General features: G+C 44.4%; 2 long non-coding RNA genes across 2 annotated transcripts; both read left to right on the top strand.

The window, feature by feature from the left end:
* Positions 6,278–14,971, top strand: LOC110255522. Its single transcript, XR_002335959.1, has 4 exons — positions 6,278–7,473; positions 8,014–8,099; positions 11,262–11,486; positions 14,790–14,971. It is a non-coding gene; the product is annotated as an uncharacterized LOC110255522 (long non-coding RNA).
* Positions 15,614–216,517, top strand: ZNF648. The gene is made up of 12 exons (XR_002347093.1): positions 15,614–15,875; positions 70,689–70,878; positions 88,357–88,569; positions 94,111–95,054; positions 101,379–101,450; positions 102,249–102,342; positions 102,689–102,746; positions 130,855–130,936; positions 132,489–132,736; positions 146,860–146,987; positions 212,866–214,590; positions 215,653–216,517. It is a non-coding gene; the product is annotated as a zinc finger protein 648 (long non-coding RNA).

The raw sequence follows: 231,161 nt of genomic DNA, 5'->3' as shown, positions 1-231,161 counted from the left end.
GAGGGGTGGGCACTGATCCTACAGGGTCTCGCAAGCCATTGTAAGACCTTGTCTTTAAGTGGCATGGGAAGTCATTTCAGGATTTTTGAGAAGGGGCATGCTCTGACATGATTTAAAAGGATCATTCTGGAAAGATGACAGCAGCAGTAGTGACATACTCTTTGGACGTTTCTGAATCTCCATATAACAACAGATGGAGAAACTAGAATAAAAACTAAAAATATTTGGACAACAAGTTCCCGTTGTGGCTCAGCAGTAACGAACCTGACTAGTACCCATGAGGAAGCAGGTTCGATCCCTGGCCTCGCTCAGTGGGTTAAGGATCCTGTGTTGCTGTGGCTATGGCATAGGCTGGCAGTTGCACCTCCAATTCGACCCCTAGCCTGGGATCTTCCATATGCCGCATATGTAATTCTAAAAAGCAAAGCAAAACGAAACAAAACTTGGGCAATATTTACTCAAAACTAGGTGACAAAGTGTTTTCACAACCACCCCCTTACCCCCAACAAAGAAGTGGACAAAAACAAATCACCAAAAGCCACAAGACCTGCATCAACATTTTTGCAGAGGAAAGGAACAGGGATTTGATGGACCTGAGGACAAGAGAACCACAAAATAGCCCACAGTTACTCACTGGGAGATACAGGAGGCCATTTGGAAAAGAGCATTCTGCTGGCAGGTGAATGCAGGGCCTGTGGGTTTGGAGGACACCGGTCCCTTTTGAAACTGCCCATTTCAGGTTCCCTTCTTAGACACAGTCCTATCTGAGGAGAAACTGCTGGGAGTAGATTCAAAATAAGACAAAATAGGACAAAGTAGATGCAGATATGGGCCAAAAATTGTCAAGACCAGCCTGTCACACTCTGTACCAGAGTGAAAAAGTTGTCAAAAACTGTGTGTTAGTTTCCTAGGGCTGCCATAATAAAGTGCCAGAAACTGGGAAGCTTAAAACAACAGAAATTTATTGACAGTTCTGGGGGCTAGAAGGTTAAAATCAAGGTGTCAGCAAGATTGCTTTTTTTTTTTTTTTTTCTTCGTTGTTGTTTTAGCCACACCAATTGCATATGAAAATTCCTGGGCCAGTATGAAACCTGCGCCACAGCAGCAATCCAAGCCACTGCAGTGACAACACCAGATACTTAACCTGCTGAGCCACAGAGAATTTTCAAGATTGGTTTTTTATGAAAGCTTTGAAGGAGACTCTGTTTCATGCCTTTTTCCTACCTACGGGCAGTCCTTGCTTAAATATACATCACTCCAATCTCTGCCTCTATCATCACAAGACATTCTCGCTGTGTCAATGTATCCAGCTGTCCCTCTTATCAGGACACCGGTCATATTGGATTGAGGGCCCATTCTGGTCCAATATGACCTATCTTAATGCGATTACATTTACAAAGACCCTATTTCCAAGTAAGGTCACATTCATAAGTTTTGGAGGCACACAAATTTTGCAGGGACACTGTTCAACCCAGTACTACTAGGGCCACGTCAAAATAACTAATCTTGAAGAAGTTCTCATTGCCAAAATTTGGATGAAGTAAAGCATTTTCTTCAGAGGCGATTCTTCAAATTGGATAATTATTGGTATGAAAATAAATGGGAAAAAAGTCACAAATCTGATATGAAAACTGAGGTGTCATGAAAACCCTTTTATTCCAATGATTCTGCTTATTTTTTTTGTGTGTGTGACAAATATGAGCTCTTGGAGTGTCAGTAAAGATAAATGCAAAGTTCAAAATTATACATATAAGTACACATATGACAAAAGATGGTTACCTCTTGAGAATGAGAGGAAACCAATTCATTATCTGAAAACTGAGGAAATACATGGGAAGTATCAGGGACTATTCTGCCTTTCTCATATAAACTGTAATACTAATAGAAGAAGAATTTCATAAAATTATTCCAGTTCATAAATTAAAACAAAATCGTAAAATTAGAATATGCCCATTTTGTACACACTAGTGAATTAATGGATCTAGGAACTCGGTGCCACTGGCTGCTAACATCAAAAAAATCTAAAAAATAAAGTTTATTAAAAGTAAAAGGAGTTCCCGTCATGGTGCAGCAGAAACAAATCTGACTGGGAACCATGAGGTTGTGGGTTCGATCCCTGGCCTCCCTCAGTGGGTTAAGGATCTGGCATTGCTGTGAGCTGTGGTGTAGGTCGCAGACATGTCTCGGATCCCACATTGCAGTGGCTGTGGTGTAGGTCGGCAGCTACAGCTCTGATTGGATCCCTAGCCTGGGAACCTCCATATCCTGCAGGGTGCAGCTGTAAAAAAGAGAAAAAAAAATTAAAAAAAAATTAAAAAATAAAATAAAAAGCCCAAACATAATGAAAGCCAGACTTTCTGTGCCTCCTTTTGAAAGAACATAACAGAGTTTGTTTGCCAAAGGTATTAAACCAGAATCTGAGCTGATTCTGTATCCAGGTTTCCGTACGTGTAACACAGAGGACGGAGGAACATGATGTAATGCACTGTTAGGGTTCAGTCGGTAAAGCTCGGATTGCAGGGGACTAGGCAGGGCACGCGGCCCAGATTCCTCAGAAAAACTGTAAGGAAAAGAAATGGATGGAGGAGAACCTGTAGATTAAAAAAGACTTAAAAAGGAGTCCTCGTCATGGATCAGCAGTTAATGAATACAACTAGTATCCATGAGGACACGGGTTCCATCCCTGGCCTCACTCAGTGGGTTAAGGATCTGGGGTTGCCATGAGCTCTGGTGCAGACACGGTTCAGATCTGGTGTGGCTGTGACTGGGGTGTAGGCCAGTAGCTACAGTTTCGATTCGACCCCTACCCTGGGAACCTCCATATGCTGTTGCTGCGGCCCTAAACACACACACACACACACACACACACACACACACACACACACACACGAGATAGAAGGGACTTAAAAGAATATCAAGTTTTAAAAAGTAGGCATTTCTAAACTGTTGTATCTGGAGATGCCCATGTGGATGATAAAACCATAAAGGAACCCAAGGATGTGAGTGTTAGAAAAATCAGAATAATGGTTACTGTTGGAGGCTGTGACTGGGATGAGGCACACGGAGGGGAGCCTAGGGTGGCTGGTAACAGTGTGTGTCTTGACCGGGGTGGTAGATAACAAGGATATGCATCTTATAATAATTCGTTGAGCTGGATATTTGTTTGGGGTGTTTGTATCTATATCTATATATATTTACAATAAAATGGTAAAAAAAAAAAAGAGAGAGAGAGAGAGAGAGATGGGAATGACTCTGGCTATAGGGATAAGAAAAAATTATAGGCTCACAAGAGGAAAAGTAGGGAGAACAGGTAGGCTAGCAGGGTAATTTCAGTAAGGGAAAAGATGCTGGGTCATACTAGAGAAGGTGGTAGAAAGTGGCCCGATTCTAATACACTTTGAAGACAAGCCCACAGGACTTCTGGAGGATTCGGAGGTGTGGTTTGAGAAAAAGAGAGGAGTCAAGAATGAGTCTGGAGATTGCGACCTGAACAACTAGAAGGAGGACGTTGCCATTAGCTGAGACAGCAACCACTAAGTACGATAGAGATTTTTCGTTTACCTTGAGGGAACAGGACAAGAGGTCAGTTTGAACATGCTGAATTTGAGATAGCTATTGGCTGTGCAAAGGAGTGGGGCGTCCTGGAGGGCTTTTTCGTTTACATGTGTTAGAACTCAGGAGCCTGACCATCAGGAGAGATGCCTGGGCCAGTGGTGATGTCTTCAGGACGGGAGTCATCAGCGTAGACATGGTACTCTCAGAGGTATAAACGGCAGATGGACTCAGACGACACTCAAGGCTATATTTCCTTTCTCCTAGCTTGTGCCATTTGGTTATCTAATGCTACCAAACGTCTCTCTTAATTACGCAGTTTCTTCATTTGAACAGAAATGCTACCTACGTCCTAAGGTTGTGGTGCTGTGAGTTTGAAATGGGATACAGTATGTCAATAGCCTGGCAGGGTTCTTGCACAGCCAAGCATTCAGTGCTGTCGGGTATGATGATGGTGTGTTGTGTTCTCACTTGACAGCCTGTTTCTCAGGCGTCCAGTGACTGTTGCTCAAACCCCCAGGCCTCTTGAGAGCCCCACTTGGATCATCCCTTCTGGATAGCACTCTATGCCCAGTTTGTTCCCAGGTTTCGACCCATCCTGAATTCCATTTTCTTTTTTTTTTTTTTTTTTTTTTTTTGTCTTTTTTTTGCTATTTCTTGGGCCGCTCCCGCGGCATATGGAGGTTCCCAGGCTAGAGGTCCAATCGGAGCCGTGGCCACAGGCCTACACCAGAGCCACAGCAATGCAGGATCCGAGCCGCGTCTGCAACCTACACCACAGCTCACGGCAACGCCGGATCGTCAACCCACTGAGCAAGGGCAGGGACCGAACCCGCAACCTCATGGTTCCTAGTCGGATTCGTTAACCACTGCGCCACGACGGGAACTCCCTGAATTCCATTTTCTTTCACCCCGATGTCTTGCTATTTTATCTGAAAGATGAAATAAAATCAGTTAATGTCGGTAAAGGTTGAAGGAGTTGTTTAGACATGACCAGCAGTGACATTTTCACAAATCTTTTTGAAGCCATGACGTCAAGAAGTAAATCACAAAGGAAACATTTCGGCACTTAGCAGAAGCAGTGGGACCCCACTGCCAATCCAGGAAGTTCAGTTCTCTCCAAACCAAAGGCCTCGCTCAGCTCCTGCTCTAGTAATAAGATCCTGATGAATGCCCTGCAGGCAGTGAAAGTATTTACTTTGATTTGACCTTCACCCAGAGCCTCTCTCTTTCTCTCAGCCTTCATGGATTGAGCTCAGTTATTTTCTTGTTGAGCCATTGAGCCTGGAGCAAGTAGCACTGAGTGATGGAGAAAGAGGCAGAGTTTGACTTCTGAGGGATTTTTCAGGGTAGAGTCTTATGTTCTGGAATCTCAAGAGCCGGGTTACTGTCTTCCAGGGCCACTCTGGGCTCGGCGTGCAAAGACATGGTTGTGGGAGGTGAATTCAATGGAATCTCTGCTTGCCCCGCGGAGAAGACATAGCAGAAGCATTTGTTGATGGAAACACTGCCGGTCTCTTCCTTGTTCCTTGTCGAGCACGCTGTCTTTGTTCTCTTGGCCATGCATTGCACAAAGATCTGCCTCTCAGGGCCCCGCCTTCCTGACAGACCTTCCAAGGCAATGGCGAGAAGATGTGTCCAGCAAGCAAAGGACATTCCCATGCCAGCTCCAGCCTTATGCTAAGTAAACAGTCAGTGTTCAGTTCCTAAAAGTCTTCTTTGGGCTCTGAGACAGGAGAAGAGGATGTTAAGTATTTGTCCCTTAGAAGAGATGGTATTTGTGTGGTTTAAGGTTTTTGGTGACAGTGTCTTCTTGCCCCCCTATACAGTCCCAAGAGGCAGGCATGACACCGGGACCCCTGTGTTTCCTTTTACATTATAGGACTTTTATTTTGAGATTGATATTGGCTGTCAGAGTATGCATAAACCTGAAATTGTATGAAAATTTAGTGACTCTGGTTTTTTTCTTGGAGAATTTGGTGATCATTTTAATTAGATTCTTTGTGTGTGTGTGCGTGTGACACCAAAAATGTTGTTAATAAAAACAACAACAAGGAGTTCCCCAGTGGCCTAGCAGTTAAGGATCTGGCATGGTCACTGCTGGGGCATAGGTTCCATCCCTGGCTCAGGACATTCTGAAGCTGTAGCCAAAAACACCAGAAAACACAAAAACCAATAACAACATTGTCCTTTCCCTGTCCTTTTTATTATCCCTACATGGTAAAATATGTTCTTCTTTTTACATTCTGCTACTTGCCCTTATAATTTTTTAACCATTATAAAAATATTAGTAAAAACCACTGACAAATATTTGTCCAGGGATTTAGAGTATCCAAAACTCTCAATATCCTTTGAAAGACTTCATGAGACCCTGTCGGTCAAATGCTATGACATTTACAGAGGAGGAAACAGAGGTTAGGGGACAGGTAGGTGACTCGGGGAGGGCGGGGGGATCTAGACTTCAATCCAGGCCTCTCTCCTGGAAAATAATTCATTCCTCCCTCTACGTCGAGCTGAGACACTCCTGATAGATGCCACTTCATCCACAGCCAGATGTCAAGACATTGTGTGTCTGTAGCAAAAACCCCACTGAGCAATTAGCTACTCAGTCTTTAGTGGGAAAAGATGATTGGCTTCATTGTAGACAGCTTTCCCTCCATGCATCTTTCTAGGGTATGTGGGGGGCGGGTGGGGTGGGGGAGGCTGCTTTTTCAGAATCGTTTGAAGGGCTGGGATGAAAAAATATCCTTACAAAGGAAAATCTGTCCTTTCTACCAGTTCTCAGGAATGTCTCTTACCCTAGCCTGTCTTCTATTTTCATCTGTAAAGAGTCTTGACTGAAAGGAGCTTTGCAGTGAAGTTCAAACAGCCGCCCACTCACATTTTTCTAGCCCACAGGCTGTTTCCCAGCCCAACAAACATTGTCCTATGTCACTGCGGTGCTATCTGTGGCTGTAACAATATCCTAAAGACATGGTTTAGAAGGTTCAGGAGTTCACATTTTTATGAAGTTCCTCATTTGCCACCTGTGTTCTTTTTGGATTGGCTTAACATTCCCCAGCCGTGGAGAACCGGCTGCAAGGGAGTCGTGCTGTACGGATTTAAAGCTAAAGGTCCTTGTTCTTGTTGTTCTCCCTAATCTGTCTCTTTAATCCCCGGGAACCGTGCAGTGGCGGGTGCCCTCTCACGGTTCCCTGGGTGCCCAGCGACTTCCTGGCACCGATAGACTCAGGGTCCCCAGAACTACCCCCTCCTACGCCTCTTTCTCCCCCACCCCTGGAGCTTGAGCCCCACGTACAAACACAGAGACTCAGTCTTGTTATGTAAGTTTCCTGGTCCCCGAGCTGAGTGACTCAGCACGAGGTGGTGCCTGCTCTTTCCCAGCCTGGGGCAGCAAGCAGGCTAGCCAGTGCCGGGTGAGCAGCAAACTGAAATGGAAAACAAGCCTGCGGATGGGGTCCAGCCGAGCAGCCTTCCCTCGGATGTGTCTGCTGAGCCCAGGAAGCCCACAGGAACAACTTGAGGGCTGGAGGGCACTAAGCTCTGGATGGAGAGCTTCTGCTCCCTGCCCACTTCCTGTTTCCTCCTCTCTCACTTTGGTGGAGGGTCACAGAAGCTTCACATGCGCTTCCCCATTGCTCCAAGCCTGCCGCTTTCTGGGTCCCTGTTAGGAACTGCACGTTGGTGTCCTTCCATAATTGGTCTGGTGAAGCCCTCACCTCCCAGTGTGATGGGATTAGGAGGTGGGGCCTTTGGGAGGAGGTGAGGTTTAGATGCGGTCAAAAGGTTGAGACTCCTCCTCTCTCTCTCTGCCGTGTCAGGGCACAGGAAGAAGATGCGCCTCTGAAAGCCAGGAAGAGGGTCCTTGCCAGACCCCCACCCTGCTGGTGCCCTGATCTCGGACTTACAGCCTCCAGAACTGTGAGAAAATTAATTTCTATTGTGTAAGCCAGAGTCTGTGGTACTTTGTGGCAGCAGCTGGTCTAAGACAGTCCCACCGACCTGAGCCCTCACCGCTCGGTTCTACCGAGGCTCAGGAGGGAAGCGATGTTGGTGCAGGAGGATGCACTCCTGGGTGCCATTCTCCTGGGCCCGGACTCTCTCCCTCCTCTGCCCCAGGTCCCAAGCACAAAGGAGGAGATGCTCTGGGAACACTGGTCATAGGACAGACTTTGGCTGATTTTGGTCTTGGGTCTTCCTCGCCGTCATTTCCTTATTTCCCTTTTCTGCAGGCATATCATCACATTTTCTTTCCAGGACAGGGACAGGTGCTGGCATTCTGCTAACTCTTGGACTAGGAGCCAGAGACCTTAGATTCTAGCCCAGGTTTTGTCACTAAACCAGGTGTTCAGGGTTAGGCAGCTCACTTTTTCTCCCTGCGCCCCAGGGATTTATCTGAGCGACACCTGCCTTAGAACTGTTATTCCTTCATTAATAAAAACTGCGTGCCTGTTCTTCCAGTGTTGTGATATGACGCCGAGCAAGACAGCTGTGATCCCTCCCCTCCTGGATCCTGCATTCCAGCGTGAGGAGGCAACAGGAAATAGGTAAATAAGATAATGACTGATTGTGACCAGTGCTCTGAGCAGAACAAACAGAATGATGAAATAGAGAGCCAGAGGGAGGAGGTGACTTTTATTTCAAAGCCTCCACCTGAAAATTGAGAAGGAGCCACCCCGGCTCCTGGGGAAGAGCACTCCAGGCTGAGCTCTGAACTAACAAAAGTGAAAATGCTCTGCAAACTGGATAGTGCAAGACAGCTATCAAGTTTACTAGGAGTTCAATTGCCTTCATTCTCCGTGGCTTTGCCATGCGTTCCTTGATCGGACCCTGGAGTTGGCACAGCTCGCCAGTGTCCGGAAAGCAGTGGGAAGCCAATTTAAGTCACAGGGTGTGGTGGAAGAAGGGTGGACTGAGTTCTCTTCTCTTTGAGGATACGATGATCCCACCTATAGAGGTACACCCTTCTCTCCCTAGTAGTCTCATGTCCCCAGAGAATTCAGTTCTTTGTCATTCCACTTGCAACATTCAGCTGGCATTGATGGAACACCTGCTGAGAGATAGGATCCTCCCCCAACTCCAAGCAGGAACTCAGGCCTCTTGGAGGCCACTTCTCCCATCCTACCCATGTTTGGGTCCATGTTGGCTGCCGTCCATTTTGCTTGTTATTTTGCTGTCTGGCTAGATCCCTTTGGGAATCCAGTGGGGCTCCAAGCATGCTGTGATTGTAAATTGATGCCAGAGGGGCCATTTAGGGGCCAGAATGTTTCCACATGTGTCTTCTCTCTTTGAACAAATATCCAGAGGCATGAGGAGCTGTCATGTGGTGCATATGGAATCCCAGCAGAAATGTCCCTCAGCTAATTGACTGAGCCAGCCTCAACACGGTGGGCACAGTAGGGTAGCTGCTTCATGTCTTCTCTGGGCATGTCCCCTCGGAGCCAGGGATGCTAGACAGAGAGCCACAACACTAGGCATGGGGCCTGCCCTGTGATTTTATGCCCTTTTGGTGCTACTGTTCTCTAGCTGTATGATTTTAGAGGAACAGTGGTTTTCAAACTTCAGCAGGTGTCAGAATTCCCTAAGAGCTGTGGAAGCACAGTTCCTTGGACCTGCTGAGTCAGTAGATCACTGAATAGGGGTGCAGGAATTTGCAACTTTTTTAAAGGGCCACACCTGCCCTAAAAAATGTTCCCAGGGTAGGGGTCAAATTGAAGCTGTAGCTGCCAGCTTATGCCACAGCCACATCTGTGACCTACCAAATCTTTAGCCCCCTGAGTGAGGCTAGGGATCGAACTTGCATCCTCTCAGACACAAGTTGGATTCTTAATTCGTGGAGCCATGATGGGAACCCCAGAATTTGCAGTTTTAAGAGGCACTGAAGAGTGATTCTGAAGGCAGTTGGGGGAAACGTGGCTGTTTAAAGTGGTGATTCAGTTTATTCCTCCCTTAAAAGACTAACGGTTCTTCAGGGAGCCTTGAAGCCAGGCTGCCAGAGTTTCTGGAAGCAGCACAGGTAATGGTTCCTCCTCTGAGGTGGCTCAATGGTTCACACTGTGCAGGGCCCAGGGTGCATGCTCAGTAATGTTGGTCAAATGGATAAAATGCTCAGAGATCTGGAGAGATGAGAAGGCAGTTGGGAGTGGGCTGTTAATTACATTTGTGCTGCCAGAATGCAAGTTCCAGAAAAGTAGGGGCTTATTCTTAATTATTCCCAGGGCTGGATACATATCAAAAATGCTAAGTGAATTAATGACATAACCCACTTCCCTCTCCCTTGGGAATGAGAGTATGTGTGAAATCCCAGTGAAATAGACTTACCAAGTCTGATGGAATTCCCTAACTCCCCAAATATCTGATTTAAATGAATTTCCATAGGATCAGCATTTTGATTAAAAACCAAATTCAGGTTAGGACATCAAGGTATTTTTGAGACCCAACAGGCAAACACATCAACTGGGTATAACAAAGTGAGTCATGCAATTTCTGTTGAAAAAGGATGGAGTAATTTATTTGCCTTTCTTCCCCTTAAACATCAGGGCCAGAAGAGCTGGGCCATTAGGAAAGTCTACTAAATAACAAACCTCCTTAAAAGCAAAGAAAGAACAAATTAGACTGATAATGGAAAACCATTTTAGACTCACCAGGTGGGCAAAATTTAAAAGTCTGACTATAGCAAGTGTTGGCAAGGATATGGTATGATAAAACTCTAGTTAACTGTGGGCAGTCAACTACCTCGGAAAAATAGTGGACATCTTCAAGCAAAGCTGCAGATGTGTTTGTATCTTTCATGACTCTGCATTCCCACTTCTAGGGAGTTATTCCATTCTTGCACATGTACAACAAGAGACATATACAAGAATGCTCATAGCAGTATTGTTTTATATGGCAAAAAAATAAGCAACCCAAATGGACATCAACAGTAAAAGGATAAAGAAATCATTGAGCAGACACAATAGCAAACTATGTAGCAGTGAAAAATGAATTATTGTTGTGCATCAGTATAAATGAAATTTAATAGTATAGTATCGATTGAAAAAAGCCAAGTCATAGAAGAATCTATATCATGATTCCCCCCCGACTTTTTGGGTGTGTGTGTGTAAGTTTATTTCTTTCCTTTTCCTTTTTTATGGCCACACCTGCAACATATGGAAGTTCCCAGGCTACTCCATAGCTTGTGGCAATGCTGGATCCTTAACCCAAAGAGTGAGGACAGGGATCAAACCTGCATCCTCATGGATACTATGTTGGGTTCTTAACCTGATGAGCCAAAACAGGAACTCCATGATTCCCCTTATTTAAAGGTCAATTATAGAACAAACAGAACAGATATCAAATTTGGGCAAAACTTTATTTTCTTAAAAAAAAAAAAAAAGAGTTCCCGTCATCTCAGACGTCACAGAGAAGCCCTTGCTGACCTAAGTCATCCTCCTTCATTTATTTTGCCTACTAACCTGTTTATTTCCTTCATCACCCATCAGTCTTTATCTTGTTTATTTACTTGTTTATTGCTGTCTCTCCCATTAATGTAGGTTCCTTCTAAGGACCTTGTTTGTCCTAAGCATTACTCTAGCCTCAGCCTTCAGCAAATATTTGTAAAGTGAGTGAATGGAAGTGTAAGAGAGAACCCTCAAGACAGGAGTTCTCAAACTTCAGCATGTAAGGGAATCGGCTGAAAGGCTATGTGACGCAAGATTGTTCCTTTCCAGAATTTCTGATTCTGAACGTCTGAATGAGCTGAGGTGTTTCCAACAAGTTTCCAAGTGCTGTTGATGCTGCTGGTCCAGGGACCACAGTTTGAGAGACACTGCAAAGACCAAACCCTCTCTGTACTCCATTCAAATGCATCTATTGGTGGAGCCTGGGAGAGGAGAGCTCAAGTTGAGAGAGAGAAGAGGTCAAGGGGAGGTGACCTCAAAGGTACTATGGAAAAGGTAAGGGGCTCCAGGATAGTGGCAGCATCTCTTTCTAGTCAGGGGTACTGGGCTTCAGAGATAAAAGGCTGCTTTTCCACTGAGGAAGCCACAGTGGAAAAACAGATCTTTCCTTTCTCACCTGCCAGAATAAGCAGAGCTAAATCATGGTTCATAGGCCCCCAAACTGAACATCCATCATATTCTTGACTTGTAGTGATGACTTGTGCTCTAAATCACTTTTGGCTTCAACAATCCCAAAAGATCTAAACCAGAGGTTAAAAAGTGGGAAAAAGAGGAATTCTCATCTTTGTCCAAAGTCAACTTTTCCCAAAGGGTATTCCGAAAAATATTTGTCCCATAGAGTCATACAAAAGTGTGACAAAAGTGTGTCAAAGTCAAAATGAAATCAGAGGATGCTAAAAGCCATAATCCCTTCTGAGAGTCACAGGATATGTCTGAGAAATCTCATGGCCAAGACATTTGTTGAAGGAGCTCCCATCGTGGCTCAGCGGAAATGAATCTGACTAGCATCCATGAGGATGTAGGTTCAATCCCTGGCCTTGCTCAGTGGGTTAAGGATCTGGTGTTGCCTTGAGCTGCAGTGTAGGTTGCAGACGAGGGTCAGATCTGGTGTTGCTGTGGCTGTGCTGTGGTGTAGGCTGGCAGCTGTAGTTCCGATGCGACCCCTGGCCTGGGAACCTCCATATGCCATGAGTGGGGCCCTAAAAAGCAAAAAGAAAGAAAGAAATCTGTTGAAGCTTGTTAAGTTCAGTCTTTGGACTTAGAAGCATTTTTGCTTGTAGCACATATTCTGTGGCACATATTTAGAGAAGCACGGTTTTCGAATAGCTTCTTTTTTAAACAGGAGGAATTTTGTTTGTGGTGGAAACTTCATGTAGGCATGCAAGAACGATCTGAAACATACACACATACACACAGACAGTTATCAGGCTGCCTCCAGCCTCAATCCCCAGATGGACAGGAGCGGAAGTATCCAGAATGACCCTTTCAGTTCTCTTCCCTTCCAGATGTGCAGCTGCCCCCAGGTGTGACATTAGTTACTGCCTGGGTGGAGAACAGGGGCTGCTCTTTAACGGGGCAGTTAGAGTGGGTGGAGGAGGAGGAGGAGGAAGCTCTGGGAATAGGTGATAGGCAGCCAGGAAAGTGCTGGCCTAGGGAACATCAAGTGGAATTTTCCTCTGGAAATCCTTTTGAACTAAGTGGATTTGAATGTTGCACCTCTGGTTGCCTAGATCCCGTGGCTAAGTGATTTTTGTCTTCATTTTCCAGTAATGATTAACATGGCTGTAGCCACGGCAGTTTGGGGACAGTTTATTTAACTGTGGTGATGGAAACAAGGAGAAAGTCCTTCTCAAACCCCTCAGAAAAATCTGCTTTGTGCTTCTGACTGTTGGTGGGAAGAGGAAGGACATTAAAATGTTCCTGTGCTTGGAAGGATTGTTCTGCCTTTTCTTAAATCAAATACATCTCAGTGTCTTATTTTTCTTTATTTATTTAGCTTTTTAGGGCTGCACGCATGGCATATGGAGGTTCCCAGGCTAGGGGTTGAATCGGAACTGCAGCTGCCGGTCTACACCACAGCCACAGCAATGCCAGATCTGAGCCGCATCTGCGACCTACATCATAGCTCATGGCAATACCAGATCCTTGGGATCCTTAAACCACTGAGTGAGGTCAGGGATAGAACCTGCAACGTCATGGTTCCTAGATGGATTCATTTCCACTGTGCCACATGGGAACTCCTTGCACAGGACTCTTAATCACAATGCTGCCCCTTTCTACATTTCCAGGCTGGAAGTGGGAGCAGAGTTTGTAGGCACTGTCTTTCAGGCACTATCAGGAGTTCTGCTGCAGCTCTCTCAGAAGCATGGCATGACATGATACTTGTTGAGAGACATGTTTTTCCAATCTTCTTGCTTGATCATTCACCCATAGCCCCTTCTCATGTGAGCTCATCAAAAGAGTAATATAAAAGCGGTGTGGTTTCTTGAGGCGGGGCTCTTGGTTCCAGAGACCTTGAGTCCCCCGGTTCCCATCTTTACTGTTTCTGTGTCTTGTTTTATTTTACATTAACTTTTTTCCTTAAGTTCCACATCACCCATTCTTCAGCCCCATCCTGCTGAGCTGGCCTCGGCAGATACTTTTTGGAAACTTTAAATTGGAGCATCCTCTGGATCATGCTGAGGACTTGATCCCTTGGTCATAGTTGCGGGGAGACTGCATGGGTTGAGGTAGGGTTGAGATGAAAAGCCTGCCAAGAAAGGCTTCTTATCCTAAAACTAAAGGCATTGAAAACATGCTTGATGCTTTTCTGAGCCCTCAAACAAAATGAATTTGCTAAAATTACAATGCTTCAGGCTTCTACCATGGAGAAAGAGGGGCAGTGAGTAAGATGTGGAAGATCCCAGGCCCAGAAAAGCCCACCAGGACGCTGCACCATTTGAAGCCCCTGTGTAATTCCATCTCTTATGAGGTAATAGCTGAGTTTAAATTCTGGGCCTCTCAACTATGCTGTGAAAATTCTCCTACAAAGAATGGCCACCATATAATTCAAGGTTTGTAGCTGAAACAAAACCTACTCATCTCAGTTGTCCTCCAAGGGGAATCTTTCTGTTCATAGTTTCATGTCCTTTGAGGCTGTGGACACTGAGGTTGACCATGGTAAGCTTTGTTCTAGCTGCTTTCTTCCTTATTCTCGGGACAGAGGGATTTTCTATTATCTCATCATCTAATCATGCATGTTGTTTTCTCTGGAGCTAAAGTAATAACTTGAGAAGTATTCCATTAACGATAGAACAGAGTGTTCTTTGCAGGGGAGGGGGGGGGGGGGGAGGGTGATGCGGCTTGGAGCGGTTAGTCATCAAGCCGGATATGCGGAACGCAGAGATAGCAACAACAAAAAAAAAAAAGACAAAAAAAAAAAAAAAAAAAAAAAAGCAGAGGAACGTGCATTTCGCAGAGCAGGGGTGTGAATATGTAATTTACACCCTCAAAGTAAATCCCAGCGACGGCACTGACTCACATTGGATAGAATACAATTGAACACGTTCCTCAGTTATAGCCACAAAGATGGGTGGCTGTTGGAACCTAAGATGGCTAAGGACAAACAGGCCATGAGATGCTAGGGTTGCAAGAACTTTGGAGGTCATCCAGTCCTCTCTCCTGTCTTCTAGCGCTCAAGATAATCAATTGGTGGGAAGTGGTGGGGGCGGGAGGGAAGCTCCTACTTCTGCTTTTGTTCTGAATATTTCGGAAATTAGGAGGCTGTCCTGGTACCAACATGCTATCTGTCTATTCTAGGGTTTCAAGGAATGCGGTGATTCAAGATAACTCTGCCAGCTGCTTCATTGTCTTGGCTGACAAATTATTATATCATGGAACTTTAGGCCTAGGCCACACCTTTAAATTCATATGCAAAAACCAAGAGCCAGAGAGGTATGTTACTTGCTTAGGATACTATAGCTAGTAAGGGGCAAGACATAGGTTTATTTTTATTTTTTTAAATTTATTTTTATTTTTTTTTGTCTTTTGTCTTTTTTTGTTGTTGTTGTTGTTGTTGCTATTTCTTGGGCCGCTCCCGCGGCATATGGAGGTTCCCAGGCTAGGGGTCGAATCAGAGCTACATCTGCCGGCCTGCACCACGGCCACAGCAACACAGATCTGAGCCACGAGCCACGTCTGCGACCTACACCACAGCTCATGGCAGCACTGGATCCTTAACCCACTGAGTGAGGCCAGGGATCAAACCCACAACCTCATGGTTCCTAGTCGGATTCATTTCCTCTGAGCCATGACTGGAACTACTATTTTTTCTTTTTTTGGGGCCCTCATCCCATCCCGTACTCAGACCTCACTCGGCCCCTCCCTCAGCCAGAGTTCCCTCATTTATGTTCTTACCCAGAGTTCCCTATCCTCCTTACCCAGATTCCTCACTTACGTCCTTACCCAGAGTTCCCTATCCTTCCTTACCCAGACTTCCTTCATTACGTCCTTACCCAGAGTTCCCTATCCTTCCTTACCCAGACTTCCTTCACTTACGTCCTTACCCAGAGTTCCCTATCCTTCCTTACCCAGATTCCTCATACGTCCTTACCAGATCCTATCTTCCTTACCCAGACTTCCTTCACTCACGTCCTTACCCAGAGTTCCCTATCCTTCCTTACCCAGAGTTCCCTATCCTTCCTTACCCAGAGTTCCCTCACTTACGTCCTTACCCAGAGTTCCCTCACCCTCCCTCACCCAGACCTTCCCCCACCCTCCCTCAATCATACTTTCCTCACCCCTTTCTTCACTCAGAGTTCCCTCACCTTCTGCTTTTTTTTAATCAATCGAGAGAAGAGTTACAACTTTCATCCAATTTTTGAAAAGCAATCCAGAACCCAAAAGGTAAGTCATGTATTACTCATTCAGCAAATATTTTTCAGCTGCTTACTATATGTGTGTTACTCTGCTAGGCTCAGAGGATAGAATAGAAATAAAGTAGAGATGATTTCCTACCTTGGGGCACTTACATTTTAGTACTGAGGCAAAAGCTAAATAATTAGCAAATAATGCAATGAAATCACACCTGTACTGGTTCAGAACTACTGACCTACCTAGATGTTGCCTTTCTCTCTGTACTGTCTATTTGGGCTTTCCTCTCCTGACAAGTCCAAACCTCGCTGGAAACAGACTCAGTTTAACTTCTCAGTTGTAACTGGAAGGTCTACCGTTCCTAAGTCTCCTGACTTTCCTCCAGTTAAAAGGTTTGTTTTAATAGGTTGCTTCTGAGGCAGCCAGGATAATTCTAGATCTCTAGAAATGAAAGGCAAGTCTGTTTGGCCAGAATCAGCCAAGTACTTTCCCCCTGCAGAATCTCCCAGCTGATTACAACTGTGGCTTGCGCAAGACTAAATGGTTTGAAAGCCCCAGAAAGACAAACCAAGGAGAAGTGTTGGTGAATTTTTAAAATTTGTGGACTTTCATAAAGATATTGTTCAAACTTTTGTTTCAGATCAGGTTTTTGTGCACTGCTGAGTGGATTTTTCATGTGTGTACCTCTTGTTTAAAAATGCAAGTGATGGGAGTTCCCGTGGCTCAGCAGAAATGAACCTAACTAGCATTCATGAGGATGCAGGTTAGATGCCTGGCCTCGCTCAGTGGGTTAAGGATCTGGCATTGCCCTGAGCTGTGGTGTAGGTCACAGATGCGGCTTGGATCCCACGTTGCTGTGGCTCTGGTGGCCTGGAAACCTCCATATGCTGGATGTGCGGCCCTTAAAAAAAAAAGACAGAAAAAAAAATGCCAGTGATTTAAATCCCCTGCCCCCATTTCTAATCCTGAACAGATTTACAGAATTGGTGTTTTCCTAAATTGACCTGTGAGGGCGAACCGTAGAAAGGAGGAGAAATCTGTTGAAAGACTTAGCACGCGGTGGCAAATCTGCAATCTGACTCTAGGACACCTGATTTCTGGGCCTCTGCTCTCCAGGCACTAGATTACATCCAAGGGCTTTGCTCTGATTACACACACATGTGCACACAATCTTATCAGAAAGCGGTGGGGTCAGCTGATTAGAATGTTCAGTCCATACCATTCTATGGAAAGTGTCACACCATCAATGGAAAGGCCAGTTCTGAAATAAAGAAAAACAGCCTGTCAAGGAAACTGCCTGCACGGTCATAACACTTTGAAAACACAAGTAAATTAACAACAGCAACACCAAAAAGATGTCGGGAAGGTCATGGGGATCACCTGAAGGGTGAACAGTGAAAGGTTAGTGATGATGTCCATTTAAAGTTACTAGGTTAGGAGTTCTCGTCGAGGCGCAGTGGCTAACGAATCCGACTAGGAACCATGAGGTTGCGGGTTCAATCCCTGGCCCTGCTCAGTGGGTTAAGGATCCGGCATTGCCATGAGCTGTGATGTAGGTCACAGACATGGCTCGGATCCTGTGTGGCTGTGTCTGTGGTGTAGGCCGACGGCTACAGCTCTGATTAGACCCCTGGCCTGGGAACCTCCAAATGCCGCGGGAAGTGGCCCTAGAAAAGGCAAAAAGACAAAAAAATTAAAGTTACCAGGATGTATCTGAGGTCCTGCCCAAAGGGGGTCCGAACTGGTTTGAACTCTGTCGATGGTTCTCTTTTCTTTTTTCTTTTCTTTCTTTTTTTTTTTTTTTTTTTTTTTTTTTTGACCTTTAAAATGTCTTTATTAAAAGACAGGTTGTTTATTCCTTTTTGCCTTCTTCCTTGCCGGTTTTCGGGACCCAGTTACCTGACCCTACAAGCTTTGTCAGTCTAACAGGTTGTGGCTTTTCTTCCTGATCAGCTCCTGCTGTGTGATGTCTTGAAAACAGTTATCTTATCAACGGCAGCAGCAGCTTTTCTCTGTCGCCTTCTTCCCACCTCCCTCTTCGTCTCCAGGTCCTGCTCCCATCCATTCATATCTTGGATCTGGTGGGAAGGGAATTCCCTTTTCCTGATGGTCTCTCTGGGGCTGGGCTTTAGGTCACAGCCTTCTAGCCTTAGAAAAGAGTTCGCTTTGGGGCGTCTCTTTTAGACCACATTGCCCTCCTCAATCCCCAGCAAAAGCAGGAGGAAGTGTCAGAAAAGGAAATAGGCCTGAACGGAAGAGAAAATCAGGCGTCTTCCCAGGGAGCTATTGGCTTTTTCTGGAGAACCAGGCCCAGGCTTTGTGTCCATTGCTGAGAAGGTGTCAGGGTGCAGGGTGAAATCATTAGGCCCTGCATTCTTCTTTCTCTGCTACCCCCAGGGCATGAGGAGGTTCAGGCCAGGGATCCCATCTCTGCAGCTGCAGACCTACACCACAGCTGTGGGAATACCAGCCAGGGCGGGAACTCCAAAACTCTCTTTTTGGCCGCACCCATGCTATGCAGAAGTTCCAGGGCCAGGAACTAACCTGCGCCACAGCAGGGACAACAGCAGGTCTTTAACCTGCTGAGCCACAGAGGAATTCCCTTCCTCCCATCTCTTAAGTCCATGCCTGTTGATTCCTGGACTAGGTGTGTATACGTTGGGAGGGTGGGGAGAGTCTTGCAGGAAGAGAGACTGAAAGATAAACTCAACAAAGACTCTTCCTTTATAGTTACTGTGACTCAGCCAATTCCAGGATTTAAGCTCAGGCCATTATGCTTCCAATTCAGTTCTCCTAGGAAATGCCATCTGTTGGGGGTCCTTATTTCCGGGCAGCAAAAGTGCCCTTAGTTCTATTTTGGTGTAGCGGCTATGTGGCATGCCTCCTTCCACCCTCAGCCTAAGCGACAGGGAACAAGGGAAGGGGATCAGGCACTTGCTGTCATCTGGTTCACTCTCTTTTTGTATGTTCTGTCTATTATCCCAGTTTGCTGTCACACCCTTCATTCCCTGGAGCCCACACTATGCAGCCAAACCCTTCCTTAGTTTTCAAGCCATGACACAATTTAAATGCTTCTGTGAATTTTGTATCAAGTGTACCAAGGCTCAACATTTGCCTAGAGTAAATAAGGAAGTGCTGTTAGGGAAGTCATTCCATAGGCTCTTTTTATGCCTTAAACTACGCCAGCACCTTTTGTTATTACAGCTGTTCTTTAGTGCAGTACCTACAGCCTTGGCTTTCTGACCCCTTGTTTTGAATGTATTGTTGGTTGACACCCCTTGAAGAAGTGTCTACCCCTTCTCCAATCCGTAGGACAAATTCACATGACAGCTGAGGCTCATTCACCTGTTCAATACTGTGAGAGATTTGAACGTGGCCGCCTTCTCAGCACTTCATTGGTGGGAATACATAGACACATTCCACTCAGCTGTGCAGTCCTGACATGGAAGCTCAGGAATCCCTTGATAATTTCAGAAGTGCCTAAGCACAAGCTGACAGTGAGGAGGGATGCATATCACTGACAAATTACTGTTTAATGCCCGGGAAAGCTGATTTTCTGGCGAAAGTTTCAGGGTGATGGGAAATTCTGGGCCTGTGGCTTATGGAAGCCAGGACTAGGGATGAAGAATGGGATGGAAGCCATGTGCTCAAGACAAAGTCATAGGTGACATTCTTGATTTTCTCCCCTTCTCACTTCATAGGATCATCCAGTCTGTCAGTCCTACCTTTAAGGCTTGTCCTGAGGTCACTTCTATCTGTTTACTCTCACTGCCATCACCCTGGCCCAGCCTCTGCCGTCTCTCACCTAGTCAACCAGATTACCTCCTCCAACTAGTTTTTGTGCATCTCTCTTGCTAGTTTCTAATCAATTCTCCATGCAGAAGATGGAGAAATATTTAATAAGTGCACATAAGATCATACCATGTGGACTTCCCATCATGGCTCAGTGGAAATGAATCTGACTAGGAACCATGAGGATGCAGGTTTAATCCCTAGCCTTGCTTAATGGGGTGTTGCCATGAGCTGTGGTGTAGGTCACAGACAGGGCTCAGAACCCGCTTTGCTGTGGTTGTGGTGTAGGCTGGCAGCTACAGCTCCGATTTGACCCCTAGCCTGGGAACCTCCATATGCCGTGGGGGTGGCCCTTAAAAAAAAAAAAAAAAGATCAAATCACATCTCTGCTTAAATTCCTTCTTAGCTAGGATGATATCCAGCTCTCTTCTAAGGCCTATGAACCCCATGTGCTCTGGGGTTTGCTCACTTCTTCAAAGTCCTCTCACTCCACTCTCCTCTGTAATCATTGTTCTCTAGCCACACAGGAGAACATTGCCAGCCAAGTATTTGATGCCTCAGGGCCTTCGCTCTCACAGTACTGTCTGCCTGGAATGTTCTTGCCCACTTCTTCACCTTGGTTCCCATGAAGAGCCCAGGATGACTTCCCATCCAAAGTGTCAATACTCGCCATCCTTGCCTCTCAGGGGCTATCTCATCATTATTTTTTATTTTTTTGGTCTTTTTTTGTCTTTTGAGGGCTACACCCGCAACATATGGAGGTTCCCAGGCTAGGGGTCTAATCAGAGCTATAGGCGCCAGTCTACACCAGAGTCACAGTAACGCCAGATCCGAGCCACATCTGCAACCTGTACCACAGCTCACAGCAACGCCGGATCCTTAACCCACTGAGCAAGGGCAGGGATCAAACCCCTAACCTCATTGTTCCTAGTCGGATTCGTTTCTGCTGCGCCACGACAGGAACTCCCTATCTCATCATTATCTTGTCTCTTCTAGCATTTCTCATAACTGAAAATCATCTTCTTTATTAATCTCTTCTTTATTTCCTAATTCCCACTCATGGCAAGAGAGATTTCTATCAGCATCTGTGCTGTCTGGTATGGTAACTGCTAGACCCATGTGTGGCTCCTGGGAGCCTGAGATGGAGTAAGTCTGAGTTGAAATGTGCTTAGAGTATAAAATACGTGCCAGATTTTGAACATTTAGTCTGAAATATCATACTAAATTGGTCAATTGATACTAATACTGACCAACTTTAGTAAAGGTGATAAATTTATACTAATTGCATAGTGAAATGATATATTTTAGATATATTAGGTTAACTAAAACATAAAAATTAACATTAGTTTTAAAAAACCTTTTTAATGTGGCCGCTAAAAGTTTTTAATAGCATTCATGGCTCACCTTATATTCTATTGACTAGGACAAAGCCACATCACCATAACTCTCCACAATGTGCATTCAATGCTTATTTACTGAATTGTTTTGTTTTGTTTTGTTTTCTGGCAGTGCCTGGGAAGTTTCCAAGGCCAGGGGCTGAACCCATGTCACAGCAGCAGCCCAAGCTGTGCCACAAGAGAATTCCTCCCGAATGATTGTTTATTTGCTTCAACTCTCTCTTTGAAATTTACCACAGATAAGCCAAACCTTTTTCATTTCCTCATTCCATCTGTTCAAAATCAGGAGAAAGACAAAATAAAGCTCAGTACCAACACCACCAACAGAAGAGATCCCCTGCCTTTTAGCCCCCAGCAGGGGGGCAAACTGGGATTAGGGAGCAAGAGGGTAACCAGGGAAGGTGGCTGGATGGGGTGAGCAGGTGCAGCAGCCAGAGATCTTTCTATAGGCTTAGGAGGTACATAAGCAATTTTCCCAGGATCATCTTGACACAGGCAATAAATCAAATAAACTAGGCAGAAGGTCACTGGAATCTGGTCTCAGCCCGTGCTGGTGCAACTCTCCCTTACCATGTAAGCCAAGGGCCTGGCAGATAAGTTTCCCCATTCATCGGCCCACCTGAAAAATATACCTTGTATAGGGGGAGGAATTGCAGAATTTGGAGAGTCAAAGTGGTGTGGGAAAGGGAAATAACTGTGGGGATGGAAAAGCCCTACTGATTTTTTTCCCCCTGTTCTCCATTTAAGAGTTTTTAAGGGAGACAAAAGGAAATTAATACTCCAAGTTAGGGAGGAGAAAAAAATTCTTGGTTAACCGATTAGCTGGTTTTACCTGATTAATCCTGGGGAGCCTGGGTCACAGTTTAATCCAAAAAAAATTTAGGGAATTCCCGTTGTGGTGCAGCAGAAATGAATCCCACTAGTATCCATGAGGATGCAGGTTCAATCCTGGCCCTGCTCAGTGGGTCGGGGAGTCGGAATTGCCCTGAACTGTGGTGCAGGTCACAGATGTGGCTCGGAACCCATGTTGCTGTGGCTGTGGCGCAGCCTGGTAGCCATAGCTCTGACTCAGCCCCTAGCCTGGGAACTTCCATATGCTGCGGGTGCGGCCCTAAAAAAGAAAAAAAAGTTTACTGAACTATGGGAGGTTTAAAAAGTTTTACAGCCAATTCCTTGGACAGGGGAATGGTGTAAAAGGCTGGGAAAGAATGAGATAGAGCTAGGAACTGCCTTTTTCTGGGACAAAAATGCTAAAAGAGTCTCTGGGCCAGGTGGAATTGGTCTAAAACCTTGCTCTCTTCACAGAGTCTTTTTTTTTTTTTTTTTTCTGTCTTTTGTTTTTTTAGGGCCATACCCATGGCATATGGAGGTTCTCAGGCTAGGGGTCTAATCGGAGCTGTTGCAGCTGGCCTTTACCACAGCCACAGCAACGCCAGATCCGAGCTGCCTCTGCAACCTATACCACAGCTCACGGCAATGCCAGATCCTTAACCCACTGAGCAAGGCCAGGGATGGAACCCGCAACCTCATGGTTCCTAGTTGGATTCATTTCCACTGCGCCAAGTTGGGAACTCCAGATCTAAGTCTTTTATTCTAGCCTTACTTTCTTTCAGTTCCACTCATTAATCACCCATTCCACAAATGTTGCAGTTGGACTTCTAAAGTTGTTAACTGTCTTTTGAGAAACTACAAATATTGCCTAAAGATCTTTAAGCAGTTAGGAAAGTGCTTCATCTGAAAGACCTGGTAGGTGGATCTTCCCTAAAAATCTGCAACCCCAACCATTCCATCCATCCCTTTGATATTTGCTGAAATCGTCACCTCTAAATTTCCCAGTGACTTCCATTTTGCCAAATCCATATCCATTTGTATCTATGGAGTACTGAAATCTCTTGAAATTCTGTCTTTGTTTTTTTCGGACACCACCTTTCCTCGGTTCTTCTACATTTCCAGCTGCTCATCTTTTAATTTCTTTCACCTTCTTTGGCTGACTTTTGAACTGAAACTTCAGGAATTCTTGGCTTTCTCCTTGTCTCACTCTATTCACAATTCTTGGGCATCAGTAACCAAAATCATAGCTTTAGCTTCCTCATAGACATAGATGGGACTCTCAAAACTGTATCAGGTCCTTATCACTCATCTGACCTGTGGTCACATGTCATAAACTGCCTGCCTTTCAATGGATAAACTTAATCCCTAAGCCAGTTATGCTCCCATTATCCTTATCTTGGAGACTGGCATTACCAAAAATCTATGGGCTATCTAGACTTAGGTTTCCTGTCATACCATTCACTCAATGGATTACTGGACCCCAGGCACTGGGACTTGTGCTGAAGGGTATAGAGATAAATAAGACACAGTCCTTGCCCATGAGGGACTGGGCACTTGGAGACTGGTAAACAATCAAGGAAGTATCCTGTAGGACACCATTGGAGTGATAAGCACAAGAATAGAAGCACATTCAAGATCTGAGACATAGAGAAAGTCCAGTAGAGGGACCAACTAGGAGATGGAATATGAGGAAAGGCTTCCTTCAGATGACACTTGAGATGGGTTTTGAAAGACACATGGAAATGGAATTCCCATGATGACTAAGAGAGGTATGATATTTTTTAGGTACTGAGAATTCTGTGTAAAGGCATGAGTATGGGAAAACAAACAGCATATCGAGAAAACATGAGCAGTGTGATATTGATGGGAGTGTGAAGTACAAGGCAAGGGGATGTTTGGTAGAGAGTGAACCTGGAGTAGCAGATAGGGGCCAAATCATAAAGGATCCATATAATAAGAACATTAATAATCACAACCAACAAAGCATACTTGGAGTTCCTGTCATGGCACAGTGGAAACGAATCCGACTAGGAACCATGAGGTTGCAGGTTCCATCCCTGGCCTTGCTCAGTGGGTTAAGGATCCGGTGTTGCTGTGAGCTGTGGTGTAGGTCACCGATGCGGCTTGGATCTGGTGTTGCTGTGGCTGTGGTGTAGGCCGGCAGCTGTAGCTCTCATTCAACCCCTAGCCTGGGACCCTCCATGTCTGCAGGTGTGGCCCTAAAAAGCAAAGCAAAACAAAACAAAGCATACTTTACCTATAAGACCAAAGTGCTTAATCTGTCTTACGTTATTAATCAAGGAACCCAAGAAGCTATGTGTCTGCTATGGTTTAGCTGGAATTCACAACCAGGAGTTTTTGATGCCAAAGCCTAGGCCTTTTTGTCATACATCCTGTTGCATGTGCACCATGTTAAGTGTCCTTACCTCCTGGAGCTTATAATGCAGTGCAGGGTGAAGGAGCCTCGATATAGTGGCCTCTGTGCCCTCTGTGCCTGTTTGCTGTTAGGAACTAGGGCACAGTTGCTTTAGCTACAGCTGGTGATGGGCTGGGTCTTCCTCTGGGAAGTCCACACTTCTGGGTGGTATACAGCTCTGAAATAAATCAACAGGTTCTTCTCTACTAGTTCTTTTTCTTGACTTCCCATGCCCTCCTAACCTGCTTCTTTACCACAGCTCCCACTCTCAGCAAATCATCTTCAACCCCATCCAAATTTGACCTCATCGGCCACCTACTTGAAATCCTCCTATGGATAAGCATTGCTTTTGCTGACACACAAACCCTTTCTGGTGAGGGCTCTACTCACCTCTTTCAGCTCTGTCTTCCACCTGGGTCTCGGGCACACTGCATGGTCTGCTGTCCCACACCTCTGTGTCTTCCCAGGTGCTGTAATTGTGCCAGGGATGCTCCCCCCTCCCACCTCTCTTCCTAATCCCACACCTACCCTCAAGATGACACATGCATTACCTCCTCTAGGAGGGCTTGCCTGACTTCCTCTGACTGGTCTAAGCCCTCTTTTGTGCTTCCAGCATACTTCATATACACCTTACCATCTATGCATTATGACTGTCTTCTAATTATGTTAGATTCAATGCCTAGCCTGGCTTCTTCCTAACTACTTGACCTTACACAAATTACTTAACCTCTCAATACCTCAATTTATTCATCTGTAAAAGGGGATGAACATATCATTTCTCCTCAATGTGCTATGAAGATTCAAGATACTGAAAACATTAAAATATATTACAACATATGTTAACTATATTATATATTAAAATATACTGGAGTTCCCGTCGTGGCGCAGTGGTTAACGAATCCGACTAGGAACCATGAGGTTGCGGGTTCGGTCCCTGCCCTTGCTCAGTGGGTTAACGATCCGGCGTTGCCGTGAGCTGTGGTGTAGGTTGCAGACGCGGCTCGGATCCCGCGTTGCTGTGGCTCTGGCGTAGGCCGGTGGCTACAGCTCCGATTCAACCCCTGGCCTGGGAATCTCCATATGCCGTGGGAGCGGCCCAAGAAATAGCAACAACAACAACAACAAAAAAGACAAAAAGACAAAAAAAAAATTGATGTTTAAAATATATTCTATTGTGTTAACGATATATGTTATATATAAAAACATATATGACAATGCTCTGTGTAGTGTAAACACTAAATAAATGTCACTGCTACTCTAGCTGTTATTTTTTACTTTTTTTTTTTTTTTTTGGCTGTGCCCACAGCATATGGCAGTTCCTGGGCCAGGGATTGAATCTAGGCCACAGCTGTGGCAATGCTGGATCCTTAACCCACTGCACCACAGTGGGAACCTATTCTATCTGTTATTATTGTCCATCCATACTAGACTCTAAGTGCCTTGAGATCAGGGATTTATTTAATATCTAGTGTACTGCCTGGCATCTTTCAGGTGTTTGGTAGATACTTGTGTCTGTATCTTTCTCCTTTTTTTCAGCATTGGCTTTGCCACTTCAGGTTCTCAATTCTTTTTTTTTTTTTTTTCTTTTAAAAAATTGAGTAACATGAGAAGAAAAGAGGGGGAAAAGATATTTGCATTTACTTATAGAGATTCTTAACACTGGGCTCTGGTCCAGGCCCTAAGGGACAGTAGGACGATGCTATTTCTATAGATAAGAGAGCTTTGGCGCCTACGCTAGTCTTTCTCACTGGTCCATCTCTCTTCATGCAGAGATCCCTTCCTGTTTTTACTGCCTTCTCTGTCCTTTCCTCGGCCCTTTGAAGATTTTCAAAGAATGTAGTGGTAGTGCTGGTAGTATGGGGAGAGGGGAGTTTGTATGTAGCTTGGGGGGGAATTAACTTTCCAAGACAGCCCCAGGAGAGATGAAGAAAGATGAGGTTGCACACTTTCCCTAAGAGCTTGAAGGCTTGGAGAGCTTTATCTGAACCTGAGCTTTATCTGAACCTGATCCTGTAAGGCAGAGGGGGAGTCACTCTTTTCCTTATTTTTGTTGAGCGTTTGGAAGTTCTGAGAATAGGGAACTCATTTATCAACTAAGGACTTGGGGTGCATGGGAGCTGGACTAAATGAAGTAATCACTGAGATCAAATTTTCAAAATCAGTATAGAACAACCTGTGGCACAAAAGAATTCTTTAAATTCTGATGTGTGAGTTTATTTATGTAAAAGACATGAGAAGATATAAAATGATGAAATTGCCTTGAATGAACTGTCTCTACTAAAAGGTTATAACCACACACAAAAGACAAAGTATAGTTAAAATATTTTAATGTTTCTATTATTTTGCAATAAAGAAGGTTTAAATCAAGTCTTTTGTTCATTTTTGTATTGAGTTGTCTGTTTTTTTTTTTTTTTTTTTTTTTTTACTGATTTCCAAGAGTTCTTTAAGAATTCTGGTTGTGATTGCAAATATATTTTCTCATTTAGTGGCTTGATTTTTTTCATTCTTTTAATAGTGTCCTTTGAGGAACAGAATATTTAAGTTTTAAGGCAGGCTACATTATCACTCTTTCATTTTATAGATAGTCTTTTGTGTGTTCTGTTTGAGAAGTCTTTGTTCCAAGGTCATGACAATGTCATAGTCTTCTTCTAGAAGCCACATTATAAAAGAGAATGCCCAGATGGATGACAAGAATGTGAAAAGATGCTTGATATCATTATTCACGCGGGAAATATAAATGAAAACTTTAAGGAGATATCTCTACATCAGAAAGGCTATATATATCCTTTTTCCTCTCTCTGTGTGTGTGTGTGTGTGTATATACAGTCGTGAAAAGTCAGACCAGTTCTCTGCCCTGATGGGTGTCTAATGTTCTAGGGGAGAGACTGACCTTAAGCAGCGATAGGTATGGAGGTGCTAGGAAATCAACATATTGTCTGATCTAGGAGGTCTAACATAGCCCAGGGGATTGCAGTTCCCTGAAGCACCTGACACATAAGCTGAGTTCAATTTGCTAGAAAAAGTGGGAAAATGGAGGTCGTTTTGATGGTGGAGGGGTAGGGGGTAGCACATTCCAAAGTTGTAAGAGCAACTTGTTGCTTTGGAAGGAAAAGAGAATCTCATTGGTTGGACAGCAGAATTTGAGGAGCCATTAGATATGGCGAGCCCTATTAGCCCTATCAATATATGGGACTTAATCATAGGAAGGAGAAGCTGCTCAAGGTCTTAAGCAAATACATTAACTATATTTTAAGAAAATCACACTAGAAAAGGGACAACTGTCTTCTCTGGGTAGGATCTGTGGAGGAGAAGTAGAGCTGGAATTAGATAGCTTTCTGGGGGCCTGGCCCCTTACCATCCTAGGTTCTCTGCCCTTTGTTAGTTGCAGACTTAAGTGAAAAAGGGAACGTGGGTTAGAAGTGAAGCTTAAGAGCACAGCTGGCCCTCCTTTCCCTCTTTGCTGGTACCACGTTATAAGCTGGAGAGGAAGGAGAACTGACTGCTTGGGTGGACTCAGGGCAGAGCCCTTTACAGAGGAACCTGTCTTTATAGGGCTTAACCTCACAGCAAGACTTCTTAATCCTTTTCATTGATTTTTACCTTGAAATACTTTTTAGGCAGAGCAAAAATCTCTCACATAATAGATTTCCATAAGACCCACCTGGAATTCTGGGAAAGGGTAAATGTCCTAAGAATCACTTGGTCTATTTCCAGACCACAGTGCCCAGGGTTAGGAAATTGCAAAGCAGAACTGTTTTCCAGGACAGAAAACTGTTTTTTTGGTTTGTTGGGTTTTTTGTTTGTTTGTTTTTTGAGAGAGAAAAAAGAAGAAGAAGAGGAGCTTTAGAAGAACTGTCACTTCTTGAAAGTTCATTCTATGCTCCTGGTTCTACTTCTTCAGACCCACTGACCCCTGAACCCATGGGAATTTGCTTTCTGTCTCTACTATTCTGTGGAAACTGCTCCTGTTCAGCCCATCACTGACTCCCTTTTTGCAAATCTGGCAGCTTCTTTTTGGTGCTCATCAAAAACCAACCGTCTGTCCTGAAAAATGCCCCTGCATTTCAAAAATCATCAATCCTGGGCACCAAGTTTGGGAAACAGATGGATAGATTTTTTACAACTCTCTGTGGTAACACGTAGGATTTCACAGAATTCTGAGTGGAGCTTGTGGAAACCCATTAGTTGAGGGGGTTTGCACCTTGCGTTTTCATTCTGTGGATCTTCCTTTCCTGTGGAGGAGAAGCTTTTGAAGTTCTCTTCTCCGTGGTTTTGATGACTGTTCCTCAGTCTGGGTTTGCCTTGTATTTTCTCGTCTCTAGTTGTTTTCTTTTTCTTTGCACCCCATTAAGTGGTGGTACTCCCCAGAATTTTGTTTTTTGTTTTTTTTAGTTTTACCCCACCCATGGCATGTAGAAGTTCCCGAGCCAGGAACTGAACCAGCTCTGCAGTTCCAGCCTCCTTCACAGCTGTTGGCAATGCCAGATCCTTAACCTGCTGCACCACAGGAAATCTCCCCCAGGTTTTAACTGTAGTTTTTTCCTTTCCTATTTCCTGAATAATGTCTTCTATTCCAGTGTATGGTTGATGATTCTTAAATGTTTGTTTCTAGCCCCTGAATCTTCTGGGCTCTCAACTTAGTGTCAATAATCTTCTACTGGATTTTGTACCTGATATTCTAAAATCCTGCCATCTTCCACAAGTTAGTTATGCCCAAGGATCACCCTCATCCCAAGCAGAACTGCTACTCCTCCAGCATTTTCTGTTTCAAGTAAGGGCACTCATATCTGCCCAGGTACTACCCCAGAATCCTGGGATTCATCTCCCTCACCTAAGAGCTCGATCAATATATCATGAAGTCCTACATCTATATCCAAGATCTGTCTTCCGGCCACACTTCTCCATCACTCATGACTTCTTTTTCATTCTTTTTTATCTGCTCTGTGGCATATGGATTTCCCAGGCCAGGGATCGGAACCCAGCCACAGTTGTGATCTAAACTGCAGCTGCTGCAACACCAGATCCTTAACCCACTGTGTTGGGCTGGGGATTGAACCTGCATCCCAGCGCTTCCCAAGATGCTGCTGATCCCTTTGCAGCAACCACAGCGGGAACTCTACCCATGACTTGTTTTTAACCCAGGATTTTTCTATGTTGGGGTATCCGTCCCTGTTTCTCCCAATACTCATGTTTGTTTAAAGCATCTGATGATCTCTCTCCTCTCTTTTAAGTCTATGAAATCTCAGAAGGCTACCTGTCCAGAATAACTTGTTCCTCGTGACCATGGCACATGGGGATCATCTACACTCTAGTCCCAGCTCATATCCCGAGAGTTTGCTCAGCACACTACTGTGGTTGGACATGCCCTTGATGTCTGGCCTCCACTTTTGCCCTTGTTATTCTCCTGTCCCTCCAGCACGTCCCTCTTTCTTCACACCTAACAAACTCTTCAAAGCCATCACCTCCCTGTGACTCTTCCTGATGATCTTCTTCGGTACCCTAAGAATAAATCATTTTCGTTGCTCCTTTTAGTAGTATATTCATGCCTCTTATAGCAGCTATCACATTATTTTATGACTATGTACCTTATGGTTTCTCTCGGCGATCTTTCCTTATTCATCACCATAAGCCCCGAAGTGGCTGGCATATATGAAACGCTCAGTAATGTATATGTTTTAATGCTTTCTCCCTTTTTGCTTCTGACCTCTTTCCAGTAAACTGATTAAAGACGTCGACAAAGCCCAATTCATATTTTCCCAGCTGAGCCAGTGCTAATGGACACAGCAGGCCTGAGAAATAGTAATAAGAGTGAAAGATCAAGGGCTGGGAGAACAAAGAACACGTTGACGCTTTTCAGGAGGTGTGACTGGGATTGCACCACCCCCAAGTGCTTGCTCAGAAAATAGCAGTAATGCTTTATAGCCAAGTCCTGTCTTATACTTTTCCAAGTGCAGGCCAGCTGGTGTTACCAACAATATGCTGAATGAGCCAAATGGTGTGTGTGTGTGTGTGCATGCACAGTGGTGGGCATTTTTGTGGTGACTGAGGGGAAAATATTATTTCTGTTCAGGAGGAAGGAAGTATGGCTGAAATGGGGCTACTAATCCTCTAATGCAGAGGTGACCAATTTTCTTTTTGCAAAGGGCCAGATAGTAAGTATCACAGGCTTTGTGGGTCCCATGCAAAAGGATTTATAGACGATACGTAGCAAATAAGCATGATGGTTTTACTCCTGGACCCTGAAATATGAATTTCATATATTTTTACATGTAAAATATTATTCTTCTTTTGAGTTTTCTTTTTCCCAACTATTTAAAAATGGAAAAACCATTCTTGGCTCTTGGGCCATATGAAAGTAGGCATCAGGCAGGATTTGGCCCACAGGCCACAGTTTACTACCCCTGCCCTAGTGCTTAGTCCATTACTACACGACTCAGAGGAGCCTCATTAAAGCCCCATAGAAGCTACTGACCTTATGATACGCTCATGGCTGCCTCAGTTATCAAGTGTCCAGGTCTGCACTTCATTGCAGGACATATGCTCTGTCATTTAGTTCTTACAAAAACTCTATGAGGAAGGAACTAGGGATCATCTGTAGTTGGCAGGTGCTCAAACTGCTCACCCAGCTGGCAATTATCAAAGTCAGGCTTCTGAAAGTCTGTCTGGTTCTGAGGAGTGTGTTCTGACCACTGCATCACACTGCCTCCTGTGCCAAAGTACCATTGCTGTGGAAATGGTACGTGATGGGTAATGTTTTTCAAGAATATAGATATTTTTATCAAAAAGAGGTCATGTTTCAGAGTTTCTGTTGTGGCTCAGCAGGTTACAAACCCAGCTAGTATCCATGAGGATGTGTGTTCAATCCCTGGCCTTGCTCAGTGGCTTAAGGATCTGGTGTCGCCATGAGCTATGGTGTAGGTTACAGATGTGGCTCAGATGTGGCATTGCTGTGGCTGTGGCATAGGCTGGTAGCTGCAGCTCTGATTTGACCCCTAGCCTGGGAACATCCATATACTGCAACTGCATCCCTAAAAAGCTTAAAAAAAAAAAAAAAAAATTTCGTGTTTCAAAAATAAAAAATTGGGGCCAAAGAGGACTGAAAGACAAATGCAGTCATATCTGGCTGTGGGAAGACTGACTTGGAATCCCCCAAGACTTAATGACTTTTCAGAACTTGTCATCTAGTTCTTTCTGCCAGAAGTTTGGAGGATTGCAGAATCATCTTCTCACTCTCCAGAAGAACCGTCCCCTCATTGCCTCTAGTAGACACACATGCACACACACACACATACACACACACAGTTCTTAGGTGTTGACCTACTGTGAGTCAATCTATTTGGCATTTGTATCTAAGGAACAGATGTCAACCTATTGCTGCTGCTTCTAGTTGGTCCTGCCAGATGAGTGCAGAGGCAGGCCTGGCAGTGAGTTCATTCTCTTTCTTGCCCTCTGCTTCCACAGTTTCTCTTCTTTGGTCACTCGTGCACTCAGAACCCAATATTGAGGGTGGATCAAGGACAGACCACAGTAATGGTGGAGTGGGGGTGGGTGGCACGGGGCTGGGTGCCCTCAGCTGCCCTCTCCACACTCTGAAAAGTCTGCTCCAAGCTTTTTCCCTCCTCCCCACCCCGCCCCATCCTCCACTTCCTCCCTGATCTCACAAGCGACTTCCCTCTGTAAGAACGGGGGTATGACTGTCAGCCTCAGAGCAGGAGCTGCAGGCCCTGGAGAAACAAGCTCAAATTGTCAGGGGGTGATGGAATTAAGTGGCGGGGGTGGGCGGTGGGAGCTAGAATTTGGGTGAAGAAGATAAGAGAAACACAGAAGGGAATTTAAGTGACCTGACACAGAGTAGAAGAAGTTGGAGCCAGAGGAGGGGAGTGGGAGGAGCTGATGTGAACCTTGCCTCCTTACCCCAGTTTTCTCCCAGCCCCCCTCTTCCCACCCGTGGAGGTCCTTGGAAATCTGCCAACTCCCAAATGAGCAGTTTCAATTCTAGAAATCCCCTTCGTGGTTCCTTTGCCTCATTCCCCTCCTACTCCTGACCTCCTCCCTTTCCCATTTTGCGAAGGAATCTTTCTGGAGCAAGCTCTGGGGCTGTGTTGGAGGTTGGGGCACTGGCGGCCTCTCAGCCTATCTCTGAACTTGGTTCCTACAGACCTTTGGGCCTGAACTACCCCTTTTGTGGGGCTTTCAACTCACCCTCTGCCCTCAGATAAGGGTAATGGCCTTTGCCGGATGCTGAGCTGGACAACAGGAAGGAGGGCTGGGCCACGAGGTAGGAAGATTTGAAGCCTTTGTACTCAGCTCACTCAGCTTTCAGCCAGGCTTCTTGATGAGACTGGGGCAAGGCAAAGGCAATCTACATTTGAAAAATAAATTTAAAAATTTATTCATTCCATCTACCATCATGAGTCACATTCATTCACATTAAAAAAAAAATAAAAAGATTTGGACAGCAGAGAAAAATATAGGAAAAAACAAAACAAAACGCAAAATCACCCATAATTCCACAACCTCAGGAGAACTCCTGGAATTTTGATGTATTTTTTTCTACTCTTTGTTCAGTGCTCTGCACCATCAGCTGCCTTTATCATCAAAGACTCTTGGGAGACCAGGCTGCTATCTTGCAAGGCCCGAATTACAGAGATGAAGAGGACACATTCTCTGCCCTTGGGTTACAGTTTAGGAGAGGAAGCAGGAAGGTAAACAACTGATTGTAACTTAAAGCAGAATAAAGTGAGTTCTAAATTGTGGAAGAGACAGTGGGTTTTGGGGACACAGAAGTAAGGGCATTTCATTTTATTATCATGTAGGTTTGCGAAAACTTTGTGGAGACAGTATTAATTTCAGGTGGCCCTTCATGGATAAGTAAGATTTCACAGATAGAAAAGATGGAAGGATCTTTTCTAGGCTAAGGAGACTGCAAGGGAGTTTCATGGACGTACGAAAGCATGCCATGGGTTCCAAGAAAAGCAACGCTTGGGGGCAACTTGAAGGAAGCGGGAATGCAGGGGGTGATGAAGCGAAAGTCATAGGTAGGGCATCTGTGAGATCCACAGGAAGAAACTCAGCACCTTTCCCACGGATCTTCAGGCAGTGCAGGACCATTGGAAGAGCATGCTTCTCCCAGTCAGGCCCACCAGGGTTTGCCTCTCACCTCTATCCCATTGCTGACTGGCATTGAACAAGTGAGCTTAAACTTTGAACCTCATTTTCATAATGTATAAGTTGAAGATAATATCCTTATCTCTCAAACGGATGTGAAATTTAAATAATGCGGTGTTCAGAAAGTACCAAATAACTGCAGATGATAGATCCTCTTTGGACGTAGCCCCTTCAGGTGGAATAAATTAGGAAACGTAGTTGTGTATCAAAAGGTTGTCTGTACTCTCATTCATTTTACAAATATTCACAACCACCTGCTATGTGTTAGGTCCTGTGTTAGAGGAGGAAGGATTTCCAAGATGCAGGCTCTCAAAGACAAAATAATACAGTTGAGGGGATGATATACAAAGCGTCAAAGGTTAGGTCATAGTTTGAGATCAATTGCTCAGCGCCACCATAAACTATCTGTGATTGGTGAATGAATGAGCGTCCAGACAGTCAGTGCTGCCAGAGAAGTACAGGTGGACCAAGAACAGGGTGAGATCTCTGAGGGCTAGAGGTGTTGGGTGGTTGAAATGGTTTCCAGAAACAGGAGAAATGTGAACCAGTCCTCAAACACAGTTAGCATTTGGAGAAGCAGAGGAAAGGGAGAATAGTGCCAAGTGATTAAAACACAAACACCCATGGAGCAAGGTGAGCTTCGGGTACAGTCTGGCTGGATTGTAGAAGAGGGGTTTGGGGAAATTAGGTTGAAGGGCAGGTTGAGGCCAGATTATGGAAAGCACTGGAAGGCAGGCTAGAGACTTCAATATCCACTATAGACAATGTCTTTTTCATTGTGTGCTCTAGGCCACACTGTCTGATCTGCCCCCTAGATGCACAATGATCTGTCCCCAACCACACCCTGCATTTTTTTAATGCTACTAATTCTCTAGTATTTATATATTATCTGGTCTTATTTTCGCTGTTGGATATATGTGTCACACCAGGCCCTAACAGGACTGTAAATTTCAGAGAACAGGTCACATAAAGGTTTCCTAATCTGATATGATTTAGCGTGGTAGCACATCTTAGAAGCTGAGAGGTAAAGAAGGCTTGGAGATGCTGAAAGCAGGAACTGGAGAAAGTGAGATCATACTGTTAGAATGGCTTGTCCTATGTCCCAGCCACTGCGTGGTACATTAACGGGCTCTTTGGTAGTCTTTCAATGTTGATCCTACTGCTCTTGGTGGTGCCTTGATGGTTTGGCCTTCTAGTTTGAGCCATACCTCTATGGACCATATTTGATGTGCCTCAAACCCATTAATAGAGAAGCCTTCAATACAAATGGAAGGAACGCTTTTCTTTTTTTCTTCTTTTTTTTTTTTAGGGTCGCACCTGTGGCACATGGAAGGTCTCAGGCTAAGGGCTGAATCGGAGCTGCAGCTGCTGGCCTACGTCACAGCCACAGCAACACTGGATCCGAGCCATGTCTATGACTTACACCGCAGCTTGTGGCAATGCAGGATCTTCAACCTACTGAGTGAGGCCAGGGATCGAACCTGCATGCTCAAGGACACTATCTCATGTTCTTGATGTGCTGAGCCACAGTGGGAACTCTGGCAGGAACACTTTTCTGAGAAAGGACCTTAGACTTTCCAGATTTTTTTGGGTTTTGCCTGGTTGAGCTCCTTGACTTTCCTGGTAAAATCAATCAGTAATTTAACAAGAGAACTGCTATGTGCCCCTAACTGACTTACCCTCTAGAAACCCTTGTCCTTTGATATTTTCAGCTGCTCTTTCCCAGCTTATTCTGGAGGAGGAGATCAACCAGGAACCTTAGGAATCACATGACCAAGGGCAGACAGCAGAACTGCAGAGCAAACATGGCTAGCCTGTGTGTTTGCTTTGGTTTAAAGAGTTACTGGGGATAGTATACTAACCTTTTGTTTTGCAGGCGCTTAACTTCCCTGGTAAATAGCTGTTTTTGAATAGCAATAGCTCCATGTGACCAGTCGAACTGATTCTTAAAATAGACCTGACTCACTTCTCTGTGGATCAGCCAGGATGGCAACAGAGACACCTGGGCCATTGGTCCTCACTCACATGCCAGAACAATGGCCAATCAGGAGCATGTGGGCTCTTATCTTAGCAGGGCACAGCTGTTGGTTCATATCACTGCCTCTTAAAACCTTAGCCTTTGGTGGCCCTGACCACCACCAAGTGGTAGAGTCCTCCAGTGGGTGTCTGCTGCCCCAGATACTGCTAAAGACCCTTATGGTGGGTGATCTCACCGACCTGGAATAGATTCCTTTGGTCCTACAGAAACTTTTTAACCTGGTTTTCCATGAAGCAAGTGAGGGCAGCTAAACTGGGTGAGAGTGAATAAGGGAGTGGGAAGAGGCCAACTTAGTTGTTCCTATAAGGAACAAGGGCAAAATCTCCCTTCCCCAACTGGAGCCTACTCATGGCATTGGGAGGAAGAGGGAGTCTGTAGCTGGCTGGTTGATTGCATCACAGCCTAGCTCTCAAGGTCCAGCACATGGTGACATTCCTCAACTCATTTTTTCTTTGCTCCTCCCCTTACACATATTTTCACTTGAGTCAGCTCTTTACAGACACCCCAAAATGTATACATACATGCAACTTGTGTCCTTTCTCTCCTCTAGTCTATGTTCCTTATGTTCAAGCTGCTTTTTTTTTCCTCCTCCTGAGAAATCCTTCCCTCTCCTCTGTATCTATTCAAATCCTTCCCATCCTTCTGAGTCCAACACAAACCTACTCAACATCTTCCATGAGTTTTATTTTGGATCATTGAAAATGAACATGTCTAAACACACAATGGCCTTTGTGTGCATTTCTCTTTCATCTAACCAAGGGAGACTGACTCTTGCCTCTCTTAGGTTTGGTTAGAACAGATCAGATTAGTAAACATCAAAGGAGTATCTTCTAAGTACAATTCCCTGTGCTGAATCCTGGGAATGGGACCCGAGGCCCTGCTCCTGGAGATGAGAGTCAAGCTTGAAGCCTTTGTTAGTTGCTTTCTCAACCCTAATGGGAAGTGACCATGATATCTTAGAGCAGCAGCCACAGGCTGTTCAGGACAAGAAAAACAAAACAAAACAAAACAGGGTCTGACTTCTAAGGGATCAGGAATGGGAATGAAGAACTTTAGCTTCCAAGAGCACAAACTGGTTAATTCTCAAAGTACATACCATGGCCTGAGGTGACTCAAATGACCAATTACGCAAGTGATGCAACAGTCACCCGAACCAGATGAGAACTCCAGGAGAGGAGAGCCAGCCCCAACTCTCTCTGGGGAGCAGCCAAACCTTCAACAGTCATGGAGCCAAGTCAGCAAAAGTCTCTGAGAAGAGCTAAATTTAATCCAGGTTGCCTGAGGTGCTGGAGGGCATGAACTTTGGGGAAAGACGTGCAAATGAGGAACTACTTCTCTTCTGGAGAGAGACCTATGGCAGGTGAATCACAGCAGCAAAAGAGGGAAATCTCATCAATGCTGACCAGTAGCAGTTGCTTAGTTGTATCGCAGTGTGGGATGGGGGTGGGGTGGTAGCGGGAGGGGTTTTCTTTAACTAAGGTGCTTAAGCCATCCTGGGGATTTAGAGAGGATGGAAGACCAGGAACCTCCTCAAGCTTCCACTACCTCTAATGACAGATACAAATGCAATGTTTTCTCAAAGAATAGGGTGAATAGCTGAGAGAGGGAAAAGCATGTCAGTTCATTCCAAGGATTGGTGTATACAATGCTCAGGGTGCGATAGCTTGGTGACATTATGGTGGAATCCCACCTACTAATGGTCCACAGAGAAAATGCTGAGATCATTGTCAATCTGGACAACGTGTCTAATTTGCAAGGAGTTGGAGTGAAGTCGAGATTAAGTGTTTTTTTTTTGGGGGGGGGTGGGGAGCATCTGTGGCATATGGAGTTTCCCAGGCTAGGGGTCAAATCAGAGCTACAGCTGCCAGCCTAAGCCACAGCCACAGCAACATGGGATCTGAGCTGTGACCTACACTGCACTGGTGGCAACGCTGGGGATTCCGTAACCTGAAGAGTGAGTCCAGGGTTTGAACCTGCATCGTGTTATCTTGCTCACTCGAGGATAACTTTCAAGGGGAAGATGAGCAGAAGGAAGTAGGAGGTGAGGGAGCACTTGTTGAGTACTCATTAGTACCATTTTATTTTATTTTTTGTCTTTCTGCCTTTTCTAGGGCCGCTCCCATGGCATATGGAGGTTCCCAGGCTAGGGTTTGAATCGGAGCTGTAGCCACTGGCCTAAACCGCAGCCACAGCAATGTGGGATTCAAGCCTCGTCTGCGACCTATACCACAGCTCACGGCAACGCCAGATCGTTAACCCACTGAGCAAGGCCAGGGATCGAACCCGCAACCTCATGGTTCCTAGTTGGATTCCTTAACCACTGTGCCATGACGGGAACTCCCTCATTAGTACCTTTTTATAAATGGTTTCTCATTCAATCCTTTGAGGTAAGTGTCATCCCCCATTTTACAGATGACAAAAGCAAGACTCACGGAATTTACATAACTCTCACAAGGTCACATTGATTAATTATTAAAGTCAGGGTTCAAACTTAGGCTGCCTAGCACCAAAGCCTGGGCTCTTTCTTTCTTTTTTTTTTTTTTGGTCTTTTTAGCACTGCACCCACAGCATATGGAGGTTCCCAGGCTAGGGGTGCAATCAGAGCTGCAGCCACCAGCCTATACCATAGCCACAGCAACGTGGGATCCAAGCTGCTTCTGAGGCCTACAGCACAGCTTATGGCAACACTGGATCCTTAACCCACTGAACAAGGGCAAGGATCAAACCTGTGTCCTCGTGGATACTAGTTAGCTTCATTACTGCTGAGCCACGATGGGAACTCTAGCTGGGCTCTTTTTTCTCCTCTACAGTGTTTTCCAGCTCTCTCTCCTCCCTTTGGGTATGGAATCCCCACCAGGGAGAGCCTCCAGGGAGGGCCTAGTGTAATTAAGACATGGGGAGGAGATCTGGAGCTCTCTGCTCATAAAACCTCCTGGAACTTGGGCCAATCAAAAACAAGTAAACAACACCCTTCGAGGCCTAATTAATGCTCTCATACTTAGAATTTCTATTTTTTTCTAAAATGGCATTTCTCTGAGAAGTATACTTAACTAGGTGAAAGGTGAATGTTACTGCCTTTTTCCTTTGCTTTTAGCATATGATAATCTTTCTGGTCACACCCAGTCTCCTTGGTTGTTGTCCTCAGCACAGAGAGAGTGCATGTTTACCCAACCTTTATACCACATGGCTCTGAGCAGCACACGCTCTGATCTAGTCCAGGTCCATTCGGCAGAGGGGTGGATAGCCTTCCACCGACCCTTCCAGGAAACACCTGTCCTCCCCACATTCCCCTGGGGCCTGCGCTAGGGGCAACAGTGCTAGGATGAGGGCAGAGTGGGCAGCAGCTTACTTCTCCACAGGAAGTCTGAAAACGGTTCCCCACCTTCTCCGGGATGAACCTCAAATGCCTGTATTCACCCTTAATCCTCCCCTTCCTTCCTTCTGTCACTTCAAGCATTGGCTGCACATACTTATAACACATGTTTAACACTCAAGAGAAAAACCAGCAATGAGGATCTTATACCTTAGTCCAAGACATAGCAATTGGTTGCTCAGAGACAAGTGTAGGTTCCAGGCACTCCCTCTATTCTCCTGTCCTCTTCCTGTCCTGAGGCTGGTGTTCCTCATGATTTTGTTTTGAGCATCTTCTCTTTTCAGTGTATTCCTTCTCCTTGTGCAATCTCCTTTTTTTTTTTTTTTGGCTTTTTAGGGCCACACCTAAGGCACGTGGAGGTTCCAAGGCTAGGGATCGAATCAGAGCTGTAGCTGCTGGCCTATGCCACAGCTACAACAACTCAGATCTGCGACCTACACCAAGGCTCACGGCAACGCCAGATCCTTAACTCACTGAGCAAGGCCAGGGATCGAACCCACCTCCTCATGGATCCTAGTTGGGTTTGTTAACCACTGACCAGGAACTCCATGGTCTCCTTCTTTAATGTGGCAGTGATCACTTACATGCTGATGACCTTGACACCAGCACCCACCTGTCCACTAGGTACCTCTATCTGGAAATCCCTTGGGACACAGTGGGCACTCGATAAGTCATTGTTGAATGCATGGACCATCTAAACCCTAAAGATTTAGCCTCCGATTTGTTGGCTTTTATGGCTCCCCTTTCATAGTTGTTGCTTCATGAGGCAGTGTGGAGAGGCAGAAGGATCACAAGTCTCAGAATTATGGCTGTGTTCAGATCCTGATTTTGCTCTATAATCTATGTTTATTTATCTGTCTGAAGGCTACAAGTCAAGCTATGAGGTAGGCAGTATAGAGTCCCAGCCAGGGTTCTAGATCTGTTTCTGATGCAAGTAAGCTGGATAGATTTGGGCAAGTCTCTTTGCTTCTCTGGGCCTCCAGGGATAGTTGAACTGGATGATTTCCAAGGTCTTTTCCAACGCTTTCCTTTCAGTGTAAAGCATTGTATCACCTCTAAGATTTTTTTCCCCTAACTAATTAGCTGATAGTTTTTGCTGGGAGGGGTTATTATAAATCTCAGAAACTTGGCAAATGCATTCCGTTTTTTAATAGCTTTGCTTAGACCTCTCTGAATGAGCTTGAGAGCTAGTTGTTGGTTTCAACACTTCAACATTCAGGTTTCTGTCATTGTAGATGTGCACAGAGCAGGCTTAAAGATGAGGGTAAAAATATCCCATCCCACAAGACACCTATTTTTGTCTGACTCATCATTTTCCTTCTTCTTGAAAAAGGACTGGCAAAAGAAGCTGTTGCCTAAGCACACAGGGCAAGTGTTTGTCTGCATAGGCAACTGTGCTTAAGGGAGCTGTAACTCCAGTTTGGTAACTGCTTGATGAGGTGCCAGATGCACAAAAGTTGCATCTAAATGAGTTGATATCTTTCTAAACATTCACCTTGATAGGTTCATAGTTATTCTAAAACTGTTTGGGGGTGACTATTTATTTACTTACTTGGCCGTGGCATGTGGAACTTCCTGGGCCAGAGATTGAGCCTGTGCCATAGCAGCAACCTGAGCCACTGCTGTGACAGTGCAGATCCTGACCTGCTGTGCCACAGAGAACTCTTACTATTTATTTTTGATAGTAATTTAATTTACTTTTTAATCAAAGTGACATAGATCTTGAGTTGAAACAAGTCAATTGTGCTAAAAATACTTATCAGCACAGCAGTTCAATGGCCTCCTGACCACCTCTCCCACGTCCTACTCCTTAGAGGCAATTGTATTCAAATCTTTCAGCTCTTTATTGTGATATGTACTTCCATAGTTTTAAATCATATGCTCATCCTGCTGTCACTTGATTAATGATTTGACACTAATTTTTAAATTATACTGTAAATGAGGTATTAGATCTCTCACATCATTTCTTTCTCTAATGCTTCCAGTTCCTCCAACAGAGAATTAAAAACAATATTCAATGTTTAGATTGTGATGATCACTGAAAGACTGTTCATGTAAAACCTAAGGACTGTGATTTCAATCTTTTGCTTTTTCAGGTAATTCATAATAGCCTACTTCCTCCTCTTTCTCTTCCTCCTTTTCTTTCTCCCCTTTCCCTCCTTCTCTTTCTCCCCTTTCCCTCCTCCTCTTTCCTCCTCTTCCTCTACTTCCTCTTCCTCTCCTTCTCCTCCTCCAATTGTATTTGTATTTATGGCTAAATTCCCCTATAGCATTAAACATACTCCCTCTATGTACATTTTCACATGGTTAGATCAGGTGTCAATGGAGGATGGAAATAATTTCACATTCGTCTTGAAGCCTACTATGTGTCTAGCATCATTTTTTTTTTTTCCTGCAGCTCTTCCTCCAGGAGCTTCTGTCTTCCAGCTCATGTTTGGGCTTGCTCTCTGGGTTAACTGTGAATCTGACCACATGGGAATTCCCTTAATTGTCATCCTGATAATTTCCATCATCTTTCTCTTATGTTGCATCTCCTACTTCCTGGATCTCATGCCTTCCCCTTTCGTGGTTTACACTCTCATTTTGGTGGGGCACATTCTCTAAGAATTCATGAGGAAATGTACATAGGGAGTAAGTATTTTGAAATTTTGCTTACATGAAAATGTCCATTCTATGCTCATGTTTAATTAGGACTTTTAGTTTGGAATAGTTGAAAATAATTTTCCTTCAAAATTTTTTCTTGTCTCCTAGCTTAGTCTAGTGTTGATGTTGAGAACTCTGTTGCTATTCTTATTTTCCATTTCTTTGTCTGTAACCTATTTTCTCCCTGCAAGCTTTTGTTTATCTCTAGTATGTTAAAATTTCATGATTTTATACCTTAGTGTGAATCTTTTAAAATTCATTATATTGTGCACTTGATGGGCTCTTTCACTCTGGGACCTTTGATTCTTCAATTTCTTGTATTGGTTCTTTGATAATTTCTTCTCTATTATTTTCCTTTTCTTTTTCTTTCTGGAACTGTCATTGATTAGAAAAATTACTCTCTGGATTGATAATCTAACTTTTTAGTATCTCCTTATCCATCACTGTATACATTTTTCTCTTACATTTTGGGAGATTCCTTCAATTTTATTTTATTTTTTTACATCTTCCACTGAGTTCATTGTCTCTTTAGTTCTCAGGCACTTTTTTTTTTTATTTTCATGGTTGCTTTTGTTGTTTTTGCATCTTATTCTTGTTTCATGGACATAATCTTTCTTTTATCTCTCTGAAGATACTAATGATGCTAATATAGTTATGGTAGTTTTCTGCTTTCTGAATTGCCCCTGCTTCTTCCATCCATCTTGTTTGTTCTTATCTCCATCTTGCATGCTGAAGGGTTTCCTTAAGTATCTGAAGTTTCCGGGTTGTCTTCTCTTATTTAAGAGTGAGGTTTTTTAACTGGTAGGCCGTATTTTATAGTCATCAGGTGGCAAGTGGGCTTTTTCACACATAGCTGGTCATATTCAGAAGACAGAAAATGCAAAAACCATGTCTTTGAAACAGGAGTGAATGAATTAGTACAGTAAAAGTTCAATGATTTTCCATTTCATTTAGGGTGATTTTTCTTTGTTTCATTCTTGAACTTTAGGAATCATCAAAGGAATAATTATCTATTTAAAATTTGGATCTGGATGCAAGGTTGGAACTGTAGCTCCTGGAGCCTGAACAGCACCCTCTTTGGGGGTGGGAACAAACAACCAGCTGGAAAAGATGAAAGATTACTTGGATATTATGACGACCTAGGGGATTGGAATTACTGCAATTGTGTCAAGCAAGAGTGGGATATATGTGTGTGTGTATCTCCTAATGTTGTATTATCCTTCTGTTTGACTGTCAAGGGAGCAACTTCTTGCAATATCACGATAGGATCACTACTGTTGACTAGGAAACTATCTACAACAAGAGAGTCATGTGGAAATGGAGAAATAACAGATACCCCTGTCTTCAAATAAGTTGAAATTTCTTTTCCCTGCTCTGAAAACATGTTTTCAGATTTTAAAGGAAAAGGGCCAAGCTTGTGATCCCTCAATTCCAGTCTGACATGCCATGCAAATGCATCAAGTCCACCCAAAACCCAAGGGAAATGCCTTCTTTTTCATCTGTCCATTTCTTTACCCATCCAACCACCTATCCTTATCCTACTTACTTGCCAAGACCAAGTCTCAGAAGCTTTGCTTAACTATTTAATTCTATTGATTTCTCCTTTCCCTGAGTATCTACAGCATAGCCATTGACACCATGCATTCTAGCATCTAGTAATTCATAACTTAGATGGGCCTTCTTGATGAGTCAGCTGATAGAGAGTTCTGGGGGCTGAAGTGATCTAGGGAATGGACACTCTCAGTAATGGGTAGTCACATCTTCATTCCAGCCAAATGTTGTCTGGCAGTAATGCAGGTTAAAAGTCATATATCTTCTAGTTTTTCAAAAGAAGCCAGATATCCAGCTTTATATGTAGTCTTTTAAAATGATGTTTCAATTTTACAAACACACTGTGTAGAACAAACATAATGGGTATTTCATGCTGTAGGTTTATAGCCCTCTGACATAAATTTTATTCCTCTGGGAGGTGACGAGCTCCTTGAACTTATTGTTTCTGAATCCACCACAGCAGCTCCTGCATTAACCGATATGCATAATAGGTGTCTGATAGATGATTGGCCAACTCTGCTGAACACCACATCCAAGCCAAGAAAAATTATCGCTTCAGATGACTCTCCCCAGCCTATAGGTGGTACAAAGAGAAATCTTCCCCTAAAATTCACTTATGTATTAAAGCTCCCCACTATGCCCTCGAATCTAGTGGGTCTTGATGTATTTGTCTGGTAGGCGTAAATAAGATGTGTTAATGTGTTCTCTGCCATCTTTATATAAAACCCCCTCTCAACATCCACCTTCCATTTCTCTATAGCTACCACTAATAGTGTAAGCTCACTAAGTCTTTTTTTTTTATCCATCTCCTTTGCTTCTCATGCATCTTCCCACATACATACTCCTCAAGAATCTTTCTGAATACTAAAGCCAACCGTGACCTCTTTGATGTTTTGAGAGATGATGTAAATCATCCCTTCTCATCCTCTTATCTGACTTGAACTGGGATATAGCATTTGAAGCTGTTGATTATATTTCTCAAAATGCCTCTGTTTCTTAGTCTTTGGGTACTCTACTGCCTCCTGAATTATCTTCCTGGCTACATCTTATCAGGCTCCTTTTCCTGATTGATTCCTGAAATGCTAGTTTTCTGCATGTTTTATTCCAGACCCTCTCTCCTCTCCCTCCATGCATTCACCCTGAATGACCTTATCCTCTCCCATGACTTCCCCCCAACCTCCACCCCATGAAAGCTGATGATGCCCAGTTCTACCATCTCCGCTCCAGACTCATCAAATCAGCTGCCTTCTGGCAGTGTCTATCTCCATTGATACTTCAAACTCACATGTCCAAGGCTGAGCTCATCATCCGCACTCTGCCCTGGCTTCTCTTCCTGCATCTCTGTTCTCTCTAAGAGGCCTGCCATTCACCTAGTGGCCCACAAAGGGATTCTGCAACTCTCTCCCACTCCCAATGTTGGCTTATCCAGTAAGCATGAAAAAGCACATCCTGAAACACCAAGAAACAAAAGAAAACAAACAAACATGGTGCCAAAGAATTATTTGGAAAGAGTTTAGTACGTTAAAGAAGTATCAAAGTAGCCATTGTAGAATAAAATGGAACTTTAATGGAATCTTAGGGCTTTTGCTGTCTGCTACCTGGACTGCAGCCTCTTAACTAAGTCCTTTGTCCCATCTGCCCTTCACAGAGGACCTATCTTCTTCACAGAGGAAATGTCTGCTTCCTGTATGTCAGTCTCCAGCCTAAAATCTTTTCACTGTCACTTAGTACCTTCAAGAGAAGTTCCAATTACTTAGCCTAGCTGTCATGGCCCTGAACTCCCAGCTTCTCCTCACTAGCCCTCCTCAAATCCACGTGCTACTTCATTTCTAGTCTTTGCTCTGGATTGTCCATGCTTACTCCACCCCTACACGGCCCTCTTTGTCCCCATGTGCCCCAATCTGAGGAAGAGTTCTGCATGAGAAGTGAAAAAAAAAAAAGAGAGAGTCAAAATAATCAAAACCTCCCCAGGAAAGAAATGAACACCCTGCCCCTCCATCTCTTAAAAGTTTTTAACAGAGAAGTGCTCAAACATTGAGCCAGACCTCAGCCAAGAAGTCATTTCCTCTGTCCTTGGGATTGTCTTTTGGTCATGGCTCTTGCTCATCACATGCAGGTAGATGCATTGCTGGGGCCACATGCAGAAGAGGGCCTTTGTCTTCTTTCGCTCAATGCTCTGCTCAGTGCGAGCATCTTCACGTCATCAGCCACGAGCCAGCCTCTCAGCTGACAGAACCCGTGTCTGCTGTAAACAGGGCCCGGGAGAACGCTCTGTGCGCCTCTGGCCAGGGCTCAGTCTTGGCTGGAGAGGATGGCATTACTCACTGGAGCTGCCCCATCCTCTCCTCTCCCCAACATTGTTTGCCCATTTTCATGAGGGGGCTGAAATGGGGATGGAGGCAGAGGCGGGAGGACACAGAGGAGTGGGGCGGTTTGTTTTCTTCTTGGTGTGAACAATACAACATCTGTTCCCCAGCCTGGCAGCTGGACCAAAGTGAAATGATGTGAGCATTCATTGGCCTCTGGATCAGGGGGTGGAGTGGGAGAAGGAAGGAGGGAGGGGTGCGGGGAGGGCTGAAGCCTCTGTGGACAATAACAGCAGCAACACTAATGGGAATATCTTCAGTGCCACTTAGCAGGTGGAACCCACAGAGCTGGGTACCTTGATGTTCTGGCTGATCCACACACTGCAACCATGGTACCAAAGAGCCATCTGTGTGCCTTTTAAAAAGAATCGCCCAATTAAAAGCATAGTGTTTACCTGGTAAATATCTGTTTTGGCTCATGCACTTTGACAGAAAATGTCTTTGTTTACCTAAGAGTGAGGCTGAGAGAGGTGGAGAGGAAAGAGGTAGAAGGAGAGGTAGAGAGAGCACAGCAAGAGTAAGGAGGACCCACAGGCTCCAGGTTTGCCTCCTACCTTCCTCCCGTTCCTTCTTGTTCTCCGGTGCTGAGGGCTGTCATGCTTCAGAACTGGAGCAATGGGCCTCGTCTCTCTTACATCTATACTCACTCGTTTCATCTCATCTAGTGACTATACTTACCATTGAAATACTGACCATTTCCAATTTACACCTCCAGTGCTGACCCATCCCCAAACCTACTCCTCCACAGTCTTCCTTTGGTATGTTACTGGCAACTTCATCCTTGGTTCTGCTCTTCCTCTCGCATCCCACAAGAAAGCTGTTGGCAAATGGCAAATCCTGTGGACTTGACCTTCTAAATGGAACCCAGGGAGTTCCCATTGTGGCTCAGTGGTTAACGAACCTGCCTAGTAACCGTGAGGTTGTGGATTTGATCCCTGGCCTCTCTCAGTGGGTTAAGGATCTGGCGTTGCTGTGAGCTGTGGTGTAGGTCCCAGATGCCGCTCATATTCCATGTTGCTGTGGCTGTGGCTGTGGCTGGCAGCAACAGCTCTGATTGGACTTCTAGCTTAGGAACTTCCATATGCTGTGGGTGTGGCCCTTTAAAAAAAAAAATGGAACCAGAACCTAATCACTTCTCCCCACTTTGACCACTGTCACTGTACTCTAAACCATCAGCAGTACTTACCTTGATCATGTCAACAGCCTCCCGACTGCTCTGCCTCCACCCACGTGCTCCCTTCCCAGCCCATCCAGTCTATTCTCAACACAGCAATCAGAGCAATCCTATAAAACTGTAGTTTAGATCAGGTCACTCTTCTGCTCAAACCCCTTCCAACTCCCCTTCTCACTCAGAGTAGAAGCCAACATTTTTGCAGTGGCCTGCAAGGTTCTCTGATTTCTCACGCTGTTAACTCTGCTTGGAATATTCTAGGCACACTCCCAGACTCTTTCTGAATTGCTCTGTTCTCTGATTGTCACCTGTCTTACGCTCTCATCTTTAGGCCTTCATCTCAGCATCTTCTAAACTCTTTTTTTTTTCTTCTTCTTCTTCTTTTTTTTGTCTTTTGTCCTTTTAGGGCTATGCCAGCGGCATATGGAGTTTCCCAGGCTAGGGGTCTAATCAGAGCTGTAGCCACCAGCCTATGCCAGAGCCACAGGAATGCCATATCTGAGCCATGTCTGCAACCTACACCACAGCTCATGGCAATGCTGGATTCTTAACCCAGTAAGTGAGGCCAGGGATGGAACCTGCAACCTCATGGTTCCCAGTCGGATTCGTTTTGGCTGCGACACCATGGGAACTCCTAGACTCCTTTCTTAGTTTATTTTTCTCTATAACACTTACCTCATCTAACGAGTTATATCTTCTACTTATTTATTTTGCTTAACGCCTGTTCCCAATGATGATATAGATGACACAAGAGTCTAAGACAGTCACCATACAGAATCATAAGAACTCTCCATTCCAGGTGCAACGAGTATTTTTTGTGTGTGTTTTGCTTGTTTGTTTGTTTTTAGGGCCGCACTGGCGGCATATGAAAGTTCCCAGGCTAGGGGTCAAATCAGAGCTGTAGCTGCTGGCCTACACCACAGCCACAGCAACGCAGGATCCGAGCCATGTCTGCAACCTATAGCTACACCACATCTTGTAGCAACACTGGGTCCTTAACCCAGTGAGCAAGGCCAGGGATCAAGTACACAACCTCACAGATCTTAGTTGGGTTTTTTACTACTGAGCCACAGCGGGAACTCCAGTGTTTGGTTTTATTCGAAGGAAGAATGTGCTGTTTTGTTTCTGGTTCCTGATTAGGTTCAGCATTTTTGTTTGATGTTTTGGGCCAAAGCAGTACATTCATCTCATGCTCTCTGCTAGGTCAGAAATGGAAAAATTCATCACCAGACTGAAATGGCTCACAATAGTGAGAGTGCTCCATTATTGCTGCCATGATAATTAGGATATGAAAATCAGTGACTGTAAGATTCTTTCACTGGGTTTTATTATCATCCATTTATAGCCTTTTATCATAGAAAACTTCCAAATGATTTCTTTCTTGTTAAAGTTCTGTCTAAACTGCATTGCAGTATATAATATAAACTAATCTTAAAAGGTAGCAATATTAACCTTGCAGTATTAAATCCATCCATAGATCAGAAGAAATAGGAAGAGGGTTGTACCCTCAGCTTTGCTAGTCAAGGCAACTATTTAATATAAAACCTCTTGGTTCTGTGTGAAAGGCTGACTGACCTCTGACTCATAGCTCTTCTATCTTAATTGCTCTTAAGACAGTTGCGGGAAGAAATGGTTAAAGGCGGTGGTAATAAAGGGGAGACACCTTAAAATTAATGACAGGTTCCAACCAAATGAAATAACAGTTAAGATTCATTTGGGAGTACATTTGGTGTTGCAGGTTTATTCTGCTTCGGCTGTTTAAAAAGAATCAGACATTTTATCATAGCTAAAAGTGTTTCTCTAAGTATTCTTTAAACATAGTTCTGGCATTTTGTGAGGAGAATGTGTAAGTTTATTGCAGCTAAAGGGATGTCAAGAACTCATCTAAATTTGATTACCAAATGACAGTCTGTCCAGTATTTGAAGACAGCTGTTATGTCTCATGGAAGTCTGCAATTTTCTTGGGTAAAGATCTTAGCTTCCTTCAACTATTTCTTCTGTGACAGGGCTGCCCCTTTCTGGGTAGGTGGTCCAGTTGTCATTCAGTGTGCTTGTTAACCTCGGCACCCAGAATTGAATTCACCATGTCAGACGTGGAACAACATTAAGTGGCACTTGTACGTTTCCTTTGGAATTTTGACTTCTGTAAATCCTAGCCACATCAGCATGAGTTTGTCAACCATATCACAGTATTGATTCAGAATATCTTGTAGTCAAGGAAAACCTCTAAAATCTCTGCTATTATTTCTTTCTCTTGAACAAGAGTGATTTTTAAAAACTTTTATTTTGAAACAACAATAGATTCTCAGGAAGTTGCAGAGATAATACAAGGAGATCACAAGTACCAGTCCTCCAGTTTCTCACAATGGTTACATCTGAACTATAATATAATATCAAAACCAGGAAATTGGGAGTTCCCTTTGTGGCTCAGTGGTTAACGAACCTGACTAGGATCCATGAAGACACGGGTTTGATCCCTGGCCTTGCTCAGTGGGTTAAGGATCCAGCGTTGCCATGAGCTGTGGTGTAGGTCACAGATACAGCTTGTATCCAGCATTTGGTGTGGCTGTGGTGTAGGCCAGTGGCTACAGCTCTGATTTGACCCCTAGCCTGGGAACTTCCATATATTGCAGGTGCGGCCCTTAAAAAAAAAAAAAGCAAACCCGGGAAATTGACATTGGCACAATGTGAGAGCATAGTTCTATGCCATTCTAGCTAATTTTTTTTATTTTATACTTAAAAAATCCAGATTCATTAAATAACAAACTCCGTATATAAGCTTCTTCAGATACCATCCTCTTTCTCATATATTGGAAGAATTTATACTGCCAGAGTTGAATTTTTAGAACTTCTCATTTCACTTTCCTCTCTCAAAATTTTTAAAATTGTTCCCCTGACAAAAACCCAACCAACTCACCCAAACAGAACAAAACAGCCAAACAAAATGACCTCCTCCCATATCAGTAAAATGTTACCACTATTCACTCAATCACTCAAACTAAAATTCTTAGAGACATGGTTACACCTCCCATTCAATTATACCCTACATCCAACCCATTGGCAAGTTCTATCAATTTTACTTTAAAAATGTGTCTCTAAGCTGACTCTTTCTTATGACCCCCACTACGACAACCCTGGTCTAAGCTGCCATTAGTCTGGCCTCCGCTGTGTCCTCTTAATTGGCTTCTCAGTACCACTCTTGCCACCCTAGCATCTATTCTCTACAGAGAACACAGAGAGATCCCTTAAAAAACTAATTTAAGCCATTAGCTCTATCCTTCTCCAGAAACTAAATACTTAATAATACAGCACTTACTATGTGCTGAGACTTAGTGCTTTACATGCATTAGCTCATTTAATCTTCAAAACAACCCTCTGAGGAAGGTCCTCATAGGATCTACCTTGTATAGATGAGGAATTTCTGTCACAGAGAAGCAGAGTGACTTCTCCAAGGTGACACAGCTATTATGTGGAAGAGCAGGATGAGACATGGGCAGGCTGGCTGGAAAGAACACATCATGCTGCTCTGCCTCGTGTCTTGGGAGGAAGGCATGATGCAGAGCCCATGTGTACAGGGTGGGAGTTATGGTCCACCTCCTTGAGGAAGGATTATTTTTGTAAATAAATTGGAATTCTTCTCCATGGGAGATTCGCTTCTTCTCCATTTAATTATTCATTCAGTCAGTCATTTATTTATATAAGTATGGACCCAGACATTTATTTTATACCTATTTACATTTATAATTCAGTACGACTTTATTTTGTTGCTAAATTTATTCCAGTTTTGGCCATTGGGACCCTTTCAGTTTGCTCCTGTGTCCCTCTGACATACTGTGGGTTTTGGGGGTTGGTTTGTTTGTTTATGGCCATACCTGTGGCATATGGAAGTTCCCAGGCTAGGGGTCTAATCAGAGCTGCAGCTGAGGCCTATGCCACAGCCACAGCCACAGCAACACTGGATCAGAGCCACATCTGCAAACTATGCCATAGCTTGTGGCAATGCTGGATCCTTAACCCACGGAGTGAGGCCAGGGATCAAACCTGTATCCTCATGGATGCTATGTTGGGTTCTTAACCCACTGAGCCCACAATGGTAAGTCCAGTTTTTTGGGTTTTGTTTTTGAGATTTTCCTTACTTTCTGGCACTGCAAGATATCTCAAGCTTATCTTGTTTATTTCCTGTGCTAGTTCTAGGATCAGCCAATTCTCCAAAGAGTTTACTCTATTTTTTAATACCACTCAACAAGCCTCTTTTATTATAAACTTATTTGTGTATTTGCTTTTTGTGCCTCTCATCCCTGACTACACTGCAAGTTCCATGAGGATGGGAACTTTGCTTTATTCAATTCTGTGTTCTAGCCCTAGTGCTACGTCTAGCAATTCTCAGTAAATTTTATATCTATTCAGTCCATTTTGTTGAATACGTTTCTGATTGTGGGGCCAGTGGTCTTTTTTCTCTGAACTTCAATTTTCTCTCTAGAAGTTGGGAATATGCAACTCACCAATGACTTGTTTGCCTCTTCATAACTATTTTTTTCCTGAAGTTTTCTTCACCTCCACAATCCTGGTGACTTGTTACTTGCTGATCAAAATTAAGCCTAGAATAACAGCTCTGCTATTGCCTCCTCGATTTTGTGTGCAAGCACTTAGAGAATTTCTGTTTTTAGAAAAATAATGAGACTTCCAGTCAACTTCCAGGTAACTGAAAACAGTTCCTTATCACATCCATCCCTTCCATGCTGTGTTAGAGTAGCATCATTCTCAACCCAGCCATGTTGCTACTACTGGTTTTCCTTGTCTTTAGACTTCACCTAAATGGTCCCCTTAGGGTTTTCATCTTTGAGTTCATGGACATTCAAGACTTGCTGTATCTGCTAGATCTAACAAAATCTGCAGAAACCTACCCTCCAATGGTCCTGTTGCAGTTACCAGACACTGTCCACTAAGTCTCTAGAAACTCTTGAAGTTTATACTTACATTCTTATATGTGAATTTCTAGGTTATTTTGTTACTTAAGCTCTGGTATTACTACTGAACTCTACTACAGTAATCCTTCATGATCCATGGAGGGTTGGTTCCATGAGGCCCTCGAATGCCAAAAGCCAAGGATGCTGAAGTCCCTTACATAAAATGGGGTAGTATTTGCATATAACCTAAACATATCCTCCTGTACACTTTAAATCATCATCAGATAATTTATGATACCTAAAACAATGTAAACACATTGTAAATAGTTGCCAGTTTGTGGAAAATTTAAGCTTTGATTTTTATAACTTTCTGGATTTTTTTATCAGAACGTTTTCAATTTTCACTTGGTTGAATCCATAGATGCAGAACCTATGAAGGGCCAAGGGCTGACTACATACAGACTCTCTCCTCAGTTTTTTATCTCTATGATCTTTCTTTGCTGCTCCTAATAGTGTTAATAGAAACTGGTTTCATGCTTTCATCTAGGGATGTCTCCCCACTCTTCACATACTAGTAAAGTAAACCCCTTCATATAAATTAGTATCCCTTTTGTCACTGTCTTCCTGTTCTTATTAGGCTTCTTCTAACTTTAGCCAAAATTTCATCTTCTCTAATTAGCAATACATCAGGATGCTAAATTCTGGGATTCGAGGTTGTTGTATTTGGCTTTTTTCCAGGGCATTTTCTTAGGCATCTTTTCTCTCCCTATATTCTAAGGTGGACTTGGAAGCTTGACAGGGATAAGGGCTAGGGATAAAAATTAAGTAGGCAAGAAGTATGTGAAATGCCAGGGTAGGGGTTAACCTGTTAGATGGAATGGCCAGGGAAGACTCCACTGAGAAAGGAACTTTGACTAAAGTGCTGAAGGAGGTGAGGGAGTGAGCCATGTGGTTATCCGAGGAAGAACATTACTGACATAGACAACAGCAAGTACAAAGGTCCTGGGGCAGGAGAAAGTCTGGCATGATCTAGGGATAGCTAAGCAACCAGCGTGGCTAGAGCCAAGTGAGGGTAAAGGAAATTAGCAAGAGATGAGATCAAGGAGCTAATGGAAGGGAAAGCAGGTCATTAGATCACAGTGAGGACTTTTGGTTTTTATGTTGAATGAGTGATGGCACTCTAGTAGAAATTGTGGATGTGTGTTTATAAGTGTGTGTGTTGGGGGTGGTGCACCTATCTAGGAGCTTACATCTGGGAAAAAGCTGAAAAGGTAGACAGGAGCTAAACTTTGCCAGACTCTTCCTTTTCAGTGGAGAGCAAAGTCATTAAGCCGAGGAGAGAATGCAGGTGTATAATAATGGCCAGCCTGCCATATCCTATCCTGTGAGAATGTAATGGACCGTTCTTGACTGGTTTATTGACAATTCCTAAATTTTGCAGATGGGGAAACAGGGGCAGAAAAATCATGAGTAACCAGAAAAATTGGCCAGGTCTTTTTTTTTTTTTCTTTTTTCCCCCTTTTTTTGGTCACCCTGCAGCATATGGAGTTCCCAGGTCAGGGATCAGATCTGAATTGCAGTTGTGACCTATAAGACAGAGCTGTGGCCATGCCAGATCCTTAACCCACTGTGCTGGGCTGGGGATTGAACCTGCGTCCCAGCACTCCTAAGATGCTCCTGATCCCATTGCACCATAGTAGGAACTCTGAGCCAAGTCTTTTGACTGCTAGCTCTGCACTGTCTCTAGCTACCACTTCCTTCAGACATTTGGCTCTGGTGAAATGTACCAGATAGTTTAACCTGGACCTGGCATTAGAATTATCCAGAAGAGGGATTTCAAAATATGCATGCCTCAGCTTGTCCCTAGGAATTCCAGGCTATTTGTTTTGGAGAGAGAGCCAAGCATATGTATTTGAGAAAGCCCCCAGGTAATTCTGATGTGCATCCCGATCAAGGAACCTCTGTGGAAGAATTGGTCCACTTTAATTGCTATATGATACAAATTAGTGAAATTTATGAGAACCCTATGTTGGCTCTTATAAGAAATGGAAATTAATAAATTAAGGAAATTGAAAGACGAAGGGCACTTGGCTGCATTTAAATATAGTTTCTTCTCAGGGAGAATGTCACTATTATGAATTTTTCATCATTCAAAGAAACTGGAGCTAAAAATTGCTTTTATACCATCTGTCAACAGTGAACAAGTTGGTTCTGGGCTGCACTAGATCTCTCTCAATGCATTCCTCTAATAATCAGTGACACACCTTTGAGTAGTGGCCCTTCTCGAGTGCCTCTGTGGGGCTGAATACATTTTTATATTCTTAAATTTTAAACAAAAGAGGTGTAGGGATTTATAAATTTTAATCTTAAGAGGGCAAAAAAACTAAATCATATTTTTTAAAATTTGTTTGTACTTCCAGGCTGACAGATTGACTCTTTTAGTGGACAAATAACTTCTCTAGGTTTCATCTGTCTGATCTGAGTAGACACGTTAGGAAAATAAGGGAGTAAAGAAGACTATAGAAGGTATTTTAACATGGGAACTGGGAGCTCAGATGCTGGATCAGGTAGTTCTGACCTTAATCTGGCTCTATGCCATGTACTAGCTTTGTGAATTGGGATAACTAGCCTTGGCTTAATCATCTATAAAATGTAGTTGGTAAAGGCATCTATCCCCTTGTATTTTGCAGGGAATGAAAGATAATGTTAAGTAAAATGCTTAGCGCAGTACCCAAGTCATAGTTAATCTTTAATAAGTGATAGCCCCTACTAACTTTTTCATAGATTCTGAGACACATCCTGCAATTGAGATAATTGCCAGCTTTTTTCTTTCCTAAAGATACATGACTTTTTCCAGATCAGTTCTATCTTAGATTTGATGAAACAGGTATTATTGCTTACTAGAGTACACCATATCCAGTGGGTTTAGCAAACACAAATTTGCACATAATAGTTTATGGATTAATTCCTAAAGTTTTGTTTGAATAACTTGAATAGGTCCAGAAGACATCCGCTTATATTAGCAACTGTGCCAATGTGTCTATTGAATAATAAGAAATTTCTTTCAAATGCATTCCAAAAGGCCACCTTTTAATTAATTCACAAAGCCTTCGTCCAAGTAATTCAAATTGATTGTTATTTTTCACATCCATAAAAAATGATTTTTTGTAGGCAGACAGTGGCCACCAACTTTGATCTGAATCTACTGAGGACAACATAATGGTCTTTGGTTGCAGCATGTGAGATTGCCTTCAGAGAGAAAGGGGAACTGATGAAAGTGGGTTCCCCTCATGGTGGGTTCCCCTCATTCCCTGCTCACAGCTGACCTGACTCTGATTAAGAGTCCTTGGAGACACCTTGCCGAGACCGCTGTAAGGATGCAGCTAAGGATATCTCCATCTCATAAAAGGTTCAGTGTCCCGTTATGAAGAACCTTCAGAAAAAGCTTCTCCTAGTTTTAGTATCAGCTTTTGTTCAGTTATTCAACAAACATTCACCAGGGCTCCTCCTCAGTGCCATACTCAGTCCTAGGGGTTACAGACCAGGTCTTGGGCTCATAGACTTTCTGGAATGCAAGAGACACATGATAAACATATTGTCAAGTAAGTGAGTTAAAATTTTTCATGTGAGAAAAACTGAGCAAGGTGAAGCAGGCCCACCTTGGGCTTGGGGGAAGAGAGGCTGCTTTCAAAGTGGGCAGTAAGAAACCACTTCTCTGGGAATGGAACTTTGAGCCCGAATGGCAAGAACAGGTCGGACATGTGAAGATCTGAGGAAAAAGGAAAAACAGGTGCAAAGGTCTTGAGTCAGGGATGACCTTGGTGTGTTCATGGGTCAAAAGGGAGACCAGGGTGGCTGATATGAAGCAAGGAAGCAGAGGTGATTAGCTGCTGAGACTGAAGGCCTGAAAGGACCTGGGCATCAGGATTTCTAGGTGGAGGGGAAGCAGCTGGTGCTGAGAACACACCTGGGCTGCTCTGCCGTGTGTACCTCTGGGCCTCGTGAATGGATATCTTAACCCGCTTCCTTTTCTCATCTCCCCCTCCTCTCCCTCTTTGGGCCAGATTCATGACCTTTGGTTAATGTCTTGGAGTCTGTGTTGTGCATTAACTTCTTTCCTGGCACCATCTTGTGCCCAATTCTGTGTGTCCTTTTTCTTTCTCTCTAATACTTCTTGGTGTAGATAACTGGTTTATCTTTCGGGTAATTCACTTTCCACCTTGTTTTAGATGAAGAGGGGTGGACGATGCATCCATGCATAAACAATGGTGGAGGAACAGGGGCTGGTGACATCTTCTTCATGAAGTCATCAGAACAAGATGGACTTTTATCTCTCCAGCTGAACTTAGAAGCTGGATCCTCTGTCTTTGACTTTCTGCTCCTTGGGTCTTAGTGTGAGGCTATGGATTTGGAAAGGGCTACAGTGGATTCATGTTATTTGCAGTCATTATATTCTATATAGTCTCAAACACTCAATTGAGGAATATTGAACCACTTCTCCAGAGGAGATATAGGGTAAAAATTGAAGAAACTTCTGGTCCTACACAACTTTTGTATTAACCAATCAATAATACTTATGTCTTATGGATGTTTCTGTTTAAAGAGCCCTTTCTTTTTTTATTTTTTTTGGGTTACTTAATGAATTTATTACATTTATGGTTGTACAGTGATCACCACAATCCAATTTTATAGGATTTCCATCCCATTTTGGGTGTTTCTGTTTAAAGACCCCTTTCTTAGTATATATTGTTGATTCATTAACATTGAACCCGTAGCCAACAGCATGACAACTCATGCCTGAACAAAGCTTATATAACACACCTATGTTCCCTGGAGGGCTTATCACAGCCGCCTTGTGCTTAGGAACTTAGCACCTTAGCACCATGCTTGGGGACCACTTCAAAGAGTGAAATCATGGACAAAAACGTGTAAAACATGTCACTAAATAGACAATAAAAAGCATTGCTCTTCATGATATGAGAACTGAAACAAGAAGGCAGAGCACAACCTAGTTCAAGCCTAGCTGGGAACATGCATGTCCAATGACTCAGACTTTTCTCCATCCTACACACATCTGTGAAGTTGCGGGACGGTGCTGTTAGTGGTGATTTGGGGATTACAAATACATTTTAGTGAGTAGGCAATTTTCAGATACAGAATCCGTGAATAAGGACTGGCATATATTAAAACAATTTTTTTTTTTTTACTTTTGAAGTAGACCACGGTAATCCCAGTATTGTGACGTATGTCAGCAAGACTGAGAGCTATTTATTCATTTATTGGACATATAAGGACTTCAAGTAGGATGCATATTTGCCCTAATATGAAAAATTCAGTTTATAGTTCAAGTTTATATGTACCAAGAAGCTGAGTGGGTCAGTCCCTAAAGTCCTGGTGCATGGAGGTATTTTCACTGCTTAACAACAACCAGCCTATGCAATTGGGAACCTTTGGCAGATGGATGTGAAAAATTGTTCCTCAATGTTTTTTTCCTAAGGAAGTTAAGGAACCAGAAGTTCTGATCAAAGTGGTCTGTTGGGTAAAAAATTCCTTGAAACACCATGGTCAAGAGGAGAATAAAACGTTCCAGCCTCTTAAATAGACAGTACACTTACTCTCCTGAGAGTCTGGACCTCACAAACAACTGGTCTTGAGAGGGCTGCTCAGAAGGGGTGGGGCACAGAAACAGGAAGCAAGAACTGGGCTCTTTGAACTCTTTCTTCTTCTTTTATTTATATTTTAATTAAAAAAATTTTTTTAGGGCTGCAGGTGCGACATATAGAAGTTCCTAAGCTAGGGGTTGAATCGGAGCTATCGCTGCTGGCCTACACCATAGCCACAGCAATGCCCACTGAGCGAGGCCAGGGATGGAACCTGAGTCCTCATGGATACTAGTTGGATTCGTTTCCGCTGTGCCACTGTGGGAACTCCCCTATCATGGCTCTTCTAAACATGTTCATATATTCTAGGCAAACTGTCTTCCTTGCTATCTGCAAAACATAATTAAATTTTCTAACCCCATACCATTATGCATCTGCTACTTTCTCCTAGGTATGCCTTCTTTCCATCTCAATTATTTTTAACAACATGTTTCCAAATTCTCCACAAATAGATGTTGTTTTCTCATCCCCAAACTTCCTCAGCACTTTACCTTCGCCTCTAGAGGAATTTTACATGTTTTTCTTTACATTAATTTTTTTTGGTCTCTTTCTTACTATTACTCCCCATTCTATAGGAACATAAAACTTCCTATTTCCCATAATCCTTAAAGGAGGTCTTGCACTGCAAAAATTCTCAATAAATATTGATAGAACTTGGAGGATGTTCTTAACTATTCTGCAGTAGTTCATGAGCCACCTCTCTAGGGAGGAAAGGAGAAGAGAGGGAGGGTTGCCACCAAGAACTCATACCTGAGGCCACCTCAAGAGGTATAAGAGGGTCCAGATCAAAATGGAGAATGCACTCCAGGTCCCAGACACCTAAGAGGCCACAGTCCGGTCTTAGAGCTTGGAGGAGATGTATGTAAACTCTCTGGAGTGAAGTGTCAGAAATAAATGGAAATGTCAGGAATTTCCCTCATAAGTTATCTGGAGTTGCTGTGGACATCATGGAGCGTTGTGGTCTCCATAAACCCTTGGCTAAGGGGTGATTCCGGGTGTGGCAGAGTCACCCCAGACTGACCACAGTCCCTTGGCCATCTCTAGCTCTTGGCTGAATCAGACTTGAGGTTTGGAGACGATACACTGGTCAGAGACCTCATGTTGTTGTACCTATCCTGTTCTTCCATGACAAACTATCATCCTAACAAAAAAAAAAAAAAAAAAAGGGAAACATTTAGAGTAGGTGTGTGACTAGGGGAGGGGCAGGGGAGAGTCACTTATAGGACCTGTCTAGGAGAGTGGACAAAGACAAAGTCCAGAGGTCATTCTACAGGCAGTAAAGGAGCATATCTATTTTGCTTTAACATAACTATCTTTCTCTAGAGCTATTGCTAACCTGAGCCAAAATTGCCTCCATCCACTTATCCATAAAGACTTACTGAGTGCGGGTGGGGTGCCAGGTACTCTTCTGGGCCTTGGGATACACTGTTGACATGATAAGCATCTATCCCTCCAAGGCAACCTGGGCCTTCTGCCTGTGGTGACCACAATCTGGTCTCTGTTCCCTATTGCCCTTAACTTAGTGATTCCCTCTTGAATATCAGACAGTCATCCTCAGTGAACTGTACACGGACTTCATGAAGGAGGAGCTGGGCGAAAGCAGGGAAAGAGCTTGGGTACGTCTTGCGGTACTCTCTCACGTACATGTCTGCTGGAGAGAGCTGATGCCTGTGCGGCTGATTCTACATTGGCTTGGGCCACCTCCAACCCACTGTGTGTCCTCTTTGCAAACTTTATGTGAGCTTGCATGCAAATGTTTCAAGTCATCACCTCTTTCTCCTTCCCACTTAGCCCTGAAAAAGTGTAGAAGGCATATGTCTTCTTCCTTATTTTGCCTTTCAGCCTCCTCCTTACAGCTGGCCTCTGCCACAACTGGCAGCAGAAGTGCTGACCTATCGTGAGGAAGGCTTTCTGGGGGACATGGGGCAGCAGCAGCAGGAAGTACAGGAAATCTCATGAGACCGTGTGTTCTTGAACACTTGCCCGTCTGCTTCTGCCGATTCATGAGGTAAGGAGAGGCATCCAAGTTACTGGGGATGTAACTGAAACAGAGTCCTAATTCTCAACTGTTTGAGGTTCACCCATAACTGGCAAAACAACCGCAGGGTGCAACTGTTAGACTCCAGCCACAGCCTGTGGCTATGGTGCTATGTGTTGAGATACTTTGGATTCTAATGGGTCTAAGCACCCAGCAGTTAGAACCAGTAGTGAAAGGCCTAAGGCAAGGCTTTCTCTGCAAGCCTTATAATGTGCTGGCTCACAGTGAGACCCTGGAGTCCTGGGGTGGTCATGTGAGAGGGGAGTCTTTGTGGTCTATTTTCATGAGTCAACAAGGTGGCTGCTTTCAGGGCAAGGGCGAGCAGTCTGGGTGGTGGATCAGAGCTGAATTCTGTGAGTCAGGATGGGGCCCTCTGACTGCTCTTGCACTTTTCTGGACAATTTAGTTAACTGATCACATACAAATGTGAGCTCTGAGATGAAGATACTGTCCCCAAGCCTCAGATTCCCAAAGCTTTCATCACTTTTATTAAGAGAAAGGGAAAGACAGAGAAAAAGAAAGCGAGAGAGAGGAAACAAGATACACAGAGAAAGAGAAAGCAAAGAAAGAATGGGGCTTTCTCTGCCACATCTTTGGCAAGTGTTGTTTCCTGATACGGGAAGGTCCATTCTTAGAAATGGCAGGGCTTCATTGCCAGGGTTTGCTGAAAGTGCCGCTTTAAAGCTGGAACAGAAAGACTGGCCCCAGGCCAAATGCTCTGACCCATCTAAATCCACCCAGGCACATGCCCAGCTACCGCACCCTGTCTTCTGCTTATGGCCATATCTCAGCCTCTGGTGCACACCTTGAGAGCTAGAAATTCTAGGATGTTTGCCTCTGTCTTAGGTACATCAAACTCACTGAGCCAGACACAGCAGCTACTTTAGAGACAGTATCTAATGAACTCAGTGGATGACTTCTTCAAGCAAGTTGGCAGGTCCACCTAATTTGAAGACTGACAAGCAGGTCCAAATATGACCAGAGACCAGAGATGGGTCCTGGACCAACCATCACCAACCTAGGATTCTAAAACCCCCTCTGCTACTTCTCTTGTCTAAAGGGGAACTCCTCCCAAGACTGAAAGTGTAGAGAGCAGAGCTGGGTATTGTCAGCCACTGGGTGGATCACAGCCTGGAACAGGGCCTGCCAGTCAGGGGACCAGGACTGAGGTCCCAGCATTGTGCTCAGGTGAAAGTCATCACCTGGCTTGCCCACTGGCCCTGCTGATAAGGCCCCTGACCTGCTTGGAGCAGGGGTGATGTTGTTCCTAGACTGCTCCACATTTGGATGGAAAGTGTTAAATCTATGCAATTGATGATAGATCTGAATTGTTAAACTTCCAAAGAGGTTCACTTTTCTCCCCCCAAATAGGAAGGAAAAAAGATATCATTATCCTTGTCCCAGGGCTTCTTCCACATATTTTGGATTCCTCATTCTGGCAGTTGAAAACTTCTTTCTCTGACAGTTGGGGACCTTTTCCCTCCAGAGAGCCATTCCATCTGCCTGCTACTGGTTGATGTATCTTGGACCTAAATAAATAAATAAATAAATAAATTGTGTACAGGACAAGATCTCATTCTTCAGGATCAGGGCAGGGGGTCAGAGGTAAAACATGCATAAATCTGTCCTTCTCCCAAGCCATGAGCTCTCTCCTTGGATTAGCCCGGAGCGTTGAGTAGCCATGGGTCATCCCAGCCTTGTGGAACTTGATCAGTGACATAACTGTGCTCTGCTGCCAACAGTCCCTCTCTCTAGAAAGACGTGGGGTACTTGTGAGAACTCTCATAAGCTGCTGTCGGACCCTGGAGTAGATAATACCCACCTACCTTTATCACAACACTTGACCCTTAATCCTTCGATGATGCCTTTATCAGATTTTTCTTTTTTTCAATCTCTGGGAGACTTTTGCAACTCCAGTTTCATCTTCTGCTTTCTCTTACCCTGTGTGTTCGGGCATTATTGTCTGGCACGTCTTTTGGAGCAAACTTTCTCATCAGAGTTATGGGGTAAAAAGTAGACATTCTTCAGATTGACTCCTTTTCTAGGGAGATTAGGCAGGAGTCTAATGTAAATAGACAGGCCCAAGAGAATGTTTTGTGTATGAGTAGCTCCCAGACCGTCTTGGCTGCGATGGGCGGGGGATGGAGCTCGACCCAAAACCTGCTGAAGATTTATTCCTCCCCACCAAACCCCTGCCTCACTGCACAGTGAACTGATGGCTCCAAAGAGTCTGTCTCCCACACAGTCAATATGGCCTCCTGCAGCAGACTGCTGTGGCTTTGAAGATGTACTCTTTGTGTGTGGCCGCGACGGAGGTAATCACTAGAAATAAGTCAAAAAAAAACAAGCTCCCATTCTATCATGGACACTTCTTTGTGAAGGCAAACTGAAAATGGAGGTGAGGGGATATAGGCTACATCGATGAGGTCAGGGAGTGAGAGGGAAACAAGGGGAAATAAATTGTATCCAGGACATTTGGGCCCATTCACGAGGATGCTGTGAGATGCAGAGAGATGGGGGCATCTGCGTGACCCTTAAATGGGCTCAGATGGCCCTGTGTTCATTCCACATCTAAATTCACCTTGGACCTAGGAAAGAGTTGGACTTTTATTGTGTGTATATTTTTTTTAACATATTGTATTTTTTAAGTTAAAAATTTGTAGGCATTTTAAAAATTGAGTTTAAGATTTTGTGTAGAGGAACATGCACCTTTGCTAAGTCAGAATATATCTCTCGAGTGCTTCAGGGTGCACTAAATTTAGCAGGCTCTATTAATACTGTAGCAAAGGTGAATCACTGAGGATGAATGCTATGAGGTGTGGAAATCTGGTCTTCTCCTCAGCTTCTGGAACATTCCATAACAAGAGACTAACTTGGTCCCAGATTCTTAAGGGCCAATGGATAAAGGAGTTTGGCTGTTTCACCTCAGGTAGACTTGAGGGATGACCAGATTTCAAGCTTCAGAGTTGCTCAGGAAAAATCCAGAGTAAATGACATGAAACAGCAGAAGAGAGAATTTTGATTTAAAAAGGAAACTCACTGATACAAAAAAAAAGTGTGTCTAATTGCCCTAGTGGGTTGATTTACTGTTGAATAGAATAAGCATCTGTCCTCGAAGATGAATGTAGTTAAGTGAGCAGACTGAACACCATGAGATCCAATGAATGTTCTGTTTCAATGAGGCTACTCCTTTTCCTTTCTGACTTTACCGAGACACAGTCGAGGCAGTACCTTTTTGGGTAAGTGTTAGCAGAGCTCCACCTATCAGGGTCTTCCAAAACTTATCCTCCTTCATAGAATCCTTAGCCATAAATTCCATTTGACTTAGAGCACCCTGGATTTCCCTCAAAGTAATGGACACCAAAGACACACTTCCTTCCCACAGAGAGCAGAAGTCCTCGGTGCCCTGCACACATTTATGGAATGTCATGATTCCACCAAATGTGCTGGGCTAGGACTGGGGAGAACAAGGTCTGACCCTGGCTGTGCTGTTAACAGGCTGTGAAATAAGGCCAAGTAGCTTAACCTCTCTGGGCCTCATTTTCATCACCTGGGTCATGAGGACATTTTGTGTGTGTGTGTGTGTAAGTTAAATTTTAAATTTTGGGATAATTGTAGATTCACATGCAGTTGCAAGAAATGATACAGAGAAGTCCCATGTATTCTTCACCCCATTTCCCCCGATGGTCATGCCTTATAAAACTACAGTAAAATATTACAACCAGGAACTTGACATAGATACAGTGAAGGCACAGAACATTTCTGTCACCACGAGATTCCTCACTTTGCCCCCCTTCTTCCACTTTTTTTATTTTACTGATGTAATATTGGTTTTTAACATTACATGTTTCACGTGTACAACATTATATCTCTACTTCTATATACCCTACAGCATGTTCACCGCCAAAAATTTAGCTTCCATCCATCACCTCACAGTTGATCCCCCTTCTTCATTTTGCCCTCCCCTCCACCGCTTTCCTCTGGTAGCCACTACTCTGTTCTATGTATCTACTTGTTTGTTTTTGTTTTATTTATTAATTTACTTTCTGTGGTTTTTTTGTTTTTTATACTCTGTGTATTAGTAAACTCATACATACCTCAAGATCCTCCATGTATATATACAACAGAATACTACTCAGCCCTAAAAAGTTGAAATCTTGCCATTTATGATATCATGAGAAATTTTAGGCTAGATAATCTCTAAGATCCTTCCCAGTACTCACATTTATAATACAATTATAATCTGTACTTTTCCCATGCTACACCCAACAATGGGTCCAAAGAGGAGCAAAAACTTTTTTCCAAAGAAGATATACAGATGGCCAAAAGGTACATGAAAGGGTGCTCAACATTGCTAATCATCAGGGAAATACAAGTCAAGACAACAAAGAGATACAGCCTCACACCTATCAGAACGACTATTGTTGTTGAAAAGACAATCAAAAATGTTAAGGATGTAGAGAAAATGAGACCTTTGTATATTATTGGTGGGAATGTAAATTGGTGCAGCCACTATGAAAATAGTATGGAGGTTCCTCAAAAAACTAAAAATAGAGCTATCATATGATCCACCAATTTCACTCCTGGATATATATCTGAAGAAAATGAAAAGATACATACACCCAGTGTTTATAGCAGCATTATTTACAATAGCCAAGATATGGAAGCGACTTAAGTGTCCATCAACAGATGGATAAAGAAGAAGTGGTACATATATACAATGGAATATACTCAGCCATAAAAAAAGAAAGAAATTTTGCCCTTTGCAACAACATGGATAGAGCTGTCTCTAATAATCATATTATTATTAATATTATAATACCCTCTGGAGGGTATTATGCTTAGTGAAATAAGTCAGACAGAAATGGACAAATACTCTATGTCATCACTTATATGTAGAATCTAAAAAATAACCCAATGAATATAACAAAACAGAAATACACTCATAGATACAGAGAACAAACTAGTGGGGAGAGGGAAGGGGGGAATGACAAGATAAGGATAGAGGATTAGGAGGCACAAACCACTGTATATAAAATAAATTAGACACATGGATGTTTTGTACGGCACAGGGAATATAGCCACTATTTCATAATAACTTTAAGTGGAGTATAATCTACAAAAATGTTGAATCACTATGTTGTACACCTGAAGCTCATATAATACTGTAAATTATCTATACTTTAATAAAAAAAACAAAACCCAAACAAAACCAAATAGGGCCATATTCACAATAGTAATTGCTATTTCACTGGATCCTCCCTCCATCCCCTCTTCCCCCGGACTTATTTCCGGGAATGCCCAGGGATCTTCTGCATGTGCTCATGTGCTCTCACACCCATCTGACATACACTCCCGCTTTTCCCATGTACTGTTACAGACATTAAATGTCTAGGAGCTGCTTGAGGACCCCTCAGCACCACAGCTGCCAGTGCCCTCGATGAGAGTACTGATGTCTGTGCAGGTGCTGTACCCCCACCCCTAAGCCAACCCCAGTGTCCCCAAAGCTGTGCAGACCAAGGCGCTGTTGCAGTCTCAGAAGACCTGGGTATGCCTGAAACACCACAGTGTCAGCACAGAAGCAAACAGAATGTTCTTCCTTCCCACTTTCACGACCCTTTGTTACCCTGGCATCACCCTCCTGCTTTTTATATCTCCTCCAACTTTGAAAGCTGGCTGTTGTAGCTTCAGCTTGTAGCTTCTCTTTCCCTGGGGCCAAGGGAAGGGGGGTCAGCTGATGTCTGAGATACCCAGTCCCACTCCCGCCACTTGAATCCCTTCCTTCCAAGTGACTCTTGCCCACCTTTTTGGGACACAAGTCTGAATCCCTAAAATGAGCACTATGTAGGCGGAAGTGGGAGATCCTGTACGCTATTTAAAGAAACAAACAAAAAAAGAAACAAGCCCCAGGCATCTTGAAGCTATTCATCTTGAAGACTATTCATGGAAGCAGGGAAATTAAACATGGCACACGTGAATATATAACCTCCACAGTAAGGGGTGGCCTATTGTTTCCCTCATAATGACAATTCACCTCTGGGAGTTTGAGAAGGAGCCCCCTCTGCTGCGAAGCACAATCACCTTAGCCCTGAATCAGGTACCCGGGGGGAAAGGAGAACAAAGCTGTATTGTCAGGAAACCTGAAGGCTGAACCAAACACAGCAGGGCTCCAGAAAATTCTTATGGAAAACGTTTCCTCCATAGCTGCCTGTGGTTGTTCAACCCAATCTTCAGTCAGACCGCCCTGGGAGAGGAAAGCTACTCCTGTGCATTGCTATTCCATTACGGAGAAAAACATAAAGAGAAAAATAAGAGTAATGTGAGGTGCGCTCAGGAGAAGGCACTGTTCGGCCTTCCCTCTCTGCTCCCTCTTGGATGTTACTTTCTAAGACTCAAGTGTTCTCTTGGCTCTAAGGGCTGTTGTCATCAGGGGAAAATATTGATTTCCCTCACCTTCCTTTTCTGGAGCTCTTATCTGCTCACCTGCTCATTTGATGACCTGGGAGCCTGATGAGAGTAGAAAATCCCATAACAAAAGGGAGACCCAACCTAGACTTGTTAGTAGTGAATTGTGGGGCAGAAAAAAATTGTCAAAATTGAATCCAAACTGAGCTCTGTCATCAATAAGATCCTTTAGCCCCTCAGCATCTCTTGCTAATCGCATGGATATCCCAAAGTAGATTAGAATGCCAACTGTGGATGCATGAGCAGGATTGTTTCCCTAAAATCACGATCTATCGATCTATCGGGCCTTTTTGGTTGAATCTTTTGTGGCAGCAATAAATCAATTCCTTCTTTAAGAGTGTAAGAGAAGCTGTGAAGAAATCCTGCCAAGAGTGAAGATGAAACTAAATATGGAAGGAGAAAAGGGACAGAACTGCTACTAATGAGCCAGGCATGACAGCTGGCTTCAGGGATTCATTCACTCATTCATTTTTCATTCATTTAGCCACCCATTCACTCAACACATATTCATGGAATTTTACTATGTACCAGTAAGTCTACTGTGAGGGGCAGATCTCTGAATAAAATAGAAAAGATTGCTGCTTTCTGGGAGCTGCAGCCTGGTAAGGGAGATAGACTAATATGACACAATTATGTGACTATAATTGTGGTAAGTGTTAGGAAGGAGACACGCGGGGTGCTATGAAAGCAAATAGCAGGGCAGTGATGGTTCAGAAAAATTTCCATGAGGAAAGCTAAGCCCTGGAGCATTAGCCAGATGAAAGAGAGGGGAGTTTGGGGAAATGACTTAATCAGGAAATAATAGCATGAGTGAAGGAAGAGTCAGGTGAAAAAGTGAATCTCAAAAAAATGAAGTCATCTCTAAAGAGCAAGTGAGCAAAACTCAAAGAAGACAAAACAAATAAAGCCAAACCACAGCGGGAGAAAAGTGTGCTCCAAAAAGCTGCAATGGTGGCAGGGGAGTGGGGACCCCCTCCATCCATCTGGCTTCCATCCCTCCCACATCGATAGCAAAAGGCATTTTGTGGAAGCAAAAGGCCAAGTCCTTAAGGACTTAGGGACTCTGGGACTGAATCCCTAAGATGTTACCCTAAGGCAGGCAGATGCCGTGAATTCTTTGTAAAATTGATGTGGTTATTAACTGACAATGGCAAGGTTAGAGGTGGGGATAAATAAAATTACTTCCACAATGATGTGGCAGGCAGTGTCTAAGCACTCTGTATGTATTTTCTCATTTAACAAACATCCTGCATCGTGGGTAGCATGCATTTTATATTCTAAAGAGAACTGCAGTCTGGAGAAGCAACTGGCTCAGAGTCACAGATGGAGGTGAACCAGCTCCCGTTGGTCTGACTCTTCTGTCTGTCCACACTCCCACTCTGCTTTGCAACCTAAGAAGGACCCAGAGAGCATGTCTGGTCTCAGCCTGTCATTTTGTAGGGGAACTTGGAGCTCACAAAATTCAGAGACACATGGAAGGTCTTGGGATTAATGGCCAGTGTGGGATTAGACCTCTGGTCCTCATCACTAATCCCTCTGTCCTTGTTTCTTGCTGTTTTGTAAACATAGTAAAACACACATGAGAATTTTCAGGATGGGATGCCAAAACTCCACACAGATTCATCCTCATTTTCCTTGAGTTATGCCCCCCTTTCCCTGAAAACTTCAGTGTTGAAATGCGTGGGAGAAACTTCCTCTTAAAGAAGGAATTCCTGTCATGGCTCAGTGGTTAACAAAACTGACAAGCATCCATGAGGATGTAGGTTCGATCCCTGGCCTTTCTCAGTGAGTTAAGGATCTGGTGTTGCTGTGAGCTGTGGTGTAGGTCACAGATGCCGCTCCAATCCAGTGTTGCTGTAGCTGTAGTGTAGGCCAGAGGCTACAGCTCCGATTCAGCCCCTAGCCTGGGAACTTCCATATGCTGCAGGTGCAGCCCTAAAAAGACCAAAAAAAAAAAAAAAGAAAAGAAACTTCCTCTTTAAAAAAAGCCACAAACTAGGTATATTTTATAATGAAGCAATCACACCTTATTTTTTAATTTGGATGTTTGTATTTTGAACTATATTAAAGCAGGACATGTTTGCATCAAACAACTGATTTGTGACTATTGTGTAATTGTTTTCTAATTCTTCTACTAAATAGTCTTAAGGTATATAAATATATTGATTAGCTTCTCTAATAGTCTCATACCCAGAATAAAATTTTGGCCCATACATTGAATCAGTGAAAGAGTACTGTAGAACAGGAAGATAAAAAAATGATAATCATTTGCTCCGTGAGAGAAGAATTCTACATCTGTTGGTATAGAGTTGCTTCTAACTAGTTTTAACTCTAAACATATCACTCATTCTTCTGTATCTGAGAAATGAAGGGATTATACCTGCCGGTCTGTATGATCCTTTTTAGATTTGAACTTCAATGAGATGGTGAGTCTTGGAGATATATTTACAACTAGCCCACCCTCTCCTCCTGGACAACCCCCAGCCACCATTCTCACTGGTAACCCCTTAAATTCGATTTCCAGCCCTTCCCTTCTGGGCCTTAGAAATACTAAAGGGAACTTCCGACATTTTCAACTCCTGGGCCTGAGCGCCCCCTAGGCACACAGAGATGAACTGTAGCTCTAGAAGAAAGTGGGACTGTGGGAAGCTGGTGTCTCAATAGGGTCAGCACCAAATTCCTAAATTTCCCTGTTTGTATTTGGAGGCAAGAATGTGGGGCAGAAATGTGGGGCAGAAAGGGAGCTTGGAAGAACAAGATGGAGTGGATGGCAAGCTCTGTCATCAGTAGACACTGCAGGGGCTCGTTGGGCTGTCCACCTAACAACAGGTGCATTCAGAATGGAAAGAAAAAAAAAAAAGAAAAAAAAAAAAAAAAAAAAAGGAGTTCCCGTCGTGTCACAGTGGTTAACGAATCCGACTAGGAACCATGAGGTTTCGGGTTCGGTCCCTGCCCTTGCTCAGTGGGTTAACGATCCGGCGTTGCCGTGAGCTGTGGTGTAGGTTGCAGATGCGGCTCGGATCCCGAGTTGCTGTGGCTCTGGCGTAGGCCGGTGGCTACAGCTCCGATTCGACCCCTAGCATGGGAACCTCCATATGCCGCAGGAGTGGCCCAAGAAATAGCAACAACAAAGGAAAGAAATGCGCTAGGGGCCAAGCAGACCCTGCCCCATGGAAATAAGTCAGTGGCTACACAGCGACTGTGTTGGGCTAAAGAGCAGTCACTGGAAACATTTTACTGCTCAACTGAAACCTTTTGCAGAAAATGATCCAAAGGTTATTAAACGTCTATTATTCACGTTGCTTACTTTGTTTTCCTGTCCCTATAATTATCATACATACATTTTAACAGATTTCGTCTTTGTGTATATATCACTTTCTCTGCTTTTTTCATTTCTGATACTGTTTTGTAGACATACTTCCCACATTCCCAGTCCACAGCCGTTGTTCTAAACCTCTTATCATGTGGCTAAACCATAGTGAGACCCTTACCGAGAAGTGGAGTATATTCATGCATGTGTATATGTTTGCAGTATATGTGTGCTTTGTGCATGTTTGTGGTACATATATAATGTGTGAGACTGTGTGTGCCGTGTGTGTGTTGTGTCTATGTGTGTATATGTGGTATATGTTTATGTGTGTGGCATGGTGTGTATATTTGTGTGTATATATTTGTGATATGTATATTTGTGTCTGTGTGTGTGTGGTTATGTGGTGTGTGTATATGTGTGGTGAGTGTCTCTGTGCTTGTGCATGGTAAGGAGAATGGTGTGATGAGTGTGGTATGTATGCTTCCATGTGTTTGTGTGTGTGGCCTGCAGTTTGTAGCATAAACCTTGGAGGCCAGGAGCTTTTACCTCCCACTAGTGATAGCCCTTCAGCCAAGACTAGCTTAAGTCTTTGTAATGCAGACCTGCCTTCTCTGTCTTTAAAAGCCCTAGTAGAACACTATTTGGGCTGCTGTCCAAATCTGTGTGCCCAAATTGCAAATCTTTGATTCCCAAATAATGAGTCTTTTTGCTTAATTCCCACCTGCAAGGCTTATTTAAGTTGACCTCTTGTAGGCATTTTTGCTGACAACCAAGGTTGTGGAAATGTGAAGGTTTTTGGCCATGGTGCTCATGTTCCAACTTTTGGGGCACTGAGAGGGAAGGGCTGTAGCAGAGGGAGCCCAGGTTTGAGGGTTCCAAACCACCACCCGAGGTGCCCCAGAGGTGGTACCTCCCCTGCTAGGTCATTTCCATGTTCTGGAGGCTGTTTCTGGAGCCCCAGACTATATAGAATCTGCTCCTTCAGCCCTTCTGCTAACTTATTCCTTTATTAGCTTCGTTCCCAATCATTAAATTAACTCCTAGTTAATATAAATAAAGCAGATTTCTGTTTCCTGTCCTGAATCCTGATGGATACAACTTTTATTATTTGTATATGTTATTAATATTATTGTATAATAATAATATATTATTGTATGTAATAATATATGTTATTATGTTATAATGTCAATGTATTATTACATATGGTATATGAATATATTTTATTTGTATATAGTAGTACATAATATATGTAATATGTATATATTCAATAATATTAAAATAACAGCTACCACATATTGGTTGTAATTTTTATAGACTCAAATGTTTACAGTTGTTATCTAATTCCATCCTCCAGCAAAATCACACACAGTCATCAAGGGGCCCAATCAGGGTGTGAAGCTAGGTCTTTCTGCCACCAAAGTCCAGGTGCCTAACCTGTGCACCTACTCTTCCTTCTCTGGAGGAGCTCATTGTGCAGCAAGGATGGCTACCATGCAGTAAGAAATGCTGAAAAGCACTGTGGGCCCTGGGGCTGTGGGAGCCCAGAAGAGAAAATGCCTAATTCTGCCCGGGGCTTAGAAGTCCAAGATGGCGTCTGCTCTCCACCTTGGCAAAGGGTCACGACCTCTAGATTTCTTAATATGTGGCGGGACCCTGCCACAAAAATCCAGTGGCCTGTTCCTCATGTAATGTGCATGTTTGCATCTGTCCTTGCTTCCAGGTGAGTCATCGCAGGCCTGGGACATCCACATTCCTTTGTGGACTCATTCCAGCCGGTAGCTGGAGAAGCTCATGGGCAGAGGGTTTGGCCAGCCTGGGGCAGCTGTGTGCATTCATCATCAGGGTGGCTCTCTCCCTGGTTCTCACGAGACTTTTCTGCAGCAACACCTCCTTGCTGGGAATGCCTCCAGGTCAGAGATTTTGCCTCCTCCAGGTCTGTACCCCTGGCATCCAGTGCACTACAGATGCTCAGAGAATGAGTGAGCGAATGAATGAATGATGAGCTAGGCTGCTTGGAGAGCTGGGATCCTTTCCATCCTATTCTCAGTTCTTTTCCGCCCCACTTCTGGACGCCGTGGTTCACATGCTTGGCTTCGCATGGACTGCACCACTCTCAGCTTCTTCCATCTACCTTTACTTGGTGGTGCTTCTGTTAATGTCTATGAAATGATCTGTCTCTTCAAGGGTTGAAATAATTTTCCTTCACTCTAATTTAGAAGTTTATATGCAAAAGCAATAGCTTAGGGTTTCCAATATGTGTCTGAAAGTTCTCTTCATCTGAAAACATGATTTTTTTTTCAGCTGAAGGACAGGTGAGAGTTTCTATCTCTAAATGGATGGTTTATCCCAGTTATAGATGACCTTACTTTACTGGGGGGTCTAGGGGACCCTGGACAATACAAATCTTTGCATTCGTGTGCTTCAAAATTTACAACAGAATTTTTTTAATTTAAAAAAACCAAACCAAAAAGTTCCCATTGATCAAGATACGCAGAGCAGGTATTATCTCTGCTTCAAAAGAGTAGCTTGAGGCCAGAATCACATAGCTCGTAAGTGGCTGAGTCAATCTATGACTCTGAATTTGTGCATTTTTCAATGTTCCCTGGACTAAATCTTTCCCAGAGCTGCTCCCCTTTTTTTTTTTATTCTCACTCCCCTGCTTACCTCAAGCATGACTTAGGAGCTGGCTCTGTTCTTCTGGCTGGACAGCTGGACATTGGATGCTGGGGCAGGAGATGCAATCCCACCCTGTAGCATCAGCGCTGGAAGGAGTGGAAGCTGGGTTCTCTTGAGTGGGTGGGGCCAGAAATAGGGATTCTGAATTCCTGGCTCTTGGCTCCCTCGTTTCTAGGATCCACTATTCCCTTAATTTCCAGGTTATGGGTCTCGCAAAATTTTATACATTGGACAATCAGAAGCCCAACCCTGGAAGGCATTTTCTAATTCCTAGTCCTTGGGTAATTTGCTCCTCTCCCTCCACATTTAACCAACACCCATGACCAGCTCCTCAGCAGAGCCCTGAATTGCAGGAGACTCTGGTCTCAAGAAAATTTCTAAATGATGTCGAAGAGACAAAGCCAAAACCCACCATAGACGCGCACCTGCAACAGTCCCTAGTCACCCAGGACCCAAACACCATTGTATTTTTTAGCGGGCACAAAAAAGGGGCCAAGAAATTATCCAGCCTCTAGAAGATGAGATGATAGGAAGTTACAGTGAAGATAATGAAGCACTCTTAAAATAATGATACCAGAATTTGGGAGTTCCCATTGCAGCTCAGTGGTAAAGAACCCAACTAGTATCCATGAGAACGTGGGGTCGATTCCTGGCTTTGCTTAATGCGTTAAAGGATCTGGTGTCACCATGAGCTGTGGTGTATGTAGGTTGCAGATGCGGCTTGGATCCTTTGTTGCTGTGGCTGTGGCACAGGCCGGCAGCTGCAGCTCCAATTTGACCCCTAGCCTGGGAATTTCCATATGCTGTGGGTGTGGCCCTAAAAAGAAAAAAAGCAAAATAATGACAATGATGATACCAAAAATTGAATGCGGACTGTGCCTGATAATTTTGAAAGCTTTCATGTTTATATCATTTCACATAATTCTCAAAGTAACAGCCTTCTAGGTAGGCAGAGCAGACATTATTATGCCACTTTAGGGAATTAAATCTGGGTCTTTTGATCTCAAGTCCAGCTCCCTTGTGTAAAGCAGGACCAATATGATATAAGAATATACCAATTTAAAAAAAAGTCTGTAGTTCAAGTTACCTGATTCTGGTTCTCACCTGTGTGTGTGGGACTTCAGCCAAATCCCCCCCCGATTATCTCTGGGAGCCCCTAAGTTCTGGGAGTCCCTAAGTGGTTTCTCATGTGCATTCACGAACAATGTCACTCACAGAATCTCGCTGCTGGTGACTGCCCAGTTCTACTGGACTCTGTGAAAGTCACTGAGTAGGACCCAATCCATCACTTTCATGGTCTCTCTGGAACTGTGCTCTTTCCTGCAACTCCACCAGGCCTGGCAGTTTCCATTAGTACTTATTTCAAGTCCTCAGGCTGTGGTGGTCTGTGGCAGAGCAGGGGACAGTGGCTACCTTTTTGTGGAATTATGCTTTGTCAGAGGCTCCCCAAAAGGTGTTGCTATGCCTGCAGCATGATACAGAAGTTAACTTAGCAGCTATGTCAGTTTTTCTGCAAATGGAGTGAAGCCCATTTTTGATTAAATCTTTGTTGCTTGAACCTGAAGACTCAAGCAGATGTGGGAGATCGGCCAGTCTCTCTTCAATACTGAAGTGCTCTAATTTGGTTAGAGGGGAACACTTGTTACAAGCCCTTTGATATGTCAGGCTGTGTAGTTGCAGGAATGAGTGATCCAGTGACAACCAAGTGGATGCAATTCCTGCTCTCTTGGATCTTACATTCTGGAAGGTCAGAGCACCAGGTCCTTCCTTTTCCAGAACGAATTCTTTCCTGGGAGGCCTAGCTGGATTGTTCTCTCCTCTCCCCCACTTCTCCCCACCATCTCACATCCCAATTAGTAAATAAACATTTTATTTTTTTACTTTTTATTAAAAAAATTTTTTTTGGTCATGTCCCCCGGAATGTGGAAATTCCCAGGCCAGAAATCAAACCCAAGCCACAGCAGAGACAATGCCAAATCCTTAATGGCTAGGCCTCCAGGGAACTCCCATAAATAATTTTTCTTTTCTTTTTTAGGGCCACGCCTGCTACACATGGAGGTTCCCAGGCTAGGGGTCGAATTGGAGCTGCAGCTACCGGCAATGCCAGATCCGGGTGGTATCTGCAACCTACACCACAGCTCACGACCACACCAGATCCTTAAGCCACTGAGCAAGGCCGGGGATCGAACCCACATCCTCATGGATACTAGTCAGGTTCTTTACCTGCTGAACCAAGATGGAAACTGCATAAATACATTTTAAATTAAAGTTTTTATTCTGAGATGATGGTAGATTTATTTGCAGTTGTAATAAATAACATGGAGAGTTCCTGTGTCCCACCTACCCCGTTTCCCCATCTTTCAAAACCTTAGTGCAGTGTCGCAGTCAGGAATGACATTGACATGCCCAGACACGGGACATTTCCACGTCCACCCCCACCAGAATCCCTGTTATGGCTCTTTCATGCCATTCCTACCTCCTTCCACCACCTTTGATCCCTAGCAATCTCTAATCTGTTCTCCGTTTCTATAATTTTGTCATTTTGAGAGTATTATATAAATAGAATCATACAGTGTGTGTCTTTTGGGAACTGGCTTTTTCTTACTCAGCACCAGTCTTATCTGAAGATTCATTGTTTATTCATAGTTCATTCCTTTTCATCGCTGAGTAGTACTCCACGGTAGGGATGTGCCACAGTTCATTTGGCCAGTCCCCCACTGAAGGACGTCTGGGTTGTTTCTAATTTTTGATTATTATGAATAAAACTGCTGCTTTGTAGATTTTTATGTGAATATACAATTTCATTTCTCTGGGACAAATGCTCAGAGGGGCAATCGCCAGGCAGTGGTAGTGGCAGGTCTGGTGTTACAAGAAATTGCCAAATGGTTTTCTAGAGTGGATATACCTATGTCCACTGCCACTGGCAATATGGGAAGAATCAAGGTTCTCCACATCTTCACCAGTATGTAAACTTCGGACTGACTACCCCATCAAATCACCCACCAGACCTACCCAGGCGGGTTGAAAATCACCCAGGGGACAGGAGGCCTGAGGTTGTTTGTTTTTCCCAGCTGGTTCTTTGTGCAAGTTTGACTTCTACCTCTTGTGTCCCACTATTTGTCCAGACCTGTCCAGGTATGCCTGAAGCCTCAGCAGTGTCAGAAAAAAATCTTCAGGGCTCAAGCTACATGTCCCTCTGCATATAGTGAGATGTTTGGGAGGTTTTAGCTCTTCTTTTTTTGGCTGCATCCACAGCATACAGAAATTCCCAGGCCAGGGATCAAACATGCACCATAGGTGTAACCAGAGCCACGGCAATGACAACTCCATATCTTTAACTTGCTGAGTCACCAGGAAACTCCAGGTTTTATCTTGTCTAAAGACCTGCCCCTCCCTATATCCCCTGCTGAAAGGTAGGACCCAGAGACCAGTTTGTCCCCACACAGCTGGCCCAAGGGAGGACTTCTTTGACTTATATAGAGACAATCCCCTTCTCTCCCTTGGTGTCTATTATAAGTCATGCACTGTTCTAGATGCTGCAGATAAAATAGTGAACCATCAGGCAAGGCCCCTACTCTCGTCACCCTTACGTTATATGAAGGGGAAATAACCAATAAAGAAGCAAGATGATTGAAGATGGTGATAAAACCTATACCCAGGGCAATGTGATGGAGCGACTCTCCAAGGAACTCAGTCCTTTTCTTATCAGAATTCCTACTTTTTTTCAGAGCTAATGATTTCCATTTCTTTTGCTGCTTTTTATATAATGTTTCTGATTCCATCTTGACTTTCACAATCAACCATTCCTTTTATTTTTTAAAGATCCTTTTCTAATTTTGTTCTTTAAATTAAAAGGCATTTTTCCAAATGTGGAGTGGGCACTAGAGGTGCAGTGAAAATACTTTCTTCTTTAATTTCAACACCACATTTTTATGAATCTAGTCAAAAACTGCAGGCTTATGGAAGGCTGTCTTCTTGTCCATTCCTGGTTCTGTGAATTGATATTCCCAGGTTCTTTTCAAGGGGATACTGAAAGTCAAACCTCTCACATTCTATTCTACTTCCAAGCTATTTACATAAATATACATCCAACTTGCTAGCCTTAGCCTGTCAGATATTTCTGCCACTTGAGTCTGTTATTTAACCAATCAGGCATCAGATTGCTTGTGAATGGGATAACGTGCCTCCTCAGATCAAATTTCATCTTCAAGTGTTAAGAGGACAGAACACTGAGGCACACCTGGCTTTCAGACCAGCATAGTCCGCTTAGGCTCTTTGGGTTTCATGGCTCGGTAGGCTAGGAAGCCACCTTCAGTTTCCTCATCTTGCCCATGAGAGTAGTACAAGAGCTTTGGTAAGATGTTTTGCTCAGATCAAGCTTTGTTACATTACCTGTTTGGTAATCCCATCAAAAAAGCAAATGAGCGTTTGATGAGGCTTGTTCTTAATGATCCCATGTTGGTTTTCAACGTTTTGTTTTAGTCATTTATAACATCACACCCTCTGCCTCAAGCAGTTGGCTTAGCCTTTTTCTGGTTCTTCCTGCTTGGAACACAAACTGAAACAAAAATCTTTGTTATCTTCTTGCAAAATCTTGACTTTTTCTGCCACTGGTCTTTGGGGGCCTTATGATGCATCTTTTGTGCTCCCCTTTATCCCTTCTCAGTACTCTGGGCAGCCAAATTGTTAATTTCCATGTATTATTTTTGGCACATTTATATACACCTGTACAGCAGGTTGAATAACTTATGATTATTTTATTTATTTATTTATTTTGTATTTTTGCCTTTTCTAGGGCCTCTCCCGCGGCATATGGAGGTTCCCAGGCTAGGGGGTCTAATCAGAGCTGTAGCCACTGGCCTACGCCAGAGCCACAGCAACGCCAGATCCGATCCACGTCTTCGACCTACACCACAGCTCATGGCAATGCCGGGTCCTGAAGCCACTGAGCAAGGCCAGGGATTGAACCTGCAACCTCATGGTTCCTAGTTGGATTCGTTAACCACTGCGCCACGATGGGAACTCCACTTATGACTATTTTAAAAAGATGTTATTTTGAATAATTTTCCAAGTCTCTTGACATGTCCTACTTTCTGGAGTCATTAGCCACAAGATCATTCTCTCTTTTCTGTTAATTTTGTGATATCTACTTTCCTAAGGTTTAATGTGTGTGGCTGATTCTTCCTAGAGTCCTTTCTTAACTATGTAGTCTTTATTTTTTTTTTTTTTTTTTTTTTTTTTTTTTTTTTTGCTTTTTTTTTTGCTGTTGTTGTTGTTGCTATTTCTTGGGCCGCTCCGCGGCATATGGAGGTTCCAGGCTAGGGTCCAATCGGAGCTGTAGCCACCGGCCTACGCCAGAGCCACAGCAACGCGGGATCCGAGCCGCGTCTGCAACCTACACAACAGCTCACGGCAACGCCGGATCGTTAACCCACTGAGCAAGGGCAGGGACCGAACCCGCGACCTCATGGTTCCTAGTCGGATTCGTTAACCACTGCGCCACGACGGGAACTCCAACTATGTAGTCTTTAAAATGGCATGGTTGAGGTTGCGGGTTTGGTCCCTGCCCTTGCTCAGTGGGTTGATGATCCGGCGTTGCCCTGAGCTGTGGTGTAGGTTGCAGACGCGGCTCGGATCCCGAGTTGCTGTGGCTCTGGCGTAGGCCGGTGGCTACAGCTCCGATTCAACCCCTAGCCTGGGAATCTCCATATGCCGCGGGAGCGGCCCAAGAAATAGCAACAACAACAAAAAGACAAAAGACAAAAAAAAAAAAAAAAAAAAAAAAAAAAAAAAAGAGAAGAAATCACGCCTCCCTATTAAAAAATAAAATAAAATAAAATAAAATGGCATGGTTACCTTTTACCAATCTTATGAGGCCTGATTAACAGTATGGACTTCCGAGTCAAGTGGATCCAGGTTGTATTCTCAGGTTCTATATTGCTAGCTAAGTAAGCTTGCACTTTTTGACCTCTTTTTTTCTTCTTCTTCTTCTTCTTCCAGCCACACCTGCACTGTATGGAATTTTCCAGTAATCAGAGCTACAGCTACAGGCCTTTGCCACAGCCACAGCAACACTGGATCTGAGCTGCATTGGCAGCCTTAACCCACTGAGTGAGAACAGGGATCAAACCCACATCATCACTGACACTATGTAGGGCTCTTACCCCAGTGAGCCACAATGGGAACTCCTTGTTAACCTCTTGAATCCTCAGTTTCCTCATCTTTAAAATGGGGATATTTTCATAGGATTGCAAAAGGGTTAAAAGAAGTAACACTTAACACGTAGTGAGCAGTCAGTAAACATCAACTTTTATGGGGAAGTTCGCTCATGGTCTAGCAGTTAGGACTCTGCACTTTTACCGCTATAGCCCAGGTTCAATCCCTGGTTTGGAATCTCATGCTACAGCCAAAAAAAAAGTTAACTTTCGTAATTATTACTTAAGGCTTTTATTACTTTGACCAAACACATTCAGGGTTCAGTAAATGTCAGCTATTGTTATTTTCATCATCCTTGTATATTAGGATTGCATCTGAAGCATCATTTCCTCAGGTTACTTCTTTTGCTTTCTTCAGGAAAGAAAGAATTTAGCAGATTCTTTGCTTTTGGAGTATAAATCTTCCTGGTGTTCACATAGATTGCCTTTTCTAATTCTACTGAGTCTCATATTATGTTAGTTTTCTAATCTGTACTTGCAAAACATCCTACATATCCTTAAATGCTTCCACGGTTGGATCATCCATTTGTCTATTCTCTAAACCTCATCCAAAAATATCTCTTTGGCTTTAGAAATGTCCCTAAAGGGGTATATAGTTATATGATATGTTACAATTTTTCTACCTTCATTTGGTTTTCCTTCTTTGGGCCATGGATGACTTATCCCTGGTCATCCCTAACAATGCACCCTAAAAATTATAGAGAATAAAATTATAGCCTGAAGTCACATTAAAAAAATTCCCCTTTTTAAAAGCTTGATTTCCTTTTGATATGAATTATGACACTCACTTTTATTATCTGTGCTTAGCCCATATCTGAGATCGTATATTTTGCTGCCACATCTTTCTCTGTTTTTCTCCTGAGATCATCTGGGAATCTTCACCATTCTTTTCCTTTCTGCTTAACACCTGAGTTGTCATCTTTATCTGAATCTTTTTATCCTTCCTCATCAAATGTTAATGTAAAACTGTCTCGGTCAGTTTATGAACTACCTGTCAAACTCTCCCTTCCTGTTCTTCCCCTTGCCAAGAGTCCATCACTCTGTTGTTGTAAGCCATGGTCCAGGAAAATAAAACCTGTTTTTCAACTTGTTTATGACACCAGCAGTTCCCTTCCAATATCTCCTTTTCTTTTCCAAGGTCATTACTTTCAACAGGAATATGAGGCTAAATGATCTTCATTCCTGATGTTGTACCTTCTATGGGTTTGGACAAATGGATAACGACGTGTTTCCATCATGCAGTATCATGCAGGTAGTTTCACTGCCCTGTAAATACTGTGCTCCATATATTCATTCTCCCCTTCCCTCAACCTCTGGCAACCACTGATCTTTTTTACACCCTTTTTAAGATCAAATAGCAAGTAAAACAACAAGAATATATGTGTGTGTGTATAAAACAATAATAAATGCAAAAATCAAGACAGTTATTTCAGGGTTGAGAGGGAGGCAGAGAAATGAGCTAAGAAAGGTCTGCTTATTTAACAGTATTGGTAATGTCCTGATTTGGATAATTCTACCAAACTCTTAAGAAAGAAATAATAACAATTCTGCAGAAATATTTTCAAAAGCGCATATTATGAGGTTGAATTATCCTGATACCAAAACTTGACAAAACATCAAAACTATAGACCAGTATCTCTTCATGAAAAGAACTTCATCAACATTTTAAAAATTTCATTCTTTAAAAGACTCTAAGTCAGAAAATGTTTTCAAAATATGTCTGATGAAAGACTTGTGCACTATGTATATATATTTTATATATATAATATATATCTTGTACAACTCAAAAAAGGGAATACAAACCAGTTAATTTTTTAAAAATGAGCAAAACGTTTGAACAGATCCACTATCAAAGAAAGATAAGAATGGCAAATAAGCACATGAAAAGATGTTCATAATCATGAGACACCATGGAAATGCATTAAAACAAAATGAGATACTACTATGTACACATTAGAATGGCAAATTAAAAATCTTGACAATACTAAGTGTCAGCGAGAACATGGCACAACTGGAAAGCTCATCCTGAAATGCAAAATGCTATAATTACTTTAGAAAACGGTTGGTGTTTTCTCATAAACATATACCATTGAGAATTCTTACACCTTAATATTTACCCAGGAGAAACAAAAACAAATGTCCACACAAACACTTGTGCTCAAATATTCATAGCAAGTTTACTCATGATACTAAAACCATGAAACAAGTTTCTATCAAGTGGTGAAGGGACAAACAAATCTGATGTATCTATATGGTGGAATACGTCTCAACAGTAGACTACTCATACATGCAACAATATCAGTGAACCTCAAAGCATTAGGCTAAGTGAATGAAGCCAGAGATAAAAGACAATAAATAATTCATGATTTTGTTTATTTGAAATTTTTTAAAAAGGCAAAACTATAGTGACAGAAAGCAGATAAAAAGTTGTCAGGGACTAAAAATGAGAAAGAATTGACTGCACAAGTGCTTGAGAGAACATTTTGGAGTAAAGGGAACTTTCATGTTGTATTTACGGTGGCAATTATTCTACTGCACACAGTTGTCAAAACTCATCAAATTATACACTTCATTTTTTTCTTTCATAATTATTTTTTATTACTAAATGAATTTTATTACATTTATAGGTGTACAACAATCATCACAACCAAATTTTACAGAATGTCCATCCCAAACCCTCAGTACATCCCCCCCACCCCCCAACCTGTGTCATTTGGAAACCATAAGTTTTTCAAAGTCTGTGAGTCAGTATCTGTTCTGCAAAGAAGTTCATTCTGTCCTTTTTTGAGATTACACATGTAAGTGATAGCATTTGATGTTGGTGTCTCATTGTCTGACTGACTTCACCTAGCATGATAATTTCTAGGTCCATCTATGTTGCTAAAAATGCTGGTATTTTGTTCCTTTTAATGGCTGAGCAATATTTCATTGTGTATATGTACCACTTCTTCTTTATCCACTCCTCTGTCAATGGATATTTAGGTTGTTCTCATGTCTTGGCTATTGCAAATAGTGCTACAATGAACATTGGAGTACATGTGTCTTTTCAAGTCATGGTTTTCTCTGGATAGGTGCCCAGGAGTGGAATTGCTGGATCAAATGGTAGTTCTATTTTTAGTTTTCTGAGGAATCTCCATATTGTTTTCCACAGTGGTTGCACCAATTTATAATCCCACCAACAGTGTACTAGGGTTCCTTTTTCTCCACACCCTCTCCAGCACTTATTGTTTGTAGACTTTTTGATGATGGCCAATCTGGCTGGTGTAAGGTGGTAGCTCATAGTGGTTTTGATTTGCATTTCTCTAATGATGAGTGATGCTAAACATCTTTTCATGTGTTTTTTGGCCATCTGTATGTCTTCTTTGGAGAAGTGTCTGTTTAAATCTTCTGCCCATTTTTCGATGGGGTTGTTTGGGGTTTTTTTGGTATTGAGCTGCAGGAGGTATTTATAAATTTTGGAGATGAGTCCCTTGTCAGTCGCTTCATTGGAAAATACTTTCTCCCATTCTATGGGTTGTCTTTTCGTTTTGTTTAGGGTTTCCTTTGCTGTGCAGAAACTTTGAAGTTTAAGTAAGTCCCATTTGTTTATTTTTGTTTTTACTGTCATTACTCTAAGGGGTGGATCTGAGATGTTGTTGCTGTCATTTATGTCAGAGAGTGTTTGGCCTATGTTTTTCTCTAAGAGTGTTATAGTATCTGGTCTTATATCTAGGTCTTTAATCCATTTTGAGTTTATTTTTGTGTATGGTGTTAGGAGGTGTTCCAATTTCATTCTTTTCCATGTGACTGTCCAGTTTTCCCAGCACCACTTATTGAACAGGCTGTCTTTTCTCCATTGTGTATTCTTGCCTCCTTTGTCATAGATTAGTTGGCTGTAGGTATGTGGGTTTAATTCTGGGCTTTCTAGCCTGTTCCACTAATCTAGATTTCTGTCTTTGTGCCAGTACCACATGGTTTTGATGACTGTAGCTTTGTAGTATTAGTCTGAAGTCGGGAGCCTGATTCTTCTAGCTCCATTTTTCTTTTTCAGGATGTCTTTGGCTATTCTGGGTCTTTTGTGATTCCAAACAAGCTTTAAAATATTTTGTTCTAGTTCTGTGAAAAATGTCCTTGGTAATTTGTTAGGGATTGCATTGAATCTGTAGATTGCCTTGGGTAGTATAGTCATTTTGATAATATTGACTCTTCCAACCCAAGAGTATGGTATGTCTTTCCATCTATTTGTGTCATCTTTGATTTGTTTCATCAGTGTCTTATAGTTTTCAGAGTACAGGTCTTTTGTTTCTTTAGGTAGGTTTACTCTTAGGTATTTTATTCTTTTGGATGCAATGGTAAACAGAATTGCTTCCCTAATTTCTCTTTCTGATCTTTCATTGTTAGTATATAGAAATGCAGTCAATTTCTGAAATTATACACTTTAAATTGCTGACTTTTATGGTATAAAATTATAGCTCAATCGATAGAATCTAGAAAGTAATTATCTCAGGGGAGTGAGGTAGTCATGGCAATAGGATAAGAAGGACTTTAAAGTGACAGCTTTGATCAATTTCTCTCTCTTGATTTGAATAGGTATACCATGGGCATTGATACAAGATTTAGTTCTAACACACAAATAAAGCTTACCTCAAGAAAAAATCAACAACATTAGCTGAAAGAAAACAAATAGAATAAAATAGCAAAGATAGAAGTAAAAATTAATGAGTCAGAAACAGAAAATAAGTATAACTAAGAATTTAATAATGCTGGTTCTTAAAGAAATAAATGAGGAATTCCCATCCTGGCTCAGTGGAAATGAATCTGCCTAGCATCCATGAGGATGGAGGTTCGATCCCTGGCTTTGCTCAGTGGGTTAAAGATCCGGCATTGCTGTGAGCTGTGGTGTAGGCTGGCCTGGCGTCTACAGCTCCTATATGACCCCTAGCCTGGGAACTTCCATGTGCCGTGGGTGTGGCCCTAAAAAAAAAAAAGCCCAATAAATAAATAAATAAGTGAAATAGGTTAACCATTAGCTGACATAATAAAAAAGGAGAAAGCACAAAATAAAAAAATAAACAGGAATTTTAAAAAAATGGCACTAACTTTAAAAAGTCTATGCAAATAAATTTGGAAATTCAGACAATACAGATAATTTCTTAGGATAAAACTCTTTCCCAAATTGACCCCCATAGAGGGGGAAACCTTAAACATATATGTTTCCATAGAAGAAAGAAAGTTATCAAAAAACTACCCTACAAAGAAAGCATGAGATCCAGATTATTTCACAGGAGATCTTTTTTTTTTTTTTTTTCTTTTTAGGGCCATACCCACAACATATGGAAGTTTCCAGGCTAGGGTCTAATCAGAGCTACAGCTGCTGGCCTACACCACAGCCACAGCAACACCAGATCCTGTAGGTCTGCCGGCCTATAGCACAGCTCATGGCAATGCCAGATCCTTAACCCACTGAGCAGGGCCAGGAATTGAACCCATGTCCTCCTCATGGATACTACTCTGATTTGTTACCACTGAGCCACAACAGGAACTCCTGCAGTCAGATTCTTAACCCACTGAGCCACAACAGGAACTCCTGCAGTCAGATTCTTAACCCACTGAGCCACAACAGGAACTCCTGCAGTCAGATTCTTAACCCACTGCGCCACAGGAGGAACTCCCCACAGGAGAATTTTTATCAACACTTTATTTCTGGTTTAAGTCCAACATGTTAAGGGCTGTTACTTCTGTCTTTACAAGAAAAAAGCTGAACAAACAAACAAAAAAATCAATGAATTTTCTTAGATTCCTCAGAGAATCGAAGTCATAGGGCAAACCTCTACCCTGTAATTTGGAGAGACATGCAAATACAGATATCATAGTGGAGATTAGCTACCTGAAGCAAAAGTCATTCAAGCCATTAACTGGTAGAAACATTTAATTTTGACTAATTGCATGGGGAGGGGTGTAGACTAGTTGGAGAGCTAAGCATTTCTGGGGTTCCTGGCTTAGGGCGAATCCTGCACTTTTGTGGGATTTTACTGCCAGGTTCTTCCTTTGAAGATGGGTGAAAAATATCCTGGGGTTTCCAGCAGAGGGAAGGGAAAAGCAACCATTTAAAAAGATGCCCAGAGTAAAAGAAAACATTTTGAAATATGCCCAGAGAGCATTCTCCCATAACAAAGCCCTGCTTCCAGGGGAAATTACCAGCGCCTTATTTCACTGGGAGAGAGGTTTCAGCTCCAGCATTCCTTTCCTTTCTGTTTGAGGAAAAAGAGAAATGATGACACATTTCTGAAGGTCACAGCCCAGGTGCTCAGGCCTGTTAAAAACCAAAATTAATCATAAGATTATGTAACACTTAGCCTCCCCAAGACCGCACCACTACATCAGCAGGGCTCCAGTACACTAGTGGATTATGGCTGACAGAGCTGTAAGGCACAGACTTAATTTAAGAGGTGTTCTTAGTGAAACCCAAAGACAACAAGGGAGGAAAAAAAAAATCAAAGACTAGGAGTCCTCAGTGCTACTTAAATTCTAGAGTATAGGAAAAAAGTTCCAAATTCTATATACCTATACCTAAATTACTGCAAAAACCCTGAAGTAAAGATTAGGAGAATCTTTTAGCACATTAAGAAGATAAGATAATATTTATTTATCAAGTGGGATTTTCTTTCAGGAAAATAAAAATGATACGATGAATGAAAGGATGGTTCACAATTATGAAATCCATTAATATAATTTGTTACACTATTTGTTATAAGCTGGATATTATTTTAGCATCTCTGTAAACTATTGAAGAGTTTCAACACCCATTCCCAATGAAAACTCCAAATAACAGAGAACCTTAACATGGTAAGACATATAAAGCCCACACCTAAAGTTAAGCTATTCTGTGATCATGAACTGGACTTCTTAATATTGTTCATTTACACTGTGGAAAACAAATACGGAGTTTCCTTTGAAAACTAAAAATAGAACTACAGTATGATCCAGAAATTCTACTCCTGGGCATTTATCTCAAGAAAATGAAAACATTAATTAGAAAAGATAAATGTACCCTGATGTTCATAGCAACATTATTTATAATAGCCAAGATATGGAAGCACCCTACATATTCATCAACATATGAATGGATAAAAAAATGTGATGTATACATGTATATATATATATATATATATATGTATACACACACACAGTGGAATACTACTCAGCCACAAAAAAGATTGAAAATTTTGCCATTTGCAGCAACATGGAAGAACTTGGAGGGTATTGTGCTAAATGAAATAATCCAGAGAAAGACAAGTACTATATGACATTGCATGTGGAATCTAAAAATTACAATGAATTAGTGTATACAACAAAAAAGAAACAGACTCACAAATATAGAGAACTATTTAGTGATTACCAGTGGGCAGAGCAGAGGGGATAGGGAGGGGGAATACTGAGCTAGGGAATTAGCTATTATGTTTAAAGCAAGTTACAAGGATATATTGTACGGGAGTTCCCATTGTGACGCAGTGGTTAACAAATCTGACTAGGAACCATGAAGTTGCAGGTTCGATCCCTGGCTTTGCTCAGTGGGTTAAGGATCCAGCGTGGCTGTGGCTGTGACATAGGCCAGTGGCTACAGCTCCGATTAGACCCCTAGCTAGCCTGGGAACCTCCATATGCTGTGGGAAGCGGCCCTAGAAAAGACAAAAAAAAAAAAAAAAGATATATTGTACAACACAGGGAATATAGATAATGTTTTATAAAAACAATAAATAGGGTATAACTTTTAATAATTGTGAGTTACTATATTGTACATCCAAAACTTATATGATATTGTATATCAACTATACTTCAATTCAATTAAAAATAAAATTAGGTTCAGGAGTTCCCAGTGTGGCTCAGGGGGTTAGGGACCCAACATTATCTCTGTGAGAATACAGATTCTATCCCTGGCCTCACACAGTGGGTTAAAGATCTGGCATTGCTCTAAGCTGCAGTGTATATCTCAGATGCTGCTCAGATCCGATGGTGCTGTGAGTGTGGTATAGGCCAGCATCGGCAGCTCTGATTTGACTCCTAGCCCAGGGAGTTCTGTTTGCCACAGGTGCAACCATAAAAAGAAAAAAAAAACTTAGGTTCAGAGGAAATTTTTTAAAAGAATATGTATTTATACCTAGTGTTACACATTGAATTATGTCTTTCAAAAATATGTGTTCTCCAATACCTTCGAATGTGACCTTATTTGGAAATAGAGTCATTGTAGATGTAATCAAGTGTTAAGTTGAGGTCTGGCTGGAGAAGGATGGACCCTTAATCTAATATGACTCTGTCCTTATAAGAGGGGAAGCAGAGACACACATGGAAAATATAATTATGTGACATTGGAGGCAAAAATTGCAGTGATGCATCTACAAACGAAGAAACATGGAGGATTGTAGGCAAACTCCAGAAGCCAGGGAAGGGAAGGTTTCACAGCTGCAGCCCAGGTTCAATCCCCGGTCTGGGAACTCAGATCCCACAACTAAGCTTCTGTAAGCAGCAGCCAAGGGAGAGAGGAAAGAGAGAGAAAGAGAGAAAGAGAGAAAGAAAGAGAAAGAAAGAGAGAAAGAAAGAAAGAAAGAAAGAAAGAAAGAAAGAAAGAAAGAAAGAAAGAAAGAAGAAAGAAAGAAAGAAAGGAAGGAGGGAAGGAAGGGAGGGAAAGAAAAAGAAAAGGAAAGAAAGAAATAAAGAAAAAGAAAGGAAGGAAGGAAAAGGAAAGGAAAGAAGGAAGGAAGGAAGGAGAGAAAAGTAGAGGAAGAAAAAAGTAAACATTTGAGCTAAAATAAGCAAGCCGTTATTAACAATTTAATAGAGTAAAAGTGTTTCTGTATCATCTAACAGTCTGCTGAGTAGGAGGGAGAAGAGGGAAAACCCAGGGAGATATAGGATATATAAGATATATGCCTTTGCCCTGGGCATCAACATGCAGCAAGCAAGTGGGGAAAGAGCATGGGTACTGCAAGGTGACACAAACCTAGGCCCAGTATTTAAAAGTTTATCGTTCAGAACAAATCTCTCTGCTGTTTTTATTTGTTTGTTTGTAACATAATGCCATATGCTTTGCTCTTACTGATGGTATTTTCATACTTTCCATTCCATAGGCCACCCAATCTTCTGGGTGAATTGCAAGCACAATGCTACAGTCCTTTGTCAGATTCAATCAGCCTCACCCTAATGATTCCTAGAAAAATGCCTTCTAACTCCCCGGGGAGCATTTGGAAACGGCCTACACAGCATTTTCCAAACCTTCTTCTCCCCAGAGGACTGTTTAGAGTCAGTCATTCGTCTACTTGCAAAATTGCTTCTCCTCTGCCATTCCATTTGAGGTTTCCAAATTCTGCTCCGGGGTCCATTTCAAAACCTATAATTGGATCATTCAGGGGTCGAGCTGCTGTGGAGTGTCTGTGTCCTTCTCCATGTTCATCTTGGAACCAACCCCCACCAGAACTCACTTTTCATTGCAAAACTTGCCTGTGCTTCTTATTTCAAAACCACTGCATCTGAAAAATGGCCTCCCCTTTCAAAGCTACCTCCTACTTTGTATCGCCAATTCAAAATATAATTTGTGTCTGGAAACCAGGGTGCTTTCAAAATTGTTTTGAAAGGTATTCCAGAAGGTGGGGTTAAAAACCTCAGGATTATCTTCCCTGATTTTCTCCTTCACCCACCCACCCCCAACCTCTTCACTCTCCCTTACTTCAGAGTTCTAGGTCAGCCCAGAGATAAATCTTCCTGATTTTTGCTCTTAGCCTCACAGGAAGGAATTCTTGTCTGATTGATTAATGTGTCAAACTTTGCTGTAAAATGGGCATTTTCAGATTAGTAAGCTCAATGTCCCTATTTCAACTTTTAGGCAAAGCCCACTGTATTTTCAAGCTCCATGCAGCATTCAATTCCTTCGAGTGGGCTGTCCTCTTCTGCCAGGCCCTGGCATGTTCTAGTGATGTGTGGGGAACCAAGGAGCTAAGCCATCCCTGGGTGCCTGATGTATAATAGCCCTCGAAGTCCCCACCACAATCCTGGGAGACTGGCTCTACTTTCCCAACGCCAAAGATGAGGAAACGAGGCAAAGTCAGTTCTTGTCTAGGACCTCCCAGCTGGTGGGTGGGATTCAAATTCACATAGGTCTGACTCCAAAGGCAAAGCTTTTTCTACTGCTTCAACTAATTAACTTCCTTATTTGAAGGTTGGAACTAGTCAGGCATATAGCCTCGGACAAGCCAGTTATCCTTCTCTGAACCTCAGGTTCCTTCCCAAATGAAGACGTTGGACCAGATGGGCACGAGGGCCCTTTTATCTCCAACGTGCTCTCATGTTCCTATTGCATCCGGGCCAGCTGATTCTGGAGGAGAACTTACATCAAACTCAAGCAATGGTGACAGCAGTGATAGCTATACTGACCATTTACTGAGTGCCAACTCTAGATGAAGTGCATTATAACTTTACTTATTTTAATCCTTTTGATAGGTTTAACTGATCATCCCTATTTTACAGATGAGGAGACTGAGGATCAGAGATGTCAGAAACAGGCCCAAGATCACACAGCCAAATAGAAGCAAACCCAGGGGGATATGATTTCCAAGGCCATGCTCATGTGCCCACCGTGCTAAATTTGGAGGGAAGCTGGGGAAAGAAAGGAGGGCCAGGATTGTGAGAAATGGTCATTTAGGACTTGAGAAATGTATAAACCCGGAAGAATGATCAGAGGTAAGTCAGGTGGGATGAGGAAGGGTGCTTAGAAGTCCAGGTGAATGAAGGCTCTGTCTTAGTCTCCATCACCTGGCTCCCAGCTCTAGGATGATGTGTTCCTTGCTTCTATGCACAGAATGCTGCCCTGGCAGGAGCTTGGCATGGGAGAGCTTGGCTTCGTACCCTGTCTTACTCCTAGAAGACACCCACACCTGAAGTCACTAAACCTTTCGGCTCTCTCTCTCTTTCTTTTTAACGGCTGCGCCTGCAGCATATAGATGTTCCTGGGCTGGGGGCTGAATCAGAGCTGCAGCTGAGGCCTACCCCACAGCTGTAGAAACACCAGATTGGCAATGCCGGATCCTTAACCCGCTGAGTGAGGCCAGGGATTAAACCTGCATTCTCAGAGAAACAGCCTTGGATTCTTAGCCTGCAGAGTCCCAGGGGGAACCCTATTGTTTGCCTTTTTTTTAAAAAAAATCTCATCCTCTTCCTGGGTCTAAGTTTTGAGCTTAAATTGCCAGACCCCCAGCCCAAGTCCTACCACATCCAGTACTTTTCTGGGGCTGCCTGAGTCTTGCTGTGCAGGAGGTGGGGCTTGCAGGAGTGTGAAATCATCACCAGCCATAATGCAAAAGAAAGAAAAATGGGTCTCTGAGGAATAAGCACGGATCCATCAAGCGTTATTCTAAGCGGCTCAGGTGACTGAGACAGGTTGGCCAGTTACGAGGGAGGGCCTGGGTGCAGGCTGCCATCTATAGGGTCTAAAAGTCCTACAGCCTCTGGGGAAGGAAGTCAAGTCAGGTTTGCCAAGGCAGGTGCACAACGGCTTGGTGGAGCACAGGTGCGGGCTTTGGGACCAGGTGGATCTTGGTTTGGGTACTAACTGGAATATGGCGTCCCCTTTCTGGTTTCCACATAACAGCCCCAGGCAATAAAAGGAGGAAGACTGGGACCTCACAGGGTGGCTGGATTCATTGGAAATAATCTTCAGGGCAGTCAAAGGTCCTTGGAAAACAGAAAGGAGGCAGGGCCCAGTATCACTGTTCTGAGGGAAACAGGATGAGAAAGTCTTTTTCTTCCCTTGAGTCCTCGAGCAGTCGTCACCATTCTTCATGCTGTTTTGCTTGTCCAAAAATTAGGGCATGACCATGTGGTGAGCAAAACCTGACAATACTCACTGGACACAAAAATTCAGAATGAAGTAAGTCTCTGGAACAGAAAACTAGCTTCTGGAGTCTGCTGGAAAACACCACCCAGAGCTTCAGCGGAGAAGTCATACAGCTTTTTATATGGGGAATTTTTCTTTTCCCTTTTATGGCCACATCTGCAGCATATGGAAGTTCCTGGGTGAGGGGTAGAATCGGAAGCAGCTGAGGCCTATGCCACGGCCACGATCTGAGCCGCATTCTGTGACCTAAGCCACATCTTGAAGCAATGCCAGTTCCAATAGGGAACTCCTATATGGGGAAGGTATTTTTTTTTTTTTCAGGGTCACACCTGAAGCATATGGAGGTTCCCAGGCTAGGGGTTTAATTGGAGTTGCAGCTGCCGGCCTACACCACAGCCACAACAGCAACGCCTGATCAGAGCCCTGTCTGTGACCTACACCACAGCTCACGGCAATGCTGGATCCTTAACCCACTGAGCAAGGCCAGAGATTGAACCCAGGTGCCCATGGATGCTAGCTGGGTTCATTACTGCTGAGCCACAATGGGATCTCTGGGAATTTTTAAAACCTGCCTTTTCCCCACTTCAAAATACAGGTCCAGTTATTGCGTGACAATCACTATTATCCAAGAAAATAAAGGAAAAATAGGTCAAAATCAGGAAAAGGAAAGGACAAATCAGTCATAGCAAAAAATGTCACCTGTGAAGTGGCGTGGGGTGGTGGCATGTAGGAAGAGAAATGGATCTACCAGTCATGCTGGTGACTGTGTCCTGGGTAAGGGCTTTGTCCCAGAATTGTGTTCAGCAGCACCCCCTTTGATTCTCAGAGTTGTCCTTGTGTGGATGAGAAGCTCTTTGGTCGCCTAGTAGTCACAGGGAATCTAGAATATCACTTACACACTTACGTGATGGGAGGGGGGAAACTGCATGCTATTTGGGCCACAAAGCCCTGAATTATTACAGGCAGGTGGACACTTAGTGAAGGAACTTCTAGAACCTTGTTCTCTAAGCCAGGGTGCTCTTCCTCTTATTTTTACTAAGCCCTCTATTTTTTTTAAATTAAAAAAAATTCTTATATATAATGATTTTTATTTTTTTCCATTATAGCCGGTTTACAGTGTTCTGTCAATTTTCTACTGTACAGCAAGGTGACCCAGTTATACATACATGTATAGATTCTTTTTTCACACATTATCATGTGCCATCATAAGTGATCAGACACAATTCCCAGCGCTACACAGCAGGATCTCATTGCTTATCCATTCCAAAGGCAATAGTCTGCATCTATGAACCCCAAGCTCCCAGTCCATCCCACTCTCTCCCTTTCCCCCTTGGCAACCACAAGTCCGTTCTCCAAGTCCATGATTTTCTTTCAAGCCCTCTCATTTTTACTGAAGCCCATCTGCTGGCTGGTGAAATGCAAGTGGAGAAAATAGGAGGATACAGGGTGAGGCAGGGAGGGGAGAAAAAGCCCAAGAAGTCATGGGATCCTCAGTCCATTTTATACCATGAAATCACACGGGGAAATGGACTCAGTGACTGTGCTTGTCTGCCACAGCTCTGTTTGTCTTTCTGGAAGGCAGAAGTCCTGCTTTGGGAGTGGACAGCATTGGTCAGCAGCCTGACTCGGCCTGACTCGGCCTGACTCGGCCTGACTCAGTGGCCCCTCTGCACAGTTCCCTGTTCTGGGGTTCCCATGAAGTGTCTTCAAGATACATGCCAGTTTCTGACCGTTGTAGACAAGACCACCTCAGTGTTTGGTATTTGTGTTCCACTGGCAGTCAGGATGTGTATGTGTGTGTGTCTGGTGGGCGGTGTGGGTGAACCACCCTAATCCAGGAAAAGCACACAGGCAACCCCCCCAACTCGGGCGGCACCCAGCTGGCCCCCTGTGTTCTATTTTAAAAGCTCCAACGTAGTCTGATCTGAGGTCTGTCCATTTCATCCCTTCCTTGTTTACTGGAACATTGGGTCACTGCAGTGCAGCTGGAACACAATCTCTGGGCGATTCAGCAAGGCCAAGGCGGGCCGTACAAGGCGTCACATCATTGCACTGTTTTTCCTCCCCTCCCACTGAGTTTTCTTGGAAGTTCTGAGCCAGGCTCAGTGTGTATCTCCAGAAATGCATTCCACATTCCCAGCTGCTTACAACTCAGCAAGTCTCACTGTCCCTCCTTTTAAAATCCACGTGCCCTGAAGGGTTAGAGAGAAAGAAGCCCACACCAAGGGTTGTCCCAGGCTCCCGGTGTGTTTGCTACTGCTTGCTGCACAGAGTTCCGACAGGGTCCTCCCTTAACAAGCAAAGAGGAAAATCATCTCTGTTGCGATGCCAGTGTGACTCGGCAAAGTTGCATCTAGCGTGCGCGTCTGTCCTGGCTGAGGGGGGCTGAGAGAGGCTTTGCTGCCCTTTTCCCCCTTGAATACGAGTTTCTCGTGACTTTCCACCACCCTGAACTCACAATGATCCGTCAAGGACCTTCTCCTATTTCCCTCCCAGCACCATCCTAATTTCCTCCCTTCAGTGGCTTCTCTCCTCTTCATGATCACTTTATCCCTTCCTGGACCAGAGGAAATAATGAGAGACAGGTGAGAAACAGCCAAACACATCAAAAATCCTATTTGTCTCATTGAGGGTGAAAATGGTGCCTCTGTCTTTTACATTTGTACTTGCTGTTGAATTAGCCATTGATTCCTTAGGATGGAGCGCCAGCCTCACTTGGGATCTTGTTGAAGTGCATGGTCTCAAGCCCTAGCCCAGACCTTTTGACTCAAAGCCTCTTGGGCTGTACAGGCCAGCAGTCTGAGTTTTCACAAGCCCTCCGGGTAACTCTGATGTGTGCAAGTTTGGGAATCCTTAGGGTAGAGGGGTCTCCGTGGAGATGGGGGGAGGGGAGGCTTGCGGTTTCCCTCTGCGCTCAGATGTTAGAATCAGTGGCGGGGAACAGAGCCTGTGCCGTGCTCCTTAGGGCTGGCTCAGGCCCCTTGCCTTTCAAGCTGGGGCAGGTGTAAGAGTGAAGGTGAGGAGAAGGACTGAGAAGCCATGGTGACCCTATCGGATGCCCTCCGTGAGCTGGCTCTATGCACCACCCTTTGGATGGGAATCTAGAGCTTCCTGATCATCTCTCAGACCAAGTCATGTAATGGTTTAGAGTCCATCACTCTACTTCTCATCTGCTCTCAGGTCACTAAGCCAAACACTAGATACAGATGGAAATTGTAGAGTTTATTCCTTTTATTTTTTATTAGACTAAATTGAACAAACAACCAGAAATGTGCTCTTCATCTTGTCAATGCTTTCCTTTCTATACTCTGAAGAGCCCCCAAGATTATTAAGAGGTATTGAGATCTATGAGGCTAGACACGTGATATCCAATTTGCATTTCCCAGCCATATGTGGCTACCGAACAATTGACATGTGGGTAGTCTGAGCTGAGACATGCTCAGAGTATCCATACACAGCATATTGCAAAGGTATAGTCCAAAAAAAGGATAATTATTTCATTAATACTTTTAATATTGGTTTCATGTTGAAAGTATAACACTTAGACTGTATTGGGTGACATAAACTGTATTAACATTATTATTATTATTATTATTATTTTTCCATGCTCATGGCATGTGGAAGTTCTCAGACCAAGGATCAAAACTGTGTCACAGCAGTGACCCTAGCTGCTGCAGTGACAATGCCAGATCCTTAACCTTCCGCACCACAAAAGAACTCCAACATTAATTTCATCTATTTATTTTCACCTTTTAAATTGTGGCATTGGAAAAATTAAAAATTACCAATATAGCTCATATTTGTGACTCACATTTTACTTCCGTGGGAAAGCGCTGGTCTGGTTAGTCAGAGACTCTAGTCAAACGCAGGATTTTGAATAACACAAGTGGATAGGCCAGGAGCAAATACAAGGGAGCAGGTGTGAACTATAGCATGTAGAGCATGTTGAGGTAAAGCAGTGTAGCCTAAAGCATGATAGCGGATCCCCTGAACTTTGGAGCTAGACATACTAGGGTTGAATCTAGACTCTGCCACTTACTAGGACAAGGACAAGTAACTTAAGCTCTTTGAATTTCAGTTTTCGCCTCTGTAAAATGATGGTCTTGGTCCCTAAAGAGGTTTTGTGAGAATTAGTTAAGACAATGAACATAAAAGGCTGAATACTAGTCCCAGCCATTAATAAGTACTCAATAAATTTATTTATATTTTTACTCAATAAGCATGAATTCTTGTTAAATAAGAAGGAATTCTATTACTAGATTGTATTAGATACTGATTATGGAACCTTTGTTTTGGAGGATCCTTAGCATTTAGATGGAGCTCCTCTATCTGGAATGGTTTGTGTATCATCCTACCCAAAATATCAGGTGAATGTCTTAATTTTTCAGTGCCTCCTCCGCTGAAAATCCACAGCCAGGCATGGACCCCTCCCCACCACCTCCTACTATGGTACTTAAAGACCTCACCATGAAAAACTGGATTGCATAAAGGACTGCTCCTGGACAGAGACCCCTGGCTTGTTATATTTGCACAACTGGACAGTTTTCATGGCATAGATTGGATGGACTCTGTCAGTGACAGGAGGCAATGTCCCTCCTGAAGGAGGGAAGGGAGTCTCTTCACTAGCAAATACTCCAGGTGAGCAAAGTGAGGGTTGGGTGGATAATGGGAAGGCAACACTATGCTCCTGGCTTTAAGATTTATGGATGGGCCCTGAAAGAAGTGTTTTAGCCTTTCTGTCCGTAAGAGCACAGAACATCTAGTTTAGATTTCTCCAAAGAGAAGGCAGATCTCTCACAAGTTTACATGGAGGCAGGGATGAGATAAAAGGGTGACAATGAGGTAAAAAAGAGTGGAAAAACAAACAAACTGAAAAAGGTGCTGCCCGGCTCTACATTGAAAGACCCTAAGAGTGTCCAGGCCTAATAGCATATCTCTAAGTGTAAAGTCTCTGGGATCCCAGCAGACTGACACTGTGATAAAACTCTGTCACAGTTTCTCAGCCATTGGGGAAAAAAAAAAGATCCTGTGATTCCAACCATGGAACTGCTACTCAAAACAACTACAAGAAAGAGGAAGTAGAGACCACGCGAGGTATTTCCGTGTAAGACTGTTCCACCTTGAGAAAAGAAGCAAAATGTGGAAATGGGTCCTTCGCTGGAGAATGGATTAAAGAGTCTTTGGTCTCTTTCTGAATTGTGCTACTTAATTTATCATCACCACCATCATCATCATCTTTGTTGTCATCATCTCCATCACCCGTGCTTCCTACATGCCAGAAGTGTTGTGTTCCCTGGTTGATCTCATTTAATTCTTCTGACAGCAATATGAGGTAAGCACTCTTATTATGCCGTCTTTATGAATGAGGAAACCGAAGCTTAGGAACATTAAGTGAGTTGCTCAAGGTTCAACACACCCCTGTTGCAGACTGGCTGGAACTTCCATACTTAATACACAGAAAGGCAAACTGAAAGTGCCGTATTACAAATCACCAAGGGAATCCTTACATCAGAAGTGCTCAGCCTATATCCAACCTAAAATCTCTTTTATAAGAAATGTTTTATGTCAACATATTTACTATCCTGAAATGAAATTCACAGATTATATAACCAACCCAACTCAACACACTATATTTGAAAACCGATATTTAGTTAATTGAAAAGAAACGTGACATGAAGGTGTATTGTAACAACGTAGTATATATTATAATATCTAAACATTCAAGCACAGTGAGATGCTTATTTCTATATATAGAATCACCATGGAAACCACAGCCACAAATCCTGACAGCTCAAATATCACAAGTAGTGCTGATAATTGATGGCATGAATATCTGACAAGGTAATTAACGCCTACTAAATTTCTAAATATAATAAAGTACAATTTTACCTTGATTTAGATATTGATTACATTCTGGGAAAATTCCATGTGTATTAATTAAAAACATGCAAATAATACTTTGTGTTTATATGCAAGGTGGAGTTAAGTTCCAGATCATGTATGTATTTCTACTGTATCAAAATCTGGCAGGACACTTTTTATCGGTAGGGAATTTTTCTAGGCACTATAAGACGTTATGACATCAAATCCATATCTCTACCATGAAAAATGCCAGTAATATTTCTGCTTCAATTATTGGGCCACCAGAGACATGTAAATTGTCAAAACACCTTAGCACAATATTGCTCAACCCTGACTGCACATAAAATTGCCTGAAGAGCTTTAACTCAAAGATTCACACATGGGCAACATCTGCAGAGCCTCCGAGGTAATTGGTCAGGGGCTCTGCCTGGACATCAGGGCTTTTAAAAACTGCTTAGTGGATTCTAGGTAGTGGCCAAGGTTGAGAATCATGCATTAAGGGAGGTTCTGCCCCTTTGAGCATCATTGCCTTAGCTGAGTCAGATAACCAGGACATTGAGCTGGTAGACTTGCTTTCTTTCTGCCTCTTGGAGCTATTTCCTGTCAGATAGAGTCCAAGGGACTCCTAAATTAAGGAGCAACCTCTCTAGTTATAAATTGGGATGGGGGTGTGTGGTTCTCGGATCTGAAAAATCAAAGACCTACTTTCAAAAATCCCAAGAGTTGAGTAAATGATTATTCACTTCCAAATTGATAATGAACAGAAAAATGCAGTTTAACCACATAAAAAACAAATCAACCAGTGATTGCCTAAATACTGCCTACTTAGGAAATAAACTTGTACTATATTGTAGCCAAGCACCTTCTAGACCCCTAGTCATCCCTCTGTAGGCTTCACTTTGGAGGAAAAATAAATTTAGAATCACTCTTCCGTTGTCTGTGGAACCCTTAAATCAGGATGGTAGATACATTTGTCTCCAGCACTAACTCTACATGAATCAGATTTGTTTGCCTGGAAAGGACTTTGAAGCCCAGTCGAGGCTAACTGAAGAGTGCTGTGGTGGGTTGGTTAGTGATACTTGCCGTGGGCAAGGATGGGGAGAGGAAAGGAAGTGTCCTATTCTTCCCTAAGGTTGTCCTGAGGGAGGAGGCACATTTCTCAAAAGTAACAAGTGAGCGTCTCAATCCTGGTCAACCTTTGGAACCTGACTGGATTTTATTGCCATCATCATTCAGTGAGTTTCCATTTGTTGAGGTACAGTTGTGCATTTGGCATTCATTACCTCATTTATCCTTACACCAACTCTACAAGTTAGGCATTTTCATCACAGCCTGTGATCCCACAGCTGGTGGAAGGAACTCATCATCCAATCGGCAGCTGCTTAATGCTAATATCCACAGGGCAATAAATAATAAGGAGTGAAATATGGCTTCTGACCTTCCTCCAAAGCTCTAATATTCTTTATCCTGCATCCACATCCCCAAGATTCTTGCTCAAAGATTCAGCAAATACCAAATGATAATATACATACATATTTTTCAGTATTTTCCTCTTATTTCCTGGTACTGGATCCTGTTCATGTATTTAAACAAAAAAATTTAAATATGTAGCAGGTATCTTTGTGTTAATGAAACTTTCTTTGCTTCGCATTTTTTTCTCATCTTTTTAAAAATGTTTTTCTGCAACAGTATAGTATAATAGAGGGAATCCAACTCAGTGACATAATTAAGCACCTAGAAAGGTATTGGCATGTAATAGACGTTTAATAAATATTTGGAATGATTCAATCAATGCAATTGACACTTTTGTCCAAGAACAATGTTTTGGTGAAACTTTGGTGAAATCTAACTCATCAATTTTTCCTTTTCTGGTTTATTTTTGTGTGTGTTAAATCTAAGAAACTTTGGCCTTACCTAAGGTCACAAAAATTTTCACCTGTTTTCTTCTAGAAGTTTTATAGCTTTGACATTTAGGTCTATGATCCACTTAATTGACATTAAGATTTGGTAAAGCTTAAGATCATATTTCTAAACACATCTTCATCTGCTTGGCATGGAAGAGGCAGGTGAAACAGTTTAAGAGTATGGATATAATACTTCCTGTCTTAAAATATAGTCCAAAAGTTGTTTTTCCAGAAAAAAAAGTCTCACAGCAATGTCATATTTAGCATTTGACTCTTTCTCCTAAGAAAAAGAGTCCCTTCTTCCCCCAACTCTCCCCCCCCTTCTAAAGTGTCAAAAAAATAGAAAACTCTTTTTATTTCAGAATAACAATGTTAAAATGCAGTAAAGGAAGTCAACATTTTCTACCTTTAACCAGGTAACAGCCCTGAGCAACACTCTTTAAATCCTACATTGCCTGCAAAATAATCTTTGACTCGGGGCTCAAGGAACAGACCACCAACAGGGGGCTGAGGCCCGTGGTAGGAAAGGAGAGAGGTCAACGGTCCATTCATTCTTCTGGTCAACCTCTAGCTATTCCAACTTTGAGCTGCACAACTGCCTGAGCAAGACCTCTGCATTTAGGGACTTTTGGGGAAGTCAGGGGGAGGGGATAGCCTGAGAAGGAGCTTGTCCTCTGAATTCATACAGCTCCTGAGAAGACTTGATTTCATAGCTGGAATGGCAGCCAAGCTTTCTACCTACTCACAATTCCAATTGCACATTTATACCATTTTTTTTTTTTTTTGTAATCTCTCTGACAGTCTGGGATGGGCTAAGCAAAAGGAAACGGACTCTGTTAGATCTTCATTAGATATATGGAAAAACATTTGCTTCTCACTGTTGGGTTTGTGTCCTTTATGTTTGTTTCACATCCTCACACTCACTGTACTGGCAGGAAGGACATCCCCTGACCTTTCACATCCTACTTAACTACTGGCCAAAATCCAACCCAAGTCTTAGTCTATGAGTCTAACTACTAAGGCATTCTTAGTGATCTCTCTCTTATCTAGTCTTAAAAAAAAGACCACTGATACGGGTAATAGCCAGGAGCTAGGAGAGATGCTGGGGGTATATTAAAAAATGAGACACAATTCACACCTGTCAGGGAGCTTCCAGCCCAGTGAAGGGGTCAGATGCAGTAACAGCTTATGCTAACAACAGTGCTGTGATAAAAGATGTTCAGAGACAGTTCTGGAAGCACAAACGTAAGACAGCTAATACAGACCAGGCTAAGCCAGAGTGTAATATGGACTCAGGAAAGAATTTCTGGAGGAGGCAATAGCTTTTTTGACTTTGAGATTAACTTGATATCACATAGGAAAGGATGGTTGCTGGCAAATCTGTCAAAAGTACAGAGGCATGGGAAATCTGGAAAACTCCAGGTAGTTTAGTAGCCCTCTCAACTCACTTTTGACTGGGTTCCTTTAATTTTGTTCAGAGGAAAGCTAGGAGGGTGCTCTGATGATGACACATGATTCCTCACCTCACTTGTCCCAAGCACATCAATTCCTTGGCCCCTGACTCAGTTACACAAAACTGTGCAGCGAGGTGGACACATGTGCTCACATTTTAGAAAGCAATTTAGAAATCTTCTGCAGTTACCTTCTAATATACCTTGGGGGATATCCTTCCCCTCTCTCAGCAGCTTATCACAGAACCTCAGGTGAGGTCCACTCCTGGAGGAATTCTGGCAATTCTGTCCCTGTGCCTTGTTAGATTTCTAGCGATGTGTTAGAAAGCCTTAAAGACTGGCTCCCTGAGAGGACTGGTCAGCAGTGGCTAAAATATAGAATGTAAGGGAGAAGAGGCAAGAAATGCGGCTAGGTGGAATAGGAGGCTATGCAAATCTTTGAAAGCTTATGGAAGGAGCCAAAGAAAGATTACACTGTTGACATATAACCTGAGCCATACAGATGAAAACTTGCTTATTTCTAGTTGCTCTAGGATACAGGCTGGTCCCTCCGATGGAATTATACATATGTTTTCCTTTTTTATCTTTTTGGCCATGCCTGTGGCATGCAGACATTCCCAAGCCAGGAATCAAACCTGTGTCACGACAGCCACCCGAGCCACAGAAGTGACAACTCTGGATCCTTAACTCACTGTGCCACAAGGGAGCTCCCTGTACATACATTTTCTGAGGGCAACAGTCCTGCCCAGTATCTCCTTGTGTCCTCTATGATCACAGAACTGTGTCAGGCACACAAGAAGTAATGAAAAATACGTTGGTATTAAGTGGATCTGAATGGGCTGACCAAAGAGGGTACGTAGATTTTTAGATTTGCATAGAGCCAGATTCTTAGAAGGCAGGGAGGGGTAGAGTCTGTATTATCTGGAGTCTGAGATCCTTTCCAAATACTCTAGCCTATTCTAAGTGGCTGTTTCTCTCAATTTTCCATTCTCTGCCACTAGGAGGAAGCATCATTTCCCTTTGCCCTCTGAGACAGGGACCCTCTGTCCCATAATACAAACATGCATACATGACATACATGTAAAAACATATTCCACCAATATAAACCAGCGCCTGAAGCTTTGACCTTGATTGACCGGCAACATGTTGCCTGGTGTTTTGGCCAGTTGGCTCCAAAGCCCAAGACAGAGGGTTCTAGAACATGCAGTGCTCTCACCTCCAACTATCTCTGAAGGTACTGCCCCAAGAAAAACTACTTTCTGTGAAGCATCTGAAGAGTAGATGAATTCTGCTGGCAACAACTGGCAAGCTCAAAGATTACAGAATCCTATGTTGGGTAAAGGGGGTTAGGATGGGGTCAGTGGTCTTTTTCTGTTGAGTTTTCTACGACTCTGGGTCCCTAGGGAGTTTCCTCAGAAAATCAGTTCAGAGCGTGCTGGCCTTGTGTGTTGTAGCCTTCTGTTTATTTCATAGCGGTTGCAATATAGTGGCATGTGTGCTTCTGCCAGCAGCTTGAAGCCTTCTAACTAGAAATATAATGCCTCTCAAGAACTCAAAGTATGTTTTTCTCCAGGCCTGTGTTTGCAGGATTACCTCTGCCATCAGTGACAGTGAAACTAAAGGAAAGCTGTCTAATTTGATCATCACTGTCAATGTTCCAGTTAAACACTGTCTGAGTGTCTCAGGCTGTCCTGAAAAAGATTTGTCAATCAATTTAGCATAACTTCTCAAAGCTTGTGACATCAGAGGAGTTTAGGTTATTTCTGAGTCAAAAGACAGGGTGGCCAAGGCCAAGGACATAGTCAGCCTCACTCGCATGTACAGCTTCCATCCAAGTCAAGCCTTGGGCTGGCCTCCCGGGTAAACATCTTTAAGGAAGATTTGCTTTGAGAGGTGACTAGTGCCAAGACCAAGATTATAAGCTGCTATGTGTGTGAGAGGTGGAGACCATGCAAAGTTGTAGGAAGAAACTCAGCCTTTCTTCCTTTGAGGTTTGCTGAAATCTCTCCAGAGTTTTGAAAGGCAAAGTCAGCACTGTTGCTTTCATAAACATGTGCTGAGCCTGAACTCTTGCCCAGACCAAGGACACAGGAGGCAATGAGACTTGGAGTGCAGGCTTGGCCATCACACCTGTTGCAAATGGGCTTGCACTGGGCTAAGAGGCACAACCAAAGATAAGTCCTTTCTATGTGATATATTCATGGAAATAAATAATAAAACTATAAATGAAATATTTTTAAAACAGAAACATACCTTAAAACAAAATTCACTCACATTTTTGGAGCTGCTATTAGCATGGAGGTGTCACAATATGTATAATAAAAAAGAGATGATGTAGATAAATGCTACTGTATAACGTATGTACTTTCTAAATTATTATGAGCATGCAGAAGAAGGAGTTATTGGCAGGAGTTTTACTCTTTTTTTTTCCCCCCATAGAGATTTTGCAATACTAATGACAAAGAAAGCCTGGTGGAATCACCTACTGGGAAGGCAGTGGTCCAGCTTTGGGTAAATCTGATTCATTTACTCAGCAAATATTTATGGAGCACTTACCATGTGCTGTCAGGTTGTTGGGATACATCCGTTAACAAGAAGGAAGAAGATTCCTGTCCTTATTCTAGCAAAGAAAGCAGGATTCAAAGCACTTCCTCTTAAGTAATAGGTAGAAATCTATTTTTGTTGTTGTTGATAAAACTACTAAAAGCCGTAGGATTTCAAAACTCTTAATCCTGAAGTCTCACTAAACAACAGAACCAATAGGATTTAGAAGGATGGTTGGCCCACATAAGTCCTGAAAGCAGATTTGGAGCCAGTGTGGGCTTAGCAGTTGGCTCTCGGAAGTAAATAATAGAAAATAGTCTCATTTGCAGTATTTGACTTTTTTTTTTTTTTTTGGCAGTGGTGTTGTAAACACTCACTGTGGCCATTTCAAATTAACCATGAGATGTCCTTGAACCTGGTGTTGGGAAAATACGTACAATGGTTCTTAAGAGCTGGTGCAAACTGGCTCTGGGTCACCACAGACTCAGGGCCCATATGATAATGAAGCATCTGAAGCATCGCACATGGAAAGGGCATTGAAGTCCATGGACATTTGTTTCTTGTTCATGGTGTATGGCAATCAGTGCTGACAGAGGTGTCACAAGCGAATTGCTGCAAATACTCTTAATTCTTTAAGTCACCTCACTGATGCAGAAAAAACTTTTTTGGGAAAAAAGAAACATTAAACGTATACAGAATTTATTTGATTTATGAACTAGAGCAAAATATGTCTTTCTTCATATAAGTTCTTGTTATTTCCTTTAGGCCTTGGCAGCTATGCAGAGCATTGCAGTGAGAAGCTGCTGTCTTGGGGGAGCTTTACTGCTTTTGGAGATTTAATACTGATCTTGAACTTGAGGTATATAAAGGAATACCTGTGTCTGTTCTGCATTTCCTTATTGGATTAAGCAGATATTTTGTTTTCTTCTTAAGTTATATACTGAGGATAGTTAAACATTTCCTCTTGAAAAAAATCAGCCAGGCCGTTTTGTCAGATTCATGTTTATAGAGTCTGAGTCCTTCACGATGGACAAGTCAGTTACACCAAATTGTTCTGCCTGGATGTTTACTGCTTCTAATTTCACTGTATGTGTCTGGACCAACTTAGGTCTAAAGGACACTGTTGTTGTTGCTTTTCCAAAACCTGTGGAAAGGTGCTCATTCCTTTTTTTTTTTTTAAACAAACTTTGTTTCGCTTCTCCTAGGTGTGTCTGCATGAACTTCTATGCACCAGAAACTTTCATTTCAATGCTGAAATGTGGGGTAAGATTTTGGTGAAATTTTAAACAAATTTAGGGAACTACCTTAAGTAAATTCAACCAGGTATCACATGCAGTCTTACTTTGGAATTGTGAAAAAAAAATAATAATAAGAGTGGAAATATGGAAAGAGAATGCAATAGCTACAACAGCATAAACATTGACTATTAAGAATCAAAATAATATTCATAAAAAATATTCATTAAGTTAGGTGTCAACATTTGTAAGAAATGCACTGTTCCTGGCTTCGAGGTGGAAGAAGGCCGCCACAAGCTAAGGAATGTGGGCCGCATCTAGAAGCTGGAAAAGGCAAGAAAACAGTCTCCTCTAGAGCCTCTAGAAGGAATACAGTCCTGGTGACACCTTGGTCTTGGCCCAGTGAGACCCATATCAGATTTCTAACCTACAGAACTATAAGATAGTACATTTATGTTTTCTTAAGCCACTAGGTGTGTAATCATTTGTTACAACAGCCACAGGAAAGGAATGCATGTATGGTTCTCTACATTTTTGGTCTCTGCAGAGACAGGGTGGATGGGGCCAGGAGACTAGCTCTGGCACTTAGAATGGGGGATGGGTGTGATTTGCCCCCTACCTGGGCAATGTGCCATGACCTCTCTCTCTGGTGGTTGGACAGCTGAATGCAGAGGGTCAGTAGAGGGTCAAGGAGGCTCTAGTGGATGGCAGAGTCGCTGTTTGCAAGGAGCCTTGAATCTGAAGTCACCACTTGAAAGAGTGTTGCCTCTGGGAGCTGCCCCAACCAAATGCATGAGTCTTAATCCCCTGAGTTCCCAGAGTTCATTTTTCCCTGCAGCAGAGCTGCTTCTAGTCTAACTCCAGAATCTCCAAATCAGATTATTTTTTCTTTTTAAAAAATTTTTAAAGAGTTTTTTTTCTTTTTTTTTTTTTTAAGGGATCAAACTTCTACATGGGCAAAGTCAGAACTTTGTTGGGCTTCCTTAGCCTTAGTTTGTAATTCAGTCTTTTTAAAACTTCACGTAGCACATGGAGAGCATTGTAATCAAATTTCTATACTTAGGGCTTGTGACGGTCTTAAACCAGTGCTACTTTCTTGGCCACGGAGGCACCCACAGCCTCACAGTGCAGACAGACAGCTCATTGGTCTCTTACAGGCTCTTCTGGCCTTTTCCTAAATATGCTCTCCAGTGCCATAAATTTCTACTTTGTCCAGAGATTCCTTTTTCTTGGAATATGTACCCCACCCCTTCCTTTAAGCTCAGCTCAATTCCATCTCCTTCAAGATGCCTTTCTAGATTCTCCAAGGAATATGAATTTCCTTCCTCCATGATTCCCTGTGTTCTTTCGTAATACTTATTAATGGATCCCTGTCCTCTCTACCCAAGTACACACACAGGCACATCCTAAAATGTAGCTTCTAGAAGGCAAATATCATCCCAGGCTCACTGTGGTCCTTCACCATAAGATAGTGCTCTAGGGCAGTAAATGCTCTGTGCATTTGCAAATTTTAGTAAAACCTCTGTGGCTGGTGGAAGAGTTTTGTTTTGTTTGTTTAAGCAGACAGGATCACGTGGTGCCTTTTATATTATCATATAGGACTGGTCCATTTATATAGAGCAAGGGTCCCCCAAGATTCCTTGTTCATCAAAATCTGAATGACTAAACCAGGCACTGTGCTAAAGGGCCGGAGCACCACGTACCCTGTGGAACTATCAAATGTCACCCACTAGGACAGCTGCAAACCACATATAGAGTGTACCTACTACGTACCAGACTTTGGGCAGGTGATCGACATCAGCCTGAGCCTCTGGCCAGTCCTTCACTTTCTAGGACTTCTTCCCTTTCAGGGAAATTTGGCCTCCCAGCATCTGGGGAACAAGCTGCTTATTTGCTAATATCTGTTTGCACATCAGGGTTTTTTACTTTTAGGAACAGTTTGTCTCTCTGGCAGATCTCCGTGTTCCCATACCGTTGTTTATGATGTAACTAAGCATCTATCGTATAGAATTGAACTCAATTCTCTTTTGAAACTGCAAGAGATCTAACCCGCTCATTTTCTTTCCATTTAACATACGAGAGGGGTGTGTAGGAGCAGTTTATTAAGGGGGAGCTGTTTATTGAAGGATCCTGGGGCTAATCCCAGCCCATTATTTCTCCATTTCCTTACAGCTCACTGAGAAGGGTGGGAGAGAACAGGAACGGGGAGACTATTCTTTCCTGAGTGATTGTTTGGCCAATCCACAGGGATCCTGACTTTCCTACACCCATCAGGGAAGTAGCATCCAGAGGGTCATTCCAGGGACAGGGCTGGCTGTGTCAGGCTGTAATGAATGGTTCAGACTGAGAGGTGGAACTTGGCCAACAACAGGGAAAGACAATAATCATTGGAAAATTTAGGCATTGAGAATAAGATCCATGTCTGTCTTATGTCCCCTGGGTACCAACACAATGACTTGGCTTAGTAACTGTCCCATAATGTTTAAATTATGTTCAGTGAATGAGTGAATGAATGGATGCCGTATTCTTGCTTCCTTCTCCAAACACTCTTTATAAAATTACGGCATCTCATTCATGTCTCCTCTATAAATCGGGAATTTGGTGAGGCATGCTGTTTATTGCTTAGGAATCATTTTACTTAATCACAAAGGTCCCAGGGGTTCAGGCGGAAAAAAAAAAAAAAAAAAAAAAAAAACAGGTTTGGGAGAAAGAGTAGGATAGGATCTTCCTAGAGACTTTTCTTTCTTTTCTTTAATGGGCGCACCCATGGAAGATGGAAATTCCCAGACCAGGTATTGAAGCCCAGCCTCAGCTGTGGCCAGATCCTTTAACCCACTGCACCAGGCTGGGGAATGAACCTGTACCTCGACAGTGACCCAAGCTGCTGCAGTGGGATTCTTAATCCAAGGTGTCACAGCACAGTGAGGCTAGAGCCCCACTTCAACTCCTATAGAGTTGAAAGCTCTATAGGAGTTTCTGTCATGGCTCAGTGGTAACAAACTCTACTAGTATCCACGAGGACGCTGGGTTTGATAAGTGGGTTAAGGCTCTGGTGTTGCCGTGAGCTGTGGCGTAGGTCACAGACACGGTTCAGACCTGCTGTTGCTATGGCTGTGGTGTAGGCTGGCAGCTACAGCTCCAATTCGACCTCCATCCTGGGAACTTTCATATGCTGCAGGTTTGGCCCCCAAAAAGACCAAAAAAAAAAAAAAAAAAGAAAGAAAGAAAAAGAAAAGGAAAGAAAGCCCTATAGAACAAATATCAGCAGTATATGGCAATGGTTAATTAACTATTCTGCAGTCTGTGGCTCTGAATTCTAGTTCTGGTTCTCTACTGACCATGGGCAGGTTACTTAACCACCCTGCCTTCAATTTCTCACCCATAAAGTGGGGATGATAATAGTATCTATCTCATAAGATTGCTATGGATTAATTTGCGTGTTATTCATATAAAGTACTCAGCCCAGCCCAGGGACATAGTAAGCTCTGAAAAAATGAGAGCTATTATTATAATTAGCTCAAAGCAGAGCAGAACTTTGTAGACATATTTTGATGGCCTGACTGAAATGGGATTTAGCCTGGAGGAAGCAGAACCAATTAGGATCAGATAATTCATCAGAATTCCTTCTAAATGGATGTGTGTATATGTAGAAATGAATCATTTTGTTGTTTAGGAGAAATGATCAAAGCACTGTAAATCAACTATACATTAATAAAACATTTTTTAAATAAATTAAAAAATTTTTAAAAATTCCTTCTAGATTTGTAGTTCCAGATTTTCTCTTGCCTTGGTCCTTTCTCCAAATAAGAAAAATTTGGGGTTCTTTGAAATAAGGAGAATGGGTATATTTTCAAGGATAAGGTACAGTTTAGGGAAGCTCTCTGAAGGAAGAGTTTTCAGGGCTTGGCTCCTGCTTGGCTAAATGTTTTAAAGAACTTGAAAGCTGATGAAGAGCTGTCATTCATCTCCAGGGAGGGCTGGGTAAGAGGAAGTGGAACCCAATGGCAATTGAAGCACTTCCCGCTAGACAGGAAGAAATTCCCGGAAGCAATTTAGTTTCCACAGGAGGGCAGGTGATAGCCTTCCAGGAAAAAAAATTAATGAACTTTGTTGGGGTATAATTTTTTCTTTTTTCTTTTTTTGGCCACAACCATGGCATGCATAAGTTCCTGGGCCAAGGTTCAAATCCTCATCACAGCCAATACCATAGCCCCAGTGGTGACAACCTTAACCTACTGAGCCACCAGGGAGCTCTGAGATATAATTTACAAACAGCAACTTCATTCACTTATTGAATGGTGTTCGATGAGTTGTAACACATAACATGAATACTTCATGTAACTACTATCACAATCAAGATATAACACATTTCTGTTGGTCCAAAAGTTTTCCTCATTCCTTTTTAGAGCCAGCTTCCCTAACCTAACTCTTGGGTCCCGGGACATCACTGATCTGCTTTCTATCATCATTTTGCCTATCGTGGGATTTTGTATGAGTGGAGTCTCACAGTATGTACGCTTCTGTGTTTGGTGTCTTTTACTCATCCATGTTGTTATATACACCTGTCGTTTGTTCGTTTTTTAAACTGAGTTATGTTCTATTGTATAGATATACCACAACCTCTTTCATCTACCTACTCACATGTAGATGAACATTTGGGTTGTTTCCAGGTTGTGATCATGATAAAGTTACATGTATATACAAGTCTTCATGTGTATGTTTTCCAAAATGGATGTCCCATTTTACATTCCCAGCAAGCAGCGTGTGAGAGTTCTAGTTGCTCCAGCCTCACCAACAGCTGGTATTTGCATTAGGTATTATAACAGCCTCCTAAAAGTGTCCATGTTCTAATCCCCCAAGTCTGTGTATATGTCGCTGGGGCTGGCAAAAGAGACATCACAGCTATGACTAAGTCAAGGATCTTGAGATGGAAAGATTATTCTGGACTGTCTAAGCAGGCTGGTGTAAATCATAAGACTCTTTAAAAGATGAAATACAGGCAGAAGCATGAACTGGCAGCTATGGAAGGAGAGGTAACACATTTGGTTGTTTTATCTTAAACACATGGTTTATCCCACTCGTCACTGGTTGAACTGAGCCTTTAAACCTGGTTTGCCTAGTTTATATGTGCATTTACTCTGCTGCTCAGCCTCCTCAGTGCAAGACACTATTAGGACCCCTCGCAACAGAGAGATGCTTGCAGGATTTGCTGGATGACATTGGGAACCTGGGGAGAGGGTGATACAAGGAGCTGGGATGGGAGTTCCAAAGCCAAACTTTGCCTTCTTCTTCTTCTTTTTTTTTTTTTTTTTTTGTTTTTTTTTTGTTCTCTTGGGGCCACAACCACAACATATGGAAGTTCCTAGGCTAGGGGTCAGAGCTACTACTGCCGGCCTGCACCACAGCCACAACAAAGCCAGATCTCAGCCACATCTGCAACCTACATCACAGCTCAGGGCAACGCCAGATCCTTAACCCACTGAGCAGGGCCAGGGATGGAACCCACATCCTCATGTATACTAGTGGGGTTCATTACCACTGAGCCACAACAGGCACTCCCCAAACATTGCCCTTTAAACAAGTTTGGCAGCTTTCAGAGAGAAGATTTGTGATTCTATCCTCATGGACCACAGAAGTTCCTTAGCCCTTTGTCTATTATGGGACCATCCTATTTTTCTTATCTTGTAATCCCTAGTACCCAGTCCAGAGCCTGGTGAATGTGCAGTGCCTCATAACTGCTTGTTGAATTGCATTGAATACCAACCATCCTAGCCCAGAAAGACCTCAAGGGATCTGAGTTAGAGCAAAGCTCAGAAATAATGCAGCCCAGACTCCTGCTGGATGCAGGAATTCCCTTCCATTGTAAATCAGAGTGCTGTGATTGGGAGCAGAGGATCTGGAGACAGACTTCCTGGATTTGAGTCCTCGCTCCTGTTATTCAAATTCTATAAATATGGGCTGATTACTTAATTTCTGTGTGTCTCAATACTTTATAGGAATATTGTAAGATTTTTAACAAGATAACATATCGAAATTGTTTAAAGCAATGGACTGGTGCTAGGAAGTGTTCGGTGAGTGCTGACCGTCATTATTATCAGTTGTTATCATCAATGGCAGGAATACATTGAGGCGAACGTATCCTCTCGTAATTTGCATGCACTGATCCCAGACCTGTCTTCACATGAAACCTTTCAGAGAGCCAAAGACAGCTATGAGGTGCCTCCAGAGCTTTCTCTGAAGTTACGCACCCACACTTCTCTCCAGTCATGTTTTCTCATGCGACAGGATCTTCAGATCTTTTTTCCATTTTCTTACAGGTTTCTAGTTGCACCTGGAAGTGCCCCATTTGAACACAGTTGTTCAGGAGGAGGGCTGCGTGGGCTTAGTCCTCCAATCTAGGCACTATTCCAACTCAAAGCTAAGTGCCTGGGTCTCTGGGTGGAGATGGGGGTTGTGAACTGGTTGCTTACCCAGTTGTCATCTCGTTACACTCAGGCACCCGTCCATCCTGAATCTCAACTCTTTTAACTGAGGTTAGAGTGTGAGGTTCTGTGGGGTTTAACTCCTCCTTCCTTCACCCGTGGCCACTCCAGCACTCTGGGAGGGGAACAAAGTGGGCAGGCCGTCTTGAGTTTCTTCTAGTGCCACAAAAGCCAACTTCGATGTTTGAGGCAGAGTAACGGCCATGGACAAGCACTGGGAAATCCCTTAGACCCTATATCGCAGCTTCCCACACAGTGAACCCAGGGAGACCTGGCCTGACCTTCTAGCAAGAAGAATTTTAGGCAGAGAGAACTGCATTCCGAATTGCAGTTTTAAGAGTCTGGCCTTGATGTCTAGACACTCACTGTTCACGGTGTTAACCCCAAACTGCCCATTCCTTCCATCCTGCCTCCCTACTGCTGATTCCAGCTTATCTCTCCAACCTCAGCTCTCCCCAAGTCCTAAAAACCTACACTTATTCATTTGCTTCTCTCCATATATTTTAAACTCTACTACCAGACTCCCCTTTGGATAGGAGGCTCCATCAAAAATGCTAACATTCACCAAGCATTTACTATTTACTAGGCTAAGTGCTGTATATGAAATATATCATTTAAACCTCATAATGATCCCATGAGGTAGCTAAGGTTCCTGGCTCCATTTCACAAGTAAAGAAACTAGGGCTTAAGAGGTTAAATGTCTTGTCCAAGATCAACTAGCTGGTAGTGGTGGAATTTGGGTTGGTACCCAGTACCTCTGACTCTAGAGTGATAATGCCTCTTCCCATAGGAACCCTCTAGTAAATAATAATCCCCTCCCACTCGGTATCTCTGGATTCAAACAGGGAAAGAGAACCACTATGCACTATAGACAGTGGGTTTATTACAAATCTTAGACCTCACCTAATTACAGGAGGAACAGAGAACATGAAGGTATAGGTGGGGAGTTGAAGGATCAATGGCAGAGTCAGTGACACCGCTGAGCACATCCCACAGCAGGAGTGAAGCCATAAAGGAAAGCTCGTGGGAGGTCCGAGCCTCTGGTGAGGGGCCTAGACCCCAGGCTGCAGTTGGTCAGCAGGGTCAGGAGGTGGGAGAAGAGCAGACTGTGGAGCTGGTGCCATCATGGACCAACTGGAATCTGTAGCACTTCTTCATTTGTCACCACGTTTAATTACAGTGACCTTCAGAGGTCATAATGCTGCCTCACTTCAACTTTCTAAAGCTCATGCACTTTGGTGCAACTCTAACCCAAAACCAAAACGAGAAGGGAGTTCTGGGAAGCACACTTCTGGGTTAACCAAGCTGACCGTGCAAACCACCCCGTGTGGCAAATCATGCAAACCTCTTCCCGTGCATTACCCTCAAAAGCAGCTGGTGCACCCATCCGTGGGAGGGCCCAGACGTCACCCCGGAGTCTGCAAGTGCTAAAAACGCTCATCCGATTCAATCTTGCATTGCCTTCAGTTGTAATTCAGAGACTTAGTATATGACTAATGCTCATTTACTTTCTTTTTCTTATGTCAGAAGATTAGAGTTTATCATTTCAGTTTTGACCACTGGTCTAAAATGTAAAAGAGAACCAACAAGTTAACTTAAAAAAACAAACAAACAAAAAAACCCCAAACCTCTTGGAGTTCCTGTTGTGGCTCAGCAGAAATGAATCTGACTGGTATCCATTAGGACGCAGATTCAATTCCTGGCCTTGCTCAGTGGATTAAGGATACTGTGTTGCCATGAGCTGTGGTGTAGGTTACAGAAGCGGCTCGGATCTGCTGTTTCTGTGGCTGTGGCATGTAGGCCCACAGCTATAGCTCTGATTCAACCCCTAGCCTGGGAACCTCCATATGCTGCGGGTGTGGCCCCAAAGTGAAAAAAACAAAACTCTTTATAGACAGGCGAGGTGATGAATTTTTCAAGCATTAGAGTGTAGAAGACAATTAGCCCTGGGTCTGGATTCCATTTAAAACAAAAGGAAATTAAGTTTAAAAAAAAAAAAAAAAAAACCTTCAGTAGTTGTATGCCAAGGATTCCAGCAAAGACAAAACAGCCTGAAAGCACAGGATGAGTCATCATAATTGTTTGCCAAGGCTTCTCCAGCTCATAAGGACTGTACTTTCGTGCCAGGAGAATTCCTGTTTGCAGCTTACCGAGAGCAGTTGCCACAGCAGTAAGTTCATATTACCTGCTTACTATCAAAATTGGTATGGACAAATAAGAGCTATCATGGGGCAAAATTATTTTTCCAGAAGGACCTGGAACTCCTAAGTTATTGGCTCTCCTGCCTGCCTCACTGTATCCACAATCTTTGCACCAAATTCCTTCCCCCTTGCCTCAGCTCAACATCTATCTCTCATTGGTTTCATTGTCAGCAAGCTAAGAAATTCTCTCCAGCAACAATGCTAATTTTTCTCTAACATGTAAATTGCCATGGGTATTTAGAGGAGAAAAGCAGCCTTCTATGAGTATATGTGTGTTTTGTGTGTGTGCATGCATGTACACATAAGGCAGGTACCCTGAGATGAGCAGGACAGCCCTTCACCCTGAAGCACCATTGATTCATTACACAATTACTCAATTATTTATGGAGCATCTACCTCTATGCCAGGTACTGTGCCAAGTGATGTGGAAACCCTGGAGAATAAAATAGATGAATCATATCTTTTTTGGACAATGCCATTTTAAAATACTCTGCCGTATTCTCTATGAAAATTAATTTCTATCTATGAGAACTTTATCTGAGACGGTGAGTTTGGGAGACAGCATGACACATTCATTCCTCTCTATTTTTCGCATTTCACACACCCTCATCTCCACCCTATTACAGTGCTTATCTGGTTTCTGTAGACTAGTCTGTCAGTAGATCAGAGAGCAGGGGCCTGTGCGTCACTGTCTATTTCCTTACAGTGATTTGTCATTGACTTTCTGAAAGACAAAACGGAGGGCAACCATATCCTCAGAACATCAGTCACAAAGTCTTACCACCTGTTACCAGGTAGTAGCTCTCTCATGTCTTTTCCCCAGGCTCAGGCTGTAAGTTTTCTTGGGAGACACCATCCATTTATGTAAAAAACTCAAAAAAAGAAAAGGACAATAGCGATGCAGATTCACGTGGGACAGAGCTATTAAAGCATCTCAGACCAGCAATTTCCCTGAATTTCTCTGAATCAGAGTGATCACCACATTGTTGTATTTTCACTCAGACATTCCCAGACTCCAGGGACTTCGTGGCAATAGTTGCTACATTTGGGTAGTCCTGATGAATATTCAATTAAACATGTTTTCCAGCTTCAGCCAGACACCCTCAGGACACCCAGCCCAACAAAGCTTGCCTCTCTTTTTTCTGGAGATGGCTCTTTCAAACCTTCTCCATCCTCCTGTCAGTGCTGAGCTTTCAGCTTTCCCTTCACTTCCCACTTGACAGAAGACTTGGAGGAGGAGTCAGATGACAATTCCTTCAGCTTCCTGCCTGTCCCATGCCTACCCTTTCCTTGCCTTCCTCTTCTGATGAAAGAGGCACCTGCCCACTCCTCCCATCTGAGGCCAAAGCTGAGCCCCTGTTCTTCCCCCTCTGATCTGATCAGCATCCCCTCTGCTGGCTTCTTTCCAGAAGTTTTCACACATGATCTAATTTCTCCCATAAAAAAAAAAAAAAACCCTCTGTGTATGCCACAGAATCCTCCAGCTGCTGCCTTCTGCCCTCCTGCTCATGCATTTACACTCTCAGCGCCTTCTAGCTCAGTTTAGCCTATGATAGTTTGTCTTCTATAGTTTGCCATTACTCCACTGAAACTCTTTTGGGGATGATGTGTGTTAATTGCATAGGGATGGAACTAATCTTCCCTTCCCCTGACACCAGCTTCCCTTCTAACTTCTCTCCAGGGCTAGTTAACTTTTGGATGAATCTAGACTATGACCATGGCTTTTATGACCACTCTTAAATAATGAGAAACCCTCTGGTCACTCTAAGTCTCACAAACAACTTTATTTTCTTGTCTTGTCTTGTCTTGTCTTTTTTTAATGGTTGCACCCATGGCATATGGAAGCTCCCAGACCAGGAATCGAATCTGAGCTGCAGCTGTGAACTATGCCACAGCTGTGGCAACACTGGATCCTTAATCCACTGCATCAGACTTGGGTTGGAACTCGTGCTACTGCAAAGACAATGCCAGATCCTTAAGCTGCTGCCACCATGGGACCTTCCCAAACAACTTCGTTTTCTTTTATTTTTATGGCCACACCTGTGACCTATGGAAGTTCCCTGGCTAGGGTTTGAATCGGAGCTGCAGCTTCGAACCATGCCACAGCCTGTGGCAACGCTGGATTCTTAACTCACTGAGAAAGACCAGGGATGGAACCTGCATTTTCGCAGACACTATGTTGGTTTCTTAACCTGCTGAGCCACAGTGGGAACTCCTTCATTTTCAATATTAAATTGTCCAGTCCAACTTTCATTTAAGATTACATCTTGTCCTACCCCTGAGATCAGGGCAGCTCTAGGTGAGCCTGTTTGAGGAAGAGGACTGTGGATGGCTATGTAAGGCAGTTGTCTTGAGGCAAGGGATGCAGAGATTTTGCTGTAGAATTGTGCTTCCTCCTTTTTTTTTCTTTTTCTTTTTCTTTTTTTTTTTTGGGGGGGGGCATACCTGCAACATATGGAAGTTCCTGGCTAGGGGTGAAATTAGAGCTGCAGTCACCAGCCTATGCCACAGCCACAGCAATGTAGGATCCAAGCAGCAACTGTGACCTACCCTACCACTTGTGGCCAACACTGGATCCTTAACCCAGTGAGCAAGGTCAGGATCAAACCCACATCCTCATGGATGCTCGTCGGGCTCTTAACCTGCTGAGCCACAACAGGAAATCCCCTTACATGTTCTTTATTAGGCTTGGGTACTTTTTTATTTTTAACTTTTGCTGTAGGGACTGCAGTAATTCCAATGGACATTTTTCTGTCCCCAGTTGTCTTAGTTTGCTTGGGTTGCCATAACAGAATACTACAGGCTGGGTAACTTAACAGACACTTATTTTCTCATAGTTTTGGAGACTAGAAGTTTAAGATCAAGGTGCCTGTGTGGTTGGTTCCTGGTGAGGGTTCCCTTCCTGGCTTGTAGATGGCTACCTTCTCACTGTGTCCCCATGCGACCCTTGCTCATTGTGTGCATGCAGAGAGGGAGAGCGCGCTCAAGTGCTCTGGTCTCTCTTTCTCTTCTTCTCAGGATACTAATTCTACCAGCTCAAGGTTAACCTTGATTATTCTGTAAAGGCCTTATCTCCAAATATAGTCACATCAGGGGTTAGGGCTTCAGTATGTGAATTTAGAGGGGGAACATTCAGTCCTAAAAATACGCAATAGATTTGTTGAAAACAGTTGGGAATATCCAGCTCTTAAAATATTTCAGGGGCTTAAATGCAATGGGACCCCATGATATCAGTTAAGGTGAAGAAATTAATCAGCAGATAAATGCAAGTCTTGTTTTAATCTAGCTGTTGATCAACTTTGATTCTCTTCTGTAACCTGTCCAGGCTATTGGTTTATCCCAGTTAAATTTTACTTGAATCTCCCCCAAGAATTCCTATTTACTCTCCTAAATCTGACTCTGGGTGCTTATCAGGTCCAGAGGCCAAATTCTAGCCTCCCAAGTGATCCCCATGGATCCAGCTTCCTTGCCGTCAATGCACCTTGAGCATCCAGAGTTGCATCAGATGCCTCTGTGCTGGTGTCTGTCTGGCAGTCCCATTCCAAGGGGAAGCAGCAGTTACTCATGAGTCACAGTGCCCTCGCTGGAGCACATCACCTTGAAGGAGGACTGCCTTCATAGGATCCAAGAAATGAGTCCAAGTCAAAAACAACCAACCAGCGTTTCCAACAGAATGTCACTCTGAGGTGGCTCCATGTAAAATTTAAATAGGCAATGGTGAAAAATATTTTTTTTTTTTTGTCTTTTTGCCTTTTCTAGGGCTGCTCCTGTGGCAGATAGAGGTTCCCAGGCTAGGGGTCTAATCGGAGCTGTCACCACCGGCCTACACCACAGCCACAGCAATGCAGCATCTGAGCCACATCTACGACCTACACCACAGCTCAAGGCAACGCCGGATCCCTAACCCACTGAGCAAGGCCAGGGATCAAACCTGCAGCCTCATGGTTCTTAGTCGGATTCATTAACCACTGAGCCACGATGGGAACTCCCTGGTGAAAAATATAGTTGACAAATATTTTTACTTTATTTTTGTTAATATATCCTAATGGCTTTTCTTTCTTTCTTCCTTCTTCCCTTTCTCCTTCCTTCCTTCCTCCCTCCTTCCCTTCCCTTCTTTCTTCTGCTTTTCTTTCTTTCTTTATTGCTTTCCTTCCTTCCTAACTTCCTTCTTTATTTCATTTTCTTTTAAAAAAGCAATAGTCTTGGAGGATTTTTAAAAGTGAGGAGTGATCTTTGCAATTTAAATAGCAAAACACTGGCCATGAATTACTACATACACTTGATCCATAATACATTCAAAAAATTACTCCCCCATCAATATTTGTACAATTTATAGAAAACACTAAATAGCCAAAGTGAGACCATCTCAACTTTAAAACATCATTAAAAACTAGTCATATCCCATAATCAGTCTGTGTTATTCTCCATTATTTCTTTGCTCCACAACCAGACTTCAGTATGGTTCCTGATATTTTTCTCTGTATTCTCCCAACCATTGTGTGGGTTCAGCCATGCTTTAATAATACATGTAACTTTTTTTCAGGTTTTTTCCTGATTACAAAAGTATGCATTGTTAATGGCAAGAAATTTGAAAAATTCAGGTAAACATAAAGGATAAGCCAAACTCACTTATGAACAGAAATAACCATGGTGAACATTTTGCTGCCTTGTTTTTAGCTTGTACATATGACACTTATTTGTCATTCACACATCCATCCATTCATTCACTTATTTTTCCAACAATTATTTGTTGGCATCTCTCAATAGCTTGCCTTCTAGTGGGAAATGAAACAATAAATAAAATATCAGGTCGTGATAAAAGAGGGTGATACGGTGCAAGTAATATTTAAGTTGAAACCTGAATGGCAAGAAAAAGCCTTGGGAAGATTGAAGGAAAAACGCTTTAGGCAGAAAAGAATCAGCACTGTTGTTTATAGTAGCAAATATATTCAGTCTAATTGTCCTTCGATAGGAATTTGTTAAACATTCATGGTAGTTCCATAAAATAGAGCCTCTTATAGTTGCTAAAAAATAAGCTGGATCTCTCTGTATACATGGATATGGAAAGATCTTCTAGATGTATTTGTTAACCAAAATAGGATTGTATTATATACACATCTTAAAAAACTATTTTTTCAAGTGATATCTGAGAAGCCTTTTTCTGTGTTATTGAACACCGCTTTGTTTGTTTGTTTGTTTTAGAAGTTTAGGGGTTAAGTCAGAGCTGCAGCTGCTGGCCTGCCACAGCCACAGCAAATGCTGGATACAAGCTGTGTCTGTGACCTACACCACAGCTCATGGCAACACTGGATCCTTAACCCACTGAGTAAGGCCAGGTATCGAACCCTCATCCTCATGGGTACTAGTTGGGTTCATTACCTCTGAACCACAACGGGAACTCCCTTGAATGCTCTTCTGCAATGTCATGTGTAATGCTGCATGGTCTCCTTACTTTGGATGACCGTGTTTTAATTAGTCAGTCATCATTGGATTGTTTCCAGTGTTTTCTGCTTATCAAAACATTGTTACAGCCAAGTTTTGTACATCTCTGGTTATGGTTATATGTTTAGAAGATATTAGAAGCAATATTCCTGAGTCAAAGGATTGATTCAGAGGCTTTTGGTGGGAGTTCCTGTCGTGGTGCAGCGGAAATGAATCCGACTAGCATCCATGAGGACACGGGTTTGATCCCTGGCCTTGCTCAGTGGGTTAAGGATCTGGCATTGCCATGAGCTGTGGAGTAGGCCAGCAGCTCTAGCTCCGATTAGACCTCCAGTCTGGGGATCTCCATATGCTGTGGGCGCAGCCCTAAAAAAGCAAAAACAAAAAATAAATTCAAAAAAAAATAGAGGCTTTTGGTATACATTGTCAAATCGTCCTTAGGAAAACCACAGGTGGTTACATTCTACTGGCAATGTATAGAAGTTATTTTCTTTTGACCCTTAAAGGCAATCTTAAATATATTTGCTTGCTCTCCTTCCCCTATCCTATATTTCTTTCTAGAAAAAGTTTTATTGAAGTATGGTTGATTTATCATGTTGGGATAATTTCTGCTGTACAACAAAGTGACTCAGTTACACATATACAGACCTCCATTCTTTTTTTTTTTATTTTATTTTTTGTCTTTTTGCCATTTCTAGGGCCGCTTCTGTGGCATATGGAGGTTCCCAGGCTAGGGGTCTAATTGAAGCTGTAGCCGCCGGCCTACGCCAGAGCCACAACAACTCAGGATCCGAGCCACATCTGCAACCCACATCACAGCTCACAGCAACTCTGGATCCTTAACCCACTGAGCAAGGGCAGGGATCAAACCCACAACCTCATGGTTCCTAGTCGGATTGGTTAACCACTGCGCCATAATGGGAACTCCTGGACCTCCATTCTTTTTCAAATTCTTTTTCCACATAGGTTATCACAGAATATTGAGTCCCCTGTGCTTATTATCCCCATTATATTTTTGATCAATATTTATTTAGGAAAAACATTTTGAGTACATACTTCTTATCCTACTATGATAGAATCTGGGGAACAGGTGACACGAATACAGTCTTGCTACTCCAAAATGCATCCAGTATTGGAGGCGGGAGGCCTGCAAGGGGAGTTCAGGACACATAAGAAAATCATAGTGTCAGTGGGGGGTGGTACGTTCTTTAATAAAGGTGTAGAGTAGATATTTAGCAAGCACAGAGGGGCACTGAGTTCTGCCATGGGATGTCTGGCAGAGGGGTCAGGGACTACCCTGAGTACTGCCACTCAGTTGAGCGGATGTCCCTTGAGATGAACTGATTGTCGCCACTCCACAAATGCTGGAAGGGGAGCCATCCTTCTGCCCCGAAACACTGAACTAACCCTAAGCCTTCCCCACTTTTTTTTTTTGGCCACACTCACAGCATGTGGAAGTCCCCAGGCCAGCGATCCAGCCCACACCATAGCAGCCACCTGAGCCACTGCTGTGACATTGCTGGATCCTTAACCCACTTTGCCACAAGGGAACTCCCCTTTCCCATATCTTAAATGAAGCCAAAGCTTTGACACCTTGTATGTAGGCTGATCACAAGTCCCAGATTATCCAGGGTTGTTCCATTTGCACCTCTTGTCCCCATGTCATTAATAGTGCTCTCTTTCATTCTCACATGCGCCCCAGCTTGGATGATAAATGACAAGGCACCCCATCTATTCCTCTTCTTCCCAGCCTTAATCAGTCAAACTTCAGTCAAATGAACCTTCATGGAGGAACTGAAATTTAAAGGCAGATAATAATAATTATTAGCAAATTCCCACATCCCCTGCTTCGGTCCTTTGTACCCTGGGGTTTTGTGTGTGTGTGTGTGTTTGTTGCTGTTTTATTTGTTTGTTTTTTGGCCCCAAGCGCACTCTCTCCTAAGTCTTAGCTACTTGTTACATTCGCCATCATTTTTCTAAATAACAGGCTGCTTCTTGATTTTATCATTTTCCTATCCTCTACTGACTTCTGCTATAGAAGGAACTATTTCCCCTTAAACTTTGTATGTTGAAGTCCCACCTCCCCATGTGAGTGTGTTTGGGTCAGGACCTTTCTGCAATAGTGAGGGTTAAATGAGGTCACAAGGGTGGGGCCTGATCTGAAAGGACTAGTGCCCTTCTAAGATGAGGAAGAGACGCTCGAGTGCCCTCTGAGAGGACAGGCCACGTGAGATCACGATGACAAGGTAGCTTTCCTTAAGCCAACCAGGAACAAGATTGGGTCGCATCTCGATCTGGGACTTCCCAGTCTCCAGAGCTGTAGGAAATAGACGTCTGTGGTTTAAGCCACTCGGGCCGGGGTGTTTCGTTATGGCAGCTCGAGCTGACTAAGACAACTTCCTGTTGGGAGGAAGAGACCTTCTTCTTCCTGCAACTTCCCTACACACACATGCACACACGCACACAACACACAACACGCACATACCCTTCACATACTCACACACACGTCAATATGCTTCACAGGCTCACACATACATCTCATGCACACTCACAACACACACACACACACACACACCCCCTCTTCTTCCCAGCTTCCCTGTTTCTTACCTGGTGCGGCCTCCTGCCCCATTCTCTTTGTCAGTGATTCCTTAGGTGTAATGTGGTTTTGTAAATCTTTCCCCTGATCTATATTAGCAGCATTTCAGTATGGTCTTCTCCTCTTACACCCACGGTGCTTTTAACTAGAAGCTCTTTATTACTTAAAGTAATATTTGGATATGACCTTTATGCAGGGATGAGGGTTACATGAGGTCACAGAGTGGGGCCTAACCCTTGGTGTGTCCACACACCATGTGTTTTAATTTTCCAAGAAATGTCCCTGAAGAAGCATTTGTATCACCACCGTCCTCACATGAAAAGCTTTATGATCACCAGCTGGCTGCCTCAGCCTTAGTGATTTCCAGGCCTTGAACGCTGGCCAATTTGTGTGGCCTGTTTGAGTTTTCCTTCAGGACTCCTTAAGTTCAGCTTCTAGAGATAAAATAGCTTTGTGAAATGGATTCACTCCCACTCATAATTTCAGAGAGGCACGTGAAAGTCCTTTTGAAACCCGTACGGGGGCACTGTTCACATATGAACATTATTATCAGCAGTAACAAAGTGAAAAAAATGCACTTTTAGACTTAGGTCATCAAGATACTACTCTCAGCACTGCTTTCCAACTCTTCAGCATTCAGCTAAGGAAATGCTCTCAGCACTGCTTTCCAGGACGTAGCACAGAGAAGACTCACTCCAATGTTAAATGAATGAATCAGCAGGTCCGTCTAAGAATACCGATTCCTACTAGCTCACCCTTCTCATTCTTAACGACCATATAAATTCTGAAGGGCACCAGGTTTTACCTTTGTATGTATAATAAGGCATTCCATTCCATTCCAGTGGAAACACAGGGTTACTTCTCAGTTGAAGAAATTAAATGCTCCACAGAGTGTAATCCCAGTCTCAGATAGATATTTTCAGCAGGACTGGTATTACAGAATACCATGTTTCTGAACTGCTTCAGTATTACCTGGATACAAATGACGTTTTCACTGAATTCACTCATTCAGAAAACAGTTATTGAGTGCCTCCTCCATTCCAGTCACTAGAAGTAGCGGATAAAAGTTACAGCTAACACTTACATAGTGCCTACTCTACTCTGTATTGTTACATAAAGTAACTCATTTAATTCTCATAATGATCAGATGAGAGTGCTACCATCATGATTCCCATTTTACAGATGAGAAAACAGATGAGCTGATGAGTAACTTGATTGGTCTACACCAGAACTTTTCCACCAGGGGCAATTCCCCTCTCCTGCCATTCAGCAATGTCTGGAAACATCTTTAATTCACATGACCTGTGATGATAGGTAATTATAAAGCCAAAGGACGCTGCTAAGTATCCTACAATATATTGAATGGCCTGGAAACAAGGATCAATTCATCCAGAATATCACTAATGCTGCTATTAAGAAGCCTTGATTGACATCGTTCAGAATATAGCGTTCTTCTGGAAGCTGTTATTGAATCATTGGTGAACACATGACTTACTCTGACCCAATCAGACTAAAGGAGAAGGTTTTGGGGAGACGCTACGTTCACTCATTTCTCTCCTGCTGGGTGTGAACAAGGAGCAGCAGCCTGATATCCAGGGGCAGCCGTCTTTTATATTGAGAATAACCAACCTTTCCACAAAGGACAGCAGAATGGAAGGGCTGGAATAACCCCTGTGCTTAATGAGGTTACTGAGCAGCATTGAACCGTATCTCTCCTGGAACCCAAACCATTTCTAGACTTTTAGTTATCTGAAGCAATGCATTCATATTGTTTAAGCCCGAGTGAGTGAGTGTTATCTGTTTCAGGCAGCTAAGTGTCTACCCAACACACTTGGGGAATTATAGGCAACATCTGGAAAATTCAGCAAAGACTCTTTCACGTTGTCAGATCCCTCATCAGAAATTCATGCTTCTCCCTTCTGGCTGAACTTTGTCTTCAGAGGAGATGTGGAGACACCGTCTTTAGCTTGTTCTCCTTCCGAAGGAACATACACTAAGTAGGGACTTCGTGGGCTCCGTCGACAAGCAGTTCGAGTCCAATGCCATGTGCCAGGGAAGAAGGGGAAGGACAAAGAGGGAAACTGCCATCTAGGTGGAAACAAAGAATACTATATACATGGAGAAATCCGAGAGATGAGCTGTGGGACTCGGTGGTAAGGACCATGGGTTAAAAATAGAGAATTTAGAATTCGGGCAAGGAAAGGATGCGCCGGAGTGGTTTGGAGGAGGTGGGCTTAAGAGTGAAGGCCATGCCTATGGACCCCGGATGACCTGGGGCGATATGTTGCGGGAATTTAGAAAGTGATCATTAAACATTGTTCCAATGGAACAATCCATTATTGAAACTAAAGGAGATGGCGACCTGAATCTTTGGTACACACATCATATCCTACGGACTCTGGTGGTGGCAATTTTCATTATATATCCTGGAAGCCACAATTGTGTTATTGCCCCAGCACCTGCATGTAGTAGCATAACAGGCCCACCTCCTCTTACATCAGTAGGCACATCTGTGAGAAGGTGAGTAGAGAAGGGAGATAAAGTTGGTCTTAGAAGTCTGCGAATACCATCAATGAAGTTGTTGGATGCTGGATGTCTTTCTTAAACATCTATACTGCATTAGGGAGCAATCTAGAATCTGTACAGAGAGGCACTATTTTGTTTTGGAAAATAAATCCTTAGTTTAGTTTCTGGGACCTGTCAAATGAATCATTTCAACATAATTTTCCAAAATTACTGGGTGTTTTTATGGTGTCTAGTACTTTATTATCACAACATTCGTGCTTTCCCACATGATCTCAACGAAGGTCCATTCCTCTCCTCCTGGACTGGACTATAAGTGGCCGGTAAGCACACACTCCCACAGTGCAGCTACCTTCTTTGAGAACTCCCTGACATGCATAGAAAAAGCCCCCTCAAACAGGGGAAACAGGCACAAGTTTTCAATATCCCATTTCCCAGATCCCTGGACATCACAGCAAGAAAGATGGAGCCAGACTGAGGACGGCAATTAGGTCTGGGAGGCTATGAAAAATCCAGGTGGCACCACGTGTGCCCTCAAACATTACCTGACTTTTTGCTTTTTCTCTGAAGAACTGGCACATAGTCTATGGACTCCTTTTTTTTTTCTTTTTTTTTTGAGATACATCCATGACACATGGAAGTTCCTGGGCTAGGGATTGAATCCACAGAGATGACACCAGATCCTTAATCTGCTGCACCAAAACAGGCACTCCCATAGAACCCCTATTCTTACTGAGAGGTTTAGCAAGACTCAAGAGTTTCTTTTTTTGCCTTTTTGCTGATCACCCAAATTAGGTTTGATTTGACAATTCTTTGTGGTGGTGTTCGAGAAGGGGGGACCCTATCAATGCCCATAGTCACCGTTTCTGCTGAAGGGCAGACGCTTGAAACAAGCCTCTCCTGCTGAGCCTGGCGCATGGCTCGTACACAGTTGTTGTGCAGTTATTTCCTGTGTTGCCACATCAGGCTCTTTCCCTCTGAGTCGAGAGAAACCCCCACCCCAGGACTCCTCTTGTTAGCAGAGTCTCACCTGTGCTTAGCTCTCTGGAGCAACCTTTTCATGTTAACCCAATAGTAGAGGCAGATACACGGCAGTATTTTTCAAACTGCAGATTAAAATCCATTAGAGGGTCCAGAACACATTGAATGGAGTACAACTAGCATTTTAAAAATGCAATAGAATATAAAAGAACTGAGGAGAGAAGGTTAAACATTCCAGTGCCCTGCATGTAACAAGGGCAAGTATTATTTGGTGAAACTGTTGTTTCAGTTATATAAATTCAGCAGTATGAATGCCCACATTGTGTCCATGTAGAATGCATTTCTTACTGTGGGGTGGCAATCAAAATAATTTGAAAGCTACTGAGATGTAAAATCGAAGTCTGATTTCATTATCTCCAAAACTCGCTGTTGGGAAGTGACAAGTCTACCATTTATTTAGGAAATGCTTTTAGTTACTCACTGCATACACACAGGGACTCCAAGAACCTACATGTTTCTTAGGAAGTCTGCTGAAATAAGCAGTGCAGGAAAACGCCCATGCTCTAGCCATCTTCTCCTTTGGTTAGTTCCACCGTTTTAGCAGATCCCTCAAGAAAAGCAGGCATCAGAAATAGTGAGGCGAATCGAGAGGTCAGAGCAGATTCCGCATCCCTCCAATGATGGTGACATCTGCTGAAAAATATCTGCTGTAACATCTGCCTATAAGGTTGGAAACCAGCAACCATGGTATATGAGGGCTGGAACAGAGCTGATTTTGCAAAGAGGGGAGCAGAAATTTCAGCCACTGCTTGGACATCATTTCTCTTCATGCTTCACATGGTTTCTTTCTTTTCTTTTCCTTCCTCACTTCCCTCCTTCCTTCCCCCCTCCCTTCTTTTCTTTCTTTCATTCCTCTTTCTGTCTTTCTTTCTGTCTGTCTGTCTGTCTTCCTTTCTTTCTTTCTTTCTTTCTTTCTTCCTCTTTCTTTCATTTCAAGTAGGGTTCATTTACAATGTTGTGCCAGTTTCTGCTGTACAGCAAAGTGACCCAGTCACACACACACACACACACACTCCATTTCTTAACTTCCATCATGGTCTATCCCAAGAGACTGGATATGGTTCCCTATGCTATACTGTAGGACCTCATTGCTTATCCATTCTAAACGTAATAGTTTGCATCTATTAAGCCCAAACTCCCAGTCCATCCCACTCTCTACCCCTCCCCTTTGCCCTCTCCATGTCTGTGAGTTGGTTTCTATTTTGTAGATTGATCACTTGTGCCATATTTTAGATTCCACATATAAGTGCTATCACATGTATTTGTCTTTCTCTTTCTGACTTATTTCACCTAGTATGAGAATCTCTAGGTCCGTCCATGTTGCTGCAAGTGGCATTTTTTTTTGTTCCTTTTTATGGCTGAGTAGTATTCCATTGTATAAACACACCACATCTTCTTAATCCATTCATCTGTTGGATTATTTGTTCTAGTTCTATGAAAAATGTCATGGGTAATCAATAGGGATCACATTAAATCTGCAGATTGCTTTGGGTAGTATGGCTATTTTAACAATATTAATTCTTCTAATCTAGGACCATGGGATATCTTTCAATTTCTTTAAATCCTCTTTAATTTCCTTTATTAATGCCTTATAGTTCTCAGTGTATAAGTCTTCCACCTCACATGTTTATTATTGTAATAAATGTACATGACATCATATTTACTATTTTAACCATTTTGAATTGTACGCATCAGGGGAATTAAGTACGTTTTAATTGTTGTGCAATCATCACTACCGTCCATCTCCAGGGCTTTTTCATCATCTCAAATGGAAACTTTTTACTCATTAAACAATTTCTCAGTTGCCTCTCAGTAAGACTGTGAACAGGACATGAGGCCAAGAATCCTCATATTTAGGTATCTGATGTCATTATAGTCAATGCTTCAGTGGCAAATTCAGGTATAGAAAGCAGTTTGGGCAAGAGATATAGACAAGACATTTTCCCACCCAAGTGTGTCTGTGGGGTCTGAGCTGTGGCTGCAGTCCTGAGCCTTTGTTTTTGAGCCGATCCATTCCTGGTCGCTACTTGATGATACTAATAATAACTACCATTATTGAACTCTTACTGTGGATCAGACTGTTTCCTAAATTCTTTAAGTGCATTCTCTCATTTAACCCTCAACAATAACACTATGATAAATTCCATTACAATTCCCATTTTATAGATTAGGACTTGTTGAGTGGTTGTATGAAGCTATGCAACTAAAAAATGATAGTTCTGGGATTCCAGCTGAGGTCATGGGCGGCCAGAGTCTTTGCTCTTCAGCACTCTTCTGTATTACCCTCATTTCATCCTTCAGCTTGGAAGCCTAACTGTGATCAAGCAGTCTTACAGATGCCTCTTAAGAATCGGCTCAGATCCTGCATTGCTATGGCTGTGGCTGCAGCTGGAAGCGGCAGCTCCAGTTCGACCCCTAGCCTGGGAACTTCCACATGCCACATGAGCAACCCTAAAAAAGCAAAAAAATAAATAAATAAATAAATAAATAAATAAAAAATATATATATACACACACACATATATAATTACTCACCAATTAACATTTATTGCCTTTTTTTTTTGGCTGAGCCCACAGCACATTGAAGTTCCAGGCCAGGGATCGAACGGGCACCATAGCAGAAACCCAAGCTGCTGCAATGACAATGCGGGATTCTTAACCCACAAGAGAACTTCAACATGGACTTTTTTTATACCAACTAGATGGCCAGGATTATGCTGAATACTGTGATGGATACAAAGAAATGTGGCATGATTCTTTTGTTAAAACCAGCTCCTGTGAACCCATACAGGGTGATATAAAAGTAAGGGTTTAGTTTTCCAACACCTGGGCATTGAGCAGTGGATGGTCCATTCAGGAAAATCTCTATATGCTACCTTTTAATATATGATGCCAGCACATGTCCTCCACAAGTCACCACTCATTTTTGTTTCTAGAGCAGAGATCCAATCACTTCCCATCTCTTCCCTTACCGTGTACTTCTTGTTGATCAATTTCTTTAGGAACTGCAATATTCCTTTAAGGACTTCCTTAATTTCTTTGTCTTAGATGGCAGGGAAACCAAGGGCCAGATGAGGCTCAAAGCAAAATATATTCACTGCACACAAAAATAAAACTAATCGGCACCAGCAAGGGAAGCAAGGTCAACAAAAACATTTCCTGTGTTTCCAACATGAGAGGAATTCCTCCCAGCATTTTGGTCACGCTCATTTCTGTTCATTTTCTGGTTCACTTCATGGGGCTTCCCCTGGGTCTTATTTGGATTGTTAGAATCAGAAACGACAGCCACTGAACCCACTTAAATCTAAGTCAAGCATTGCATGAACTGTTCTTAGGGACCCCGGAGTCATTTTGGAAGGGGGAGTGGAGGAGGCATTTCACTAGGGGAAGACCTAGCACCTCTTTCCTTTGAAAAGTTTTAGCATCAGCTGAAAGATGCTGAAGGACCCTCGGCAGCTGCAAATGGCCTGAGGAGTACACACCCTATAGCCTGGATGCGGCTATGTGCTTGGAAGTTGGTTATCCTACGGCCTGGGCTATATTCCAATCTGGGTGATCCCCGAGGACAGTGTTTCTTCAGTGTGTGTTCGGCATCCATCACAACCGGCATAGACCCAGGTGTTCGTGAAAAGAGCAGATTCTGGAACTCCACTGAAGCCTTAATGACCCCCGCCCTTGGAGGTGGGGCCCAGGAGTGTGGCCTTTCTTTAACATTCTCAGGGTGCCTTTCCCTTTGCCTTAATCTGTCAGCCACTGAAAGGCAGAGGGACTTCAGCCAGCTCGGACTTGGGAACAGTGTCAGGCAGCAGAGCGTCCCTTCCAGCAGGCAAGAATGATGGCTAGGGAATGGCCAAGAGGAAGCAGTGACCAGTGGCCTTTGGCTATAAAACAGCCTCGGGCAAGTGCCAGAGCTGGAAGCAAAGTCGGGCTCAAAAAAAAAAAACACAGCCTGGTTATATCTTGGCCTAGAGGTCCACTGGGCTTTTAATACTTAAGTGGAAAACCAGATATGTTCTTCCCACACTCAACACCCTCTTCAATGTCCATCCCCCACCCAGCATCTCTCATCCAACTTGTACTTTCCCCAAAGTGATCAAGTGGAAAGTTTAATCCAGGAAGAGAAGGGATGGGGAGCTGCTGGGGTGGGGGGGAAAAACGAGTTGGTTGCCATGGGAACCTTGCCTGCTGCAGGGTCTGAATGGTTTTCTGTTTGCTGACGTCCAGTTCTTTAGGGCAGGCCCTGGCATCAGCAGGGGCCTGGGCACCGCATCCTCTGTGTCCCGTTTCCGGCATCCGGCCCAGCGGCATCCACCCTAACAGGTCTCCTGGTAGCAGGCAGGGTGTCCGGGACTGAATGCTTCCTCCTGACCTCTTGTCCTGCCGCTGCTGCCCTCCCAAGCTGGGAAGTGAAGGAAAGCTGAGGGTGTTTCCCAACTCTTTGAAGAGAGAGTCCTTGTTTTTTCTTGCATATTATTCTTTCTTTCCTCATCATCCAAACATGAGCCCTTGGCCATTTGCCTGTCTCCCTGCTGGCCAGCTGTCCTTGCCATTCTCAGTTCTGAATTTCTATTTATCTCACAAGGACTGCAGAGTTTGTTTTCATCCAGCTTGGTACACCGACTGAGCTGCTGTCACAAGTTTGCTCTCTGAACTATCGCCTCCAGCAGCTGGTGAGGAAAGGCTGGAAAGATGGCCATACACATGATCTAGGGAGAGGTCTGATGGTTTTAGCTTATTTGAATGGTTTATTAGACCCAGATGAGGAGCGACCGAAGCCTCTAGGTGCCTACTCATGCTGCATATGGAGTACATGCCGTCATGCTGTGGGGCTACCATGCTCACATACCAATGTCTCCCTCTGCCAGTTGTTTCCACTACTCTTGCTTAGAAAGTCCTTGCCACCCATTTTTACTTTGGCTTATCAAGCCCTGAATATACCAGCACCTGCTTTCCTCCCTAGTGGCTTACCGTGCATCTCTCCTTTTCATAGTCACCTTGCACCAGGCAAAAAGGCCTTTGTGCAGTTACTGTACAGACCTGGCAGTTTTCGGTTGCAGGGCCTTTGCACATCAACGCCCCACTCCCAGCCCCAATCCTCCCTTCCAGCACATTCTTACCTGGCTTCCTATAGTTAATTCCTTCTAATCTTTCAGGTCCTATCACACATCAGCTCCTCAGTCAGGCCTTTCTGGATCATTCTAATGTGCCCCCTCCTTGTTCTGTATATAAGCACCCTTCTCGTTCTTCACAGCATTTGTGATATTTGTTTACTTTATATTTTCCTACTCTTGACTAAACTATGAAGGCCAATGAGTCAGGGACTATTTATGCTTCGGAGGCGTAAAAGTTAAGCCAACTTTATCATACTGCCTGGTGCCATATTTATTGAATAAATGAAATAGTAGCTCGTTTCTACCCATCCTTCCAAATTCTACCTGGAAGGCAATTGCCTCCTTGTGTAGGTCTTTCCTGACTGCCCTCCACGAGCTCCCCTCCCAGGCTTTGGTGGGGCGTCTGCCCTGAGTGTTCCCCTGCACCCCAGGCCTACCTCTCTGTGTGCTTTATGGTGCCTCATTGCTTGCAGGAAGGTCCTTTTCTTTAAGCAGATGGTAGGCTTTGTAAGGGAAGGATTATAACTCATTTCTAGAAAAATGTCTGACACACAGAGATTGCCTAACCTGACCAATGTTGGTTAAATGCATAAGTGAATGAATAAAAGACAGGTACTATTTCAGAGATGTATGGAAAACTCAGAGTGGAGCTAGTACCTACTTCAAAAAGGAAAAAAATGTCTTTCGAAAAGTCTCAGAAGAAACATTTTGTACAATTAGGTTCTCACGTTTCCTGGTCTTTCTTTCTTTTTTTTTTTTTTGCCTTTTTAGGGCCACACGCAAGGCATATGGAGGTTCCCAGGCTAGGGGTCAAATCAGAGCTATAGCTGCCAGCCTATGCCACAACAACACAGATTCGAGTTGCATCTGCGACCTACACCACAGCTCATGGCAATGCCGGATTATTTACCCACTGAGCGAGGGCAGGGATTGAATGTGCGTCCTCATGGATACTATTCAGATTTGTTTCTGCTGAGCCACAACGGGAACTCCTCCTGGTCCCCCATTTTATCTGGAGATATTCCAGTAACCTAGGTAAGCAACAATCTGGTAAATTCTTAAAGATAAATTAAACCAAGATGTCCCAACTCTTCCAACTAAAATCTTCAATCATTACAGGATTTTGGATGCTTGTTCCAAAAGCTCTTTTTTTTTTTAGGGCCACACTTGCAGCATACGGAAGTTTCCAGGCTAGGGGATGAATCAGAGCTACTAGCCTACGCCACAGCCTACGCCATATCTGAGCCACATCTGCAACCTACACCACGGTTTTGGCAACACCATATCCTTAATCCACTGAGTGAGGCCAGGGATCAAACCAGCTTCCTCATAGACACTATGTCAGGTTCTTAAACTGCTGAGCCACAACAGGAAATCCTTTTTCCCAAATCTTGAAACAAGGGTGGGAAGGTGAATTATAGTCACCTCTTTGGGCCTCAGTTTCCTCATCCGTAATAAGAAAGATGGATGACATCATCTCTAAAGTATCTTCCAGTTCTAACATCTAAAAAAAAAAAAACAAGGTAATTAACATTGACTTTTGAATGCTTTGAAAAAAAAAAAAAATCCACCGTCTTGCAAGCTCACTGGAAGTCATGTAGGGCTGAAGAGAATACTAGCTGGAAACCTCAACTCTGGGTGTCTCGGGTTTGATGCTCTCTCCTGGTACAGATGAGAGTAACCTTCTTTCCCACATCAAGTGGGTTGTGGCTCAAAAGATTTTGAGAAAAGAGCATAATGTGGGATCAAGTGCAAGAAGGAGAAAAGAGGAGTTCCCGTCGTGGCGCAGTGGTTAACGAATCCGACTAGGAACCATGAGGTTGCGGGTTCGGTCCCTGCCCTTGCTCAGTGGGTTAACGATCCAGCGTTGCCGTGAGCTGTGGTGTAGGTTGCAGATGCGGCTCGGATCTGGCGTTGCTGTGGCTCTGGCATAGGCCGGTGGCTACAGCTCCAATTCAACCCCTAGCCTGGGAACCTCCATATGTCGAGGGAGCGGCCCAAGAAATAGAAACAACAACAACAACAACAAAAAGACAAAAAAAAAAAAAAAAAAACCAAGGAGAAAAGAGAGACTCTCCATGATGTGGCCCCACTGGTCCAGCAAAGAGCAATGCTGAGGGGTCCAGAGGTGGGCATGGCCGCTTCAGAGAACATAGGATGTGCATGTGGCTAGGAGGGAGGAAGAGGATTTGAGGGGGTGGAGAAAGTGTGGACTAAGATTAAAATGAGTTGAGAGAATGGATTATTGAGACAAAGAAAGAAGAGAGTAAGATGAATAGGCAGCCAATAAAATGCAGTAGAATTCTGATCATGAGCCCAGGAATCAAAAGATTTTACATTAGTTAGCTACCAACTAATTAGCTGTGTGAAGCCGAGTAAATCTCTTGACTTCTCTGGACCTTGTTTTCTGAATCTGCAAAAATGGAACAAATAACATCCTCCCACAACAGGGGACCATTTGTCAGACTAAAATAAATTTATGGAAATGGAAGTGCTTGAAAAGAATTTTTTTAAAAATGAGTCAAAGCAGAATTGATTGGGTCAAACAGGTTAAGAGCAGTCATGGAATAATCCAGCAAAAAATGCTACCACATTAAAGAAATACTACCAGGAATTTATAACTCACAAGGAAATGGATCAAAGAGGTCAGGGAAAGGTTTTTCCCTCCAAAGCCCTAGTCATATTTTTCCAATTGTTTAAAGCAGAAAAATTAATAAATGTTATCTTTATTTTACCCAAAGGTGACTTACAGGAATTGAAAGGGTTGGGCCAGGATGAAGGGTCGACAGATCAAAACATGGATTTGATGGAGCTAAATCCCAGGTAATTACAGTCCCGGAAAGGTTCCCTACACTCAAGGTCCTGGGCTAGATTCCCTCTCAATCGTCCACATATGCAGCTAGGCAAAAGAAAAGCCAACCAACCAACAAACCAATTGAATCCAAATCCAGAGCCTGAGATGACAGGGAGGATGCAGGTCAAGCAATGGACTTTGAACAAGGTTAATTAAGCTCACCACCAGATAAGAGCTGACCTTTAAAGATGAGAAAGCAGCAAATAAGAGCAGACAGTTGCTGTTTCATGTCCTTATTTGAGTGAAGGCCCAAATCCAGTTCCTTCCACAGGAAAATGGCTCAGTCTTCCAAAGCCGGCCAAACTTACCTTTAGGCCCCTTCTTCAGTAGGGTCCCACTTTCAATCCTGGCCCTTGTCTAGTATCCTACCCACTAGGATGTCCCACTTTGTCCCAAGCCCCTGTGCTAGGCCTGCCCATCACCTCCATCAGTACTTTGTTTTTGGGCCACCCTCTTGAACCTCTATCATCTAGTCCCCACCTCTTTGGATGAAAACTTGCTAAATCAACCAGTCAAGCCTTAGCTAAACTCTGCTTATATGCAAATGACGAAGGGCCAGAGGCAGCCAGCCCTCTAGGGCTAGCTCTTAGGTGTCCTTTGGGGTCTGCAAACTTTTCCTATAATGATCCAGATAGCAGACATTCAGGCTTTGCCGGGCCATATCGTCTCTGTCACAGCTACTCTGCTGTTGTACCAAAACGGCTGTAGGGGATATGTAAATGAATGGACATGGCTATGTTCCGATCAACCTTTATTGTAGATCTGAAATTTACATTTTATACAGTTCTCCTGTATCATGAAATATTTTTCTCTTAATTGTTTTTCAATAATTAAATGTGTAGGAGTTCTTTTGTGGCACAGCGGATTAAGGATCTGGCGTTTTCACTGTAGTGACTTGGGTTGTCACTGCGCCACTTAGCTAATGGGCCATACAAAAAAACAGGCAGAAAACCATATTTGATCCATGGGCCTAGTTTGCAGGCCTCTGCGCTACAGCTGCACATTCATGGCTGGCTATTGAATTCTCAGGATGTGACTGGTCTGTACTAAAATGTGTGAAAGTATAAAATATATCCAGATTTCCAAGACTTAGTACATACAAACAGAGAATATACAACAGCTCAATGATTTATATATACATACATATATATATTATATATTATATATATATATATATATATTTTTTTTTTTTTTTTGTCTTTTTAGGGCCACATCTGTGGCATATGGAGATTCCCAGGCTAGGGTCTAATCAGAGCCATAGCTGCCAGCCTACGCCACAGCCACAGCAATGCCAGAGCAGAGCCATGTCTGCAACCTACACCACAGCTCACAGCAACACCAGATCCTTAACCCACTGAGCAAGGCCAGGGATTAAACCCGCAACCTCATGGTTACTAGTCAGATTCGTTTCCACTGTGCCACCATGGGAACTCCTCAATGATTTTATATTAATTGCATATGGCATGTCAGATATAGGGGTTAAATAAAATTAATTATTAATTTTTCTTTTTGGAAATACAGCTACTAGATATTTACACATGTACATGTGGCTCATATTACGTCTTTGTTGGATGCCAATGCTCTTGAGGCCTTTGCTGAATGAACTCATGGGCTAATCGAGCACCACGGAGATATTCAAGTCCACCTCTCATTTCATGAATGATGATCTGAGAGCTAAAGTTCTCCCAAACCTCACACCTGGCTGGACAAGAACTCTGGTTGGCCTGTGCTCTCAGCCCGTGGCAGTTCCAGTACACATTTGGACCCAGGTAAGGAGGTCTGGTGTGGAGCAGAGTGTACGTGGGGCCCTGCGTTGACCCTACAACTCATAGAAAGTAAGCATTTTTCCATCCTGTCATCCATGGATGCGGGGATAACTCCCTCACAATCTTTCTCCTCTACCATTTCCAGTTGTTTTGGCAAAGACTGGTCCCAGAACCACTGATGAGAATCCTAAGACAGTAATAAAAAGCATACAGATTATGGGCCTCACCCCCAGGGATGCTGAATTAGAGGGTCTGAGGTGGGGCCAGCAAGGCTGTGTTCTGACACGAAGCGCCCTAGACATCTCCTAATGCTTATTAACCTTTAAGTTCTGCTCCTCCTGGAGTGGCTCTGGAATCCTGATCTATATGACACAGGGAAGATTTCTTTCATGTGGTAGCAAAATAGACTATGAATTAAAATGAGTTGAAAGCCCTTATGTCACAAGCGCTATCATCATCTCAACAGAAGGCATTTGCAAAGGTAACATAATATGATTGCAGCTGTAACTAGTAGATAATCAGGACTTCTTTTTCTTCTTGGCATACCCTCAGATCTCTCTAAAAGGGGCAATTTTTGATGTGAAAAGCGGCACTGAGTGCTCTAAGTTCAGATTATGCCTTTCAGTATTCTGAACATTAGCTGCACATGGGTGCACAATATATTTTGAATACAATTTGTCAAAATACTCATGTTTTGTGCACAGGGAGTGAAGATTGAGAGGGAGCTCAGCAGAGGTGTTGCCATCGTTGATAGTTCTGCATTCCAGCATTGGCCAGAAAGTCAGGCCAACTCATTACAGATTTTGAGTTTTGGAGGAGATGAATCAGGATGCCCAATTCCTTTGGCCACAAAAGTGTCTATCATTTTGAGATTTTGCTGGTAGTAATGGCATAATATGATAAGGCCATATCTGTGATAATATGATAATATCTGTGTAAGATACATAATTTGAACGTATGCCCAGTGCAGTATTCATTTATATGTAAGATATTTTCAGATTAAAGTTAAGCAAAGTAATGCACTTATGAGGGAAATAGCCACAATCCATTCTGAAAAAACAAGCACAGAGTTCCCCATCCTCATCCATGAAAGGTTGCAACCTTTCCAAGGACACTTTGATACAATGTGCTACTGCAATTTTATTTTATTGATTGAATTTTTAAAGTTGTTACCTAATTTTTAATCATTAAATTCCACTTACAATTGTTACCAAATATCGACAATATTCCCTGTGTTGTCCAGTACATCCCTGAGCCTGTCTTATACCCAATACTTCGTACTTCCTACAAACTCACCCCTCTATTGCCCCTCCTCCCCCCGCATTGGTAACCACTAGTGTGTTCTCTATATCTGTGAATCTCCTTCTTTTTTGTTATATTCAGTAGTTTATTTATGAAGAGTCCACATACAGGTGATATCATACGGTATTTGTCTTTCTCTGTCTGACTTATTTCACTTATCAATATGCTATTGCATTTTAAAGGACCAATACAATACTGGAGATTGTCAGACACAAACTATAATATACCATCTTAGTCTTGTATAAACCCCCACTAATCTATCACATGGAATGCTGCAAGCAGTTGGGCTATCTACTTCTGCTAAAGAAAGAGAAATGTTCCAGAAAAGAAATCAAACGACACCACGGATTTATATATACATATATTCCTTCATGCATTGAGCCAATATGTGTTTAATTTAATCCAAGTCCTTAGGAAATCGATACAGACTCTGCCCTCAAGCAGCTCTAATCTAAAAGGAGAAATATGAAAGGTTTAGTGTTACTAAAATCTAATAGCGGAAGTGAAAGGCACCACAGGAAAGATCTAAGGGCATGTTGTCCTGGGGTTATTTCACATGAGAGTGGAATCACTTCCACCTGGGGCATTTTCAAAGGCTTTAAGGTAGTTCCTGTCGTGGCGCAGTGGTTAAGGAATCCGACTAGGAACTGTGAGTTTGCAGGTTTGATCCCTGGCCTTGCGCAGTGGGTTAAGGATCCAGCGTTTCCATGAGCTGTGGTGTAGGTCACAGACGCAGCTCGGATCCCACATTGCTGTGGCCCTGGTGTAGGCCTTTGGCTATAGCTCCGATTAGACCCTAGCCTGGGAACCTCTATATGCCTCAGGAGCGGCCCTAGAAAAGGCAAAAAGACGAAAAAAAAAAAAAAAAAAAAGAAAGAAAGAAAGAAAAATAAATAAAATGCTTTAAGGAGGGGGTAATCTCCCAGCCAGTCATCAAGCATACATTTTGGCTACGAGGCAATGAGGAACAGGTGGGGAAAAGGCTGAGGCGTTCAGTTTGAGGGTCGTGGGAAACTGAAGGCATAGACATGGAACAGCCTAGAACTGCTGGTTTGCCTGGAGCACGGGGTCAGGAAGGGACACGGGAGAGCCGACTTACAAAAACACTGAAAACATGACTTTTTGCCTGGGAAAGATGAGGCCTTAAAGTAGCCTGCAATGAATCTAAAGAAAATCTATGAAGTTTCTTTGAGGGGAAATTGAAATGTACAAGTCTTGGCGAATTAGAATTAAGGGTTGTTCTTCAGAGCAGGGTGATAGGAGCGGTAGTTCCAATAAGAGGAAGCACATAGACAGCAATGTGATTAAAACCATTTTACTCAAGACATTTGTACAAGCAGGAGATAAAGATTCAAGAAGAATTTAATTTACTTAGAGATAATAAAATTGCCATAGTTGTTGAGAGAACAGTGTTTCGGGGAGCCCAACCCCAGTCTTATGTGGTTAGTTCCTTGCAAAAAAATACGATTCTTCCCTAAAAAGTCTCAGCCCCAGAGCATAATTGGTTAAAAGTTTGGCTTTGGGCTTCAGGTGGCTCAGGGTTCAAATCCTTTTCAGTAGCCTGTGAGATAGATGACTTTGGGGCGAGTTACTTTGTTTCCCCAAGTTCCAGATCCATTTGTAAAATAATGATAACGGATTGTTAGGAGAACAGCCATATTAAACAAGGAAACATCTGAGAAATGCTTAACACACAATGCCGGTACTTTAAGAGCAAGTGTTGGCTATTGGTTATGGCCTGAGTTGAAAGGACCATGGGTCTGATTGGGGGTGATATTTCCTATGGTCTGAATTTAGGGATTCTAAGGAGTAAGTAAAAATGTCAGAGCTTGCCTTCATACGGGTCTTAACAGCAGGTGTTTTGCATATAGCACGCTCAGCAATACACCTGAGGGCTGTCACTATGTGTTCTTGTAGTGTTGAATGCCCTGGATCACACCTGAACTTGAGTTCCTTGTCTCAAGTCTTCAACTGTTGAGCTCACAAATCCGCACAAGATAGGATTAGTCTTGGGCCCCTGGCTGGGCTGAGACTTTGAGGTTTTTGAGCTAAGAGTTGAATAAATGCGTTATGCGTGTGTCCGCGGGCTTAAAAAAAAGTGGCCTGAGTGATTGTGATACTGACCAGAGACCGACATAACAGAGAGCCCCAGCCAGCCTGGGTGCAAAGACAAAGTCGAAATTGCTTGTCAGAGAAAAGCATCAAAGCACACAGCTCTCGGTCGTCAAGGAAAACAAGGAGCGTCAGGGGCCAGGAGGAGAAATGGCCACACCTGGGTAATAGGGCGGAGCAAGAGGCCCTTAGCAGCGGCCCTTAAGGGTCCCGCTCCGCCAATGGCCAGCCGCACAGTGGGCCACGCCCCCTCCCTCTCTATAAAAGAAGCCTGACCGCTGTGTGACCGAGAAGAGTTTTTTAGGATGTTGGTCTGTCGTCTTCTCCGTCAGCTGGCTTTCTGAATCAGGCCACTCTTCTTGCCCCAACATCTCATCTCCTGATTTACTGGCCTGTCCCTACAGTGAACATGAGGAGTTGGGACTCAGTATATCAGCTGGAGGGAGGCCAGAGGATCCTGTTTGTAAAAACCGTATTCGAAGCTGTATTCCACAACCAAAGATTTTCTCAGAGGTGGGCTGTGAGGAACAGTCTCGAGACGAAAGAAATGTGTGAACAGACAGCAAAATGGGGAACTGCAGTGACTCATTGGGGCCCGAGCCAGCTCTTCCTTCCTCTTCTCAGAGCTCTGTTTCTGAAGTTTGATGGCATCTAAAGAAATCTGTTGCCATGCAGTAGTGAGACTCTCCATGGCAACTTGAAGTCGGGGCCCCTCAGGACTCTGGGGGGGCCACGGTGAGCCCTTCTTCGAACTGCATCCACCCTCCCTGGGATGAGCTGCCTCATGAGGATCTCTGTCACCAGCGCTTGGGGAGCACCTCCAAAGAGACCCCCTTCTCTGCCCATGTGCCCCCATCCAAGACAGCTCCCGTGCCCTTCTGTCTTTGTCTTAAACCCAACCCAGCCATCCTCAGAAGCTTCCTCCGAGCTGCCCCTTATGTTGCCTTTCTCAATCGTTTTGACAAGAAACACCAGCAGGAACAGTCAAGACTTGGAAGAAATCTGATTGGGTCAGAAAGAAGGGGGACCTTGGATAATGACAGTAATTGTCACAACTTCCAATCTTCCTCAAGCTTTAGAGTTCAGGACTCTGGATCCCCTCACCAAGGCCACGGCACCAGAGAGGATGAGAAGGGCTGATGTTGCATCTCAGCTGCCCTCTTAGCTGACTAGCCGCACGGAAAAAAAGTAAGCATTTTCTCCCTCTTGGATTTCTTTGCTGAATCTCTTATTTTTCTTCCATTCTTGTCTCTGCTCATCTTCCTACAACCAGTCCTCTGCCTTTAGAACTTTTCCCAATCACTGAAGAACTTCTGGAATGACGTAGAAATAGGAAGGGAGTGAGAACAGGATGACCTTCCCAGAGTCGAGAGGTCCTAGGCATTCAATAAAACATTGGGGGTTTGGGGAAATTTTTTTCTTTTAAATACTTTTGAACATTGGCACTAAAAAACAAAACCCAAACTCATTTCTTCTTCTTCAGCGTTCCTCCTGCTCCTTTGTGCCAAACATTCAATAACTGAGACTCTTTGAGCACCTACTATGTGCTAGGCACAATTCTCAGTTCTAGTGAGATAGAGATCAAAGTTCTTGCCCCTAGAGGAACTTCCGACTATATCATCCATGCACACATGTCTTAGAGACCTACTATGTGTTAATTGCATTTTTCCCAAACATAGCGTATAGATGTATGATATGATTAACAGAGGTGATTTTGTTAGTACACAGAAGGAAGTAGAAAAGGTTGTAGCTATAGCAGAAGGGTAGGTTTTAGTGGCAATAGAGGAGGGGATAGAAAGAAGGAAGGGACTGGGGTAGGGAGCAATTCCAGGCAAAGGAAAAGGCTCTGTGGTTTCTCCGCAGCCTTTGGGGCCATTGGTTACCCCTGCACTGCTATGCACACCCATGCCCAAGTGACCAAGCCTTCTTTGCTCACCATCTGGATTTCCAGGTAGGACTGGGCCAGCAGGAATCTACAGGGGGCAGAACATCCCACCCTGGTGCCCTGCTCTGAGGCCCAGGCTCATGGGAAACGTGAAGGCAGAGAGGTAGCCTTGGAGGACATGGTAGTGCCCATGGAGGCAGGGGAGTGTGGGATGCAGAGCAGGCCCTGGATGCTGGCAAACAGACCTGAATCCCGGTCTTGAGCCCAATCACTAATGGTTTGCTTCTAAATCACCTGACTTCTCTGAGCCTCGGTTCTCTCAACCATGACATGGAGACAGAATACATATATCATGGGGTTATTATGGGGGTTAAATAATTTGATCTGTGGAGCACATAGGTTTTTTTTTTTTTTTTTTTTTTTTTTTGCCTTTTCTAGGGCTGCTCCCACGGCACTTGGAGGTTCCCAGGCTAGGGGTCTAATTGGAGCTGTAGCCACCAGCCTATGCCAGAGCAACAGCAATGCAGGATCCGAGCCATGTCTGCGACCTACACCACAGCTCACGGCAACATCAGATCCCTAACCCGTTGAGCAAGGCCAGGGATCGAACGCACAACCTCATGGTTCCTAGTCGGATTCGTTAACCACTGCACCACAACAGGAACTCCAAGGAGCACATAGTTAATCCTCAGTAAGTGGTGGCTGCCATCAGCTCACCAAGGACTCAGGGATGAGTCTCCAAAGGTGGGCCAAGCATTCAACTCATTTTATATATTTATTTATTTATTTTTGTCTTTTAGGGCCACTCCTGCAGGATATGGAGTTTCCCAGGCTAGGGGTCTAATTGGAGTTACAGCTGCCAGCCTATACCACAGCCATAGCAACGCCAGATCTGAGCCGTGTCTGTGACCTACACCACAGCTCACGGCAACACAGGATCCTTAACCCACTGAGCAAGGCCAGGGATCGAACCTGCAACCTCATCGTTCCAAGTCAGATTCATTTCCGCTGCGCCACGACGGGAACTCCTCAACTCATTTTAAATATCAGAAAATGTTTTTGTCATTGAACCCTATGGTTATGAACTCATCTGAATAACACGCTAAAAATTGTTTTGAATGTTACATAGGAATCCTTGGAAAATGAAATAAAATATCTTTATAACTATTCTTCTCGACTGGGATACAGCAGGGAGCAGATGAGAAACCCAATTTCCGCCACTTTGCAAACACTGGAAGGTAACTCGATCCATTCTGAGACTAAGATTTTAGAGATTGCTTCAGACTCCTTATTAAAAGAATATTTGTTGGGCAAAAGTCACTTTCATCATTTCAGTTAGAAGTTGAGTTTTAGTAACCAGTCTCACCAGGGAACATTTTTTTTTTCAATCTTTCTGACTGTACTCTAGTGAGGAGGAATTTCAAGTCCATGAATCCTGCTAATACTATGCCTACTAATTATTATGATAGCTAACATTCACTGAGACAATGCTAGGCCAGGGCGTGTCCTAAGTGTTATGCATGTGCTAACACATGCAGTCGTCAGAAACATCTCTGAAATGGGTGCTATTATTAGTCCTTTTGGACAAACACAGAACTAAGGTTATGTATGGGTGTGGAGAATCTGACCTTCGGTGGTCTGCCAGCCCCTAAATGCAGAGCTGGGACTCAGACCCAGGCAGTCATGCTGCTTCGTCTACCAACTACCTCTAAAAGATGCAGCTCCTCATTATCCTTAAAAACCTAGGACATTGAACCAGATACCCCCTTTTAACAGGAAGATTAGAAACTTATTTTTCTCCAAGAGGAATTTATTTGCACATGTTGATGAGCTATCCTGCTCCTGGAAAGGTGTTCAAAATAACCTTGTTCAGTTTTCATGACTCCATGTGGTCATTTCTCTATTTTTATGCTTTCTTTTCATGTGTGGATGCGATCTGGATTTTGCCCTTAAAGTGAAACTATGCAGTTTTCTTCTGAAGCAAATTGCTTTAAGTAGAAAAGCTGCTTCCAGCAAAATGACGAAGCATTCCAAGTATCACCGGTGTGCATGGTGTGGTCCAAAGGGGGCCCTGAAGCTTGCCGAGCACTAACAAGCCATCTCTGGTTAGCGAGCCGACAGGTGCCTGCAAGTCCAAGCAGCAGATGACATCAGGCCGAGGCTGGGGTCCCACAGGCAAACTCACCCCAGCGGACCTCGTGATACTTTGGGAGGCCAGGCTCACTGTCTCCCATTCCTAGTCACCTTGTTACCAACTCCTGTGGAAAATTTAATGTGGCCAGAAGGAATTCTGACCTCTTTTAGACAAAAACATGCTCATGTTTTTATGATGAACTATTGCATATTTTTATTGAAAACATTTAATACTGCTCTAAAAGGGTGACTATTTTTTAGGTATTGCCCCACTGCTGATTTCTGATTGAATGCTGCCAAGAACAAGAAAGGAGGAAAAAAAAAAAAAAAAAAAAACTGGAGACGCTATCAGATTCATTAAACATTGTATTTAATTGTTCTTGTATTTAAACCCTGCCCTTATCAGTGACATTGCCACTTTTCTCATTTTTCAAAGTTGCATATTGGAAGAAAACAAGAAAAGGGAGCAATGGTGTGGCCTGGGAAACTAGGGTGTTTACTGCCTAGAGGAACCAGAAGTTCATATGGGCCTGGCTGGCTGAAGAAATGACAGCTCAGCATAGGGAAGGGGAGGGAAAAAAAAAAAAAAAAAAAAAAGGCGATAGCAGCAGCAAAGCAAGAACAAAACATTTAAAGAGATCTGGCCAGAACTGGTCTGCACAAATTCCTGTCCTGCCTTCCTCCTCCTCGCTCCCACAAGCCGCAGCAATCTTGCCTTCCCTAGGAAACTGCAACTCCTACCTCCTCCGAGGGGGCTGCGCACGCGCCCCGTGCCGGGGTGCGCGCATTTTCCCTCTCGGCACCCACGGAAGGCAGAGCACGTGTGCGGGAGGGTGGAGGGTGAGGAGTGGAGCAAGAGAAAGACAGCTCAGCTGGCTGGCCCTTGCCCCTGAAGAAAACAAGCGGAGGCAGGGAGGAAAACATACTGTTCCTGCAATCTGATCACCTCCGTGCAAGCCTCTGGGTTACACACCCCAGGACGCCGAGGCCCAGAGGCGAAACTGATTACACTGGGCAGGAAAACCTCGCGTGGTGACTGTTCCCGGGCAGATTAGAAACACATTGTTGGAGCAGGGGGGCCAGGGGGCCCGGAGCGTGCAGGGCAGTAGGGCTGGAGGCTGGGTGTGGGCTGGGGCCAGAGAGCTCGCGGGGAGGGGGTCCAAACGCCTGCGGAGAGCTCTGTGAGCTGATTCCTGCTCCCCGGGTGGCCCCTGGCAGCTGCCCAGGCCTCACAGTGAGAAATCTGGAACAACGAAGGCGCTAGGACAAAAGGGTCTCTGGCCAGAGAGGGGCTGCAGGGTTTATGGGGCCAGGAGCACCCCGGTGTGAGACTGGGGATCAGACTGTCCAACAGGGCTTGTGTAAGAGAACCAACGTTCATTGGGCGTTTACTGGGAGCAGGGCACTGTGCTAGGCTCCTTTTATATATTTCATCGAGTTTGGGATCACAGTATGGAATTCTCGCTGAATTGAAAAGTGGGAAGTAAAGAGCTGTTTTTTGCCAGGTGACCCAAACCCTACGGTTGCCCAGTGCAATTTGTTTGAAATAGCAACTAGAGGCCCACTGGGAATCTTGTCAGTAGGAAACCAGTAGAGCCCGCCCCCCTTTAGCTTCCAGCTCAGGCAAGGACATTCAGGAGTGTTGAGGACCGAAGGGTGTCTTCACATCTTCCTCTCTGGGCCCTCATCCATGGAACTGCTGGACCCGCCGCCTCTCAAAGCCCCGCTTCCCTTGGGGGGAATCCTGGTAATCGCTGAGCCACCGCTGAAGTTCTCTACTCTAGCGCCACCTGGTGGCTCTTGGCGGCTAGTCCATGGCCGACTTGGCTGGGAATTGCTGTTTTATAGCCGCTAAATGAATGTCACCACCTCGGTTTTGTGAGGTCCACCTGTTCTTTCACTGCGCCGTTTATCTCCATGTTATTGTCACTCCAGGTTTTCATAGTCTTTGCCAGTTCTCTGCTGCTTCATCTCACTAAGTCACTTCTAGTGTTATTTTCGTAGAGTTCCAAATCAGGGAGTTCTTGATCCTTATAATTTTGCTAGTGGACAAACTTTTTCATTTGAATATTTTTCATTTGTCTAGGACATGCTTTGCTCCCTCTTCCTCCAAGTCTTTGGGACATGGACATATTTCTGGGTGTTTGTTTTTACTCCGTGTGAGTGGTACAAGGTTGTATCTCATCCAAATTTGTCCCTCCCAACAATACTAAATTAACATCTAAGTCTGGGCACTGAGACTGGGGACAGCAGCTCTGTCCAGTCCCAGGGTGAGTTCCCTGCCAACCTAGAAGCCCTCTCTGAGAATACAGGTGAGAGACTTTGCTCAGATTTTGACCAAAAGGCTTGGTCTGATGTCTGATTCGATCCATGAAGCCTGACCAATCACAGTGGAAAAATCAGCCTTATAGTCAATGAACCTGGAGGCCAGGGGAGTTTGTTCAGACTGGCAGTCACAGATGCACTGTGCTGGGTGCATGTCCACTGCAAACCAGGACAGGCAAGGTCAGAACCAAAAAGGCAGGGTCAGGCCAAGGATAGAGAGTTCTGGAAGGAAAAGAGGTTGGGTCTGAGGAGGCCTGATGAGATCTGGGAGGAGATTGTGAAGAAGCCAAGGCAAGGATGCTGGCGCTCATGTCAGGAGTCTGCTGCATGGCAGGGGTTCATGGAGAAGGTAGTTTTCACCCACCTGGGCCAGGTCCACAGGGCTGAGCATACTCTCCAGATGTCTGGTTGCTATTCCTTCAAGGAGGCCTATCAAGATCTCATGTAAACAGAACCTCCCATCAGCCACCCTGATGACACAGTGCCACAGTCGACATAGAACACAGGTACCCTTGGGGCCTTTGTTACACTAATATAGTAGGTCCATCAATAGGGCCTTCACTTATATAGAGCTTCATTCAAATGTTAATTTGTTTTTTAATCATTTATTCATTTTCATTCACCTGTCTGTGAAGGTGCCAGGTACAGTGCTGGGAGATGGAGCAGAAGACGTATTAGATACCATCTTGTCTACAGTAACTTACAGTTTGGGGAGAGCAACATGCAGAGGGCAACCACTGCATCGTTAGCTCCGAGTAGTGTCACAGTAACCCAGAGCAGGCATCCCTATGATCATGTAGCAAAAGGGGCTGACTTTCTGACTCAGTTTTCTCTTCTATGAAATGGTACTTTGGGAACACTGAAGCCAGTGGCGTCCGTCAAGTGCTTAGCGTTGTACCTGGCATACAGTAACTGCCTCATAAATGTTAGCTTTCTGATGATTGTGGTAAATTTGGAGTTTAGAAGAATAATTGTCCCAGGGTTATCCACTAATGATGGAGAAAGTGTACCTGGGTCTTCTGATTCAAAATTTAGCTTACTTCCTCTTACTCTACCAAGTAATGTGCTATCTTAGAGACAGACACAGCAGCTGGGTAGTTAAAAGCTTTAAATCTCTTTTCTCCTGGAGAGTTGATACCAAAAAAAAAAAAAAAAAAACAAAAAAAACAAAAAACACCTGATTTGGGAGGCAGAAAGGCAAATGACTATTTGCTCACAAAGTATTAGTTGCAGCTCTGGTTCTTCCTAAGTACCAGAGTTGCACCTATATCAGAGGTCACAGAAAACATTTATAGGCATGAAAGGAAGCTGCGAATTCAACATACAGAAGGAAAATTCGTTTCTCTCCAGTCTGAGGTGGATGTCTGTTTGGATGAGAAATTTGCCGGATGACATATACTATTGAATATGGAATGGATGGTTAGCAGGAACCAGCTGTATAGCACAGGGAACTCTACTCCATATTCTGTGATGACCTTTGTGGGAAAAGCGTCTGAAAAAGAATGGATATATTTATATGTATAACGGAATCATTTTTTCACACAGCAGAAATTAGCACAACATTGTAAACCAACTATATATCAATAGAATTTTAAGATTCAAAAAAAAAAAAAACCCTCCAAATACAGAAAAGAACTAACACTAATGTAGTATCTCTTATTAACTTGAGGGATTATTTAACTGCTGCTAATAGAAGTTCGTTAGAATTGGTATTAAAAAAAAGAAAGAAATTCAGGCATTGCTATCGTGGTTCAGAGGTAAGGAACCCAACTAGTATCCCTGAGGACTCGGGTTCAATCCCTGGCCTCGCTCAGTGAGTTAAGGATCCGATGTTGCCATGAGCTGTGGTGTAGGTCGCAGAGGTGGCTTGGATTCCAAGTTGCAGTGGCTGTGGCCACAGCTACAGCTCTGATTCAGCCCCTAGCCTGGGAACTTCCATATGCTGCAAGTGCAACCCTAAAAAAGACAAAACAGAAATTTGCAAGATAAGTGGGGGGACACAGCCCCAGAGAATGTTCTCATTCTGTAAATCCCGCTCTAGATGAGGGCATCTGTGTCTTTAGGACCCTGACGATGAGCAGGTTTGAGAAGAACTGGACCAGATACCATTCAAGGGACTCTTGTTGTTCCATGGCCTGGCTGCTCCAGGAAAGGATGGATTGTTTAGCCTGAAACATGGCTGGTAGTGAAAGGTAACTGAACCATTAAGGACGAAGGCCATCAGGAAGCTATAAACTCAGAGAAATGACTGGAACTCTGGCCCCAGGAAGGGCACTGCCAGTCCCAGCCCTCCGGTGGTAGAGCTCTCCTTGGCCTGTTCACCGCTGCTGGCAAAAGACCAGTTCTCTTGATCAAACAAGCAAAGAGTAGGTTTATCTTTTTCCTCTAAGTTCTCAACTAGGTCAGAACAGAGCCGATCGAGGTAACTCTCATTAGCAATTCAGCAAAATCAACCATGACCCCCCAACACACTGAGAGCCCAGGTGTCTCTACCTTGGCTCGTTTCTGAAATTCTGCTTCAGGCTCCCGTATTCATCTGCTCTGCCCTTTCAGCAAATCTTTTGTTCGAGGGTGAGGAAGCCCAAGGATAAGAGCACACAGATTCCTTGAGCTTGGGCAGGTAAGCAGATGGGTCCAGGCCAGCCCATGTGTTGACCTCACCTGGCCCTGGGTTGCCAGCTCCTGATAAGTAGACAGTGGATATGCAGGTAATATCTCAACCTCAGAGAATTTCTCCAGGTGCTCCCTCCTGACCTCAGCTGTAAACCTCTTCTCTCTGAGCTGTTTTCCGCAGATCTCTTTGCCAAGTTCTCTTTGCCTAGATCCTCGGCTTGGTGATGACTCTCTGGAATGTTCTCCCTGGATTTAGCTCTATTTTCCCCCTTGAGCCCCTCCCCTTCCCTCCATGTCCTGCATCCCTCTGTGAGATTTCTAGTGCCCTAGCACCACTGGCTTCCAAGACACAGCAAGCACCCCACCTGTGTTCAGCTTCTAGGCCTCATCCTTGTCTAGAGCAGAGAACAAGGGTTGGGTTCCACAGCCTGAGCAGGAACTGGGTGTTCCTGTCCAAGACAGCAGAGGAACTGAGAGCCAAGAGGAATAAGAACAAATGAAAAGTTAGAAACAGGTAAGGAAGGAACTGAGCCCTGGTGTTCAATTTGCCTCCTTGGACCAGCAGGCCTGAGTGCACTAGACGGCCTTAAATGGCCAGGAACAAGGCAAGTCCATGGTTGTCAACCCTAGTTGCACCTTATTGTTTTGGTGTTTTGTTTTGGTCACGCCCATAGCGTGCAGAAGTTCCATGCCAGGGATCCAACCCACACCATAGCAGTGACAATGCTGGATTCTTAAACTTCCGAGCCATGAGGGAAATCCCTCAATTGTACCTTAGAATCACCGGGAGAACTTTTAAAGAGAAACACCCATGTCCAGACTCCATCACAAAGCAATTAAATCGGGATCTCTGGGCATGGTCCTGACGTGTGTTTGTGTGTGCGTGTGTGTGCACACGCACGCACGCACACACACACGTACACATGTTTTAAACTTTCCCAGAAGAGTTTGTTGAGTAGCCAGGGTTAAAAACCCCTGAGATGATTATGGAATCAGATTCCTTTGCCTGGTCTTCAGTGTCTCTCGCCTCTGTCTTTCCCAGTAGCATGTGACTCAGTGCTCCAAGAAGCAGACTGAGGGGTAGAGAGAGCCAAGGCATTGGAGTCATGCATGAATTCAGATCTTGGCTGGATCACCAACTAGCTGTGATTTTTGGCAGGTCATAACATTCTGAGGTATCCTGAGAATTAATCAAAGTGGGATATTTAACACCACTTTATGACAAGTCAATTCCCTTCCCTGTTTCTATACAATCAGTTCCCCTTATAGGCCTCTGTGGGTGCTGAGACCATCTTAGAAGAGATGAGAGATGCATCAGAGCCATTTTGCCACATCCCGTGGGAGCTGGGTGTGCATTCAGACTGCCAGGCCTGCGAGGGAGACCAGCCATGGCTCCTGGGCTCCCAAGTTGTCCCAAAACCTTGTTGCACTACCAGCTTTTCTAGGATCCAGTATCCTAGGATCAAATGTCCAGGTTATGCTTAAGTTGTTTAAACTGCTCTGCCTCTCCCTATTCCCACAACTTGTCCTAGTCCACATGTTTGGGATTTTTGACCTGCCCTGTTGTTGGACTCACCCTTGTCATCTCTCTCTTTTGGAGAATTTCCTCGAGTGTCTAGCCTGGTACCTCACTTAACTCCTATCATCATTGCTCCCTGGGGTGAAAGCCTGGCCCTCTCACCTCAGCCCTGGTTGGGTTCCTAGCCTACGCTAGCACATATTCCAACGTCACCTTCTGCCCCTTTGGTAACCACAGGCTCCTGGATTTTGACTGGCTCTTCCACCTGCTCACCTGCTCCAGCCCTGAGGCAAGAATGGCTGTGCTACCCATGTCACCACACCTGAAGCACCCAGCTGCCCTTCCAGGACCAGCCTCAAATCCAGGTGGGTCATTCCTGTTTCTCCCTCTTATTACAAGGGATCAGGCCCCTGCTTGGTCCAGTCAGACCTCTCCCCTCCTCCTAGCTCCAAACTTACCATTCATTCCTGAGCTATCTCAAGCCACCATACCATTTGTGCTTTGTAAATACTTGGTGGCAAATTGTGACTGTTGTGAAGTTTGAAAAGAAAAGGGGAAGCAGTTGCATTAAGGTGGAGCCATCTGCCAGGAGGGGCTCTATAACCTTAACATGGACACTGGGCTTCTTGCCACTTTGTATGGTTGTGTAGAACGACAAGTTGCCTTTAATGTGTAGAGAAAATATCTAGAAATACATTATTTTCCAAAATCCAAATCAACTCTGAGTCTTCCACAATGCTTCTAACTTCTGCATTAATTCAAATAATCCAGATATGTGGAGCATGTAACATAAAGCCATAGTCTCTTTCTGGGATCACTTCTGCAATTTTCTCATCAAAAGCATTCTCTATGGGTACCAAACTCATATTGACAGCTGGTGGATGGCTTGAATTCCTTCTGTCATTATTCCACACTAACACACTGACCAATATGGATCAGCTTGGAAAAGCAATCTAGGGGGACCCTCTAATGTAAAAACTCCAAGTAAAAGTGTTAGAATATAATCTATGGTGGCAGCTCAGCTATTGATGTTGTTCAGGCTTAGAGGGCTGAATCTGAATCTGAGGCTGCATCTCAGATGACATCACCAGGGTATCAAGGGCAGCAGTTAGTCCTACCATGTGCCAATGCTGATCTATCTATAATGGCTTCCTAGACCACTATGCTAACGTGGGAGGCCCAGTCTGGGCTGAGTGAGAAGGAATGCAATGATCGATTAGTCATGTCTGCCATGGGCAGGACAGCATAGTGGTTAATAGCCTGGGTGCTGTAGTCAGATAGAAGTTCAGGTTCTGTCTCTGCCACTTATTAACAGGGTGGCTTTGGGCAAGTTACCTAATCACTTTTCAGGCTTGTTTTTCATCAATAAAATGCAGATAGGTTATAGTACAGGATTCTTATGAGGACTGGTTGAGATAATTCATGCCAAGTGCTTAGCAATGTATTTAGCACAGGGTACTCAATAAATATTAGCTCCTCCCAGAGAGGGGACAAGGCAGCTTGTGCTCAGCATATCTGCCATTCCAGGTTCAGGCTTATATGAGTGCTTATAAGAATTTAGCTAAGACAGCTTTTAAAGGCATTTGTAGAGGCTATTGAAACTTCTTTGTTCCTAGGATATTAGCAAAAGGTTTTCAGTTGATGGTGGTATTAAAATTGTATTCTAGGAGTTCCCATCGTGGTGCAGTGGTTAATGAATCCGACTAGGAACCCTGAGGTTGTGGGTTCCATCCCTGGCCTCACTCAGTGGGTTAAGGATCCGGCATTGCCGTGAGCTGTGGTGTAGGTTGCAGACGCGGCTCAGATCCTGTGTTGTTGTGGCTGTGACGTAGGCTGGTGGCTACAACTCCGATTCAACCCCTAGCCTGGGAACCTCCATATGCTGTGGGAGCGGCCCTAGAAAAGGCAAAAAAAAAAAAAAAAGATAAAATTGTATTCTATAGATACTTTTTTTCCTGCTTAAATACCAAGTGGTATCTCAGGATCACTGGTAGCACAGACCCTCATTAGAGATACATGCAGGTCTGATCTGACCTTCTAACTGGATTCTAATTGTTTATACGGCAAAACCAAATTTCTGCATGCCTTGGAAAGATTTACCCCTGCCTGATTTTTCAGCCCCATCACCTGCTTCTCTTCAGCACAGCTCCTGAGCTCCAGCTATACCGAGCTACTAATTCCCCAAATTCGTCATCCTCTTCTCTACCTCTGTGCCTTTGCACATGCTGTTCCTGCTGAGGATGGCTTTCCTCCCATTATCTGTCTTTACACTCTTCTCTGGACTAGATTACATATGGTTGGAATTATTCCTTTCTCGAATATTTGGTTGAACATTCCAGTGAAATGGTCTGAGATTAGTGTTTTCATTGTAGGGAGATTTTTATTAGTGATTTAATTTCTTTTTTTACTAACAGTTGCTCAAGTTTTATACATCTTCATAAGTACACTTTGGAAATTACAGCCTTTTAAAAAAAAATCAGTTTTGCTGTTTATCTCATGACTGCAATACAAGCACTGTGTCTGGCTGGAAATTTTTCACACTGGAAAACTACAAATGCAATAGAAATGTGTGCTGAACCTGAAAGGCTCTGGAAGCATGATTATATTTAGGCTTCTAAATGTGAAAGTATGAATGACTAGATATTGACAAGTTCAGAAAATCTCAACGTTTGTAAAAAATTTTAGCCTAGCAAGATTCTGTAGTGTAGCAAATTGCTTATTTATATGTTTTCTCCATCATTAATAGAAATAGACTTTCAGGGAGTTCCCACTGTGGCTCAGTGGAAATGAATCTGACGAGTGTCTATGAGGACGCGGGTTCAATCCCTGGCCCACTCAGTGGGTTAAGGATCCAGCGTTGCTGTGAACTGTGGTGTAGGGTCATAGACGCGGTACAGATCTGGTGTTGCTGTGGCTGTGGTATAGGCTGGCAGCTACAGCTCCAGTTCGACCCCTAGCCTGGGAACCTCCAAATGCCACAGGTATGGCCCTAAAAAGAGAAAAAAAGAGAAATAGAATTTCAACTGGGCAATTGGCCATTTAGCTAAAGGCTGAAAGGAATTCCCTTAAAGGGACGAACTGGGTACACACCTCTCCTGGGCCCTTTCCCTGTCACTGGCTGGGAGGTAGTGACGTGTGGATCAGTTCCTTTGGACCCGCTTGGAGGAGCCACTGTTGAAGATGGCAGAGCCATCCAACTGATTCTGGACCAACACATGAAAAAGAAGTTAACCTTTCTTGTGTGCAAGCCATTGCACTCTGGGGACTCATTTTGCTGCAGTCGAGCCTGCACCCTCGTTAATACACCTACCAGGAGATGGAATGAGGCATCTAGTGCCACAATCCACTGCTCTCCAGGAGTCTTATGTCCTTAGGATTCAACTTGCCCCAACTGAGATAGGCCAGTGGGCAATCGTACTGCTTGAAATACCTTGTGGATTATACACACTTAGCCTTTTCTTTTTCCCTTGAAAAGGGAAGGCACATTTTTTTTTTCTTTCAAGGGAATTAATATAATGTCCACCAAATGAAGACCTTTTTGTGGTGGTTGTTTCGAAATCTCAAACCAGTGTATTTTTGTCTTAGAAAATACTGAGTTCCTCCTTTCCTGGCGTGGTGGGGTTCCTCTCTACCCATCGAGATACTTAAGGGAGAAGTTCATTCCGTAAGGGGGTTCAGATATGGCCAAGAACACTGTGTGTCGAACTTTCTGTGGTGAAGTGTTTCTTTTTTCTTCTTCTTCTTTCAATTCGTTATTTTGAAAAATATAAAGTCTGAATGACTAGAGAAATTAAGAATGAACATAAATGTAAGAGACGCAATGGTTTCATTAAATTCAACAGACATGGAATTAGTCTGCCAGATTTCTAGACAAGTTCCTAAACACTTAGCCTCAATCCCTCTGCTTCATTGTTGCAGACAAGTGACAGACTCACGGGGGGCAGGCGCCAGTGTGAGTGGAAATCACTGGATCGATGATCAAGGGGATTGTTGCCCAGCTTTCAGTGGCGCGTTGGAGTCTTTTGAGGAATTCATCTTGAAACCCGGGATTTATTGAGAGCTAAAAGGTTTTTGAAGTTTCCAGTGTTTCCCTTCACATATCAAAAGTAAAACGAGGAGGTTTTACTCCAAGCCGTGATGTTGAAAGAAACAAGACATATGGTGCAGAGTTTCCCTCCCAAGGAAGGCGAAAACCTCTTTCAGTCACTGAAGAGTGGGGCACAGAGAGGAGGCAGAGGTTCCAATGTGAGAGCCCTTGCTCTGTTCTGGAGGATGAATTCCCTTTGGTCTACAGAAACAGCCAAATATATTGGGCTGTCCCTGGGTCCCAAACTGCTTCCTTGGGTCCAGCTTGGGGCGACTCTAGGTGTGTCAGAGATGTGCTCATTCAGCACAGCATCACGTCCATCATGGCAAGAAGCAAGGGCCCACCGTGGAAGAGGAAGGTGCCTGGAGAAATGGTTCTAGCAGCACAGTTCCTGGGATTTGTATGTGGTGTCAGCAGATCCAGGAGTTCTGACGTGTCCCAGTGAGGGAACATGGCTGTGGAGAAAGGTGTGCTGGATGGGGAGAGGTCTGGGGTCAGAGGAACAGGGGGTCCTTGTGGCCACAGTCGGTGGTGAGGTCCCTGGTCCTTGGTGGCAGGAACCATTGAAACGCCTTAAAAGTCCAGGACCCATCATCTAAGACTCCTCAAGACTACAGCGCCGAGGCAAGCAGCATTGCCTTGTTGATTTTGTTCTTAGAATATAAATGTCGGAATAATGATAGCTACTATGGCTGAGCAGAATGGCTTCACGATTCTAAAAGTCTGCCAGATGTTAGTGCTAAGTCCAACCAGGGCTTTGTGAACTCTTCTGAGAGGTCGTAAAGACAAAGGCTTTGGAGTCAGATGGACCTGGGGTTACCCCTGGCTCTGCCATCTACTTACTCTGCAACCTTGGGGACATCTGCCTTGCAGGATTTTGGGGAGGATTAGCAAACATGTGTAAATCACCTTAAGTCTATGCGTATGCTCAGTACAGAGAAGATAACTCAAGAAATGGATGTTGTTCTTTTTTAAAAAAATTGAAAGGTAGTTTGTTTAGTGTTGTGTTTCAAGTATACGGCAGAGTGATTTGGGTCACTTTCATATATACAGATTCTTTCTATGCATTACGAGATATTGATTCTAGCTCCTTGTGCTATACAGTAGGTCCTTGTTGTTCACCATTTGTATACACAGTGGTGTGTATATGTTAGTACCAAACTCCTAAAATATCTCCCCACCCCTTCCTGCTGTCGCCTTTGGTAATCATAAATTTGTTTTCTTTGTCTGTGACTCTGTTCTTGTTTTGTAAATAAGATCGGTTGTATCATTTTTTAGTTTCAACATATAAGTGATATATATGGTATTTGTCTTTCTCTTTCTGACTGATTTCACTTAGTATGATAATCTCTGCATCCGGATTGCTCCAAATGGCAATATTTCATTCTTTTTTTTTTTTTTTTTATGCCTGAGTAATAGAAAGTTGTTCTTATATTGACTTGTGATTTGCAACCTGGCACCCTTCTCTTTCAGTTCTCTCTTTTAAGAAAGAATTGAGGAGTTCCCATTGTGGCGCAGCAGAAATGAATCCAACTAGGAACCATGAGGTAGCGGTTTCTACCCCTGGCCTCGCTCAGTGGGTCAAGGATCTGGTGTTGCCGTGAACTGTGGTGTAGGTCACAGATACAGGTCGGATCTGGCGTGGCTCTGGCTGTGGTGTAGGCCGGCGGCTACGTTCTGATTAGACCCTAGCCTGGGAAACTCCATGTGCCACAGGTACAGCCCTAAAAAAGACAAAAAGACAAAACAAGAACAACAAAAAAAAAAGAAAGAAAGAAAGGATTGAAAGCTTTTCATGATATGTATCCCAGGAAGAAGAGGAACTATGGACACTAAACCCTTCACAGAACCGAGCTGTGATTTTCAGCTGAGCCTACTCCAACTTCAGAGGGAGGCTGTATTGTTGTACTATTAATCAGCATTATTTGAAAACCAACATATATTGCCTCACAAATCTACTTTTATTTATGTATTTTGATTCATTTTATTTTAGTCAGGAGAATCCCTTATTCAAAGATGTTGTTATGTCACAGAAATCAAGCAAGGGTCATTCTTTCCTTGATAGTGACTTCTTGAGGCCTAAACACTCTTCTAGTCTCTTCCCCAAGGCCACGTTCACTGTTACCAAGAACGCCTGCCCACAGCAGCTCTTCTCAAGAGCACCCACTCTCACCCCGGGCTTGGCTTTTTAAATTTTGGTAATCATAAATTTGTTTTGTCACCAGATCCATGTTAGCAGTAGCCCTCCTGTGCCTGTATGCGATTAAGATGCATCTCCATGCCCTGGGCTCCCCGAGGCATTATCAGGTCTATCCCCCCAACAAGAGTGTGCAGGTCCACGTGAAGCTGGCCTGGAGGTGGCTTTCAAGGCAGACTTCATAAGCTTGACAAGTAAGCATGTCATTCATGTTACTGCAGCTAGAATGGGTTTGGGGCTGCTAAGTAGAAGAAAAAAAATGTCCCAAGTTTCTCATCGCCACTGAATTGAAGTCTGGTCATTCAGTTTTTCTGTTCTCCATTAATCTCCTTAGGGGATTTAAGCTCCATGGAAAGATCTGTGTTCTACATTGTAGTTCGCAGAACTGTTTGCAATGTCATCAGAGGAAGGAGGAGAGACTGTGGCCCAAACTAGAAAGAACACATGGGGGCAGGGGCTGGGGACAGCTCGTAAGACAGACAAGCCAGGTTCTGCTAAACAGCAGTCTCCAAGGGTTTACCAGTCAGCTAAGAACAAAAGCCGCAAAACAAAATTGGGTTCAGTATCAAGGTTAATAACCAAGTGAAATGAAAGCAGAAGAACATCTTATAAGCCAAGGGGCAGGTTTTACAGGAACTAAGCAGTGGTTTGGAAACATAGCAGGGCCGTGGGTGGGGCTACGGTCAGGCTTCCTGGTGGATTGCTGTAGAGGGTACTTCTCTGGCCAGAGAGGAGATCAAGAGCTGAAGGTCGGTTGGCTGCAGAGTCCAAATCATTTCCTAGGAAATCCTATGTTTGCTTCCAATTTAGTGTGAAATTACAAGGAGGCAAGGGAACAAACACAAGGATTTTCGTGCTGGAGCAACCTGTAGAGATCCGAACTATGACGTGCTCTGTTCTAGACAGGGTAAGCTAGGTTTAGAGACGCTAAGAGACTTGACCAAAGCCATACTGGTGGAGGGTGGCAGATCTACAAGAGACCAGGCTGCCTGACCTGGTTCAGTGCTTTTTCTTGGAGCCAGTCTGACTCCCAATGTCTGGCCTATGGGAATTCTTGTTTTCTAATGGCGCCATCTCTCCTGCATGCTTTTGTCGTAAATTCTATTTAGAGCTAATAGCAGTATTAGCAGCCCTTCTGGTGGTAAGAACTGTCTGACTAGTTTCTGTTTTGCAGGCTAGACATTGACTCTCAAAGATCAAAACTGATTTTCCATGTTCTCTTTTGGTAAAATGAGAATCCTAATGCAATCTTGCTTCCTGAAACTGCCTCTAGGGGTGGTGGTCAGCAGTCAAGATATTTCTTCAATGTCAACAAGATCCACGTTTTCCCAGAGTTCCCTAATGACCTAGTGGTTAAGGAGTCAGTATTGCCACTGCTGTGGCTTGGGTTTGACCCCTGGCCCAGGAACAGAAGTACCATGGGTGCAGCCAAAATTTTTTTAAAAAGAATGTGGTTTTCTCGTACTCAAAATCAAGGAGTTTGCTAACTCATCTAGGAGCAAACATTGAAAAGCAGTAATTTGTATGGTAGAGTAGATTTGTGAGCTAAAAGGATACCTCTGTGAAGTTGCTGGAGAGCGAGCCCAGTGAGGGATGGAGGGGGTCAGGGAGGACATTGCATGGAAGATGGGACATGTGTTAGCCTTAGGATACAATGGGAGAGATTTATGAATGGGGGACTCCATGCCAAGGGAAGGAAATGCCAAGAGGGAAGGCAGAGGCAAAGGAATAAGCAGAGCGTCTTCACGAAGTGCTGAATGGACTGGGATGGCAGGGAATGGACTGGGATGGCAACTGGGTGAGATGGTTCCTTGTGACCCAAAAAGAAGATGATAAATGAACCACATTTATGTATCTATTCCACATTTGTTTGTTTATTCCATATTTGTGGAGATGAGGAGCCACAGAGATCTGGAGCAAAGAAATGACATGAATATATTTCTGGAAGATATTGGTTGGTTCTGGCATGCAGGATAAATTGGAGGACACGTAGACTAAAATCAGGAAAACTAGCTATTACATCTCTCTTGTAAGATCTGTAGATGAAATGTCAAGGCCTGAGCCAGGCCTCGTAAGCGTGCCCCAGTACAAATTGAAAGGGCGCCACAGGCATGGCAGACACTTGAAAGTAAGGGTGGAACGCACACCACCTCCTCATTGACACAAAGTGACAAACCATCATAGAGATTTGCTTAGGAAATATTGTGCCATATAAATGTCTCCGTATGTATTGGTACTTAGAAGTTTCTCATGATTTACTTCATTTTCCAAATATTGAATTGCTTCAGATGAGGTTTAACATATTGGATGCATTTTGAGGAGTGGAATTATCAGAATAGTTTATGGTTTTCAAATGACATCTCAAAACACCTTTGACATCTTCCAGTGTTCTTGAGTTTTACAACAGATGGCGTATTATGCAGGCTCTTTCAGATTACAAAAGTGTTGAACCTAAATCATCTTAAGTGATGGAGGTTTTATTTGTTGGGATTTACAGGAAGTAAGGAGGTGGGTCAAGTGCTCACTGTTCCACAGTCATTGTGGGTCCGGCATACTGGTCCAGGGCTTTCACAATGGGAAGGACAGTAGGTCTAGATTGGATGCAGGGCCGTGTGACATGATCAGGTTATTGCAGTGGCTCCTGTGACCCGTCTTCTCTGTGAGCACCTCTCATGTTCCCCAGGAGTGTCTTTGTCAATCATTGTCACAAGCCAACAGGCAGGACCACCACTGGAGAGAGTTTCTCCCAGGGCAGGTGCAGAGGAGGGCTTTACATCATAATCACCCCACACTTGATGGCCTTTGACTGCGGCTCCATTCCTATGGTAATCAGATCGAACAGGGTTGCTATCTCTCATCACAAATGACAGAAACCATAGCCATTCGGGCAGAAAGAAGAGCCAGGGGTCACTCTCCACCAGAGGAGCCTGTGGCAGACACTCGGAGCTTTCTGTCTGTTTAGACGGAGTGGACAGTGGTAGAGATGTATATATGGAAACAGAAGGAGCAGTTATCTTCATCAGAGTCACATAATAGCTTCCTGAGTTTCTACACCTAGAAAGACAACTGGGTCTCAAATGGGCAAGTGTTTGTATGTATTTGAACTTATCACTAGCTTCTACTTCTGCTTACCTCAAAAATGTCTCTCCTCCTTCACGGAGGAGACAGGAAATACGGTCAGACCCAGCATGCCTGGGGAATGTGAGAACTTGCCATAGTTTATTGTGGTCTTTATGAAAATTAGATATCAGAGGTTAACTTCCTTTTTTCCCCTGGAGTCCAGAACTTGTCTAAGCTACTTTGCCTGAGGTTATTATCAATAATTAACCCAATGACTGTGTGGTGAGTACCTGCTTTACCCATTAGCTCCGAGATGACATATCATGATTTCATCTCATGTACTAGCTCTGACCTATGAGAGTGGTTCCTGGAATGTTTTGAGTTGAGAAGGAGTTTAAGATTTTGGCCTTTTGCAAAAGGACAGAAAGCCAACACTGATCAGTGATATCTCCATGAGTATGAGAGGGAGGAAGAGGGACATACGTGTGGTATTTGCCAACATTATGCCAACCTTACACCCTTCCCATTATTCTCAACACCGTGCCAATGCCTTATCCCCACCCCAGTTTGCTACTCCTAAAACTTAGAGACTCATGGTGTCTGATTTGTTTCACTTCTTCACTTCCACTTGGATATATGTGATCAACAAGGGCTTTCTGAAACCCCTCTCCACTCTCTCCATTCTCCCAGCTGTAACCTTGGTCCAGGTTGCTTTTAGGCTGTTGTCATTCAGATGGGAGTGGTATCATCCAGGAGATGACAGTTAGGTGTCCAGAAACAGTCCAAGTTGTCAGGTCCTTGGGGATCTTAGCTCTAATCTTCCTCAGCCTTCTGGGTGTAAAAACTCAGTTGTGTCAGGGCCCCACATTGGACCCAGCAAAAAGCAATTCATGTGAATCAATCATAGGAGGCTGACCCATAAATAATTATAGGAAGAAAATATACTGGCTTTAGAGAATTGTAAAGTTTTCTGAGCTGCGCATTTGTCCCTGGTGAGACATCTCCATGCAATCAGGATATGATCAGAAGGGGGTTTGGTGAACATGAAACCAAGACAGGGAACTAGCTGTGGGGTCCAAAGGGAATGAGGCCGAGATGGCCCATCTCTCATGGGGATGTCTCATGGCCATTGCCCCTGGACAGTCTGGCGAGCACAGTCCACGTTCTACTCTTTGCCGGCCTTTGTGCTATTATGAGCTTTTGCCAACATGCCCTGTAATGAAATGGATATCGCTTTAGCTACTGTCAAGTTACTCAATTCTGTTTGTCCTGAACAACCTGCCTTTTAAATCCTGAGTGTTGATTTTATTAGCGGATCCATCTAAGTTCAGGACTTCCCACTCTCATGCCTACCTAGCTCATTCTCTAGCTGTATAGCCAGCCTTACCACCTCCAGATTTCTAACTAATTCATTTGCCTAGAAAGACCTTTCATTAGCTACAAACATCTCACATTTGATGGGCCCCTACTTGATAAAGCCCATCTGTGGGCAAAATCCTCACCTGGGGCTTGGGCAGCAGGTGAAGCATGGATTCCCACACAAGGGAGCTGAGGTGCCAAGAGAACCTAAGCAAGTTCCTGCAGTGACCTTGGCTCCTGACTCAGGGGCTCATGTTTTCTCTGCCACTTTCCTCTCCCTTCCTCTTCTTCTACTAAAGAAGCTCAAAGAAGTTCTAATACTTGCTCACAGGGTAGGATGAAGTTCCTAGTCATGGGTTTTCAGGCCCCCACCCTGCATCTGACCTCCTGCTCCTGACCCCCCCAGACTTTTCATTCTGCTCAGTCACGTGAACTCTGTTCCCATTTTCACTTGCTCCTACGCTCCAGCCCCTGCTTTGGCAGCTGCTAAGCAGAGCGAACACAAGTTCAGAGTGTGCTTCTGGGTCCCCTACGCTTGCCCTTCCCCAAGCTATGTGGGGTATCAGCTTGGCAGGTCACCTTCTGCTGGCCCTGGGCTTAGGACCTGGAGATGGCGAGGGTGGGGAAGGGACAGCTGGCTGAGGATGGGGTCTTTTCAGTGCACGTTGGGGTCTCATCTCCATTCAGGGCTGCTCATTAAGCCACAGATGCAGCGGTGCAGAGGACCTGTTCTTCACTTTGAGTTGGCACGGCCCGAGGCCCCATTAGCAGAATATGCACCAGCGGGACTCCAGGGAGAGGAAGAGGGCTGAAAGGACTAGAATTTCTGGCCCAATTTTTAAAGAAAAGAAGAGAATGAAAGACCCATAAAACTCAGAAACACTCTCTTCCCTGGGCTCATTCACATGGAAATGCAAGTCTGCTGATGGTGCACAGGGAGGTGATGGCCTGGGAGCAGGGGTCAGGGTGACTTCCAGCTCCTCCGCTCCAGCCCCATGTGCCAGCAGGACTCACCTCCTGAGCCACCCATGCCAAATGGAAAGATTTTAATGTCAACGTCTTTAGACACTTGGCAGGAAGAACCACACGTGTTCCAATTACTAAACTAATAAGCACCCAAGACCCCAAACAGCCCTTCACGGTGCACGTACTCTCAAGCTTGGGGTGCTGGGAAAATGCCTCATCAAGCGCCAAAGGGCTCTTTGGTGGCTGCATTCACGATATAGAGCAGAAAAAGGGTAGCAGTAATGATATTGCAGTGGCTGCCAAAGGTTCCTCTGAGGGCTGTGTATGCTGGATATGTGGCTCAGGCTGGTAGGTGGCAAGGCTGAGGCAGGCAAAGGAAGCTGTGGAGATCCTGTTCCTTGATACTTAAAGAAACAGATACTAACAATAAGACATATGTTTTGCAACCCGATTTCTTGATGACAGAATAGAGAGCAGCACCGCCTTGTTATAATCACTCTGCTCTTACTTAACCCATAAGAATGCCACTCTCATCACAGCACTGCAGAGGAGGCATGGGGAGATGCCAGACCTGGTTCCAGGGGCACAACCCTCACCTTCGTTCAGTGGACTCCCAGCCCATCCTCATAGCCACTCAGGGAGGCAGCAGGGTGTCTGTTTTACAGATGAAGAAATTGAGTCTCTGCATGTAAATGATCAGCCTGGGAAGCAGCAGGGTGTCTGTTTTACAGATGAAGAAATTGAGTCTCTGCATGTAAATGATCAGCCTGGGAAGGAGCAGGGTGTCTGTTTTACAGATGAAGAAATTGAGTCTCTGCATGTAAATGATCAGCCTAGGATCAACAGATTTAGGACTCAGACCCAGACTCTGACCAACCTGGAATCCCCTCTCTAGAAAGATCCTCAAGCTAGTGAGTGAGATCCTCATGCATGAGATGAAGATTGGGAAGGGGCATCAAATTTGGGACTGAGACTAACTCTCAGTTTGAAGACAAGTTTCAGGACACAGGCTTCCTGCAGAGCCACCAATGATTAGGTTTTCTTTTCTTTTTTTGTCTTTTGTCTTTTTGTGTTTTTGCTGCTGTTGTTGTTGTTGCTATTTCTTGGGCCGCTCCCACGGCATATGGAGGTTCCCAGGCTAGGGGTTGAATCGGAGCTGTAGCCACTGGCCTACGCCAGAGCCACAGCAACGCGGGATCCGAGCCACGTCTGCGACCTACACCACAGCTCACAGCAACGCCGGATGGTTAACCCGCTGAGCAAGGGCAGGGACCGAACCCGCAACCTCATGGTTCCTAGTCGGATTCATTAACCACTGCGCCACGACGGGAACTCCTGATTAGGTTTTCTTTAAGCCACTTGAGCTAAGGCTCTCATCTCAAGCAGCCGCCTAATGTTAATATCATCAAGAAAAATTTGTCGTGCCATTTAATTTATGAAGTTGATTTCCTGTACTTGACTTGGTGTTCTGCTTTCCAGCTGGCTTCACATTCCTCTCGTTGCTCACTTGTTCATCCTTCTGTGACCGCTGACCTTTTTCTTTTCTTTTTCTTTCTTTTTTTTTTTTTTGTCTTTTTGTCTTTTGTCTTTTGTTGTTGTTGTTGCTATTTCTTGGGCCGCTCCCGCGGCATATGGAAGTTCCCAGGCTAGGGGTCGAATCGGAGCTGTAGCCACCGGCCTACGCCAGAGCCACAGCAACGCGGGATCCGAGCCGCGTCTGCAACCTACACCCCAGCTCACGGCAACGCCGGATCGTTAACCCACTGAGCAAGGGCAGGGACCGAACCCGCAACCTCATGGTTCCTAGTTGGATTCGTTAACCACTGCGCCATGACGGGAACTCCCTTTTTTTTTTTTTTTTTTTTTTTTTTTTTTGTCTTTTTGTCTTTTTGTCTTTTGTCTTTTGTTGTTGTTGTTGTTTCTTTTCTGACCTTGGGTTTATCACCCTTTCTGCCACCTCATTCACCATGCTGGTAGAGGATGCCTGCTGTCAGAGGGCAGAAAATTGGTCCATTGCAGGAAAGAAAATAGAGATAGCCCTTCAGTGAAGCCACAAACACATGGGTGTCCTTACAGGCACTAGGATGTCTTATCACATCCCATGTCATGTATCTGGAGTACACTCATCCATCAGGTCAGAGCGGTGCTGTAGAGTGATGCTGGCCTTCTAGAGTTCTCCTTAAGGAATGCAGGGTGGCGGCGGAAGACAGAGATTGACTCATTTTACAAGGAAGAGGTAATTTCCCCAAAGTTACACAGCTAGTCAGTGGCAAAACAGAGGCTCGTTGCTACTTGTGTTATTCTCTTTTTATCCCCCTATAATTTGTAAAATTGAAGGATTGAGAGGAATATCTAGCACCTTATCTATTAAGAAAAAAGAAAATAAGTCATCCAAGCCTACATTGCTTTCCTATGTGTTTTTTCTGAAGGCTCTGAGGATGAGCTAAAAGGGTCTTGCCAAGAAGTGCTTAATGGAAAGATCTTAAAGGAAAGTATCAATGTAGCATCTCTTGGACTGTCTTTGTCTGTCTTTCCATCCTTCCTTAAAGATGTGGTAGGGAGTAGGAAATGTGGTTCTATAATCCTCAATGCAAAGGCACTCTAACTACCTCACCTGGACTAAGGAAAGCAAAGCAGAATTTTTTCTTTTTCTAATTGTTTAATCAAGAACAGTTTATCGAAATTTCCTCTTTCAATACATTCCTTAGATTTCTTTGTAGGGGGGCTTATAAATTTCTTTTTAAACTTAAAAATAGGATTTTCCATCTAGAATGCCTCACAAAAAATAGGATTTTCCATCTAGAATGCCTCAGGTGGAAACTTTTTTTGCAATCCTAAACTCGAAGCCTTGATTTTAAAAAAAAATAGTAGCTACATAAAACACCCCCACAGAAATCTTCTCTGTAAAGAAAAACTCACTGTAAAGCCCTGTGTCTGTCCACTTTGGAGGACCTTGAAGGACTTGCCTGCCTCTGTTTTCCTTGACAGTCACACTATTTTCTAATTTCACACTTGAGACTCCAATTCTGGCAAAGGCTTCCTTTATACATACATATTTTTTTGTCTTTTTTTTTTTTTTTTTTTTTTGTCTTTTTGCCTTTTCCAGGGCCGCTCCCATGGCATATGGAGGTTCCTAGGCTAGGAGTTGAATCGGAGCTGTAGCCGCCGGCCTACACCAGAGCCACAGCAACATGGGATCCGAGCCGCGTCTGCGACCCACACCACCACTCATGGCAATGCTGGATCCTTAACCCACTGAGCAAGGCCAGGGATCGAACCTTAACCTCATGGTTCTTAGTCGGATTCGTTGACCACTGAGCTACGGCGGAAACTCCCAAGGCTTGCTTTGTACTGTGAGTTAACTTATACAGAAAGTCTTATAAAGGTATAAAAACCAAAGTGCATATAGTCATGCACTTAGCTAAGCATAGATATGACAAAGAACAAAAACATGTGAAATCAAGGCTCTAGCCTTTAATGTTTTTCACAGGGAGAATCGTTGAGTTGCTCGTCTATTTTTTTTAAGTTTATTAATATTTTTATTTTTTATTTATTTTTTAATAAGTCAGATTCTTTTATTATTACTATTTTTTTTTTTTTGTCTTTTTGCCATTTTCTTGGGCCGCTCCCATGGCATATGGAGATTCCCAGGCTAGGGGTGGAATCGGAGCTATAGCCACAGCAACACGGGATTCGAGCCGCATCTGCAACCTATACCACAGTTCACGGCAATGCCGGATCCTTTAACCCACTGAGCAAGGCCAGGGATCGAACCCGCAACCTCATGGTTCCTAGTCGGATTTGTTAGCCACTGAGCCACAACGGGAACTCCATACTAATATTTTTAGATATATTTGGTTACTTTCTTTTTAAGTAACTTTTTCCTTATTCTAAAACTCAACAAATATTCATTGTAGAATATTTAGAAAATCCCAATAGGCAAAAACCATAAAATTTTGTCTACTCAATATTCTGTAATAACATATGGGAAAAGAATCTGAAAAAGAATCACTTTGTTCTGTACCTGAAACTAACACAACATTGTAAAGCAATTATACTCCAATAAAAAAAAAGTAAAAATTTTAAAACTTGGAGTTCCTGTCATGATTCAGCAGAAACAAATCTGACTAGTATCCATGAGGACACAGGTTTGATTCCTGGCATCGCTCAGTAGGTTAAGGATCCAGTGTTGCCATGCACTATGGCGTAGGTTGCAGACTCAGCTAGGATTTGGCATTGCTGTGGCTGTGGTGTAGGCCAGTGGCTACAGCTCCGATTCGACGCCTAGCCTGGGAATTTCCATGTGCCAGTGGTGTGGCCCTAAAAAGACCAAAAAAAAAAAAAAATTTTGTTTAAACTTTGTGATCTGTTACCTTCAAGGTAACTAGTGTTTAGTAACAACGTTAATAATAAAGTGCAACATGATTCACCAAAGTGGTATCTGCTCAGGTATTAACCACTAAGCTGGGGTGAGGGAGGGGGCGGTGTGACACAGGAGGAAGGAAATTGCTCTTCGAGAGCTGGTGTGAGAAGACCACCTGCTCACACAGCACAGAGTCTGCACCATAAGATCCCCTTCACTCCCCCAGGGGACCTTCTTGCACTTATCTTTTCCTTATATTTAGACCTCCCCTAAGAATAAAAATGATAGGAGAGGAGCTGTGTGTGATTTGTCCTGGGTTCCATGACCCACGTCCTCCAGCCTGCCCTCATTCTTCAGGTCTGGGCCACTGTGGCATTAATAAAGAGAGGGGGGCGGGCTGATGAGGACATGATAAAGATGTGATCGAGTCCCTAGAGGACTGCACCCAAGTCAGCAAAGGCTCATTCCCTTTGATGCCTGAGACCAGATTAACAGCGTTGGCGTCTGTACCATTCATCCATTGTCAAAATTATGAGCATAATAACTTCCTTAAGTGACACAAGTCATAGCCCAAGTACCACAAAGCTTCCTTTAGCATGGTTGGCAATGGTAATTTACCATCAGCAATGTATATCTTGAAGTGTCACAGGTTTTTAAACAATATTCCCAAGTTTATTATACTAAGCAGCTGACTAAAAAACAAAACCAAACCACCCCCCACCAAACCCAACTCATCAATTTCTCACCCTAGTTTAAAGGTATGTATGAAAAAATGACCACTTCCACATTAAGCTTGTCTGAGCTACTTTGGAGCAATTTTGGTTTTCTCCTACAGCCTCTTTCCTCTATAACATGCCTTGCTACATGACTCTGTTTTAGATTTTAGGAGCCTAATTTTGGCTGCTGGTGAGAAATACCAAGGGGTACAATCAGCCCCTCTGTCTCTGCTACCTGCAGGCGTGGGCAATGGGCCTTCTCCACTTGGTGGTCTCCTTGGATGGGGAGTCTGCGTTCCGCTCCCAGCACAGAGCCTGCCCCCTAGGGAGGGGACCTCCTTGCAGAGCGCTCTTTCCCATAGCCCCTGATGTCTGGGTTCTGAGATAAAGTAAGTCTGTGCTCCATCCCCTCTGCCAAACATCTGCTTATCACTAGGCAAGGCAAATATCACTGGAATGTTTCAATGTTCTGCTAACCAAATTCCAATGCAATCCCAATTACTTGGTTAAGCTTTTGAATACTCACTAGTCCTGGCACTGGTGAGTCCTTGGAGGAGGTCAACAACTTCAATGGGAATAAATATCAGCTTGCCCTTTCACATCGAACATGTTGAACTGACCTACAAGGATACAATACCACAAGGGCTGCAAGTTCTGTTTGTTTTGTTTCCTAATGTGTACCCCTGGTATACCTGGAATGCTACCAGATTATACCAGTCGTAGTTGGTATTCCAGAAAGGACTTTTTTTTTTTTTTTCTTGCTTTTTAGGGCTGCACCTGTGGCATATAGAAATTCCCAAGCTACGGGTTGAATTGGAGCTGTAGCTGATAGCTTACACCATAACCTCAGCAAGATAGAATCTGAACCACAGCTGTGACCTACACCACAGCTCCTGGCAATTCTGGATCTTTAACCCACTGAGTGAGGCCAGGGATCAAACCCGCATCCTCATGGATTATTAGTCAGGTTCATTCCTGCTGAGCCACAATGGGAACTCTAAGAAAAGATTATTTTTTAAATTGAGTTATATGCCAGTACCACATTGTTTCAATGACCATAGCTTTGTAGTATTGCCTAAAGTTAGAAAGCTTGATTCCTCCATTTTTGTTTTTCTTTTTCAATATTGCTTTGGCTATTCTGGGTCTCTTGTGTTTCCATACAAATTTTAAAATATTCTGTTCTAGTTCTGTGAAGAATGTCTTTGGTAATTCGATAGGGATTACATTAAATCTATAGATTGCTTTGGGTAATATAGTCATTTTGACAATGTTAATTCTTCCAATCCAAGAGCATCTGCGTCGTCTTTGATTTCTTTCATCAACATTTTATAGTTTTCAGAGTATAGGTCTTTTATCTCTTTAGGTAGGTTTATTCCTAGGTATTTTATTATTTTTGATATGATTGTAAATTGGATGGTTTCTCTGATTTCTTTTTCTGATCTTTCATTATTAGCATATAGAAATGCAATTGATTTATGTGTATTAATTTTGTAGCCTGCAACTTTGCCAAATTCACTGATGAATTCTAACAGTTTCCTGGTGCTGTATTTAGGGTTTTCTAGGTGTAGTATCATGTCATCTGCAAAGAGTGATAGTTTTACTTCTTCTTTTCCAGTTTGGATTTCTTTTATTTCTTTTTCTTTTCTGATTGCTGTGGCTAGGACTTCCAAAACTATGTTGAATAATAGTGGTAAAAGTGTATGTCAACAAATAACAAATGCTGGAGAGGGTGTGGAGAAAAATGTACCGTCCTCCACTGTTGGTGGGAATGTAAAGTGGCACAACCACTATGGAAAACAGTATGGAGGTACCTCAGAAAACAGAATAGAACTATCATATGGTCCAGCAATTCCACTGTTTGGCATATATCTGGACAAAACTTTCATCAGAAAAGATACATGCACCCCTATGTTCATTGCAGCACTATTCACAATAGCCAAGACATGGAAACAACCTAAATGTCCTTTGACAGATAAATGGATTAAGGATATGTGGTACATATATATACAATGGAATAGTACTCAGCCATAAAAAAAGATGAACTAATGCCATTTGAAGCAACCTGGATAGAATTAGAGACTCTCATACTAAGTGAAGTAAGCCAGAAACAAAAAGACAAATACTATATGATATCACTTATTTGTGTAATCTAAAATATGAAGGAGGAGATCCTATCTAAAACAACAACAACAACAACAAAAAAAAAACCAGAAATAGATCATGGCCAAGAAGAGCAGACTTGGGGTTCCTGGGTCAGGGGAAGGGGAGGAATTAGGATGGATGGGCATTTTGGGTTTTTTTTGGATACACCCTGTTATATTTGGAATGGATTGGCAATGGGATCCTACTGTACAGCACAGGGAAATGTGTGTGATTTGTTGTTCACTTTGCTGTACAACAGAAGTTGAAGAAATATTGTAAACCAATTATGCTTTAATAATAATTATAAAAGAAAAAATGTTAAGCTAAAAAAATTAAAAATTAGAAATAAAAATTGAGTTAAACTTTCCTTGCAGTGAACAACCTGTTCTTAAACTTCATATAAGTGTAATCATTTCATATGAGCTCTTTTATATGTGTCAGAATTTTAAACTCAACATCTTGTAGGGATTTATTCATGTTTGCACATGATAGTAGTTTGTTCCTTTTTCTGGCTCTGTAGTGGTTCCATACATGCATGTTCCACAACTTGCTTATCCATTCTTTTATTGATGGCTACTTGGTTGTTTCCGGTTTGGGGATACTGTGATTAGAGCTTACAAAAACATTCTTGCATGAGTTTCTTTGTGGGTGTATATTTTTATTTCTCTTGGGTAAATACTGGATTACAAAGTAGGGGTAACTTTATTCTACCAAGCTAGCAATAAATATTTATTGAGTCCTTTGAAATGTATCCAGATAAGTTTTCTTTCAATTTGAAAAATCCTTTTCCTTTCTTAATCAGTTCTCATAAAATTCATTTTTCAAGGCTTTGCCACATAAGGACTTCCCTGATTGTCACAATCTGTATTTGAGTTTAATTCTCAACAGACATTTATTGCACCTCTACTAGAGTCCTTGTATTTTATTGTTTTCTGAGGCTAAAGAGATGGAAATCAGTCCTTGTCCCCAGGAAGCTTATAGTCTAGTGGAGAAGGCAGACAGACAGCTGTGATGGAGATAGTGAGGCATGCACTGGATGCTCAGGGCTGCAGAAAGAAGATACATTAACTTGGTCTGAGAGGTCTTTCTGGGGTTGAATGCCTCAGCTGAATCTAATAGTTGGTGGGAAAAGAAGAGGATATTCTAGGCAAAGAAAACTGCTGATACAAAGAGAGATGAAGGGGAGCATGCTTCATCTGGGGACAAGTGGGTCCCCGTGGCTGGAGCACTAGGCATGAGTGTGGGTCAGGGGAGGCACCAAAGAAACAAAGGCGGCTGGGGAACAGCCAAGACCTGGATTACAGAAGGTCTTGAATGTCACAGCAAGGCAGCTAGACTTTACCAGGAATCCATGGCAAGCCACTGAATGGCCTTCAGCAGGGGTGACATTATAGAATTTACTGCCTCTCTTGCTTCTCCATAGCAACTGGCTTGACTTTACTACACTGCTTGTTTCAGTTTGCCTCTTGCTGCTGTGGTTTGTATGTGTGTCTCCTCTCCAACGGGCCCACCAGGTAAACTTCGTGAATGTCTTCAGATTTCCAAGACCCCAAAGCACCTGTCAACTGGTGTGTACACAGCAGGGATCAGTGCTTTGTGGGTATTTGACACATGGGCTTGAGCCATGCATTCCTAGAGGCTACCATCAATCGTGGGGCTGCTAGACTGAGGTTTAAGGAGGGTGTTTATTTTCCTTGGGCCACAAATCCGCACTGAAATGGATGCAAGAGAAAAGTTCTGAATTCTAATGGGGAAGAAAGGGTGGGAAATCACACAAAATAAGAACCCTTAGTCATCTTTGTCATGATTTATCTGCCTCCCACCCAGGATCCCACTGAGATATTTTGAGGCTGTTCTGCAGCAAAAACTTGGTTGCTTTTCTGAAGCTTTCTGGAATTTCCGTCTAGTGAACAGATGGCATTGTTTTCATATGAAGAGCAAAAGAATCTCATGTACTCAAACACTGAAAGCTTGAGAAAACACATAGCGCATGAGTAGCAATTATAATGGGGAAGGAACATGCTGTGTCAACAGAGAGCTAGACTCTGTACAAAGCAAGAATCCAGCTGGTTCTTTGGCCAGTAATGGGGCCTCTGTGTTAGGGTGAGGATATGTGTGCACCAGGTGGTGCTAACACAGGCTCTGGGTCGCATCTATCAGCACAACTGAATCGCTCTTCTTCTCTCTTTCTATTATATATAAAGTTCCTAGCATGGGCTTGGTCCTGAGAATCCAGAGGTGAAAACAGACAGTCCCTGACCTCAGGGGCTGTCAGCATGGTGGTAGATAGATTTCTTTATAGAAGATCTGCACAAAAAAATGGAAAGAGAAAGTAGGAACCTCTAACTTAGCCTGGAGAGCTCGGGGGGGGGGGGGGGTGGGTCCTAGGGGAGGTTCTCTCAGAGCTGAGTCTTAGGAGTTGACTGGGATCTGGCCAGGAGGGGTGGCAAGAAGGCAAAGTAAAGAGCAAGACTGAGGTCATCCTGGATGGAGGGGACAGTGTGAGCCAGGGCCTGGAGGTTCCAGGGGGAAGTGAACTCAGGGACATCGCACAAGCCCATGCTGCATGTCTGGATAGGGTAGGGCGTGGCCAAAAATGAGGCCAGAGATGTAAGCTGGGAATTAGAAATGTCTGAACATAGGGAAATATCTGAGCAAAACAGCATTACGTAAGTTCATGCAAATTACTTGCAAAACAAGGTGTACCCTCTCAGGAAACCTACTTACAAGGTTGAGTGCATGAAAGTATTTGGTAACAGATCCCTACTGCCAAGATCAACAGGTTGCATAAGAAAGAAGTAGTCATTTATTCATTGAATCTAAACACATATAGAGAGCATGTGCTGAGTGAGTGCCAGGCACTGGAAGTCCATGATCAAAACTATATTCCTGACAAAATGACTAGGACTTGTCATTCTGCCTACGGTGAAGACGCCAAAGTTAATTGTTCAATACATCAATGATTAGTCTGGGCCCCTGTCTATGAAGCTCACAGTATATTGGGTGAAACAGAGAGGTAAGCAGATGATTGTGGTATCAAATGATTACAATTAAGATAGGTCAGGGAGGAGTTCCCGTTGTGGCTCAGTGGTTAACAAATCTGACTAGGAACCATGAGGTTGCAGGTTCGATCCCTGACCTTGCTCAGTGGGTTAAGGATTCAGCGTTGCCGTGAGCTGTGGTGTAGGTCGCAGACGCGGCTCGGATCCCATGTTTCTGTGGCTCTGGTGTCAGCCAGTGGCTGCAGCTCCGATTCGACCCCTAGCCTGGGAACTTCCATATGCCGCGGGAGCGGCCCTAGAAAAGGCAAAAAGACAAAAAAAAAAAAAAAAAAAAAGATAGGTCAGGGAACGCATTCTAAAAATGTCTGCAGGAGCCAGGAAAGTAAAATAAGTAAATGAAGAGAACTCCAGGTGAGAGGCAGTAGGGACTAGTGGGGACTGCGAGCCGTAGGGAGTGTGTGTTCATTCTCAAGGGGATAATTGCTACGCCACTCCAAGCAAATTTAGGTAAAAAGAAGCTGGCAATTTTTACGATGTGCAATGTTCCTACGTGAATTGGTTGCTCCTACAATTCAGGGTTCCAGCACAATCAGCCTGGTACTACATGGAGGTGATGGCATAGAGATAGAGAGACACTGGTTAGCAAGATGCAAAGCCTGAATACCTGCCTTTCTGGATGAACATGGCATGGGACACAGCGACCTGCATGGTCAAGAGAGGGACACTATAGTTCTCACAGCCAGGAAGGCAAACAGTGTCAGGCACTGCTAGGACCACAGCCTCCCGACAGCCCATCGGACTCATGTGCACCTGCTGAGGGCCTGACTTGAGTCAGTCTCTGGCTTTCTTAGGCCAGGACCGGGGCCTCCAGGGCAGCCCCTCCCCCTGAGAGGACCTGTGTGGCAGTTGCTAATTTTCTGGCCACGAGCATCTGTTTGGGGTTGTTTGTTCTGCAGAAGGAAACAGAAGATTGCTGTGTATCAGAATCCTGCTCCTCCTCCTCCTGCACCACTACCGTCCCCCCCCCCACACACACACTGCAGAAAAGCTGCTGAGCAAACAGAGAAATCAAGATGATTATACGCTGCTGGAAAACCGCGTGCTTCCGCCTGGCTGCGTCCCCCTGCCAAACTGTTATGTAAGCCGTGGCCCCACTCAGGCCTGGAACCAAACAGAGGTGCCATTGACAGCCTGTCCGTGACCTGCTCATCACCCACGGCTTTCCCCACAGCCTGTCTCACCTGGAGCGAACCTGCCCCGGGGAGGGGAGGTCCCGACAAACTGACAAGCTGCTTTTACAAGTGTTTTGGGATTTCCCTCTCTCCCTTCCCAGCCAGTTCAGAGGCATGGGGTGGGTCAGGACTAGGAGTTTACTTTGGCGGGATTCCCAGTGACTAAGACGTTTTATACTGGAAAACTCCATCTGACAATCCGGGGGAGGTGAGTGTCTTTCACCCTCTGAAGCGCCTAAGTCACTTTGGATGTTTAGATACCAGAGTTGAAGAGGTAACTGCTGGAGTCCGAGGTGACCTCCAGGCCAGACCACACTGCTCTGATGACCAGTACTTATTTCTATTTAGGGATTCTGGGCATGTTCCCCAGCCCTAAACCACCTAAATAGACTTAGAAGAGCTTTTCCTTTGATGTGTCAGTGACTTGAATGAGCTAAAGTCTCAGGCTTTTTTTCTCTTTCTTTCTGCATCACAGGGTCAGGAATACTCAATGGCTCCTACAGCAAGTGCACTAAAGGTTTTCAATGTTAATTACAACCTCTTGGCATGGTTATAATTCTATCTGCAGTGAGCTCCCGGCTCTTTTACTGCTGACTGTGTTCAGGAGTTTACATATTCATGTCTATTCAACACTGGGATTCCATTCCTCTCCCTTTTGCAGCCGTCACTGACCACATCCCGCTTGAGAGGCTCAGATCTCGAGTAAAAGGGCCTGAACTTTGGTGCCAGATAAAATCTGTTCTGGAGACAGAGCTTGCTCATTCAGAGTCTATGTGACCTTGTGCAGTAGTTTCGACCTTGCTAAGTCCCTGGCTCTACTGGTTCCCCTTAATTTTCCTACCTCATTTTTCCAAGCACAAGGCTTCCAAGGTCTGCTGCTGCCTTTGGAGAATGGCTGACCCTGTCCACCTCCCTCCATTCCATCTTGGTAGGTAAGCAGGTCCAGCACGCAGAATCCGTTGTCAGTTGGCCAGATTGCCCCCTTGGAGTGAGGTGTTGGACTGAAATCTCAGGCTCTGGCCCCACTTCTGTCTTTCACCTCTTTTCCTATTAACCCTGGAGGGAGCTCCTCACGAGCCGAGGGGCCAGCGTTGTTGCTCAGCTCTTTCTCACTCTTGATGACCTGGCACCAGACCTATAGTTGATCTCCTCCCTGGAAGATGAGCAGCAAATTCTTACTCCTTGCACAGGCATTTTGAAAAAGTTCAAACCAGAGAAGGAATTGCCTTTTCCAGATCTCAGTCCACAGAAGGGCTCATCAGTAGCCCCCTGAATCGTAATAAGAGAAGGGATTTATGGGGATACCTCACAAGCACTCTGGCAGGGAGAGAGAGCAAACTATACTGAGAACTACTTTTTCTAAGTATTACATTGTAACCACACCATGAATGCAATCAGCTGCACCCTCATTGTCTGAATGTAAACAGCAACCTCAGATCCTAAGTTGCTTCTTATAGGGAAGCTTGGCTCCCTGCTCTGCTTCAAGATGACCTTTGGCTTGGAAACAAAATGTGGGTCTGAATTCAATAAAGCTTGGATTCTTTTATATGACTCAGCTCCCCCGGTGGAGAGGAATAAAATCCCTGCTCCTGGAATCCAGTGGCCTCTGTGGGTGAGCTCATCCAGCCCCTGATGGTTTTCTAGATAATCATTAAACTCAGGTTGACCAATCTCATTACATTGTTCTCTAAAAAAAGACAGCAGTGGTGTGGCCGGGATGAGGCCCAGGAAAGCAAGCCTTTTTGAGCGCCTTTCTCACTCTGCCTACCTGCTGGCTTCCTGCCTGGCGTACAACCTCCAGCAGGACTTCAGATCTCCACCTGGAGAAAGGGGATGAGAGTGATAAGTTGAATAATCTTGACCAAGGGAGTTGATTTCTTCATAAAACATGCTCTCCTTAATCTGGCTGGGGCAGGATAGATAACAGGGAAAAGCAGCCCAGAGAAAACACCAAAGCTGCATCAACCATGCCCCCCAAATGGGCACACGATCACAAGATCAGCTCCTTGGACGCCTCTTCTTCAACCCCAGGCAGTATGACCGTAATGCTTCAGTTGTTGAGAGATGGATAGAGGGGCCCAAGTCAGCAACCTGCCTTTCAAATGTGCCCGTTTCCCAAAGATATAGATAATGAAGTAGAAAAGTAGGTGACATATTTTTGGTCAATCATGCATGTTTATCGAAATAAAGAGCAACAGGAATCACTGATATCTCTCTCTATATATAAATGTATGTATATCATATATAATAGACTTATATATGTGTGTACACACACACACCCATATATAGATTTAGAGATGCACAAACACTTCAGTGTACCATTTTGGAACTTCTGCATTAAACTTTACTCTTTAGTAATTATTGCTCATTCTTATCTGGGCCATGATCTTATGTACAGCAAATCAGTTTTTTCTGGATGTTTCTAAGAGTAAAGAGTCTTCTGGAATAGGTATGTGACTTTGGAGAATGAGGTTTTTTTATTATTTTATTTTATCTTATTTTACTTTTTTGTCTTTTTGCCGTTTCTTGGGCCGCTGCCGCGGTATATGGAGGTTCCCAGGTTAGGGGTCTACTGAGCCACGACGGGAACTCTGAATGAGGTTTTTTTAAAGCAAACTTTATTTCTTTTTTAAAACGGTTTTAGATTTGCAGAAAAACTGCAAAGATAGTCCAGAGTTCCCATGTACATCTCACTTAGTTTCCCCTATGAATAACATCTTATATGATTATGGTATATTTATTACAGTTAATGCACCAAAATTGATACACGATTATTAACATCCACACTTCAAAGAATGAGAGTTTTACTTGGCATTAAAATTTTTAACTGAAATTCTTAACTGAGTTGAGAGGTATCTTAACTCAGGTTTTCACATCACAGAAGTTCTTTCTGACCTCTGAGCTCCCCCATCACCTCTTAGAACAGTCACTGGCTGCGGCTTTGCTGCCTTCTTTCTGCAAAAGAAAAAAATGCTTTCTGATCTAAGAACTTGGCTACCCACTGTGAAGCAACTCTCAGACTTCTTGTGTTTGTTCTTCTCAAAAATGTTTTAAAATAGCAGCAGATGGAGTTCCCGTCGTGGCACAGTGGAAACGAATTTGACTAGGAACCATAAGATTGCAGGTTTGATCCCTGGCCTCGCTCAGTGGGTTAAGGATCCAGTGAAGCTGTGAGCTGTGGTGTAGGTCGCAGACGCGGTTGGGATCCTGTGTTGCTGTGGCCGTGGTGTAGGCCAGCAGCTGTAGATCCGATTAGACCCCTAGCCTGGGAACCTCCATATGTTGTAGGTGTGGCCCTAACAAGCAAAAATAAAAATTAAAAATTAAAAAAGTAAAAATAAAATAGCAGTAGAGTGAACTGGTGAAGAGCAGAGATTTTGGAATCAAAAGAGTAGAGATTTTCGAGTCCCTGTTCTGCCTCTTAGAAGCAATTTACTTTATTGAACCTTGTTTTTCTCATCTGTAAAATGGAAATAATAACAGTGTCATAGGCAGAACAAACTAGGGATTACCAATGGGGAAAGGAGAAGGAGGAGTAGAAAGATAGGGGTTTGGTACTAAGGGGTGCAAACTACTACATATAAAATAAATAAGCTACAAGGATATATTATGCAGCACAGGGAGCATAGTCAACATTTTACAATAATTATAAATGGAGTATAACATTTAAAAATTGTGAATCACTGTCTATGTTGTACACCTGAGACTTATATAATCTTATAAATCAGCTATGCCCCCCCCAAGTGAATGAGATATAAAATATATGTAAGTCGGAGTTCCCGTCGTGGTGCAGTGGAAACGAATCTGACAGGGAACCATGAGGTTGTGGGTTCGATCCTGGCCTCGATCAGTGCGTTAAGGATCTGGCATTGCCGTGAGCTGTGGTGTAGGTCGCTCAGATCGGATCCGGCATTGCTGTGGCCATGGTGTAGGCCAGCAGCAACAGCTTCAATTAGACCCCTAGCCTGGCAACCTCCGTGTGCCGTGGGTGTGGCCCTCAAAAAGACAAAACACAAAAAATATATATATATGTGTGTGTGTGTAAGTAAAAAAGAAATAGTAGTAATAGGACTTTCCTCACTGATTTGCTGTGAGCATTGGACCAAAAGTATTTCAAGGCATCTAGCACAGTGCCAGGCAGATAATAATAGCGCAATAATGATAGCTATCACTAAGCCTAAAAGGTGAGGCCCTTTTGAAAGGCAGCTGTGGTTGGTAGACGAGTCACTGAGCATCTAGACCAGTTTGATAAAAAATAGCATTTTCAACAAAGACCAGTTTTGAAGGTCAGTAGGGAGAAGAGAAATAGTCAGAGAAGCATAAACTAAATTGCCTGAAGAATTCTTTTCAGATTGGAAAGAAAAAGGTCATTAAATAGGTGTGAAAACATAAATACACATTACCTAGTGTCTTTCTTTGCTTTACGGTTCCACTCAGAGAATTAAAATACAGGAAATGCTTAGAGCAGTAAATATCCCTTTGGAAGGTATTCCTTGGGGGAGGAAGAATGTCTCAGGGCTAATTATGAATATTCTGGCGATCTGGCCCCTGTCTGCATCTCTAGTTCCTATTCACCATATCCCATCTCACCATATGGTCCAGCCATGAGGAACTACTGCCATGGATCAAACACACCTGTTCTTCTGCCTTCCATGCCCTTGCAGGCTTGGCACCTTCTGCCTGGGCACACCCATACTTTCACTGGGTTGACTGGCTCTTCAAGACTCTGCTCAGGTATCACCTCCTTTGAAAAGTCCCCAGCCACTGCTGTTCTGCTTAAGGCGAACGCCCACAGGCTCCCAGGCTACATTCTCTCGAATGCAATTCACTTGATCACTTCTCACGCCTGTCTCTTGTAAGTGCTGTAAGTGACTCAAGTCTAGCTTGGAACCTGGGACCTGATGGCAGCCTCTTCTCTCATCATCTGCAAACCCAGGGCCTTTGGACCCTTCTTTTAAATTCTGAAGTGGAAGCAGTTAGGAGGGCCCATGGATTTGGCGAAAGCCGCATTTTTCCTCCAGAAGCATAAATGAGAAACGTTGAAAGCTTCCTCTTTAAGAAATAGATTTAAAGCCAGTGTAGGATTAAACCATAGCAGATCATTTATGCAGCGAATGACCAGTGTTGGTCTGTGTGAAGTTTTCTCGGGTCAATAAGAATTCTTCTCAAAAAATTGCCACCTGCCCCTGGAGCTTGCTCAGTGCTGTAAATGGCTTCAGACAAGGGGTTGCCCTACAGTCCACATTCTCCGGTTCTCCCAGGACAGATGTCTAGTCTGTCTCTGCCCACCTTCCTATAAATAGCCACCATTCTGGTTTGCACAGAGGAAATAAAAGTCATTTCTTCAAGGTCACATAACTACCAATTTTAAAGTCAAGATCCAGGATCAATTCCGTGATTCCAGAGCATTTAACCACCCTCTTCTTCTTTAGCAGGCACCTGCTCACATCATAGGCTTAGTGCCCACCAGGACCAAGGCTCCTTGTGTGGGGCTGAGCTGACAAACCCAGGTCTGTTTTAGTATACCTGTATCCTAGACTGCATCGTACTCATCTTCCTTGTGTCCTTCTGGAAGGATGTTACACCTCCTGACTTTATTCTGTGGAGTCCTCTGGTTCTGGGTAGGAAGACAGCCCCCAGGATAGATAAAGCAGGTCCTTTATATTTTATAATCACATATTTACTTACCCCGCAGCAGGATCCACTCTGCACCTGGGAATTACAGTGGAATTCCTAGTGGTAGGAATAATGATACGGGTCAAATGATGCTATAAAGGATTCCAAAAATCTCTTTAAATAAGTGATTTGGACAAGAGGGTCTTTGGGAACTTTATTTCATATATAAGATTATTTGATGGAGTTCCTGTCGTGGCGGAATGGAAACGAATCTGACTAGAAACCATGAGGTTGCGGTTCCATCCCTGGCCTCGCTCAGTGGGTTAAGGATCCGTCATTGCTGTGAGCTGTGGCGTAGGTCGCAGACGCAGCTCGGCTCCTGTGTTGCTGTGGCTGAGGCATAGGGCAGCAGCTTCAGCTCCAGTTCGACCCCTAGCCCTGGGAACCTCCATATGCTGCTGGTGTGGTCCTAAAAACCAAAAAAAAAAAAAAGATTATTTGACATAATTTTCATATCTTCCTGGCATGAGATTAGGCTTACATAAAATACTATAGGACATGTAACTTTTAGGTTAAATTTTCAGCATTTTGTGGCTTATAGGTTAAAGCAGCAATAGACCTATGGCTGCAGCACCGATTCCCAAGCAAAGAGTCCCTGGGCCCAGCTGCTAAATATTTTCTGGATGTGACTCCAGACACAGGCCTGGAGCAGTGGCCATCCTGTCCTCGGGCTGAAGTACGTCCAAGAACAGGTGAGCTGGCAGGCTGAGCAGAGGAAGGTCCAGCCGAGCTCTTAGCATCCTGCCCTCAGAGAAGATGTTATTTCTGTCTCAGAGTGGTCATCTTCATGGACAAGGTTCTTCCCCTGCCAAGGGAACTGGTGCAGAGGTGAAAGATGAGGATTCAGAAATGAAAACCCATCGAGTGGAAGCAGAAGGCAGACCCATCCATCGCCTCTGGCTTCTGCCTTTTAAGCCCACAGCAAGTTCGCCTTGCCTTCCCTCCCTGGGGAGATTATTCTGCGGTTTTGGCACAAGACAACGACCTGGGAGAGAAAGCAAAGTCTATGGATATGGTTGCCTTTTCTCCTCTAAGCCAACCAGTGCCTTGTTTTTCTGTGAGCCTGCCACTGTGGGAAAATTGCGAGAGTGCAAAATTTCCCTCTTTGTCCCCAGCGCACTTCATTTACCCGTGAGCCAAGCTGGGAACAGAGCCGCCTCTCACAGGCCTCATGAATGACTCTGTTTTCTCAGGGCAGCTCTGCCCACCCATTGTCTGACTGTCATGCCCTCTTGTCTAGGTGTTCCCTGCAGGCCGGCTGTTATGTAACGTCTGTGCAGGGAGCATCGCGTGAGAGCGAGAGGATCAGAGAGGAAAAACCCAGAGACCAAAGTGTCTCCTGGAAAAGGAAGGGGAAAAAAAAAAAAGAAGACGACTAGCCATTTGTCAGCTCTTTTCCTGGGCTTGTTTGCCTGAGTGATAAACTTCGACTGCTGGCATACAAAGCCCATGGCTGGTTCAAGTGAGTGCTTGCGTTTATATTATACATAAGACAGGACGTGCTGTACCCGCAGGCCCATGCTGTGCAGCTGCCACCTGGGTCCTCCCATGAGACTCTGACCAGAAACTCTAGCCCCTCTCCTGTGGCCTAGGAGGAAAGGACTTACCCCTCCACACTCAGCACTCTCTGTGTCTCCCTCGCATGTTCAATCACTGGCCCAGGGAGCCTCTCAATCCTGCTTAGAGAATCATACATCCTACCCCCCGCCCCTTGGACTTTCCTCTGGCAATTTCCAGGTGGCCTTGACTCTCCATCAGAGTTCAGGGTCAAGAGGCAGCTTGATGTCCACAAAGAAGGCTGCTCTCCCCCACGCTTGCATCACCTGGATGCCATGTCCCAGGCTTAAATGTTATCCATCATCTCCTTTGTGGAGAAATGAAGGAAGGTGGGAGTGGTTTGTGTCCTTCTTTATCTGCCCCAGCATTTCCCCCAAGCTTGTGCTGCAGAACACCTGCCCTGGAGACGTGAGAAGAGACTGTGGGGCAAATAAAATAGGATTGCCTAACCGGATATTTTGCTAGAGTATATTTTGCTAGTATCTTTTGCTAGAGTATAGAGTATATGCTATAGTATATATATATTTTTTTTGCATAGAGTATACTCTGCATATTCTACCCTCCTCTTGGAAAGTTTAAATGCATGTTATCATAGTAAAACCCTGACATGTTTGCAGTAAAGAAACCTACCTCATTTTGGTATAATATCCCCCCACACCTATTTGACTGTTTGTCTACAGGCTCTGTGAAGACAGAGACTTGTCCTGTATTTTTCATGATTGAATTTGTAGTTCACAGCCCTGTTTTGGGTCTTCAACAAATGTTTTAAATTAAATTGAAGCAAATTTAATTGACCATTAACATCCTACAGAACTGAGGTGCCCTGGACCATACATACTGTGGTGAATGATGTTCTGTGTCATTCACTAATTCTATTAATTGAAATGAATAGAGAAGATTAAATGCACAGGTAGACCCAAAATGTAGACTCTGTGGTCCTCATATAAGAATAGGCTGCAGGAGTTCCCGTCGTGGCTCAGTGGTTAACGAATCCAACTGGGAACCATGAGGTTGCAGGTTCGATCCCTGCCTTGCTCAGTGGCTTAAGGATCCAGCGTGGCCGTGAGCTGTGGTGTAGTTTGCAGACGCGGCTCGGATCCCGCGTTGCTGTGGCTCTGGCATAGGCCAGTGGCTACAGCTCCGGTTGGACCCCTAGCCTGGGAACCTCCATATGCTGTGGGAGCGGCCCCAGAAAAAGGAAAAAAGACCAAAAAAAAAAAAAAAAAGTAGAATAGGCTGCAGGAAGTTGCTCTCCACAGCCTCTTAAATGCATCCAGCCCACCCACAGGCCCCTTCACAGGGTGAATGGGGTATACGCCTCTGACTCCGCAGCTCACCCTCATCTTCTGACTTATCCTGCCTGCTTTCTTTATTGACCCTGATTCTTTGAAACGTTGGTTTTGGGAACTGCCTCACAGTAGGTTCTTTTACTCTGCTCCTAGTTATAAAAAATCTATTAAAACAAAATAAAACTTTCCCTCTATCTTCCTGGCTGGGGCTTTGGAGTCTGAAAAATCTAGATTTGAATCCGTATTCTGCCATGTACTGGATGTGTGGTTTTTAGAGCTTTTTGTACCTATTAGAACTTACTCTCCTCCATAAATGAGGATAATAGCACCTGTCCCATCAAAGTTGTGATGAAAAGTAAACAAGCATGTCAGGCCTCAGCACAGTCCTGGCATTTAGCCAGTGCCAGGCTCAGGGCCGCTATTATTCACCTGCTCTCCCCTCTCACCTGCAGCTTCAGTCTGGGCACATGCCCACCTCCATGGGAGCCTCTCCTCTTCCTCTCCTGGGTTGGACTCACCAGACTCAGCTGGCAGGAACTCTGATCCAGATATCCTGTCTCTGGGGATGCCTCTCCTCTCTTCCCCTCTGTCCCCTCACTGCTGCAGTGCTCACCAGCCTCTTAGATTCACCCCCTTCACCACTTCTTATGTCTTCACTAGTAGGCATAAGTGGAGTGTTTGGCAGTTGACAAAATTCTTTCTTAATTCACCATCCCATGTAGTCCTCACAACTAGTTATCTTTTTACAGTTGAGGGGAAAAAAAATGACTTGATGACTGGTTTGCAATCAAACATCAGAGCCTGGACTTGAACACAGGTCTGCCTTCAGGTCCAGAGTTCTCCCTCATCCCCTTGCCACAGCGGCCACCTGTATAGCACAATACTGGGGGAGGGGGTGGAAAGAAGCCTATCCTCCTACCCCCACAGGACCTCCTCACTGACATTCCATTTCGAGCTCCTCTACCATTCTTGGGTGTGGTCTTGTACAGCAATGAAAGGACCTGGAGAGAGGACATGGGGGACAGGAGGGTAGGTGGAGGAAAGAGGAAGGCAGACCAACTGATCCTCCAACTGCATGTCCCAGATTCTGGTCCTCCCCCCAAGGGTTCCCACCTTCCACTTTCTAGGACAGTGGCACATGGAATGCTTATACTCACATCCAGTAACAGCAGAGAAAATTCTGATTAACATACTTGAAAGTCTAGTATAAGAAGTGTTACATTCTCAATGAATAAAATATCTCAGACTCTCTAGAAGGGCTATTTTAGTCCTTGGTCTGTTGAGTACATATACTACACACACACACACACACACACACACACACACATACCACACAGACATACATGCATCTTTGTGGTACTAAAGTAAGTGAACAATTAGTGGTCTTCCTTTTTGGATTGTTCTTTATATCACATCCTACAATTAAATATCTGAAACCTAGTGACAAGTCCTTGATCATTTTTGGATCTAGGATGCCTTTGTCAAGACAGAGGGCCTATAGATGAGTTCCCGTGAAGGAATAAAGCATCTCAGGAGCAGGAGGCATTCAAAAGACAGGGTCATCCTTGGCCAGCACCATGGAGAGTCACCCATCTTTCTCCTGATCCCTGAGGTCAGATGTCGTAAAAATATAAGCAGCAAATGAAAAGAAAGAGGTGAGTAGTCTTCTTTCTCTGTGGAGGAATCATGCACTAAGAAAAGTAAGACTCTTGTGCTCTTCTGTAGGGCAGTGAACACTGTTGGGGGCTTGGGATTGTAATACATGACACGGAAAGAAATGGTAGTCTCTTGACCTCCGATGTGGAGCTACCAGGAATAGCCTGTCACATGCTTCCCTTCCTTCCGATCCACTTTAATTCCTTTTTCTTTCTCCCAGCCTCCAAAGGGCCCTGGAAAAGTATCTCTAGTGTTATTTTCACACAGAAGCCTCAACACAAAGAGTTTAAAACCTTCTGACTTATCATTCTACTCTGCCATCTAAGGGCACATCTAGAATCTCAAATTTCCACCTTTACAGAAAAGGCATCAAATCAGAGTCTGTGTCTGAACTCTGGCAATGAGAAGTGTTCTCTCCATGTATTCCTGCATGACAGACCACTCTAAAACCTAGTCACTTAGACCAACAACTGTTATTTTGCTCATAAATCTGCAACTTGGAAAAGATATGGAGAGAAACTTTTGATCCACCCTGTGTCTGCTGGGAAAGCTCAGGGGATGAGATCTGGAATCCTCTGAAGTCTCACTTCCATCTCTCTCACTTGGGTGGAAAGGACACAAAACTGGGGGCTGAAAGAGCTGGGGTTCCTTGGACAGCTGTCTCTGTCTCTGTGTGATGTCTCCACATGGCCTTTCCAGCATGCAGTTTCAGGGTAGGTGGACAGGTTGAATCAAAGTTCTCTAAGTGTAGCCCGCCTTCTATAACCTAACCTCAGAAATGATTCAGTGTCACTTGTACTGTGTTATACTCATCTAGGGTGTCACAGGACTCACCCAGGTTTGAGGGGGAGGAGATAGACTTCACTTCCTGATGGGGGACCGCATGTAGGACAGAATAGCATAGAGAATGAGAAATAGAGCTCTGGCCCTTTTTGGAAAGTTCAGCGTGCCACAAAGAGTGAGTCAATGGAGGGAACATCAGTCTGAAGCGTTAGTAGTTCCTGGGCTGTCAGACACTGGACTTGTAAATTTTCATATTCCCTTTCAAGAGTTATAAGTTGTGAGAGAACAAAGCAACAAAACCAAGTACAGGGCAAGTCCATTGTAAGAGGCATCCATTCCCTTCATATCCTTCTTGCCTCTTGCCCTGAAGAAGGCAGCACCATTACTATCAGTTGGAAAGCCAAGGGAAGCTGGGCTTTTTCCATCAAAAGCAAGAAGATCAACAGTGATCCCAGGAGTCATGGTAGGGTGAGGAGAACAAGGCTAAATATTGCTCTAGCAACCAGAATAACCCACAAGGGAATGTCTCATTTCTGCTGAAGGAAGGGTTTTCCTCTGAGCAATCAGGGGTTACCAGGACACAAATACAAGGAACTGGTTAACATGTGGCATGAATGAAGACATGAAGCAATGTAAGTCCCATGCCCACTAGTAAAGAAGATAACATATTAATAATGGCAGTATATTAATAAATGAAGCTCATTGCTGTGGAGCACAGCAAAGAAACTTGCATTTCTTCTCAGGAAGAAGGAGAATGGAAAGAAACATCCAAGTATGTGAAGGCTCTAAAAAGAGAAATTGAGATCTCACTCTCAAAATGCCTATCCAGCTATATTTTTTAAAAAATCAACTTTTCAGGTAATCAAAAAGAAATTAATAAGCCTGAAAATATAACATATCTTTAAAATATACAATACTAATGTTCATATCAAAAATTAAAAGAAAAAATATAAGAAACAACATAACAAACCACCTATTAAAATGATCAATATACTTGGACAATATGCAATCTAATTTTACTAATCTTAATGATTATTATTTAATTAACTTCTTCAAACTAAAGAGCTAAGAACCTAGAGCATTGGTAATTGGGACCATATTAAAATAGGAGTTCCCATTGTGGTGCAGCAGAAACGAATCTGACTGGGAACCATGAGGTTGCAGGTTTGATCCCTGTCCTTGCTCAGTGTGTTAAGGATCTGGCATTGCCGTGAGCTGTGGTGTAGTTCTCAGACGTGGCTCAGATCCCACATTGCTGTGGCTCTGGCGTAGGCTGGCAGCAACAGCTCCGATTTGACCCCTCGCTTGGGAACCTCCATATGCCATGGGTGCAGCCCTAAAAAGACCAAAAAAAAAAATTTAATAAGGAGTTCCCACTGTGGTGCAATAGGATTGGCAGTATCTTGAGAGTGCTGGGATGCAGGTTCAATTCCTGGCCCAGAACAATGGGTTAAGGACTGGCATTGCTACAGCTGCAGCATAGGTTGCAGCTGTGGCTTGGATCTGATGCCTGGCTGGGGAACTCCATATGCCACAGGGTGGCCAAAATAAATAAATAAATAAATAAATAAAAGAAAGAAAATCAATAACTTCTACTCATCAAAATATACCATTAAGAGGATATAATGATAAGCCACAGCATAAGATATCTGCAATACATATAATAGGACATCTGCTTGTATCCAGGTTATGAAATACATGACTGCAAATCAATAAGAAGAAACAACCTGGAGTTCCCGTTGTGGCTCACTGGTTAATGAACCCGACTAGTATGCATGAGAACGTGGGTTCAATCCCTGGCCTTGCTCAGTGGGTTAAGGATCCAGCGTTGCCTTGAGCTGTGGTGTAGGTCACAGACACAGCTTGGATCCTGAGTTGCTGTGGCTGTGGTGTAGACCAGCGCTGCAGTTCTGATTCGACCCTTAGCCTGGTGCAGCCCCAAAAAGAGAAAAAAGAAACAACCCATAGAAAAGTGGGATTTGACCAGTCGCATAAGAAGGAGAATATTCAAATGACAAAAAAACACTGGATTCTGCTGCACATTCACCAGGATGGTTAAAATGAAAAAGACTGAGAAAGTAAGTATTGATGAGGTTGTGGAAAAACAGCACCCCATACACTGCTGGTGGGAGTTCACCCGCTTGAGAACACTGTTTGGCATTACTGACTCCAGTACCTTAGGACCTAGGATTTCCACTCCTAGGTACAGACCCACAGAAATGTGAGTACATGTGCATCCAAAGACATGTAGGAGAATATTAATCATAGCATTGTTTAAAAGAACCCCAAACTGGAAACAACCCAAAGCCTATCAACAAGAGAATGAATAAATAAATTGAACAAATGGCAAAGTAAATGTATTCACACAATGGAGTGCCATAAAGATGTGAACATGGAAAAAATACAGCCACAAATAACAACGTGGATGAGGCTTTGAATATACCATTAAGCAAAAGAGCCACAAAAAACATACACACTGTATTATTCCATCCACGTGAAGATTTTTTAAAGATAAAAACTAAAGCATATTATTTAAGCCGGAATGCTTAGATGGTAAAACTGCAAAGAAAGGCAAGCGATTTCCTTGAAAGTCAGGATAGCTTTTTTCTTTTGAAGGGAAAGAGATGCTAAAAATTGAAAGGGGTGCCTAGGGCCTCTAGTGGAGTTCTGGCAACGTCTCCTCCTTCATGTTACCTGCGTATTGGCTTTGTGATGAGCCGCTGAGCTGAACATCTTTGTTTTGTGTGCTCCTTGGTCGACGGATTGCAGTTTATAACAAAAAAGGCTTTATACACACACATATACATGGCACACAGTGTATGTGTTTAGCGCCTAGCCTCATGCCCGGCATGTAATAGATGCTCAGAGAACATGAGGTTGCTCCTCTTCCCCCATTGCTTTTCCTTTCTAGTAAAGCCAAGGGCGGAAGAGGAGAATGTGAATATTCATAAACACCTCACTTTCCAAGGACCGGCACCATCCCTCTCTTGTTCTCACACAACGACCTTATGGGCAGGGGCATGGCGACTGCAATCAAAGGTCAAGCCTAAAGCAAAGGGAGGATGTGGGCACGGCCACCTGATCTTGATGACCTCCTTGCAGGAGCACGGCCTCACTAATAACTAAATTGCTGGATCCTAAGCTGAAAGTGCCCTTTGACAGACAATATGTTTGTTCTATATTTTCTTTTCACTTCCAAAAAAAACAAAGTCTTGGTTGAAAGGTTTACCTTTGCTGCAGGTTGCAGTTAATCCGATAATCACTGAATACATGGTTATCAAGCCAGACATTCTTTGTGCATCAGAGAAGCCAGAGGCCTGCCATGGAGGTGTTGTCTGCCAGGAGATTGGAATGCCTGGGAGGACGGGGTATGGGGGGTGGTACGGGAGGCAGTGGCTTCAGGAGTTTCTGCTCACCTGCTCACCTGCTCCTGCTCCAGCAGGCATGTCTCAGCCTGCAGCCGCTGGGCTCAGGCCTCATCCAGACACAGCAGCCACTTGACATGTTTACAACTGGGAAGAAGGCAGTGACACTTGGGAACAACACCTGAACTCTATCAGATGAGAAATCAAAGGCATCTGAAAATCAAGGAGGTGCCACACCACTTATAAAGTCCCTTTACCTTCCCCCAAGCCACATCCCACCCTCCCATATCTACCTCCTACCCCCAACCAATTCACCTGAAAAACACCAGTCTTGGAAAGAGATGAAAGAATGAGATTTCTGGGCCTGAAAGTGAGTAACAAGTTCAAAAGGCCAAACCTTGAAATCAAGAAGGACCTGGGAGGTTTATTTTCAGTTGATGTGGAAATTCCTTCTTGTGACCTCAAAGAAAATTCCACCTTTAGCAGAGATTTGTTCTGCAAGGGGGATCAGATTGGAATTCCTTAGGGACTGGGAAGGAGGTGGGGACAGGAAGGGAGTCAGAAGAGGACATCTAGCCCTCACTTTCTTGGACCTGTGGCGTTAGGCAAGAGGCATCCTGCTGGTTTGGTCGAAGTGAGAATCTCTGAGGATTAGATTATTGATTAATAGTTATTGAGGGAGTTCCCATCGTGGTGCAGTGGTTAACGAATCCGACTAGGAACCATGAGGTTGAGGGTTCGATCCCTGCCCTTGCTCAGTGGGTTAAGGATCCGGCGTTGCCGTGAGCTGTGGTGTAGGTTGCAGACGCGGCTTGGATCCTGCGTTGCTGTGGCTCTGGCGTAGGCTGGTGGCTACAGCTCCGATTGGACCCCTAGCCTGGGAACCTCCATGTGCCGCGGGAGCGGCCCAAGAAATAGCAAAAAGACAAAAAAAAAATAGTTATTGAGGACATATAGTATCCCTGTGCTGTGCTGGTGCAAGAGTCAGACGGGCCAGCCAGAAATACTCTGTCCTTCACCCCAGGGGTTAAAAGGACAGGAGGGTGATGTGGCTCAAAACCAGGTTCCAAGTGGGCTAGACACCTATAAATACATGGGCACTGCAGGGTGACTAGGCTTACAAAAGAGAGGAAAAACAGCTGGGCACCTGCAGGTCAGAATAACCACCTCCTTTTCAGGTCTGCAGAAGTCTGGCCAGAGAGCAAGGTGTGAAGCGGGTAGCACAGGAGGCTGACATAGGCGGCTTGCATACCCGGGGCCCCTACAGGAACGTGGCCAAAATGGGCTGGTGAAAAAGTGGACACAGGGATGTGGTTGGGCAGGCTGGTCATGTCTATAAATATATAAATTGTGTCAAGAACCGGATAGATTCACTAAAGACCAGAACAGTGCCATCACACAAAACAGCAGAAACAATCAGATAATATCACAGATGTTTGTCTGAGTATCTTCTTCCAGGGAGTCCAGAACTAGAGGGAAGAGAAAACGTGATTGGCAGATGGCAGACTGACCACCAAGAGGTGAGCTAAGAAGGGCCCCTGCGGCCAGTCTGCTAAGGGGTGGGGCATGAAAGTGTGACGTCTCTCACTTACTGTCTGGAGCAGTAAGAGATTGACCCAGGGACAGGCTTGCCTGCTGGTTTGGTCATGCCCTGATTTCCAGAATCAACTGGTAGAGAGGCAGCAGAAAGATCTGAAAGGGGAGAACTTTCTCATCTTGATTTTGCTCTGGGTTCCTCTGCATGACCCTGGGCAAGCTTTCTTCCTTAACAATTTCCTCATCTGCAAACCATCAAACACACCCATCCATTACCTTGGTCATGCTCACTGCCACAATTAAACAGTCTCACACCAACATGTCCTGGGCAATCCTCCCTCATGACAGCATCTCTAATGTTCATAAAGTGTTTCCAGCCAAATGAGAGCAGGGAGAATTGGATTTAACATCGAGAGATGGGGGGTGTGGCCATCTCCTTGCACAAGATGAGGTCGTGGCTCCAGCGTAGTTAGTGCAGATGGCCCCAGGGCACCCTGGGTAGATCTTGGAGATTTGAGGCAAAGCAGAGCATCACTCAGCCCGCAGAGCCCGCAGGACCGCACTGCCCAGATGTGCCCTAGTCCTAGACTGCCTCTCGGTGGGATTTTGCTCTTCAACTATGCAAGTCTTTCCTCCACCACCAGATTGCAAGCCAGCAGAGGACCAGGACTCATCATTGTTCTTCTTAACTTCTCCCTCAGTATCCAGAACTGATACTAGGTCTTCATTAAATTCTTGTCAATAGAACAGATTCAACAAAGCTATCTGCCAAATGTTAATGGAATAGATCCTGTGTGGCCGACACTGAGCTACCAAAAAACACGTTTTTATTAAGGTCCAGGCAACTCTCCAGGTAGGTGCTTACAGTTGCAACATTGTTTTCAACTGCTTTTTAAGAATTGCCCATCAGGGAGTTCCTGTTGTGGCTCAGTGGGTTACGAACCTGACTAGTATCCATGAGGATGTGGGTTCGATCCCTGGCCCAGCTCAGTGGTTTAAGGATCTGGCGTTGCTGTGAGCTGTGGTGTAGATTACAGACTCCGCTCAGATCCCACATTGCTGTGGCTGTGGCTGTGGTGTAGGCTGGCAGCTGCAGCTCCAATTCAACTCCTAGCCTAGGAACTTCCAAACTTCCGTATACTGCAGGTGTGGCCCTGAAAAGCAAACAAAAGCAAACAAAAACACGAGCCCATCAGATCCCTGCTTCTCCCTAGAATAGCAGTCTCCCAGAATAGAGAAGGGAAGGCACTACTCTCTGCCTTCACCCAGGCCAACTCCAGCCCAGGGCCAACAGCGGGGTTGGGCCAGTCCTTGTCCCAGTGATCCAGGACCTGCTACTGAGTGTGACAGGCCAGAAGCAAGTTACTACTACAAGGTCTAGGAGCCTTGAGGGCCCCCCCAGTTCACTCAAAAGACAGAGAAGGGAACTCAGCTTAAGAGTTTTACTAGTTTCTTGTGAGTTGAATTGTTTTCTGAGGTTCTGGTAATGGGATTAATGGGAGCTGGTGCAGTGGGAGGGACAGGTGTCAGGAGAACAGGCAGGGAGAGTCAAGCCAGGGGAATGTTTCAGAGGGACACTGAGACTGTCAAATGTCATCTCAGGTGGTTGTAAAGGTGAGAGTGGCCCTTACAACCTTTGTCCCTTTGATAAGGTGGATGGAACAGAAAACCCGAGCGCTATTATCTTATCACACCTATTCTGAGGAGACAAACCTAGAAATGCTCCCTGGCCAGTCTGGTTCTTATCCCACATGCAAGAGTCCAGACCTGTCGACACCTGAGCAGACCCCAGCGGGCTCAATACAGTCTTCTCATTTACTTTCCAGGAAGCCGGGTCTTCAGGGACAAAGCATCAGGTCCTCTGAACTTTTATCAATGTCCTGAAAGCTGAGGCCAGGCCAGGCTCTTTCTCTCCTGACCCACAGATTTCCTAGAAACCTCATCACCTGCTGCAGGTATATCCTCCTGCCTCCCACCCCTCCCACCATCCACATCCCGGAGCCAACGGGCCCAGGCAGCTGAAGGTCACAGGGACATTCTGTCTTTGCTGTGACCCTTCTCCTCCCACACCAATGACCTCCTGCTAGCCCTCTGTGAGAATTCAGACTGCCCCTGAGCCTGACTGGATTGTGGCTTTGGCACAAACTTGGGTCTCCCCAAGTGCAGGGGGGCAAAGTTCTGTGGTGCAGTGCCCAGGGCTCCCTGGGTCAGCCTGGCTGTGGAGAGAGCCTTCTAGGAAGAGGGTGAAGAGTTGCCTTCTCCCCCCCCAACTCCTGTGGGAGCAGGGACGTCTCCCTCACAAAGCAAGGGGGAGATCAGAAGCTCCTCCCTTGACCTCTCTGCTGCCTCAGAGGGTGCTCATCTTATGTATTCTTACCCTCAATCCACCTGTAGCAGAGGGGGCCAGCCCTCTTCCGAGCCCTTCTCTGGGGCCACTTAGCCTGAAGCAAGACCATTGGTTTCATGGGTAGAACAACTCTGGAAGCCCAGAGCTCAGAGTCACGAGATCCCAGAGCTGGAAAAGACAAAAGAGCTATCCACACTCACCCCTCATCGATGGGTTTGCACTGCAGCACCAAGGCCACATGGCCATCTAGTTTTTGTTTTTTTTTTTTAATCCCCTGATGAAAAAATCCTGTTTTTCCTTTCTCTGTGCTATGCAATCTCAGTTGCTACTAGCATTCCTCATAAGGTATGACATCAGACACAGGCATGTGGCCAGCCGCTGTCCTGGGCCTACGGAGATAAAGACAGAGTGACCAGGTAGGCACGTGGGTACAGGCGCTGAGTGCACTGTGGGGCCACGTGCCAAGTGCTGCAGGAAGTGCAGGGAAAGGAGCATCTACAGAAGCAGGAAGGATCCTCAGGATGCCTGGTGCCTGAGCTGGCTGCTTTGGAGGATAAACTCCATCCACCAGACAGACACAAGAGCAGGGAGGGCATTCCAGGCAGAGGAATCAGCACTGATTCATTCATTCCCCCTTCATTCATTCAACTAATACTTACCGAGTACCTGCTTTGGGGCAAGATCTGCTCTAAGTAAGAAAATAACAGTGAATGAGGACACACGGCCCTCAGGTAGCTTCCAGTCAAGTTTGAGATATAGGTAAGAAAAAAAGCAACAATGGCATAGTAAGTCGAGGGAAGAACACAGGGGGAGACAGTAGGTGTTTAAGAGCTCCCAGGAGGGCATGACATGAGCAAAAGTGCAAAATGAGAATCAGCCTGGCAAGCTCAGGGAGCAGGCGGCCAGAGCATCGAGCCCACTGAACGAATAGAAATGCAGCTGCAGAGACAGGGTGTGCGTGTGGAAAGTCTTGGGTTTGATACTGAAGGTGATGGGAGAAAGTGCGCTGAGGATGTTAAATAAAGTGAGTGATACAATCCCCTTGATGTTCAAGGAAAGCACTTGGGGCTCTAGCAGCGTGGACCAGCAGGGAAAGTGAGGGATGGATGCTGGAAGGCCAGCAGGTTGCAGTGGGTTTTGTGGGGCCCGATTTCTTCCTCTCTGGGCACCATGCTATGTCAGGTTCCCTCTTGAAGCCTGATGCCAGAATAGAACAAAATACTGTGGGTGTGGAATGGCCAGCAGAGATGCCGTAAGGTAGCTAATTATCATAGATAGCACGCTTCTGTTAATTGCTACCTAGGATGGCTCTAGGTTTCGGTAACCTATGACTCTGCTGCTTCATATGCAAATTATTATCAACGTGAAATTCTGGGGCTGCTTTCTCATTTACTGTGGCCAAACACTGGGTCCTCATCAGATACAGAGATATTCAGTTCTTACTACCAAAATGCAGGAATTCCCATTCATTCTTGTTATATGTTATTCTGTTCACTATGCCCATTCATCTGGTCCAGCAGAACTGTTTGGGATCCTATGTGTTCTGTCAACATACTTCTGCCTTGCCTAGCTTTGCAACATCTGCACAATGGGCCATTATCCCAATGGTGCTTGTGTTCAAGTCTTCGATAAAATTTTTGAAGAGGCCAAGGAAAGAGAGGATAGAACATGCAATTTACAAATTCAAGTAATAAAACTGTTCCACAAGCCCACATTTTGCCATCATGTTCAAAAATACCGGAAGAATCTTTTTTTTTTTTTTTTTAAATACCATGTTGAAATCTGGGCAAACTATTGCATTGTCCAGAAACTCTTTCTAAATCAAAGAATGTGCTTCATCCGGCAAAACCTGTTCTTGGTGAACCAATCTTGAATTCTTGTCATCACCACTTTCTTTTCCAAGGATCCACTGACAATCCTTTTATCCAGCTGTTTTGTGTCAATGGTCGTTTTTCAGTCTTCATCATACTTGACTTCTGGGAAGAAATGGATGCAGTTTATCCCTTCCTCCTCCTTAAAACCTTGTCTTACCCTCAGGGTTCCAGCCTCTCCTGACTGCTCCGACCTCACTGGCTGCTCCTTCTTGATCTCCCTGAGCTGCTGCATTTTCCTCCTCTCAACATTCCACATTGAGATATGCTCCAGCTCAGTCCTTGGGACTTCTCTTCTCTTGTTATTTTAGCCTCTTGTTAATATCCACATTCTCATGGATAGGCCTCTCCAACCTTGGCCTCCTCCCTGATCTCCAGACTCCCAAATCCAACTAGCTACCACATGACTCTCCTTGGGTCCCAAATAAGCACCTTAAATGTAACGCATCCAAAAAGAGGCTCCCCATCTCCTCCCAACCCGTAAGCCAGGTGCTCCTGGAGTCACTCCATTTCAGCGAATGCTCTTCCATCGTTCCAGTGGATCAGACCCAAACCCTTGACAGTAACCTCTATTTTTCTCTCATCCTCATTCACTCTATTAACAAAATCCGATTGTTTCTGTCTAGAATTTGACTACTTCCTAGACCACATCTCTGCACCTCCTCTGGCTTCCAGTCTGATTCAAGCTGTCATTACTGCACCATTTATTTTAAGAACGTCATAACAGGCCTCCTTTAGTTTGGAAATGGGTAAAACTGTTAAATGAGTAAACAACAACACCTTACTTCATAGGATTGTTGAAGAATTAAAGGATAAGGCTCTATCTCTGAGCACTCACCTGGCACCTATTCAGGGCTCAAAAACTGTTTGCTGCTGCTTCTACGGCTACTGCTCTGTGGCAAATCTGATGTGAAACATCTGCAATGAGACCGCCTAGCCATCAGAGAAAAGTCTAGAAGACGGAGATGACTAAAGAGGCTCCCCGAAGCCTCCCTTCGGTCTCTTATACCATAGAGTGAACTTTTAAGATATAAATCAAAGCATTCAATGGCTGCCATCTAAGTACCATTCCTGGTCCTTCCAAGAGCCTGCAAAGCCCTGCCGGGCCTGGCCTAATCCTACCTCTCTGGCCCCATCCTTATTATTCTCCCCCAAAGTCCCTCCACTGCAACCACACAAGACTCCCTCTGAGCTCTTTGCACTTGCCATTCCATCTCCAGGGAGTAACACATCTTCAGGTTTTACTAAAAGATCTCGTGTCGAAGACCTTGCCTGACTCTCTTCTCTAATCCTGAAACCCTCTCCCTGGTGTATCGTCTTGCTCGACTTTGTTTTTCTCCACACCCCCTGTCAGCAACCAACATGTAATATACTTATTTATTTTTAAAAATTATACGTCTTCCCTGCTAGATGTACTGCACTGAAGAAGGCACGGATCTCTGTTTATTTTCACTGCTCCATTCCCAGGGGCCAACACAGAGTAGGTATGTAATACTCCGTGTGGAATAACCATATAGCCAGAAAATCTGCCTGGCACTGAGAAAATTCAGGTCTTTCAGTTTCAAAATCAGAACGTATTTGTTCTGTCTCCTAGACTTTTCTCTGATGGCAGTGATGCTTCCGAGCAGATGTTTCATAGCAGATCAGCCACAGAGTGGTAGCAGCCGACACAGAAGCTAAGAGTTTTTGAGCCCTAAATAGGTGCCAGGTGAATGCTTGTGGGAGAAGGTGAGCTGCACGGCTTACTCCTCCGCCACCTTGGTCCTTTCCTCGGGGGAGTGCTAATAGACTCTTATCCTTTAATCCTTGGACAAGCCTATGAAGTAGGCATTATTGTTTTACCCATTTAACAGGTGGAAAAACTAAGGCAGAGACTGATTTAGGTAACTTTCCCAACACCACACAGCTCGCAAGTGGCTGAGCCAAGATGCAAGCCCAGGCAGTCCAACTCCAGGGCCTGGGTTCTTCACTCTTCTTCTGCACCTACAGTGATCTCTTCTTTAAAAAAAAAAAAAAAAAAAAAAAAATTTTTTTTTTTTTTTTTTTTTTTGCTATAATGGAAAAAGTAAAAATCATTTAACATTAAAAACCAGTTAGCTTGAGGAGGAAGTCTCACTCTTGCACACCCTTCGTTCTTGGAGGATTTCAATGTCATCTGCTCATTTAGGTCGTGAAATCATTCACTTTGACCAAAAAGTTGGAAGCACAGTAGGGGGGGGACTGTTTTTCTGTCATTCAGTGACACCCCCTCACCCATCCCTAGGGACAGACCTAAGCCTCCTGTGTTTGTCTACTCGAAGCCTTAAAACCGTTGTGAACATTTTCTAGATAGCCTACCTTCCTGACGTGACTCTTACAGCTCCATGCAAGTCTTTTATATTTTAGGTTGTTGGGGTCAGCATCCACCTTCCACCTTTGGTACATGTTCTTTTAAAACTGAGCTCATCTGAGCGTTTCCTAGGTAGCCCCTTCTGCCATTTTTATTAGTGATCCCTGTTTATTAAGATGGCCTTTCTAGATCCTCCCACTGCCCTTCCTCTCAGGAGCAGACGAGATCTCACTGCAGAATTGCCATCCCGATTCCTCCAGAGTCCTGTTCTCTGTCCACAGCGTGGAGCTGGCGCCAGGAGGGGCTTTCCAGCAGGGACTGCATTTCCCAGCCCCACTTCAGACAGGGGACCCAGTGGGTGAGTTCCTGCCACTGGCATGTGGGCAGACATGATACACAGTTCTTGCTGGGCTGACCCATAAAGGCGCCCTCCCTGACCCTCCACGGCCCTCTTCCCCATCTGTGGTTGGATGTCTCCATTCCAGCTGCCTTCAGAAGCCATGTGTTAAATGGGCAGTGCCACGGTGAGCCCCTTTTTTTTGGGGGGGGCGCACCATAGCATATGGAGGTTCCCAGGCTAGGGGTCGAATTGGAGCTGTAGCCACCGGCCTACACCACAGCGACAGCAACACAGGATCTGAGCTGTGTCTATGTCCTACACCACAGCTTACGGCAATGCCAGCTCCTTATCTCACCAAGTGACACCAGGGATCGAACTGGCATCCTCATGGATACTGGTCAGATTTTCACTGCACCACGACAGAGGGAGCCCTTTCCTAATCGGATGTTGTAGGAGTGCAGAATAAACGTGTATGTTAAGCCATTGAGACTTGCGAATTTGTATACTACACCAGCTTGGATCATCCTCCCTAAAACGGATCATATCTGTGTTTCTCCACGAGCCCACTGGAATCTTCTCCCTGCAGCCTGGAAAATGCATTGCACCTGTAGCATGGGTTTCTCTCCTGGGCCATGGCAGGCTTTACAGGGAAATGGGTACATTCTCCCAACTCCGCTGCTGCCGCTTCACAAGCAATTCTTCTCCATCGCAGTGAGGTCCTTGTCCAGGCTTCCCTCAGGTCGTTACCTTCTGGGGGAGAGAACCATCAAAAGAAACGGATGGCTGAGGCAGTTCTCTGCACGACTGGCTTGGATAAGGAGCCACCTGGATCCTATTAAGGATAGGCATCATCACGCTAAGTGAAGTCAGCCATACAATGAGACACCAACATCAAATGCTTTCACTAATGTGTGGAATCTGAAAAAAGGACACAATGAACTTCTTTGCAGAACAGATGCTGACTCACAGACTTTGAAAAACTTAGGGTCTCCGGAGGAGACAGTTTGGGGGGTGGGGGGATGTGCTTGGGTTGTAGGATGGAAATCCTGTGAAATTGAATTGTGATGATCATTATACAACTACAGATGTGATAAATTCACTGAGTAATAAAAGATTTAGTACTAAAAAAATAAAAATAAAAAAAAAATAATAATATGTACTTAGGCCGTGATTTGTATCCTAAATATACTATCTGCAAATGTTATACATTCAATAAACATTTTTATTTACTCTAAAAAAAAAAAAAAAAAAAAAAAGAAGAGAGGAAGAAGGAAGTGAGGATTCAGAGAGGAGTCAAGGTTTGGTTCTTCCTGTTCGGAAGCCTGGAATAAGCTCCAGGCCATATAAGAAACTTTGCACTTGGCCCTCAGGGTCAGGCCAAGAAGCAGGTACTTGCCATCCTCTGTGCAAGGCAGTGAGAAGCTGCTGGCAGGCCCGCCCCCCCAAGTGGCTTGATGTGTCTTTCATGCGGACCTGATGCTGCAGTGACAAGCCAAGCATTCCCAGGCCAAACGGATGAGGGAGAGAAACAGGCGAAAGCAGGCTGGGCTCCCTGGCCAGAGAAACAAATGAGTTCCCAGAAGGCCCGGTCCAGGCACTCTGGTGCCCCTTGGGCATAAGGGGATCTGGGGAAGCCTCAGAGCCCTCAGCTCAGCAAGAGGTGTGGCCTGTACCCTGACTTTACAGCACCTGTTGGCCATTTGGCTTCAGCTGTTTTTGTTTACTTTTCTGCATAAAACAGGAACAAGGCAACCGCTTTGCCCTGTTTGGAAGTAATATTAAGTATTGAAAATAACTCTTAGGAGTTCCCGTTGTGGCACAGTGGAAACAAATCCGACTAGGAACCATGAGGTTGCAGGTTCGATCCCTGGCCTCACTCAGTGGGTTAAGGATCCAGCGTGGCCGTGAGCTGTGATGTAGGTCGCAGACATAGCTCGGATTCTATGTGGCTGTGGCTGTGACTGAGGCAGCAGCTGTAGCTCCTATTTGACCCCTAGCCTGGAAACCTCTGTATGCTGCAGGTGCAGCCCTAAAAAGACAAACAAAAAAAGTAACTCTTAGCAACAAAAATAATAGACACTTACATGACATTTACAAAGTGCTAAACATTGTTCTAAGTGCTTTACACAAATGAACTCAGTTTATTCCCCCAAACAAACTCTAGGAGGTGGTACTGTTATCATCCCATTCTGCAGATGAGGAAACTGAGGTCCAGAGAGGTCTGATGTCACATGGGTAGTCGGGGTAAGCATCGTATTTAAACCAGGCAGTGTGGCTCCTGAGTCCGTGTGCTTACCCACCGTGCTAGGCCTCCAGAGAACATGGTCAGTTACTGTCCACAGGAGGAGGGGCACGTGGAGGAAGGGGTCCACGCCAGGGCACTGACTATTCCAAGCTCCCCTCTGCCCCCCCAGGCCGGGGGACTCAGGGTAAGTGGCTCCATTCCAGGTTCAAAGGAGGCAGCATTTGTGTGATGGCAAAACACTGAATTAGGAATCGGAAGACCCCTTAGCTTTGTGACCTTAGGCAAGTCACTGAAGCACTGAGTTTTCATTTCTGGATTATTTATTTAAAGGATTACTTTTTATTTTATTAATTTTTTCTTCCAATTTTATTGAGATGTAGTTGACTTTTTCAGCACCACAGAAGGTCTACAGCATAATGATTTGACCCACATGCATCATGAATTGGTTCCCACTCTAAATTCAGTGAATATCCATTACATCATAGGAGATACAAAATTGAAGAAATAGAAAAAGGCTTTTCCCCTCATGATGAAAACTCTTAGGATTTACTCTCTTATGTTTCATATGTGATATACAGCCATGTTAATTATATTTATCGTTTTGTACATTATAGCCATAATACTTATTTTATAACTGGAAAGTTGTACCCTTTTTTTGTTTGTTTTGTTTTTTTGTTTCTGGATTTTTAAAGAAAACTATGCCCCCTTGCAGGGCTGTTCTGAGGCCTAACATGAAAAGGCCTATTAGCATTCTCAGCATTTGTGGCACTTAAATGAGTTTGTTGAGTGGGAATTTGAACCAGGATTCAGTTCCAGGGAGCTGGGGTACCGTGGAGCAGGCTGGGGGCTTTGAGCAGGAAAAGTTCAATGCACTAATGTTAGTTGGAGGCCTGAGGTCCACAGAAGTCACTGCATGCTCCTGTCTTTAAGGGAAAAAAACCTTACTATTCTTGAGCAGGCTGGAGCTCAAGGCCACAGCAGAGGGCCCAGGCGGGCCCAGCTCTCACCCACGCAACTGCACAGTAGAGCCAGCCTGCAGCCCATTCCTCAGAGGGTAAATCAGAGCCTGCGCAGGCCTGGGGGGCATGGGTAACCATGGCTGCAGGGCAGACCCCTGCCCAGAGAGCGACTCTCCACCACCTCTGAGCACCCCCACCCCCAGCACAAGCAAACTGAACACAGAGGCTGAGAAGGTTTCGTTTGGTTTATTCGGGTTTGGGAAAGTATTACTTTCGCTGCTTGCTCCTGGGATAAGGAATTGGACACTGGCCTTCTGGCCTAGACAGACAGGATGGGAGTCTAGCTGGTCTTTGGGCTTCCACGTGGGGTTTTTGTGGCTTCCATGTTCACAGGTCATGGGGATCTGATCCTATGGGTGCGTTTGTCCCTGTTCCTGCCACTGTCTGTCCCATGGGCTGTTACGGTTCTCAGGGTTCCCCCCGCCCCGATATGAGTCATGCTCAGCGAGCCCAGAAAGCCAGTGCCTTAGGTGTATCTGCCCTGCTGGTGCCGAGGGAGCAGCGAGCGCTCAGGGCTGAGGGGAGGAGGTGTGAGTGTGTGGGACAGAGGTCTGAGGTTTCGGGAGTGTCAACCGGTGCTCATTTCAGCAAACACTCAGGACTGCATGATGCGCCTCTGCTGTGGCTGGCTTGGGAGATTTCCTTTTCCTTTACACAAATCCTTTCCTGAATCAGAGGTGGTTCCTGTGCTTCAGCCGGGCTCAAGATACCACGTGCAAGATGCACGTTCAGCATCTGGCAGCTGCAGAGCCAGCAGGCTTCTCTGAGGGGGTCTGGGCTCCTGGCAGGAGGGGAGGAGGGTATGTCTCTCCCAGGTGCCCCAGGTCCTTCAATGACCCCGAGTGTCTCGGTCAGCCTGATGGGCTTGACGCTCTGTCCCCCGCGGCTTGGTGAAGGAGGATGGGGGGGCGGGTGCAACATTCTGGGCAGTGGGGGTCAAATCTGAGGAGGCAGCTCATTTTCCTTCTGAGACTTTCTCAAGCCTCTATAAGTTAGAACATGTTCTCTTTCCTCCACCCATGAGAGCATCTTACAAATAATGACTCTTTTTGTGCTGGGGGCTGACCCTGGCTGCAGGATCCCAGGGAGCTGCCAGCAGGCTCGGGGGAAGATGCTGGGGGAGGGAGTCAGAAAAGGACCCATTCCTGGAGCTCCTGTCCCAGGAGGTGCCAGCAAGGGTGGGTCAATACATGGCTCAAACAGCCCCCTTACAGCGGTAACGGAGGGGCGACAACGGCACCCAGGTGCAGGTGTGGAGGAGCCCACACTTCCGCTAAGGGGCATGTGTTAGGTGCCAGGGATGACCAGGCTCTGGGCTAGAATTCTAAACTAAATGAGACCCTGGCGTGCTGTCCAGGAGGCAGTCAAGGGGAGGAAACAGCACCACACAGGCGTGCGGACGGAACCAGGCTGCTTTACCCACCCCGAGGACAGTCTTGTCCTTGCAAATTAGCAACTCAGAGGCTGCAACCTCCCCCCACAGCATCTCTCCCCTCACTTTGAGAGGTGTAGCCAAATCAGGACCCCAAGCCCAAGAGCTGCTCTGTCACCAAAGCCACCCAGGGCTCCCCGGGTGAGAGGACACACCATAAAGGAACCACATGTGTTCAAATGAAGCAGCAAATCTGGGATATGGACGTGGAGGAGGGAGGGTGTGTTTGGGATGAGCCAGGAAGGAAGAGCAGCAGGCAGCTTGTTTATGAAAAGGCGTTGACCGGCGTGATGGACTCAATGCTCGTTTTCCATACAATTCACCCAGCACCATTCTGGCCTCATTATTTCTGCCCTTCCTGGTTCTTACCCCATAAGAGGGCATCAGGCAATGCTGACATCAGCATTCGCAAATCAGGATGCAGGCTGAGTCCTGGGATGCTTCTCTGGCTGCCCCGCCCAGCATCTCTGACAGGCCTGACTTTTGTGGACTGTGAGTAGTGCCCGGCTCTACTCTGCCCCGAGTGGGGACTGCCCCGCAGGGCAACGATGGTGGTTTTCCTCCTGTGGTTGCCCTCCTGGTTACCTGAGTGACTCATGGGAGGTGGCAGGCCTGGGGCAGAGGAGGAGGGACTTGGCCCCAGATGCCGAGATCTGGGGACGCCACAGGGAGGAGTCTGCTCCCAGTGGACATAACTCACCTGTTTCCCGGAGCTCGGCAATGTGGGCTGATAAAGGACACCATGAGGCCCTCGAGGAGGAAGAACGGAAGGCAGGGAGATGCACATTTTTTTGGCCAGAGCGCCATTAGATAGCAGAGAAAGAGTGCATTCTCCTGGAACGCAAGGCGGCTCTGTTCTTGAGATGCTCCTTTTCCAGACAACAGGGGTGAGGCTGTGAGAGACGTGGGGAGGGTGGGGCACCAGCCGTGTCATGGGCTTGCCACTCCCCACCCTGTCCGTGGCACCTACACCCACTCACCGGGGCCCATGGGGTGGCTGAGAGGGGATTTCCTGGTGGAAGCTTTCCTTGTCGTAGGCAAACTCAGAAGGAAGCATGAAGTGGGGTGATGCAGTCAGGTTGGAGCCAAAAAAGGCAGAGAGCAAGGCTTTACCCACCCTGTGGCCCCTCCTTCTCCATCCTGCCTGCTGTCTGCGCCAAATATCCTGACCTCATTAAGCAAAGACCCCAAACTTTTCACTGAAGGGGAGAAGCCTGCAACGTCCGGCCATGAGATCCTTGGGGCAGGGAGGTGGGGAGGGGCTGGAGCACACAGAAGTCCTCTGCTCCCCGAAGACAGCGATCCTGCCTCTCGGACTGCTCCCTCTTTGGTTTTAGGACGTGGCTTTGCTGGGCTGGTGTCAAGCATGACCCTACCACAAGCTCAAGGACTGGGTTCGGGGGTCCTGTGTCTGCCCAGATGGCACATCCTCTCTGGCCCTCTCTCTGGTTTTGTGCTCAAAGTTCCTTTCCAGGGGTGAGCTGGGTCCACCCTACCCCAGATTTTCCACATGTGGGTAGCCCTGCCAACTTGCCCCCCTCCCCAACACCACAGCATAATTTCATGGGGTGCTGCTGGAAATGCCACCTGCTTGAGAGGTGGCGGAGTTGGCCACGAGACCGCTTCCTTCAGCAGACCCATCAGTGAGTCCTGGGGTTAAAGCTCAGCTGGAGGTGGGTGGGTTGTGTTCTGGCTGCAGACAGAGCTAAGGCCTGTGTAAGAACAAGGTGAGGAGTTCCCGTCGTGGCTCAGTGGTTAACGAATCCGACTAGGAACCATGAGGTTACGCATTCAATCCCTGGCCTTGCTCAGTGGGTCAAGGATCTGGCATTGCCGTGAGCTGTGGTGTAGGTTGCAGATGCGGTTTGGATCCCATGTTGCTGTGGCTCTGGCGTAGGCCAATGGCTATGGCTCCGATTCGACCCCTAGCCTGCGAACCTCCATATGCCTCGAGAGCGGCCTAAGAAATGGCAAAAAGACAAAGACAAAAAAAAAAAAAAAAAAAAAAAAAAAGAACAAGGAGAGATGAGGGAGCTATGGGAGCGCGAGGTTGTGCGGGAGGGCACTGCTATCTTTGCAACCAGCAGCCCACTCCTACCGATGCCTGGAGCCACCTGCTCAGCCTTGCCCTTGAAGTTCTGTGCCTCTGGGCAGAGGAGCAGGTGGGGGCTGTGGGCTGAGCTGTGCTAGGTTTTCCTATGGATAAAGTCAATTTGGTGCCTGAAAGGCTGGCCTTCAGAATCTAATCACACAAATGAGAATTTGACCTGCTTGTATCAAAATCACCTGGGGCTTCCCAGAGACCACCCAGGAGCTTCTGAGTCAGTGGTTCTGGCTGAGGCCTGTGGATCTACCTCTAGATCTAGGCTTAGAATTAAAAAAAAATTGGATCCACAAATGGTTACAGATCCCTACTTCATATAGAGCACAGGCCTTGTCTGTGCCTCAAATCACCCTCAGACTGGGGCCTGAAGAAGGGGACCTGGGGGGCTGCCTCCCACAGCAGGAAGCTGTTCTAGCTTATCTTGCCGAGGGAGCCCTTCATCTGAGGGGCAATGCTGCCACCTGCTGGTACATCCTAGAAACGTCTCCCATCGTCAGCTGCCTGGTGTAAGTGGAGGTGGGATTCAGGGGGCGTGGCCCAGCCCTCCCTTTCCCGTTCTGCCTTCGAATGCCCAGTTCTGAGAACTGCAGTGTCCCCCCAGTCCTGTGCCTTTCCTGGAGCCTCTCGTTTAAACCCATCTTTCTTGGGCACCTGCCAGTCAACAAGCAGATCTTGCCCTGGATTCGGTTCAGTTTATCACACATTTGACCCCAGCCAGGTGTGGGCTGGCCACACCGAGGGAAGTAGTGCAGGGGAGTGAGAAGGGAGGGCGATTCGGATTCAGCAATATGGATAATTTCCATCTGAGCTGAGGTTAAGTGGGAGTCAGGCAGGTGAAAGATGGGAGAGGAGATTTCAGGCAACAGGACTAGCAAGACATTCCGGCTGCTGGAATATGGAAACGGAATGGTTTTCCTTTTAATCCATTTCTTGGCTACCCGCCAGAGGATGAAATGCAAACATTTCCCCTCAATTTCTGAGCAGATGTAAGGATTATGAGAAAGGGAAACCAGTTTTCAGTTGCTCAAACTAGATTCTGGGTTTTAGAGGCCTCCAGGGCTATTATAAAAGTACAAGAGAGAAGCCTGGGTTTGAAAGAACGGGCCGAGTAACCAGGGGAAGCAGAAGGCAGGGAGGGCTTCTTCCCTCTGCAGAGGTCTGGCCCACGTGGGGCCAGGGCTCCAACTCACCACTCCCAACCTGGCACCTGGCCCCACAGGGCCCCAGGGGCGTATCAAGGCCCCAGAGGGAAGTGGCTGCCGTGCCAGGACGTGCTGCCCTCCCAGCTTTGCAAAGAGCTTCCAGGTCCTGAGAACGGCAGAGAGGCAGCTATGGGCCCTGGCTGTCTCCATGGCAACCCGTGGAGACAAAGTCCAAGGACCTCTGGGCCTGTGAAGGACTCGGCGATCTCGACATAGACCCAGAAGTAGAGAAATAGGCCTTCAAACCACAAAGAAAACAAAGGAACTCACTGTTCCTGCACAGCAGGGTCTGTAGCAGATTCTACTGATAACAGGTACAACGAAGGTCGAGACATGGCACGAGAATCAAATGGAGAAGGTGTACCTGTCGTAAGGTGGGTGAATCAAACCATCTGGGTCGTGGGTGGGAGGCCAGTAGTCCAGGACATTCTGTAGCTCTCGTGGCTCCAGGATTGGAGCCAAATATTCTCCTCTGGCCTTGTTTTGTGCCCCAGAAGGTTGGGGTCCTCTGGCTCCCCAGTGCCAGCTCTGCACTCCTTCTGGGGCCAAACATCATGGGGGCCAAGTGCAAGCATGGTCTGCTTCTGCTCCTAATGCTTCAGGAAAGAACTGCATGCCTTTGAAAGACAAAACAATCATCCTTTAGTGGACTCCCATGATCCCCAGGAGGGAGCCCAAATCCTTAGCATGTCCGAAGGCCCTGCATCCTCATCTCTAGAGCACCAGCCCCTTCCACCTCCTCTCACTCCAGCCATCAGAAGGCTCCCAGGTCCCTGTGTTCTCTCCGGCGCCTCCCACCCTCTCTGGACTAACTCTTGCTCATCCTCTGGGCCTCTGCTCCGTCATTTCCTGAATCTCCACCACTATGGCTGAGCTAAGGGTTTCTCCTGTGTGCCCCCATATGCTCTGGGTTTGCCCCAGCATGGCTCTTAGCAAACTTCAAATCACCCGCTCACTTCCTCATCTGCTTCACCAGAGTGTGGACCACTTGATGGCAGAAAGTGTGTGTGGACCCCTTCTACGGCATCCGCACAGCACCCTGATTTAAGGAAGGCATTCAGCCAGGTTTCTTAGAGGAAGTAATATTCAACATGAGATGGAGAGGATTAGGGTGGGGGCAGGGGTGTGATTTCAAAAAAAGAAAGCATGCCAGCCTATGCAACGGACCTGGGGTCGCAAAGAATGCGGCATATCTAAGAAGCATGCTAAAGACGCTGTGGCTGGAGAGGGAGTGAGCAGGTGGCCTGAGACTTGGTCTGAGAGGTTCTAGGTGTGGTGGGAAGTTACCAACAGAAACATTCTCCTGTATCTTCTCTTTCCCTTTTTACTCTCATTGAACTCTGGCTCTCTTCTGGAACAGTTCCATGCAGGCTGCTCCAAGGGTGATGGATTTTTCTCCTGTCTTACAGTGTACAGGGTGGGGCAGGTGTCTTTTTCTTCCCTTCTTGCTGTTTCGGGCCATTCTTTTAGGAAATTCCCAGCTCTAAAGGTCAAGTCATCAGCCTGCAGCCCCTCCTTGGTACAGTCTCCCCCAACCCCAGATCCCTTCCCTTCACTTCACATGTGGCTCTTAGCACCTGGCTCACTGTCCCTCTCACCAACACCATGGTGTGCTAATTTGGGAACTAGAACCTCATTCATGTACCTGGCTGCTCAGTTCCCTGATGGCCTCTCCTCCAGCGATCTCACACTCCACCCTACTGCAGATGCTCTAAAGCCCGACACTGATAAAATCCACACCTCCTCCATATTCCCAGTTTTAGTGTATGTTCCTCTCTGACCAGCACCTCCCAACTTCCCGGGGCGCTGTTCCTGAAATGCCATCAGCAACAAGCCTTCATCACAGCGGGATCACTGGCTCTTCTACCTTTTAACTCATCCTGCTCCCCTCATGTCCTCTCTCCCTAATTTATTCAGTTTAAATCTCATGGTTTATCACTTTTTTTAATGATTTTTATTTTTTCAATTATAGTTGGTCTACAGTGTTCCATCAATTTCTCCTGTACAGCGAAGTGACCCAGTCTTTCTCTCTCTCTCTCTCTCTCTCTCTCTCTCTCTCTCTCTCACACACACACACACATTCTTTTTCTCACATTATCCTCCATCCTGTACCATCATAAGTGACTAGATATAGTTCCCTGTGCTATGCAGCAGGATCGCATTGCTTATCAACCATGGTTTATCACTTTAATCACATATTTTTTTCATACCTCTTCATCCCCAGTACATCTCCTTGGCTTCACCGTATTGGTTTGGAAAAACTCCCTCCCTGGTTAACTCTTCTTCTGAGCCTACTCCACTCTTGTGCCCACACAGCTGACCATGGCTTGAGGAAAGTACACAACCTTCCTGACGGGTCTAACTTTAGTTCATGACCACTAACCATTGAAGTGGGACTTCAGTGATGCCCGGCAGTCATGGCCCCATTCACCCTCCTACTCGAATATTTCGTACCCGTTTCTCTTCAGACCTCCCACCCCTCCGCCCCCACCTTCCACCTCAGTCTTCTGCCCATTGCGGTGAGAAGAAAGCAGCCCTGGAAAGAGCACTTCCCCAGCCCCACCCCCACCCATCACCCCCCACACCTGCATCTGCGTCCATCTGCGTCCATGTCTTTCAGCTTTTCTCCTGTCCCTGTGAATGAACGGCCTGTGCGGAGGCCACCACCTGCTGGGTCACTGGATCCCATCCTCTCTCACCGTCTCAAGGACGTCACCCCAGCAGTTCCCTCTGTTCTTGCCCCACCAAGTTCCCCTTCTCTCCCGGGTCCCTTCCTCCAGCACACGAACTTGCTGCTCCATGTCTCAGCTCCCTCTTCCAGGAAAACGCCTTGAAGGAGCTGTCAGTGCTCACTGACTACAATTCCGCTCATCTCCTGAATCTATTCCAGTCCGCTTTGGCTGCCCACGTGGCTAACTCACATGGCCATGTCTCAGCGGTCATTTTAGCGTGAGCGCCGAGCAGCACTGGGTATCATGGATCACTTCCTTCCCCTGGAGCCACTTCTGCCCTTGATCTCCAGCATATGACATCCTTCTTATTTCCCTTCAAAGCATTTTGCTCTCTTTTTTTCATCTCTTTTGCTGAAGACATCTTTTCCTTCTCATCTCCCACACTTACGAACGTTGAATCTGCCCAAGGCTCCTCTTCTCTTCACTCTGTACACACCCTTGGTGACTCATAGAACCACGTGGCTTTACATGCAATGCATCCGTTGAGAACCCTTAAATCTTATATTCAACCAAGACCTCTATCTTGAAATCCAGATGCCTATATCCAATCCAGTGCCAATATCCAATTGTCTCTTCAATATTTCCACTTGGAAACATGGTCCAGACCTGAACGCCCTGCTCTTCTCCCCTAAAATGTTTCCCGCAGTCAGTTACCGGGCATCTCCATCCTTCCAGTTGCTTGGGCCAAAAACCTTAGAGTCGTCCTATATCTCTTCCATCTCTCACTTCCACATCCAATCTCTAACCAAATCACGTTAGTGCTAATTTCAAAATATACACAGACCTTGACCATTTCTCACCATTTGCGGCCACTCCAGTCCAAACCACCATCATCTCTCACCCAAATGACTGCCAAACCTCCTAACTGATCTTCCGGGGTCTGCCACGGCTCCCATCAGCTTCCAGCATCGGGGGACCTAGGCAGGAGGAGGGAGAAAAGTCCGGCCTCTGGATCTAGACTTTTGTTTCTGTGCTGGTTTTCACCTACAAATTCTATTTCCTTAATAGATGCATTGCCTAGTCCTCCTTGAGTAAGCTTTGGTAGTGTGTTTCTTTCAAGGAACTTTCTGTTCTCAGGGGTCAAATCCATTGGGATAATATTGTCCGTAATATCCCCTGTTGTCCTCTTAATATCGGAAGAATCTGTAGAGATGTCATATCTCCCATTCCTGATGTTACTAATTGATGCCTTCTCTGTTTACACTTGATCAGTCTGCCTAGAGGATTTTGTTTTGTTTTGTTTGTGTGTTTTTTGCTTTTTAGGGACCCATGGGCAGCATATGGAGGTATCCAGGCTAGGGGTTGAATCAGAGCTACAGCTGCCGGCCAACACCACAACCATAGCAACGGGGGTCTGAGCCATGTCTGTGACCGACACCACAGCTCATGGCAACACCAGATTCCCAGCCCACTGAGGGAGGCCAGGGTTGGAACCCGCATCCTCCTGGATACTAGTCAGATTCATTTCCACTGCACCACCACGAGAACTCCTGCTTAGAGGATTATTAATCATATTGATCTTCTCGGGGAACCCACATTAGGTTTCCTTGGGATTTTTTTCCTATTGTATTTGTTTGCTATTTTAGTTATTTCTGTTCTGATCATCATCATTTCCTGTCTTCTACCAACCTCAGGTTTACTTGGATCTTTTGTCGGTGTCTTAAGGTAGAAATTGAGGTTATTCTTTGAGGCCTTTCTTCTTTTATAACACAAACCTTTAGTGTCACAAGTGTCTTATGGCTGGAATTTGCGTCTGTTTTGTTTGCTGATAAAACCCTAAAGTCTGAAACAGTAACTGGCCCATAGCTGGTACTAAATATTCATCAAATTAATGAATAAATGCCTCCTGTCTACCCAAGGCCCTCTGAAGAGCTCCCATTTTACTCCAAATAAAGCCAATTCCTTACATAATCTTCAAGGCCTTACACAGACTGCCTCTTTTTTTGTTTTTTTCTGTCTTTTTTTGCCATTTCTTGGGCCGCTCCTGTGGCACATGGAGGTTCCCAGGCTAGGGGTCTAATTGGAGCCGTACCCACCGGCCTACACCAGAGCCACAGCAACGCCAGATCCGAGCCACATCTGTGACCTACACCACAGTTCACGGCAACGCTGGAACCTTAACCCATTGAGCAAGGCCAGGTGTCGAACCCACATCCTCATGGTTCCTAGTTGGATTCGTTAACCACTGAGCCACGACGGGAACTCCCACAGACTGCCTTTTGCTACTTCTCTGACCTCCTTTCCTGCTGTGCCTCCCTCAGCTATGCTGGCTCCTTTGCTGCCCCTCCAATAAACTGGGTGGGATCTGAACTCAGGGCCTTGGCATTTACTATCCTTCTGATGGCATACTCACCCCACCTCATTTCTCCCGGTAAAGAACGACTGGAGATCTCTGTGCAAAGAGCCTCTGCCATCCCTCATGCTCCTTCCCCTCTCTGGTTCCTCCCGGATGAATGAACCTGGCTGAAAAGCTGAACTGGGACAGGGAGGGTTCTCAGCGCCAGAGCAGCCCTGCCTGGAGTCATCACCCCACCGGCCCCATCACCTCGGTGCCCCATCCAAATCAGGCGTCTGCTTCTACAAGGCTGAGGACGGGAGGCAGCCGAGGCACTTCACCCAATGAGGCCCAGCCACTAGCAGATTGTGGATACTTTTTATACTGAATGCAAGAGTTTAATTTAAGTTTTATTTTTATTCACGTTATAAACTTGTCCCATTGTTTTCAGACATAATGACATAAAACTGCAAAGTATGCCTGTATATTTATAGTCATTTTCATTCTGTTTGTCTTTTTATCTCCTTTCCCCCACCGACACCCTCCCACGAGATCTGAGAGGTTCTCATGGTCTTTCACCCTGTCCAGGAGAAACCACACATACGGAGGAATAGCGCAGCCCAAGGGCCGGAAAGGGAACTTCTTTCAAGAAGCTTGGCTTCACTCTCTCGGCCAGAGCATTTTGAAGACAGGTCCTTCCCAGTTATGCTCAGCGCAGCAGCTGAAAAAGGGACAGGGAGGTGCATTTTAATGGAAACCTCAAACGCCTCTCCTCCTTTCCTGTGAATTACCTCTGTGTTCAGGCAGCCCAGCTAGACGGCTGCGAGGAAAGACGTGTGTGTGTGTGTTGGTGGAGGCCTGGGAAAGAAAATGCCCCTTTTACCCACCCCCCCCACCAGCCAGCCCTGTAGGTGGTCCAGGAGGGCTGGGAGTGGGAGCTTTGCAGCTGCAGACCAAAGTCAGACTTATGGTGGTAATGCTCCAGTGAGCCAGAGAGGGAGCCAGAGAGCTGGGAGGCTGGTCCCTGGGCAGAGAAGAGCAAAGCCAAGCCAAGCCAGGGAATGTGAGGTCAAATTCCTGATGGTGGAATAGTGTGGCCCCATCCATTCCCCTCCTTTGCTTGGCACACTCAAGTTCATCCTTCAAGGCTCATCTCCGAAGGCATCTCTTTTGGAAAGACTTCCCCAAAGCCCAGGCATGGCCAATCCTCCTTCTCGTAGATACCCCAGCATGCCTCCGCCACGCAGGGGCTTGTTCAAATGTTGATTTTAGGGTCTGCGGGGACCTGAAGAATCTCGGGGAGTGTAGCCCTGGAATCATCATATTTAACAAATCCCTGTTATTTATTTATTTATTTATTTACTTAAATTTTTCGGCCATACCTGCAGCATCTGGCAATTCCCAGGCCAGGGATCAAATCTAAGCCACCCATGCAACTTATACCACAGCTTCGGCAATGCTGGATCCATAACCCACTGTGCATGCAGTGGGAATGCTAATCCCTATATTATTCTGATGCAGAGAAAGACTGATACAAAGTGTGGTGTTTTTCAAATATTTTGACCAGGAATCAAAGCAAACCAGAGTAAGAAATCCAGTTTTCACTGCAGCTCCATACACATGTCTGTATATACCAGTAAAATGAAGAATACTTGAAATCAAACTTTTCCTTATGTCTGAGACACTCTGATCCATTCTACCCTATTCTATCTAAACAAGAGTGTTGGTTGTGGCTCAAGAACGTGATTCCCTGTCCTGTTCACAGCTTGTGTCCTGCAGTTTGCAAAACACAACCATGGTGGTGCTCAGCGAGTGTGTGATGAATGAATGAGTGAAGGATGGAATAAATCAATGCACACGTGTATCTCAACAACTGGAAAACCGTGGGGCTGCATGAGATAACTTCTAAGATCTCTTCATTTAAAATTCTGAATTTTGGCATTCCCTTCATGGCTCAGCGGTTGACAAACCCGACTGAGATTCATGAGAATATGGGTTCCATCCCTGGCCTCACTCAGTGGGTTAAGGATCCGGCGTTGCCATGAGCTGTGGTGTAGGTCACAGATGCAGCTCACATCCCAAGTTGCTGTGGCTGTGGTGTAGGCCAGTGGCTACAGCTCCGATTCGACCCCTAGCCTGGGAAGTTCCATGTGCCTCAGGTGCAGCCCTAAAAAGAAAAAAAAAAAAATCTGAGTTCTGATGGTTTTTTTTTGTTTTGTTTTGTTTTTTTTTCCAATTCCTACAGCTTCACCATGCCCCTGGGCTCTGGTAATCTTTCATTAAAAGGATCTCCACTGATACAAGGGTTCAATTTTGATTTGTTCACTAAAGACATGCAGTGTCTTTCCTTCTAACCTCCCCGGACTTGCCATCCCAGAGGCTAGAAGGACAGCAGAGGTAGGAGGTGGATGCAAAGAACAGGAGATTCCCAGGAGTCGTGTTTGTGGTTTTCTTCCCTTGTCTTCTATGCCATCCCAAGGCTGAGGCAGAATGAAGAGGAGTCCCTGTGACCTGGAAGGGGGTGCTCTTCAGGAGGTTGGGGGGTAGAGAGTATGAGTATTTAAGTATTTGAACTTTTGTGCCCAGAGGGTGCTGTGAACCTCAGGGATTCCCATCCTGCTGCTTGCAGCTCATCTCCCTGGGGCGGGAACCAGGGGTTTGGGAGGCCTCTCAAGATGGCTGTCCTCTTGTTCTCTGTACATCCCCCTGCTTGACCAGTGCCTGCTTCACCCACACCTACTCACACGACTGATTGACCTTCCTACAGACTTGCCCCAGGCCCCAACTAGTGATAGCTTATCAAAGGGGCTGTGAGAGGGGTCCCCTCTGCTGGTTTCCATGGTAACTAATGAGTCAATCTGGCACCAATACCCCTTAGAACTGGCCATCTCCCCCACCCCATCCTCCACCCCAGGAGTGAGCAAATCTGCTGCCATTTCCTGGCCGCTGCCTGCTGCCCACAGTGGGGTGTTGCTCCAGGACCTTGCTTCTGACACATACGCTCCTCTAGCCATTAAATCTCTCATATCTCTGTTTCTGACTCTGGGCTCTTTCTTTGGTCGTGAAGCTGGGCAAGCACAAGGCCTTGCAGGCCTGTGGGGTGCAGCCCAACAGAAGGTCACTATAGCACAGTGTGGGTCTTGAAGAGCTGGGAGCAGGGTGGTTTTCTCGGAGCTCACCCAAGGGGCTCTGGTGACCACTGCTCCTGCTCATCTGCGGGATGAGGCCTTGGGACAGCTGAAGGAGAAGGTTCTGATGGAGGCCAGAGGTAGCGTTCTCTGCTGTTTGGACTGGAGTGGAGGCGAGTCCTACCTTCCCAAATAATATTGTTAGGCTCTAACACTGATTGCGTGTTTGCCTCTCGCTTGCACTCTGCAAAGTATATCATCTTGTTTCAACCCCATGACAACTCTGGAAGGTAGATAATATTATTACCCATAATGTACAGCTCAAGAAACTGAGGCACAGAATGGTTAAGTAACTTGCCCACATGCAGCAAGCGGTAGAGACAGGATTAACGAACCCAAGCAGCCTGACTCCAGGGCCCATGAACTTGGTCATTACCCTGTGTAGGCCTCATTGGGGGGCGGCGGGGGTGGGGGCTGTCAGTCAAGGGAGGGCCTCCTACCTGGTGTGGTCCTGCAGAAAGTTCTAGGAAGTCCTGATGATATTTGGAGTCATCACCACATTCTGTCATCATGTCTAGAGCACGACCTCCTGCTCCTGTCCTTGATGGCCACAGGGGTCCAGGGCAGCACACAGTGAAACGTCCTGGTTTATGACATCCCTGCTCTGGGAACAAGTCTGCGTGGCCAGCCTCTCAGTAGGGATGCGTGGGGCAAGGAGACCACCATCAGAGCCAGAAAGATGGTGCCTTTCTGGTGATGGAGTCATTAAGGGTGAGCGTTCTGGAAGGACAGGGATGGCGTAAAGGCGTCAGGCAAGCTCCCACCAGCTCGAGGATAAAAATGATCATTTATGGAAAAACAACGACATGGCTGCCCTTGGGCTGAATACTTTTCCAATATCGTTTTAAGGTTTTTTCCACCACCACCTTGTAATGAGGGATGTAATGAATCCTTCTTCCCAGTCTACAGACAGAGAGTCTGAGGTTCAGAGAAGTTAAGGAAATTGATCAAGGTCACCAAACGAATCCATCTGAGGAGTCCTCTTGCGGTGTAGTGCTTATGGGACCCACGTCTCCTGGGGCAGCTGTGCTGAGGGAAAAGAGGTCTTCTCGGGGGAGGACAGTAGGGGCCACACACACGGTTCATGCAGCCTCGGGGTGGAGGGGCTGAGGGTTTCCAGCAGGAAAGGGGCACAGAGCTGGGCAAAGGCCGGCCAGCTGTTCACGCGGGCTCTGAGGTGACTGTGTTTGGGCAGTTGGAACTGCAGAGGTTCAAGTGCAGACCCTGATACCTTGGAACTGAGCCACAGCTCCGCCCCACAATGACCCTGTGGCTGTGAGCTTAGAAAAGGTACGCAGCTGTCTGCATCTCAGCATCCTCAGCATCCTGTGAACGGAGATAACCCTGACAGAGCACCTTTGGGAGCTACGGGAGAAAGAGAGCAGGACCAACTCACCAGGGATGTGGCTGCAGACAGAGGAGGGCACTCCCATCTGGAGAGGCAACCTCCCTTCCGCTGTGAGCCAGCAGGGGGCTGAGTGCCACCCAAGGAGGCTCACCTGAGGCCCAGAGGAAAGGGCTGAGGCTCACGTGGTGTAGAATGGGGTCCCTGTGCCAGAGGTGGAGTGGAGAGTGGGCGAGCTAAGCAGTCTGAGCATGGTTCCCTGTGCACATGCACGGCCAGAGAAAGAAAGTAGCCTCCCAAGTCCTTTTCACTCCAACCCCAGCATCCCCTTGCATTCTGCCGGTGGATCACGGTCCCTGGTCAGGCACGCTGGCCTCCATAAGTCACTGTAAGCTGGCTAGTGCTATGGCCCCTCTATCACCCCCCACACACATTCTTTAAGAACCACTGTGCTGAAAATAAGTCCAACCTGGTTTTCTGCCAAGAGGTATGGCAGCCACCCTGACATGTTATGCGGATACAGCAGATGGGTCAGAGGAAGGGGGTGAACCCTGGGCTTCAGGGCACCAAGGGACATGAGAGGCTGAAGACCTGTCACCACTGCATTGTGTCCTCCCTTTATCTACAGCTTCTGCATCCAGGGAGAGAGTGAGGACTCCTTCCGATTGCTGCCCCTTGTGTGCGAGCATGCACACATACACACACACACACACACACACACAGGCTGATGATCAGGCAGGAGCTGGGGGAAGGACAGCTTGTTGGGACGGGGGCTAATGTAACAGGACATGACCTTACTATATGAACCGCCACCACCAAACAGCGGTGACAGTCCATCTGGTTGTGCCCAGAAGTCCCCCTGCTGTGCAGAGGAGCTGGGAGCACAATTAACAGTGCACCAGTTGTTGGATGGCAGCTACGTGCAGGGGCGTCCCACAGGCGACACCGTAGGCACAGTATCTCCATTCAGTAGGTGAAGAGAACCAGGCTCAGAGATTTTGCTGTCCCACAGACACAGGATTTTGACGGTTCAGTCAATATCTGTGGAATGACCAAGTCCATCCTGCTGCGGGAAGATGGAACGCCTCCCCCCTTAAGGGGCGCGCACTGGAGCTGCACCAAGTGAAGAGACCAATCCTCTCATCCCTCGGAGTGGAAGGTGGGTGGAGGAGCAGAGACGTGGCTTTCGGAAAGTAAACACACCGTGACTCAGCCTCCTGACCACCCCAGGCAGCGGGCTCTGCAGCAGGTGGCCTGGCCTCCGTCTCCTGCGGAGGGCAATCTGGGTTAACGGGAGCAGGGAGGCACCCAGCCGTGATGCCCTGTCGCCAAGGGTCCTTGGCCAGAAAACACGAGAGGCTTTGAGGCCTCAGAAAGCAGCGGCTCCTCACCCCTCCCCAGGATGCCAAGGCTGCTCTTGGGCAGGCCCCTAAGTACAGGCCACATTGGGATGCTAGGTCAGCTCCTTGAAGTCTGAAACCCAGGGCTGCTGTCTATGAGCTGTGTGGCCTTGGGCAGGTGAGTAACCGCTATATGCCTAAGTTTTCTGGTCTGTATTAGAAGCTGGCTTCAAGGCTGCTGGGGGGAATAAAGGAAGGCATACTTGGGAAGTGCTTGCCACATTGCCCGCTTCGTAATGTCTGCCCCAAAAATGGAACTGCTAGTACTATTGCCCTCTGGGGTTCTCAGAAGGTTCCCTCCAGACCAAAGCAACTGGTCAGAAACGACCCCTTCCCCACCTCCTCTCCCCCCGCCCCACCTCCACAGAGACCCTCCCTAGCCTGCCTCTCACTTCTGCAGCTCCTGCAAAACTCACGCAAACAATTCTTATGAACCAGCCGGGCAGGCTTTCTCTGCGTCTTCAAGCGAAAGTAAAATCCGAGCGTACAACTCCAAGCCTCCCTTGTCTCAGGCCTGCTGTCAAAACCCTAAGTCCATACTTTCGAGTCAGGGTATGTGCGCCCTGGGAGCATTGGGGGTGTGCCAGGAATACAGGAGGCCCTGGGGTAACTAGAGCACCCCTGGGAAAGTTAAACATTTCAACTGAAGGCAACTTAAAGCACTAGGTTTATGTTAACGCAACCATGACACAGACTATATATTCTTGTGAATGTTTAAGATGAAGCAAAATGTAGTTCAGGCTTCTGATAGGCACTCCTTGTCCCCAGGGAGTATGCGATTACCCTGCCCAGGAGCCAGGGGTTCTTCGCTGCCAAGGCCTGAGAAACCCTACCTAAGCAGTGAGGGGTGGTTGGGTATCTTCTTGGGACTATCCTGGTATCTTCCTGACTCATCCCATTCTCCCAGGAGCTGATCCTTGTCTTTGCAAGAGGTGGCCCATACAGCCCAGTGCCCAGGAAGCAGTTCAACCTGCCACCATCAGAAGATGGCAGGCTTGCACTCCTGGCAGGAATGGCAAGAACCAAGCCTGGTTTTCAGCTTCCCGGCTTGGCCGACAGCTTAAGAGATCCCAGGAGGACCTGATTGTGCTTCCTGCCTCTCATCTTGGCTTCCCTGTCCTCACGGAGAATACACCTGGCTAGCAGGTGACGTCTGAGCCCCCTGGCAGGGCGGGGCACAGCTGGCATTCAGCAAGTGCCTCATGCTTGCCATCCTGACAGCACTGTCTCCTGGGGCTTCCAGCAAGTGGGACCTCCAAAGGATTAAGGGTGACTATGGGGCTTTCAGCAGGGCCCAGCCCTTCCTTTGCCTCTGAGGCACAATGCTGTGGCTGACAGATTCCAGCCGGACCTAGAATGTAGTGAGAAACTCGGTGTCTGTGGCCATGAAGGTGACTAAGTCCATTCTGTGTGATTTTCTTTTTTCAGGTATCCTGAGTCAGGCCAAGGTCTGTCTTGGAGGAGCAGGGCTAGAAGGGCCTGAAGTAACGGCACAGGTGGACCCCCAGGACAGGTGGAGCCAGCTGTCTCCGCTCTGCCGCTTGACCCAGAAGGCTCAAGAGCCCTGGATGCTGAGCATGAACTTGGAGAGTGAACATGAGGATGGTGGAAAGAGAGGAGCCAAAGGGGTGGCTCTCAGGACCATCCTGACTTGTCATGGCAGCAGACACTCAGCACGAGGGAAGGGAAATTCTCTGACTCCTCTAGTGCCAGGGACATGGGGAAGAAGGCCAGCTGAGAAAGATAAGATTCAAAAGCACCCAACCCAGGACTCCCCTGGAGCAAGCACGACTCCCAGTGCCCTCTCCGGGGACATCTCCTACAAGTGGTTTCATAGGACGCAGCCTCCTAGGGACTCATTACCTCCTGGCCACGATGGAGACTTCAGGGCAAACCTAGACGCTGCCTTGGGTGTCCCATCCAATTTCCCTGGTTCTGGAAGGTATTTCTGTACGCAGGAAGGTGTAGACACGTCCCCAGACAGCTCCTCTCTGGCGTGTGTCCCCAAGGTGGGGGGCAACTGGGACCTCTCCACGCAGAGGACACAAGCATCAGCCAAGGGATCGGCCAGCTTGGCCGCAGCGGCGCTGGCCAAAGTGCAGAAGGGGTTTAAGGACTTGAACCTGGCGGGTGCGGGGGAGGGCCGGCAGAACAAGGCGCGTCCCTATAACTGCCTGCCCGGCGGGGCCTTCCAAAAGCCCAGCCATCCACTGGGCCCCACACAGACGCCCGGCACCAGGCCTTATGCGGGCAAGCTGTGCGAGAAGACTTACTCCCACCGGGGCACGCTCCAGCAGCACCAGCTCCTGCACACGGGCGAGCGGCCCTACCAGTGCCCCTTCTGCGACAAGGCCTGCACCTGGTCCTCGGACCACCGCAAGCACATCCGCACGCACACGGGCGAGAAACCCTACCCGTGCCCGGACTTCGGGAAGGCCTTCGTGCGCTCCTCTGACCCGCGCAAACACCAGCGCAATATGCACAGCAACAAGCCCTTGCCTTGTGCCGAGGGCGGCCTGACCTTCAACAAGCCGCTCTCGCTCCTGTGCCACCAGCGCACACCCCTGGTCGAGAAGCCTTTCTGCTGCCCCGCCCGCGACCGGGAGGTCGCCGTGGCCAGCCGGATGATGGAGCACCAGCGCGTGCACTCGGGCGAGCGGCCCTGCCCCTGCCCCACCGACGGCAAGTGCTTCACCAAATCCTCCAACCTGATGGAGCACCAGACGCTGCACCCGGGCCAGCGGCCCTTCAAGTGCGCCGACTGCGGCGTGGCCTTCGAGCAGCCCTCGCGCGCCACCCGCGCATCCACACGGGCAAGAGGCCCTTTCCCTGCGCACAGTGTGGTCAGGCCTTTGCGCGCTCCTCCACCCTGAAGCGGCACCAGCAGATCCACTCTGGGCAGAAGGGCTTCCTCTGCGCCGAGTGTGGCCGGGCCTTCCACATTGCCTCGGAGCTGGCCCCGTACATTCGCGTGCACAACGGCGGCGAGTGGCCTTATCAGTGTGGGGACTGCGGCCAGGCCTTTACCCGCTCCAACCACCTCCAACGACACCGAGCCAAGCACCGCAGCTGCAAGAAGGAGCCCATCCCTTCCTGCGCTGATGAATGCAAATACTGAGAAGGCATTGGACCTGGACCTCTCTCTAAAGAAAGGTACTTTTCAGTTTTTACATGAATAAAGGAATCCCCCTAAGTGGTCTCTATGAGGGACTCTTCCAAAGCAGCGAAGTGTACCTGGGATAACTCAGACCGAGCCAGCTGGCTCACTTTCCTAATGAAATGACTTTACCCTGGGGAAAGTCTTTATGAGCTTAGCTTGAATTAGAGAAGGCCTTTATCTTAAAGACAGGGGCGCTTATGTCCTGTGTTAGAACCGGTTATCCTAGAATTCCAGAACAGCCTTAGCATCTGGAAGAGTAGCCTGCTGCGCTTTACCCCAGAGCTTAGTGCCTGGCGCTAACTTGAGCCTCGCCCACAAAAGCCACGGGGGCCTTCTCTCGGCCCGCTTTTCCTGTTTCCATCCCGGGAGCTTCCATCACCTGTTACACTTACAGAGGAATCTGCCCATTTTCAGAGAAAGAGAGATACGAAATTTCTCCCTATGGGCCTGACCATGGTTGAGAAAACCTTCTAGGTTCATTTCAATTCGCCAGGACCGTGCGCTCCAATTTGAAGTAAATAGAGCACCTCTTGCGCAAGTGCCAATCAGCTTGTCTGTTTCACGGACATTAAAACCAGGTTTGAAAACCCGAATGACTTAGATTGTTGCCTACGAGGTTCTTTGAAATTTGCACTCCTAACAGCCATTCTTCAAAATGCATTGACACATATATTGATTTTTGTATAGTTTAAAGTCAGCAGTCCTTAGACGTTCCCATCGTGGCTCGGCGGGTTTAAGAACCAGGCTAGTACCCATGAGTACACAGGTTTGATTCCTGGCCTCACTCAGTGGATTAAGGATCCGGCGTTGCCAAAGCCTCAGGTGTGGCTCGGATCCGGTGTTGCTGTGGCTGTGGCGTAGGCTGGCCGCTGCAGCTTCGATTTGACCCCTAACCTGGGACCTTCCATATGCCACGGGTGCCACCCTAAAAAGAAAAAAAGAAAAATGAAATAAAGTCAGTAGTTCTTAGCTTTAGACTTCAACTGGGAGGAATCCACAACTTCACAGAGTTTCCTTGATGCACAGAGGCAAACAGCACTTTTTTTTTTTTTTAGCACTTCTGATCGTACCAAAATTAAAGACGATATTCTGCAAAAAGGTACTGTATTCTCCTTTTGAGAATATCTATAGTATATTTCTTAAATTGCGACCAAAGCCTGCCAAATCTGAAGTTCTCTTGGTTTCCTCTTGGTTTGGACTCAGGGAGTGACTGCTATTGGCCAAATAGGAATGATAATAATGGAATCATAAAAGTGAGCACAATCCTACCAGGAGAAGAACTTCAAATGCAAAAGCATTAGATAGAGAAGTTCTGACCATCAGCCGTAACCTTGTGACTATGCAGAGAGTAAAGGCTAGTATATTTTTTTTCTGGGTAATCAGTGAAATGTTTGAAAACTCTAATATTCCTTTTACCCTTGTGTTCTCTTAAGATGGTATTTAGTACAGTTTTTCCTAGTTACAAAATTTGGTTGGGCTATCGTTTCTTAAGTCGGTTGTTCCCCAAACCAGTTCATAAATGGCTATATGGACATCACCTGGATGGAGTTCCCACTGTGGCCCATCTAGTTAAGAACCCGATATGATGTCATGAGGCTGCCGGTTTGATCCTTGGCCTCGTTCAGTGGGTTAAGGATCTGGCTTTGCCATAAGCTGCAGCATAGGTTACAGAGGTGGCTCAGATCTGGCATTGCTGTACCCATGGCATAGGTGGGCAGCTGCAGCTCCGATTTCACTCCTAGCCTGGAAACTTCCATATGCTACACATGTGGCCATTAAAAAATAAAGTTAAAAAAGAAATCACCTGGATGTTTGTTCGCCACAAACTCCTGAATCTTCACCTTGAATATTGATACAGCTCTGCAGTGCATCTTGGAATCTAATTTTTAAAGCTTCTTATGTGTTCTTTCTTTCTTTCTTTTTTTTTTTTTTTTTTTTTTTTTTTTTTTTTGCTTTTTTAGAGCCGCACCTGCGGCATGCGGAGTTTCCCAGGCTAGGGGTCAAATCGGAGCTACGGCTGCCGGCCTATGCCACAGCCACAGCCACGCTGATCCGAGCCATGTCTGAGACCTACACCACAGCTCAAGGCAATGCCAGATCCTTGACCCACTGAGCAAGGCCAGGGATCGAACCCGCAACTTCATGGTTCCTAGTCGGATTTGTTTCTGCTGTACCAGGACGGGAGCTCCATAAAGCTTCCTTCTGTGTTCTGATGCACAGCTACGTTGGGACCACTGGTGTAATTAATATACTGGTGATGCTTAAATTTTATTATTTAGTAAACAAATAATACAAGCTAAGAAGTGGGCGATATGGATGAAATCACAATAGAACTAGGCAAAAAACAGGCACAAGCTACTAGAACAACCCCTGACTTGGATATGGTGGACTCAAACCAGCAAGCAGGTTTTGAAGGGTCCCATAATTTCATTTCTGCAGAGGAAATGCAGCATCTAGGTGTGGTTTCCAGGCAGTTAACACCTTTGGGGAGAGAGTGAGTTAATAGGCTAACTAGATGAGCCTGTGCTAGGTATTTTAGGAGCTGAATACTGTGTTTCTGGAATATAAGGGTATATCATATACTGACTATTAATACAATATACTGAAGAAAACTTCATTAGTTCTTCAGTGCTTGTTCCACAAAGAAGGGGCCTTTTTAAACTTTATTTATTTATTTATTTTATGGGCCCTACTTGCGACATACAGAGGTTCCCAGGCTAGGGCGGTGAATTGGAGCTACAACTGCCCGGCCTACACCACAGCCACAGCAACATGGGATCTGAGCCGTGTCTGTGACCTCCACCACGGCTCACTGAAGGAGGCCAGGGATCGAAACTGCAACCTCATGGTTCCTAGTCAGATTCATTTCCGCTGCACCACAAAGGGAACTCCAAAAAGGGACATTTTTTTAAAGGAAAATATGTCCCTATCTTTTCTCACATCAGCTTCCAGGGTCATGCTGAGTAGATATGGGGGGTGGGGCGGGGGGAAGCAATCTCGTTGCCATAGTCACAGCACCATCCCATGGTGCACAAGTGTGTGGGGGTGGACAACAGAGAAATCAGCCTGCTGCAAGTTGGCTTGGCACATGTTCTGCCCAATAGTCTGTCCTTCCGAATTAAAGGCAGTTGAAGCCTCTCTTTGCAGAAGTATCGGTGCTAGGATATAGGTTATTCTGACTCAGATTGTTGCCTCAAGTGATGCTGAGCTACTTTTCAGGTTTTCTGTCTACCCACTGCACATCCCATCTTACTAACATCGGAGCAGGGACCTCTTTGTGATGGAAGGAATTTAAAGCTTCTCTCTGGACTAGAGCTACTCCCATACTTCTGTTTGCCAAAGGCAATTTGGATATACCCAGTAAGAAGTTCACCTACAAGTTTTCACTTAATAAAAATTCTCACCAGAGTCTGTAGTCACCATGATCCACAGTGTTTAGATAATGATGATGGTAGCTGTCACTTACACAGTACTTGGTGTACCGGGAAGTGTTTTAAGTGTTTCTCATGTATTAATGATCTCCTTTTTAAAGGAAACCTATTTCCCCATTCTGTTTTTAAGATGACGGAATCAAGAGAAAAAAAAGTTATAGGTCCAAGATATCATAGCTAGAAAGCAGCATAAAAATGATTTGGTATTTAGACATCCTGGCTTCAGAGACTATGTCTTTAGCCACAGGGCTGACTGTTTCTGTTTGGGATAGAGGAATACTCTGAGATTCTTGATGACATGCATTTTAAAAGCGGGTGATCAGGCGTTCACGTCGTGGCTCAGTGGTTAATGAATCTGACTAGGAACCATGAGGTTGCGGGTATGATCCCTGGCCTTGCTCAGTGGGTTAAGGATCTGGCATTGCCATGAGCTGTGGTGTATGTTGCAGACACAGCTTGGATCCTGCGTTGCTGTGGCTGTGGCGTAGGCTGGAGGCTACAGCTCCGATTCGACCCCTAGCCTGGGAACCTCCATATGCTGCAGGAGCGGCCCAAGAAATGGCAAAAAGACAAAATAAATGAATAAATAAATAAAAGTAGGTGATCGTAAATTCAAGAGAAGATAAATGCTGAAACACAGCATGGCAGAAAGCACCTTGTGACTTGGGGAAGAAAGCCAGTGACTCACTTGAGACTGGGTCTGGGAGATCCTAGGTTGACAGCTGTTAGTCATTAATGCCCTGGAAAACTGTCAATAAACTGGCCAGATGGAAGGAACTGGAGCTAAAAGAATGATGCTTCCTTGAAGACTCACCATTACTTCATCTCACTGAGGAAAGAAATATTCTGAGCCTATGCTGGACAGAGAAAAATACACCAGCAATGAATCTCGGCACCTAACTTTTTTTTTTTTTTTTTTTGCTTTTTTATTAATTTATTTTTTATTAGGGTATAGTTGATTTACAGTGTTGAGTCAATTTCTGCTATATAGCATAGTGACCAAGCTTATGACAAAGGAATCAAGAACATAGTGGCACTTAATATTTACATAAGATTTTACAAACCAAATGCATGCACATCAAACAGCTCTCTTACCCCTGGTATGAACACCATAGATCACCCAGGAGTTCCAATTAAGCCTTAAAAATTTTATTTGGAAGAAAATTTTGTGTAAAGCATCAATTTAATTGCTAGACTGCTCAAGCAGATCTCATCACTAGACTCAGAACTAGACAATTACAAATTCAGTGACCCATGAAAATATTGCTGAAGATGGAGTGACTCCCTGTTTCATCAAACCAGAAAGGGGTATCTTTTTACAGCTGAGAGGGAAGCCCATTTTTACTGTCACCTGCCCTCTTTCCATTCTTCATAAAACCATGCCAGTATAATGAAAATTTTTCCATTGGGAGTTTCCATCGTGGCTCAGTAGTTAACAAATCTGACTAGGAACCATGAGGTTGTGGGTTCAATCCCTGGCCTCACTCTGTGGGTTAAGGATCCTGCATTGCTGTGGCTCTGGCGTAGGCCAGAGGCTACAACTCCTATTAGACCCCTAGCCTGGGAACCTCCATATGCCGAGGGAGTGGCCCTAGAAAAGACAAAAAAAAAAAAAAAATTTCCATTATGAATGGATAACGTTTTAAAATCTTTCTCCGCTTCGTGTTCTCCTTCTCAGTCAAATTGGCTTGGAGTTTCACTGTCTGAGGAGTGTCAGGCTGTCAGTGGATTGGCTCAGTGAGTGAATGGCGCTTGTGTAAAACATAAGTTATGATTCAGATTTAAAAAAAAAAACAAAAGACACAAGGATCCTGTCTGATAGTTCAGGTGAAATCTAGGACAAGTGGGGATAATAGATCAAATGAGGAGATGCCTGAGATTTCAAAGGCAGAGCTGTTTAGGCAGGATGATGGGATAACAGCTGTCATTTAGTGAACAATTTTTAGGGGTCAGGCACTACATTCATTATCTCAATTAATCCTTACAAGAATCTGTTATAGGAGACTCTTTTTTAGTTTTTAGGGCCACACTTGCGGCATATGGAAGTTCCCAGGCTAGGGGTTGAATTGGAGCTGCAGCTGCTGGCCTACACCACAATCACAGCCAGATCACACACAATCACAGCGACGCCAGATCTGAGCCACATCTGTGACCTACACTGCAGCTCACAGCAACACCAGATCCTTAACCCACTGAGTGAGGCCAGGGATCGAACCTGCATCCTCATGGATGGTAGTTGGGTTTGTTACCAAACCTGTCTCCTGTTATGGGAGACTCCAGGAGACTCTAGAGAGAGATTCCCATGTGAGGTCTGCAAAAATTTTCCTTTCTAGAAAAGCAGGTAAGGTCATGACCTATTGTCTATTACTGTTAAGCCAGGGTCACTAAATCGCTAGGGTCTCTGTGTTCCTTCTTTTCTTCTTCTTTTGTTTTGTTTTGTTTTTTGGCACACCCGCTGGCATGCAGAATTTACCAAGCCAGAAGTGGAACCCAAGCCACAGCCCTGACAACACTGAATCCTTAACCACTAGGTCACCAGGGAACTCTGATGGGCCCCTTCTAAGAAATATGTTGCCTACCTGCAACAAGGAGAGTGTGCAGCAAACTCCCTGCCTTTTGCTTTAGAAACCATGCTTCCTTACATTTTTATTTCCATAATTGTGGTTTAAAAAACATACCCACATAAGTACCCAGCAGCAAGTAAATGGTTAAAGAAATGTGGTGTATGTATACAATGGACTATTATTTCAACCGTGGCAATGAAGGAAATCCTGCTATTGGCAACTACGTGGATGGGCGTGTTGGAAACATTATGCCAAGTAGAGAAATCAGATAGGGAGAGACAGACACTGTGTGATATTCTTATATGTGGAAGCTAAAATAATGAGTTCATATATACAGAGAGTAGAATGGAGATTCCAGGGGACTCGGGGGCAGGTGGGCGAATTGGGGAGATGTTGGTCAAAGGATACAAACGTTCAGCTCTAAGATGAATAAGTTCTCAGGATCTAATGTGAACCATGGTAACTATAGCTGATACCACTGTATTGTGTAATCGGAATAGGCTAAGAGCATAGACCTCAAATGCTTTCAGCAAAAGAAAAAAAAATAAGTGGATGAGGGAATGGATATTTTAATTAACTAGATGAGGGGGATTATTTCACAAGGTATGCATGTATCAAATCACTGTAATGGACAATTTAAATATCTTACCATTTTATATGTCTGTTATACCTTGATGAAACTGAATTTTTTTTTTAATTTAAGATTTTAAAAAATTTCCTTTTTATGGCTGTGCCCATGGCATATGGAAGTTCCCAGCTCAACCGCAATTCATGCCACAGTGGCAGCAACACCAGATCCTTTACCCCATTGTGCCAGGCTGGGGATGGAACCTGCACCTCCACAGCCACCTGAGCCACCCCAGTCAGATTCTGAACCCATGGCACCATAGCAGGAACTCCAAAATTAAAGTTTTAAATAAAAAATATGCCCACAATTCTTTATCATTCCTCCCTTCAAGAAATAGAACCTCTCCTCTTTTGTATGGGCTAGATTCAGTGTCTCAGTTCTAATGAGTGGAGTAAAGCAGAGATGTTGGTGCACACCTTCTAGGGCCAGATAATAAAAGGCACTCTGGCTTCTGCAGCTCTCTTTCTCCCTCCTTCCCTCTTCCCCCTCCCTCTCTCATTCCTCACTCTGGGGTAAACCAGCTACCATGCCATGAGCAGCCTTAGAGAGGAGCCCTTGCTGTGAGGAACAGAAATCTAACAGCCACATCAGGGAGCTAGTACAGGATCTTCCAGCCCCATTCAAGAGTTCAGATGACCATAGACCTGCCCACTGCTTGACTGCAGTCCTGGGTGAGACCTGAAGCCAGAATTGTCCAGCTAAGTGGCCCCCAAATTTTGGACTCTTGGGGGCTGTGTGAAATAATCAATGCTAGTTGCTGTTTGAAGATGCTAAGTTTTAGGGGTTCCATGGTGGATTAAAGATCTGGCATTGTCAACGATGTGGCTTGGGTCACTGCTGTGGCTCGAGTTTGATCCCTGGCCTAGGAACTTCCATATGTCCTTGCCCCCACCTCCAAAAACAGAGATGCTGTTTTAGTTGGCAATTTGTGACACAGCAATAGATCACAAACAATGAGAACAACTTGCCCCTAGTGAGTCCGAGAGCAGTCACTAGATGTCACCTTGAGCCATGCTTTCTGCCCTGAAGTAACTGACAGGTTGGAAAGCATCTCCACTTCCTGTCGCCCCTTCCCCAGCTGGTCCCTGTTCAGCAGGCAGAAACTCAGCTGGTGTGCATCTCTGTCATCGGCACCACTGCCAAGTGATCTGTCCCAAGTCTAGGGCCCAGCAGGAGACCCCCACTGGGAAGGGGGCAGAAGCAGGGCGCATGATATCTGAACACTAGCGCCCCATTTGATAGAGAATGCTAAGAATGAAGGCCTCTCGATTGCCCTCTTGTCTGGAATACTACAATTGCTCACCCATGGAAGTAAGTGAATTAATTCATGGCCTTCCCCAGAGAGGGGGGAACTCTTTAAATCTCTAGACTATACAACGCAATCCTATGAAGGAAGTACTATTATCCACTTCTTGCAGATAGGGAGACAAAGGAGTGTTGAGTTCAAGTAGCACATCCAAGGTCACCGAGCTAGGAAGCACAGAAGCAGAACACCAAGTCAGATCTGCAGAGCTGTGCTGCCTCCACCTTGAAGTGGGGGAGGGTGTGGGAATGAGGGCTTAGCACCTGGGTCCTCCCTGGGCTCCCTGGACAGAGTCAGTGTTCCTTCCACTATGACCACTGGCTCTTCTCCTAATTTCTTTTTGTTCCACTTCCTTGCCCTAGGCCTTCTGCAAGTACCAGAGCTAGCCTTTTTTTTTCTTTCTGACTTTCCTTTTCATCCGCTATCTCCAAGGAGTGAGCAGGTTCATGAGGAAGGGGAGTTTAATAAGATGGTGATATGGATACACTTGTGAGGCAGCTGAAGCTCCTCCCGGGTAATCCTCAGCTCATGTTTCTGGGAGGAAAGGGACATGAGACCTATAGATAGAAGGGAGAAGTTTTTCCATTTTGAGACTACAGAGATATATCTTAAGGAATTTTAGGGGGAGGTACAAACCATTGGGTATAGGACAGGGTCAAGGATATATTGTATAACACTGGGAATATTGCCAATATTTAGTTATAACTGTAAATGGAAAGTAAGCTTTAAAATTGTATTAGAGAGAGTTCCTCTTGTGGCTCAGTGGGCTATCAACCCAGCTAGTATCCATGAGGATGCTGGTTCAATCCCTGGCCTCGCTCAGTGGGTTAAGGATCTGGCGCTGCCATGAGCTGTGGTGTAGGTCACAGACACGGCTCGGATCTGGCGTGGCTGCGGCTATGGCTATGGCTGGCAGCTGCAGTTCCAATGTGACCCCTAGCCTGGGAATATGCCACAGGTACAGCCCTAAAAAGAAAAAAGTTTTAAAGATAAAAAAATTAAGCTTTAAGAATTAAAAAGGGGGAATTTAGGCATCAGTGGAAGGAGATATGTGGGAGAGGCATCCTTCTGGTGCTCCTCAAATCATGAGATAAACATCTGGAAGTTGACATGTAATTATTCCATACCAGCCTGGAACATCTGTGACTCTGAACAGACAACACAGGAGTATACTGAGTATGCACCTTATCTTCCTCAGTATAGCTATGTTCAGGCATGATGCCTGGACGTCAGTGTGAGCATGTTGAGCCACTCGTATTAGTTTCCTGTGGCTGCTGTAACAAAGTACCACAACCTTAGTGGCTTAAAATGACAGAAGTTCTCATCTCAGTATTCTGGAAGCCAGAAGTTTCTGGAAGCTCTGAAATTAGAGCTAAAATCACAGAGTAATCAAATTTAGCAAGCTCTCTCCTGAGGTTTTTGGGAAGAATCCATTCCTTTTCCAGCTTCTGATGGCCTCTGGCCCCCTTGGCTTGTGGCTGCATCATTCCAGTGGCTGTCTCCATGGTTGCAATGTCTTCAGCTTTTCGGTCGATGTCAGATACCCACCTGCCTCTCTTTCTCAAGACACTATGATGGCATTTAGAGTCCACCTGGATAATCCAGGAAATCTGCACATCTCAAAATCCTCAATCACACCTGATTAGGGTGTGATATCTTTAGGCCATTATTTAGCTCACTACAACCGAATGCACAGCAGATAGTATCAGGGTCTTCTTACAACCATGAATATTAAGTGATAAGTACTTATTTCACTTCAGGTTGCTGAAAGGTCAATGGAAACATGCTTTTCCTGTCACTTAAAGAAACTTTTGAAACTACATGGGACCTTAGAGATCACTTGTATTACAAGTGAGTAAGCTGCAAATTACACAGCTTTTAGTGGCAGTCCAGAGCTATTTTCATTTTTGTGTGAAGTTTTATTTCTATCCTTTAAATTCACTGATGATATAACTTTTATTAGCTTTTCTTGATTTCAGAAGTTATGGTAGATTTAAATAAATACTTAGAACAGATCTCAAAAATGAAAATTTTACGTTTTCTTTTTGTATTAATAACCTTTCTATAAGGTTCTATCTTCAGTTCTAGATCTAGAGCCATTTCTGTCTTCTAAGGACCATTCATAATTCCCATTTCCATTTCCATGACACTATCTGCCTAAGCTTTCAAGTTATTCCATCACCATTATTACTTATTTTAACTTGTTTTCACCATCACCATTTATTATCTGGGAAAAGATAAAAGCAAAAAAAAAAAAGGATTTTCCATTTTAGCATGCAGTTTTCCAAATTTTTCTCCTTCCATCAAATTTCAAAAGATCTTAAAACACACACCATGCAAAAGAGATTACTGCCAGTATAATCGCAAATGTAAAATAAATCATTTATTCAAGGCATATTAGAGATGATGCTTTGTAATGATCCACCAGTCCTGAGAGAAGTAGTAAAAACAGCTAAAGATAATGATGAGATTAGAGTGATGAGTTTGGAAGTCACTCCCTCAATCTTGTAAAGGGCTGTGAACCTTTGAATCATAGGCTTTTTGAGAATCCAGTGAAAGCTGTAGATCCCATCTAACCCCCCTCCCACATTATTGATGTTTTGTATTTTGGTTTGAGAGAGTCACAGGCTTCATAAAGCCCATCACATGGCCTGGAATTAAGAATTTCTGGGAATTCCCTTTGTGGCTCAGCTGTTAACAAACCTGACTAGGATCCATGAGGTTGCAGGTTCCATCCTTGGCCTCACTCAGTGGGTTAAGCATCTGGCATTGCTATGAGCTCTGGTGTAGGTCATAGATGCAGCTCAGATCCTATGTTGCTGTGGTGGCTGTGGCATAGGTCTGCAGGCAGCTATAGCTCCAATTCGACCCATAGCCTGTGAACTTCCATATGCCACATGTGTGGCCCTAAAAATTAAAAAAAATTTTAAAAATTAAAAAAAGATTTTGCAAAAGGAAAATCAACTACAAGATGACTAAGACAACTCATACTCTGAAAGGATTAAACAGATTTCTTTAAATGCTGAAATGAATTTACTACTAATAGGGTAAATTAGTCATCTTCTTCTTAGGAAGGTGATAGGTATTCTCATAATATATAAATGTAGTTGAAAAGGTATAAGTTCATTCATGTAAAGGATTGTAACACCTTTTAAGAAAACAAAGATTTGATATTGAAAAAAAATGCAACAATTAATGACAAAGACAGACCAACTCACTAGTGTTCTCTAGGAAAGAGTCTACATTTGCCTCCCGAAATGCTATAAACCAGTTCAGGGCTTACAACTGTGGAAAACTCCAGTGAAGACTAGTCCTTAAAAATACTATATGATGTCACTCTTAAGAAGTAGATCAAAAAAGATGTTGCGGGAGTTCCCGTCGTGGCGCAGTGGTTAACGAATCCGACTAGGAACCATGAGGTTGCGGGTTCGGTCCCTGCCCTTGCTCAGTGGGTTAACGATCCGGCGTTGCTGTGAGCTGTGGTGTAGGTTGCAGACGCGGCTTGGATCCCGCGTTGCTGTGGCTCTGGCGTAGGCCGGTGGCTGCAGCTCCGATTCAACTCCTAGCCTGGGAACCTCCATATGCCGCGGGCGCGGCCCAAGAAATAGCAACAACAACAACAACAACAACAAAAAAGACAAAAGACAAAAAAAAAAAAAAAAAAGATGTTGCTGTGATTTGTGTCAAAGAGGGTTGTGCCTATATTTTATTCTACAATTTTTATAGCATCCAGCCTTACATTTAGGTCTATAATCCATTTTGAATTTTTTTCTTGTGGTGTAAGAGAATGTTCTAATTTCCTTCTTTTAGATATAGTTATCCAGTTTTTCCAGCACCACTTATTGAAGAGGCTGTCTTTTCTCCATTGCATGTTCTTACCTTCTTTGTCATAGATTTATTGACTATAGGTGCATGGGTGTTTTTCTGGGCTTTCTAACCTTTTCTATTGATGTGTATTTCTGTTTTTATGTTAATACCATACTGTTTTGCTGACTATGGCTTTGTAGTATAGTCTGAATCCAGAAAGCCTGATTTCTCCAGCTCCATTTTTCTTTCTTAAGATTGCTTTGGCCATTTGGGTCTCTTATATTTCCATACAAACTTTTTTTAAATGATTTTTATTTTTTCCATTATAGATGGTTTACAATGTTCTGTCAATTTTCTTACAGTACAACAAAGAGACCCAGTCATCAAAGAGACCCAGTCACACATACATATATACAATCTTTTTCTCACATTAACCTCCATCATGCTCCATCATAAGTGACTAGATATAGTTCCCACTGCTCATTACTTTTGGGAACTATAATTGCTTATCCATTCCAAAGGCAGTATTTTGCATCTATTAACTCCAGGTTCCCAGACCATCCCACTCCCTCCCCCTCCCCCTTAGCAACCACAAATCTCTTCTCCAAGTCCATGATTTTCTTCTCTGTGGAAAGGTTCATTTGTACTATATATTAGATTCCAGATATAAGTGATATCATATGGTATTTGTCATTCTCTTTTTCACTTACTTCATTTACTATTAGAGTCTCTAGTTCCATCAGTGTTGCTGCAAATGGCATTATTTTGTTCTATTTTTATAGCTGAGTATCATTCCATTGTGTACATATACCACATCTTCTTATTCCATTCATCAGTTGATGGACATTTAGGTTGTTTCAATGTCTTGGCTATTGTGAATAGTGCTACAATGAACATATGGGTGCATGTGTCTTTTTCAAGGAAAGTTTTGTCTGGATATATGCCCAAGAGTGGGATTGCTGAGTCATGTGGTACTTATCTATTTAGTTTTCTGAGGAACCTCCATACTTTTTTCCATTGTGGTGGTACCAATTTACATGCCCACCAACAGTATAGGAGGGTTCCCTTTTCTCCACACCCTCTCCAGCATTTGTTATTTGTGGACTTCTTAATGACGGCCATTCTGACTGGTGTGAGGTGGTACCTCATAGTGGTTTTGATATGCATTTCCCTAATAATCAGTGACATTGAGCATTTTTTTCATGTATTTGTTGGCCATCTGTATATCTTCTTTGAAGAAATGTCTATTCAGGTCTTTTGCCCATTTTTCCATTGGGTCGTTGGCTTTTTTGCTGTTGAGTTGTATAAGATGTTTGTATATTTTAGAGATTAAGCCCTTGTCAGTTGCATCATTTGAAACTATTTTCTCCCATTCTGTAAGTTGTCTTTTGGTTTTTGGTTTTGTTTTTTTCATGGCTTCCTGTGCTGTGCAAAAGCTTGTCAGATTTATTAGGTCCCATTGGTTTATTTTTGCTTTTATTTCTGTTGCTTTGGGAGACTGACCTGGAAAATATTTGTAAGGTTGATGTCAGAGAATGTTTTGCCTATGTTCTCTTCTAGGAGTTTGATGGTGTCCTATCTTATGTTTAAGTCTTTAAGCCATTTTGAGTTTATTTTTGTGTGTGGTGTGAGGGTATGTTCCAGTTTCATTGATTTACATATGGCAGTCTGGTTTTCCCAGCACCACCTGCTGAAAAGACTGTCTTTTCCCCATTTTATATTCTTGCCTCTTTTGTTGAAGATTAATTTACCGTAGGTGTCTGGGTTTATTTCTGTGTTCTCTATTCTGTTCCATTGGTCTCTGTGTCTGTTTTGGTACCAGTACCACACTATCTTGATTACTGTGGCTCTGTAACATTGCCCGAAGTCTGAGAGAGTTATGCCTCTTGTTTGGTTTGGCAATTCTGGGTCTTTTATGGTTCCATAGAAATTTTTGGATTGTTTGTTCTAGTTCTGTGAAAAATGTCATGGGTAATTTGATAGGGATGGCATTGAATCTGTAGATTGATTTGGGTAGTATAGCGATTTTTATGATATTAATTTGTCCAACCCAGAGCCTGAAACATCTCTCCATATCTTTGAATCCTTTTTAATTTCCTTGATTAATGTTTTATAGTACTCAACATATAAGTCTTTCACCTCCCTGGCTAGGTTTATTCCCTGGTATTTGATGTTTTTGGGGTGCAGTTTTAAAAGGTGTTGTATTTTTATATTCCTTTTCTAATATTTCATTGTTAGTATACAGAAATGCAACCCATTTCTGAATATTAATCTTATATCCTGCTGCTTCGCTGAATTCATTGATCAGTTAGAGTAGTTTTTTTTTTTTTTTTGTCTTTTGGTCTTTTTTTGTTGTTGTTTTGTTGTTGTTGTTGTTGCTGCTATTTCTTGGGCCGCTCCCTCGGCATATGGAGGTTCCCAGGCTAGGGGTTGAATCGGAGCTGCAGCCACCAGCCTACGCCAGAGCCACAGCAACGCGGGATCCGAGCCGCGTCTGCAACCTACACCACAGCTCACGGCAACGCCGGATCATTAACCCACTGAGCAAGGGCAGGGACCGAACCCGCAACCTCATGGTTCCTAGTCGGATTCGTTAACCACTGCGCCACGACGGGAACTCCAGTTAGAGTAGTTTTTGTGTGGAGTCCTTAGGGTTTTCTATATATAGTATGTCATCTGCACAGAGTGACAATTTTACCTCTTCTCTTCCAATTTGGATACTTTCATTTCTTTTGTTTGTCTGATTGCTGTGGCTAGGACGTCCAATACCATGTTGAATAAAAGTGGTGAGAGTGGGCATCCTTATCTTGTTCCAGATTTTAGTGGGAAGGCTTTCAGCTTTTCTTCATTGAGTATTATATTTGCTGTGGGTTTGTCATAAATGGCTTTTGTTTTGTTAAGGTATATCCCTCTATACCCACTTTGGTAAGAATTTTTATCATGAATGGATGTTAGACTTTGTCAAATGCTTTTTCTGTGTCTATTGAGATGATCATGTGGTTTTTGACTTTTCTTTTGTTAATGTGGTGTATGACATTGATTGATTTGCATATGTTGAACCGACTTTGTGAACCTGGGATAAATCCCACTTGGTTGTGGTGTATGATCTTTTAGCCAACTGAATCCAACAACATACAAACTTTAAATTTTTTTGTTCTAGTTCTGTGAAAAATGCCAATGGTAGTTTGATAGGGATTGCACTGAATCTGCATATTGCCTTGGGTAGTGTAGTCATTTTGACAATATTGGTTCTTCCAATTCAAGAGCATGGTATTTCTTTCCATCTGTTTGTGTCATTTTCAGTTTCCTTCATCAGTATCTTATAGTTTTCAGAGTACAAGTTAAACTGTCATTGTTTTCAGATAACATGATTTTTGCAGATGGCATGATATTATAAATATAAAATCTTAAAGATACTATTAAAGATACTATTAGAAAGCTACTAGACTTCATCAATGAATTCAGTAAAGTTGCAGAATACAAAATTAATGCACAGAAATCTCTTGCATTCCTATATACTAACAATGAAAAGATCAGAGAGAGAAATTAAGGAAACAATCCCATTTACCATTTCATCAAAGAGAATAAAATACCTAGGAGTAAACCTACCTAAAGATTCTTCTTTTAATATCCATTCTTAATCCCATTTTTCACTTACTTTCCTGTACTAATATTGGTGTCTTTTTAACCTGACCAGCTTGACAAAGCCCATACCACACTGTTGGCATTTGTATGGCTTGTCCTGCCAATAGATCACCTTATGCTTCCGTAGAAGATATGGTTTACAAAACCCCTTACAACAAACAGGACAGATAAATGTATGTTTTGGAGACTTCCTTTTCTGTGTTTCATCTGAATTATGATAGTTCAGGTGCATGATGGACCAGGGATTTCTCACAGTATCTTTTTTTTGTATTAAAGTGTAGTTGATTTACAATTTTCTGTCAATTTCTGCTGCATGGCAATGAGACCCAGTCATACATAAATATATACATTCTTTTTCTCATATTATCTTCTATCAGGTTCTGTTACAGTGATTAGATATAGTGCCCTGTGCTATACAGCAGGACCTCATTGCTTATCCATTCTAAATGCAATAGTTTGCATTTGCTAACCCCAAACTCCCAGTCCATCCCATTCCCTCCCTCTCCCCCTTGGCAACCGTAAGTATGTTCTCCATGTCTGAGTGTGTTTCTGTTCTATAGATAGGTTTATTTGTGCCATATTTTAGATTCAACATATAAGTGATATCATTTGGTATTTGTCTTTCTCTTTCTGACTTCACTTAGTATGAAAATCTCTAGTCGCATCCATGGAATCTATATTCCATGCAAATGGAATTATTTCATTCTTTTATTATGGCTGAGTAGCATTCCATTGTCTATGTTTATCACATCTTAATCCATTCATCTGTTGTGGGCATTTATGTTGTTTCCATAATTTGGCTATTGTGAACAGTGCTGCTGTGAACATACAGGTGTATGTATCTTTTTTAATTGTAGTTTTGTCCAGATATATGCCAGGAGAGGGATTTCTGGATCAAATGGTAGTTCTATATTTAGTTTTCTGAGGAACCTCTGTACTGTTTTCCATAGTGGTTGGGTTGTACCAATCTACATTCCCACCAACAGTGTAGGAGATTCCCTTTTATCCATACCCTCTCAAGCATTTGTTATTTGTAGACTTATTAATGATGCCCATTCTGACCAGTGTGAAGTAGTACCTAATTGTATTTTTTATTTGAATTTCTCTAATAATTAGTGATATTGAACATTTTTTCATGTGCCTGCTGGCCATCCATATGTCTTCTTTGTAGAAATGTCTCTTTATG

Source organism: Sus scrofa, chromosome 9, assembly GCF_000003025.6.
Source record: "Sus scrofa isolate TJ Tabasco breed Duroc chromosome 9, Sscrofa11.1, whole genome shotgun sequence".
Classification (NCBI taxonomy): Eukaryota; Metazoa; Chordata; class Mammalia; order Artiodactyla; family Suidae; genus Sus; species Sus scrofa.
This window is presented reverse-complemented; position numbering and strand designations above follow the sequence as displayed.